General features: G+C 39.3%; 3 protein-coding genes and 1 long non-coding RNA gene across 15 annotated transcripts; 2 read left to right on the forward strand and 2 right to left on the reverse strand.

Moving 5' to 3' along the window:
• Positions 1 to 47,355: 47,355 nt before the first annotated feature.
• On the forward strand, positions 47,356 to 183,519 carry map4k3 (mitogen-activated protein kinase kinase kinase kinase 3). Of its 8 annotated transcripts, none has more exons than XM_012962784.3 (35): positions 47,356 to 47,643; positions 74,949 to 75,006; positions 106,170 to 106,260; positions 110,054 to 110,118; positions 110,942 to 110,997; positions 115,551 to 115,598; positions 120,676 to 120,718; positions 122,267 to 122,339; positions 126,100 to 126,231; positions 126,316 to 126,378; positions 126,467 to 126,548; positions 128,631 to 128,741; positions 131,299 to 131,373; positions 141,171 to 141,249; positions 143,636 to 143,694; positions 144,515 to 144,577; positions 149,964 to 150,022; positions 151,647 to 151,685; positions 151,983 to 152,036; positions 156,291 to 156,333; positions 164,125 to 164,287; positions 164,996 to 165,120; positions 166,793 to 166,834; positions 170,765 to 170,849; positions 171,081 to 171,160; positions 171,949 to 172,009; positions 173,948 to 174,065; positions 175,633 to 175,691; positions 176,162 to 176,265; positions 178,207 to 178,378; positions 178,507 to 178,575; positions 179,057 to 179,149; positions 180,126 to 180,196; positions 180,561 to 180,616; positions 181,475 to 183,519. In XM_012962784.3, the coding sequence occupies exons 1-35, from the start codon at positions 47,548 to 47,550 to the stop codon at positions 181,560 to 181,562; spliced, it is 2,775 nt and encodes a 924-aa protein (XP_012818238.1). In that variant the 5' UTR covers positions 47,356 to 47,547; the 3' UTR covers positions 181,563 to 183,519. The 8 variants fall into 8 exon arrangements, with proteins under 8 accessions (XP_012818238.1, XP_012818239.1, XP_012818240.1 ...); XM_031901556.1 differs by lacking the exon at positions 47,356 to 47,643 and adding an exon at positions 48,027 to 48,088; XM_012962785.3 differs by lacking the exon at positions 151,983 to 152,036.
• Positions 183,520 to 184,941: 1,422 nt separating this feature from the next.
• On the reverse strand, positions 184,942 to 188,179 carry LOC108647666. Its single transcript, XR_001924602.2, has 2 exons — positions 187,026 to 188,179; positions 184,942 to 185,479 (listed from the first exon to the last, which is right to left on the reverse strand). It is a non-coding gene; the product is annotated as an uncharacterized LOC108647666 (long non-coding RNA).
• A 4,825-nt stretch (positions 188,180 to 193,004) lies between these two features.
• LOC101734088 lies at positions 193,005 to 199,260 on the reverse strand. 3 transcript variants are annotated; one of them, XR_004222769.1, is made up of 3 exons: positions 199,025 to 199,260; positions 193,315 to 198,857; positions 193,005 to 193,147 (listed from the first exon to the last, which is right to left on the reverse strand). XR_004222769.1 is itself a non-coding variant. In XM_012962498.2 (2 exons), the coding sequence occupies exon 2, from the start codon at positions 198,575 to 198,577 to the stop codon at positions 194,555 to 194,557; it is 4,023 nt and encodes a 1,340-aa protein (XP_012817952.2). In that variant the 5' UTR covers positions 198,578 to 198,857; positions 199,025 to 199,260; the 3' UTR covers positions 193,005 to 194,554. The 3 variants fall into 3 exon arrangements, 1 of the variants encoding a protein (XP_012817952.2); XR_004222770.1 differs by having other exon boundaries at positions 193,315 to 199,260; XM_012962498.2 differs by having other exon boundaries at positions 193,005 to 198,857.
• Positions 199,261 to 204,614: 5,354 nt separating this feature from the next.
• fez2 (fasciculation and elongation protein zeta 2 (zygin II)) lies at positions 204,615 to 232,679 on the forward strand. 3 transcript variants are annotated; one of them, XM_018093883.2, is made up of 9 exons: positions 204,615 to 205,320; positions 217,655 to 217,763; positions 218,519 to 218,635; positions 221,991 to 222,135; positions 223,377 to 223,645; positions 225,383 to 225,463; positions 227,793 to 227,868; positions 228,410 to 228,475; positions 231,335 to 232,679. In XM_018093883.2, the coding sequence occupies exons 1-9, from the start codon at positions 204,974 to 204,976 to the stop codon at positions 231,349 to 231,351; spliced, it is 1,227 nt and encodes a 408-aa protein (XP_017949372.1). In that variant the 5' UTR covers positions 204,615 to 204,973; the 3' UTR covers positions 231,352 to 232,679.
• The last annotated feature ends 2,315 nt before the right edge of the window (positions 232,680 to 234,994 follow it).

A 234,994-nucleotide genomic window follows, 5' to 3' on the forward strand; every position in this document is an offset into this window, starting at 1 on the left:
CTGAATAAGCTCTGACCTTGAGAAGTTCTCTTTGGCAAATATCACAGTTTCTCATCTTTCTACTCCATGTAACTGGCTGCTATAGTAATGTGAGTACACCGTGTAAGTCAGTGACTGAAGTCTTTCCAAATGCTGGCTGTAGCTTTTGTTAAGAAAATGTTCTTTTTATGATAGCTTTATTCACGGTATTTCTACAGAAATTTTTAAGGGGCTGCTAAAGAATAAATATTATCATTTAGAACTGAAGGTGAAACGATAACCAATCATAATTCAGTCTGCCTGCTTCTGCAATCCTGCTATAAAGCTTTGGTCCTCATCTCATGTCTCACTGGTCCAAACACTTGCACAGGGGCACAAGTAAACTGTGTGACTTTAGTAATTAGCAAAGCACTAAATAGTTTATCCTAAATTCACATAAATTGAGGAAGAAATCAAAAATATGCAGTACCTGAATATGAGCAACAAGCCTGCTGCAGTCATTCTGCCAAGCTGTCGCATTTAACACTGCAGTTTAAATAAGAACTAAGCACATTGGCTGGATGGCAGCATGGTGGCTCAGTGTGTAGGCTTGCAGCACTGGGGGTGCTATATGAATGCCCCCCATGTATCAACTCTCTTCCCCAGTGCATTACCTCTCCATTCCGCTCCTTTTCCAGTTGCAGAATAAATTTACAGATGGCACAGAAGGGGTATGCAGGCAGGCAGAGGAGGTACATGCCTAGCATCCCTCCATCATTGAACCTTAGTCATGTTCCTCTTCTACCTACTTCTAGTTCTGGCTCTTGACATTTATCAAGTGTTATGAATCCATCCCTGATTTTAATAGACCCTGGACGCCAGTACAAGAGAACTAAGTGGCACAAGTACACTCACCCCTTAATGCTCATGCACTCTCCAGAGTCTGGATGTGCAACCTCCATCTATACTAAACATGTGCATCTGAACAAAACAGACGTTATGGGACAGGTAGGGGATGGAACATGTTATTAATACATGCCTCCCCCTGCCTGTCTCTTATGAACTCTTACAGCACTACAGTATTAATAAGGCACCCTGTCTACCTGCAGGACAGGGTGCAAAGTGTAAAAAAAACAAGGAGGATTATAGCTATTTTTTGCACTTTGCGCCGTGCCCTGCAAGTAGTAAATGACCCGTATACATGTTTGCATTAACTGTAGGTGCAACTGTCTATCAGGTTGCATTGTTACCTATTATTCAAGATTCTCGTAAGGTTACATATTGTATTATGATCCTACAAATATGTTTAGATAATTACAATATCATGTTTTCCTCAAAAGCACACAGCACATGATTTTCACAAGAATCTGATCATTTTCGGTTTTCCCGGTGCTTGCCACTTATCACTTGTCCATCTTGGTGTAAGCAATACCCTGTGTTGGTAAGGTACATTTAAAGGAAAACCATAACTTATATAAATCTGTAGTTATACACCTAAGCAACAGCTGCAATGTTGCATAACTACTGAGGCACTGGTTTCCCCACAGGTATCTGTGTATTACTACAGTTAACTCAGTGTCTATGGAAACTGTCTCATATATTATATTTTACCCTTTGTTTTACTACAAGGAATAATTTGCAGATGCATCCAATTAGAAGTAAAGCATGTATGTCCTTTAAAGAATGTAAGCTGAACCCATTAAGTTTAGGAATCCCTGAAAAGAAGCAATTTTGCAATTCCTATTGACATTCTTTATGAAAATTTTACAAAATCCCTAAACTTAGCAGGTTGACTTTTCAACCCCTTCAGAAAATGATTTTAACCATGCTATATTAATATAGAATAAAAAAAATCAGTAGTATAATTTCATTTTCACTCCAACAACCCACTCAAAGTATGTCAGTTTATTATGTCATTAGTGACTGGCAAACTGCAATACTTTGAGCGCCAGATATTACATACATATTTGCAAGGGCAAAGGAAAATGAGTTTAAGAATATCATGTTACCATATCATTATTGCATTTTTCACGTTTGAACCTGGAATCTTTATTTAGTGTTCAAATGAATAAAATAACAATGTTTATCTACTATTACTTTGGACATCTATTACAGGACAGCACCAAAAACACAACTGCATAGTCTACAATAAAAGGGTCAACTATTTGGTTTAAGAATTAAATATTTGGATCTTACAGTTACCAGGGGAAAATACAGGGTTTACAGAGTTATATAGTCATATGCATAAGAGTGGATTGGTGTAACAACAACAGAATTCTATGCAAACTTTATATATACAGAATAGAGCACATACAGACCACTTCAGGTGTTCAGACACAGCATACAACAGTTGCAGTGGTGAGTAATAGAGTTGTGACAAATCACAATAAAGAGATTACAAGCTCAGCAGGGGCATGTACCTCATCCCAACTGTTTATTTAATGTCATGACACCTATTCATTTATTTCCAGTAGTAGCTTGCTCCAACAAATTATTCTCCAGAGACACTTGCAGAATACCACAGACTGTTTATGGCCACTAGCTGTGCTACCTGAGGTAGAGATCTAGGTGTGTCTAATCAGGTTGACCCAGACCCACAGACCTGAGACCAGCATCCAGACCCAAAACATACATTTTTAACTGTACAGATGCACAAAATGATCTGGCCCACTACCCACTGGCAACTATAAAGCCAGAAGAGACATCATCTTAGACCATCAAACACTATTCCAACAGCGCCCAATGTGTTTCATCACAGCGTGACTTCATCAGGTTTAAACTTGAAGCTTCTCCCCCAAGGAAGTCACTCTGTGATAAAACGCAGTGAACACTGTTGGAATGTTGTTTAATGAGGAAATATAGCACTCTAATTCTTTAAGTGAAATTTTATTATGTATTAAACTTATTCAAACTTACTACTCTAGAAAGCGCACCCTTCTTTTTGATTTATTTTTGCAGATTTTGTTTGGTTTGACAATGCCCTTTGATTTATAGCAGTCAAGACTGGGACTTTAAATCACCTGTTCAATGGATTTTGAACTTGATATCTAAATGTTGATACCTGCTAAGGTCTTTATACTGTGAATTAACAATAAGCTCCTCCATATAATCCATGAATTACTAATAAGTGCCCCATCTATTTTGGCATTATCATCATAGACCAGAATTGACATCACCATCATAAGGCCAGAAAAGATGCCATGTAAGGGCAGGTGAAATTTGCACGAGAGGCAGAGAAGCCTACATTATGACCTACAACTGTCAGACATGCTGACCGACACCCATAAATTCTTCCACAGTGTCTATGTATTCAAATATCCCCTTAAACTGTACATGAACTGTATTGTTGGTCTGTCTTGGGCTTGTGTATGCTGGTTCATCTCTTACCACATATAAACGTGATTTGGCAACAAGTGTTTTTATTTACTTGTTACCATATCTGAGACCAAGAAAACTTTTCTCTTTCTGTATTCATTCAGTATATGAGTGCTGTTGTTCCTATACCAGAAACATAGCATTCAATCCACTCTATTGCATCAAATTATATAGCAATTAATCAAAACCCTGCAATTTCCCCTGGTAACTTTAAGACCCAAACAGAGTCAGACTGGCCCACCGGTCTACCAGGAAAAAGTCGGTGTTGGGCCCTGCCACCTGTCCACACCCTGCTCCACCCCCAGCCACTCTCATTCAGCTGTTTACTTGCTGTGAAAAAATAAACATTGGTGTGCATTTGAAAGTAAAACGTGCTGCCATCTTTATTTTTTTCCAGTAAGTAAGCAGCACAGAAGCGGGAGTGGCGGTGGCTGGGGGAGCGGCGGTGGGCCCTGGGTACCCCAGTCTGTCTCTGGAGACAAATATTTAATTCTTTAACCTGATAGTTGACTATTCCTCATAGGCAGTGCAGTTTTGTTTTTTGCACTAGGAGGTGAGCAGGAACCTTGATGCTGGAATGGCAGTTGATGTCATCTACTTGGACTTTGCTAAAGCGTTTGATACAGTACCTCACAGAAGGTGAATGATCAAATTGAGGAATATTGGCCTAGAATATAATATTTGTAATTGTATAGAGAACTGGCTGAAGGATAGATTACAAAGAGTGGTGGTAAATGGAACATTTTCTATTTGGACCAGTGTTGTTAGTGGAGTACCGCAGGGGTCAGTCCTTGGTCCTTTGCTTTTTAACTGGTTTATTAATGACCTGGAGGTGGGCATAGACAGTACTGTTTCTATTTTTGCTGACAACACTAAATTGTGCAAAACTTTAAGTTCCATGCAGGATGCTGCCGCTTTACAGAGCGATTTCACAAAACTGGAAAACTGGGCAGCGAACTGGAAAATGAGGTTCAATGTTGACAAGTGCAAAGTTATGCACTTTGGTAGAAATAATATAAACGCAAGCTATCTACTGAATGGTAGTGTGTTGGGGGTATCCTTGATGAAGAAGGATCTGGGGTTTTTTGTAGATAATAAGTTGTCTAATTCCTGGCAATGTCATTCGGTGGCTACTAAAGCAAATAAAGTGCTGTCTTGTATATAAAAAAGGGCATGACTCAAGGGATGAAAACATAATTTTGGCCCTTTATAGGTCCCTGGTAAGGCCTCACCTTGAGTATGCAGTGCAGTTTTGGGCTCCGGTCCTTAAGAAGAACATTAATGAACTGGAGTGAGTGCAGAGGCGTGCAACTAAACTGGTAAAGGGGATGAAAGATTTAATTATATATAATTATGTATGTGTTAGTATAGATTGGTAAGTACAGGTTGTGTGTGCTGGGTTTACTTGGAAGTTTGAACTTGATGGACTCTGGTCTCTTTTCAACCCTATGTAACTATGTAACTAACAATTCCATCTGCCTTATCCCAGGTACATTCAGGGAGTGAGGAGGGCTGCATGAGGTCTAATACTTCTGGTGCCAGTTTCTACTACTTAGACAAAAAGCAACAAACTACTTCCAGAACAATGTTGGCTAACATGTTTACCATCTCTTATGAAGCTAAACTTTTGTCTAAACAAGATCAACTTCTATTTAAATTAATTACTCTATTGTTAATGAAAAATAAACAATTGGTATATTAGTGACAGCTTAAGAAACACTTTGGTACCAAAGGAGTTAAGTATAATGGAACACAGCATCCAGAAAAGGGCACTGGGGAGATGAATTATTTTTATAATATTCTTGTATTGATTAACTTAGGTTATGCAGTCACATATCTCATGACTGTAAAAATGAGTCTCTGTTGCGAATGGTGAAATCATTATATAACTCAGCAGTTTTTTTATGATGTTTTATTATTACTTGGTGTCTAACTGAGAAATGAACTGACTTAGCTTTAGGTGATCACACTTCATACATACTGAGCTTTTCGTTGTGCTTGTTACTGATTAAAATTCTTTTAATTAGGTGCTGCAGTAGTTTTGTTGAAACAGGAATACAGAGTCAACACTGGAAGATGAGAAATTTGGCAGAAAATAAATCCAATGTGTAGAGAATTATTCCTCCCAGTCCAAGATAATATTACAGATATTGCTTCATCCAGGGCACATATTGGGGAGCAAAGATAATTTACTATATGGTTATACTGTAGGTCATGTAAATCCTCTATAAACTTGTCTACTTCCAATTAAACTGCATTGTGTCACACAAACATTACGGTGCAGTTTTAGCTTCCCAGTACAGGTGTAGGACCCATTATCCAGAATGCTCGGGACCAAGGGTATTCCGGATAAGGGGTCTTTCTGTAATTTGGATCTCCATACCTTAAGTCTGCTAAAAAATCAATAAAACATTAATTAAACCCAATAGGATTGTTTTGCATCCAATAAGGATTATTTATATCTTAGTTGGGATCAATTACAAGGTTCGGTTTTATTTCTACATAGAAAAAGGAAATCAGTTTTAAAATTCTGAATTATTTGATTAAAATGGAGTCTATGGGAGACAGGCTTTCCGTATTTCGGAGCTTTCTGGATAACGGGTTTCCGGATAAGGGGTCCAATACCTGTATTAGAGTTTAATCACAAGGTCGATATGTGGCCGTTTACTTCTATGCTACAAAATCTGTGATTAAAGGGAAACTATACCCCAAACAATGTAGGGGTCTCTATAAAAACAAGCTCATATGTAAAACCCTGCTTTATCTAAATGTGTTTTTGTTTATTGAGCAGTGTTGCTTTAAGATTCCATCACTATAGTTACTGGACTACAGATCCCATTATGATTCGGTCACAGGAAAACAAATTTTTTCAAAATGCATTAGTTAATAGCACTACTCCAGCAGACCTCTGCATTGAAATCCATTTTTTAAAAGAGTGAACAGGTTTTTTTTATATTTAAAGGGGTTGTTCACATTTAAGAATGTTGTGGAATGGCCAGTTCATAGCAACTTTTCAATGGTCTTCACTTTTAATTTTATATAGTGTTTAATTATTTGCCTTCTCTGTGAGGCTACAATGTTATTGTTACTTTATATTACTTTTATTTCTATTCATGCCCTCTCCTATTCATATTCCAGTCTCTAATTCATACCACTGTTGGTTGCTAGGGCAATTTTTACTCTAACAACCAAATAGGTGCTGAAATTCCAAACTACAGAATTGCTTAACAAAAAGCTAAATACAGTACTTCAAAAGCCACAAATTACAGAAAATTGCAACTCCCTCACCCGATTTGCAAGCACAAATAAGCACAAATAAACAGGCTTAAGGAAGAAATCAACCTTTTTATCGTAGTAACCTTGATGTTACTAGACTACAGCTACCAGCATGCTTGGTACCTGCTTACCACCCTGCTAATATGTATATCTCAGTATAGTAAAATCTGAACTGCAGAAGAATTTGGGCAAAGGAATGGTTGAGCAATCAGTGTTTATTATTATTATCATTGTAGCAGAATGAAAAGGACTGTCAATGCTCTTACCTGATGCCCAGGCGGGTGCTCCTGTTTGCTGAAAAATTTACTTGGGGTACCAAAATGTTAGGCACCCCCCAGTTATTGTAATCGCTTACCTTATACCCCGGGCTGGTGCTGCTGTTAGAAGAAAGCCACACCAGCCTCAGGTAGCTGCAAGACAGCGATCCTCTTCCATCTGTCTTTTCGACACTGGCTTTTGTGCAACAATACAAAAAAGTTGTTTTTTACAACTTTTCAGCAACTTTTTCCCGTTCATGCTTTTTAAGTTCGGATCTTTTGATAAATGATTGCCATTCATGGAAATTAGTTTATTTGTGGTTTCATAAAATAAAAATCTGAAATAATTGAGTTTTAGTAAATCCCCCCCAAATGTTGTGACGAGGGGCATACTCTGGTGACAACAATGAACTCCCTAATACTCAATACTAGTCTATATAAGAATGAATGTTCCCTTAAGGCACACAAATTACCAGGGCAGAGGATATAACAAATTGTGGTAAGTACAAAGAATTTTGTGTGAAATCACAAAATTCTGCATTTATTCTGACCTGAGCACAAAGTTTTTAAAAATTTGCACACAAGTATAAATTATGTACACAAAGCAATTTCTTTGAACACATATTAGAGGGAATACTGATCAGGACCAGGTCAGTCACGCCATGTTGAACTTTGATTCCTTCTACCATGCAAAACATCAAGCCAAGGAGTTGTGTCTTTTAGGCATGATTTGACTGGGGTACATGGGACAGGCATGAATCGGCACTATTCCTTTACAAATAGCAGACATTATTTGCTATCTGAACCTATTCTGTAACTGATTTATATGGTAATAAATCACAACACAATGAAACATTATGCACGTTATATATAAGTCCAATTGTAAGTCCTACTTTTATATGAATGGTAAATTGGCCATGTGCAATTGTTCCACAATTTGTCCAATAACCTTATGATAATTTGGTGAATTTGTTGATTCGCACTGAAATTAGTCGTTAGAGAGAGAAAAATCTTAACATGTACGGCCGCCTTTAGAGTTTGCTAATAGATTATTTATATATTTATATATATATTATATATTGCTAAGATACCTTCACTGGTGTCACTTCCTGTGTTAAGCTATTTAATTGGAATAATTAACCTGCTGCGCTATTGCTTGTTTGAGCTTGATAAAGGGCACTTTGCTTGCCCGAAACGTCGCTGGATATACTATGCTATGCAGGCTGTATGTAAGATATTTTTGACTTATGAACTTAATACACTTTTTTGCATTTTTGTAACTTTTGATTGCCACCTTTTCTTGTTTTGTGAAATATATATACTGTATGTGTGTTAACCCATCTTCTTCATTTGCCTTGTCTGTTCGCTGGATAGAATTTCAGCTTTCATTTTTTTGGTTTGTTTGCTTAAATTTACTTATGTTTTTATAATTCTTTATTTCTATTTTTAGGAAGGATACAGGAAGCATAACTGAACTGAATAGCAATTTCTCATATACAGCGCTGGATTTGTCTTGTGGGCGCCCCTAAGCCACCCCCATTGATCGCGCAACCCCTCCCCCCCCACAGCTACGAGCGCAGGTGCACATGCACAAACATTTAAAGTCCCATACGGAGCAGTGGGGAGAGGTCCCCATTGCTCCGTATGGGATGCAAATTTAAAAATGTTGTTGCGGCGGGACGGCATGCCGCCCCTAAATTTGTGCCGCGCCACAAATCCAGGCCTGCTCATATACAGTTTAGTACATCAGAACATATAGTGAAGATTATTGTTCTTTTATCTCTGTTGTCTAGCAAATAACCTATTGTACAAATAATACCTTCAAGTGTACTGTATTGGCAGCTAATGGTTAACAAGCCAGTTGCCAGTAGCAACTATTTGGCAATAAGTTATATACAATCTACTACAAGTTAGAAAATGAAAGCAAAGGCCTGGTGGTAAAAGGCAGTGGCGTAACTAGATGTTCCTGGGCCCCACAGCAGATTCATTTTAGGGCCCCAAAACATTGCTGATTTGACCTATTAGAACTGCTCAATAATAAGGGCCTTATTGGGTGCACCTGCCCCCTCCTGCAACTGCAGGGTCTGCTTCCACTGTAGTTATGCCCCAGGTTAAAGGAAAAGATATTGATAACATGCAAGCAGGGGTAATTCAGGGGTGTGTGCAGGCCCCTTCCTATCCCTGTGCATCAGAATGGGAGAGAATGGCCAGACCCCCACTGCACTTAATTTTGGCTCTTACAGTTACCAGGAGCAGCATTTTGATGTAAGTATCTTTAATGGGTAGGGTTTAAAGGAAAACTATACCCCCAGAACAGATAGTTCATATCATATTAAGTGACCTATTTTGCTTTAACAAGTGACTTATTGCGGGGAAAAGTACAGGAGCACATAAATGGCCACATGTGCAGTCCTAGCAACTTTACATTCGGTCTTCATATTTTTTAGTTTTTCTATTATTTGCCTTCCTTTGATGACTCTTTCTAGCTTTCAAATAGGGGTCATTGAGCCCAGCACCAGAAAAAACATTTTACAATTTTATTGTAACTTTTTATTACATATCTTTCTATTTAGGCCCTTCTCTATTTATATTCCTGTCTCTCTTTTAAACCATTGCCTGGTTACTAGATTCAGTTGGACCAGATAGCTGCCAATAATTATATATAATAATAATAAACTGGAGAGTTGCTGAACAAATTGTCTCAGAATAGCATTAAATGTTCATTTAAAGGTAAACAGCCCCTTTAAAAGGTCTGACTGCTCCTTTCACCTCTTTTTAATTATTAAGTTCTTTAAGTAAAGAACTTGTAGTTAAATTCTCTTTAGATGCTGTGTCATTAAATCGCTGAAAAAAATGGGTGCCAGTGGTTTTTAACCATGAACTGAATGTTTATCGAACAGCATCCACCTACTGCTATGGTCCAGAAAGGACTGAGTACATGTTCCTTCCCATTTTATGCAATAGAGAACCAAGAACTGAATCCTGGGAAAATGGGAAACACCCCCTTTCCACCAGACATAGGTTATTGAATGGGAATTCCTTAGAAATAGGGGAAAATTAACCCTATGCTTCCCTTAAAATATCAACATAGAAAATGTGTCTGTTTTAACAAATCTTTAAAGGTTGTAAATACGATTTTCATATACACGTATAGAAAATACAGCAAATCATTGCGTTTTGCGTTAGGTACTTCAATTTCGATAGTACTTGCAAAGGCTACAGAGAAACACCCAAACTGTAGTATTATCCATTGTTGAACTGTAACAACCAACATACTGTGAAAAGAGGAGGTTATAAATAAATAAATATAAATAATAATGAGAGATAGATAGATAGATAGATAGATAGATAGATAGATAGATAGATAGATGATAGATAGATAGATAGATGTGATTTTTATTTTTCACTACATTTTCACTACATTTGAACCACAGAATCCAACATATCAGTCCTCTTATATATGATATGTAATACAGGTATGGGATCTATTATCTGGAAACTCATTTTCCAAACTGCTCCAAATAGCAGGAAGAGTCCAGAAATACCTTCCCTTTTCTCTGTAATAATACAGTAGCTTGTACTTGACAGTAACTAAATTGCATGAGTTCATTTTAGTGGCAAAACAATCCTACTGGGTTTATTGAATGTCTAAATTATATTTTTGCAGACTTAAGGTATGGTGATCCAAATTATAGAAAGCTACAAAAAAAAACCCAGGCCCAAGCTTTCCAGGTAACAGATAATATACCTAAGTATGACATATTTATATGAATATACTGTAAAGATATATAGTGGAAAACAGCACTCAACAAGTCTGGTACAAAAAAAAGTGAGTGATACATTAAATTGTTTTTCATATAAAATACCTATTAAGTGCAGTGCTGTTTACCATTATTTGTTATTTTTAATTTGTACCCAAGCAAGCCGAAGTTGGTGGTTATGGAAGTACATGTCGTGGCATATTGGGTCACTTGACTTTAACCTATAACTAGTTTAATGATTTGGTTTCAGATGTGCTGTTTCCCAACATTCCGACAAGGACTATTTCCAAACTCTGTATGTAAAATGGAAAGATTAGTAACAAAAATACAGTTCGCATAAAACTATTCACATGAGCACATATTGTTTTCTTTATAACGGAGACAGACAATTTGCATACTGGGGTTTGTGAAATTGTTGCAAGCAAAGTATGTCTGGAATTCCCTGTAAGCCATGAAGATTTGGAAAGCAATGTTTCTACATGTTTTTGGCTGTCTTGCATATTTTCTTCAAAGTCTGCCAGAATATTTTTTTCAGCTTGTTATTTTGGAATGTATCTGAATGAGTATGTATTTATGTATGAACTGCATCTTTTAAATTAGTGGCATAACTAGAAGTTATTGGGTACCAGACTAGTTTTCTTACCTCCCCTATCCAGCATTCTTGTTAATGATGATTATTCCTGAAAGTGTGCACCAATAGGCTCCTGGCTATCCTTGTCTACAGTATATTCCATAGCAGTGTTCATCTAACTTGTGACAGCTCCAGTGTATTTTCTAACCTGGTTGCATGTGCTTAAAGAGGACCATTCATTTTAAAATTCCTACTATTTGATGTTAGGTCATGTAATATAGTTGGGGTGTTTTTTTTAATACCTTTCAGATCCAGTTCTGAAAACTGTTTAGGTCCTATCCCTTAACCTTAACCAATAATTAGTTGGGTTAGTATGAGATTTTTTCAAGGTGCTGCTCTGACATGGGCGGAGGGTGATTTTTTTTACTTGGGGTTGCTAAAGGCAGCATACACTGGCAAACTTAAAAGTTAGTAACTAATGGGTACACAGGCTGAATGGTTAATTACTGCATGTTTTTGGCCGTTCAAATATGTATTCTTGTCTATATACTGTATATATGCTTTCAATACTAAAATCTTACAGCATAACAAACCAAGTAAAAAAAAATTGCATTAGGGGACACAGTATATGGCAAAAATGACCTGCCTTCTGATGGAATACTCACTGCTCAGGCTGTCTCTGAAAGCAACTTCTGTAAAAGAAATACAGGTTTGTTATTGGCAGATAAAACTCACACATGACTAACACCGCCATGGGCAGTTGTCAGTCAGTGGTGTCTTCCACCATAAAATGGTGGGATTGATGAATGCCAAGAGAATACTACCTGTCTAAATGTGTAATGCTAGATGTAAAGTTTGGTGGAGAAGGCTTAATAGTCTGGTGCTGTTTTTCATGGTTTGGACTAGGCCAAAAAAATAAATCTACCACATCAAATGTCCTTCTCTGAATCTGAAAAGTCACAGTCTGTTATACCAGTCATCCAAGTTCTCTGTGTAAAGACAACAGACAACAATCTCACAAGAACTGAGACTTGGCCGCTTGATTTTTTATTATTTTATTTTTTGGCTTTTGCAGATGCCCGGCAGGTTTGGGGAGGCCTTAGCCAAGCCTTAATAAAGATCTGCACATGGCCGCTGCTTTGCTTTTCTAAAAAAAACATGGGAGCTTAGAATTGTATCTTCTTTGATAAGCAAAATGCAGTTTTTAGATAGAGATGACATTTTAAAGGCTTTTAAACCTCTCTTAAAGCTTATATATGTTATACTTGTTCTCCAAAGCAGTTATCCTAAACCTAATTACAATTGCAAGAGTCTCTGATGAAAGTGAGCCCTAGTAGTCCTATATCAGTGATCTACTATATAAGCAATGTGTGCTTGCCAATATTTCACTGCAGAGGGGTGAGGGGTGGGTGTAGTGCTGCTGGTCCTACATTAAAGAAAATGGTCCTGGCAAGAGAATCAAGTGTAAACAAATGATCATATAACCAGAGAATTAAGTAGGTAGCAGGTAGGATTTTACTGCTTTAACCTTTTATAATATACTGGAAAATCCTGTGAGTTTTAGTTAAAGTACATTTTCCATGAAGCAACAATGCTATGTAAGATTTATGTACCATTCTGTACAATTGAAATACACAGTGCAGTCTAGCATAATGTATGAATATGGGTCAGATCCCTATGCCCCATATGGATATATAGATAGATACATACATACATTTATAATGTTGCAGGTTTCACATTCAGTTTTCATTAATTAGTATAAACTCATATAATGTGAAACATTATAGAGCTAGAGCTTGTTTACAAGTCTGACTTCATAAGAAAGTGACTGGATACTAGCCAGTCATGTTATTCTAAAATAGTTTGGTCTGTGTCAGCATTCCCTTGCTTCTTTTAAGCTCGAGCTTTACAGTAAGGAGTACAGAAGAAGCTGTCTATTTAGCAGGAAGAAAAATGTTGTGGCTATATCTACCTCCTTGTATCTCTGCTGGAATAAAGGTTCTTAATACATTTCTGCTTCTCTAGTATCACGTCATGAGTTAAACTGCTGCATCTCGACTTTACATAAAATCATTTAGATACTATTCTTGCTACAAAGACTTGAAGGGAAAACATAGACAAAATAACCCCTGCTTTTATGCAGCAGATGGCTATTTTAAATGTGTTCCTAGTACAGGTATGGGATAGTTTATACGGAAATCCACCACTTGCCCCCTTATTTAGGAATTTGTTTTGGCTCTTGGCTAACTGAGCATGATCAGTTCTTCTCAACTCATGTTACACACCCTCCAGTCTTGCAGACAATGAAGACATGGCACTACTGGTTTCCATAGAAAACTAGGCATGTACTCTGCTGGAGAAACATGTTTTTTTTTCTCCTAGCCTCCTCTTCTGAGCTCAGCTTTACTGTTACAGTGCTGTTTAAAGGTAAGTTCTGCCTGTGTAAACTTGCATACTTCATTGCATGGACTTTACAGCATACATGTGCTGTTTGCAGATGTAAATGTCACTGATGATGTCAGAGGGAAATGGCAGCTGGGTGAAAGCTGCTATTTGATTTAGAAAAATGTGATGGTGCTGGTGAATGGAGGGGTTATAATGGTGTGGTTTGGGTGGGGGAGAAGTGCCCAACTTATATACATGGTAGGAAAATGTAGGGTTTACATGTCCTTTAAGCAAATAATCTATATTGGAAGCAAACAATCATATTGGGTTTAAATAATGTTTAAATGATCTTTTTGTATACTTGAAAAGACCCCTTATTTGGAAAACCCCATGTCTCAAGAATTCTGGATAACAGGTCCCATACCTGTATATAGGACAAAATGCATGAACCCAGTCAGGGCGCACTATGCCAGCAGCAAATCATGATTCCTACTGTAATCCATACAATCTGCAATCCAGTTTTAACAGGTAAATTGCCAGTAGTTGCTCCTACCTCCCCCACATCAAAAGTAATGGTGATTCGCATCCTGGAAACACTTCACATAGCTAGTTATATATTATCTACATTAAGATGTCATTTAATTTAAAAAGTTTCCTATAATACTAAATTCCCCCCCTCATCCATTATGCAAATCTGCTGATAATTTCTGAAATAGATAAGTAATGGCAGCCTCTACATAGGATTACAGAGTTGTCATTTAGCTATTAAGTGAGACATTACTGCACTTGGTCCAGTGCAAAAATTAGATTATGTTTTCAGTGGCATATTTCCATAAATATAACAGGGCTAAATTGATTAATAAATCATGCAGAATTTCTGCAAAATGGCAAAACCCTCTGAAAACACTTTATCTCTGAAAAACGTTTAAGTAAGATATTCAGTGCCTGCAAATCCATAATCATGATTAAGTTTAAGCAATTACAGGACTCTTCATTGTAAAATGTGTTTAAAGTGTATGTTACCAGAAAAAATGTATTCAGAAAAACTACAGAATTGCAAAACTCTGCCAAAGCATGGAGAAAAGACCTTAACACGGCAATTACAAGTTAACAAATATGCCACCCTGGACACTAGTGATTAGCGAATCTGTACTGTTTCGCTTTGCAGACAAATTTGCAAAACTTTGGAAAAATTTGCGAAATGTGAAACATTTTGGAAAAAAAATTCTCATAGCTCCTTGAATATATTGTGAATATCTTTCTTTTTTGCCAACTTGCTTATACAAAAGAAACCCCCAACTGCTTTAGGCAATGTGGTCAAAAATTAACAATGTTATATATTTCACTACCATTCACTTATTTACCCAGATAAATCTGAGAAAGGGCCAACAGATCGCATTACTAAAAAAGAATCCCATATATTAATTTTTACAGGAGAATTATTTAAACATATTTTCCTTGCTGCTAAAATACATATTGTGAAATACAGTACAAGAAAAGCATGACCATTCTTATCTCTCACAAAAGTGATCACAAAATTATCTAGCATTCTCCAGGACAAACAACATAAATAAAGTGTTTGGGAACATCTCCTTACATCTCCTTTCTTATTTTTCTTTCCTCCCTTTTTAAATGGTTTGGTGGGAAAAATAATGTATATTTTTTTTACTGTGATAACCATCTTGTACTTCTAAACCTGTTAAAAACGACTGAATAGAAAAAAAAGCAGGAACCACTTAAGCTATATAATTGTAACTTACAACAATCGTAATTGGCTCCGACAAATATCTAGATTGTAAGCTGTACGGGGCAGGGACCTCCATCCTCTTGTCTCTTTGACTCTTGTCTCTTTGAGCTTATTGCAACTGTACCTTGCATTTATTTGTATTTATTTACTTTACTTTGTATTTATCTATTATTATCTTAAAGGACATGTAAAGCCTACATTTGCCTACAATGTATATCAGTTGGGCACGTCTCCCCCACCCAAATGGCATCATTTGTACTGCATATATCCCCTTCGCTTGCCAGCACCATCACATTTTCCCAAAGCAAATAGCAGCTTTCACCCGGCGGCCATTTTTCCTCTGATACATAATCGGTTACATTTTAATCTGCAAATAGCATACACACACACACAGACCCTTATTCAGCATACATTTCATCAAGAATACAGGCTCACACAGGCACAACTGTCTCTGATAAAAGTTCTGCTTTGTTTGAGCACTGTAATGGTAAAGCTGAACATGAGAAAAAAATTGAAGCAGACAGTTAGCTGAGTTGAGTTTCTGTGGGAACCAGCAATGTCTTCTCTTCATTGGCTGCTAGACTGGGGGGCATGTTTAGTAATCTGGGAACAACTGAGCATGTCTGGCAAGCCAGGAACCAAAGCAAATTCCTGAGGGGGGGGTGAGTGGGTTACAGGAGGAGAAGGAAATCTAAGTGATTAAGGAGATGTTGCAGCCTTAATATTAACCTATGGACAGCCAGTGTGGCAGGTATTGAAAGATTTCAAAGAGGCTGTTCACTGATTACATTTTTGTGTGTGGGGTTTATGGCTGTGACAGACGGGGAGTTTAGTCACCGCGCAACAAATCTCCCTTGTCGCGGGCGACTAACCCCCCCCAAATGCCACCCCACTGGCTAGAATGTTAGTCGCCGGTGGGATGGCATATACGGTGCCGCAATTCGCCTAAGTCCCGGAAGTTTCCTCTTCGGGGAGATTAGTCGCCCAAGACAAGGGAAGTTTCCTTTTCGGGGAGATTAGTCGCCCGCGACAAGGGAGATTTGTTGCGCGGCGACTAATGTCCCCATGTGTCACAGCCCTTACATATCCTTTAATAAACTCCTTTTTGTATTAATCTATTCTACTGTACAGTGCTGCGTACATAAGTAGTGCTTTATAAATAAAGATATACATACATATAGTTAAAAGTACACACACTCACCTATAATGCACAAAGCCATCAATTACCTGTTAAATACATCCTTGTAATGGCAACTGGCAAGTGGTGCTTACTGCTCCCTGCAAAAGTAGCACCAACCTTAACTGTTCCACATTAGTGTTTCTAAAGAAGATTCGCCATACTGACATCTGAGGCTCTTCTGCCATTTTCACCCAAGGCAGATAACTGGATCCTGTCTCCCCTCAGTTTTGGATCTTTAAAATTGCCCCTGGAAAGGTGCCACACCTTGCTTCATGGTGGTAGCAGCACAAGAAGTTCTGCTGATAAGTTGGGGCTGAAATCATTTTTTTTTTAGCTCCCTGCTCCGCAGGTCTAACTTCAGAAGAAATGGGAAAGGCATGAAGTATGAATAGTGCTCTATGACACTCATTTCTTTTAAAGCACCACTAAAGTATAAAAGATACATTTTTCCAGTCTGAAGTTAAGTTAAAAAAAGTGGGTATGTCCTTATGTAGGGACTATGTCTGTAGTCAAACAGTTCGCTTGTGATAACAGCAGCGAGCCAGGAGCACAGGGCCAAATTTCCAAAGCTGTACTGTAATTTCTTAGGAAGCAGATAGTTTGTGATTGGTCAGCTTGAATGCATGCTGAATAGGCAATGAGTAGAGCAAGCAGGAAGAAATATAAGGACATTTAAATCAGCATAGCTAAAAACTGACAAATAATGATTATTAAATTAATTTAGATTATTAAATTACAATATTTAGCATTATAGTCATAATATCACCTTTGTTCCTTCTACTCTTTAACTTTTATCTTACTGCTTTTTAACTTCCTATTCATAACTTTGACTAACTGAGACATTATTCTATATGCCCTTTATTCACAACCTGCTCAAGGTGGTTAGGGCATTGTAATCAAAAGATATAGCCACACAGATGATTGATGTCAGATTATTCTATTGTTTGCAGTTACTTATTTACAAAAAGTTCTCTGTTATGCAGCTGTTCTCCTATAAATTACAATATAAACATGCTAGGGTTCCTTAACAAGAAAAGTGCAAAAATGGACCCAAATAGAGAGCACAATGATGCTATGCACAAAACACATGTAGCTAAACATGGTCCTTTGCAACTTGATATGTGTCTGCTGCCCAAACCCTTGAAATCTTTCAATACCTGCCACTCTGGTTGTTCAAAGTTTAATAGTAAGGCTGCAGAATCCCTAAATCACTTTCCTACTCTAACCTACTTCCTTATGAATGTACATTGGCTGTTGGCTCCTGGGCATGCTCAGTCTTCTCAGCTCATATTACTAAACACACTCTCCAGTCTAGCAGCCAATAAAGATGTGGAATTGCTGGTTCCCATAGAAACTCAGCCATAGCTGCCTTCTCCTATGTTTTATTCCTAACCTCCTGAGTTCATCTTAACCATTACAGTGCTCAATCAAAGCAGAACTTTTTATCAAAGGAAGTTTTGCTTGTGTGAGCCCAGGGCCGGATTTGTAAGCCAGGCGCCCCAAGACCGCCACCTGTCCGTTGCCACGCCCCCGCACGCACGCAACCCCCCCACGCACGCAACCCCCCCATGCGCAAACTCACGATCGTAGGTCTTAACAATTGCATACGGAGCAGTGGGGGAAGGGCCCCATTGCTCCGTATGCGAGAAAAACTTTAATATTTTGGTGCGGCATGCCGCCCCCCAATTTGTGCCGCCCTAGGCCTGGGCCTTTGTGGCCTTTCCACAAATCCGGGCCTGTGTGAGCCTGCATATTTTATTAACATCAGACAGGTGTGCCAAACATTTTTAAAAGGTACATTTCCCACTCAGTTCCAGGTTATCTAGTCAGATAAACAGGATAGTCTCTTTGAAGGGTAGCTATATTGCATTACTGTTGAAGCATATTGTGCAGGATCAGTCCAGTCCTGTCTCAATCCACAGGGTCCAAATCTGGTCAAATTTAGTTTGTGTTCCTCTCACCTCTGAAGTAAGTTTAATTAGTGGGATTGCCTGGTTTACCAAGCAAGTGCTTCCATGAGACATGGAAGGAAGGCATGGAGGTGTCCCCTCTCCTGCCCTCTACATGTTCCCTAACTTAGGGGACTTAGTGTCGTTAAAGAAGAAGGAAAGGCATTTTGGCATTTTAATGCCAATAGATAAGCCACACCAGTGCCACCTAGAATGCTATATTTAATATGTAGAAAGCTTTACCAGCCCTAGAAGCTCCCTCTATTTGTTTAAGATAGCAAGTGCCTTTAGCTTGATCTCCGTAGTTTTTTTGCAGCTCAGATCACACATTCTTATGGGAGGGGAAGTGAATTCTTATGGGAGGGGGGAGCAGGAGAATGGAGAGAGCTGTGCAGACTCCGGCCCGGGAATGAAGGATTATTATGAAAGAGGAAATCTGATACCGAACAACGTGTTTACACAAAGGAAAAAATACTGTATTTCTTTTGATAGAGAACTCAGTGCAGTGTTTCTGTGAGTGCTTATGGCTGTATTTACATAGACTTTTCTGATAAAGCTTACTTAGTTATTACCTTGCCGTCTCCTTTAAAGCAAAACTACACCCCTGAACAGTGTAGTTCAGTTTGGTGAGATACTTACTACAAATAGGTTACTTAATATGATATTAACTACTTGTTGGTAGTCGTAGTATTTTTTCTAGGGGTATAGTTTCTTTTAATGTTTAGAATAGGGTTTTTTTTCTGTAATTTGGAGAACTGCACTAGGCTAATAAAACATTTAAACAGTAAATAAACATAGCAGAACTGCTTTGCCACATTTATGGATTTATTCAATTTATGTTGTACTTACATTAAGTACAAAGTACTGTTTTATTATTACAGAGAAAAAAGAAACCAAATTAAAAAAAAATTTAACTACTTGCTTAAAATTAAGTTTATATGAGATGGCCTTTGTAGAATTCAGAACTTTCTATGCATCGGGTTTCCAAATAAGAGATTCCATATCTGTATCAGCACATGCCAAAATCATATCAAAATGTAGACTATACAAATTAGATCTGCACCGAAGCCATAATTTTAGGCAAATCTACCAAGGAACTGAATAGAAATGAATCTGAACCCTAATTTGCATACGCAAATTAACAAAATAAAATAAAGTTACCATATACAAAACAAAAAATTGTTAGTTCAGTTGTCTTGTGATCAAACGTCATGTGATATTAAGGCTTTGGATTTGGTTCAGCCAGGCACTAGAATTTGACAAAACAGTATAGAAAACAGTAAAATATTGAAAAATGTACAAAACAGACCCAGATTTGTGGCAAGGCCAGGGCCTAGGGTGGCACTAATTAAGGGGCAGCATGCTGCCCAGCCACACCTGAAGTTTGCTCATACCCGGAGCACTGGGGTCTAGGCACGTGGGAGATCTCGGAGATCTCTGCGTATCTTGTCCCCTGTGCTCCGGGAGTAAGTCCAAACAATGCACATGCACCCAATCCTGGAGGGGTGGGGGCGGCGAAAGGTGCCGGCCTCTGGGCACCCTCCACAGAAATCTGACCCTGCATTTAAAGCCAGTTCCAGAAATATTTTCAGCTTATACAAGTGTGGAATCCATTATCTGGAAACCCTTTTCCCAGAAAACTCGGAATTTTAAAACCATATTTAAAAACACATTTCCTTTTTCTGTTTATTTTCTTTCTATTGGGTTTATTTAATGTTTAAATCATTTTTAGTAGATGGAGATTCAAATTTCAGAAAATTTTACAAATTTCAAAAAGATCGGAAAATGCCAGGTCCCAAGTATTCTGGATAGCAGGCAGGGGTGTATTTAGGTCAGGTGCCACACTAGGCGCCGGACCTTAATATGCCCCTTATGTCGCGCACAAGCATAAAACATGTTCCTGGGGGTGCCAAATAAAGGCTGTTATTGGCTATTTGGTAGCCCCTATGTGGACTGGCAGCCTACAGGAGACATTGTTTGGCAGTACATCTAGTTTTTATGCCTCCAAGCCAGGAATTCAAAAATAAGCACCTGCTTTAAGGCCACTGGGAGCAACATCCAAGGGGTTGGAGAGCAACATGTTGCTCATGAGCCACTGGTTGGGGACCACTGCCATAAAGAGATACTGACACCAGAAATGTCACTTTTTTTTTTACATCTATCATAACATTGTCTTTGCATGCTATATCCATGAGCACTAGAAGCTATAACTGACAGGTTGCCAAAGCAGTCAGGTTTAGGAACTTTTAACAACTTTTAACAAGTAACAATTACTTGCGAAACAATTACTTGCGAAAAACAATCAACATGACCTATAGGTAACTTTTAGATTTTGAAGAGTACTTTTTTAGCGTCAGTATCACTTTAAATTACAATACGCCGGGAGGAAATTATGGAAAAACTGCTAAATCTTTGGAGACATGAATATATTTCTAACATTTATTTTTTTGTTCAGCCAGTCTAGTGCACAGTTGTTGTATGGCTTGACATCTATATTGTATGTTACAAGTATATTTAAAAAAGGGATACAAAGCTGGGCGAATAAACTCTTTAATCTTTTTTTTTTTGTTTTTTTGTTTGGTTAGACTGAAATTCTCACTTCTCCTTTTTCACATGCACTCATATAACATGCTCTGTCCTGATTACATTCATGAAAACCACAACCTTCCTCTAACAAAGATCTTTTGTTGATGTTAACATCTAAAAAATGGAGACAATGTTTTAGTTTCTTAGGTCTCTGAAGTACTACATGGGGGTGCTAACAAAATAAGAGCTTAAGTCCATCCTGTAATTTAAAAAAAGTTGGAAACAGATACACCCCTTCCAAGTTCCACAAAGCCATGCATATTCTGTTTAATTATATATATAATATTCATCTATATATGACTTTCCCTTCAGTCATATAGCAGAGCAAGCCCTACTTAGTTGGAAACAACACACTCACTCTTCTAAATGTATTTATTTATATGTTTTGTTCAGCACAGACACCTCTTTCCAGTTACTAGTGTTTTTCATTTTTATACCTTATTCAGTGACCAATTCATAATAAATGTGAATACTATGCACATATGTTTTTAAATAGCACTCTGCCTTGCGAAATATTTGCAGTATTAAGTAGTTCTCCAATACTATGATATACTACAGTATATTGGACCAGTGACATTGGGCAAATAGATAAGCAAGTGATTTTGAGAATACACATATGACAGAGATTCAGCACCACTGAATACCAACAAGAATATTTGTTGCATTAGGTCATGAGGCACACCCTTAGGCGTTAACAGTAGTAGAAGTAGGTCTGCTTTATCTAACCCGGTAACACCCCAAGTTCCAAGTAACCAAGCACACAAGAATGGCAGTGCAATGGGGACAACCTGACTTTATTAACAGTTGCGGCTGTATAGAAGGATTATAAATGAGTGGTTGGAAAATACCTTCCTTCCTGGAGACTGAACATTTCTAGTTCCTCTGTACTGTAGTGCAAGGCACAGGACAACATTACCCTGCAGTCTATAGGTACAAAACATTAAAGGGGTTGTTTGTTTTTAAATTAACCTTTATTATCAAATATACATTGATATTTTAAGTTGACTATTTGCAATTGGTTTTCATTTTTTAGTTTTTGTGGTTTTCAGTTATTTAGCTTTTTGTTCAGCAACTCTCTAGATTGGAACTTCAGCAGCTATCTGGTTTCCAGGGTCTTGTTTACCTTAGCAACCAGACAGTGGTTTGAATGAAATACTGCATTGTGAATAGGAAAGGGATTAAAGAGAAAGATAAAGATTAAAAAGTAACAATAATAATAAAATTGTAGCCTAACAGAACCACCCCCATTTGAAAGCTGGAAAGATATAGAAGGGGAAGGCAATAATGAAAAAATGATACAAAATAAATACTTGCAAAGTTGCTAGGAATAGGACATTCTATAACATACTAAAAGTTAACTTAAAGGTAAATAACTCCTTTAAGGGCTAGGGCACACGGTGCGTATATCTGCTTCTCACAGATCTGCGTTTTTTGGCCAGGCTGAGAGAAGAGGATCCGCTTGCCTATGCTCCTGCCTGCATTTAACAATTCGCTCTGTGTGCCCGCACACGGGCTGTTGCTGTAGTTTTTAATGCAGGCACACGGTGGTGTGTAGGCAAGAGCTTCTCTCAGCCTAGCAAAAAATGCAGGGCTGAGAGAAGTATATATACGCACCGTGTGCCCTCGCCCTAAGGGTGCTGCAGTCATAAGCTGATTGGTCAGGTAGCCTGACATGTGTTTGTAGGTGGTTGGCCAAGATTTGTAGACAGTGCCCTAAGATATGTAGGGCCATTGAACACAGGGCCAAAGGTTTTATGCACAAAAATCAGTTGTTTACCTTTTCCTGGGTGAGAGGAAAGCTTCTGAAAAGGTTTGTTGCATTTGATCATCTGTCAACTTCCATTCTTCACACAGCCCAATTGGCCCTGGGATGCACAGTTCAGTCTACTACAGAAAATAAATAATCATCTAATCACGTGCCAGTGCTATATCAGTGAGTACTTGGGGGAAGGGAATAGGCAGGGCAGTATATATATATATATATATATATATATATAGGCACCCCGAGGGCCTGTGCCTAGGGCAGCAGCCTTAAGATGGTGGCCCTTGGGTGTCTATCCAATAGCTATTTTTTTGTAAAGAAAAATAAAAAAACTTCCCCAGCTGCCGCCAGACACATCTGTGTAAATCAGAAGCTGGGGGTGTGATTGTTTAGAAGCCATGTGGATGTGATGTCACTTGCAGAGGAAGTGATGTCACATGCAGAAGGGGTGGCGTTACATGCAGCTGTGCACATGACATCATTTCTGCCAGCTGGGGGAGCCTAGGATTAGATTAAAATTAGTTACTCAAACTGTTGAGTTTGGTATATTGGTTTGGTACCATATTGTGTATGGCACTTTTTCGTTGCTCTGTGTACATTTTACCCAGGCATGCTGTGTTTTTGGTTGATAAGTGCTCCTCCAAGCTTTATATATAAATATATATATATATATTTTTATTTTTTTTTTTTTTATTGCAGGTGCATACCTTACAACAGTTCATGCCTGGGTGCTTCAGAGTTAAAAATAGCATATAAGTAGAGAAATGGAGCACTCATGGGACTTTATAAAGTCAACAAGGTCCCACTGAAAATCAAACATCAGCCTAATGCATTTTCACCTTCTTTACTTTATAAAGGCCCAGGAGTGCTCCATTTCTCTACACACACACACACGCACACATATATATATATAAATGCTTTATTGTTAAAAACACATAGACACAGACCATAAACATTGCAATACATAGCCACACTTTTACAGGATCATAGTTAGGGCAGATCTGGGGACTAATTTCATTACTTTAAATCAGACATTAGCCCTGGTACATAACGGATGGAATGTTCACAGTGTACACAGTGTTCTTGTAATTAGAACTTCATATTTCACACATACCTATTCCGGAAAAAGGTAACTATACTAAATGGTTACTATACGTGTCTTACAGACTATGTGGTATACATCATAAATGTGGGAGAGACCACACAGAGTATTAAAAATGGGACTAGTCAATATAAAACCACTATTAGAACTAACAATTTGAAATTACCGGTACCAACCCAAAACGGGAAACATTTTGGATACATACTTTACAAACACTTCAACCTAGGGGCATGAATTGTGAATACAATCTGATGGAATTTGTGTAAGGTGGTTCTGGTATTTTGGATGTCAACTGTAGAATGTATAGCACTAATCTTTAATTGTGTGCTTTATAGAAAAAAATGTATATGGAGGGGTTATAGTTGTGTATCCAATTAAGGGGTGGGAGGAGGAGTGAAGCAAGATCTTTAAAAAAGCATGGGTATGTATTGCAATGTTTATGGCTTGAGAAAGGAGTGTGAAGCTCTAAAATGTTGCCTGTACTCTTCTATGTGGTATTAACAATATAGCATTTGGAGTGCAGCACTTTTTTGGGGAATTTTTGTATGCAAGCCTGTAGCAATGGGTTAAGTCTTTTGCACCCAGATTTTTCAGCAATGCCACTTTTCTCTGATGAAATATGCATATAATATATATATATATTGTGGAAAAGTGACCCAACAAATGAGAGAAAAGGTGAGTTTTCCCTTCAAGTTCCCCATAGTGGAAGATGATAAACCGAGAAGGTTTGCTCTGTTTAAAAGGTTGTGCTGTCTGGCCCTGAAAGCTATAGGGTTCTGGAAGGAACAAACGGATCAGGCGATCCATTCCAGTAGTCCAGCTCACCTATTGGAGCATACTTTCCACAGGAAGGCTGTCCTGTGGAAAAGGTATTTAATGGTATAGAAAGGTGTGGGACAGTCTCTCAGAGCAGGGCACAGAGCAGGAAGGACACCTCTCTGTGTTAGGACTCCCAGAGGGGCTGGGGGTGCTGCCTGCCACTGCCAGAAGCAGAGGGAGCCCAGAATTGAGAAAGCTGCCAAGAGAATGAGGATCTAAAGAGCTAAAAGGAAAGCCAGGAGGCTGAGCTAATTCCCCAGAAGTGTTGTGAGTACAGGGGTGACCCCAACATTTGTGGTTTCTTACTGGTAGTCCACAAGGGACCCAGGTTAGTGAGGGAACTAATGTAATGTGTGAAGGTAGTGCCCAGAGGGCAGGATTTATTTTTATGATTTGTTTTGTATGCTGAAATGGGCACCCCTGTGTAAATAAACTGCCTTAAAGCCAAGAAAGTGTCTGTCCTGGATCCCGCTAGTTTAAAATATATATATATATATATATATATATATATATATAGTTTGGTCAATTCCCTATGGGACCAAACTGTAAATTATATTCTTATAAACGGTTCTTAGTGATGTCATCAGTTATAAATGGAGCTTAGTGATGTCATTTCTGTCACTGATGTCATTTCTGTCACATGACTCACTAAACCTTAAAATATGAGGATATTAGAAGTCACCTTGGAGTTCCATGACCAGTATAAATTTGGCCTTGTGCTTTTACATGGTCATGGAACTCCTAGGTGACTTATAATATCCTCATATTTTAAGTTTTACAATAGGGGGTACTTTTATAGTATTCACTATATTCTCTATAGTAGTAGAATATTATTCCATAATTCCCACTTGTGCTTTGTATACTTTATAGACATTTTTGTGGAACAATTATTTATGATATTACATTTTAAAAATAATAAATATAGATAAAAATTATTTATGTTAACATTCCTTACATTAACATTCCAATTCTACTTTTGTATTTTTTATGATGCCTCTCCTCAAATACTTTGGTGATTTAGTACATCAGCTGCAGTGGGACTGAATAATGAACAGCCTGAACTATGATTAAAGGTGTGAAGGTCCTTCGGTGAGTTCCCTACATTTCTCAGATATAACCGTTCAATATTTGATAAAGATGTTTTATTGCAGGCCTTGGATTGACAGAATAATTCTTCCTGCACAAAGGGGAGGATGTATGTTGTCACTTCTCTACCCTAATTTATTTCTCACGCCTTTTACGATCAAATGGGCTCCTGAGTATTTCATTAACTTCTTGAGCACCATCTATATCAGCACTCAAGAGGCTTACCTATAAAAGGAATCTCAGTCCCCCATCCAATTATCATAATACTTTTTGCTACTTTGTCATCTTAAATTGGAGAAAAACTTCACCAAAAAGCTGAGAAAAATCGTATGATGATTTCAGTGTTAAAGAATAAGAAAACCTTTTTTTTTTTTTCTATTAGAATTGCCTACCTTTGTCCCTCTGTTCTTTCTGACCTGGTTCCTCAGTTACAAGCTGATCGATTCCTCTCCTTCCTTGTTCAGAGTGAAGCTCCGCTCCCACTTCCTTTTCAGGTCGTTACATTCATAGTATTTAAAATTAATTAACCAAATAATTGTAATTTAAAAATCAATGCGACAGAACACATTTACAGCCCAAGCCCTATTTACTGGACACTTGTTAAACTCATGTTAATTATCTTCATATTATAGCTAAATGAAACACCTACTAATTAATCTAGCATCAGATCCCTAGAATACCCAATCAATAAACCTACTATTGATATGTTTGCAGAGGTAAAGCCAAAGATAAACTCTTTAGCATTTTAGCTTTCCATTGTAATCACTGAAATTCATTTAACTCCCGTAAATTCTTTAGATGCAGAAGGGGCATAACAGAGCCTCTACTGAGAATGAGTAAGGTTAAATTGGGGGCATTCAAACTATGGCCTACTGGCCAAATAAAGCACTCACTGTTAGCTGTCTAGTCCTTTAATACATGAATAGCTCCTGTTTGACTTAAAGGGACAATTCACCTTTAAATTAACTTTTAGTATTACATAGACATTGATATTCTGAGACAGCTTGAAATTGGTTTTCATTGTTTACATTTGTGGTTTTTCATAATTAATTTGTTTTTTTAGAAGCTTTTTAGTTTGGAATTTTAGCAGCTGGTTGCTATGTCTTTTTTACAGCAACAAGGCAGTGGTTTGAATGAGAAACTAGAATAAGAATAGGAGAGGGACTAAATAGAAAGATAAGTACTATAAAGCAACAATAGGAATAAAATTGTAATTTTATAGAGCTATAGTTTTTTTTGCTGAGGTCAGTGACCCCAATTTCAGAGCTGGAAAGATGTTGAAGAGGAAGACAAATGATTTAAAAACTATTAACAATAAATAATGAATACCAATTGCAAAATTGCTAGGAATAGGGAGGTTCACTATAAATGAGCCGTCCCTTTAACAGGCTTAATATATGTAAAAACATGAACAGAATATCTAATGGGAGGGTCCTAAATCATAATTTAATCTAAAATGTGTGGCACCCATTAACATTTAGCCAGGGCCACAGCTTCCAAATAGTGAATTCTCATTCTTTATACAGTGAAAGCAGAGATAATATGAACTGAAGAAGAGTTGCAAAATATCAGCCATGCTTCAAACATCACATACATAGGCCCCTGGGATGGTAGCCCCGGTGGGCCCTACAACCCCCAGTTCGAAAAAGTTAGACCATTGTCCATTGCCAGGCGTTAAGTATTTGGATTACTTGGTCAAAGAATAAAAGATGATTTTGATTAAAACTTGTCACCTGCCCATGTCAAAAGACATGTATGCCTATTTTAAATGCAACAAAATGTGTACTTTCTGTAAATATATGGTATTCAACTTAATGTTAGGGGCCTTTTTGACCTTGAAATGAAAAGTATGAATATTTTAGTTTTTAAAGTATTTATGGGGTGATGTAATAAAAGACACTAAGGGGTTGATTTACTAAAAGTAATTTATTTCTGATCTTGAAAGTCATATATGTTTGACATGGTCAAAATTCAAATTTAACTTGATCATTGTTGTATTTACGAAATATCCCGATCATGTCTTAATCGCTCGTACGAAAATGTCAAGTTGACTTCTTGAAATTCGAAAAACTCAAGAAATTTGTGACTTCCGGGACATTAAATGGATTTTCATTTCCATGGATCCTTTTTTTTAAAAAAACAGGAAGTCCTCCAGCTGCCATTTTAGGAGCACTGGCACTTATTTTCCTCAATTGCATTTTGGAAAGCAAAGAGGTTTTTAGTTGGGTCGCCCAAAAACAAAATTTTCCAGCACACATGTTTGAAGGGGTAGGGGAGAGGAGGAGGAGTTTTGGGGGGAAGGGGGTGAGGATGGTGGATTGGCGTGGTGGGACTCAGGACTTGTTTGAGTGGGGCCCAGAGGAGGGAGAGCAGGAGGCTTCCACTCAGACAGTCCTAAGCCCGAGTCGGAGGTATTAGTTAGGGAATCCCAAGTGGGGGGACAGAGAGGGGAAAAGGACACCAGACCCTCGGAGGGGGGGAGAAGGAGGCCAGAAAGGCCAGGGTTAGTGACCAGGAGGGTGGGGGGGACACAGGGCAGGATGGAAGTTAGTGTAGTCGTGGGGGAGGGTAGTGTACTCAGGTGGAGGGTAGTGTAGTCAGCGCACCCTCAGCCCCTGACCTGGTGAGCAAGACCAAGGAGAGGAATGTGAGCCAAAGCTGATAGTTGACCCTTGCGTGTCACAAATGCTCCTCCCAGGACAATTAAACATCAAGGTAAACTTGTGAGCTTGAGGATGCAGGGGAGATTCAAGAGTTAAGGGGGCGGGCTTTATTCCCCGGAGCAGAGCAGGCACAGCAATCAATTACATGGCAATGCTGAGAAGCGGGACATCTACCAATGAATCCAGGACAGCGGGCAGTGCTATAAATATCGGGACTGTCCCGCTGAATGCGGGACGGTTGGGAGGTATGAAAAGTTTGGAAGCAAAAGTCAGAACTCCACTCCATTAATCGGCTGATGTATCCTAGCATGTATGTGTTCCTTGTCTTGTTTGTGTGCACTGTGAATCCTATAATCCCAGGAGACGGTCCTTAATTCTTAAAATGGCAATTTTCTATTTAGGAGTACCCAATAACACATACAGGTATGGGATCTGTATCCAAATTATCTGTGTCCAAATTATGAGAAGGCAATCTCCCATAGATATAAGGGAAACACGACCTCAAAACAGGTGCAAAAACAGCACCAGCATGCACTCATCAGACTCCAGGACAGCGGTGTAAAATTTCCAAAAAGCTTTATTCAATGGTAAAAACATGATGCGTTTTGTGTGTTGCCACACGTATTCATCCATATTCATGTTACTGGGTTTCATTCATGTTTAAATGAATTTTTGGTACACTTAAGGGATGGTGTTCCAAATTACAGAAAGACCCCTTATCTGGAAATCCCTAGGTCCTGAGCATTCTGGATAACAAGTCCCATATCTGTACTACTGAAAAAATATGGTTTATTTAGATGAGCTTGTTTATGCAATATATTTTTATAGAGGCCTACATTGTTTGGGGTATAGTTTTCCTTTAAGTCCCTAAGATTGCATTTACCATGGCATACAACAGAATGTGACAGAACTATCTATGATACAAGGACATCTCCTGTGGTACTGCAGTCGTTTGTAATAGAAGCAGAACTCTGAATGAAGCAGAATGAATGTCTTGGGCTCAGTTTGGTATCAATTTGCACTGTCACCCACAGAGTGTGGCTCTAAATGGAGGTACAATCATGGCCCAAACCAGCTGAACAAATGACTGGCAGCACAAGGCATGCGGTCTTCTATACTGTAAGCTTGCTCTGACAGGGACTGATTTTATTGATGATGTCAATGCACAAAAACAGCATTTGAAAGCCATTGCCATTGTCAGCCTTGCTTCTTTTTTCCCCTATTGTTTGCTGTAGGGTGAGACTTCAAACCCTAACTCCATGATCAGTCAACGCTACAATAAAGTTCAAACCCTTAAAACTAAAGTTCACGGCCTCATGGTGATACATGGGACATAACAAGTTCTCTGAAGAACTATTTTTTTCACTCCCTTTTGAGCTGTAAATATCCACTTTACTTACTATAAAGTGTTATTTTCTTGTAGATTATTATGATTTTTTTCCCACTACACCTTGTTATTAGATGGACAAGTAGTTGCAGTGTCCTTTTACTTAAGTGTTGTATCTGCTATTTTTCATTGCTCTGGGCACTGATGTCACGGAAGTGATGTCATACGCAGCATGACATCACTTCCATAAAGCCCGAGACCCCCAACCCCCTCAGCTCCATCGGCAGAGGCTGGGGGCATTTTCTTTTAAATAAAAAAAAGAAATTATAGGCAGCAAGGTCGTATTTATAATAAAGCACCAGAGGGCCTGTGTCTAGGGGGGCAGGTCTTGGGGGGCAGCCCTTTGGGTGATTTATTATAAATACGCCCCTGTGCGAGTCACATTATATTCTGACCCATGCAACTTCAGGAACTTTAAGGGAAAGTTTATGTCCCGTTTTAGCCAAAATTAATCTTAACACTGCTTTTTAGCAAGGTCATTTCACAATTTAGCACCCATCTCTGTAAATCAATGTACATTAACGGTACTATATATAACCACTTTAAATAAAAATTGTATCAAAAAGTCTGAATGAACACAGGTTGAATTCATAGCTCTTACACAAATAGCAAAAGTGGAAAAGTCTAGACAATGAATAAAGCAATCGTTTCAATTCCTCCTACACAGTGTATTTGCAGCTAATCTATTTTCACCTAGCATTCCTGCTCAGGAAGTAGTGCTACTGGCCCCCATGCAGGGAGGTATAATCATGGGAAATTATTCTAGAGAATATCTGTGAATCATCCACCAGAAGGATTTCGGTTTGAGGATTATATTAGAGTGGAAATTCTTTAAATGCTAATTTCTACTGAAAACTTGTAAGAAGCAATTTTTGGATATAGATCCATTGCTTTCACATAGCTCTTTCTTGCTTTTATGTTTTCCCAGTTTTTGATGGAAGACTAAATGGGATTTAAAAAATATAGCTTTTCCTTACTCTTTTGGAATTTGGCAAATTCATCATTTATTTTTTTACACCACCCTGCACTAAAATAAATGTAAAGAAAAACTTGAGATTTCAAATTATCAAAGGGGCATTCTGGAGTGATAGATTAAATCCAAGTGTATTAATTGTGCATTACATTGATTAAAACTTTTATGAATTTGATGCTTTTAAACACTAATTTAACCCCAATCCATATAATTTACCTAAACCATCAAAATAAGCTTTCTATATGTTGGTACAATACATCAGAACTTATCCTGTATTCATTTATGCAATTATAGAGGGAAAGCAGACCCTGTAATTGCTGCATATACCTAGGGCTCGCAGAGACTAGCTGTGAGGGATTCCCTGAAACAGTATTTTGCACAGCAACTCCTTCCATATTTTTTCCAGCAATAATCTGGGGATTGACAACCCCCTCTTAAGAGTTATCAGGCTTGGTCTTATGGGGCATGGTAAGGAGTTCCAGTTTTGTGGGTCCTAAAATAATTTTGCTGTTGGTCCTGTTAACAGGGCAAAAATTATGTGTAGCTAGGGAGGCACGTGCCTAGGGTGGAACACTGGGGAGGGGGCGCTAGACACACACCTCTTCTGAATGCCTACCCATAGTTTCAGGTCTTCTGTATCTCCTGCAGGGGATGGGGAGTTGTGTGGTGCGGGAATGAGCAAGCAAGGGTGTGGGTGATTGCCTTGGGCATTGGTGTCATTTCGGTCTGTACTGACCATTAAAGGAATGAATTTTAGTATTACAGATATTGATATTCAGAGACAACTTGCAATCAGTTTCCATTTTATATTTTTTGTGATTTTCGTATGATTTCGTTTTGGAATTTTGGCAGCTATCTAGTTGCTATGGTTTTGTTTCCCTTAGCAACCAGGCCTTGGTTTGAATGAGAGACTGGAATACAACTGTAAGCTCACATAGTAATAGTTATTTGGCTGCCAGTGTCAGTGACTCCCATTTGAAACCTGAAAAGATGTAAAATAGTAAATAATTCAAAAACTATAAAAAAAAAACTAAAAAAATAATGAAGACCTGTTGCAAAGCTGCTTAAGTTTCTAGTTTTGCTACTGCCTGTATATGTGTATTTTATAGGCTGACGGCAAAATGTTGCCAGCAGGTCATAACCATCCAATCTCTAGCTTTTATATAGAAATAATGGTTTCTTTATTTATCACCAGATAAAAAATTGTGTACAGTTGACAGTGGCGTCTTATTTTATGTTATTGTCCTATCAAAGCTGTTGCAGCTTCTCAGATAAACAAAGCAGGGATGATTTTCTTAAATGGTTAGGTACATGCCACAATGAATTAAAACACCAATATTGTCACACTGCATTAAACTGCCAACAGAAAACTGTCAGTCAATGATATAAAGCACCCCACATAACCCTGATGAAATTAACCCAGTCACACACGTGGCGATCGGACGATCTTTCACTAACCTTCAGGGCTGAAACAGGCAGATAAGGAGGTGGAAACAATAGGATTTCTACCTCCTTCTGCCGATTCAGCGCTGAAGGCAGATTTTGGTCAGGCACCTTCTATGGCGCCCGATCAAAATCTTTTAATCGGCCCGATCAGCGAGTCGACCGATATCAGCAGCTTCCTGCGATATCGGTCGACTCGCCGACTTACCATACACGCACCGAATATCGTACGAAACAAGGTTTCGTACGATATTATCGGTGCGTGTATGGCCAGCTTAAGACTGACACTGCAAAAGCCAGATCCATATAGAGATAATAACAGTTTCCAAACAATCAGATGCATAGGTATCTTATGCCTTATCTCTGCGTTCATAGCTGTTGTTCAGCTGACACTGCTGTTCTTCACCTGAACGCATAAACAAAATGCAGTGGCCTAAATGTGAAAACATGATCATGGGAAGGTACTATTTCTTAAAATAATGGGCCAAATGATAACTTGCATATTAAAGAGCAACCCTATATGTTCCCTATATTTTTGATAAATTTCAGATTTCAAGAGCAACTTGTTGTATCTAGTTGTCAAATAAATTCAGGTTAAAAATACTTGTTCAGATTTTGGTTCTTTCCTACCACACGGTGCAGTGTTTTTAACAACAGACATCCTGAGTCTACCAGACAGAATGTTTTTTTATTCTTTTTGGCTCATGCCCTACTATAGTATTTTTTTTGGATGGAAAAATACAAAAGTTTAAATGAAAATATACTTCTCATTGCTATTATCAAAGTTGCTCTATTCCAGCACTATCCCTCTCCTTTAACCCTTTAAGTGCCAGCCGAATTCGTCATTTCAGTTCCCCCCAGTGCCAGACGTTTTGTGAACATTCTGTGCTCTCTCAATGTAGGGTCTTTTACTGGGGGCAGGGTTAAGTTTAGGTAGGCAAACTATATATTGTTTTTTTCAGGAGAACCTGAGCTTTCCAAATCTACCTGAGTTTTTGTGTATTTCCACTTCTGGAACAAGATTTAGAGCTTGAAATACAAAAAAAAAAGAAAAAATGCTATTTTTCATGATATAAGGATTTCTACCAGAAACACATTTTATTTTATGGACAAAAATTCAACTGATTTGGAAAGCCTCATGTCTCCCGAACGTGCCAATACCTGATATGTATAGTTTTATTGAGATTTCTGACTTCTATAGATCAAAAACTCCCAGCAGTAAATTACTAAATTTTCAAAGCATTACAGCAGAATACGGCATACTTTACATTCCAAAGCCAAAAATCCTGGAACATTAGGTTTACCCCAGGAAACCATACATTTGTGAAAACTACACATTCTGACGAATCCGAAATGGGTAACTATGTCTTCCAACTCCTAAGTACCAAACGGCAATGCTTTACTGAATTTAGCATTTTCTATAAAAAATTATGAAAATTCTAAAAAATCACCTCAAATCTTCCATTTTCAAGCACCTTATCTCCCACATAACATTAGGTACGAAGAAAACACACCCTAAATATGAAAGCCAGGGGTCCACTGAACAGTTTGATGCCCATTGTGCATAGGATCCCCGATGTATCTGGAATTTAGAGACCCCAAAAGGAAGTTAGTACATACAAATTGCCCAGGAGATCTCTTTAGCTACTGAAAATTCAACACATTTACTGCATTTTCTGTGGGGTAAAAACACAAAAAAATACATTGACCCCCAAAAATCATATATTTTTGGAAAGTACACATTCGGACAAATTCAAAATTGGTACCCATGTCTTTCTACTCCAAACTACTGAGTCGCAATTCTTTCCCAAATTTGCCAGTTTTGATGAAATACCTAAAAATCACATCAAATCTTCCACTTTCAAGCACCTTATCTCCCACATAACATTAGGTACCAAAAGAACACACCCTAAATATGAAAGCCAAGGGTCCGCTGAACAGTTTGATGCCCATTGTGCATAGGAACACCAATGTATCTGGCATTTAGAGACCCCATAAGGAAGTTAGTGCATACAAATTGCCCAGGAGATCTCTTTAGCTACTGAAAATTCAATCCGTTTACTGCATTTTCTGTGGGGTAAAAACCCCAAAAAATACATTGACCCCCCAAAACCATATATTTTTGGAAAGTACACATTCGGGCGAATTCAAAATTGGTACCCATGTCTTTCTACTTCAAACTACAGAGTCGCAGTGCTTTCCCAAAATTGCTAGTTTTGGTGAAATACCTGAAAATCACATCAAATCTTCCACTTTCAAGCACCATATCTCCCACATAACATTAGGTACCAAGAAAACACACCCTAAATATGAAAGCCAAGGATCCGCTGAACAGTTTGATGCCCATTGTGCATAGGATCAGCACTGTATCTGGCATTTAGAGACCCCATAAGGACGTCAGTGCATAGAGATTGCCCCAGAGGTCTCTTTAGCTACTGAAAATTCAACACGTTTACTGCATTTTCTGTGGGGTAAAAACATAAAAAAATACATTGACCCCCAAAACCATATATTTTTGGAAAGTACACATTCGGCCGAATTCAAAATTGGTACCCATGTCTTTCTACTCCAAACTACAGAGTCGCAGTGCTTTCCCAAAATTGCTAGTTTTGGTGAAATACCTGAAAAACACATCAAATCTTCCACTTTCAAGCACCTTATCTCCCACATAACATTAGGTACCAAGAAAACACACCCGAAATATGAAAGCCTAGGGTCCGCTGAACAGTTTGATGCCCATTGTGCATAGGATCAGCACTGTATCTGGCATTTAGAGACCCCATAAGGACGTCAGTGCATAGAGATTGCCCCAGAGGTCTCTTTAGCTACTGAAAATTCAACACGTTTACTGCATTTTCTGTGGGGTAAAAACACAAAAAAATACATTGACCCCCCAAAACCATATATTTTTGGAAAGTACACATTCGGGCGAATTCAAAATTGGTACCCATGTCTTTCTACTCCAAACTACTGAGTCGCAATTCTTTCCCAAAATTGCCAGTTTTGATGAAATACCTAAAAATCACATCAAATCTTCCACTTTCAAGCACCTTATCTCCCACATAACATTAGGTACCAAAAGAACACACCCTAAATATGAAAGCCAAGGGTCCGCTGAACAGTTTGATGCCCATTGTGCATAGGAACACCAATGTATCTGGCATTTAGAGACCCCATAAGGAAGTTAGTGCATACAAATTGCCCAGGAGATCTCTTTAGCTACTGAAAATTCAATCCGTTTACTGCATTTTCTGTGGGGTAAAAACCCAAAAAAATACATTGACCCCCCAAAACCATATATTTTTGGAAAGTACACATTCGGGCGAATTCAAAATTGGTACCCATGTCTTTCTACTCCAAACTACAGAGTCGCAGTGCTTTCCCAAAATTGCTAGTTTTGGTGAAATACCTGAAAATCACATCAAATCTTCCACTTTCAAGCACCATATCTCCCACATAACATTAGGTACCAAGAAAACACACCCTAAATATGAAAGCCAAGGATCCGCTGAACAGTTTGATGCCCATTGTGCATAGGATCAGCACTGTATCTGGCATTTAGAGACCCCATAAGGACGTCAGTGCATAGAGATTGCCCCAGAGGTCTCTTTAGCTACTGAAAATTCAACACGTTTACTGCATTTTCTGTGGGGTAAAAACATAAAAAAATACATTGACCCCCAAAACCATATATTTTTGGAAAGTACACATTCGGGCGAATTCAAAATTGGTACCCATGTCTTTCTACTCCAAACTACAGAGTCGCAGTGCTTTCCCAAAATTGCTAGTTTTGGTGAAATACCTGAAAATCACATCAAATCTTCCACTTTCAAGCACCTTATCTCCCACATAACATTAGGTACCAAGAAAACACACCCGAAATATGAAAGCCTAGGGTCCGCTGAACAGTTTGATGCCCATTGTGCATAGGATCAGCACTGTATCTGGCATTTAGAGACCCCATAAGGACGTCAGTGCATACAAAGTGTATACACTGCAATATAAGCTACCGGCATGTGCATTATGCGGCATAAGGCCCCCTAACAGTAAGGAGACCCTAGAAAACTATACATTTTCCAAAAGTACACAATCTGACAAAACAAAAATGGGTAAATACATCTTTCTACTGCAAACTACCAAACTACAAAGCTATGCTAAACAGAACGATTTTTTTGACATTTCTGAAAATTGTCACAAAGCTTGCATTTTACCCCATTATGTACCCCCACATTTTGTACCGTATCAACATGAAACATTCTAAATATGAACACCAGGGGTCTACTGAACAGTTTGATGCCCTATATGCATAGATTTACCAAACTATGTGGGGTACAGGGGCACCCAAGTAAAAATAGTGCATATGAATTTTCACATAAGATGCTTCGGCTCATGCAGTTTTTGCACCCGGTATGTGTATTATGTGCCATACGACCACCTAACAGTAAGGAGACCCTAGAAAACCATATATTTTCCGAAAGTACACATTCTGACAAAACAAAAATGGGTAAATACATCTTTCTACTACAAACTACCAAACTACAAAGCTATGCTAAACAGAACGGTTTTTATGACATTTCTGAAAATTGTCACAAAGCTTGCATTTTACCCCATTATTTACCCCCACATTTTGTACCGTATCAACATAAAACATTCTAAATATGAACGCCAGGGGTCTACTGAACAGTTTGATGCCCTATATGCATAGATTTACCAAACTATGTGGGGTACAGGGGCACCCAAGTAAAAATAGTGCATATGAATTTTCACATAAGATGCTTCGGCTCATGCAGTTTTTGCACCCGGTATGTGTATTATGTGCCATACGACCACCTAACAGTAAGGAGACCCTAGAAAACCATATATTTTCCGAAAGTACACATTCTGACAAAACAAAAATGGGTAAATACATCTTTCTACTACAAACTACCAAACTACAAAGCTATGCTAAACAGAACGGTTTTTATGACATTTCTGAAAATTGTCACAAAGCTTGCATTTTACCCCATTATTTACCCCCACATTTTGTACCGTATCAACATAAAACATTCTAAATATGAACGCCAGGGGTCTACTGAACAGTTTGATGCCCTATATGCATAGATTTACCAAACTATGTGGGGTACAGGGGCACCCAAGTAAAAATAGTGCATATGAATTTTCACATAAGATGCTTCGGCTCATGCAGTTTTTGCACCCGGTATGTGTATTATGTGCCATACGACCACCTAACAGTAAGGAGACCCTAGAAAACCATATATTTTCCGAAAGTACACATTCTGACAAAACAAAAATGGGTAAATACATCTTTCTACTACAAACTACCAAACTACAAAGCTATGCTAAACAGAACGGTTTTTATGACATTTCTGAAAATTGTCACAAAGCTTGCATTTTACCCCATTATTTACCCCCACATTTTGTACCGTATCAACATAAAACATTCTAAATATGAACGCCAGGGGTCTACTGAACAGTTTGATGCCCTATATGCATAGATTTACCAAACTATGTGGGGTACAGGGGCACCCAAGTAAAAATAGTGCATATGAATTTTCACATAAGATGCTTCGGCTCATGCAGTTTTTGCACCCGGTATGTGTATTATGTGCCATACGACCACCTAACAGTAAGGAGACCCTAGAAAACCATATATTTTCCGAAAGTACACATTCTGACAAAACAAAAATGGGTAAATAAAACTTTCTACTGCAAACTACCAAATTACAAAGCTATGCTAAACAGAACGGTTTTTGTGACATTTCTGAAAATCGTCACAAAGCTTGCATGTTGCCCCATTATGTACCCCACATTTAGTAACGTACCAACATAAAACACTCTAAGTATGAACGCCACTAGTCTACTGAACAGTTTGATGCCCAATATGAATAGATTTACCAAACTATGTGGGGTACAGAGGATGCCAAATTGAAATACAGCAGACAAAATGTCCATGTGCAAAGACAAGTAACAAAGAACAATGTAAAAAGCACTAAAATGGATAAAGATAAAAAAAAATCACTAAAATCATTTTTTTTTTTTTGCCTAATAATATCTGCGGGCAGAATAACAGTTTGAGTATTTTGGCTAGAGCAAATAAGTTTTACAGACAAAGTCAAGCGAACAACAACTATGCATAACTGAAAATGCTATAAAATGGCTAAACATGCAGTAAAATACCCAAAAATCCACCAAAATCACAGAAAATGTAGTAGAAACACCAAAATAATACACAAAAGGTATTGCGCAGTGCAGTTAGCGAATACACTATCCGCAATGGCAATAAAACATTTTTTTCAGGCAAGAATAAAAACGATGCGATTAGAAAAAAAAAAATAATTACAAAATTACATAAGTGTGTAAGTGTGTGTGTACATGTGTGTAAAATGTGTTTTGTGTGCATGTGTGCGAGTGTGCAACCAAGTGTGAGTTTTCTCTAAGTGCTGTAAGTGATAAATGTTTGAAAACCTCCCAAAAATGCATGTGTGTGTGTATAAGTGTGAGTATAAGTGTGTATTAGTGTAATAAATGTGTGATTGTGTGTTTGTGTGTGTATTTGCCACTTACTTGGGGTCTAGGTGAGGATCTGCAGGATAAACACGATCTGGCCCAGCAACAGCATCAGCTCATGTGAGGGGGCGTGTCAGGAAGCAGGGGGGCCAGAGGGGGAAGCTGCAGAAGGGAGAGGAGCTGCCGGCAAAGCCACGTGGATGGCAGGTGAGTTGTATGTGGCCCCTGGGCAATCGCTACCCAGGGGCCACTCGTTCCCCACCTCTGACTATTGTCTGGAGGCTGGGGAACGAGTGGGGAGCGAAGGAATGGCTTGAAAAGCCATTCCTCCGCTCCCAAAACCGGAAGTGCAGCAGGACGTAGAATCTACGTTCTGTGGCACTTTGGTCCTTTGATACACAGGACGTAGATTCTACGTCCTGTGGCACTAAAAAGGTTAACATCTCATGTATTTATTATTTTTCTGGTAGAACTCTCAGCGATAATAATATCTGATTCAGCAGAAACAGCGCATCATGAAAGTGATAGACAAGCTGGGATCACTGTTCCATATGCTTTCCCTTTCATAGTAACAGGATAGCAGGAGTGTTATATTCCATAGATCAATATCAATAAATCATCAATAAAGTGATCTGAATTGTGGTGCTAATAACAGCAGATAACAGAACACTAAGGGGTAGGTTTACTTAAACATTTCTCTTTAAAAAAAAAAAAAAAAAAAATTAGAATAATTTCATTTCCACTAATGTCTTATATTTACTAAAAAGTCTAATTAAAATGTCTGTGCAGGACTCCTCTTTTCTCGACTTGCACCGGAACCTCTATTTTTCCGATTATCCAGCGTCAAAGATCCTAAAACCTCTAAAGTTTTGAAGCAAATAAGGATCCTCCAGGGAAGGAAAGTGATGGGATATCTGCCATCTGCAACTTTCAGCTGGCGAATTGTTGGATTCAGATTTTTAGCCATTTTGTCGCATAGTAAATCCGCAACTTTTTTCCTGTGACTTTTAGCCCTAAAATCTGAATCAGAATAAAAAATCCAAGTGTTAGTTTATGGCCCCCTAATTTTACATTCTGCACATTTATTTTAAAAGGAATTCACTTTTAGTCCGACATTCAGCATAGAGAGCAGCAAATCCAGGGTGCAAGTGCTCTGTAAGTAAGCACTAAGGGGCATGCTCTTGCATCCCCGGGGTTCATAAATGACCCCTCTTGTGTATTTAGCACCACAGCCCTTTAGCAGTGAGGATCTGTACCTCTGTGAACCCAGTAACTTCCCATCTTCCTAGTAGGAACAATAGGAGGTTAAAGCTGTGTGAGAACTGTTGGTGATGGTGTCATATCCTGCACGCAGCTTCCTGTTTTACCATTTAAAAACTTGTGTGTACTGAATTGATACTATTGATACTTGAAAAATTGATCCGGGTATTATTTTAATATACACTTTTTTGCATTTAAAGTACTGACTGTAATAATTTTTTCTATTTTTTTGTTTTTGCCAGTACAGCTGTGGCATATTTTTTGATTGTGTGCACCACAGGAGGGTAGTGCTGCAATATTTTTCTTCTAACTAATTCTTAAAATGGCAATTTTCTATATAGGAGTACTCAATAGCACATACTACTAAAAAAAGTATATTTTTCTGAAAATGGTTTAATGTAGATGAAGCAGGTTTTTACATATGATCTTGTTTATGTAATAAAATATAGTTTTCCTTTAATAAATACCAATTATTTGTGGTTCTTAAGAATATTCTTGTGTATAGTAACATTCACATTTTTAACTGTGTTTTTTTCTCGAATTGTGAAATAACGCAAACTCGAATTTTGCTGAATATGATCATTTTGATAAATTGACCCCTTTGGGACACATTCATTAAAGTACGACAGGTCCGAATACAAATACATATTGTTTCTAAAGTTTACAGCTTTTGTGTATTTTCTGCAATATTTTTGTTACTTTGCGACAATTTGCACAACAATTTGTGCAACAAAATCATATTTGTCGCAGCGAGTAAGAAAATTTCACATTCATTCAAACATCGGTATCATGACTTTCCTCGTTGGGGGGGGGGGGCAGTTCCGCACTACCAGGATCTACGCAACAAAAATAAAGAAATTTATTGGATTAGTCCAACGTTGTGGTAACTATATATGACCTTCCTCAGGGATTTCAGATTGAACGATCATAAAATGCAGGAAAACCTTTCCGACTTTGATCCTTCTGTGCATGATTTTGGAAGCCTCCCATAGGACTCAATGGCACTCTGCAGCTCCAACCTGGCCCAAGGAAAGTCTCCCATAGGGCTCAATGGCACTCTGCAGCTCCAACCCGGCCCAAGGAAAGTCTCCCATAGGGCTCAATGGCACTCTGCAGCTCCAACCCGGCCCAAGGAAAGTCTCCCATAGGGCTCAATGGCACTCTGCAGCTCCAACCTGGCCCAAGGAAAGTCTCCCATAGGGCTCAATGGCACTCTGCAGCTCCAACCTGGCCCAAGGAAAGTCTCCCATAGGGCTCAATGGCACTCTGCAGCTCCAACCTGGCCCAAGGAAAGTCTCCCATAGGGCTCAATGGCACTCTGCAGCTCCAACCTGGCCCAAGGAAAGCCTCCCATAGGACTCAATGGCACTCTGCAGCTCCAACCTGGCCCAAGGAAAGTCACAATAACGAAGCTTGAATGAATCCAAAACTTTCGTACTCTGAGCGACAATACGATTTTGTCGCACAAATTTTGTCGCAAACTACGAAAAAGTCGCACAAGATACAAAATTGTCGCACAAAATACGCTCATTGCGAAAAAACACATTCGGATGCATTTAGAGCGTTTGTGGATTAGTAAATGTGCCCCATAGTCTGCGTACATAAGTAGCGCTTTATAAATAAAGATATACATACATACATACATACATACATAGTCTTACTAACTGGGCATGTTTACTTGATCTGCATGTCTGTGCAGGAGTGAGGCATTATGGGAGCTTTCTTTACACAGCTCAGCTATTTTCTTCCTGTTTGGCTTCAGATCTTCTGAACAGGTGAAATATGGGGAGACTTAAAGGCACTATTGAGAGAACTGAACATTCCTTAAGGTAAAACTCGGATTGGCCTACAAATTCCAGTATTCTTCAGAATGGTAAGTAACATCTGGAAATTGGTTGCTATGGGTTTCTAGAACTAGAGCAATCTCTGCACCTGTCATTGCTTTACTCCCATGGAATTTGCCTTTTTATTTCTGACTTCTGTTGCACTTATGTATCAATTCCTCTCATTCTCAGTGTATAACAATAGGAAAATAATCACAGGAACAATGAGTTTGAAACAATAACCAAGAAGTAGGAAGAAACAATTCTGAGCATCACTGGGGAAGGCTTAAAAACATTTAGAGACCACAGTGAAGAGTGCAGAGGTTATGAGGGGTCAATTACTGAAAGAACATAAAGAGCAGCCAGTCTTTGATTCTAAAATAGAGAACAAGGTAGGGGAAGTATGTGGTATAACAGTAACAAAAGAGGTAGCTTTCCTGGGCAGAAAATATGCCTAATATTGAGAGAAACCAGCAAGCCCAAGAGATGTCTTTAAACATAGTTTATAATATTGTCAAGATGCAATATCATTTGAAAATAGGAAATACAAAAACACTGTATGTGAGGGATAGCATTATGGGTGGTACATTACTAAATGGGGATCTTATTAGTGAGTAAAAATAGTATGAGTTTTACAGGCAAATTTTATCATCTCCTCCTTTCCTTTCTTTGGTATAACCTGACTGCTATAAACAGTATGCTTTCTGATGCAATTTCTTACAAGTAGTAGATGTGACTGAAGGAAGAGATGAACGCTCTAAAAAGCTTTGAAGCAATACATCAATCTGTCAGTCGAAAAACAGTAACTAATTATGTTTCCAATTACAATACATTTTTAAAAGGGCCTTCACAGCAGCTAATGTATGCTGCAAATCCCAGTTTGTGCCTAGAAATATTGACAATTATAACTGCAGAATTTAAGAATGAAAAACTCTTAACTCCGGTATCTAGCATAACCCTTAACTACAACACTGCTGAAAACACATACCATATTTATCATTTGTGCGTCAACCCCTAGATTTTAAGCTCTCATAGGAAGGACTGGAGACTTCTGGTTTTAAGGCTCAGTTTATGCCTGTTCCATCATTTTGTTCTGCATAATTCAGTGCAGAGTTCCACAGAACATATATAAGTACACCAAAATTAAAAATAATAAGAAAACTAACTCACAAATATTTAACCTGGCAGAAAATGTGCTAAAAACTGTCTGTTGATCTAACCATGTGCAGGTGTAGTATAATATTGATTGTGATTTATCATTTGTTGGTAAATTTTAGTAACAATATTTACTGCTTAGTAAAATAATCTAAAATTTTAGATTATTAAAGGGGACCTGTCACCCTAAGAAATAATTACAAATCCTTTTGAATCAGGTTAGTAGAGCAAAATAAACTTTACTTACACTATTTCAATTATTGAATTTATTTTCCCTTCAGTCTTGGAATTAGTAGTCAAAGCCAACAGGCCGGCGCCATTTTGTGTGCACTGTTATTAAGGCAAGCTTTGTATCACCCCAAAATCTTATGTATTTGCCATCTAGGTGGTGTATAGGAAGTGCTGAATGGAAAGTTAAAGTAAATGCATAGATGCATGTATTTTTAAATACATTTAAACAGGTATAGATGATTTAATTAAAAAAAGACTTTGGGTTTTATGTTTAATCTTCAAAGGACTTTTATTATACAACTTTTTATGTGTGGGTGACAGGTCCCCTTTAAGGGCTAGTTCACTTTTTTTAAAAAGTTAATTTGATCAGGGGAAAGGACCTATTGACCAGCGATATCCAATAGGGACAGTAGGCGCCAGGGCCGCCATTCACTTCATTATGAGTAATTTCTTGTCATAGAAAAATAGGGCCCGTACTAATGAGCTGGTTTGAAGTAGCGGTAGTACATCATCCACTAGACCTAGCAGGCAAAACTCCAGAGAGCAGGGGCCAGGGAAGGCCAGTTCATTGGCAATATAGCCCCCCACTAGTGATAAGCAAAATGTTTCCCCAGGCATGGATTTGCAGCGAATTTCCATGTTTCGCCATTGGCGGCCACAAAAATGACATGTGTAAGAAAAAAAAAATGTTGTATGTGTCAAAAAAAGCGAGACATTTTTTGCATTTTGCTAATTTTTGCAAATTTATGGGACAGATTCGCTCATCCCTATCCCCCACTCCAAAACGTAAGAATCTGCGGACAAGCACACACCATGTGGAAGAAAGCTGCCCCACCTTTTCAACATTTAGCATACTGTGCACCGGGATTCTAGCCTTAAAGGAGAAGGAAAGTTAAAAATCGCTTACCCCGGGCTCAGGGTAGCTGCAAGCCAGCAATACTCCGCCTTCCTCCTTCTTCGCACCGCATGTGCAGTAGAGTGAAAAGCCGAAAAAAAAAAAAAAAAAAGCTTTTTCATGCATGTGCCCCCGGGATCCTGAATGTAGAAGAGAGAAGCAAGAGGATCACTGGATTTTTACCTTTCCTTCTCCTTTAAGAGCATGATATAAATCTGATGAAGGAATTTAAACTGAATAAGTCTGTCTTTCAGTAAGATTAGGTCAGAGTATGGGGAATCTGTAGTTTCCTCCCATTGTTCCTCTGTAATAGAAAGCAAGAAAGATTTCCATTTAGATATGGCCTTTACAAAAGGGGGTGGGGCTAGGTTGACCAGGGCTCAATATAGTCTGGAGGTTAATTTGGAACATTGAGGATCCCGTAGAACCAGTTCAAACAGGGGGGAGGAGTACTGTATGTAGGGTGTGGCAAACTGAGCAGAGAAAGCATGCCTTAGTTATAAGTACCTGTACAGGTGGCCTTTTCTGTCCCTGATCTGTGAAAGGAAGGGGGAAAGCTCCATCCATAAGGAGATCTCCTAATAACTGAATCCCCACTCTTGGCTAGTAGACCAAGTCTTGAAAGTCCCTAAGGTTGGGGGGTGTTACTATTCCTCCAAAGAGATAGAAAGGGTAAAAGCAATGGAGGGGAGCATCTCAACAGCTTTCAGGCAACTCTTAAAGCCCGGTAGGGTGTAGTGATAGTAGATGATGATGAGGTCCTCTGCACCCACCCATTATTAATTTAGATAGGACATTACAACATTCTGTGCATTAAGCTACCATGAAATGCCATCCCCTTGTGGATTGTTTGTCCATATAGTGCAATATACTTTAAGCTGGCCAACTACATCAAAGTCATCCCCGGTCTGGCCATTCCTATATATATCGATAATAGGTGAGTTGTTGTCTATACAGGTATAGGATCCCTTATCCGGAAACCAGTTATCCAGAAAGCTACGAATTACGGAAAGGCGTCTCCCATAGACTCCATTATAAGTAAATAATTTTCATTTTTAAAAATGATTTCCTTTTTCTTTGTTTTAATAAAACAGTACCTTGTACTTGATCCCAACTAAGATGTAATTAATCCTCATTGGAGGCAAAACAAGCCAATTGGGTTTATTCAATATTTAAATGATTTTTAGCAGACTTATGGTATGAAGATCCAAATTACGGAAAGGTTCCGAGCATTCTGGATAACAGGTCCCATACCTGTATGAATTGTGTGGTCACAGCCTTATTGCTCCCATGTTTAAAGGTATAAAATTTAGTGGTTGAGTGAAGCAGTGGCTTGCTCCATGCTGTAGTTCCCACCCATCCCAGGTACAGTCAGATGATCCCTGTGGAGCCAATAAAAGGGCAACCAAATGCGGGTTTTAAACTTAAAAAGGAAGCTGGTAAAGTTGCAGGTAAAACTCAGTCCCTTTGTAAAATGTATAATTAAACAGTCATATTCCAGACTCTCATTCACAATACTGCTTGGTTGTCATGGGGATTTGGACCATAGCAAAAATATAGTTGCTAAAATTCCAAACTAGAGAGCTGCTGAACAAAAATCTATATAAAATACAAAAATCACACATAATAAAACATGGAGACCAACTGTTAATTGTTGTAAAATACCACTATCTATATCATATTAAAAGTTGATTTAAAGGTGAACAACCTCTTTATGGGATCTCCATTCCATAACTTTTTTTTGCATAAAGGAAAAAAATAATTTCTAATATACATTCAAAAAATTAAATATTTCTAAACCTATTTATGAATGTAATTGCTAATGAAAAGCAGCCGTTTGCTAGTTGCTTAAAATTACATTTACTTTCATTATGCAAAAAATAGTTTTCCCTCTATTATAAATAACTCTAAAACCACTAAAAACTGTTAATTTATATACTGGAAACTTAGCAACCAGGAAGAGTTTTGAAGGACAGACACAAAGATGACTATAAAAGGGTCTGAAAAGAAAAGGAGGCAATAAAACATATGAATAACAATTTTGCCAAACCCTTAATAGTACCTGGGGGGTAAGCAGAATTGCTTCTCTAATTAACATAAAACGCTCTATTTTGCTTTAAACAAAAATGGACATTTTTAAAATGGTAAATTATGGAAATATAGATTTTGGCAGCAATATGAGAGCAGTATGGCAGCAGTATGAGAGAAGTATGGCAGCAGTATGGGAGCAGTATGGCAGCAGTATGGGAGCAGTATGGCAGCAGTATGGGAGTAGTATGGCAGCAGAATGGGAACAGTATGAGAGCAGTATGGCAGCAGTATGAGAGCAGTATGGCAGCAGTATGGGAGCAGTATGGCAGCAGTATGGGAGCAGTATGGCAGCAGAATGGGAACAGTATGAGAGCAGTATGGCAGCAGTATGAGAGCAGTATGAGAGCAGTATGGCAGCAATATAAGAGCAGTATGGGAGCAAAATGGCAGCAGTATGAGAGCAGTATGGCAGCAATATAAGAGCAGTATGAGAGCAGTATGGCAGCAATATAAGAGCAGTATGGCAGCAATATAAGAGCAGTATGGCAGCAATATAAGAGCAGTATGGCAGCAATATAAGAGCAGTATGGCAGCAGTATGAGAGCAGTATGGCAGCAATATAAGAGCAGTATGAGAGCAGTATGGCAGCAATATAAGAGCAGCATTAGAGCAGTATGAGAGCAGTATGGCAGCAATATAAGAGCAGTATGAGAGCAGTATGGCAGCAATATAAGAGCAATATAAGAGCAATATAAGAGCAGTATGAGAGCAGTATGGCAGCAGTATGGCAGCAATATAAGAGCAATATAAGAGCAGTATGAGAGCAGTATGGCAGCAATATAAGAGCAATATAAGAGCAGTATGAGAGCAGTATGGCAGCAATATAAGAGCAGTATGAGAGCAGTATGGCAGCAATATAAGAGCAGTATGGCAGCAGGCGTGTAATACTTCTCCATGCATGCTTGGAGTCTCACACCAATCTCCACACTCCGCTGTTTCCTTTCATTACCGCTGTTCCCTCCGTGCTTCGCACTCCCTGTGCCAGGAGCCCCCATTCACGTGACCCAGGGCATCCCATTTACTGTATTCACCCCCATCATGCCCCCCTCCCTTTGTGCATCATGCCCTTCTTTCTCCACCCCTGGCACAGGCCTCTGCCCCCGCACTGCGCAGGCGCACAGGCCCGGCTTGGAAGCCATGTTGTGGAATTACTAGGATCTGTTACTGGATACTGTACGTATCTACGACTGTGGGCTCAAGCGGGATCTGCGACCCGACTGAGTACTGTATTGACAGGGCCCCGGGTCTCCCGTCTCTGGGAGTGTGTGGGAAACTGGGGCCCCGGTGCCCCTTAGGGCGGACACGATGAGCACGGGCTGCGATCTGTCTCGCAGGAACCCCCAGGAGGATTTCGAGCTCATCCAAAGGATTGGCAGTGGCACCTATGGAGATGTGTACAAGGTGAGCGTTGCACCAATGCTGGGTACTAGCGATCTGTATATGGGTGAGGAGACACGGAGGAACGGGCACAGAGGGGGAGTGCGCTGCTGCTGCACATACATACACACACACACACACACACACACACACACCGGAGTAAACAAGCAGCACTGCTCTCTCTGGGGGCTGATTGCAAAAGCCTGAGAGACGTTATACAGTATATATATCATATTTGTGTTTATAAGGAACAACTGGAGAGAGCGGGAAAGTGCTCATCCGCAACCCCCCATCCCCTGGCCAGAGGGAACTGGCTAACGGCCTGTACTAGGGCCAGTGTGGAGGAAGTGGCTTATGCCACACTGACGGGAATACTTGATAAACATCACTTGTATGGCAATTTGGAATGCATAGACAGCCTTTCATATGGCGAGAGTGAAGTTATACACAGTCTGTGCAAGGCTAACTGGTTAGTACTCTGTGCCTGGCCAAGGAAGAGCTTATAAGTAGTCTGTGCCAGAGCTAAAGCAAAATATGTCATATGTGATGGATCAAAGAGAACCTATAGCTTGTACTAGGGAATAAGAATTGTATGCTTGTGCCAAAGCCATGGAGCATTAGCTGAAGTGGTGTTAATTGGTGGCAGGGCCAGAGAACACTAGCTGATAACTTGAGCCAGGGCACTAAAGACCTAGCTGATAGGCCCTAGATAACAAGCAGATAGTTTGTGACGGTGGCAGGGTGCCGTAGTGAATAGCCTGTTCCAGTTACCTTGAGAATTATCTGGTAGCTTGTACCTGGGCCAAAGGGCCTTAGATAATAGCCTATAGGTTCCTATAGAAGTAGATGATAGCTTATGCCAGTACCAGAGAAGTAGATGATAGCTTATGCCAGTACCAGAGAAGTAGATGATAGCTTATCCCAGTACCAGAGAAGTAGATAATAGTTTATGCCAGTACCAGAGAAGTAGATAATAGTTTATGCCAGTACCAAAGAGCACAAAGTGATGGCCTGTACATGGACTGTAGAGGAACAGCTGATAGCTTGTGCCAGGCCAAGACAGCATTAGGTGACATCTGTGCTAGGGTTACAGAGAACTAGCTGTTAGTGCATAGCCAAGTTGTTACCTTTTATCAGAGTCAGAGATTGCAAGCTAAAGGAGTATTCTAGGTCTTTAGAGAACTAGTGGATAGGCCTTGGGGATCAAGCTGGTTGCTTATTTCAGAGCCAGAATGCCCTATCTGGTAGCCTGTTCCAGGTCCCTAGAGAACAAGCTGATAGTTTTCCAAGACCAGAAAATAAAAGCTGTGGTAGGACTTTAGAGAACTAGCTAATAGTTTGTGCCAGTACCAGTGAGCAAAAGTCGGTAGCCTGCACCAGGGATAGAAAACACTAGCTGATATTATGTCAGATACAGAGAGTATAGGTTGATGAACTTTGCTGGGACCATATAGAACTAACTAATAGCTTGTGCCAGGGACAGACAGCTTTATCTTATATATTTTCAGCCAGAGAGCTGGCCGGTAGCTTGTACCAGTTCTAGAGAGAATTAGACTAGCTAATGGCCTGAGTCAGGGCCAGAGAGCATCTAATATCCTGCCATGTGCCAGAGTCACTTCAAATTGCTGTTCATCTGTGTAAAACCTAGGGGAAGTTTTAGCCCCCCCAAAAGATCTGATTGGTAGTATATTCCAGACCTAGAATTATATCTGGCAGGTCCAGAGAGGCCTAACTAACAGAGTATGAGTGAGCACTGGGCAGGACTTGTAGAGGCATATTGCAGGTTATCTGTTCTTGGATAAATATGATAGTAAGTTAGAAGGTTTGATGAGGAAGCTTTGCATTTACAAAAGTATTACATTTTAAAAAAAGTGTTAAATAATTGTGTAAATGACAGATCTGTCTACAACCTGTTCTTAGGGCAATTCAGATATTTATAGGTAATATAATAGGCTTAATGTTTGCCATTCGCATCCAGTCAGATGCTTGCTCTCAAGCAAAAGATCACTAAATTGACACAAATTTTATTACTGTACCTCCTGATACTGTTTGTATTGAGTTTGAAATTGAGTGTGGCATTGTACAGCATGTAACTGAGAGAGAACTGGAGCTGATGGAGAGGGGGAGCCAAGTATAAGAGACTGACATTGCAAGAAAGCATTGTGTGCCAGAATCGGATGGTATGGTAAGCCTGCTACCCCGTTTCCCCGAAAATAGGACATCCTCCGAAAGTAAGGCACCCCCCCGATTTTTCACCCCCCACGGAAAATAAGGCACCCCCCGAAAATAAGACACCCACCTAGGGTGGGCGATAAATCTCGCCCAAACGATGGAATACATGTGTACTGTATTCTTCTTCGTGGAAAAATAAGACATCCCCTGAAAATAAGACCTAGTGCATATTTTGGAGCTAAAAAAATATAAGACAGTGTCTTATTTTCGGGGAAACACGGTAATAGTGTTAGTTGTTTTGTGTTTCCCATTGCTAGGTACTTTTTGTTTGTCCACATGCTGTGAAAGTGCTACATCCTAGATCCCAGCCTTAACCTTGGGCAGTAAGAAAGCTATTGCCTGCACCTCCAATTGTGAGAGAGTTATGGCCTGTACCGATTTTGTCAGTTGGCTACTGCCTAAGTAAGAGGTTGACTTTACCCTGTGTAATGGTGGTCATAGCCCTGGCTATCACAAATAAATTTCAATGTGGGTGGTGCATGGTTGGGAAAGAACAACGAAACCAAAAAAAAGTAAAAGAAGAGCCTCAGGCCTCTGGCTGTGTCAGACATAATATCTGTATGAGACATATTACCTGTACCAGGGGGCTGTGTCAGACATACTGCATGTAAACGGCTGGTTCTATGGAGCGAGAGGACTACAACCTCAAGTATGGGCAGAAGGCATTGTAGTCTAGGGGCAGAGAATTGAAGCTGCCCTTTGCCAGGGACAGAGCAAAGCAGCAGCTGTGGAGAGTGAACAGGGACAAGTGCAGTGTATGTGGCGTAAGCAGGAACCTGTGTGAGCCTCATAGGGTCAACCAGAGTCTGTAATTCAATACAAAACTTAAGTTCATTAAGGGACATTGATTGACACAAGTTCCTTACCATGAACAAAGCAGCCATAGATGGGATCTGTGCAGGGTTTAATCTTTTCAAGTATAAGCTATATCATGGGATGATGAGAGTGGTATTCAGTTTATTAAAATAGAGACTCAAGAATGTTGACAAGAACGTAATTAAAGGTACAGTGGAGGAAATAATTATTTGACCCCTCACTGATTTTGTAAGTTTGTCCAATGACAAAGAAATGAAAAGTCTCAGAACAGTACCATTTCAATGGTAGGTTTATTTTAACAGTGGCAGATAGCACATCAAAAGGAAAATCGAAAAAATAACTTTAAATAAAAGATAGCAACTGATTTGCATTTCATTGAGTGAAATAAGTTTTTGAACCCTCTAACAAAAAAAGACTTAATACTTAGTGGAAAAACCCTTGTTTGCAAGCACAGAGGTCAAACGTTTCTTGTAATTGATGACCAAGTTTGCGCACATTTTAGGAGGAATGTTGGTCCACTCCTCTTTGCAGATCATCTCTAAATCCCTAAGGTTTCGAGGCTGTCTCTGTGCAACTCTGAGCTTGAGCTCCCTCCATAGGTTTTCTATTGGATTAAGGTCCGGAGACTGACTAGGCCACTCCATGACCTTAATGTGCTTCTTCTTGAGCCACTCCTTTGTTGCCTTTGCTGTATGTTTTGGGTCATTGTCGTGCTGGAACACCCATCCACGACCCATTTTCAGTTTCCTGGCAGAGGGAAGGAGGTTGTCGTTCAGGATTTCACGATACATGGCTCCGTCCATTTTCCCGTTAATGCGAATAAGTTGTCCTGTGCCCTTAGCAGAAAAACACCCCCAAAGCAAAATGTTTCCACCCCCATGCTTGACGGTGGGGACGGTGTTTTGGGGGTCATAGGCAGCATTTTTCTTCCTCCAAACACAGCGAGTTGAGTTAATGCCAAAGAGCTCTATTTTGGTCTCATCAGACCACAGCACCTTCTCCCAGTCACTCACAGAATCATTCAGGTGTTCATTGGCAAACTTCAGACGGGCCTGCACATGTGCCTTCTTGAGCAGGGGGACCTTGCGAGCCCTGCAGGATTTTAATCCATTGCGGTGTAATGTGTTTCCAATGGTTTTCTTGGTGACTGTGGTCCCTGATAATTTGAGGTCATTAACTAACTCCTCCCTTGTAGTTCTAGGATGCTTTTTCACCTTTCTCAGAATCATTGACACCCCACGAGGTGAGATCTTGCGTGGAGCCCCAGAGCGAGGTCGATTGATGGTCATTTTGTGCTCCTTCCATTTTCGAACAATCGCACCAACAGTTGTCACCTTCTCTCCCAGCTTCTTGCTAATGGTTTTGTAGCCCATTCCAGCCTTGTGCAGGTCTACAATTTTGTCTCTGACATCCTTGGACAGCTCTTTGGTCTTTCCCATGTTGGAGAGTTTGGAGTCTGCTTGATTGATTGATTCTGTGGACAGGTGTCTTTTATACAGGTGACTAGTTAAGACAGGTGTCCTTAATGAGGTTGACTAATTGAGTAGAAGTGTCTAACCACTCTGTGGGAGCCAGAACTCTTAATGGTTGGTAGGGGTTCAAAAACTTATTTCACTCAATGAAATGCAAATCAGTTGCTATCTTTTATTTAAAGTTATTTTTTCGATTTTCCTTTTGATGTGCTATCTGCCACTGTTAAAATAAACCTACCATTGAAATGATACTGTCTGAGACTTTTCATTTCTTTGTCATTGGACAAACTTACAAAATCAGTGAGGGGTCAAATAATAATTTCCTCCACTGTATATTCACTGTTAGATAGAAAATATAAATTGTGATGGTTTGCTTGGCTTGGGAATTAAAACCAAGGTTTACTCTTGACAGTGACCCAGGCAATAAAATCTACAATGCTATTGCAACTTCCGTATGATTTTACTTGACATTAAGCCCTATGGCTTTAATGTATTCAATATTGCAGACTGATGGATTGTTTATGTCAAGTTAGGTTTAGCTTTGCTCTAAAGATTAGGGAGAGAAGATAAAGGTATATTTTATGCTTTATTAGCAATAATAAAACTTTAGTTTTGCAAAATTGCACAACCATAGCATTTTTTCATGACTATAGAAAAGAAGTGGGCTTATTCTGTAGGACCCAGACTCCTTTTTTTCCTCTCACTATAGTATCTGTTTTTTCTTTGTCCCTACAAACTACAGAGATCTGTTTAGTTTTGCTCTCATTTAGGCTGGATAAACGCAGGCCGAGAATCTGCACCTATGTTTTAAAAATATGAAAGTTGTGCCTGCATCTTGGGGCGGGAGTTGGCACCATTAGGCTAGTGGCACACAGGGCTGATTTTTGGCCGGCAGAAAAACAAGTCCCTCTCACACTGCACTGTGTGCACCGTGCTTGAGTAAGCACCAAGGGGTGCACCTGTCCGGGATGCCGGATCTGTCTGATCTTTTGATATTGTTATTTCTAGAGAAAATGTAGCATGTATCAAAACTGCCTCATTTTCCTTTAGGGCAATGGTACATAGGGCCCAAAAATTCCCTCCAATAGCAGGGGCTTAGTATCACTGTAATTAAGTTACTATGTCAGTATATGTTCTTAACCAAATGAAACTGCTCACTTTAAATAACATCTATATGTCTAGGAGAGCATTTGTTTTCCATGCAAAGTACAAAATGCATTCATTGTTTAGCTAACAGTATTTTGCCACATTGCCTTAAATGTATATAAATTATATCGACATTTAGGAATAATATTCCACTTCCAGCTGAGAATTAGATCAGGCTTTATCATATATATATAATTCATAGTTATGATTCGGAAACTCTGATGTAAATGCCAGAAGCTGTTGTAATTTAGAATGGTTGTGGCAACTTGCCAGAACAGCTTTAGTGCCCCTTGGCCTCGATTCTGCTAATGTTTGGAACCTAATGGAGGTGTATAACACCAGAAATTCTTCCAGTGATGTTTTGTTGATGATGTTGGAAAGCAGTGTCAGGTGCTGTTCCAGGATCTCCTGAAAGTGTTTAGCGGTGTCCTCTTTTGACCCATGGTTGGGGCAATTACGTCTTGGAACATTCAGCTTCATCAAGATTTTTAGGGCCAGATAAAGACTGAGATGTTTTTAGGGCCAGATACAGAAGTACATTGTGTATATTATAATAAAGCCCCCTGATTTTTTTCACAGTATAAATCAAACCATAAGCCTGTACTGTTCTTTACCTGCATGTTGAGAATCTAAAGTATGTGGCAATTTCAGGATCATCCTTTTATTAAGCTGAATCCTGAATGTTGTGCATAGCTAGTATTAAAGTGGAACGCCACCCAAAAACAACTTAAAGGAACAGTAACGCCAAAAAATGAAAGTGTATAAAAGTAATTAGAATATAATGGACTGCTGCCCTGCACTGGTACAACTGGGGTGTTTTCCCCAGAAACTTATATAAACAAAGTTGCTCTGTAGCCACGGGGGAAGCCATTCAAAGAGAAAAGGCACAGGCACATAGCAGATAACAGATAAAACACTATTGTATTCTAGAGAGGTTATCTGTTATCTGCTCTGTAACCTGTGCCTTTTCTCCATTTTTCCAGTTTGAATGGCTGCCCCCATGGCTACACAGCAGATTATTTATATAAACTATAGTAGCGTTAAGGTCCCTATACACGGGCCGACTATAGCTGCCGATATCGGTCCCTTGGACCGATTCGGCAGCTAATCGGCCCGTGTATGGGCAGAACAGAGTGGCCTGGCCGACCGATATCTGGCCTGAAATTGGCCAGATCTCGATCGGCCAGGTTAGAAAATCCAGTCGGATCGGGGACCGCATCGGCTCGTTGATGCGGTCCCGAACCGACTGCCCCATAACCACAAATGTAATCCGATCAGATTATTTTTTTTTTAAGTTTCTTGCTACCCGATATTGCCCACCCGTAGGTGGGGATATCGGGTGAAGATCAGCTCGCTTGGTGACATCGCCAAGCGAGCGGATCTTATAGTGTATGGCCCCCTTACTGTAGAAAACACACAACTTTTACCAGTGCAGGGCAACAGTACATTATATTTTAATTAATTTAAAAAACTTTCATTTTTGGTGTTACTGTTCCTTTAAGCTTTTCTAAAAGTAAACATAATTTCAAGAAACTTTTTAATATACATCAGTTAGAAATATGCAGCCTTTTCATTACTTTAATGTAATAATATGGTTGGAACAGTTACCTAAGCCTAGTTCCCTGTTCTCCTGCTGATCTGGCTATTTTGAGACTTTTAGTATTACTTTATAAAAAAAAAAAGTAACAGTAGTCAACTGTCCTCAGCTTGCCTGTCCTCATCTTCCAAACCCCACAATTTCTTGCATATGTGATATCGATAAGGAAAGGAACTCACAGTGCAATGCATTGTGGGTTATGTAGTTCCTGTCTGTAAGATGTGGAGAAGTTGTTACCTTGTTATTTTTAATATCTACATTTTAGTCCCTCCCTGTAAGGATTTTTTTTTATCAGCATATAAAATTGGTATTTATTGATCATTTTTGAAGGAACAGATTACAGTGATAAGTATATTGGGGTTTTCTGTGTTGTGTGCTTTAACAAATTATGGAAGTCAGAGTATCCCTTTAGGGCTCTGGCACACGTGAGTCTTTTTCGGCGATTTCGGGAAATCGCGCCGCCACGTGTACCATCCCGCCGGCGACTTGCATGTTTGCCGGTGGGATGGCGGGTCATGGCAACTCGGGGATATTAGTTGCCCGTGACAAGGGAGATTTGTCGCGGGCGACTAATCTCCCTGTGTGCCAGAGCCCTAAAGTGTTTTTTGTCCTGCAACCTGACCATAGAATTTTCTCTGTGATGTTTTTGATTGACTTGATGATGCTACCTGCTCACACCTTAGAATATATTGTTATTTAGCTGTCTGTAGGAGGCAACATTTTATGGATGCTGGGACTTGGAGATAAGCAAATGCTGGAGAGCCACTGGCTGACATCCTTGCTGTAGGTTAGCCACAGTCTAGATTACATTAGATTAGCCTACAGTACATTGCTTTGCAAAGAAGACTTTATTTGCACATCTGGCCTTTGTTTCCTGTCATGTTCCACTAAAGCTTTGGGTGCTCCTGTGTTAGTAAGGGGACGGATTAGGATGGAAGCCCATGTGTCTTGCTGTTTTATCCTTTTTAAGAAACGGAGGATGGAAGCAGTTTCCAGGAACATGTGAGAAAAGGAAATTACTCAGTAGATTGACTGGAGCATTTTGGAGTTCTGAGAAGCAATGTGTGGTGTTTTCACTCTGCAAGGTCTGGTCTTGCCTTGTCACATGAATTACTTTGGCCCTGTAGTGAACCCTGTGCAAGGTGATGCACACGAGACCAGATATTTTAAAAAAACAGACCAAATTTTTTCTTTACCACATGGGCTGCAACCAGAAATGTATTTTTTTTTTTTGAAAAATGACCAGTACCGGTAATTAAAACACAGGAACATTTTTTTATTAACCTGCTGATACACTTGTATTTTCAGTTCCCTGTCCTCTGTAAGGTGGTCCAGTCAGGTCTGCACAATGCAGGAAATAGGTTCTGCAGTAAAATTTGTATCATTTTGCTTATGTATACTTCAGTGTGCCAAAAATTTCAGCTTTAGAGTTAGCTCCTCTGGAACTCTGGGCATCAGTCAACAAACAGTTATAGGTTGCACTGCCCAGACACCTGTAAAGCTACATGTAAAGCTGGCCATACACACACAGATATAATAGTTTTCTACGATCTTCAGACGTGTACTTGGTTGGTAATGATAAAATCTGGAAAAGACTAAAATCTGAAAGTGTATGGCCAGCTAGAGGCTGATATAAAGCATTATAAGAAATAACTGTAAGGGGAGTTTGGTTTGTCAAAATGTTGAATCAGTGCAGTAACCTATAGCAACCCAATTATCAAATTTCTTTTTATTACTACAAGTTAAAAAATTAAAGCAAAATGTTTAATTGATTTTTTAGTAAACTTAAGGTATGGAAATCCAAATGATGGTAAGTTCTTTTATCCAGAAAACCCCAGGTCCCATAGCTGTACTGGTGCAATTAACTGTGTTAAATGACCCATGTAGGACTCTGTACAAGTTTTGGTGCCCTCTTGAATCCTTAATGGAATTTAAATTGAATAATAGAACATAAATATAACAGACAGTATGGCGTTTTCAGCACAGAAATTCCTTTCTTTTTACTGGACTTTAGATGCTTAGGATGCAAGCACTTGGACTTGACTGTAGGAATTTGCCTGATATTTCAGCTCAGCTGCCTACTCTTGGCCTGCTCTATCAAGTATGGAATGTTATCTCACAAGTTTGACAGTTGTTTTGCTTTTTCTGCCTGCCATGATTAAATTTTCATGTGTATTTTGTATCGTCTGTCTTAGCTTCATTTCTAAAGGGCTGGTGACTATATGGTTGGTGATGGACCTCAGTTGTAAAAATAAGTTTTTATGGGACAGGTACTTTATTACTGTTTATATTACACTAAACTAATTTAATTTGTTTTAAGTTCTTACATTTGGAGGTGTACATCGACTATTGGTATATAGGCTATAGTGTATTTGTTATTGTTTTTATTTTTTACCGGTCATTCTGTTTGGGCCCTGTCCTAATTGTCATCCAGTCTCTCATCCAAACAACTACATTGTTAGGGTAAATCGGACCCTATAAACCACTTAGCTGTGAAATTCTAAACTGGAAAGCTGCTAAACAAAAAGCTAAATTATTATGATATATAATTATCACATATATCACTCTCTACATCATACTAAACATTAATATAAAGGGTAATTACTCATTTATTCATTCAAACATTTAGCTCTGCAAGATGCCTTTTTTTCATGAACTTTGGCACTTTGGAACTTATATGTATAGACAAGGTACATAAGCAACATCTAGTTTAAATTAAAGGGACTTTGCATACTATTGAAGCAACATTTAGTTTAAATTAAAGGGACTTTGCATATTATTAATTTTTAAACAAAGTATAAAAGTATATAGTTCAGAGTTTGATTATTGCTGTTGCCCTGTAGAAATATAATATGCATTGAATATTTTGATTTCAGTCAGAGCATTATCTACTGTAGTTTGTATGTTGTCTTGTATGTAGTTTCAAAGGTTGCTGCCATTTTTTTTACTGCCCAACAACAAAAGGTGATGGGCCATGATGTAAAGGGGGATGGTATTTTGCTTTAGGGAGCAGGACTGGGGCAGAGGCTGTGGATATTGTTTGACTCATCGATCACCCAGGTTAAAAGATTTTGATGGCGCCCAAGAAAAATCTACATTTAGGGCTGAATCGCCAGGTGTAGGTAGAATTTCTATTGTTTCTACCACCATATCTGACGATTCAGCCCTGAACGTTTAGGCCTGTAAAATACCTGCCTGGCATACTGGCAGGTTAATTGGCTCCATATAAAATTAACAGTAGTGAATGATGTAGGGACTTAGATTGTAAGCTTATTGGCACAAGGAATTATGTGAATAGTCTTTGTAAAGTGCTGCATAATATGTCAACTTATTTAAATACATTTTAATAAATAATATTTGTGACCGTGATAGGTAAGCTTCAGTGGGATTGATGTGAATAATGGGCAATCTCTGCAAAGGGATGCATTAACACGTTGGCACTATATAAATATAGGAAAATCATAATTTATGTCGTAATGACTATAAGTAACAGAATCTAACTTTTATTAATGGTAATATATTTTTAAGCAGAGGGCTGTGTGTTTTGGGTCCTGCTGACTGTCTTTGCTGCTGATCCTCTTCACCCAGTGATAGAGATTTGTCACGCTACCTAGTTGCCAGTATGATGATCCAAATTACAGAAAGATCCTGTATATGTAAAACTCCAGTTCCCAGGCATTCTAGATTACAGGTCCCATACCTGTACTAGCACAGATAACGTTACATCTGACTAAGGTACACACTTTACATGCTGTGCCAATCTGCCATAAGTGACAGTAGCTATTTCTGGAGCTTGACATGTAACTACTAACAGATTTTTCTCAGAGGCTCAAATGGCACTTCATTGATTAGTGGAATTACCAGCACCACTGGAGGTGTCAGTAATGGTTCCTTTTAAACTACCTGGCATCACTGCCTAGAATAAATTGCCTTGGTAAATACTGCTAGGATCCCTTTTCTGTTTTGGAGGTGCTGTGCCTTCTCTGATAGCTTTGATGAATGTCCTCTTGTGTGTCTTCAGGACACTTTTTTTCCAGCAATACTTTTCCATTTATATACGCATTAAAAAAAGAAGTAGCCATTTGTATCATATGTTCTTATATGATAAGTTTGCTAATGATTATTCTGCTTACATGTTTTCTGCAGGTAGCAAACTGCACCAACTCAGTTGTCCAAAATTTTCTTGCATTACAGAGTTGTGAATTAATTTACACAGAAAGGAATGCACCATGGGCAGTGTTTTATAAGCCCCTTATACACTACAAATAAGCTTCTACAAAAAAAACCCCACACTGGGTTATCAGGAAAGTGATTGTAATTACTGGGGGATGCCTAACATTTTGGTACTGCCCAGTGATTATATCTTTAGTTCCCCTTTAAAAGGGATTGTCTGTGAGATGAAACCTAAATTTGCCAAAATGTAGTGGATATTTGCTGTATTTTTTTTTTTTTTTTAACAATTTCTGTTTTTAATTTCATTTAATTTTATATGAGATCCAGAATTACTGTATGAACTGTTGACTAGGTCAGAGGCAAAGGAGCATTTGTCTGTTAGAGATTTGCCTAATAGCCAGCCTACAGCATGGCAGGAACAAGTGTAAGACTTGATTTATTTCACTTCTTTCTCAACATTATGCCACACCACTTAATAAATTGATACTTCAGAGATTTAAGGGCAGATGTCATGGTAGGGGATCTGATGAACTAAACTGTTTTTTAAATTCCAGTTCTCTCTATTCTGTGCTCGGATTTCCAGAACTTGCCAAGATAATTATAGTGATTCTGCGGAATTGTGCTGTTAGGGCTGAGGAGCGCAGATATTTTAAAAAGTTAAAAAATAGCTTGCTGTGAGAGATCTATAATTTCTCCTGTGTTCCATCCCACTCATTCCCTTTATGTAACTTTCATTTATTGCTGGTTGGGACATTGCAAAGCGACAAATCTTTTCATATTATGTGGTAAATATGTAGGCCGAGATCATGCTGCTGTGGCATGCGTGTGTGAGAGTTAGTCTAGTTACTGGCTTGCATTGGGGCTGAGAAGCTTTATACAGTATGAGATATGTAATGGTATTTCTTTTTTTAATGGTATTTCTTTTTGCAATGTGAAACTGTGCTTCAGTGGACAAAAGTACAAATTGGGCATTTTACTTTACAGCATTTCACAGCTTCTACATGCTGATGCCTGATACCTATTTTTAGAAGTTGCTAGATTATCTCTACTCTGTACTGGAGCCCTCCAGCTTATCATACAGTTACTCATCTGACCCCCCCCCCCCCCTTGATCCTCTCTAAGGAGGCTGCCATATTTGTGCAGCAGTAGGCTGCTAGTATTAGGCACTACAACTGACCGTTTGAGATGGGGCAGTCAGGTTTAGGAACTTCAAGTAACAAATACTTACAAAAGCAGCCCTATTAGTTTAAAGTTACCCATAGGTCATGTTGATAATTTTTATGTACGTTAATATTTTGAAAAGTAGTTTTTTCGTGTCAGTGTCACTTTAAAGGGGTTGTTACCCTTGGAGTTAACTGTTAGTATGGTGTAGAGACCAATATTCTGAGGCGATTTGGTCTTGAATTTTTGTTTTTTAATTATTTCACTATTTGTTTAGCAGCTCTCCAGTTTGGAATTTCAGCAGCTATCTGGTTGCTAGGGTCCAAATTACCTTAGAAACCAGGGAGTGCTTTGAATGAGAGGTCCCGAATAGAAAAAGAAGTTATAAAAAGTACCAATAACAATAAAACTGCAGCCTCACAGAGCAATAGTTTTTTGGCTGCCGGGGCCAGTGACCCCCATTTGAAAGCTACAAAGAGTTAGAAGAAGGCGGCAAATAGTTAAAAAATAATAAAATAAATAAATAAATAATGAAGACCAACTGGAAAGTTGCTTAGAATTGGCCATTCTATAACATGCTAAAATTTTACTTTGAACTAGCTCCTCTTTAAGGAACTGAATAAATGGAACAAAAATCCACCTTTTGACTTAAACTCATCCAGTTCAACTTTTTAAACTAATAATATGTTCATGTCAAAAGGTTCCATGTTGAAATTATTGATTCTGGAAACCTTCTTTCCATAGATTCTTTGTATCACTCAGTAGTGATATTTGGGTTGGACTGAAACCTGCACGTTTTCTCGTGGGTTGAGCTGGTTTGGGCTGAAATGTAGGAGAAGTAGCGTACTGAGCAAGATGATGCGGGTACAGGTCCTACAAAGGCAAAATATTTAGTGTTAGGGTCGAGTGTGCGTTAAGGTTTTGTGGGTTAGGCGCGGTTGAGTTTTTCTGACCCGACACATCACTACCACCCATCATGTCCCCTACAGCTTAAATCAAGCATCAGGAGTTTTTGCAGCCAGTTCAGCAAATAGGGTGTGTGGAGGGTTACAGTGGAGGGTTACAGTGGAGGCAGGGATGGGGTGGGCAGGAGGCACATTCCCAACCTGCAACCTGAGAAATTATAGGTGCTGCATAAATTCTGTGGAATGCAGACGGAGTTCAGATTTCACATATTATCACTTTGACATGGTGAGAGAGTTTGAGTGACTATGCTAGGAAAGCAGTTTTTAAGACTTGAGTATATCTGTTTAAATGTATATTAGTGTTTCGCAGTTTAGTGTTTTTTTTCTCTAATACACACTATATTATTAGCATTCAAGCATAAGTAAAAATTTGCTTTGAATATCTTATTCTAACATTAAATATATTATTTTGGCTACTGCTTTTAACAGTGCAGGAATTGAAATGCTGCCTCTGCATTAACCTCTAAGAAGAGTGCATATAGGTAGTAAGTGTTGCCCATTTAACTAAACTGGCCAGCATCAGCCCACATTGTTGGATTAAAATTTTTCTTTGAAAACTACTTTAAATAAAATGTGTATATGCAATTAGTGGCCAAATGATAATTGGGCTTCTCATATAGTCTGATCTTAAAGGTAACTGACGAACAACCTTTGTTTTTATTGGCAAATTTACCTGTATTTATGTCTATTAAGGTGGCCATACACGTGGCGATCCGACGATGTTTCGTACGACCATCGGTCGCACGAAACATCGTAAGATCCGCCACACACCATTCAGGGCTGAATCGGCAGGTAAGGAGGTAGAAACAATAGGATTTCTACCTCCTTCTGCCGATTCAGCTCTGAAGGGAGAATTTTGGTCAGGCGCCTTCTATGGCGCCCGATCAAAATTTTCTAACTTGGCCGATCGGCGAGCCGACCGATTTCAGCAGCTTCCTGCGATATCGGTCGGCTCGCTGACATGCCATACACGCACCGATTATCGTACGAAACGAGGTTTCGTACGATAATATCGGTGCGTGTATGGCCACCTTTACTCTGATCTGAATCTTTGGATATTAGGTTGATTGGGCAGATCTGTTGTTTCCACCTTTTGTCTTTCACAAGAACATCTAAGGGCAGTTGTCAGTACTTTGAAATATTATTTTCCTTTCTTTCTTCTTTTCATCAAGTTTATTTCTTAGTTGAATAATGTTTAGAAGATAAACGTCTATAACAGTTTTCACTCATGTTTATCTGACTTTTTATGACTTATTGGCATTGTATATTGAATACATATTCTTGGCCATAGACTGTTGAGAGATTCTGGGACATGTGGCTCATATTACTCCCTGTGTAAAATAGTTGGTTTCTCCTGGTTTTGGATGGCATTTTGCTTTAACTTATATAAAATTTCTAGGTATGTAACAGAATGAGTTTGATTTTCATGATGCTGTTTACTGTAGCAGAATAGTTACAGGAGCCAGGTAACAGAAGGCTTTCGTTTCCTATTCACAAGATACGCCCCAGGCTAATTCTTGCCTCCCTGACTGCCGTTAAATGCACTACTGTATTTCTGATCCTTTGTTTTGCTTTAGAGCATGTGACGTTTCACTGAGACAAGTTAAGACAATATATAAACTTTGGGTTTTGCTGGTTAGCCAGCATTCACATCCGCAGAGCCAGTATGGCAGTCACTAGTTTTTGTACTGTTCCATTCCTAGGAGCTGATTTACTTACCCACGAACGGGTCGAATGGAGTCCGATTGCGTTTTTTTCGTAATGATCGGTATTTTGCGATTTTTTCGTATGTTTTGCGAAAAGTTGCGCATTTTTCGTAGCGTTTAGTTTTAACGCTACGAAAAATGTGCAACTTTTCGCGTAAGTTTTAACGCTACGAAAAATGCGCAACTTTTTTACGCAACTTTCGTAATGGATACGAAAAACTCGCGTTTTTACGCAAAAATCGTATTGGTAACGAAAAATTCGTACAGAATCCGAAAAAATCGCAAAACATACGAAAAAATCGCAAAATGTTCGTTTTCAAGTCGGAACTTTTCCAATTCGGGTCGGATTCGTGGGTTAGTAAATCAGCCCCTTAGTGTCTTTATGGATTAACTCCTTCATTGCCACTTTCTTTCTTTATCATTTTCACCCCACCATCCTCTTGCTTTTGGGCCAGCTTTTCTATTTTAGTTTTTTTTCCCTGTACAGCTTAAAGAAAATCTATACCCCTTGGCAATGTAACCCTGCCTCCTCTACATAGACCATTTTCATAAAAACATACTGTTTTAGTAGTATGTGCCATTGGGTAATCCTAAATAGAAAATTGCCATTTTTAAGGAGTTGTTCTGCTTCGCGTTACATTTTAGTATGATTTTGAGAGTAATATTATGAGACAGTTTGGAATTGGTCTTTATTTTTGATTATTTTCTATTATTTTATACAAACAGTATGCTTTTGCCTGGACTTGCCACAAGCTCAGGTGCCCCACTATGGGCAGCCACCCATAACCTGACCCACAAGTGTACCTAATTCACCTATTGTACTAGAATAATTGGGATATGTGGATATATCAGCCCAATAATTGCTGTGATTACTGGGGGCCACAGCTAGATGAGGCTTCAACCAAAAGCCTCCCTCGTGTCAGTATTGCTTCTACCCCATAGAGCAGTTTTCCCTAACCAGTGGCTTGTGAGCAACATGTTGCTCACCAACCCCTTGGATGTTGCTCCCAGTGGCCACAAAGTAGCTGCTTATTTTTGAATTTCTGGTAAGAAGGCAAGTTTTGGTTGCATAAAAACCAAATCTAATGCCAAACAGAGCCTTCTGTAGGCTGCCAGTCCACATAAGGGATATTAAGTTGCCAATTATAGCTTTTATTGACACCCCCAGGAACCCTTTTAATGCTTGTGTTGCTCCCCAACACTTTTTCCATTTAAATGTGGCTCACTTATATAAAAGGTTGCTATAGAGAATGTTCAGTCCACAGCATCAGTCTGTATTCATATGTATTACATTTGTTTAATGTTGCTTTGCAAATACTAGTACAGGTATAGGACCCGTTATCCAGAATGCTCTGGACCAAGGGTATTCTGGATAAGGGATCTTTCCGTAATTTGGATCTCCATACCTTAAGTCTACTAAAAAAATCACTAAAACATTAATTAAACCAAATAGGATTGTTTTGCATCCAATAAGGATTAATTATATCTTAGTTGGGATCAATTACAAGGTACTGTTTTATTACTACAGAGACAGGCTTTCTGTAATTCTGAGCTTTCTGGATAATGGGTTTCCGAATAAGAAATCCCATACCTGTTTATCATTTAGCAGTAGAGTTTTTGAGTAATTATAATAAATTAGTTAAAATGTAGTTATTTGTAACAATCTAAGTTAAAAATATCGTTATAATTACCAGTCTGTTAAAAACCAAAGGATTAGCTGCACATACAATGCAAGACCAGATAAACAGATCTTTTCCTAAAGTGGTACCAAAGCAGGCTGATTCCCTGTCTCTGATACCAGTCCATTCTTAGAAGTCACATTACAACACTAATTGATTGCAAAATTGTATTTCATAGAGTCAACATTGTGGCACAAAGGCAGGTTACCGCTAACAAATATTCTTGATTTCTGTTTCTGAGAGCTAACAGGGACTGAATGGAAATCCTTTGCACTTTACTTGTATTGGTGTTAGTAAGGTTTCTGAAAACGGTTTATTTTATCCTACAGTTGAATTGTAATTGCACAATTATATTAGTGTTGTAGAGAACAGTTTAGTCATATTCCTTTGTGCAAGTCTGGGTAAGCTTATTTACTATTTCTCATTGGACTTAAGGTGGCCATACATGGGTAGATCCACTTGTTTGCTGGGCAGAATCAGGCTGATTTGATTTTTGCCCATACAACTATCGAATTGTCTATTGGGGCCTATGGAGACCCATCAGCAGGTGTCTATGTGCTCCTCATCTGATGGGATTTTAAAATCTGACTGATTGATATCTGGCTGATTTTTCAGCCACCTATCGATTGTAGCAGGCCCACCCCATAGACAGACCAATAAATTGCTTACACATGCTCCTCATCTGATGGGATTTTAAAATCTGCCTGATTGATATCTGGCTGATTTTTGGCCACCCACTGGTGGGCCCCATAGACAGACCAATAAGTTTCTTAATGTGTCCGGAAGGACCAAGTTATCAGCTTTTAACAGTCTGTGTTTGGCCACCTTTAAAATGATACCATTTATGTCAAAAAAACAGCAGCCTTGCTTAATATGTGACTGGGGTTCTAGATAGACACTGTTCAGTAGGGTTAGAATGTGGCTTGTATTTTTAGACTGCAACACTTGGGTCAGTGGCAGACAGTTTGGTTGATCATTATTGTGTGTGTGGTCTTCCTATTGTTTATTTTGAAATCAGAATGCAGAATGTATTACAGAAAATGATCATTTTTTCCTGTTATGACCCACCAAATAAAATGTATGGCACTTAAAGTATTCAATTCAATGCATGAATTATTTTTTTTTCCATTATCACTTGAGTATATATTGCACATTAAACATCTGTGCAGACAAATGAATGTAACAGATGGGAATGTTATTTAAGGAATCTTCTGATTCAGGATTGTTCTCATTCCTTAGAGTCTTCATCTCTGACTAGGGAACTGAAAAGGAGGAATCACTAAGAAATTTTGAGTTAGGGGTTATGTTTCCCCCTGCAGACATACTTTATTCATTAGAAAAGGTCAAACTAATTCAAACTCATTTTAATAGATCATATAGCAGTTTGGCACTTACCGAATGATAAATGCTCTAGTTTGTGGTCAAACTTTTTGTCAAATAATATAACACTAATCTTATTATCAAGGCATTTTTAGAATTCGGGTTTTTTCAGCTTATTCCGATGTTATTGTTTTATATTTTCTCTGTTAGATCATTTATTAAAAATGGATTGGCTACTTGCTGGCTTGTAAATTTTCCTTTATATTCTACTTGTAATGTCACCATGGCTCTGTCATAGAAAGTAGGTGTAGTTGCCTTCTCTTTGAGGATTAGTTTGAGGACAGAAAGGTCTGATATATCCCCACACTTATATTTATTAGCACACTCTGGTGCAAATATATAAGAACAGAAGGCATTCCCCAGCCAAGCAGTGGGCATACTTCCTCGCACATTTCACCCACCGGCTCTGTGGTATTTTTTTTTTTTCATCAAGCATTTACCTTTGCTTTTTATCCCCTGTTCATTAGAGCTGGAAGCCTGCCAAACTATATACAGGTATCGGACCCCTTATATGGAAACCAATTATCTAGAAAGTTCCGAATTACGGAAATCTCCCATAGACTCCATTTTATTTAAATTATTTACATTTTTAAAAATGATTTCCTTTTTCTCTCTAATAATAAAACAGTACCTTGTACTTGATCCCAACTAAGATATAATGAATCCTTATTAGAGCCAAAACAATACTATTGGGTTTAAATACCTTTTAAATATTTTTTTCAATAGACTTAGGGTAGTAACATAGTAACATAGTAACATAGTAAGTTGGGTTGAAAAAAGACATATACGTCCATCAAGTTCAACCATAATGCCTATATATAACCTGCCTAACTACTAGTTGATCCAGAGGAAGGCAAAAAACCCCATCTGAAGCCTCTCTAATTTGCCACAGAGGGGAAAAAATTCCTTCCTGACTCCAAGATGGCAATCGGACCAGTCCCTGGATCAACTAGTACTAAGAGCTATCTCCCATAACCGTGTATTCCCTCACTTGCTAAGAATCCATCCAGCCCCTTCTTAAAGTTATATAATGTATCAGCCAGCACAACTGATTCGGGGAGGGAATTCCAGAACCTCACAGCTCTCACTGTAAAAAATCCTTTCCGAATGTTTAAATGGAACCTCCCTTCTTCTAAACGGAGTGGGTGCCCTCGTGTCCGTTGGAAGGACCTACTGGTAAATAAAACATTAGAAAGGTTATTATATGATCCCTTTATATATTTATACATAGTTATCATGTCACCTCTTAAGCGCCTCTTCTCCAGTGTAAACAGACCCAACTTGGCCAGTCTTTCACCATAACTGAGACTTTCCATACCCTTTACCAGCTTAGTTGCCCTTCTCTGGACCCTCTCTAACTCAATAATGTCCCGTTTGAGCACTGGAGACCAAAACTGAACAGCATATTCTAGATGGGGCCTTACCAGCGCTCTGTAAAGGGGAAGAATAACCCCCTCCTCCCGTGAATCTATACCCCTTTTAATACAGCTCAAAACCTTGTTTGCCCTTGCAGCTGCTGCCTGGCATTGCTTGCTACAGCCAAGTTTATTATCTACAAGGACTCCAAGGTCCTTCTCCATTATGGATTTGCCTAGTGCAGTCCCATTAAGGGTATACGGGGCTTGCATATTTTTAGATCCCAGGTGCATGACCTTACATTTATCCACATTAAATCTCATCTGCCACTTAGCTGCCCAGATTGCCAGTTGGTCAAGATCCTGCTGCAGGGATGTCACATCCTGGATAGAATTGACTGGTCTGCAGAGTTTTGTGTCATCTGCAAACACTGATACATTACTCATAATACCCTCCCCTAAGTCATTTATGAACAAATTAAACAAAAGTGGACCCAGTACAGAACCCTGAGGGACCCCACTGAGGACCTTATTCCAAGTAGAGAATGTACCATTAACAACCACCCTCTGTACCCGATCCTGTAGCCAGTTTTCTATCCATGTGCAAACGGCTTCACTAAGACCAATAGACCTTAGTTTAGAAAGCAGTCGTTTGTGGGGAACGGTATCAAATGCTTTGGCAAAATCTAAATAGATGATATCTACTGCATCCCCACTGTCCAGCTTCTTACTTACCTCATCATAAAAAGCAATTAAATTGGTCTGACATGACCTGTCCTTTATAAAGCCATGCTGATTACTGCTCATAATAGCATTCTCCACTACATAATTTTGAATGTGATCCCTTAACAAGCCTTCAAATAACTTGCCCACCACGGATGTCAAACTTACAGGCCTATAATTGCCAGGCTGAGATCTTACTCCCTTTTTAAATATGGGAATGACATTCGCCTTCTTCCAATCCCTAGGTACCATACCTGATGAAAGAGAGTCTGAGAATATCAGAAACAAGGGCCACTGCAATTCTGCCCCTAGCTCTCTCAGTACCCGAGGGTGTATGCCATCTGGCCCAGGTGCCTTGTTTACATTTATCGTGTGTAGGAGATCAGAATTACAGAAAGACCCCTTATCCGGAAAACCCCAGGTCCCGAGCATTCTGAATAATGGGTCCCATACCTGTATAATGATTTTCTTCAAGGTGAAGCCATTTAAATCAAGTTTTTCTTTTTCCCCACTTTATCAAAGGAAAAACATTTTGTGTGTGCTAAAAGTCCACCAACGAAAAAATGTGTTTTATAGCACTGACACATTTTCACAGTGCTTTACAGAGATTATAAATCATTCACATCAGTACCTGTCCCTGAGGATCATATAATCCAAGGGATTTAGATTATCACATTCGCACACAGGGTGGGAGACCAGAGTACCTAGAGGAAACACATGCAGACATAGGGATAACATACAAACTCCTTACTGACAGCACCCTGGCTGGAATCAAATTCACTACCCTAGCACTGCTAAATAATATACAGGCCTCCTGTAGCAGCTGGGGGTATAGCTGACTGGTAACAAATAGCAAACATCTATACTTATCCTTTGGTAACTGTGTATTGTGGGTGTAGAAATTCAGTGATTCATTGACATCTATGTTGGTACATAAAGCTACATTTTAGAAAAACCAATTTGCTGTGGAAAATTAAATCCTATTTTAAAGGGCAACTAAAGAAAAAAAAATGAAAAATGTGCTGTTGCCACAAGACTTCTACACCTACTGTTAGTATGGGCAATGAAAAAATAGCAGCCCTTGCCAATCATAATGCAAACACTGAACATATATTCAGTTTATTATCCTACTCAGGACATAATTTACAGGTTGAAGATCAGTTTCAACTAGTTTACCTTCAGAATGTATTACTATAAGAAAAAGCAGATGGTAAATGTGGGCCCAATAGTTGCACACCTCGAAAACTGACACTGTTTGCAGAAATCTTTGGTCAGCCTTGTTTTAATGCATTTTTGTTGTTGATGTTGTAGGTTTATTTTCATCTTTCCAGCCTAAAATTAACTTGGGGAGGTTCAATTTAATTTATTTCTCATTTTAATTAGGCTGTGTAATTCACTGTACTAATATCTCTTTCAAATGCCTAAGAAGGAAATGGGAATTAAGCCCAAATAATCCTTCAGACTTCAATGCTGGACCACATGCTACAATCCTCTTTGCTGTGTGCTATTGCTAAATACATTTATTACAGATGTTTTTGTGCAATGTAATGGACAGTGGCATCCTGCATTCTATTTCTAGCATGTAGCCTATTGCTTTGATGACCAGAAATGCAGAAACAAAGGAAATTATTTATATCATATATATATTTTTTTAGACATGTAGGGATCAGTTATCCCTGCTAAATCGTTGCCATACTTCCATTGAAAGGGCACATAAATACAGCATTGCTCTTTGTAGACTGGATTAGATAATTGCTTGAAGGTCGATTAGATGAATGCTATTGATTGAAATCTAAAGATGAATGCTATTGATTGTTTGGATGAATCCTATTTTATCTATCTTTAGTGGTGGCCATACATGAACCAATCTACAGGTTTGGGATCCGTTATCCCAAAACCCATTATCCAGAAAACTATTAATTATGAAAAGGTCATCTTCAATAGACTTCATTTTGATCAAATAATTCATTTTGAAGCATATTTACTTTTCCTTTATAATAGTAAAACCTTTTACTTGATCCCAACTGGCTACAGTTCTAGCACAGATGCTACATGTTGGTGTATATTACTGTGATAAGTAGCAAATTTGGTTAATGGTAAAAGATGAGACAATAGATAAAATTACCCAAAGCCTAAGGGCGAAGGCACATGGTGCGATTAGTCGGTGCGACTTTTAAAAACTGTAGTGGCGACTAATAGCGGCAATTTAGCTTCCATAAAATAATATACAAGTAGCTGTGGCTAATTTACCCATCTGTCTTGCCCTAAGACATCTGTGCACATTGGTACATTAAGTGCTAAAGAAAAAGAAAAAAAAAGAAAATGTAATAAAATAGCTGCATCCCCCACTGTGCCTGCTGAGTTTTACAAAAGCCAATAGGGCCGAGTGCTTCTGCAGATACAACGTGGAGTCCTACTGGCTGCTGTTAAGATTATTCTTTTAGAGCACTTGAGAAGCGGACTGGAGTTGCAATTCTATTTTCAAATAAACCACTGAAAATAATTAGCTATTAATGTATAGTGGAAAGTAGATTAGTATTACATTATTTTTCATTAGGCAACATTTTATTAATATAATGTATGTCTGTAGTTCTGTGTGTGTTTTTTTTAATTTTTTTTAGTACTCTCGTAGCTTCTGTTTTGTACTGCCAAATGTGGTAGTGGTGGTAATGGTGCTGTACAACCCCTCCATTGTTCTGAGTGACCGTAAAAAAAAAAAAAAAAGCTGTTGCTCCATGAAGCTGCAGTTTAATTGCCATTGTTATTTTTTATTACTTATCTTTATATTTAGGCTCTCCTCTACTCATATTTATTCCTCTCTTTAAAACCACTGCCTGATTACTAGGTCAAATTAGACTCTAGCAACGAGATGGCTGCGGAAATTCTAAACTGGAGAGCTGAATAGAAAACAAAATGATTCAAATTTACTCTCTACATTTTGCTAAAAGTTAATTCAAAGGTAACTACCCCTTTAAGATATAGGAATGCAGTTTTTCATAGAGTCCTGCATAAACAATTCAATTTGACTGATTTGCTTTTTTCTGTAATACGGAATTTTTTTGACAGTAACAAATTTTTTTTTTAAACTTAAGTGCTTATTTCTTTCCTTTAGTTTTGGTGCACCAGATGCAAGATTCCCATATCCAGAAAACCCCAGGTCTAAAGCAATCTGCATAAAAGATCCCATAGCTGTAGTATTATTCACTGGAAACTGTAAACCGCCACATTATCAACTGGACTTCTTGTGTGAAGAAACTGCTAAATAGACCCTATTGATAAATAGATTTCTGTGCATGGTATTTATCTTTAAATGTTCAGTACAATATACAGGTATAGTACATGCTGCACAGAAAGTGTCACCTATGTATGTTTATTTATAAAAGTGTGAGTTACATTTTTGCTTCACTAATTGCATTCATAGACTTTGATATAAAACTGTGCATTACAGAAACCAAATTGCTGTTAAAAATATATGTTTGGAAGATTTTCCAAGCAGTTTATTGTAAATTTAGTATTTCTTGTCATGGGACTGGTATTATTGTGAAATAATGCTCTGAAAGTTCTGTTTGTTTCTTAGTTCCATAACTTTACAGATAGGTGGTTTTGTCACTTGTCCCTGGTGAGTTGCTTTTGTCCTCTTAGAGGTTCACTTTATTTTTTCATTTCCTTTACCTTGACAGTATTATTTCTGTTATGACTAAAGCATGCATGTGCTCTTATTAATGTTGTTCGATGAGGAAGTCCTTGCCATCTGCTCTGTGGTTAGTTTTAAATTTTGTTGGGCATGATGCTGACTAATTGTGGGTTGTCCGTGTAGGAATGAAACACGGAAATGCATCAATTCTCCGCTCAACAGATCATTATTGGCTACCATAATTTATTCTTTGCAGTTACCCAAGGACTCATATTGAGGCCTCCATTCTTTAGTCTTACTAGCTCTTGTATAGTACTATTTAGGTCTGGTAGGAGAACTTTCTGGTTGCATATTTAGTATGAGGCTATATTATTAGTATTATTCACTACTCTGCATTATGTACACTGTATGCTGTCTGGTCTTGATTTTGGCCAAACCTGTGTATTTTTGTATAATGTGGTTTAATAAATTGATTTGGATGCTTTAGTATGATATTAACAGAACAGACAGTATTGTCATAGTATATCAAGTAAGGTCAGCAAAGACGCTTAACTTATTAAACACATTTCGCTGCACATTGTTTCTTCGTGGAAAAGAGAACCATAGAGGCTACAGTGGGATTACAATAAATATTTGACCTGAGGCAGGAATCTGTTTGGGCAAAGGTCACTGTAGTTATAAAATACTAAACTGCTTTTAATACTGAAAAATATGTTCTCTTAAAGGTAAAATAACAAAACACAATATATATAAGTAATTAAGTAATATAGAATGTCATATAAAAAAGGGCATGATGAGAAGAAATATAGTTTGTTAGGTCTTCCTTAAGACCATAACTATACATATATATATATATATATATATATATATATGCTTTAGAAAAAGATGCCGCACTCACAGGACTTAGTGCAAAAATCAAAAGTTCATTTATTAGTCCAAACGTTACACTAACGTTCGGCTATCTGTGGAGACAGCCGAAACGTTAGTGTAACGTTTGGACTAATAAAAAAAAAGTCCTGTGAGTGCGGCATCTTTTTCTAAAGCATGTTGTCCTGAGTTTTGATACTGCACCCAGGCATCCTTTGCCTAACTTTGCCGTGAGTGCCGGCTTTGGTAAATTAAGATTATATATATATATATATATATATATATATATATATATATATAATATATATAAAATGTATTTGTGTGTGTTTGTTTAATATAATATTGAATTTGGGATATTTTTCTTTGCTGTTTCCTCTAAACATGGATAACTGTTGTCTTTGCATCTCTTTGCCCCCCTACTTTAATGCGCCATCAGTGACATATGAAAGAAAATAACTTACACTGTCCAGCACAATGTGTCTTTCAGAATAAGCCACTGAGGGCAGCATTGAGTATTATAATATACTTTTTTCAGTTTTTAAATGGTATCCCATCAGCAGTTAGATCATATTTTTTAAACTAACTCTCCTGACCTTCATGCTACTAGTTTTCCCCATGTAAATATTAGTCAGCACTTTCCAATCCAACAATATTGTATGGAGCATGTCTCGGTGGTCATTCATTGCCCAGAATATGGTGTATTCATGGACAGTTCTTACAAAACAAGCCTTTATTGGACACAAATTGTCTCAGACCATAGATGCAATGTTTCAGGCCTTGCAGTGCCCATTTTAAAGCTAAATAAAGGGCCAGGCAAGGCCAGAACATCGCAACCTTGTTCTGAGACAATTTGTATCCACATTATGGAAACAGCGTTGGAGTACAGAATATTGCTATGCCTCTACAATTTATTGCATAGCTAATGTATTATTATAACAGCCATATACATGCTAGTCATTGTGTCGATCCTCTTTTGCCCAAAACCTGGATGATCTCAAAGATATACTCATTGGGTTAATGCAAAGGTGAAGCAGATCTTTCCATGTTAGGCTGGTTTTATTCCAGCGATGTTCTCATGCTATGTATGTTGTGCAGGTGATGTATGCTTTGTGTAACCCAAATAAGAAAGTTTTATTATTCATGAAATCATTCTGATGTTAAATTACTAATTAAAAATCTGTTAATCTAGTAACCATCACCCAGAGCCTCTCTAATACTATACTCGGAGAGCTTGAAGAGAAGCATGGTTTTTCCTTCTTATAATTGATCTCTTTCAGCTTGTCCATAGATCTGAGAACCGTTTAAAGAAAACTGTTGTAGCCAATGTTTTGCGTGTGTGTATTTATATTTGTAGCTGGAGTCAGGGCAATTAAGCGTCAAGGGGATATTTTGTTGAAGTAATGATTTCTCTCTCTTCCTCTCCAGTTTCTCTGGTTGCGGTGGTCTTTTTTTAGTCGATTTTTAACCAGCTAAAATTAAAGTGTGACCTTAGTTATATTGCTGGTTTGACCCTGGATGTAAGGCATTTAAATACCGCCACAGCTCTGTGTGCCTTCTGTTTTTATGTATTGATTTCTATTTGTTTTGTTTTTAGAGCAATTGATATCTATCCTTGTTTTTTTTCCTTGTAAGGTGGTGGGGGGGGGGGGGGGGGGGGGTTGGTTCTCTGAGTGGAATTGTAGCTCATTTGGAAAAATAATTAACTCTTAGATAGTTATGCAATCAAATAACTTCTAATAATCTGTCTAAATTAGCCTGATGTTGCTATTTTAGGTGAGCATATAGGGAGATTTGGTCGTTTGGCGGAGTTCAACCTATATGGCCACCCTAAGGCTAATGTCCCTTGGAGAGATTAGTCGGCCGTGATAATTCTCTGCTACCGGGGGGGCATTTGCCCTAAGGTCCCCATACACGGCCGATAGAAGCTGCCGATATCGGTCCCTTAGACCGACTCGGCAGCTTATCGGCCCGTGTAGGGGCAGAAACGATCGGACTGGTTAGAAACGGTCGGCCAGGTTAGAAAATCCCGTCGGATTGGGGACCGCATCGGTTCGTTGATGCGGTCCCTGAACCGACTGCCCCATTGCCGCTTGCAGAATTCGATCGTTTGGCCCCAGGGCCAAACGATCGAATTCACCGTCATGCCTCCCCGATATCGCCACCCGTAGGTGGGAATATCGGGTGAAGATCCGCTCGCTTGGCGACATCGCCAAGCGAGCGGATCTGCCGGTGTATGGCCACCTTTAGAAGGGGAGAATTACGTAATGAATTGATTTTTACAATTCCTTTGTTTAGTCTCCTTCTGGTAACTGAAACAAACTTTTGGTTGTAACACAAGGAAGACATTGCATTTTTTGTACATCTGTGTAACCATTACAATACTAAAAAAATAATACATTGTTTTTTTTAATGGAATTTTACAGGCCCGAAATGTTAACACCGGGGAGCTGGCGGCAATTAAAGTTATCAAACTGGAACCAGGTAAGTTTTTTTTTGGTTTTGATTTATTGCTTGGAAGCCGGTTAGGAAAACAGACAATGGTGCCCATTCATGAAAGCATGATTTTTTTTCAGAAAAAAAAAATTTTTTCTATTTTATAGAACTTTCCGTAATGACTACGATAATATCGTTAAAATTACTCAACTTTTTTGCAGTTTGCGTTAACTTCCACATAAAAGTCGTATTTTTCACAAAGACTATGACCATTTTTTAATTCATTCAAGTAGGTTGGATCTGTAGAGTGCCATTGAGTCTTATGGAAGGCTTCCAAAATCATACATTGAAGTTTCAAAGCCAGAATGGTTCTGCACTGTTTACGATCGTTTGGATCTGAAAATTTTGTGACTTTCGGATCGTAACCACAATATTTTCGTACGACCAAGAAAAGAATGTTTGCGCATTTTTCGCACATCAGAAATTATCGTTGTTACCAACGAAAATTCGTGCTTTCATGAATGGGCCCCATAGTGTATATGGGGGGTCAAGAAGAGGGACCAATTAAGACTAATTCTGTTTTTTTATCTTTTTAGCAGTTGCCAATTTGTGCATAATCCACATATATTGTAGTTTAATTCCCATTTCTATGGGTATTTTGCTATTATTAAAATTTAAAGAAACTTTAGAAATTGGTGTTCTTTAATGCATTCCACTTAATGAAAACACATATTGCTGTTTGTTTTTGTGGCAGTGTAACACTTGAAGTAGTACACCGTAATGCAATGACCACATATCTGTAAAGTTTGGGCATAGCTGGAGTACAATATGATGGCACCAAATAGATTTTGATGTAATAATTCAGCAGACCAAAGAATGAGATGCAATATGAATACAAGAATTGGACTTGAAGTTACTCAATAACTGTACATTGTCGGTGCTCTAGTCACAAATTGGATTTGGATGGATGAAGCATAATGATAGGCCAGTTACATTGATTTCAATATAAATATGTAGGGTTAGTGATACTGAATTGGTTTTAAATTGCCTTGCTCTGGGCGTTTTGGGACAGATCTTAAAGCTGAATTGTGAATGTAAGGGCTATCAGACAGGGGCTGAAATCCTCTGTATATGTTGTAATTATTAGCAGTGCCCCATGTAAAGGTGTATGTACACTGACCGACAGCTCCTTCATATCCAATTGATCCACGTGTCAAAAGGGCAGGTGTCTTATGATGGGCAAATGTGGTACAACCTCATTTCTTTTCCAGTTGTCAGATAATCTCCAATTATCGCAAAAACAGGAAGTTAAAAGGAGCTGAAGCGCTTCTTTACTTCCTCATCTTCTGATACACAGAACCATGAAACATATGGTACGTTGTCACCATAGTACATGGACATCGTTTGGCATTGGTGGGTTTTATATCACAAGGATTTTTATCTCCACAATTTTTCCTAGCTAACAATACAAGGTCTGTGTCACAGATATGAAAGGTGATATTTGAAAAAATATATAACGTGAATTAAGATACAAACAATTATTATTAAAGTGGATCTAAACAATTTGGTGCATATTACCCATTTAAAAAATGAATGCTTTTCTGAACACTGAGTCCAGGAAGTGAATTGAAAATGCATGAAATGGGTCACGTTATGGAACCATCATATGTATTTAAATATTTCTTTACTTGGTTTTATCCAACCCAAGTGTGTTTTAAGTAATATGATTAAAAATAATGGAACAAAGCTACAGAAGTCTGATGGAATCTTGCACACTACCTACAAATATTAGTGTATGCATGCTCCTTTGAATGGAATGTTGTTGCAGGATATGACCCTGAGGATTAAATTTCCTCTTACAAATCTCCTAGCACGGAAATGCTCGATTTTGAAATGCTTTCCCTCTGGCTAGCCCATTACAGTGAATTATGAGCACAGGCAGATGTACAACAAAATTGTTAGAGGGCACAAATTTCATTGCATGTAATCGGAAAACGTTCATATGCAAACAGGCATGTAATACAAAAGGGTGATATAAAAGCATTTGCATACTAACACTGAGTTTAAAAATATTTGTAGTAGAGTTTTGCAAAATGATTTGTATGCGAGAATGGGCTGGTACCACCAACAGAATGGAAGGGGACCTATACACTGATCTAACTAATGTAAAATTGCTCAGTGGTCTTTTGAGGGCTTTTGCAATTTATATATTTATATTTCATTATATTAGCTTATAAGCCCAATATCACCCACCCATAGGTGGGAATATCGGGAGAAGGTCCGCTCTCTTGGCGACCTCACCAGAGACCTCAGCCTCATCAGAGAAAAGTGAAAAAATCAAAGCAGTTTGCCCCAATTCTGTATGGTCCTCCCTCACATCAATAGCTCTGGTTTGGGCAGCCCTGTACATCTGGATGTGACCTTTGTCTCAAGAAATGCGTTTTTGCAACATTACCTGGCAAGTGTCCCTAGTGACATGCCAGCTAAATGCAACCATAAGAAAACATTGTAGAGCATTTAGACTTTTTAATCTTTCTTCTGTCTCTGGGCCAAGTTTTGCACTTAATCTACTTCTGTCTGGGCAGTCCACTGATTTATAAAGTCTTTAGTAGCCCTCCAATCTTTAAGTTTATCAAAATGGGATAGAGGTGTTTGATTTATGTGTTTATATTCTAGTTAAATATAATTTTTTAAATAGACTTTTTTTTGGTTCTGTACATGAGTGGTTTCCCTTTTGTCTTTTGTGCACTAGAAATCATTATAATGCTGATGCCAAGATTTAATGAGTTGCTGGCTGGGACGCAGGTGGCAGAGAAACAATATTGAATTGTTTTCTATCAAACACGTGATATCTCTCTTTATGTCTCTTACAAGGCCCCTTGCATGTTTGGGCTCAGCGCAGTAAATATACATTTGCAGAAATATTCCCTCTTTGGCAGATGTGCTCTGCAGATGTTTGCTCTGAAACAATAGAATTTCATGCCACAGTCTTACATTGTTTGAGAGTCCCCAAATGCTTCTTACTAAAAAGTTGATTCATAATAAGCACTTAAACTATGTCCTGTTTATAATGTTTCTCTCTTTCATTGGTGGAAAGGTTACTTATAATTATTAGCCTTGCCATAAATAGCTTATTTATGATGTCTCTGTGACCTGAAGCTTTTTAGTAACTGTAAATACGTGTTTCATTCCAGCAAGGCTTATTTTCTCGCTCTAATGACTGTCCATTGTCTGATGCTACATATTTCTTACGTATGCCAACACTAATCTTCTTCTGCCACTGTCTTCTGTTGATAAATAAAACTATTATGAGTAAAATCATATTGTAATTTTTTTTTCTGTAATTCTGAATTTGAATTATTAAAATTTGTCCACAGCTTTGTTGTGATTCACATTCTCTAGCACCCTGCCTTTAGGGCTATGCACCTGCAAGTCAGATAATAACCATACAGTTTTAAAAGGACCAGTGACTGAGCCTTCCTGTACGTAATGAGCATCCTGGTCCTGTCTGTGGGCTCACCCAGTGGTTTACTTTTTGAGTTTTGCAACTTCTCCACCTTTAAGGCAATGACACACGATTGGGCGATTTGTCATTGACATGGTTTGAAGAGACTGAAAGATTAATCCTTTCACTGCAGGTTTTTCACAAACATTGATATGGACTGCTAAGGTTTTTTTGAGTAATGTTTAGTTTACATAGGCAAATCTGTTTTAATTTTTGTAAAATATAATTTATATAATAAGATATATAACTTGTGATACCTACAAAATTGGAAATTATATAGAGAAATGTCAGAGAAAGATTTAATTCTACATGATTGAAAATACAACTGATGTAGAAAGCTCCATATCCCCTAAGTTAGTCAGTACCAAATATTTATAGTAATAGACATTCCTTATTTGCAGGAAAAAAACACAGCAGTACAAATCTAATTTCTTATAACACAGCACCAAAAAACAAGCAGACGAATTCAGAATGGGTAGATTTGTCTTTTCAAACTTTGAATCTTTGCTAAAGTTATTATTTTTTATAACATTTCTGATAATCTTCTCAAAGGTTGCTTATTTATAGCGTCGGAAAGCTGTCCTGAAGTATTAAATATATGGTGTTATAAGCAGTACTAGCGAACAACAATCTTTGTTAAACATAGTGGGGCATAAACTCATGGCAACCAATTATATATATGCTTTCCTTGTTTGCTTGCTGCTAATTGGGCCTATAACTTTCTTAGCACTGTTTCACTGTCCTACACATGGGCCTGGTTTGTTATACTGTGTCTAAGAAAAGCAGCATCTCTTAAAACAACTACAAACAACTACTTGATGATTCTACTTACAAAGAGTATGAATGTTGCTCTCTAAAATATGTTCTTTTTAGTAAAAGATTTATAGCTCTAGGTGTAAAAATATATCCTGTGGCTGACTTCAGAGAGGAAAATTGGACCTTGTAAGAAGGATGAGGTCAGACTCCAGTGGGAGCTGTAATTGCTAAAAGGATGCTTTGGGGACCAATAATATGCTCTTGATTAGTACTGCAGGTACAGATTTGTGTCTTTGTTGGTGAGGGCCTCCAGGATTGATGTCATCATTATGGATGCTGTTACTGAGTACATTTATGTGCAGGCTACTAGAGATTATACTATCCAGTTGTGCTAATATTGCTGCTTTATATGTTTTTAGTGGAAACCTTTTGTTAGAGACTTGTATTTGCCTTGGTTCTGTGGCCCATAACAAATATTCTTCCTCTTCTTTATCGTAATGGCACCAACATATTAAGCAGCAATTTACAGAGATTATTCACCATTCACATTAGTCATTTACCCAGTGAAGCTTACAATCTATGGTCCCTATCACACACACAATAGGGTTGCCTGTATGTTTTTGGAGTTTGAAGGAAAGTGAAGAGTCTGGAGAAAACATACGCAAGCAAGGGGAACACATATATACTCCTTGCTCTGGCGTCCTACTGTACGTTGGACCTCAGCGATGCAAGGCAGCAGTGTTAGTCTTTACACCAGCATACTGCCCAGCAGTTAGTTTGCTTTTATGATTTAAGCACATTAGAGAGCAAAATTTATTTTGCTTGGTTGACATAGTTTTAAAGAGAAGGGGGAAAAACAGATTGTGTAGTACTGATTATGCTACATATTCAGCTGCAATTTCTAAAAAGCGAGTTCTAGCAATATGTTGCTCGTTTTGCCATACCATAGAGAAGAATATAAATCGCCAGTAAATAAACAGACGATACTACTTCAAATCGATTATTGCTCCGAATCGCTATGAGACCCTTACTGAATGTAATTTCTAATTGTGGGCAGGGAACATGATACCTGGATTTGTGGGAAATAGAATCGCTCCGTTGTTGAAATCTCTAGTAATCGATTGTTAGGAAAAGACAAGCCACTTGTCCCCATGGGACATTAGCCTTAGGCCTTCTAACTCCTATCTGATTGTTCTTAAACTGGTGACTAGTGGCTGCTACCTGTTGCGCAGTTGCTGTGGGCTACTAGATTTGCCACAGACTTTGCCCCTTTTTATGTCCTGGTTATTACAACCCCCCCACCTCCTCCGAGTGGCAATTACAGCAAAATACCCCTTCAGACTGTACATCTTTAACTGCACCTTCTAATTTTCCATTTATGGCATAATTTGATAAACATAGGGAGACAGCTGGATGCACTGACTGAATTATCAGCGGCCCACAGATGGAAACTTTGCATTTTGTATTATTATTTTTATTATTATTATTAGTAAAATACATAGTTAAATTACTGCTTCTGAAGCAGCAATGTCTGTAGGAGGATTATTTCAGTAGGTGTGAGGACACTGTTAATTAAACAGGGATGACACAATGTTGGAGAGTTGAAAAAGGATAAAGATTTCTGTTTTCCAGAAGGATCTAAGCACAGAGGACAGTATTTAACTAAGAGATGCTTTGTCTCCATGGTGACCGTCGACAGCCTTGTTGCCATGCAAACATCTGCTGAAAAGCATCTTTGTGTGTCTGTGGCTGGTCTCACACAGGCTTTTTTATTTTAAACATTATTAGGCTGGTCTGTATGGTACCCTGCTGCTCCCCAATGTGGTTTGAAGAGCTGCCTACAGAAGCTGAGATATTATGCTCCTTTACTCTCCAGCAGGCCATTATACTCATTTCTCCATGTGGCATTTTAGGTGATGTGGGAATTCTTTGTTCCTGCTACATTATGATATTGGGGTTAATTTATCTGGAAGGGTAATTGCTGTGATTTAGCAAAACAGAAAATACTTAAGAAAAGAAAAGGAAAATTTGTGTTTTCTGCTTGTTAAAGGTAGTGCAAGCACTTTTGCCTGAAAAAAAAAAAATATGTGCCTGAAAACACAGAATATATGGAGATAGTTGCACAGAAACAGATCATTTAGAAACATATTTTTTCAATATATTTTATCTGTATTATCATCTGTAAAACCAAACACCCGGGAAAGGCAGGCCTATTGTTTTAATTAGCTACCAGAGCATTGTACTGTATCCATTTTAAGAAATAATATACAGGTATGGGATCTGTTAGCCAAGTTATGGAAAGGCCATCTCCCATAGAGTCCATTTTAAAATAATAATTTATTTAATTCATTAATTTTTTTTAATTATTTCCTTTGTAATAATAAAACAGTACCTTGTACTTGGTCCCAACCAAGATATAATTACCCCTTATTGGCGGTAAAACAATCCTATTGGTTTTAATTCAAATTTAAATAATTTTTTAGTAGACTTAAGACATCCAAATTACAGAAAGATACCTTATCCAGAATATATCAGATCCCGAGCATTTTGGATAACAAGCCCCAAATATGTACCTAAAGATCCATTTCTGATTCTTAGATTTTATACATATGGGATGCAATGTGCATTTCTAAAATAGCACATTGCGCTAGGAAAGCAGGCATGTTCTTGGGAAAGATGAATGTGTTTGTGCAAATGTCTCAGAAACCTTTATTGCATAAGAGGAAATGAGCCCACTGTTTCAGTGCGTGTGATGCTGTTTCTGTTACTAAAACATCCTCTTTCTGAGCGAAACCAAATAGTGGTTCTCAACCTTCCTAATGCCGCGACCCTTAAATACAGTTCCTTATGTTGTGGTGACCCCCAACCATAAAATTATTCCTAAGATCATTGGAAATATGTGTTTTCTGATGGTCTTAGGCCCCCCAAAAGGGTCCCGACCCACAGGTTGAGAACCACTGATATAGAGACACCAGAAAGTAGTTTAGCTGTAAAGCAAGTTTTCTGGATTTGTTTGTACAGGTATGGGACCCGTTATCCAGAATGCTTGGGACCTGGGGGTTTCCGGATAAGGGGTCATTCTGTAATTTGGATCTCCTACCTTAAGTTTGCTAAAAAAAAAAAAATATTTAAACAGTAATTAAACCCACTAGGATTATTTTGGCTCCAGTAAGGATTAATTATATCTTAGTTGGGATAAAGTAAAAGGTACTGTTTTATTATAACAGAGAAAAAGGAAATCATTTTTAAAAATGTGAATTATTTGATTATAATGGAGTCTATGGGAGATGGCCTTTCCTTAATTCGGAACTTTCTGAATAATGGGATTCTGGATAAGGGGTCAGATACCTTTACTTATTTTTGGTACTCTACCAAGTTTTGGACAGTGAGGCTAATGGCCCACAAAGCGAGTTAGTCACCCACAATAGATCTCTGATACTACTCCGAAATGCCTTTCTACCGGCAACAATAGGAGTTGCCAGTGGAGAGGCCTACATATCGCTTTGGCTTTCCGAAGTCGTGTGAAGTTTCCTCCTGCAGGCAGTGTTGAAGCGATGCGTAAACTTTTCCACTGTCGACTCCTGTTGTTGCTGGTGAAAAGGCATTTCGGAGAGGTTAGTTGCCCACGATAGATCTGTGCTACCACAGCGACTAACTCGCTCCGTGGGACATTAGTCTTAAAATTTAATTAAAAAACCTTACATGTTTTAAGGGTCACTTACGTGAAAAGCAGCCATATAACAAAAATGAAAGCTGTGCGCACAGCAAATTGTGATGCACACAAAATTTAGCATTTATTCTTACCTGAGCACAGATTTTGAAAATGCGAACAAAAATTTTAAATGTGTGTAAAAAAAAATAATTTTTTTTTGCACATATAGCGAGAAGGAACATTGTACCTAATACATCTATATCTGTTATTTGCTTCATTTTACTGTTATCGCTAAACACAGCCAGCTTTTCAAAATAACTATAAACATTTGGCAACAGATCTCCAATTTTTCTTACTGTTTCAAGGTATACTAAACTAATGAAAACCAGGACTGGAGCCAAGCAGTGGCTTTAAACTGTACAAGCACATTGTAGTACAATATTCACCCAAGCTATTCATACTCCTCTCTCCTAATACAGGGGTATAGTAGAGAGTTTTAAGATGGGGTAGATTTAAGTGACTTAAAGTTATAGTCTAACATTCCAAAAATCCATTTAAAGGAATGTACACAGATTGTATTAATCACAAAGATAATACAGTGGATACTGTTAAACCAACCTGTCCATACTACACATTACACATTACCAAAACCTATCCAGTACAAGTTTAGAGAACATGTGAGAAATGGTTTAAAGATCCCTTGAAAAATCAGGGGCTCTTGTAATGAACCCCTTTAATTTATTTGAATTATAAGGGTCCTCCATCCATCTCCACCTCCATCCTTAGTAAAAGAACTAACTGATTAAGGGTAAGGGCACACAGAATATGTTGTGACCCCTGTGAAACTTCCTCCTTGTGCATTTTTGCGTGATTACGTGAGTGAGCTGGCTCGCATGCAGGTTTTTTTAGGCACTTTAGATTAGTAATGCGATTAGTGTTATTGCCCATGTAACACCCAGTAAGACTGATGAAGTTATGGGTCATTACCCGGGTTACAAAATTCCAGTGTCACTTCTCACGAGCCCTCATACGCTAGAAATTTGCTATTAGTCCTAAGCACAGGATACACGTTTGTCAGAAATTTTTCATGCAATTAAGCGAAAGACAAACGGAATTATCCACATCAATATGCTTTCACTTTAATTCCTGTACATGTGAAAATATAGAGTCATATGTCGCTCTACAGAGAGAGAGAGCTTTTTAAACCCTAATTATTTAATAATTTATCAGTGGGTGTGCAGGCTGCCATGCTTCAACTGAAGAAAACTGTTAGAGAGTGGAAGATGTTATTTTCTCCCCATGTGTCTGCAAGGGTTTACTCTGGGCTCTGTGGTTCAGTCCCACACTCCAATAGCTGTTAGTGCCATATGCAATATGTTTTGGGCCATCAAGTGCCCTTTATCATGGACGCCAATGTTTTTTTATTAGCAATTGAAAACGAATCCCTCTCCATGGAGTGACCAATAGTAGAAGAGCTAATTAGCTTTTCTACTATTTTCTACTATTAGCCTGTATTTATATACATTTAATGTACATGACAATAATGCATAAATAAAAAGTCCATGTCTCAAAAGTCCTTTAGTCCTGTCAATTGAAATACGGCGAAGGAAGGAGCAGCAACCACTATGCGACGATCAATTGATCGAGCCTAGCCTTCTTTCTGTATAGGAAGGAGTCAGGCTAGGCTCGATCAATCGAATAGCTTTTTTACTAGTGTTACATTTCCTTTAACACATACAGCATATAGTTACACATACAAGGATGCACAGATATGTTTCTACTTAAAGGCTACCTGTCACCCAGACATAAAAAGCTGTATAACAAAAGTCCTTCTCAAATTAAACATGAGACCCAAATACATTTTTTTTTATAAACACATCCATACGCATTAAAAAGGCATATCAAAATCCAATCCCAGAGTCCAACACTTTGCATTGGAAGAAGGTGAGGGAGGGTTTTATTACACTGAGAACCTAAGGAGGGTGGGGAACTGTTCCCAGCATGCACACTATCATAGTTTAAATTTGCAGAATCACTTATGTCTGTGTTAAATAAATATGTATTTATTTCTGGAAGTTCCAGTGGTGTTTATGCACTTTTTGAACTGAATGGGCTCATATCAATAAGGGTAGGGGGTATAATTTCCCTTTAATTCAAGTATGTGTAAAAAGCCTATAGTGTGTTTATCCTACCTGTTCAATCTACTCATATGCTTTCCCCACTACATACTTTGGTTATGGTGCCCCTGTTTATTAAATTCTGATTGTTTGTCCACTGCCCAGTCTGTGCTGCTGGGCAGCATCACTCCATATCCGGGGCTATGATGTAGCAGAAATGTGAGGTCTTTTAGGGCTGGCAAAGCATTCCAATTACAAATTTTAGCAAGGCAGCATGATTACGAAGTACAGTAGGGATCTATCAAACAAGTGCCTGACCGAAGCATAAGCCTGTATAACAGTGTATCTTGGCTCTGTATTGCAATAGCATCATACTTGCAGTTCTGCTTATAGACATCTGCACTGCCTAATTGCAATTCACATTGTTACTCCAGTCATGTTTACCTTATTGATTGTTTTTCTTTGCTAGGCAGCATTAAGTTCCTAATCAATGTAGATTTCCTTCTGAATAGGTAAAGGCTGTCACTCTGTGTAGGATCTAAGTAGCGCCTTCTCATATTTTGTAGGAACATTTTCTAAGCAATAAAGTTGATTTTTGAGTTTAGTTTAATAATGTAGTGATCATCAGCCTGTGGCTCTGCAGTTGCTCTCCATGTATGCCTTCCAGCATTCCAATGCCAGCTTTGGTTGGCAGTTGGGGCTCTGCCACAGTTGACACTCCACAGATGCATATAGGATTGATGTTTGATTGATTGGCCTTTTCCCAATGGTCGAGAAAATGTAATGTTTGACACTTCCAGAGCCAGAGGTCTAACTTTGTCTCAAGTTATTTCTCATAGCATAGTTGTATGTACATTAACACATAATTGTCCTCACAGTTTCAGAGTAGAACAGGGCAGCACAAATACATTTTCCCCAAATTTCAGCCTTTCATGTCCCAGTTGCTGCTTTGGGCAGTTCCCAAAGAGTTTTTTTCATTATGCACAAGCATGTTAGTCTTAAAATCTGGCAAGAAACCCTTAATTCTGAAACCTCATTTGGAAAATCCTCATATCTAGGCCTCTAAGGCTGTTATCCTTAATTCTGCTGGAATAGACAATAGACATTAAAATATGGCATCTAGTTAATTGTAAACTGATTCTTTGGTTGCAGAGTCCTAGACTTTATGTGGGCCCTTGATAAAAAGGGCTAGAAACCCCATTTTATCACTCCTGGCAAGCAAATAGGTATTGGGTAAGTAAGCACCTTATTATATGAAGCCTGTTGGCTGTTTCAGGGCCACATTACTGTGTTGCTAGGCAGTAGAACAAATCCTTGGGAATTGTGGGCACAGTGATTTTAGCAGGCAGAGAAATGTAATTGTTTCTGAAGGTCAAATTCTATGATAAAGTACACATGATATGCAATCCACTCAGTAGAAAATACATTCTAAAGGCCCTTATCCAGTAATAATAATATACTAAATTAACATACTGCAATGATGATATCATTTTGTTAATTATTTAGCATAATAATGTTAAGTCTCATCTTTTTCTGTATTTTTGCTTTAATTAATTATTGTTCCAAAAAAAAGTATGTAAGTTTATGGTACTATGCCTTAAAAAGGGAACGTTGCACACTCATGCAACCATGAATGAACACCCAGCCGTGTCAGCGCTCACTCATCTGTTCACTAATATCTGTAGTATAATGTTGGTAAAGTGTTTTAGAATATTTTGGTGCTATATAAATAAGGATAATAATAACAACAACCCATTTGTTTTTAAAGACCATTTCATAGTAAATATATCAGTATCTCTGGCAGACACCCTGATCTTCTTAAATTATAATTTGTAGCTCCTACTGGCAACCAGAGGCTTAGCTGAAACAGTGCTACACATCTTGACTTCATTTCTGTGTGTATTTTAATATCTTTATGAGTGATGGAAAGTGGGAGAGTTACAGTGTTACTGTTCTGTAACAACGTGAAAATTATTATGTGCTCATCTCTTATTGAGAAAGTGAACCTTGCAATAATGCATGCAATTAATTGGTGTAACGCTCCATTTCATTAATGTACCTGTCATATACCAAACTATGGCAGCCTGTGTGCAATGTAATGTGGGTACATGCTTAATCCAGTTTTAATCATGGAATAACTAAGAGCTGTTTAGAACTGTAATTAAAAGTTTTAACTGGGGAGAGCAGTCAGTTACCCATCGCCAGCTCTCTCCTTGTATCTCAGCCAGGCACCTACAGGGACATGTAACTTGCATATGTTACTATTTCTAGCTCATGATAACATCATCACCCATGATGCCAGCTTCTGCCTCCCAGTGTTAGTAATTAACTCCTCTGTGCAAGTGTGGTTGCTGTAAGGTATAGACCATGTTGCTGCATGGTGTATATCTGAGTTCATCTGTTGGCAAATACATGAGAGAACTGTACCATTTTATATGTTCCATGTGCCCTACACGGGCCGATTTCAGCTGCTGATATTTTGACCGATTAGGCAGCTTATCTGCCCATGTATGGGCACCACAGGTGGGCCACCCCGACTGCCATCTGGCCTCAAATTGGCCAGATCTTGATCAGGCAGGTTTAATTTTTCCGTCGGATCGGGGACTGCATCGGCTCGTTAATGCGGCCCCTGATCCGCTGGCAGATCTTACAGTGTATGGCCACCTTTAGTCCTATAGGCTACTTCTACTTGGATGTTTCTTGTCACATATATACAGTGTAGGTATAAACATTTGTGATGTTGCCAATATCAGTGATTGGATCATCTAACCATCTGCAATAGACTTGGAATCCCACGAAAAAGTAAGTCTAAGCCCTTTGTATATGATAATGACTCAACTATTACAGAAAGGGGTTGGCCATTCATGGATAATACTTGGGCAGATTTTAGCTGTTGATTTGGCCCCTTTAGACTGACACGGCATCTTATCTGCCCATGTGCGGGGCTCACTTGTGGGGCCTGCCCACCTGATGTCTTACAGAAATCCCCTTGGGGCACATATTGTATTGGCAAAGTGGGCATATTGGGGAAATTCAGCTTATTTGTTGACCTCCCCAAATGAGTGTATCTTTCAATGTGTGACCAGCTTAATAAAACATTGACTATTGATAGTGGCCCTTTTTATGAGTTCTGTGCTGAAACCCCCTGTGATGAAGGTTTCTATTAACAGTAGCCACAGTCGTTTCAGAGCACTCGGCCAAAGAGCACTGGAAATTTCCATGTGAGATCCTCTTAAAGGACAATGAAAGGTTAAAGGAAAAGTAACACAATTTTTTTACATTTCAAATATACATTTTATAAACTTTAGCTAACATATATAACAGACCAAAATTTAAATATGATAAGTGGTTATTGAATAAAAATCATTACCTTGGATGTATAGGGCACAGCTGAAAAGGCGATGTGGCGACTTCCTGTTAAAACCGGAAGTTAGTTTCCTGCATTTTCCAGCGTGAGGAGACTGCTTTAAAAGTTATTTATAGATTTTTTTTTGTACTGGTTAGGGAAAGGGTTGGGAGACAGAGGCCCTCTTATCTCCTGCTCTGTTTGTTCTTCTGTGTGAGTGGAGCGCACTGCTGACATTGTACTGGGAGAGGGAGGGGGTAGAGGGGGAAGCTGCCCGGAAGTGTGTCAAACGAAGTGCTGCAGCCTGAGCCCTGAGAATACCTGGTAATGGTCCTAATTTAAAATCTACTTATGCTATTAACATTTATGTATTTTAAATATGCTAATAAAAGTGTGTAGAAGGCATAGGTTTCATGTAAAAAAATTGTGTTATTGGTCCTTTAATATAAATTAAAAGTAAGTCTAAAGGCATTCTTTTTAAGTATTTACTGCATATCTAAATTCCCAGATCCCTGCTTGCTTCTCTGAGATATGGTGCTGGCAGCCTACAGCAGTGTGAAGCCTACAGTGACATCACTGAAATCTCTCTCCCCTTCCTGGAGGGTCCAGCGGCAGCCTTCCTATTCTCTGAGCATGTGTGTAACTTGATCCTGTCTCCTGTTCTGAGCTACACATGCCCACCAGCCAATCTGAAGCGGATCTGCCAGAGGGGAGGGGGGGAGGGAATGGAATGGAAGGGAGAATACCTTTTTAGAGATGGCTGCCTGTTCTAGAAAATGTGAAGTAAGTGTGACTGAGTAAATATTTGATTAGGTGAGCCAAAGGTGTGGCGTTTTTACAATAGGAGGACTATTGGGCAGTATGCTTTTTAAATTTTGACTTGCATTCTCCTTTAAGTCATTTATTGGTTTGGCAGGTAGACTGGAACCATGCATAAACACATGTGTCAAGAAATTCTTCCATATCAGGTTCTATGGGTTCCATATATAAAGTATTTCCTATCTTACTGGTACATAAACCAGTTATGGAGTTATGGGTGGAAGAAAACTTCTGCTCCTTACAGAAAGAGACAGAAAATGAAAGTGAAACTTCCCTTTAGGGATGCACCAAATCCATTATTTTGGGGTTCGGGAAAAACCCTGAATCCTTTGTGAAAGATTTGGGCAAATACTGAACTGAATCCGAATTTGCATATGCAAATGAAAACACTGAAGGGATTAAAAGAACTGCGTTGAAAAAGTCACACGATTTTAAGTATTTAAATTTTTCCAGAACCATGGATTTGGCCCAATCCTGCTGAAAAAGGCAGAATCTTTGCTGAATCCCAAAACAAATCCTGGATTGGGTGCATCCTTAGAAAGTAAGAAATGACTTCTCTGACTGTAGTGCACCATATGAACTCATTCATTCACCATTTACTGTCAGCGGCTTATGTAGGATTTATGTGCAACAGAGCAGGTGCTGTGTATGCCTAAAGAGTGCACTCCTTCTTGTTAATAACTCATAGTGGCATATGGGTGGTGTGTTCCTGCTGCCTTTTTGAGGATAACAATGGCAGACAATGCAACCCTGTCACACCTGCTAAAGGTAGCAAATAGCAGCTGCCCAGGCTGACGCGCACCTGGCAAGTGACACCAAGCAAGACCTAGGTGCTAGATGCTAAATCATTTGTGTTTGTGTCCAGTGCAGTGATAGGTGGATAACTCTTTTATCTGCTGCTGTTTTCTGCTGGAGGGCAGTGGCTGAGTAAACGCCCTGTGTGCCAAAGTCCTCAGTGTACTAAAATACCAAACCTCCTCATGCTGGCCTGTGTCTGCTAGCAGTACAGGAATGGCATTTGTACCCATTGCACAGTGACAGAAAGTTGCCAGTCTTCTTGCTAAAAGACAGGGAGATATTGGCAATTCCAGCAAGCAGAAAGCCAACACGCACAGCTACTTCCCCTTGTGTGCAGTAACATGAATGGTATCTGCTTGTCACTGTACACGCAAGGCAGGATTAAGTCAGATGTGAATTTTAGGCCAAAAATCTGCCCTTTTGCCATTCACTCAGTTACTAAACATATAGGGCAGTAACTGGTGATATTGGCATAGTTTCTGCTGGAGTTTTCCCACTGGTATAGAAAAACTACATGCAACAGGGGCCTAAAGGTGGCCATACACGCACCGATATTATCGTACGAAACCTCGTTTCGTACGATATTCGGTGCGTGTATGGCATGTCAGCGAGCCGACCGATATCGCAGGAAGCTGCTGAAATCGGTCGGCTCGCCGATCGGCCAAGTTAGAAAATTTTGATCGGGCGCCATAGAAGGCGCCTGACCAAAATTCTCCCTTCAGAGCTGAATCGGCAGAAGGAGGTAGAAATCCTATTGTTTCTACCTCCTTACCTGCCGATTCAGCCCTGAATGGTGTGTGGCGGATCTGACGATGTTTCGTGCGACCGACGGTCGTACGAAACATCGTGAGATCGCCACGTGTATGGCCAGCTTAAGTGTTGTCAGACATTCTATAGAACAGATCCTGACTTATTGCTTTTCCTCATTGCTGAATAGAGCTTGGCAAGGTTATTTCTACCTCTTATGCGTAAAATATGCACGTAAATATACAGAATTTGTTGTTTATTAGAAACAGTGCATTTTCTTTACAGAAACCCATTCATTTTGTTGAATTTAGCTTTAGGGAAACATTAGTCAGTTTGTGCAATGCTTACAATGAGAGTTTAGTGGTGTACCAGAGGAAGCATGCCGTTGGCATAGCACGTAGAACATAAAGTACCAGCAGGCTCTGTTATGTTATCCCCTTGGCCAGTGCTACAGGCATTAATCACTTCCAAACTCGTTTGTCCCTGTTACAGCTTATGGTGGAAATACTGTAGTGTTCTGTAACCATATTGGATAATAATATTCTAGTTGATTGATCTTAGGGTTTTAGGAAATTATAGAATCTTATCTGATTTTTTAACTCTTCCTACTTATAAATGTTGCTGCATTTGTTTTATTATGTCATTATGGGATATCACCCCAAAATATTCCTCACATTCTAAAGACAGCTCTACCCATGTGCAAGGCACACTGTAGGCTAATATACAGAGATGTGCACATTCAGATTGAGAAATTTGCATTTATCTGCATTCAAAAAATTCTGTGCTGAATGCTAAATCCAAATATAAGATGTTGCCTAATCAAAGAAAATGTACAATAGATTTAAAAAAAATATTTCTATGTATGCACTGCTGTTTCTTGGAGAGCAGAAACTTCACAATTACTTATTTCCACTTGTTCATGTGGCCACGTGATTAACTGTGTGGCCAGACAAAACTTAAAACCTATATGTGGTTACTAGAAACCATCTACACCTTATCACAGAGAGACAGCTACAGTCATGATAAATAAATCCACAAGATTCTGTAACAGGCCCTTGCAGGCCCTGTAATAATATGACTGCTTTAACCTTGCTGCATGTATGGTACATACTGTGTAAATACAGGCTTGCTGCCCAGTGCATACACACATGAGGTGGGTGGGTCTTAGGGACCTAGTTTCACATGCAAAATGCTCTGTGCTCATCACAATTTGTTGTGTCTGTTCGCTTGTAGTGTATTTGACACAGCTAGTGTTGCCACCCAGCTGGTATTTACTGGCCTAGCTGGAAAAACACCCGACAGGGCTGGTACTGCAAATTTTTAATTTTAATTAGTTATTAATTTGTGTAATGTAAATATATATATATATATAGTGCTACTTGTGCATGCAGCCCTTGCAAAACAATGATAGTAGAGGTGGCAAGTAACAATGCATACAGATACATGAAAGATTGTGTCAAGTGCTGAAGAGAAACGAGAGAGAATGTTTCTGTTCTGTATTTAAAAGACCCAATGGTTGCCCCAGCATTTCAAATTTTGCTGACAAGAGCATCAGAGATTGCATGGGTTTGTACATTAGGCATTAAGCCACATGGTCTTCAAGGTTCCTCCCAGTTATTCTGTTGTTTGAATGTCAATAACTCTACTAATAGTTCTACTTGTAGCTAGCTACTTGTGGTTACAGAACACCAGAAAATATCCTGCCATAGACAGTTCTAAGAATTGTCACTGCTAAAACACATTGAGAGACAATTATAAATATTTTGTAGCCGCGACAAGTAGCTTGGCTACAAGTAGCTCCCTATGTCATTGCCGTAAGTCATTGGGTTGGACAGTTTGACCTGCCTTTGTGTGGCTAGCAAAAGCCTTCACTTTCACAGGTTTACAGAATTGTGTTTGTTCTGTAAATTTGACTCTTAGGGCAAGGTCACACAAGGTGGATCTGCCCGTATGTGTAAAAATTCTTCTAGTTGTGTCCGCAGCTGGAAGCACTGAATCCAGCCGGGTGCAGGCACACAAAGTCGATATCCGCCAACAATCACGAGACTTTGCTTTTAAGCGTAGGGGCGGATTGTCAGCCTGCCCTTATCCACAGGCTGACAGTCCGCCTTGTGTGACCTTACCCTTAGGGCAGTGAAGCATTGAATTTTGTTGCCAACATTAAAACACAAATGGCAAAACGCCAGTAATAGCCTGACATTGTGCATCTTTGAAATTGCTGCTTTTAAATCACTCAAATCATGTAATTGCAAGTAAATACATTAGCAAGCATTTTCACTTGATTATGTGATATTATTGACACAACAGCAACACTTTCAGTGATGCACAATGGTGGGGTGTTTTCAGGTATTTTGTTATCTGAGTCTAAAGGGACACTGTACCCTATTTTTTAACATTGGTGCAGTGAATAGGGCTTCTGCTGAACATACATTTTGCCCATTTTTTTTTTTTTTTGTCAAAGTAGGGTGGCTTTTGTTATTTCTTTCTTTAAACATGGCAAAATTTGAAAATGCCACATTCTACTTCTTGATCCAAAAAAAAAGCAGTCTAACAAAAAGCACCCCATTGAGAAGCCTGCGCATAAATAAACCCCTCCCTTCCCACAGTTAAAGCCTGTTATCTTTTTAGATAAAGAGCAGCACTTTGGCATGGAAGTAAATGGGTGGGTCAGTCAATTTTTACTCATAAGGCAAAGTCACACAGCAGATTGTCAGCCAAGTTTTATGGTGGATGTCTGCTGCTTATGCCTGCACCCGGGTGATTCACCCTATGACCAAATGATCAAATTAAAACGGCGGGTATATAAGCAGATGGGGTCCCTGATTCAATGGGAAAATGAAACCTGCCTGATTGAAATCTGCCTAATTTTAGACCAGATATCGGTTGGGTAGGCCCGTCGGGGGTCCCCATACATGAGCAGATAAGCTGCTGAGTTTGGAGTTTCAGTAGTTATTTGGTTGCTAGGGTCCAAGTTACCTTAACAACCAGAAAGGGGTTTGGATGCAGTAGGAGAGGGCCTGAGAAAGTTACAAAAAGTAACAATAACAATAAAATTGTTTCCTTACCCAGCAAGTTTTCTGGCTGCCGGGGTCAGTGACCCCCATTTAAAAACGGCAAAGAGTTGCAAAAAGGAGGCAAATAATTCAAGAACTATAACAAATACATAATGAAGACCAATTGAAGTGTTGCTTAGAATAGGTCATTCTATGACATACTAAAAGTTAGTTTAAAGGTGAACCATCCCATTAAGGCCACAGTCACACCATCAGCTTCTCTCCGCCTGTGTTTTGTAGCTGTCAGTAGTTATACTGACAGGCACAGCGTATGACAGTATGACTGTGTCCTTAGGACTCTAAAGGTGGCCACACACGTTTCGATTTTAGATCTTTCGCGCGACCATCGGTCGCACGAAAGATCGTACAATCTGCCACTAACCGTTCAGGACTGAAATGGCAGATAAGGAGGTAGAAACAATAGGATTTCTACCTCCTTCTGCCGATTCAGTCCTGATGGCAGATTTTGCTCAGGCGCCTTCTATGGCGCCCGATCAAAATCTTTTAACCGGCCCCATCGGTGATTCGACCGATATCAGCAGCATCCTTCGATATCGGTCGACTCACCGACTTGCCATACACGCACCGAATATTATCGGTGCGTGTATGGCCAGCTTAAATCCTGCATTAATGAAAACAATCTGTGACCACTTTGACGATGTTTTGGTAAATAGATTCCTGGAATCTTAGCCATAAAGCACAACTGCGCTACTGTTTTGTTAGAGAAAGGAGAGAGACCTTTGACTCCCTATGTGATCAAAAATCAGTGTTTATGTATTTTAGCTAACAGAGAAGTGTCTTGAACTGTCACAATTTTGGGGTGCTTCTCCGCATTTGGTAGGGAATATGATCGATATGTCCCTATCCCTAAAAAGGGATGTTTGAGTGGTTCTAAATGTTGCTATTCTATAAATGGAGGGTAATCAATAACCACTGTGCTGAAAGGTAAATAAACTTTTCCTGACTGCTAATAAAATTGTTTTGTAATCCGCACTGGTATTTCTCTGTAAAGCTTTGTTCTTTAAAGCTGAAACTGCAGTGTTGATAATGCTTTGTTGCTGCCATTGTCACCCCCTTTCCCAGAGATTCTGTATATAATGGCACATTATAAATAAAGTATTAGGATAAATCACTCAGTGTCTTGCAGAGATATCCTCACTGATATCCTTTCATAAAGCTTTTCGACTCCCTTCTTTCTAATGAATACAGCAGGGAAAACTGAGTCAGTAATAGGATTGTGTTGATTTTTATCTTTTATTGATGGCGCCCTTGAATGTTCCATGGTGCAGCAATTCTCCTGCATTTTAAAAAAGCATTTTATATAATGTGGGTTGCATTCACAGTAAAGGTTGGGATTTAACAGTGTCAAGGAAAAAAGAAGGTTATTCCAGGATTATAGTTGTACCAAAGTTATTGGTTGTATTGTAGAAGAACAAAGCTGTATCCAAAGATGTTCTGAACTGGTAGCAGCACAGAGTGAGGGTAATTTAATATTGCAATCCATGCTATAATGGCACAATTGGTTTGTCCTTGAGGGAACCTTGGTGACATGTAGCGAGTAACCAACCAATGGATAGTCAATTAAATCTCTCCAGGGTATTTAAAGGAAAAGTAACACTAAAAATTTTTAAGTAAAAAATCTATTCTACCCTGCCCCAATAATTGCCCTATCCTGCACACCATTAATTATATTGAATGCTTTATTAAAAAATACTAAAAATAAAATAAAACTTGGCTTCCGGTCATTTAAAATAAGGTGATAGGGCGATGTAGGGCAGAATCCACTATGCGACGATCGATTGATTGATCCTAGCCTTCCTTCTGTATAGGAAGGAGTCAGGATAGGCTCCATCAATCGATCATCACATAGTGGATCGAGCCCTGCATCACCTTATCGCCAAGTTTTAGCAGGTATTTTCTAATAAAGCATTCAAAATAATAAATGGTGTGCAGGATAGGGCAATTATTGGGGCAGGGTAGAATAGATTATTTTTTTAGTGTTACTTTTCCTTTAATAAGTTCTGTATTTTATTTAGTCAGCCGATGAGTTCACTGCATTCATCAGGTTTCTATGTTTAAAGGTAAACTAAAGCCTAAAGGAATAATAAAGCTAGAAATGTATTGAACATAATTTACTCTACCAACCCAGAGATTAAGCAGTCCTATAACAGTAATAATCCATTTTTTCCCCAAAGCTTCTACAGCAGCTCTCCATCTTTTTGTTACTGTTAGGCCATCTATTGCAAGTGACTGGCACTGCACATGCTCAATGTGCCCTGGGCATACTAAGCTTAGGGGTTTTTGGAAATAATCAAAGCAATAACAGAAATCGAGGTTATATTTGTCTTAGAAGCTCATGCTACAGGGCCGATTATTTCTATTTTTTTTAATTACTGTAGTTTTGCTAATCAGAATGATAAGCACCTCAAGGCTTACACTATAACATGCATGGCACAATATTGGCTGCTGACTCTTAAAGTGTATGGGGTCAAAGCCATACCCACTCTGACTGGAGAATGTTCATATTGATTATTTTGACTGGAAAATCCTTTCATGCAATAACCACATTGATCTGTGGATGAGGTTCTGTAATGACTGTCCCTCACAAATTACCATGTTCCCTGATATTTAGCTCTGTTTGTTTGCAGTTGAATTGGGCTGATTTAGTGCACTACTTGGTTAAACAAGACATGCTTATTTTGCAACCTCCCTTAACTGGCGGATCTACCCGTGCATGGCTGGCTTTAGGGATGTGCCTGTGTTTAGAGGATTTTAAAGTGGGAAGATTTTATAATGGATATGCTTTGGGACACAGACCCCACATTGTGGTTTTGAAGGGCATTGAATTCTGATGACCATTGGTTCTCATCCAGTAAGCTGAGATCCCCCACTTGTCCTATCCTGCTTTTTGCCTACCTAGGGAATAATAGTTTTGTTTTAGGCTTGGACAGTCATACCAGAGGCCATGCAAAGGAGCAACAGCAACAAACACTATTATGTTATTTCAAGCATAGGGATTGCCATGCAGGCCAGACTAGCAATCTGTAGGTTCTGGCAAATGCCAGAGAAGCTACTGTAAGATACCATAGACAAGCACTAATTATTGGGCTGGTAGTGGATGTTTGGTATTTATATGATATGATAAGGCCTATTTTGTATCCCAGTCCAGATCTGTTCAAATGTATCATAACGTTTCCTGCAAGATAGCATTACGATGCTTTGTCCCTTCAATCAAAATTTTTTCTGTGACCGGTGATCCTTTTAGGAAAAAGTGCACCAGCCCAGAGAATAAAGTGCCGCCATTTTATTATATCTCTAGTGTAGATTTAGAATTTTTTAAGAGAAAAAAAAAATATTCACTTAATTTAATTCACTGTGGAGTGCCTAAGGGTGATGCCACACATAACTACTTAGTAGCAGCTACTTGTCACAGCTACTAAACGCCAGAAAATACCCTGCCATAGAAAATACTGAGAATTGTCTCTGCTAAAACACACGTAAGGACAATTATCTGTAAATTATCAGTATTGCCTGTTTTTGTAGCCACAACAAAATAGCTGCTACTAGTAGCTCTGTGTGTCTTCACCCTAACATATCTGCATCCTGCAGTGAATTTGGCTTCCCATGTTCCTTAATTGCCTTTATATTTTAACAGCAATTGGGATTTCCCAGTGCTCACCACAGCTGCATTTACTCCTTCATTGATCTCTGCCCGTTCTAAGAAGAAACTTTCATTGGATATAAGCCTGGTTGAGCCACAATGAGTTAATGAATAGTTTTTTGCTAGCAGCATTCACCCATTCGCTGATAAAATATCTAAAATATAGAAGCCAGTAATAAAATTGACTTCTGCAATTTTATAATTGATAAGCCTCTTTTTATTTATTTTATTTATTGCTATTGAATGATGTGGATTAAACAATTATTATGATCAGAACAAAAGGCTTTTTTCTTACACTTGAAGGCAAAGTATTTTGTTTACCATATTCATGTTGAAAAGAAAAATGATTTTCAATTGAATGAATTCCAGAGCTCAGTATTCATTATTGATTTTGTGTGTTGGATTCCAAATGGTGTTACCCTGGCATGTACAATCACATTTTCCATTGTTTTGACAAGGCCGTACAATACATCTTGCTTGCATATTTCAAGCTTATAAAGCTAAAAAGCTTCTGTCCTAATAGGAGGTCATATATTTAAATCTATTATCTATGACTTTTATAAGGGCTCAGTCACAGTGTAGCCTCTTGCTGTGCTAAAGGAATGTTAGAACAAAGCTGATTTTATTAGCTATTATTTAGAGAAACAACAAGCCATTTCTTTTTCTTGTCCTTTTTTGATGGTGGTAGTTACACTGGTTTTAATAAAGTTGATTAGCAAATACCCAACACTAATGCTGTCCAACCACTTAGAGGCTTTTGGAGTGCACCCTTTTGTGCTATCTAACTATCTATCTATCTATCTATCTATCTATCTATCCATCCTCTATCTCTTTGGTTTTAGTTTATCTTAATTGTTCTACTTCCTTCCGTGACACTTTTATTTTAATCATGTTATCCCCCTTTTTCCCTTACTGTGATTGTCTTCATTTATCCCCTTCTGTTTTTCCTTTCCTTTTTTCCTTTCCTCTTTTCTTCACTTTTCTCTTATTTCTTTCTTCATCTTCTTTTCTGTTGACTCCCAGAATGTTAGGCCTTGTATCGGGCTTTTACCAAAGAAAGTCTGTATATTTCTTACTTTCAATAGCCCTTAGAGACCCCCCACTCAAGTTTCTGTATTGCAACCTGATCAACTGCATCACTGTGAACATAATCCTGTGGCTCTACCCATGTGCCAAACATGTGGATCACTGGCCAACAGGCCTAGTGTGGCTAGTTTTAGATTAACACACGTTCAGTAATCTCTGTTAAAGGTGATGTTGCACACTCTGACTAAACAGTAGATTATTTCAGGGAGCTTAAATGTGACAAATTAGCACATATAAAACTTGCTCATAAATGCACTGATAATTTAGTTTGTAGTGCAAACTCTGCAGCTTTCCTAATTCAGATGAGCAGTTACCAAGGCAGACTACTGTGCAGATAGCAGGAGATGATTATCTCTTCTGGCTATTATCCATTTATGCTTTCAGGTTTCATCTGCTGTCAGTAGGTCTATGTGCTTATTTTACAGAATTTTTGAATGTAAAGGAATAAAAAGTGAACTTTTAGTGGCCTCAAAAAGTGAGGAAAACTTTTGGTGGCCTCAAGGGTTAAATTGTAACATTTCATGCTTGATTCCTGTTGTCCTTAAATGATGCACATTGCCTGCTTGTTCTGCGTGTCATTTCAGTGAGGGTTGGCACCGGGGGGGATCCTGCTGTATGCACGCTTGTGTCTTTTCAAGCAGTGTTTAATGTCAGGGCAGTAAAAGCAGCAGCCTTTGTAAGGTCAGGTGTGCACAGACAGCGAGGAAATTCATTTTTCAATTATGTAACAGGCTGAAGTTCTGGTTATTAGGCTGCTCCTATGTGACAGGGCACCTGGTAATATTTATAGACATTTACATAAAGATTTTATCATCAGCTTTTATTTATATAGCGCTGACATATTAATGCAGCATTTTACAGAGATCATACATAATTTACATCAGGCCCTGCCCCAGTGGAGCTTACACTCTAAGGTCCCTATTATAAACTTCTTGAAGATTGTACCCTGCCTTGAACCTAGGACCCCATCACTGCATGGCAACAATGCTAACTTGTGTATCTTGTTCTGTCCCCTAAGGGCTCTGGCACACGGGGAGATTAGTCGCCCGCGACAAAACTCCCTGTTCGCGGGCGACTAATCTCCCCGAGTTGCCTTCCCCTGCCATCCCACCGGCGAAAATGTAAGTCACCGGTGGGATGGCACACGCGGCGGCGCGATTTCGCGCAAATCGCCGAAAAAGCCTTGCGAGGCAACTTCGGCGATATGCGCAAAATCGCGCCGCCGCTAATACTGTAAAGCTAATGCCACATGAGGGGGATTCTCGGCCTGTGTATACGTGCAGTATGCAGTTTGGTACTGACTTCGCTTAGTGTACCTGCACCCGGGCTGATGCAATGGCTGTAGGTGCAGGCACAATGATCAGATTTGTTAAGTGTAGGGGATGACCCTCTGCTTACACTTAACCACAGGCTGAGAATCTGCCCCGTGTGGCACTAACTTTGAAAATCTTTGGTCACAGCTATGTTTCTCATAAAAATGTTTGCTGCAAGTGTGTCAGCCTCGGAATCTTAATGATCCCATTTAGGCTAATGCCACGTGGGCAGATAAGCACAGGCAGAGAATTTGCCCCTCCACTTTAAAGATTAAAAATCTTTAAAGTGCATACTGAAGTAGTTTCCGGCTGAACTACCCTGTGTGCCGGCACCCATGCCAAAGCAGTGCTTCTGGGTGCAGACACAACTTGCAGACTTGTCACGGGTTGGGGAGGAATCTCATCCTGTGTTTATCTGCAGGCCGAGAATCGGCCCCGTGTGGCTGTAAATTACGTGTTCCAAAACCAGCTTTTTAAAAGGCCGGTTTGTCTTACCGATATACTGATAACAACATGTACATGTTGCACCTCCTAACATTTGGCTTGCACTTGTAAACCTGGCAGTGCATTTGTATCCACAATGGAAAGTTGGCAATGGACTTGAACTAAGAATGGAAATATAGGAGTGCATTTGTACTCTGCATGTGAAGTGCTAATATGTTTCCACTCAAAGTACAAGTGCACTGCCAAGTTTGCATTTGAAAGGTCCTGCAGTTATGGGACCTGTTATACAGAATGCTTTGGACCTGGAGTAAGGGATCTTTCTGTATTTTGGACATTTCATTCCTTAATTTTACTAAAAAATAATTTAAGCATCAAATAAACCAAATAGGATTGTTTTGCCTGCAATATGGATTAATTATGTCTCAGCTGCCATCAAGTACAAGGTACTGTTTTATTATTACAGAGAAAAGGGAAATCATTTTTAAAAATTAGAGTTATTTGCTTATACTAAAGTCTGTTTGCATTGGTCTTCCTTTAATTTAGAACTTTCTGTATAAGGGGTTTCTGGATAATGGATCCCATACCTGTGTTTTTACTCAAACTTGGCAGTGTACTTGTACTCTAAAAATTTGGCAATTAACGTGCACTTTGGAAACATAGCAGTACACTTTGAATGGAAACTTGGCAGTACACTGAAACTAAGAATAGGTAAATCATTATCTGTTTTCTTGTATTTTTCTTTCTGAGATCTTTCTAATACTATTTTATTTGCAATAAAATCAGAATGTTTCCTTTTTATGTGCAGCCATGAATATCATTCACTGCAGAGCACAGACACTGTATATTATTCTGCAGCTCAAACTTCAGAAAACAATTGTTTGCTCCTGGGAAGCTAACAGTGAGAACATATCATTTAAAATACTTTAATTTCTGCCAACCTATAAAAGCTGTTTATCAAAATATCTATACAATTAGAATGTGTTTTGACAGTGAAAATGAACAAAAGCATGTGGCTGTCTGTTCCACAATGCTGAATAATGTGATGTGAATTCTGAGTGGAAGGTATAAGGCTGTAGGCATTTTTCTGCCATATGCTGGGGTTCCTGTAGGGAACAACTACATATAACATTGTATGTTCTGCTTGTGATTTGAATCATTAGACTGGGACTAGAACTGACAACCCAATGGAAACATTTTCTGAAGTGTTTGATACAAGTTTGGGTATCTTAATGTAATTTGAGTTAATGTTTTTATTACTTAATATTGCCAGTAGGCATTCTTGTACTTATGTCTTAGGGTTCTGGCACACGTGGAGATTAGTCGCCCACGACAAATCTCCCTGTTCGTAGGTGACTAATCTCCCTGAAATGCCATCCCACCGGCGAAAATGGAAATCGTCAGTGGGATGGCATACACGGCGGAAGTTTCCTCTCAAGGCAACTAATCTCCCAGTGTGCCAGAGCCCTTAAAGGGATTATGCGAAAATAATTGTTGTAAAACTCTTCTAACCCTGAGATTCTGTTGTAGCCTTTAGGTACCCATAAGCAAAAAGATATTGACTGCAGACTTAGTCACCTTTGATGACATGGTTGGCAGCCTGCTCATTTGTATTTGGATGTCAAAATATGCCCTCCCCGGTCAGTAACTGCTTGGCTGGAAAGTCCTAGTCCTGGATCGATTTCAGTTCCCAGGCCCGCATTGGCTGCCTAAAGGATGCTGAAAGATTGGATGATGTTGATGCAGCCCTTTGCTGATCCCAAAAAAGAATAAGGCTTATGTGTATCTGAATTGCTGTGGTTCAGAGTGTGGACCCTGCATTGTTCACCTGTTCACACCTCAGACAGACTGTAGGAGCAGTGCCAGCATTTTGTCACTGTATGTAGTACAGTATAAATGTTCATCTTAGAGTGGTCGGTTACTCTGCCTGCCCTGCTCTACCCTGCCTGTGTGTGCCATACTCTTCCTGCCCTATGCTGCCTGTGTTTGCGCCATACTCTGTCTGCCCTACACTGCCTGTGTGTGCCATACTCTGCCTGCCCTGCCCTATGCTGCCTGTGTGCCATACTCTGCCTTCCCTACCCTATGCTGCCTGTGTGCCATACTCTGCCTGCCCTACATTCCTGTGTGTGCCATATTCTGCCTGCCCTACACTACCTGTGTGTGCCATAATCTGGCTGCCCTATACTACATATGTGTGCCATACTCTGCCTGCCCTATGCTGCCTGTGGTTGCCATACTCTGCCTGTCCTATGCTGCCTGTGGTTGCCATACACTACCTACCCTATGCTGCCTGTGTGTGACATACTCTTCCTGCCCTATGCTGCCTGTGTGTGCCATACTCTGCCTGCCCTATGCTGCCTGTGGGAGTTGAACCTGGTAGGGCTTTGTTCTGGGGGTTTGTTAGCATTTGTAAATAGTCATTATATGGTCCCTAAGGTGTGTAATTATGTGGTAGTGGTTGCTGTGCTATCCACAAGGATAGTTGAAGCTAGCAAACCTGCCTGCTTGGTCTTGCAAACAGTTGCAAAATGGAAAAATTCATTATTAACATTGAAAATGTTCAAATGTGCCAGATCAATTTTCTGACTGATGTCTGATAAACGATCACTAGATTGTTTGGTGCACACTAACCTTATAATAATTTGACAGTTTTATCTGATCGCACAAAAAATGGTCATCAAGGAAGGTAAAAATCATTACGTGTATGGCCAGTTTATGGGACTTCCACATAACAAGAGGAAGAGGCTTTGGCCCTTAAAAAGAAAGCAGCTTGCTCTACTACTTTGCAACAGGCACCATCATTGCTTATTTATAAGCCATACACAGGCTAATCACCATCAGTCTACTTTTATACAGCTTTTACATGGTGATTGCACATGCCTGTTAGTAACATGTCGGCATGATCACATGTCCACAAAGTAATGTTTCCCCTGTGAATCTATGTATGTAACACATAGGAAAAAAAGTAAATTGAAAAGCAATGAGACTGCACTGTGAAATACAGCTTTTGTTGGTCTGTCAGCAGTATGATTTGTGTGTTTTTAGCAGGCTATCTTGCTTCTAATGTTTTGCACACGAGCTTGATTTATTTCACCTCCCTCTTGATAATAAATCTTTTCTGTTCATGCTGTTACTTGGTCGAGTCAAAAGTCTTTGAAGCAGCAGGGAAATCTATCCTAATGTTTTATTCCCCAAACTTTTCCTCTGTGTTTTAAGTCATAAGTCTTAAAAACATTTGCTTTTGCAACACCATTAAAGAGTCCCTTTGCATAATGTATATATTATTTATACATTTTTATTGGTTTTAAGGTTATTTGTAAATTGATACTGAAACTAGTACCTGTCTGTTTTTATTCTCTGTACTTCTGGCTCTGATTCCTGAAACAATGTTTCAACAACAGTAGCCAGCTGATTAACAGAACTGGCTTCTGCTACATTGTCTCAAGTGTCAGACCCAGAAAACAGAGGGAGATAGAAATAATCCTTTTGATTATTAAATATAGTTAAAAACATTCATGTACATTGGAAAGTTATTTTAGGATCACATTTTTTTCATTATGCCAAAAACAGATTTTAACTAATATCAGTACATCCATATATAATTGTTTCTCAGACCTGCTAACTGTCTTCTGGACAGCAACAAAGTACAGGTACATATCCTGTAATCAGGTATAGAAGCTTTTATCCAAATTGCTTGTGACTTTGTGGTTTCCAGATAAGGGGTAATTTGGATCACCAGACCAGTCTGTTAAAAATAATTTAAATTAACCCAATAGATTGTTTTGCCATCAATATGGATTTATGCAGCTTATCAAGTACAATGAATTGTTTTATTATTACAGAGAAAAGGGAAATCATTTTGAAAAATTAGAATTATTTGCTTATAATGGGCTCTATGGAGATGGTCATCGTGTCATTTGTATCTTTCTGCTTAATGGGTTTTTAGATAATGTACCTATAAAGTATATAAGTTTGTCTGAATACGGTGTAAGTAAAATTCAGTTTATACACCTAAGGGCCATTGGCTTGTAGTCCATTTTAATGTATAAATAACAATAACAATAAAATTGTAGTCTCACAGAGCAATATTGGCTGCTGGGGTCAGTGACCCCATTTTAAAAGCCCCAAAGAGGCAGAAAAGTAAGGCAAATAATTTAAAAAAAAAAAAAAAATATCTATAAAAAATAATGAATATTTCAATACCAACTTAAACCACCCCTTTAACTGTAGATTGTGGCTCCTTGCAGAGTTATACAGTTATTTGATTTTAAATGGTCTGTGGATATTCCAGTCATTGTGTTATTTACTATTATTTCCCAGTACACGTATGGTATCTGTTATCTGAAAACCTGCTATCTATAAAGCTCCAAATCATGGGAAGAACATGTCCCATAGACTCTAATTTAATAAAATATTTCACATTTTTATAACGTATTACCTATTTATCTGTAAGAATAAAACAGTACCTTGTACTTAATCCTAAGATTTAATTAATCTTTATTAGAGGCAAAACACTCCTATTGGGTTTATTCATGTTTAAATTATTTTAAGCAGACTTAAGGTATGGAGAAATATCCCTTATCTGGAAAACCCCCTAAGTCCTTAATATTCTGAATAGCAAGTTCATACCTGTAATGTATTAGCAATAAAAGCCTTGTGTACCACAAGTTAATACATCAAGGAACCTACCATAAGCTATACTGTGGGTAGCTTTCTCCTTTAGGCAGGACACTGGATAGCCAGCATTCCAGTTATTTTATTGTGAATTTGAACTCACAATAAAATAACATAGCATATTTATTCTTAAGGGTAGCAAAATTTTCAGCTATAAAATAATGCCCTTTTCAATAAGAAGCCTTCAAAACTAAAATACACACAGTGGCAGAGTTGTTTGGGCAAAGGGAAGATTGTTTGTGTTTTTTCCTTTATGAATAACTTTTTATGTTCCCCAAAAGATTTTAATGGGAGGAAAACAGTAATTTAAATCACACATTTACTGGTTTTTATTTGTGGCATGATAACATTGACACTAATTTTTGTTGCACTTCTCTGAATATTGTGCTGCAGCATGTCAGAGAGTGCCTGCTTGTGTCAGTAAAGGTATTTTGCATAAATGAAAAGCAAACAGGAGAGACGTGCCAACACGTCCTATGCTAGAAAAGAAAAGGTATCATTAATAATCTTGTGTACACACTCGCAGCTAAGATTGAATCGTCATTCCTGAAGAGTTTATTAATTTCCTCTTACTCAGCAACCTTTGGATTATATGCTTGGCATGCTCTGCACTTTCTGCCCTCCATTGTAATGCACATCACGTAAAGGAACAGTAACGCCAAAAAATACACGTTTTAAAGTAATTAAATTTTGGGTCACATTTATGAACGCTTGAGCCTTTGTATCCCAAAACCATGCGAGAGTTCCCAAACTCTTGTGTGGTTTCTTCATCAGAATAGCACGATTCGTGCAAATAAGGTTTTTTTTTCTCAGACCAAAATATAAAAAGCTTGTCAGGTTTTAGGTGCCAAGCTTTTTATTTTTTGTTAAGTGTAAAGAATAATTGATTTGCACAAATCGGGCTATTCGGCTGAAGAAACCACACAAGAGTTTGCAAACTCTTGCATGGTTTTGGGATACGAATGCTCGAGCCCAAAGACTTGAGCGTTCATAAATGGGCACCATAATGTACTATTGCCCTGCACTGGCAAAGCTGATCTGTTTGCTTCAGAAACATTACTATAGTTTATATAAACAAACTGCTGTGTAGCAATGAAGGCAAATATATATATATATATATATATAGCTAGTGTTAAACTGATAACTTGATACTAGGGTTACTAACCCTAGCAACCAGAAGAAATTTAAATAAAGTCATTTTGCAACTAAAGATAAAAAAATCTGTGTTTTTCATTTTAAGGTGAGGACTTTGCCGTTGTGCAGCAGGAGATTATAATGATGAAAGACTGCAAACATACGAACATTGTGGCTTACTTTGGCAGCTATCTCAGGTACGGTTTTCATTGGAAAAATATTTAAGTTGTAGTTTGATTTTGCTTAAATAGGATTATATTTTTCACATGCCTATTTATGGAAACTTTCCTAGTGGTACAATAATGCATTATATTCATCTACTTGCTCACACTCCATTAAAGCTCTAGCTTAGTGCTGTCTAACTTTTGTGGTAAAGTGGGACAGAATTTTCTGCCCTACGTGGTGGAGGGAGGATAATGGAAGCCAGACATACTCTTATATCCATATGACTCCTCCTCCCCTTTGGATAGCACAGAAACCCCCATACCTTAGGAGCCATATAATAACTATTTTAAAATTCTTACAAACCGCCACCAGACACCCCTCCCAAAGGCAGATCTGGGTAGGTAAAGTATGGCACACGCAGTTAGCATAGGGCAGGCAGAGTAGGGCACACACAGGCAGAGTAAAACTGGCAAAATATGGCACACACAGGCAGAGTAAAGCAGGCAAAGTATGGAACATACAGTTAGCATAGGGCAGGCAGAGTAGGGCACACACAGGCAGTGTAAAGCAGGCAAAATATGGCACACACAGGCAGATTACAGCAGTCAAAGTAAGGAACACGCAGTTAACATAGGGCAGGCAAAATATGGCACACACCGGCAGCATAGGGCAGGCAGAGTATGGCATGCATGGACAGCATAGGGCAGGCAGGGTATGGCACGCACAGGCAGCAGGCAGTAATTTAGAAATGAAAAGCGCACCATAAAAATCATGACAGAATCCCTTTAATACAGTCTAATACTAGTCAGGTTTATCCATATGTACATACCAAACACTGCCAATCACAGGAATTGTAGGCATAGAGCTAATAAGGATGTATAGATTGTATGGATTTTTAAAAAAACAAAAAAAACAAAACAGTTTTTGTTTTTTTCCTCCTCGCTGTTTTTCGCACTTATTATTCTATATTATGTGCTAAATATAATAATAATAGCACTAGCACATGTTAATGTACTGTCTCTATATGATGTTTGCATATTTTCACATTTATTCATTTCTTTAAAATACATCTCCCAAAGTATATATTTTACTTGGAAATTAACGGTACATGTTTCTTGGCACAGTGAATTAATTATTAATCAGCCTTGGTGTAATGTTCTGATGGGAAAGCCTAGATCACTGCATTGTACCCACACATTCTCAGATAGGAGTTCAGGGTTTGCTTCTGGAACTCTACTTTGGCTCAGAATATTGTATTAGAAATAATGTAAAATATTAAAGCCAAGTAGCATATTCTGAGGGAAATTACAGTTGTTTAAATGTTAGAAATAACAGTCCCATATAGCACCCAATGCTGTACAGCATTATAGTGCTGTATAAATAATTTGCATATATACATACATACATACATTTTCACCGGTGGGATGGTAGTTCAGGGAGATAAGTCGCCCATGACGTGCGACTAATCTTCCCGTGTGCCAGAGCCCTAAATGACTCATACCAGTAGCTTAAATCTGTTTTTGTATTGCCACCTTAACTTATTGAATTAAACTGGCCGTACACCAACTGATTTAAATACAGATTTAAATCTAAATACTGATTATTTTCTGTATAATGGCCTATATGGGTGGCAACAAGGCCACCTGGTTGTTGGATAAAACGAGACACCGCCTTAGAAATGCTGTGAAATATCTAATTAGATATCAAAACTTTGCATTTACAAATGGGACTTATTAAAATAACTTCCCTGTGATCATTGTGCTCATTTGAGCAAATTCTGGATCTAAATGTATGCCTTCTGAAGGTCACAGCCAGTGAAACATTTAATAATGTTATCTTCCCAGATGGACAGTTGGTCCAAGTTGGAAACGTATCTGACCATGTATGGCCTCTTCCTGTCTGACTCCCTGATAGATATGTGTCTGCACAGCCCTGTGTGGCACTAACCTATCTGCTTAACCCCAAGTCTGTTTTTTCTTAGCAGCACATATACTATGTAAACACTTCCTCTAAGTACTTGTGTTTGCAAGTGTCTGATAAGGGCTAAACTAGAACAAACTAGAAAACGCAAGGTAAATAGTCATATTCCACAGCAGGGCTGTCTAAATGGAGGCCTGTAGGCTGGATGTGCCCCTCCAGATGATTTTTGTAACCCATACATGGCACCTACTTTATTAAGATAAGTGCAGGTTATAAAACATGAGTTGAGTTTAGGTTAGAAATGTTTTTTATCTATAGTTTTTAAAATTCATTTTTTTAAACCATAAAATGATACAGACAGAGAATGTAGTAGGGTCAAACTGAAGATATTTATTCGGACTCGGCCCTTCATTGGATATATTTATTTGGTAGCCTAATACTTTATTAGACCCTTGGCAGGAACTGATGGGAATAGTTCAATAGATGCCTGGCCTAGACAGAAGGTGACTGCAGATCAGGGGGATTCCAGAAATTCCATAAAACTATGTTCTAATCTATTTGAATTTTTTCATTAAAAAGTCTGACAGCTTCAGACAGTACAGTTGTAACTCCAGCTAGTTGTTTTGATTAACCCACTACCATTCCCACTGTAAAAGACATTCTTGGAAGTAAGGAAGTAATTGGAAAGTAGGGAGTTAATTGGAAGTTGCTTAGTCCATATGTAACCCATACAAATTTTTCCTTTTACTGCCATTTTACTAGTGGCTAAGCATGTCAGTGTACCTACTCTTTATTGTTTGCTTCTACTAGGAGTTAGTGTCATTAATGTTCTGTGCCACCACATTTCAGGAAAATCACATTGCCCTCTGATCTTACAAGAATCTCCAATTCCATGTGGTTAATCTGTGTAAGTTTAACCTAAGCAAATGTGTCCCATGATGACATGATTTGATTGTTTTCTAAGTTTTGAATCCTACTTGCTTTTGATACCTAGGTATGAAATAACGAAAGGGAAATACATCACTCATCTTTACTATGTACAGATAAATAATCTGGTTTTACATCTTTAAGGATTTCACTTGAAGACCTTTTGATTAGAAGATGGAAAAATAGATTTATTGTAGAATAAATTACATTAAATTTACTTTGATTCAGCTAGGTCATTTATTCTTCAATAAAGGGATTCAGTCATGATTTTTATAATGTACTTTTTATTTCTAAATTACACTGTTTACATACCAAATAATTCACTCTACCTTTTAAAATTGTATTTTTGAACCAATATTTTTTAGTTGTAGTATTGGTGTGTAGGCAGCAATCCCAGTGCATTGTGAGTCTGAGCTTTCAGAAAGAGCCAGCACTACACATTAGAACTGTTTTCAGGTAACCTGTTTCTCCTACTCCCATGTAACTGGAGGAGTCCTAGGCCAGACTTGGATTTTTTAATATTGAATGCTATTCTGATATCTACAGGGAGCTGCTATCTTGCTACCTTCCCATTGACTGATTGACTGCTGGGGGGGGGGGAAAGGGAGGGGGACAGCGCAGCAGTAAAGAGTCACTGAAGTTTATTAGAGCACAAGTCACATGGCTGTGGCACTCTGGAAAGTGAAGAACATGACTAGCCCCATGTTTTAATTGTAATCAGTGTATACAAACTTGTCAGAACACAGCAGCAAGTTAGAGGTGCAATACACATTAATTTACTAATATCATTTGGCCCTCAGGTCAACAGTGAAATCATAACAAATACACATGCAGGCTGTTGGGGGCGGACCACATCAAGTCGATACAGTCCTCACCCCGATAGAATTTTTTAAACTGCCAAATAGATTTCTGCTGAATCGGTAGCAAAGATCTTCCAATGTATGGCCAGCTTTTTAATAGCTATTGTTTTCTATCTAGGAGAGATAAACTGTGGATCTGCATGGAGTTCTGTGGAGGTGGTTCTTTGCAAGATATCTACCATGGTAATTATTTGAGTGCTCTCCTCCATGTACTGTTTTGAACACCTAGCACATTACTTCTATTCTAAATAATTACATTACTTTATAACAAGAGAGTTGCAAAAATAAGATTTCGTACAACTTATTGTGTAGCAAGAAACCCCCCCCCCCTCAGAATAACAGGGGTTACACAATTGCATCTAAAGAATTGGGAACATGTCACTCGTGCTGAACAACAGAAATTATGCCAGCCTATTTTGGAAAACTTTCCGCGCAATTGCATCTAGCATCTGGAGAAGTGCAGTCGCATTAATTGTGCTTCATTGACTGCAGTTGTGTGAGGTGCAACGCACCACTTGTGACTGCAGGGATACTGGAATTCAGCGGAAAAAAACCATGGTAACTGGACTCAAAATTGCACATTTTTCACTTTACTTGCAGTGTACGTTGTATACAGACCATTCATCAGGGACACATTAACATACGTAGGAAAGCGCTTATATTCTTGGCGTCAGACCCCACACACACACACACACGTACACGTATTACACACACACACACACGTACACGTATTTTCCCTCATGAAATAAATGTTTGACAATGGCCAGCTCTTACTATCAGAAAATACCTTTCATTGGTGTGTGTGATTCACCTGTGGTAAAACATTTGAATTGCAGGCAGTTTCTGGGGCTTATGCAATTAAAATGATGGTGATTCACACAGACACCTGCGCAAAGGTACTTTACACAAACAATAGCAAGTAACCCATTTCAAGACACGGAGTTTCTGACATACTTGGTTTCACTGACTAATCCAACTTACTTGTATTTTTATTTCCCCCCCACAGTTACTGGACCGCTCTCTGAACAACAGATTGCGTATGTTTCCCGGGAAACGCTGCAGGTAACTTCAGCTGTCACTTTTCTGTTACGTTATTTAAGTCAGAAGTAACCTTGGAGGCTCTGTTGTCCCATGAATTCAATCTGCAGAGCGCACTTGGTTTAACAGCAGTGTTCTAAAGAAACTTTGTCACCTTGTTAGTATCAAAGGATGGCACCATATACTGAATTTAGATTAAAGTCAATTTCTCCAAAACAGGCTTTGAGTAGAATATATTTGGAAAGTGAATCACATTGTATTGTATTGTATTGCAGCACCCCTACCCCCTCATTGCAATTGCATTAATATTATTATGCTTTATTAATGTAGCATTGGGATATTCCACAATTCTTACAAAGATTATACATCCCTCACCTAAATACTTACCTCTGCGGTGCCTAAAATATAAGGTCTCGTTCACATTCCTACACTCACTGTGGGCAGTATCTGGAGCCTGCCTGTTTTTAGAGTGAGGTAGGAAACGCACTGAAGCACAACGATAACACAAAGTGTCCTGGCTGAAGTCAGCCTAGGACCAAAGCAATGCTAACACTGCCATACTGCCCATTGCATTGGGGATTAATGCAATTGGTATTAAAGCTTCTTTTGTCATTGGGTTATGGCTTTAAGCTCATGAGATATGAGCCAGCTGCATTCCTGTTGATATACTCATTGCACATGCTTGTTTGCATGCCTTGTTTACTTTTGATATAAGCCACTTAAATTGCTACAGGGCTTTAATTGCTAGTGGTCAGAAGCGCAGCAGGATATGTGATTCATTCTCTCCTACCTCCCCCTTCCCCCATATATCCTTTTTATAGATCAGTGCTATCCAACTTCTGTGGCACTGAGGGCCAGAATATTCCTGGCCTGTGTGGCGGAGGGCCGATAATGGATGCCAGTTTTGACCACTCTCTTTTTAAACTACACCCACTTCAAACCACACCCATGTAAAGACAATTTTTTTTTTTTTAAAAACTATATCCACATTAACGGTGGTAGCACAGCAAAAAAAACAAAAAAAAAACAAATGGTTGGTGCTCACTGAAGGGATATTATTATTATTATTATTATTATTATTATTATTATTAAGCCAGGCCTTCTCTTCCTCTGTGGGGTAGCACAGCAATCCCAAACAGGGATTAGGGACCCCCTAACAACTATTTAAGAAATTCTAACGAACTCTCAAAACAACCCGCCCCCCCCAGGTTCACCTCCCATAGGCAGCATAGGGCAGGCAGAGTATGGCACACACAGGCAGCATATGGGACGAAGAGTATGGCACACACAGGCAGCATAGGGCAGGCAGAGTATGGCACATACAGGCAGCATAGGGGAAGCAGAGTATGGCACACACAGGCAGCATAGGGCAGGCAGAGTATGGCACATACAGGTAGCATAGGGGACGCAGAGTATGGCACACACAGGCAGCATAGAACATGAAGAGTTTGGCACGAGGGCAGCATAGGGCAGGCAGAGTATGGCATACACAGGTAGGGTAGAAGAGGGGCAGGCATAGTATGACACATACAGACAGCATAGGGCAGGCAGAGTATGGCACACACAAGCAAAATAGGGAAGGCACAGTATGGCACAAACAGGCTGGGTAGGGCAGGCAGAGTAAAGCACACACAGGCAGGGTAGGGAAAGGACAGTATGGCACACAGGCAGGGTAGGGCAGGCAGAGTATGGCACACACAGGCAGCGTAGGGCGGGCAGAGTATGGCACACACAGACATTATAGGGTGACAGAAAAACTTACCATGACAACAATGCAGTGGCTTACAGCCTGAATCTGAGGTGTGAACAATGCAGGGGGGGGGGGGGGGACTCGCTTTTAACTAACCTTTAGGGCTGTGACAGACGAGGAGATTAGTCGCCGGTGGGATAGCATACGTGGCGCGACGATTTGCCGAAATCGCCGAAGTTGCCTTGAGAGTAAACTTCAGCGATTCTGGCGCTGCATATGCCATCCCACCGGCGATTTACATTCTAGCTGGTGGGATGGCATTTCGGGGAGATTTGTCGCCCGACGACTAATCTCCCCGTATGTCACAGCCCTAATGTGTAAAATTCGAGGTATTTGATATAATTAGATTGTAAGCTGTGTGACATAAGTTAACCTGATATATAAAGTAAAAGGACTCTACCCTCACAAGTAACCTTATCTTAATTGTGCCAAATGGCCAAATGCAGGTAAACACATATTAGACTAGTTAATTGTTCAGTCTATGGGATTAGTTTAGGGATATTTGATTCAAATAGCATTTTTGGATTTGGCCATTCTACTAATGATCATCATCAGTGGCCATTTTTTTTTTGCATTATGAAAAGTTTATATTTTTTGGTAGTACAAGTCCAATTATTCGGACAGTGTATTCAGGCCATTCATAAAAAGAACTTAATTCCAATTTCCCTTAGTTCCTGCTGTCATAGCAGCTGCATCCTGCAACCCATGTGCATATCCGTGTAACAGTGCCTGCGCACACACATTGGCAAGCTGTCAGAGATTTCTGTATTATACTGGCCTCCTGCCCCCTCATAGCCCACCACACCCAGCCCCACATAACTGCCTAGCCCCGGTGACACAACTGCTCAGCACTTCCACTCATTACTTTCTCATAGAAAATTACTGGCAACTTCTTTTTGAGTATTTTCTATACAATATTAATTACTGTAACTCTGAAATTGTTTTTTATTGTTTCACTTTGTGAAAAAAAAAATGCCTTTCAAATTCTGTCTCTGACAATCCTGAAATGTTAAATGTAATTTAGAGGCAGTTCATTGGAGTTTTTGGAGGTGGCAGTATGTTGCAGTATATTGGCACCTCCAGTTATTTTGGCTTTACTTGTCCTTTAAGTTGTTCATATTTTGGGGAACCTGGAAAAGGAAAGCTTTTATTACTGAGAGTAACCAATGTAGCAAGCCAGTGTTTGCTTGTTTGCACCAACTATTATCTGACTGGTATGTATCCATGTACCTTTGTGCTGCCCTTAGTAATGAAATGTAGTCACATGGAGTTCATTGTTTATTCCCCTCACATGACACCCATAAATGCCTTGCCAATGCGTCAGGTGTCCTTTGGTGCTGGTTCATAATGCTGCTTGGCTATAGTACATGTGCATATCTCCTCTCAAGTGCCACAGCTTGCACCTTTGGTAAACACCACATGACAAAATAAATATAACTTAGCAGATTCCTGGGCAAACACATATTTAGTTTTCCAGCCCTAGCAATGTCATTGCTTTAACCAGATCAGGGAAAGAAGTTGATCTGCAGCACTGTGGCTTTTAAGTTATGATTCCCACTATTCTCAGTAACATAGTAAGTTAGGCTGAAAAAACACATGTCCACCTCAGTAAAGTTATACCTTCTACTTATAGCACATTTATTTAAACTGGATTTGAAGTTCCAAAAAAATAATTAGGATAGAACTCTGGTTCTGTGAGTGCTTTTGCAGTTTGTATATATTTTCTATTTTAAGTGGTTTCTGAGATATTAGTAGTTTTAGTCAATTTTAGGCTACTAGTAGGCATCAGCAGGTCTGTTTGAAGGCCAGAGGGTCAGCAACCCTAAATGTTTATACACTTTTTGTGCACTTCCTGTTTCTAGTTGCTCTGGGGTTGCGGAGTCTTTGTTGAGGCAAAAGCTAAGAGAGACAACCTTTGTCAGTCCTAAATCAAACCATTTTTGTGTTTAGATCCTTCATTAGGAATTCTTTTGGAAGATGTGTTGTAAGTGAGCTATTTAAAAAGGAAATGTTGGGAGTTATTATGTAGGCGGGCCTAATTAATGGGTCATTTTAGAGGGTATGGCCAGTGTCAGACTGGAGTGTCCAGGGCCCTCCAGGCCTGCCGCCGGGTCAGCGGAGCCCAATGGGGTTTTTTCCAGTGTCCCGCCAACCCAGTCGGAACCTGGGTATGTCTCAAATACATATTTTTTATTTAAACAAATACAGTAGGGTGTGATGTAAGAAAATCTATTTAGGGGTCTTTTGGAATTGTGTGTGTTAAGGGAAATTTGATCTGGGTTTTCCTCCACTCCAAATCTTATAGCCGGTTAATTCTCTTCTGATCACACTGACTATAATGTGAATAAGGTCTTAAGCTGGCCATGCACGGACCGATAATATAAAAGGCTGCGGATATCGGCCGTCTTGTCGATTGGACGGATTAAAAGATTTTGATGGCGCCCGAACAAAATCTGCGTTCAGGGCTGAATCGGCAGATGGAGGTAGAATTCCTATTATTTCTTCCTCGACATCTGACGACTCAACCCTGAATGTCAGTGGGGGAGACAAACAGTCGTAGGAAAGATCAGAATTGCTACGTGTATGGCCACCTTTAGATTGTAAGCTTCTCTGGGACAAGGACTGATGTGAATGATGTATATTATTTGCAAAGCATTGTTTAATATGTAGGCTCTTTATAACAAAAAGAATGATAATATATAGCCTAAGCACAGCAATTTCAATGGGATGTTAATATTTGTGTAAGCAGGATGCAATGTATATGCTAGTAGCTTGGCTGTTTCCTCTTTGATAGTGGATAAATATTGTTATTTTTCATTTTCTGTAGGGATTGTATTATCTGCACAGCAAAGGAAAAATGCACAGAGACATTAAGGTAAGAATTATAGGATTTTTTTTTATTTGCATATATATATATATATATATATATATATATATATATATATATATATATATATATAAGAGAGAGAGAGATCTATATACATACACTCACTGGTAACATTTGCAAGAAAGAAAGAAGTATACATAATTAAACAAAATAACAAAATAATGATGTTGAGAGGGGTTTCAGTAAAGCCGAAAAATGTGCATGTTCTCTCCCACTGATCTAATTGGGTTTACAACTGTAAGTATCATTGACAGCTCTTATAGATTCTTTAAAATATGAATTTGTTGACAAGTTTAATCGGCTGTTAAATCTGTATTAATATTACATTTCTTTAAAAAATGGCAAATTATTTCATAGCAATGTACACAATTGTATGTAATAATTGACTTACAGATAAACCTATAAAATAGGTAATTAGGGGTCTGTCGGCAAACATTTTTCAGTTCTTTTGTTTTCAATAAACCTTATTATTTTTTCCTTCTGGTGTTTGTCAATTGCAGCTCAGTTCTGACTCTTCTCTTGCCATTTGCTACATTAGTTGATATAATTTTTCTACAACATAAGTGGCATGTCAGCAACTAATGTAAAGTTAACCTAGGCAGCACGCTCATTAAGAAATATATCAACAAATGTACCGAATTGTCAGTGAACTCATTAACAAAGCCCTTCTGGGAAACAGGTGAGGGTGGAATTGAAAAACAGGTTAAAACAAATAAAAAAGGAATTTAAAAGGTTATTTCTGATGTTCTATTTGAGAATTATCCACAAAGCTCTCTGTAAGTATAGGTATGGGATTTGTTTCATGTTATGCTTAGGGACCATAGGTTCTTCCATAATTTGCACTGCCATACTTTGTCTACAAAAATATTTACCAGTAACTCCAATATGATTGTTTTGCCACCAATGTAGATTAATGCAAACATCAAGTACAAGGTACTACCTTATAATTTCAGAAATGATAAATTAGAATTATGCTCTGGAAATGGACTCTATAGGAGATAGCCTTCCCATGGCCTTTTGGGATATCAGGTATTCAGATTGCATATCTGTACTGCAAACACCATACTGAACATTTTAATAGAAGGTTTTGTAAATAACATTAAAACACATGTGAATTAAAAAACTGCTTGTATGGCTCTTTGATCCAAGGGCAATATTTGATGCAATCTCCTGCGGGTGACAAAGCATCTGTAATCTAGAAGAATGGAGACCACTAACGGGCACCTAATTTGTTAGGCACTCCCCCTGGAACTCTAATAGCTTACTTCTTAACTCTGGCCAGCACTCCTCTTCTTTAACAAGTGTGCTGGCCCAGGGTAGTTTTCTCCAGGGCAGGCCTCTGCCATTTGCTGGCATCCCCTGTCTTGGTGTATGTACAATATAGAACATACTGTACATGCACTGTGTCTGATAACATGCTGGGGATGCATTGGAAACTGAAAAGGGAGGACAGCAGCCACACATGAAGAAATCTACCCTGAGTGTATAGTAGAGAGTAAGGTGTCTTCCCCCCCCATAACTCAGGCTTTCCTTTTTTTTTTAAGTACTTCATACCGTTATATTTATGAAAAAAGAGAGACTATTCTCCATGGCAACCAATCATCTGCCTTATGTACAATCAAAGTTAATCTGGTCATCCATATATGGTCAGAAACTGTCACTGTTACGTACCATATTGCAAGGCCTTTAGGTCACATACGACACCTTGGGTGGGTCTGTTTTGACAGACCATCATATGATCCAATATCACGTGGCTTTCAATTGCCACTACAACTAGTGCAAAACACAGGATCGCTGTGCTGTGAGATACCCCAGAACTGTGATTAACCTCCTTAGATAATAACAGCTCTAGAGCTTCTTAAAGGAAAAGTAACACTAAATTTTTTTTAAGTGAAAAAGCTATTCTACCCTGCACCAATAACTGCCCTATCCTGCAAACCCCTTAGTATTTTGAATGCTTTAAAAGAAAATACCTGTTAAAACTTGGCTTCCTGTGGCTTCCTGTCAATTGAACTAAGGAGATACAGCAAAGGAAGGAGCAGGCATCAACTATGCGATGATTGATTGATCAAGTCTAGCCTGACTCCTTCCTATACAGAAGGAAGGCTAGACTCGATCAATCAATTGTTGTATAGTGATTGCTGCTCCTTCGCCATATCGCCTTAGTTCAATTAACAGGAAGCCAAGTTTTAACAGGTATTTTCTTTTAAAGCATTCAAACTCCTAAGGGGTTTGCAGGATAGGGCAGTTATTGGTGCAGGGTAGAATAGCTTTTTCACTTAAAAAATGTTGGTGTTACTTTTCCTTTAACAATGCCTGCAGTGCATCTTATTCTGTACCTTCTCCCATAAAACTGTAGTCTGGATCTTTTGCTCTTTTCCAGTTTCAGAATTAGCTGGCAAAAGAAACTTCACATTTTTTTCAAATAATATTTTACTTTTGTTGTGATTAATTATCCTGAAAAATGTTGGCTGAAAGGACCAGTTCTGTTTTGGATTATGTTAATATACTTTTTATGGTTTCTTCCCTTCAGTCAAGATGCCTTCCATTGTGCTATTTGTTATCAGTCTGCCTGTGCCAGATAAACAGCAGAGTTTTGAGTGTCTTGATTCTATCCAGTCTGAGCTTTTTCTGCAGTAATTAATCTTGTGATAATATTTTTTTGCCATTCGGTTTGCCATATATTTTTTGCATTTTTAGCGCTTGGAACTAGACCCAATTATTTGGTTGCAGGTTATTTATACTCTTAAAGGAGAAATATCCCTATAAAAGAATGTGGCCATAAATGTGGTATTTTATTGTACCAGCCCAGAGGTTCGTCATCTATGTAACAATAATGATGTATGCCATAAAGAGCATGTGCTCAGTGTGCTTTGGGCTACTGATCCCCCATTGTGTCTCCATCATTTAGGGATTGTGGAGAATAAATAAAAGCATATGCACAACTATGGTTGTATCTGCCATAGAAGCAGATACTGCAGAGCTCATTTTTAATCACTTATGATGCAGAGTACACTGGTTTCTTTGTGAAGTTGGTCCCTAACATCAGGTAAAAATCAGTAAAAAGAAAATGATTACTACGGCTACTGTGGGCATCTTTGGGGGCATAAAACTTTGCAGCTTATTGGCACTGATGACCTTGTGCTGGTATAGAAGCTCAATACATAAGGGTGATGGCACACAAGGAGATTTTTTGGCCATTGTTTAATCTGGGTTACTGTGAATGCCTTTCTACCTGTGATAAAGTTAATCGCCAGTGGCAAACCATATGCAGCACTTCATTTTTTGATGGCAACTGAAGTTTCCTTGCATTTTCTGCTTATTGACATAATGTAGCAGAAGCCAGTCCTCATTTACAATTAAGGTTAAGACCATTAAAAATTTTAATGTATAAAGTAAAGTTGCTCAAAATAACCTTTTCTTTTTCTAGGCAAAATTGTATTTTTGAGTTTACATGAAAATTAAGTGTCATTTATAATATACAATGTGAGCACGCTGGCGGGTTATGTATTTTTCCTGGAGAAGAGATGCTATTCTGACAACCCTGCTGAGGCTGCAGACATGTTATTAAATCACAATCGTGTGGCTTGCAGCTTTGTGACAGTAAGAGCAGAAGCAAGAATCAAAGCCCAGCTGTAAGCATAGCTATGAAACGCAGGGGCTTGGAAGGGCAACAGCAGAAAACATAGCAGTGTCATAAAATACTATATCTCATATACCTTCTGGTAATCTGGGCCCATCAGGGATGTGCAGCCAGTGTATGAGAAAGCAAACATGGCACATGCCTGCCGTAGCTCCCTCTTTATTAAAATGGACAGTTGCATGGAATAAACATGTTATAAACATCCAGGCAAGCTGCTCATCATTATAATAATGTTTACTCCATATTTGTACTCTGTTGCCTATTATTATGCTTCAGTGAAATTGACTTTTTGTATGTTTTTTTAATATCTGAAAAATAATACTGTATATAAGGTTTTGTTTAAATTTTTAGACTATATTTCATTTTTTGCCAGCTATAGATCATATGTCGTAATTCAGCTGAGGTCATAGGAGAGACAACAGGGAGGCAAGATGGCAGCTCTTAATGATTTGTGTCAAATGAAGAAAATGATTCTTCTAATGAAAAGGATGTCATCATCATTTATTTAAATAGGACAAGCAAGTTACGCAGCACTTAACATTAATTCATAACAGAGGGTCTTACAATATTTTAACAAACAGGCCTTGCTCACAAGAGCTTAATTCAAAGGATATTTCTTTTCAAAGTTTAAAAGGTTCATTTACTAGAACTCCTATATCCTTACTGGCACTCCTGCAGCATTGCATATTTACTGGCACTCCCCGTTGCATTGCATGCATATTGGTACTTCCACAGCCTTACATTCTTTCTGGCATTCCCATAGCATTGCTTTATGTCCATTTGCTGTTGGTAGGTATTGATCTGACTGCGTAATCACAGATATTAAAGTGCTTCACTGGAACAAGGCTGCAGCTAATGAGTGCAATTAAAAGCAATATTTTAACCCATGGCAGATAGTAATAGTTAACATATGCTAATATGCTTATTAAAGCCGTTTCATATTTTTATCTTTCAGCATGTTCTTAATCTGTGCCATAAATCCAAATCTTGGGTTCTTGTTCTAGAGGCAGAGGAAAACTTGTGTTCTGTGTCTTTGTATAATTACTGTAGCCAGCGTTGTTCAGCTAGGCTGTGTGTAACACTGGTATTCTCACTTGCTCCTTTCCCCACTGCAGTTTTCCTCGCTGCTCAGTGCACTGAGACGATGGCAATGCAGTAGAGCAGAGTGAAAGGGATAGAAGGGTATTGCTTACAGGATGAAATTAGAAGTGAAAGAATAAGGGCATCAAGCTTGTAGAATTTTGCAAGGAGCTGTAGAAAGTAGAAGTGTGAAGGGCTTATGTCTGTAGTTGATAGACCAGCTCTGATTATATGGATGCATGTCAGAGCTCATAGATTCTAAGCTTAGGAATATAGCCAGCTTTAGGGAAACTCTTCCTAGTTTCAGTTTATATTCACATTAATGTTTCTTTTTCCTTGTAGGGAGCAAATATACTGTTAACAGATAACGGACACGTCAAACTAGGTAAGTCATTGGATAGAAACTGGAGTGAGCCAGCTGTTGTTGCACTACGTCTCCCAGCATCCCTCAGGCTAATGGCATATTTAAGGCATAATTATGGTTTGTCATCTGTCATCGGTTTATTTATATGGTTTCGTAAATGCTAAACTATGCATTTTGCGCCAAAATCCACTGTGTGTTTGCTGACAAGCTGACCCCATGGCCTGTGGCACACATGTGATCAGAAAGAGGAAGGCAGTGGATAGGCCATCAGAGAAATAGATCCATGTGCATGATTGCATTTTTACAGAGAACAAAGGCTACCATACTGCTTCCATCAGCTGAAGCATATTTTGTTGTGCTGGAGACACCATCATCTTCAAGTTTTAGATTTGTTGACGCTATTGAATTCTGTGGAGCAAATTAAAAGCAGTATATTGTACACAGGTAATAGAGTAAAGGGAAGAGAAAAATAAACCATACTAATAGATGTTTTCCCTTTGCCTGTGTTCAGTTAAAGGTGTATCCTGATCAAACATGGTCTGTTTTTAGAAAATGCAAGTAACAATCATATAGTAATTTATTTTACCTAGGTCATTTGATTCCTGGTCCTTATTAAACAGAAATAATTAAACCGCCAGCATAGAAGAGCCTTTAGGGAGCTGTCAGTTCTACAGCTAACCTCAGTGCTGATTTGCCTGGCAGGCTGCTAGAAAGATGCTTCAGGGGATACAACAGCCCATGTTATGCTTTGAGTGTCAAATGTGTTATGTGTTACACTGCATTAACCAATACTCACTTGACACTTCATAATGTGCACAAGAAATGAGACGTAGCCAATTCCAAATGATTAAGCACACATGCTGGGAACATTTTAGGTGCAAAACTGGGAAAACAAAAATGGAAAATTTGTATGGCAGTTGCTTCTTCTCCAGGGAAGTTCTGAGACATAGTAAGAAGAAAATCATTTCATTTATACATTTTAAATATTTACTTTTATCTAGTATATAATAAAAAAAAAAAAAAGACTAGAGGCATCTTTCCCTCTTTGATTATCTTTATGACAGCTTAATTTTGCATTGTATTTTTGGCTAGAGTAAATCAGAAATTTTGGAGCACTCTACTTGGGATACATATACTGGAAACATGAGATTGTATACCTGTCTTTGCTTTATTACGTGTATGGTAATATTTTAGGCACATGTGCATTGTATATACTCGTGGCTGTATCCGTTTTATGTGTAGACAGGATAGACAATGAAGGTTTCAAAAATCATTGGGCATGGCCTAAAATGTTTCAGATTTTTAGTTGGGAATGTTAGGAGATAAGCATAACTAAACTGCTAAACCATCACATAAATGTGGAGCCCCGCTTTTTTTTTTTTGTTCCTGAAATGAATGGTATGCTCTGCCTACAAACATATATGATATGATATGATTTTGTGAGTTCTTTGAAAAAAAACCTAAAAAACCCCCCCATGATTCAATTTTCACTATTGTGCGTGTGAATCAGAAAAGGGATTTTATTTCACATTTACCATAAATAATTCTGAATGTTTATGTTGATTTCAGCTGATTTCGGCGTCTCTGCTCAGATTACAGCTACAATTGCTAAACGAAAGTCTTTTATTGGAACACCATACTGGTAAGGATCTTGTTTCTTAAATTCCAGTACAAATGGAGTAAACATTAAAGGAGAAGGAAAGTCATTTTGGCATTCTACTGCCAATAGATTTGCCACATTAGTGCCACCTAGAACACTATATTTATTCTGCAGAAACCATTACCATACCTGAGTAAACAGCTTTAGAAGCTTTCTCCGTTTGCTTAAAGAAGAAGGAAAGGCTAATAAAGAGTTAATCTCAAGCTGCAGGCATACCTTCAGTTTTCTCAATAGTGCCCTTAAGTTTCCCCATGTCTCTCCCATTCAGATGATCAGAAGCCTCATAGGAAAAAAAAACAAAACGCTGAGCTCTATAAAGAAAGTTCCCATAATGCCATGCTCCTGCACCAAGACCAGTGCACATGCTCAGTTTGTAAGACTATGAGGAAGCTTCTTGCTGATTGGCTCAGATCACACATTCCTAAGGAGGGGGGTAGTGAGTTCTTAGCATTCTTGAGGAAGAGGAGAGAGCTGTGTGTCTCTGGTACAGGAAAACAAAGAGACAACAAACCCTGTTTCTTTTGACAGAGAACTCAGTGCAGCGTTTCTGTGAGTGCTTATAGCTGTATTTACATAGACGTTTCTGATAAAGCTTACTTAGTTTTTACCTTTCTTTCTCCTTTAAGATAGCAGTTGCCATTTTAGGCAGCTTCCTGCCTGCAGTTAGCCGTTATAGCAATGATCACACATTCCTAATGGAGGGGGAAGGGAGTTCTTAGCATTCTGGTGGGAGGGGAGAGCAGTAGAGGAGAGAACTGTGCAGACCCTGGCCACAGGAATTAAGGATGTTTCTGAGAGAGGAAGTCACTGGAACATCATGTTTACAAAAAAAAAGAGACAAGAAATCCTGTGTTTCTTTTGATGGGGACTTGATAGTGCAGCATTACTGTAAGTGGCTGTATTTACATAGACCTTTCTGATAAAGCTTACTTAGTTTTTACCTTTCCTTCTCCTTTAAAGGGGTTGTTGCCCTACTAAAAGTTAATTTAAAGGTGAACATCCCCTTTAATTTTAATACTGCCAAAGCTCAGCAATTTTAAGGCCAAGTAAAGATAGTGCTTTTGGGAACAAATGAAATACTATTGGCTAGGAAGTTGGCTCACTACCCTATTGGCCATCCAAGCCTGTCACTGCCAACATGAGTGAGGATACTGTTCAAGTTTGGGTCTAAATCTATACATAAGCCTATGTCATTGTAGCTTTTTATTTTATTTATTAGAGAAACTTACAAACATTCCTTAAACCTAAAGTTTAAACAAAAGACAAAAAAATACAAAATACAATAAGATTATAATAGCTCCACTGGACTTCACACTAGTGAAATAACTACACACTGGGCTTTATTCTTGCAGCAGAGAAGTACTTTTTTATGACTATTATCTGGGAAATAGGACATTGGAACATATTGTATTTTTTAATTACGATTTAAATATATTAGGAGTCAGAGTTGGTGCATTTTTGCCAGCTCCGATTCCACAGCTCTGAATCTGATTTTTTGTGTCAAGTGATTATTCTGCTAACTGTATTAGCACTTTACAGATAACTTATTTTTCTTATTTTCTCTCTCATTTGATATCAATATCTGCTCTATACCACAAATTCATAATGAACCACCAGCAGTGGTTCAGGCCAACATTTCCTCACTTTCATAAAGTAGCAGGTCTAATAATTGACCCAACTCATGGAAAAAGTTGAAGAGTGCTGTATAATGAGAGGATTGCATTACATAAAAATATATTGGGCACTATATATATATATATATATATTTATATATATATATATACAGTGGTGTGAAAAACTATCTGCCCCCTTCCTGATTTCTTATTCTTTTGCATGTTTGTCACACTTAAATGTTTCTGCTCATCAAAAACCGTTAACTATTAGTCAAAGATAACATAATTGAACACAAAATGCAGTTTTTAAATGAAGGTTTACGTTAAGGGAGAAAAAAAACTCCAAATCTACATGGCCCTGTGTGAAAAAGTGATTGCCCCCCTTGTTAAAAAATAACTTAACTGTGGTTTATCAATTTCAATTTTCAATTTCAATATCAATTTCTGTAGTCACCCCCAGGCCTGATTACTGCCACACCTGTTTCAATCAAGAAATCACTTAAATAGGAGCTACCTGACACAGAGAAGTAGACCAAAAGCACCTCAAAAGCTAGACATCATGCCAAGATCCAAAGAAATTGAGGAACAAATGAGAACAAAAGTAATTGAGATCTATCAGTCTGGTAAAGGTTATAAAGCCATTTCTAAAGCTTTGGGACTCCAGCGAACCACAGTGAGAGCCATTATCCACAAATGGCAAAAACATGGAACAGTGGTGAACCTTCCCAGGAGTGGCCGGCCGACCAAAATTACCCCAAGAGCGCAGAGACAACTCATCCGAGAGGCCACAAAAGACCCCAGGACAACATCTAAAGAACTGCAGGCCTCACTTGCCTCAATTAAGGTCAGTGTTCACGACTCCACCATAAGAAAGAGACTGGGCAAAAACGGCCTGCATGGCAGATTTCCAAGGCGCAAACCACTTTTAAGCAAAAAGAACATTATGGCTCGTCTCAATTTTGCTAAAAAACATCTCAATGATTGCCAAGACTTTTGAGAAAATACCTTGTGCACCGACGAGACAAAAGTTGAACTTTTTGGAAGGTGCGTGTCCCGTTACATCTGCCGTAAAAGTAACACAGCATTTCAGAAAAAGAACATCATACCAACAGTAAAATATGGTGGTGGTAGTGTGATGGTCTGGGGTTGTTTTGCTGCTTCAGGACCTGGAAGGCTTGCTGTGATAGATGGAACCATGAATTCTACTGTCTACCAAAAAATCCTGAAGGAGAATGTCCGGCCATCTGTTCGTCAACTCAAGCTGAAGCGATCTTGGGTGCTGCAGCAGGACAATGACCCAAAACACACCAGAAAATCCACCTCTGAATGGCTGAAGAAAAACAAAATGAAGACTTTGGAGTGGCCTTGTCAAAGTCCTGACCTGAATCCTATTGAGATGTTGTGGCATGACCTTAAAAAGGCGGTTCATGCTAGAAAACCCTCAAATAAAGCTGAATTACAACAATTCTGCAAAGATGAGTGGGCCAAAATTCCTCCAGAGCGCTGTAAAAGACTCATTGCAAGTTATCGCAAACGCTTGATTGCAGTTATTGCTGCTAAGGGTGGCCCAACCAGTTATTAGGTTCAGGGGGCAATTACTTTTTCACACAGGGCCATGTAGGTTTGGATTTTTTTTCTCCCTAAATAATAAAAACCCTCATTTAAAAACTGCATTTTGTGATACATGTTTCTTTAATGCTGACAGACACTGGGGATGGCTGACTATACTCACTGGGCAAGTACATCACTAATGTGCCAATTGGATCACTACCTAGTTATTCTATCTGCCTATACCTCAATATTCCCACTCTTTGAAATGTATAGGCCTGATTATTGGCACAACAAATGGGAAAAGTGACTTGCAATGTATTTTCTCATTCTATGTTATTCCCTTAATGCCTTCCCATGACCCTCCTGTTCAACTGGTTTACAAGTTTAGTATAGTGGGGGGACCTATTGTCTTTCTGTACTTCAAAGTTACGCCATAAACTGAGTACAAGAGGTGCTAGAAACCCCTATAGTTGGATGTATGCAAATAGAGACCAGCGCAACTTATGAAATTTTGCCTGCTAATTAAACTTCGATTGTGGGGTGTTACTGATATTGATACTGCTTTAATCTGTGTTTAGGATGGCTCCTGAAGTAGCTGCTGTAGAAAGGAAAGGAGGATACAATCAGTTGTGTGATATCTGGGCAGTTGGTATAACATCAATAGAGCTTGCAGAACTTCAACCCCCTATGTTTGACCTACATCCCATGAGGTACTTGTCACTTTTACTATTGGCCATCATTAGACCTATGAACCAGTCTGACAATAACAATGCACCCTGTTTGTTCATTTCCAGGGCCTTGTTTCTTATGACTAAAAGCAACTTTCAGCCTCCAAAGTTAAAAGATAAGATGAAATGGTAAGCTTTTGGCAGCTTTATTTCTCTCATACCTTTGTATTTACCTTGTAGCGCTGTTCATTTTATTTTATTTTCTGTTTCGTTGAAGGTCAAATAGTTTCCATCATTTTATCAAAATGGCACTCACGAAAAATCCCAAGAAAAGACCAACAGCAGAAAAGTTACTTCAGGTAATATATTGTGTTTTTACTCTGTAGTCCCTTGTTCCCAGTCCTAGATTTGCATTCTGGTGGTCGTTAGAAAAATGTAACAATTGCAATCTAGAACTGATACTATGCACTGCAGATACAACCTTCATCTCTGGATACCATTGGCAATATTTAGTTAGGTTAGGCAGAAAAGTGTGTTACCATCAGTAGTCTATTTTCTTTTTTCCAGAAAGCAGCAGTTCTGTCCTGCTCTGAGCTTAAAATATTAAACAGAATCTAGTGTTCAATCAAAAGATACTGTTGCCAGTACAGTAAAACCCACTACATTTTGATACCTATTGTCAGGTAATGGGATGCTGATATTTAAAAAACCAGTTCTGAATGGCCATGCAGGAGACAATCAATCAACCTTGCGGGTTGAAATCAAGCTCCTACCAGTGTAAGCAAAGAGAGTAGTGTGAGAAAGGTGCACAGAGTTCTATGCTGTTGTTCCCTATGCAACAGGTTAGAATGTTTGCCTATGCATATACTTTTTAAGCATTAGTGTACGAGGTTGGGTATTTATTATGGCAATCACAGGCGTGTTTCTGCTTTGATGTTGTCAGGACATTTGGGAAAACTAAACTTGTACAGAACAAGAACAAAATGTTGCACAATTCCATCAATGTGTAGTTTTCCCATCCATGTTTGACCCCATTGGTTATGATTGCAGGAGAGGCAGACTGCTTGTGGTTGCCCTAACACTAAACTGTAGTCCTAACACATACCATGTGTTTCAGCTTCAGGATATCAAAGATTGGAAAACAAGAATATACCCATATACTATAATTTTCTGATTAAATAGAATATATGCCATTTTAATAAGTAACCTTGATTCCTTTATTTTCCCCGAATGTATGATGTAAATGTATAGCTTGTTGTATGCACAGAGCGTTTCTTCTCTGTACATTTGCATTTGTAGAAATATATCAGAACTGCCATACTCATAGCCTTGGGAGAAGCATAAAAAATAAATCAGCCTACCTTGTAGTTATAAATAGATAGTTGTGTTGCATTGCTGCATCTTTGAGAGCAAACAATATGCCAGTTACTCTCATACTGATGTGTTACTGATTTAAATAGACAGCCTACATTCTAATCAGGGACTTTGTTAGTTATAGCTTTTCAAGCTGAAAATACCAGTGTTAAGGTGACCATGTAAAGGCAGACACTTGCTGCTGCCTCTAGAAAAAATCAGCATCCTGTTGACCTGTGTATGGGCCTAAAATGATACCTTCTCTATTAGACAATAATTGGGCTAAGCAGCAAATGCTGTTTCCATAGCACACAGCAGTTCTTGGCTGACAGGCCTGCTTTTACCCCTCAAGCTGGCCATACACGGCACCGATAATGTTTCGTACGATATTCGGTGCGTGTATGGCAAGTTGGCAAGTCGACTGATATCGCAGGAGGCTGCTGATATCGGTCGACTCGCCGATCGGCCAGGTTAAAAGATTTTGATCGACCGCCATAGAAGGCGTCTGAGCAAAATCTGCCGTCAGGGCTGAATTGGCAGAAAAAGGTAGAAATCCTATTGTTTCTACCTCCTTATCTGCCGTTTTAGCCCTGAACGTGCGATGGTCGCACGAAAGATCGCAAATCGCCACGTGTGTGGCCACCTTCAGTGTTCTCATTTCTGATGGCAAGGCCTCTTTGTTTGCATATTAATGGTTATCTAGTTTTACCATCTTTGTGTAACCAGTATGTCCTAAATCAATATGTAACTGATAAATGTCCTAAATATTCCCTACTTTCCCAGTACACGAGACTTGAAAGCATGTGCTTGAAAAATAATGCAACACACTAATAGTGCAGTAATTAACAATATCTGCAATCAGTGGTTATTGCACAGTATATTGTATAGAGGGGTGGGAACTGTCTACATGTCTGCAGATAAACTCTCTCTACCATATATTTACATACATTCAATAACCATAAGTCTTAAATGGCAGATTTGACTGGATGCATCCTATGTATGGCCAGTTTAGTTAGCCACCACTGATTGTAGCATAATTTACCTAAATTTTTCTTTCTTTTTTTTTTTTTCTTTTTTTTTTTTTAAAGCATCCCTTTTTAACACAGCCACTAAACCGCACACTTGCTATTGAACTTCTGGACAAGGTGAACAATCCTGACCACTCTAGTTTCCATGATTTTGATGACGATGACCCAGAGGTAAGAGGTTTTTAAACCCGGTTGTCTACTTTTAACATTTGCACATTTATATCCCTGCATAGAAAAATAATTTAACTTTATTTGAGGAAACTGAGGATTTTAAAGAAGTGCCATGTTCCATTGTTTGATTACATGTGATACAAAGTAAATCTCTTTGTTAAGAAGCTTTTTTTTTTTTTAAACTGCACTTGTCTTTCCACTCAGTTCCTGTTGACAGTAGTGTCAGTGTGACTGCATTTAGATCAGGCCAGGCTGACTGAGACTTCATTCAGATCAGGCCAGTCTGAATCTTAAGGCATACAGGGAGACTGGTATCTGGCTAGAAGAAGGATAATGGCCATTAGCAGCTTTTATTATCTATGTCTGAACATCAAAGTCAAAGTTTTTAAACACCAGACAGGGATGCTAATTCAACATTGATTTGATTAAGAGATTGAATAAGATTAAGATTTGCCTCATGAGGAAACATTGTGTGACTTTGAAAAACCGTAGCAATGCATATGGCTTCTCACTGGCAATTTTCCACCACAAGGCATTTTGGGAGATTAGTAGCCCATGGTAGCAAAGATTTATCGCAAGGGATATGTGCCAGTACCCTAAACCTAATTGTATCTTCTGGAGATGTATTTAACCCTAGTTTGTTTGACCTGCACTTACCAGTAACCTCTAGTTCCCTTTACTTACCTGGGGAACAGATTATATTAGGGTGCATAATTCAGTCAACTACTTGAGTCTTTGTCTTCATGGAGTCTGACCTACACTTGCTTTTCATTCCTCCATTCTCTGCTTTTAAGCATTTTCATGTGTTGTGCTCATTTTTATCAAAATAACGGCACATATTTAGTGAACAACGACCTTTCGAGCAAGTGACTGAAATTTGTAGGATTGTATGATGAACTTAAAATGATTTCATTGGTCTTACATCATGCACCAATTGATTTATTTCCTTATGACCGGTGAGTGAAATTTGTGGGACTGTATCATGTCAATACACTTGGTATTGGAATTGAGATGTTGGATAGACAGCTGTGTGAATAACTTTGGCCATATTGTGTATATTTTTACTTGGGTTAAATTAATTTGCCTGCAAATGAATATGTTCATTATCAGTGAGCTTTGTTTGATTTTCATTTGTCTGGCTCTATGTGTATTGGAGAGACATGTGCATTGGATTATTATAAAGTGTTATGATGTCAGTTTATATGTAGCTGCATAGGAATTAATCAGAATTGTGCAGTTCCTAGAAAATAAATAAAATAGTAAGGTCAAAAATATACTACTTTATATCTTATCTGACACATTTTATGGTTAGGTTTGTTTCCAAAATGTAAAAAAAAAGAGAATATAGTTTGTCCCTTGTAAACAGAACTTGCTGTCTACACTGGGTCTGCTTTTATATGAACCTAAAGACTGGATATCTGTAACAAATTAGATGTGTTTTTATTGTTTGAATTAGTTGTATATATTTATGTAATTGATGTTTTTTTTATAATTACTATATTTTGTATAACTGCATGTGTGTTATATTCAGTTATATTCAGCACATCTAACACCCTACTGATATACAATGCAATGAAAACTTTTATCTTTATTACTTTACCTAAAAAAGACCTTTTTTCAATCTGTCAATTGTATTGTTCACGGATCTTAAATCTATTAGAAATGTTCATAGCCCGAGCAATATATATGGCAGGTGGAATGTTTGCTTGCACAACTTCCTTCTAGTTTTGTGAGTGCTTCCATAGAGCTCAGTGTGAGTGATGGAACATGTGCCTTTAAATAAAGTTGGTTTCCTCTGTGTTAAAGGTAAAGCTTTTTTTTCCACACTGTGTAACATACTGTAGTGAGTCACTGAGGAAGCTGTAAGGAAGCATTGTATGAAATACTGTGCCGCAAATGTATCCCATATCATATTATGGTCATGTATCTGTAAATGTTACAATGTACTCTGAACGAAGACCAAAGTGTATATAGTAATTGCTTCCCTGTATATAGTAATTGCTTCCCTGTGGTAATGGAATGTTAACACCAAAAAGTGAAGAGCTTTAAAGTATTTATAATATAATGTACCATTACCCTGCACTGGTAAAAGTTTTGTGTTTGCTTCAGAAATACTTCTATAGTTTATAAAAACAAACTGCTGTGCAGTCATTCAAGCTAGAAAAGGCACAGGTTACATAGAAGATAACATGCTCTGTATAATACAGTGGTGTTTTACAAATCTTGTCTGTTATCTGCCACCATTAGCCCTATTTCAGTGTTGCACAGTGGCTTTTTTTTTTTTTTTTAAGTTTAACAAAGTGAAACGTTTAACAAAACTATAGTAGTGTTTTTGAAGCAAACAAACCAGTGTTACCACTGCAGGGCAACAGTACATTATATTTTAATTACTTGGATACACTTTGTTTTGGTGTTACTGTTCCTTTAAAATGTGTATATTATGTTGGTTGACAAGGAAGGTAGAGATAAATGTGAAAGCCTTTTCTCATTTTTCCCTTCATTTTTCTTTTTTTTGTGTTTGTTTTTATGTACGTTGGTCCCTTTTATTTCCAAATAGTTTAAGTTTTGGGGGATCTTTTCTCCTGCATCTCCTCCTGTACGTCGGGCCCCTCGTTTTGCAGCCCGTCCCAAGGTACAATTGTTCCTCCCAGCAAGCTGCGTGTATTATCTAACTTCAGTATGCTAGCTTCCTAAATTCTGCCCTATAAGAGCCCATGTAACATTGCTTTTATTAAAGCTTCCAAAGCCAAAACCAGGTCATAATATGCATCTTGGTTGCTCTCCATACAACCTGGCAGCTGCTTTCATTGCTTTAAATTACTAACATTTTATTTGTATTGCATTCTAACCATTTTGATGACATTTAGAAAAATATCATCAGTATTCTGTTAAATATATATTTACTAGTATGTGTTCATTTGGCTAGCTAGATAGAATCAAACTCACCTAGACCCTATGTTGTATGCATTATACTTCCTTGTTTACATTAAAGAGAACATGAATATAGCCCTCATGATGTAAATACAGGGGAGTACATTATATTTGCTAAAAAGGTTTCCTTTGATAAATTGTGTCATACATTTAAAAATGTATTTATTAAAATAAATTGTGTAATGAACTTTTGAGGTGTTTGCTGTTGGCGAGCATGCAGAAAGCTGTACTCCAACTACACCTGAAAACCATTGGTTACAGGTTCTTGCTTTATTCATCTCTTTATGAAGTTGTACTATCTTTGGTGTAACAGTTTCATGTTTTATTTAATTAGAACAAATGTAAAATGAAGGCATTCATGTTTGAAAACAAACTACTTTTATATTAATTATATTAAGACAATAGTTATATAATTTTAGTAAAACCAGTTGGGCATTAGTGATGGGTGGGCTGACAAGAAACCCTTGGGTTGTGCAAATTTACCATGGGTCAGATGGGTTCACTGTATATTGGGATGGTGTTGGGTGTGGGTCACACATGGCTTGTGCATAGTAGTAAGGCTTGCTGACTTAATTGGCTTGTCTTAATGGCAGCTGGGCTTTCTCTGAGGATTGCAGCAAAAGTAATTTGCGGGGTAGGAATTGTGCACAGCAGCATTATGTTGGGAATTTTTTATGCTGGCCCAGACACCCCCTAGAAGTGGTTTTTTGACTATTGCTGGTATGGATATCCATTGTTTGCCCACCACTCATGTTGAGGGTTATGGTTGGGTGCAAATTGACGGGTAATAACTGGGTGCAAGTTGAGGGGTTATGGCTGGGTGCAAGTTGAGGGGTTATGGCTGGGTGCATTTTGAGGGGTTATGGTTGGGTGCGAGTTGAGGGGTTACGGTTGGGTGCGAGTTGAGGCGTTACGGTTGGGTGCGAGTTGAGGGGTTACGGTTGGGTGCAAGTTGAGGGGTTATGGCTGGGTACGAGATAAGGGGTTATGGCTGGGTGCAAGTCGAGTTTGTCTAGTATGCAGTATAACTTACCTTGTGTCCAAGTAATTTATTTATGAATGGTACTCCTCGCCTTTTAGAACTGCTAAGTGAACCCTCTTAATTCTACCTACACATTTTTGTATGAGAAACAAAATAAGATTGGTACAGTAGCTTAGTTAAATGTCAGCTGGGGAAGAAGCTTTCTCAGCCCTATTGCAATGTATCACACTTTCTCCATCAACTGTTTCTTTAATTCTATTTATCAAATCCTTCGAAATGATCAGAGCTGCTTGTATTTGACCTTACATGGCACCATAAAGTTACCACACTAGAAGAATATTTGAATTCTAACTGCCCTTTTAATAATACTTACTATAATATATAAGAAATAATACATTTAAAATACCAGGTATAGGATACATTATCTGAAAACCTGTTATCCAGAAAGCTCCAAACTATAGGAGAGGCCCTATCCCAATCAAATAATTCACTTTTAAAAAGATATTTCCTTTTTCTCTTCTACTAATTAAACAGTATTTTAGTTTCTTTAGAAAAAATGTGAAAACTGGAAGGGGCCTAATTTCAGGTGCCTGAACCATCTCTGCACATATTCACGGGGGACCTGCAACTTGTGGGTTACCAGCGATCCCCCTGCCGCACATAATTGCGGGAAGGAATTGTGGGTCCCCCATGGCCATGAGGTCTGCTTTAGTAGTTAAGCCACTGAAAACTGCTGTCTCTTTAACCAAGCAGCAGTTGGTTTCAAGAACATCACATTATATATTTGTCTGTGGTAAATGAATAAAAGGCTTACATATTGCTCTCCCCCACTCATTTTTGGGCAAGTATCATATCAACATTGGCCATGCTGTCTTTTTCATATGATTTTTACATGGAAAAACCAGCAAACTCAAAACTGTGTGGACTAAAAAAAAATTAAAAATAGATTAAAAACTCTGGGGAAATCTCACTTGTAACTTTAGATTTAAATATCCAAGCCATTCAGTGGCTTTTGATACAAGTATGGGACCGTAATCTCGAAACCCATTATCCAGAAAGCTCAGAATTACAGGAGGGTCATCTCCCATAGACGCCATTATAATCAAATAATTTGAATTTTTCAAAATTATTTCCTTTTTATCTATAATAATAAAACTGTACCCTGTACTTTGTCCCATCTAAGATAAAGTTAATCCTCACTGGTGGCATGGTGATCCAAATTACATAAAGAAGAGTTTTCTGGATAACAGGTTCCATACCTGTGTTTACATTTCAGGTACATCCAGTTAAGTGTTAACCTTAAAACCTATTTCTTGGACAAAGTGGGGAAAATAATAAAATATTATGGTAAATTAATTTGTAGATGGAAATTGCCTTAGTGTTGCAGCTTGTTGTATTGAAGTGTTTGAGCTTGCGCTTTCTTGTGCCTTGAGGAGATGTAGTGTGAAATGGCACGCTCCTGCATGTGTTACTGGCCTGGAGGATGAGAACTTGGCTTGGAAGTCATACACCCCAGGGGGGGCAGGAATGTTGTGCGTGTGAATGCTTGCATAAAGCTTAGACACGTGCAGGGTAGTTATTTGGTTTTTCTTATGCGAGTTGGATGAAGCATATTATTTATTAAATCCATACAGAGAGACTGGTGCGAGCTGAACTGGCACCATGCTGGAAACTATATTTTTCATATTTTCATTTTCCTTTGGTTTTATTGATCCGATGTAACCCAAATAATCACTTTATGGAGCATAGAAGTAATTGGATCCCTTGCAAAAAGTCATTAAATAACGTATTTCATATCCTTTTCCAGCAGGTGTCTTTTCCAAATGTTACTTTTTGTGTGAATATTTATTTCACTGTAGGCAGTGCTGCATTTACTCTGTCTGTCCCACAGATCATCAGTCCAATTAAGTATGATTTACAAATGATATATTTGGGTGGATACTGCCTCTGTGTCAATACCTCATACATGTATCTGTTTGTAGAACTTACTTTTATCATTTCCCAAGATATAGTTAGCTAGCAAAACCTTTTCCCCGGACGGTCCCCAAGACTTATTTACTTACCAAAGCCTGTTTCCCTCCACCTTTGGGTAATGCAGATGGTTTCTGCCCTGCAGAGTGCTTATCTTTCCCTCCCATATCACACTACCGGTGCAGTACAAACCCACTTCACTGTGGGCTTGAGTCCAGAACCTTTGAAACAGTCAACTCTCGCTTACAACTGCACTATATTAACCCCACTTAACATCTAAGATATCACTTCCTTGTATTGCTGCTTTTTCTCAGCTAGCATCCTTTATCTCCATAAACCTCATTAAATTCAAATTAAGTACAAGGTATATTAAGCAATTCCTATTTCATTTCCTTAAATGTTCAGAGGCCCTAGTTCTCTTTAGGACCGTAGCACTCTCTGTGATTTTATAAAGCTTGGAACCTCTAATGTTTGTTAGTAGCTCAGGAGGTGTTTCCAAATTACCTGAAATTCTTCTCCTTTGTCTGCTAAGCAGTACTTCGACATTGACTGCCATGTTCCATGTGCCATTGCCCCTACAGTGTGTTATCTAACTTGCAAGATCCCATGAGTGTCTTCTTAAAGTGATTCTGAACCCAACCACACAGGCAGATGTTAGCCAGTTTGATAGAAAATTGTCTACTTTGGCAGTCTGTATCTGCAAATGTGCCCAAAGTAACAGTAGTACAGGTATGGGATCCATTATTCGGAAACCCATTATTCACAGTGTTACAAATTTTGGGAAAGCCATCTACCATACTAAATCAAAATTTTAAAATATATTTCCTTTTTCTCTGTAATTATAAAACAGTAGCTTGTTGGAGGCAAAATAATCCTATTTGGGGTTTATTTAATGTTAAAATGATTCTTTAGTAGACTTCAGGTTATGAAGATCCAAATTACGGAAAGACCCCTTAGCAAAACCCCAGGTCCCGAGCATTTTGGAAAACAGGTCCCATACCTGTATAGGCATGGCTAATATGAAGCTAGCAAAATGGGTTTCTATCTCGTATGCATTCTTCCTGCTCTTCAGTACAGCTCAGCTGGATTTTTAAAAGTTAAGTAAACATTTTTTTGATAGATTCAGTAATTTCATGCCTTTAATGTTAAGCTCCACTGGTTTTTGTGTGAACTCTGCAAACCTTAGAATTGCTGAAGCTTCAAGTCTGAATGCTCCAGTGAGCACTGGAATGTTGGCAGTGTGTGTGTGTATGCTGCTTTTAAACCCTAAGGCCTAAACTTTGAAGCACCAAACCATCAGATTTAGCAGCATTCGGAAAATTTTGTATTTGTGTATGCACTTAGCTTATCCATTTTTAAAAATGTGTATTGTAATTCTTTATTATATACCACCAATATATTCTGCAGGGCATTTATATCTTTCCCTATCAGACTAGAGTTTGAGGTGCAAGTCCCATGACACACAGTTGTGAAGTCTTGTATGTTTTGACTGTGGGTGGAAACTCACAAAGGGAGAACATGTGAACAGGCAGTGCCTTGGTAAGAATCAAAGCAAGGATACTAGTAATGCCAATGATTGCACTGCCGCATGTTAATTTATGTAATTTAAATGAAAAGATACCAGTGTAAATAGTAATCCTGAGAGCTGTTGAACAAAATAAATAAGTAATTTAAAAACTATGAAAAATGAAGACCAGCTACAAAGAAATATTAGTCTTTTTATAGTACAATGTACAACAGAGTAATTGCCTTGCAAAGGCCTTGCAGTGTCATCCTAGCATGCCAATAAATAAGTCACATACAATTCATTACAAGATATTAAGTTCAACAGATAAATACTGTTCAAAAAGTACTAAATCTGATAGATTTAAGTGGTTTAGATGGGTGCGATTAAAGATCTTTAACTCCTGGATGGGCTTCCTTAATATCCAGGCATATATAAGTTGGTATCTTGACAAAGTCAAGAGGTCCTCTGCACTCACCCATTATCAATATATATAGGACATTAAGGGCTGGGCACACAGATTGTTTGTCCATATATTGCAATATATCCAAGCAGGCCAACTACGTCAAAATCATCCCCAGTCTGGCCAGTCCTACACTTTCTTTTGTCTGATTCATTAAGAATTATACAGATTCATTAGACATTTTGTACTTACCTACAGCTTGCTTGCTTTCAAGCATAAGACCACCAAATGGTTGCCCTTTTATTGACTCCATTGAGATCACCTGACTATAGCTGGGATTGTTGGAACTACAGTATGAGCTGGCCACTGTTCCTGTATAAACTATAGCCATCTATTTATACTGCAGATCTGCAATATTGAGATAAGCTGGTACTGTGGTCCTTAGAGATTAAGAACATGCAGCATGTCTGTTCACTGTCAGCTTTCACTAGTTTGTAATTTGACTCATCAAGGCAAGGGTGTCCAACTCTACCTTTTAGCATATGTCTTAAGGAAACCAGACACCACCTCTCTTTCCCCATGTCCATAGGGAATGTGACCTGGTGACACTATAGGAGGGAAAAACACATAACTGCTATATTGGGAGTTAAGTGTGAAGACACACTGAGCTACTTAGTAGCAGCTACTTGTCACATCTACTAAACGCGAGAAATACCCTGCCATAGACACCACAGAGATATGCCTCTGCTAAAACACATGTAGAGACAGTTATCAGTAAATGATCAGCACTGTCTATTGTAGTAGACATGACAAGTAGCTGCTACTAGTTGTCTCAAGTTGTCTGGAGAGGAAACTTTGGGTGACTTTGGGACATCTCAGCGATGCGTATGCCATCCCACTGGCAATTTACATTCTAGCCTGTGGGATGGCATTGCGGAGAGATTAGTAGCCAGCGACAACAAAGACTTGTCGCTGGGCGACTAATCTCCCCGTGTGCCACTACACTAAAGAACTGCAGAGCTAGAGGAAGAGGATTAAACTTGAACCTGGAGGTTGACCTTTGCTATTACCCTTTCAGGACGTAGCTGTTCAACTATATGACTGAATAGCTCTACACCATTAGAACCATACATTTTTATATAAATGTACATAAAACAAATATCTCATAGCCATAATGGCAATGACTGACTTTCTGGCCACCTTTCTATGATTGGTTGTTGGAAAATGACAAGCATGCAGCTGGATTGGGATATCGACTCTATTGAACTATAGTTGGCAGAGGTGGTGTGACTGAAACTGGTCATACATGCACCGATAATAACGTACAAAACCTTGTTTCGTACGATAGCAACTCGGCGAGGCGACCTATATCGCAGAAGGCTGCGGATATTGGTTGACTCACCGATCGGGCGGGTTAAAAGATTTTGATTGGGTGCCATTGAAGGAGCCTGAGCAAAATCTACCTTCAGGGATGAATCGGCAGAAGGAAGTAGAAATCCTATTGTTTCTACCTCCATATTTGACAATTCATCCCTGTACGTCAGTGGAGGGTTGGAACGATCTTTCGAAAATCACCACTTGTGTGGCCAGCTTGAGACTTGTAGCAAACCATTGCCCTGGTTATTACAGAAAATATTGAGTAGTTTGTGTTGTGAACTAAACGTTACCGTTTAAATTTATATTAGGCAGCTGACGGCAGCCTATATGTGTCAAAGTCTCTTGATGTATGTAGCCAAACTGATTTCCTGCTTGATATGTCATCTGAAAACTCTAAATTCGCTTTGAGGGCCATGTATGCAATATAAGGCTGGAAATAGAGTTGCCACCGAGCTGGTATTTGACCGGCCTAGCCAGTATATCACCAGCAGTGGCCTGGGCCAGCATTACACATTTGCTGGCAATGTACTTGATGGTAGATTTTTAATGCCCTATGAATCCGTCCCTTTCCAGACCTCCTCTGCTACCCGAGTCCCCTTTAAAGCATAGTCTCACCTCTGGTCCGCCAATTCTTCTGCACAGCTCAACCATTTCTCTGCACATTTTTCGACCCTGTGATGCCATCGCTTTAAGTGATATTACTCCCCCAGCTCCCCACCCAAAAGGCCAGTATTATACCAAAGAAGAAAAAAGTGCCAACACTAAAGCAATGAAAATGTTTGCTAGTTCTATTAGAATTTCTTGTATTAAGTAGCATTTTCTACTATCTGTGTGCATAGGTGCGCTGCACAGAAAATGATAGGTGCAGAGTTCTTCAGAAAGAATACTTATTTTGTATTTACTGAACAAATTCTTAGATGTAACCCTCTAACACTGTGTTGTTTTCTTTGGCAGAAATTGTTCTGTAAAGGTATCATTTTTGCTTTCAATCAATTTTCTGCCACGCACTTTGATATGAATCTGTCACTACATAGTCTGTGCATTGGCATTCTTTGTCGGCTCTCCTAGCACATATATATCATTATTTCATTCCACAGCCCCATTTTCTTGAAGTACCATAACAGATAATAAAGACGTACCCTGCTGTCAGACTGCATTATGTTGCTTCTTGGACATATCTGTCTGGAGAAACCAATCGACTTTTTATCAAATATATCAGATGATCCTGTTTTGTTTTTTTGGGGGGGATGGAAAGTAATGCTGCTTCTTGAAATGTTTTCCTTCTTTTTTCCCCTCCTCTGGATTCATTATTCTATTTCATAAACCTTTATAGAATGTTTTTTTGAGGATGGAGTCTGTATTTATTTACACCAAAGCCTGAAAATGAAAAATAAAAAATACAAATAATCTTTCAGTCAATGATCTCACAATTTTCTATTCTCTTGCAAAACTTTATTTTAATGCCATTCCTACGCTTAGTAAATTATAATTTATGAACCATTTTGCACAAGAGTAAAGTTGCCATAATTTTGCCACTTATGTAGAGCTATTATCAACAAATTGAGATAAGCGGAAAATACTTTTTTTGCACCCAAATTTCAAGTCACATGCGATCACCAATTGGTAATTGAGCATTAAATGGGTGATGGGCTGGGTGCTACCTCAGAGATCACATGACCAGAAATAATGCAGCTCTAACTGTAACAGGAAGTAGTGTGGGAGCAAAAGACACAACTCTGTCCATTAATTGGCAGATGGGGCCTAGCATGTATGTGTGCCTTGGCTTGTTTGTGTGCACCATGAATCCTATGAACCCAGGAGGCGGCCCATAATTCTTAAATGGCAATTTTCCATTTAGGAGTACCCAATAGAACACAATATTAAAAAGTATATTTTTATGAAAATGGTTTATTTAAATGAAGCAGGATTTTACAAATGAGCTTGTTTATGCAATATATTTTTATAGAGACCTATGTTGTTAGGAAGTATAGTTTTCCTTTAATATACCACTAGTTGCAATGAAGATTGCTTGTTCACTGCAACTTACTGGCTTTAGTTATTGCCAGTTTTTAAAGTATAGCTCCATTGTCATGGAGTCTGCTACAGGCTCTGCGCTGAATACCAGCTTGATTGTGAGTATTACACTGATTGGTTCACATGCTCCAAACTGTTGTTGCATTCATTCTGGCCAACAACCTAAATAATCATAAAAGCAAGAAGTGAAACAGAGCTGCTTTAGGGATGCCACCCTTTTGGCAAACATATGCCAGCCACAGAACTGTGGAGGGGGGGGCAAAGACTGTAATGGGGCAGGACATGCATTGTGAGGAAATTTGATGGATAGGGTGTGAAAATATACTGGCAGAAGGGGAGAAGTTGAGATAGAAGTGGGGATTGCAAGCAGAGCAACAGGTGATTACACATTTAAAGGAGAAATTAACCCTAAAAAGAATATGGCTAGAAATGCTATATTTTCCATACTGAAATTACTGCACCAGCCTAAAGTTCCAGAATCACTAAACTAGTAATGACCCAGACCTTCAAAGTTGTTGCATTATTTACTAATCAGCCTTATATCGGACATTAATATGCTATATATACAGTATACTGTCCGTCGGTCCTAAGCTCTGACAGCAGCACAGAGTATGTGCAGTGGATCAGCAGAAAACAAGATGGAGATCTGCCAGAAGCAACTGTGGTAGCCCAGAAAATATCACCTAGGCACTGTTCCATGTACACTGTGTGGCTGTAAGCTTCTGTAGACAATATGTAATTGGCACTGGACATTTTAAACCAAAACTTAACTTGCTTCTCTGATTTTGTGTACATCTGCATGTCATATGCTTTAGTGCCATTGCTTGAATAGCTTGCTAAATCATTTACTGTGAGATAAGACAGTGTTAATAGCTGCCAGAATACCTCAGAAAGTTATCTCTCTGCTATGTAGAAGTCGCACAGCTAATGTATAATAATGTCCCATGAATAGTTAGATTTTTAGTATGAGCTATTTGTCTCTTTGCATGGATCCTTTTTCCAAGCAGTGGGTTCTCCCACATGTCCTGAGTTTTGGGGTCCTGCAAAAAGAGGATGTGTTTACAGGTGTACGCAAGCCATTGCATTAAGTGTACTCTTCCACCTATATCATGGAAGAAAATCTAAAGGAAAGAAGTGGAAATAAGCTTTGCCTGTTTTACTAGTTATACCAGTATATATGCCAAGAAAGCACGGGGATTTATTATTTCTGTTTCTTTTGTCTTTCAGCCTATGGTTGTTGTACCTCACAGGATTCACTCAACGAGTAGAAGTGTGAGAGAGGAGAAAACACGCTCTGAAATAAACTGTAAGACTTCACTAATTAAGAGTTTCTCTGTACCATTTTGATCAAATGTATGCACCAAATTCAGAATTCACATTGGGATTTGGGTGATTCCTGATATTTTTATAGAGGATTCATATTTGGCTAAATCTTTAGTGTTGAACTGAATCCAAACCCTACCAAACTTTTTTCAGATTAAGCAGTTTTTGTTGGATTTTAGTGACAAATCTCCCTTGTCACGGGCGACTAATCTCCCCGAACTACCATCCCACCGGCGAAAATGTAAGTTGCCGTTGGGATAGCACACGCTGCGCAAGCGATATCTGCAAATCGCCGGAGTTGCCTCGCGAGGCCTTTTCGTCGATTTGCCAAAATTGTCTGCGCAGCGTGTGCCATCCCAACGGCGATTTACATTTTCGCCGGTGGGATGGCAATCCGGGGAGATTAGTCGCCCGCGAACTGGGAGATTTGTCGCGGGCGACTAATCTCCCCGTGTGCCAGTGCCCTTATATGCATATATGCATGCTTATTTTAAACAAGCTAAACCCAACAGACATAAAATAATACTGTATATCATTGGGTGTGCTTTAATAGTTGAGCTGGTAGACTCTTAAGATAATTTTACTTAAAGAATTCATACTGGGTCCAGTGTATCCTGTGCCTGATTATTTGTCACATATGCCAGTTTCCAGAATGCAGCAATGCATAAGTATGTATAAATTCAGGCATTGTGAGCAGTATAATTAACTGGTTTATGCTCACTTATTTTAATAATATCCTTGCGCAGCAGAACTTAAACTTTTGAAGGGGTTCATCATTCAAAAACATTTTCATATAATGAAAGAAAATATTAATTTAAGCAAATTCTTAATTCCAATGGTTTTATTGTTATTAGTTAATGTAGTTGCTGCTGAAAGAACTTTTTGGGTATAACTTGCTATCCTCCTGTTGTCTTAGGGCCATGGCTCACAGAAAGATTTGTCACTTGCGATAAATCTGCGCCACCATGGGTGGTACATCTCCCAAAAATGTTTTTCCATTTCCAATAATGTAAATCACCAATGGGAATACATAAGTATCACTTTGTTTTTCCGAATTTGCCCAAAGTTTCCTCTCAAGACAATTTCCAACATATGGCAGTTTGCATTATTTAGGTGGGAAAGCATTTTCAGGAGGTCGCCCATGGTAGAGCAGATGTTGGTTAAGGGTTGGATGGCTTTAAAGCAAGTACAAGGTTATGGGAGATAGCTCTTAGTACAGGTTGATCCAGGGACTGGTCCGATTGCCATCTTGGAGTCAGGAAGGAATCTTTTCCCAAATTAGAGAGGCTTCAGATGGGGTTTTTGCCTCCCTCTGGATCAACTAGTAGTTAGGCAGGTTATATATAGGCATTATGGTTGAACGTGATGGATGTATGTCTTTTTTCAACCTAACTTACTATGTTACTTAGTTGCCTGCTGGCGACTAATCTCCCCATATGCCAGCACCCTAAATCAGCTGTCTTGCAACATTTTCTCTGGAATCAGAGCCAGGAGTTATGAGAATGTAAACAACCTAATAGAAACTGATCTTAATAGCAACTTCACTTATAAGCAAGTTTAAAACCAGTGGATGTTCATGTAGTGTGGATGTTGCTTAGAATGTCATTTTCTGTCCCAATGCAAAAAAAAAAAATTGGGGAGGAGAACCCTTTAAGCAGAGTTTTAATGTATTAAAAAGTGGCATTGCACAGAACAAAGCTGCCTTTTAGATGTTTCTGAATCTCAGTGTAGCAAGTATAAATAAGATTTATTAGTACTCCGGGTGGGTGCAGTTTTAAGCTAAAGGAAGCACCAACCCAGGTCTCAGGACAGCAACTGGAATTGCCTGAGGTGCCTATCAGTTTGTACTCCCCAGTGACTATGACTTTTCTTCTCTGCAACCAACCTTTTCTTTAGACATAGCTATATGTATTTGTACGGGTAGGTTATCCATTACCCAGAAACCTGTTATCCAGAAAACCAAATTACAGGAAGGCCATATCCCTCAGAGTCCTTTTTAAGCAAGTCATTTAAAATTTCTAAAATGATTCCTTTTTTCTCTGTAATAATAAAACAGTACCCTGTTCTTGATGACAACTAAGCTGCACGAGTCCATAATGGAGGCAAATCAATCCTATTGGGTTTATTTATTGGCTAAATTATATTTTTTAATAGAATTACTTAAAGAACTCTTATCCAGAAAATGTCAGATCCTGTTCATTCTGAATAACAGGTCCCATACCTGTACATTATTCCTCTGGTACCAACCAAGAATAAAAGTTGAATTGTATGGCTTAACATAAAATTACTATTGCAATGTGGTATTGCTTTGAAAATGCAGTTTGTAATATTATGCAAAGTGGATTCATTTATATATCACTTGTCTCTAGTTGGCCAAATTAAGTTTGACCCCCCGCTTAGAAAGGAGACAGAGCCACATCATGATCTGGTGAGTATTCCTGTGTTGTCTCAGAACTGAGTGGTTGATGTTTTGATGGATTCACAACTGGACACCACAGCAGCGTAGCAACACTTGTAGCTTTTAAGATAGACCGGAAAAAAACATGGCAAGGGCCAGCAGTTCATATTATGTACTTATTCACAAATTCCTTATCACTTTTTAAAATAATTTTCTGTCAGTCTTTTTTCTATTAAAAATTCTACCTTTTCCCTTTTTCCTTTTCCCCCCCCAATAAAAGATCCTGCATGTGACATATCATTAGGAAGGGAAGGTCAGACAGAATGCTTTAATTCTTTTATCATCAACTTGTTCTTTTTTCTAACTATTTTCCCTCTACACTTGAGTTTTTCTCTAACATGGGTGCATATATGGCCCAGTGAAGTAACAACAGATTTAAGTTACTTGCTGTTTGGTTGCCGTGAGATAAGTACTTGGACACATTGGCTCTTCTTGTTTTTCCACACAAATAGAAAGTTTATCACTCCTAATGATCATATTTTAACCAACTAACTGTTTTAAAGTATTTTTTTTTAAATAAAGGCTTTGGCCTCCACATTGTTTTCCTGTCTGGAAGCACCTAAAACTTTTTGCCCTTCCATGACAGTTCATTTTGTATGCTTTTACTTTGTAGCAATGTGCATTAACAATATGACAACCAGCATGCACTGTATGAATGACTACTGTGTTCCAGTCACCCCCAGCTTCTTGCCACTGTTTCCCTTGTGGTTTTTGCTAGTGACTTTCCTCATTGTGTATGTGTAGCTCGGTATCTCACTGTAAATAACTTGGGTCTCTGTCTGCTAAACAGCTCGACAGGGATGATTTATTGGACAGTGCAGAAGACATATACTACACTGCAAGATCTAATCTGGTATTTTTCCTCCTTTTGCTTTTCTTTGTTATTCTATTTTCTGTCATAATTTTGCCTCCCAAACCTTTCAGTCTATGGCAAATGAAGCATAGACTATGACAGCTAAACATCGTACCTCATCCTGACCATCTGGCATATCATTCAGTTTAGTGGAATCTGGCTGTCACAAGCTGCTATGGTATGGTTGTAAAAAACTCAGGCATGTTTTCTGGCCAATTTCCATGGAACTGAATGACAAGGCAAACAGCCACTATCAAGCAATTATCTGTTGGCTAAAAAATGCCAATAACGAATATACTCCATTTGCCATAGGCTTTACTGTCTTTCCTATATTTTTTCACTTAGGAGAACACTGCATGACTCCCACTCCGGGGGTTTATATAAAGATGAACTTCTTCTATAATTAGATTGATTCGAACTTGCCCCAACCTTCTCAAGAGCTTTATAGACTTCTAACTTAATCTGGTCCTCGGCTATGTGTTACTTTAGGTATTCTCTCCATGAAAGACTTGGATGGTGATGTTCTAAAGCTTAATGTAAGCAAGACAATAATGTGCCTTGAAATCCATTTGCAGTCTTCAAATGTGTGATGAAGACAACCTAAAAATATTCCATAAAAAATGAGTAGTTCTCCTTTAAATTAACTTTTAGTTCAGGTATGGGATCCATTATTTGGAAGTCTGTTATCCGGAAAGCTGCAGGTTACAGAAAGAGAATCTCCCATAGACTCAAATAATTTACATTTTTAAAAATAATTTCCTTTTTCTCTGTACTAATAAAACAGTGCCCTGTACCTGATCCCAGATAAGATATAATTACCGTATATACTCGAGTATAAGCCGAGGTACCTAATTTTACCTAAGAAAACTGGAAAAACTTATTGACTCGAGTATAAGCCTATAGGGTGGGAAATGCAGCGGCTATTGCTAAGTTTCAATAATCAAAATAAATACCAATACAATTACATTAAATGAGGCATCAGTGGGGTATATGTTTTTAAATATTTATTTCAAAGAAAAACAGTAAATTAGCTCTGGAAGTGGAGAAGAGGGTCAACAAAAACAATATGGTATCAACAATGATACCTTAAGAGTACCACCCCCTTAGCTCAATCAGCAACCAAGCTAAAACACAGAGTTAAAATCATTCAAAACTATATATAGATTATATAGAATATAAAGTGCAATGTCTAGTGCAGAATGGGGCAGATGAGGATGCTAGATGGAAATGAATTGGGAGCGGGCCAGGGCAATGGGAGCGTCTTGCAGGTGCCCTATTTTGCACACAAAGGACAGAGGGTGCTAGTCTGGAAGGACCCATGGCACCCGACTCGAGTATAAGCCGAGGGTGACTTTTTCAGCACATTTCGGGTGCTGAAAAACTAGGCTTATACTCGAGTATATACAGTAATCTTTATTGGAGGCAAAACTATCCTATTGGGCTTATTTAATGTTTAAATTATTTTTTTAGGATGGAGGACCAAATGGAAAGACTCCTTAATTATACTTATTTCAGTATTCCAAATGAGACCCTAGCATAGTTGCTAAAATACAAAACTGGAGAGGTGCTAACCATATAAATTGAAGACCAATTGCAAATTGCCGTAAAATTTCATTGTCTACATAACCCATAGTAAATAATAATAAGCATCCAATTTTTGGTGGTTCATTCACTCAGGGACTGAATAGAGAACTCAAGAATGAGAAAAACATCTATATTTATATTATCTATACATAAAGGCTACATAAAGACTTGATCCTTGCACGTATTAGGAAATTTGAAATTCCCCTGATGTTTCATGTAACTGAGGTGCTGAATGTATATGTCTCTCCTGGAACCTTGCAGGGAGAGATGCACTGGACATCTGCACTATAATTTATATCAGTTCCTTGTCAGAATAGTTGCATGTCATACAATAGCCTGCTTTATGGGAAACCATTCTAAACAGTTTGTACACACGAAGATCTTTAGTGTGTGCAAACCATCACGGCTGTTTGTGAATTCATAATTACACCATTTTGCTATGGGAAAAAAGAAAATTGTGCAGATATATATATAGTATAATTTCCTTTTTCTGCACTAGTGCCTCTGTGTCAGTTCTTCACATATTTATTAAAATACAGTAATTTTCCTTAAATATGGTGTAGAAGTAAAAAAAAAAAAAAACATTTCCCAGGTAGTTAATTCAATTAGGCTTTCTGGTTTTCATGGTAAAGAAACAGAAATTATTCTGTGTCTCCTGGTTAGCAAAATGTTTGTGTTGGCCCTCCAGCAGCCTTAGGAAACTTGGGAGCCTTAGTTTTCCACAGCCGGAGGGATATTCTGAGAGTTTCTGAGCTGGCAGACACCAAGTAGCCCTGACAGGTGTCATGTCCATGAAGATGTCATGCATGATGTGACGCTCACAGTAGCAGTCAAACAACCTCTCACTTTTTCAGATTTTGTTCTACTCTGCTTTTTCCACTGTGATATTTCTTTCCTTCAGTTCTCATTCTGGGATCAGACAGATAGATTATTTCTCTTTTGTGACTGAAACCAAATGTTTGAAATCTTACCTTCTAGTCAGGAGGTGCTTATTTAATTGGATAGTTGCTGGCTGTTAGTAGTAGGTAAATGTGATTCTTTCATGGGATCATTAACTCATTCTTGCTCACTAAGCAACAGTTGATTTGTACATTCAGGGAATGTATCAATTTTCCTCTCTTAAAAAAAAATATATATATATATATATATAAATGTATTCCAACTGAGTCACACTCCTTGTTAATAAAACGTAGCTTTTATTGAAGCTTGTGGTAAAACAGTTTATGTGCAAACAACTTCAAGATCAATGCTTATCCAACGAATTAGCAGTCAGAACGCGACGTTTCGGGAATACAATATCCCTTTCTCAAGAGTATTGTCACGACCGCTTCGCATTGTGAAATGTATTTCCGTTACAAATTCCATGCATAAGTACGTATGCGGAGATGACGTCACCCGTCCCTTGGAGATGGAACGCACTACAAATGCGTTTCACCTACAAGGAAGTAAGCACACCAAATCAGCACATATTGTAATAATAGCATTTTACATTAAACCATAATCATATAGATGTGCAAAACAACATTTTTCATATAGCAAGAAAGAATCCCATATGTCTAGATAACCCAAACGGGCCAATGTTCCTCCCATGTCCAAAAAGGTTATATATATATTTTGGCCTTAATTTTCACAAATCTTTATATCTCTCTAAAAATCTGTCATTTCCTTTTTGGGTGAACAAAGTGGCAGTCTGTTTTTTTTAAAAGTAAAATTCACTAATAAATGAGATGAGGAAGAAACGCATCTGATGAATACTTCTTGGGCCATGTTATATGTGAAATGGAGGAATGCATTTGAACAGTACAGTTTTGTCATATCCAGTATGAGTAATTCTATAGAATAAATCATCTCAATTCCAATTTTAGGGCCAAATCTTACTTTAAAAAATGTTTCCTGCAAAATCTTTATAAACATAAGCACATTGGCTATAGTGTGTCATAGCTGTAGAGGTGTGGGGTTTAGGTCACATAGGCAGTCAAGGTTGCGCTCCTAATACTACCTTGTGTAGGCTTCATAGGTGGTGCAGTCTCTTGGCATCTGGCAACGTCTCTGTCACAGTAAAAAGTACAAATAGGAATTGCATAGACTGGCATTGATAGTTGTAGCTGAAAAAATGGGTTGAGCACCTGTGCTAGGGGCAGATTTATCAGCAGTAAAATTCCACCTTTCTCTATTCATTTCTATGGGATTTTAGAGGTGTATTTATCAAATGGTGAACTCTTTCACCCATTGACTGGAGGTTTCCAGACTTTTTAGGGTCACATTTACTAAAAAGCATAAATCAGTGAAGCAAACCATGACATTTTTGGTAGAGTTATTGCAGTTATATACAATATATTACATTATTTTTTCGGGTTCTGCCGAAAAAAACTGGGTTCGGTGCATCCCTACATAGAACATACAGATTTACATACAAAGCAACCAATAAAGGTGGCCCTAACCAGCAGAGCTTACAGTATATGAAGTCAAACTGTTCTTGCTTTTCTGCCATTTAGTGCTTATAAGTAGGTTCTGTGTTCTAAGGGCAGATTTATTATGCGGTGTAAAAAATATGGCAATAGAATTTGCCACACATTGCCAGGCTTCCCTGTTTTTTTGTTTTTTTTCATTTTTTAAAAAAACAGTGTACTGGTAATTTTTTTACACTGTGTTGATTTTCATTTTTTCACAACATCCATTTTCTAACTATAGTGCAATGTATTTGTTGGCGAGCTCAGCCATTAACATACGAAACCTACGGCCAAAACACCCTATCTGCATACCTATGTGAGGTTACAGTCAAATTACATTTGTTTTGTGTAAAGATGCTAGTTTTTAGTTACTTTAAATGATGTATGCGTGCATTGTGTGAAAACAGTACTCCAGCAGTTTGTGTGACACAAGTGAAAAGAAATATTATCTCCGTGTACAGTGCAAATGTGTAAGGAACGGTAGCATAGAGAAATTAAAAACTGTCCTTTAGAACTACATGAATATATTTCTCTACAGATTAATATGTTATATAACAGGGTGCTGGGGAAATATCTGGAATAACAATCCCATGAAGCATATATTAGAATTCTCACATATTCCATATTATGATTGATACAACCTGATATTGTTGCTCTATCAGCAGTGTACACAGACAGCATTAAATAAGTCTTCTGGTCAGGTCCGGTGCCTGTAGGAGTTTCTGTTTAAATTTGAGAATATGCATCAGGCCCCAGACAATACTGTGTTACTAAGGTTCACATCCATTATCTTGTGGGGCTGCGTTTGGCAAAAGTGGATGGATCTCGATTTATGTTTTGGCAGCATATTAACTAATGTGAACTTTATAAATAGCATAGAAGAACCACTGACTGGAACACACAACTCTGCAATGCTAGATTGTCCCCCCGTGGTTACTGTCACATACAAAGTTTTGTGGGCATATCGGTTATAAATAGCATAGCATCAAGTTAAGTTGTTTTACTAATATTAAAATCACTAAACTGTAGATGTTTAATGCACAAATATTTTAATAGTTTTTATCCTGATTTGTTTATAGTTTACCATTTTTGCCCATGTTGGCACTAAACACGTTTTAGCGCACCATTCACTTGCCAGTCTGCGGGCATAAAGATGTTATATTGATATTATAATAGCAACAATTTCTCTAACTCCTCTCTATTCCCAGAGTGATGGTTTACTTGGATAGGGATGTCACCACTGCTCCACATGCCCCTGAGTGGCTATTTATTAGCCAATATTGGCACAATCATAGACTGGTTTATTGTGATTAATGTTTTATTCTCTGTCTTTTTTCTTTCTCTTATCACAGGACTTACAGTTAGAGTATGGACAAGGACCTCAAAGCAACTATTTTCTAGGTGCAAATAAGTGAGTGTTACTGCACATTTCTTATATACAGTTTATTAAACATTGGTTGCAGCATTGTTCCATTTCAAGCTCGAGCCTTTCATGTGCATTTATTACTGTTTGTTTATATTAATCAAGGATTGGCAGGCAAACAAATGTAATAGCAGTGTGGATGGAGAGAATAATGCAAAGCAACAATATAGTTATTTCAATTCTAATTTACTAATGCGTTAATGAATGTTTATATATACATATGATTATTTCAGGTTTTAAGACAATATGCCATGAAATATGAGAATATTATTATGTATTAAAGGGTTTGTTCACCTTTAAACTAACTTTTAGCATGATATAGACAGTGATAGTCTGAAACAATTTGCAGGTGGTCTTCATTTTATGTATTTTATGTATGTTTGTATTTTTCAGTTATTTGGCTCTTAGTTTAGCAGCTCTTTGGTTTGGAATTTAACAGCTATCTTGTTGCTAGGGTTTTGTTTAACTTAGCAACCTGGCAGTGGTTTGAGTGAGACACTGGCATATGAATATCAGCAGGACTAAATAGAAAAATAAGTAATAAAAATGACTATAAAAAAATCTAGCTGAAGTTTAAAGGAGGAGGATGGCTCTGGAGGGTTGATTACAGTACAGATGACGTTGCGGTCCAGGCCGCCCTGGGCCCCCAGCAATTGTGGAGTCTGCTGTATTACACCACTGACAATAACCCAACTAGTAAAGGGTAATATACCCTTAAATGTTTGTAAAACAGGATCACTTGATACTACATAAAACATAGGGGCTACAGATGCCTTCATTATTTCATCTGTATATATTTAATTGTGAAAACTGAAACAGCATAAAAGAACACCCAAGAAAATGCATTAATAGCCAGCCCTAGCATTAAAAGTATTGCGCTAACATAGAATTTGATTATTGTCATAGCAGTGGAAATCTAATACCTTGAAGGATTTCATAAAGAAATGCTTTTACCAAAGAAGCAAAATCTGTCATCTTTAGATGTCTGGTATTCCCTACAGTCTGGTAGCAGAATTGTGTGGTAGGACTAAAGGCCATAAAATATAGAGAAAGCTCAGAAACCAGCGGGTTTAAGGATTATCGTAGCAGTGGGTGTGAGTCCTGGGGAGCTTTTATATTGCAGGCGCCAACTTGCTGAAGACAAATTATCCCTTTGAAAGAAAGAGCAAAGGAAATAGTGGTTTTCTTTAGCCATTTTCTTTACCTGCCGTGCGCAAGGCTATTTAGCCTCGTTTGAAGATCAGAGCAGGAATTGGCAGAAAGGAAGGTGGAAATGTTAAAGATGAAAGATGCATATGTGCTCTTTGCAAGGTGCTGACTATTGAAATGGAGTATTTAATCAATCCAATTAGTAATTTGCTCAACAAGGCCTTACACATTTCTAGATTGGTTTTTAAATAAAGAATTCATTTGGCATATATCAGGGGAATCAATGGCTGGCTTGTGAAATATATAGATATGTTAATATTCTTACTTAAAATTTTGCTTGTGAAATAGAATTGAAGAGATGAGTATATAATAGCAATTTAACAACTTCAGCTTGTGTCATAGTAAGCAGATAGCTTGTGCTTCCTTTACTTAATGTCAGCTATGCTGTCCATTTGCTTTAAAGGAGTCTTCTGAAATCAGTGGAAGAAGAATTACACCAACGGTATGTAGCTCACTGTCTCGGCTCCTGCTGTCCCCCTCTGTGCTTTTACTGTGCCTTATTATTGTGCTCCAAGTTTGTAACCGTCCCTTGCCTCCATGTCTGTCGTGCAGATGTATCAGAGATTTAATTGGTGTGAACTGCATCTGTGCTCCACATAAAACAAAGCATAGGCAGAGATACCAAAAAACTCTATACTCTGTAGCAGAAAAGCCCTTAGGTAGTGCATGCCTTAGTCCTTTCATAGGAGCTGTAGATCAGTCACGTCCACTCAGCCTTGGTACTTGTTCATCTCCCTAGGGGACATGTGGCTCATTTAGAAGATGATGATGGGGATGATGATGAATCTAAACAGTAAGTTCTTTTCATATCTCAGCTTATTGAGTCTCTGCTTCGTGCATTTTTTTTTTTAGAATGAAACTGAAATTGGCCTGACATTAAATTGGGCATGATTTTAAATAAGCATTTAAGCTTTCTGGTATATCTTTCTGTCAATTCATTTTTTATTCCTATGCTAAGTGAATTTTTGCTGCGCTTTTAAACTTACAGCTGAATGCTATAGATGCCAGAGACTCTTCCAGCATGGTGAGGCATATAGTACCCAACAAGAATAATCACTGATAGGTCATTAGATACAGAAATAGGCCATTTAAAAGGGATGCTGTACTCATCTGTTGCCCTGCCTTTTAAATTATTACATATTTTACTGAGTATATGTGTTCATGTTAAACAGAAAAAAAACTGTATTGACTTACCATAGTCATATTAGTTCTATAAAGTCTATCTAGCAAGCTGTGCAGACTCCTTTTCTCATCCTTGTATCAGACTACATTGATTGGTCCATGTTATTTGTGACTTCTCACTTGTAAGCATAAGGGCTCTGGCACACGGGACAAATCTCCCTGTTCGTGGGCGACTATTCTCCCCGAAATGCCATCCCACTGGCGAAAATGTAAATCCGCCGCGTATGCCATCGCCGGTGGGAGAGTAGTCGCCCGCAAACAGGGAGATTTGTCGCGGGTGACTAATCTCCCCGTGTGCCAGAGCCCTAAAGGTGGCCAACCATTAAAAGATCCTCTCATTTGGTGAGGATCAAATAAGCAGATCTTTCTCTGACATGTCCATCAGATTGATGTGATCGTTTGGCCCTCAGGGCCGCATCAAAGCTCAGATCCAGTCCTCTATCTGATGGGAAAGTCAAACCTTCCTGATCGCCATCTGCCAGATATCACTCTGGAAGGGAGATAATCTGCCAACTTGAGGTCACCAAACGAGCTGATCTTTCTCTGATATGCCCACGTCGAGGTAGGCGATATTGGGTTGGTCTGATAATTTGGCCCTAGAAATGGAGGATTGCATCAGTGTGCAGATCGTGTCCTCATTCCAACAGGAAAATCAAACTTGCCTGACTGACATCTGACCGATTTCCAGCCAGATATTCATCAGGAAGGCCTGACGAACTTAAGTATACTGGAGCCTGCTTAGGTTGATTGGTTGATTTTATATAATGTATATAGATATTATATAACATGCTGTTATTTAACATGTTTCTGCTGTGAACTTAGAACATAAACACATATTAAACTTGGTTAAATATATAAAGGTGTTTTCCAATAAGAGAATAAATGTTGGCATCTCTTCTTGTGATTTGGCACAGATATAAGAATAGCAAATGTACCTCTGTGCAATCATGCAGTAATGTTTATTATGTCCAAATTGTACTTCAGTCTGTATGTGTATATTGAGCTAATGGTATTTGTAGCATCACTCCAAGTAACCCACATGTTCCACACTGTCTTCTAGTGCTTCTGTCCTGGCTTAGTATGTGCTACAGCTGTGAATTCCAAATGTTCCCCTGCTAACAGTTTCTTCCTACTGCGATAGGATCATCTGATTTATGACTGATAAGCTCCACATAATAATTGTATTGCCCTATGTATTTCCTTGGCAGGTTTAACATAAAGTCCCACAGATTAAGTAATGAGATTCCTATTTGCATGACTGCCTTTTTTAATCTCATTCTGCCACCAGGCGAGTATAAGACTTAAGACATAGCACAGAAGGTCAATCAGATTAGTTTCTTCCAGACTTTTGTGAGGTGCCTTGCATTCCTGACACTTCACTGGAAAAGCACAAGGCGCACTTGCTTTCAGGCAATAAATACTATAGCGCTGAAAACACTGAAGCTACTGAAACATGACCCCCCCCTATTATATGTAGCTCATTGACATGATATTTTCTCCATTAAAAACCTAATGTAAATGCACCCAGTAATGCCCAGTGTGCAGATTATGTTCATGTGCTGACTGACATTGTTGTAAATCTTAAAAGTTTCCATGACTACTGTTATAATGCATGATATGAATAGGATATGCCATGGTTTTATATAAGAGCAATGAGTTTGAACTAAAGATTGCCATATATGTGCATTTTTCAAACCACTGGGTACTAATGAGTTCCTGGTTATTACAGTAATGTACCTGAAAGCTCATTGTAATTTGAAGGCTCATTAAATGCACACTGCTTTGGAAACCATCTATAATTTTCATGTGTCTGCACTCTAATAGTAAGGGAAGAGACAAAAAAGATACAGATATATAAACAAACAGTCAGGTTTTGTTGATGACAGCATAGTGCATGCTGTTCTGTTTATTTATCTTAAATGTAGACCAAGGTTGTGACTGACTGGAATTAGCTGTTTAAATAGGCTCCAGTGAAGGGGCTTTAGGTGAGGCAGATAAAAGTTTTAGACATATAATCATTTAGGACATGCGCTGATGATTGAACTATAGCCACTTGGGGTGAATTCTCAGCCTGCAGATAAACTCAGGCCTCAGAATCAGGCCCTACACTCCAAACAGCCCTTCCATTTGCCTGCATCCACAGCCACTGCAGTGACACAGTGAGTCCGTGTGCAGACACATCTGAAAGCTGATGGGAGTGTAGGAGCTCATCAGCCCCATGTGGTATAAGCCTTGGGAGTAGCAGTCTCTGTAAATGCAAATATTGGTTGATGCAAAAAAGGGTTGATGTCTCTAACCCACCTAGGTTCATTTATCAACACCTGGGCAGTAATCCATAGCAGACATCCAGTAATTGGTATTTTTAGCCAGCTACTGGGAGAACAATGAAAGCAAAAATGTGATTGGTCACCATTAGTCATTCTGCTCCATGGTGACTACTTCCCATGCAATAAGAAAACCTAACTGATTTAATCTAAGAATATGGTGCCCCAATTAGTCACACCAGTGAAATTAATAGAGACACTGGTTTATTTTCCTGTTTAACAGATATCAGAAATATTTTTTGGGCTGCAGCCTTTTTTGTGTTTTTGATGCAACTCCCACCATGCCTTAACAGCTGTGGAAGACCATAGCTTGGTCAATAGTTGTTTTTCTTTTACAGCAGTAGGATAATACGCAATAATACTGGTACAAACAGATCTTTACTTTGATCAATGAGCATATTGAATGCCATTGTTCATTTCTCTGTTGCTCTGCTAGCTGAGAGCAGCATATTGTTTAGAATCAGTGCTCTGTTGTAAATCACACAAGTTTTACCCTGTGGAGGAGTAATGTTTTTGTCAATGATGGTCCTACAAGTAATTAGACTTGTCTTCTCTCGTCCAGATAGAATGAGGAAAATGGAAATGGATGCAGCTCGGAATTTATTACCTAAAAGATAACTAAATGCTTATTTACATTCTCCTCCAGCTGATGTGTGTGATAGGGCTGCTGTATGTAACAAGATAAACAGTGGACATATCACACTGGGGAACATTGAAAAACAGATTTTTTGGTTTGCTTTTAAAGGCACATTGAGCTTAGGTATAATGTACCTCTAGTTACCTACATTTCAGTTGAAGGGTTAGTAAATCTGCAAGCTGAGGGGACTGAGACCCCTCCTACTTATGGTTTTACCTGTCTGCAAAGATGAGACATTGCAGTGGGCCTGACCAGACTAATTTTATCTGCCAATCTTATCAGGTTTCAGGACTACCCCCTATGGTGGCCATATATTCTTAGATGGGCTGGCAGTGAGGTGAAAGTCTTCACCAAATTGTACATGTATGGCCACATTTAATTGCCCCCTTTAAACATGTAAACATGGTAACTGTTATCCTGCCACAGGCTTTAGTTATACTGGGCATTAATAATAGGAATGCAAATTGTATTCCTTTTGGCTTTTAGTCAATTCCAAATGTTCTTCTGTACTGCAGTTATTTAATGTGTAAGGTATTTTGCTTGATATATACAATTAATAGATATCCTTGCTACATCTACACTTGTGCGTTCAATCCCTTCTGTATTCTTTCTGCTCAGCTGTACATGCATAAGTCTTCAGCATCTCTTATTGAAGAACAATGGTAAAAACTCAATATTCTGTGGGGAAAACATATTCACAAGGGTATATAGTAATGTTTTACATATACTTTGCATGTTAATGTAAAGAGGGCACTCGGTGCCACATAACTGTAAGCAACTGTAGTACGTGTAGGTTAAAAAACAAGATTTTCCTGCTCTTAAAATGTTCTTGTAGATCGCAATAGCAAAAGAGATTCTGCTAAATTTTAATAAAAATAACTTGCATATGTCTTTTTCTTCCTAGTTCAACCATAAAGCCCAAGGTACCACCTCCTTTACCACCAAAGGTGAGTCCTTTTCATATTTTGCCCGGCTAAATGCAAATTATGGTTGCAGTGTTTCATGTTAATATGTGGGTGCCTTTATACTGAAAGGTACGATTTCTCTTAGTGGGATTATAAAATTATTTTTCATCACCAGCGCTCAGTCTAACCTACGCTGTAGCGTTGATCAGCTGCTAGAAAAACCCTTGTGAAATAATAAAAAGCCAAAGGAGAAAGAATTAAGGCCACACACATGGTGATTTTGGTCGCACAAAAGATCGTTAAATCCGCCACTAGCCTTTAGGGCTGAAACGGCAGATAAGGAGGTAGAAACAATAGGATAGACATAGACAGCCCTGACAGCAGATTTTGCTCAGGTGCCTTCTATGGCGCCCTGATCAAAATCTTTTAACCTGGCCGATCGGCGAGTCAACCGATATCAGCAGCTTCCTGCGATATCGGACGCCTCACCGACTTGCCATACACGCACCAAATATCGTACGAAACAAGGTTTCATACGATATTAGCGGTGCGTGTATGACCAGCTTTACATGTACTAATTGATTTTAACTGCACTACAGGCTTAGAAAGCTAAAAGGCAGTGTAGGAATTACGTATAATGAGGGGGCCTTGACGTGGCACGGGTGCTTACATATTTTTTCCAGATAACACCTAATTTAGGCAAACTGAGCTCTGGCAATCTTTCTCCACTTTTATTATTGATTCATTACATAGCTTCTTCTCATTATCCGAGTGTGCAGTCCCTACTAATAGCAATGGCAGACAGAGGTGTGTGGGGGCCAACTGAGGCCATTGCCCACAGGCCCACCACTAGTGATGTGTGGGTTGACAACCCGCACCCGACCCTAACCCGCCCTCTCCTGGCCTGCACCGGCAATCCACCTCTATTTATAGACCCACACCCCACACCAGGGGGCACGGCAGAGCATGTGCACTCCCATAAAAAGAGGCTACCGGAGGTGGAAGCAAGACATAGTTGGTTATATTTGGGGATGGTAAAAGGAAGAGCTTGGCCCAAACCCCCCGCAACATGTGTATCTTATGTGGATTTTTGCCCAGGGGTCCCACTGGTATTGGGCCAACCTGCAATACATTACACACCACCACAGACTTTGGGGCCCCTACCCCCATGACGAACCCTTCCAGCCCACCCCTTACTATATACCTTCTTTTGTGGCCACTGCCAACGCCCACCGGCATTTCTCCCAGTGTCCCACTAGCCCAGCCTGACCCCACTAAATAGCCAAATGCCTTTTACTCTAAATTGTACAGGAAAGAACCATCTTAAAACAAAAAGGCAGTAGAACACCCTCCAGGATTTTACTTTGTGCTAAGGAAAGTGAGTGATAACAAAAGCCTCTGTGTCAGAATTTTAAGAACTGTAGAAAGAAACACTAATTGCAATTTTCATCAGTTCTGTCTTGCTGCACACCATTTACATCAGAGATACTTTATCTCTGCACCCAGAGCAGTGCTCAGACAAGAAAAGAGAAACTGCAAGTTGGTAACACCTAGGGGAAGTTTGCAGCAGAAATATAATTATACATGTGTGTCTTAATATTTACTCTGACAAATCATTCAGTGTCTTTTGATTCCAGGCACTTGTAATGTTATTTCTGTTATCTAATACAATCTGCATACGAATAATGTAAATGTTTGTGGCAACTGAAAGTATTCATAAAAAAAAAAACTATAGAAATTTTGCAGTTAGAACAGCACAGCTTGATGTGTTTGGGGTTCTCTATATATAGATCAGTTTATGCTTTTAATAAATCATAAAATACCAAACTACTGTATAAGGAAATCGTGTTCTTATTTTACAAACCACATGGATGCCAGTGAGGTCTGTGATATAACATGAGTGACACTAATCCAAGGAGATCACACAGTATGGACTATCTTTTTTGAATATTGCGGCATTGAAGGCATAGAATATTGTATAGGAAGCCGAGCAGAACTACATTGCAGACTGAGAGTGACAGGGTGCAGTGATGCACAGCAGAATTCTCTAATCACTACATTGCTTATTTTCTGATGGATTCAGTTCTTTTATTCTAAAAATTGCCTGAAGTTGGAATATTCCTCTGGCTTTTCCTGCTGCTAAATTAACATTCCTAGCTCTTCGTGCGAGCACCCTTTTCCCCCCTCTGTATTTTATTTACCTCCAAACATTTAAAGTTCAGATTAATGAATTAAGGGTAACTCAACCAGGAAAATGTACATTAGTTGCCTATGCAGAAGATAATAAAAGGCTTTGCCTGCAGCCCTGCATGCACTACTTTCCATCTCACGCTGCAGAGGAAGATTGCCTGTGCCTGAAAGAAAGGGAGTTGTAAACTAGATTGCCTTCTAGAAAAAATAAAAGAATATTGGGAGCAGAACTGTCCCTGAGCCAATAAAGCCACATATCTTCTCTCTCGCATTCTTATATGCCTTTTTTGCATTTTGTATTGAGAACAAATACATATTAAAAATGAAGCACCAACAGGGATTTGCATATTCAGTTAATAATCCTTTCTGTACAGTTTTCTCTTGATTATAAACTTATTGCAATCTCAAGCTTGTAACAGAACAGCACCAGTATAAGCATCTCATGCTAGTTCAACAGCCTAGATCTCATGGCTTGTTAAAGCAACCACAAACCTCCCACTCTTGTAAGATCCAAGCTGTGCGTGCAAGCATCCTATTTCTCCCCCCCCATCCCATCCCATCTTTTATTTACCTCCAAATATTTAGGTTAAGATTAATGAATTAAGGATAACTCAACCAGGAAAATGTACATTAGCTGCCTATCCAGAAGATAATAGAAGGCTTTGCCTGCAGCTCTGTGTGCACTACTTTCCATCACACGCTGCAGCGGGAGATCCTGTGCCTGGAAGGAAGGGAGTTGTTAGTAGAACAGCCTATATCTTATGGCCTATTAAAACAAAATCAAGCCTCTCACAATAGTAGCTATATAGAACTGGAGATCAACCATAAGTGTTGCAAGATAGTAGAGCACCCAGAAGCCCTGTTTTGGTTGAATAACAACGCCTTACAAGCTGGTAGGACAAAAACCTTACAAATGGTTTAACAACAACAGGCGCAACGAAAGCCTGATACATCTGAAGAATAATCTGAATCTTTACACCTAGTAGTATTACCTGGAATGGATAAATCAGCCAATAACCACTCACTCCAAATGAACATGAATTGTCCAAAAAAAAGGTACACAAAAGACATGCAGTGGAACAGCTACAAGCCTTCTATGCTTCCAGAACAACCATAGGCCTCAAAGGTTAGTGGAATAAACACAAACCTATAACAGTAGAACCTCAAGCCTTGCCTTGAAGTAGAGCAATAAGCAAGCTGTGGAGACTGTTAAAATGATCACAAACTAGAAGAGCTAATAGCCTTCTATGCTGGGAGAACAACCATATAGGCTTCAGAGCTTAGTGATAAAACCACAAGCCTTTAAAACAAGAACCTCAAGCCTTGCGAGTTAGTAAAGCAACTAGCAAGCTTTGGAGATTGTTAAAATGATTAAAGACTCGAGGAATAATTACTTGGCTCCTGTGCTAATGAATAAACTGTATTCCCTATTCAGAGAGAACAACAACATAATGCACAGCACAAAATCACTGCAATCTTCACAGACTATAAGAACAGTCACAGGCTTCCTTAAGGAGCAGAACAACAAACTTCACAACAAACTTCCTCATGCCTCACAGTTACATGTTCCAAGTTTTACATTCAAACAAATGCACGTTTTCCAATGTAGTAGATGTAGAACAATCAACAAAACATCCCACAACAACTTGAAACCCTGTAGACTGTTAGAACCACCCATATTATATTAGAATGACCCAAAAAAATAACCATATAGCTTCCATTTTGATAGACCAGCCACAAGCAACCCACCCTTGTAGAACCACTACAAACTTCTGAGGATGGTAAAACACAGGCATGCCTCACAAACTGGAAGAAAACCATTTAAATACTGGCACAGGACTTGCAAACAGTTTTAGAACAACAACAATCTCACAGCAGTAGCATCAACACTCTTGCATCACCCATACTAGTAGCCCTACGTACTGCTTGATGCCTCTACACTACCATAAGCTTCTCACAGTGGTAGAACTGCTAAAGCTTCCCTCATTAAGGAAATAGCAATACGCCTTTCATAACAGAAGGACTACTACTAGCTAACACATCAACCACAAGCCACAGACACCACTAGCAGTGTTTACAAATGATTCTCATGTAATATTAGTGCTTTGTTATTGCTTACGTTTGTAAGCTTATGGCTTTGTAAGATTACTATTGTGTGCCATGGCTTTCTCTTGCTAAATTAAAAAGCATGCGTGTCACATTTTATTGGGGTGGGAATATTAAAGTAAGATAGATTGTATACATCTGTTCCCCCCACTATGGATTAAATAAGGTCATTCACATAAGCACATTTGTAGTAATGGAGACCAAAAGGTGTGAGGCATACCTGTATGCAAGGGAAATAGGCAAGCATGTGGTGCGCTGTTACATCAACAGTGGCTGCTATTGCCTCATGCTAGGCAATGATAAATATTAGCTATTTCACATTACTGCTGTGACCAGATCCGAGCAGATGTCTCATGGCTCTGCACAACATGATGAGACCTTTTCTGACAAAGATGAACTGCTCTGTGTTTTTCCTCCTTTTACCAATCAACTGACTCATTTATACTAAACTGACCAGGGAAGTTGCTAACTGTTCTTATATATATCAGCCACAATAGTTCTGTGATTTTACTGGCAACTGGGGAGCAGAGCAGAGTGGGTTTCCCTGCAATTTCCATCTTTATTATTCTGACTGTTTCATGCTAATTCAATGCAATATCTAGTTATAAACTGAATAAATGACACTGCTGTCTATATATTCATTCAGTTGTGCAAACATCCTCTTACCTTTCTCTGCATTCTGCTATTCTAGGCTACCCTCATTATTTTATTCCTACACATCTATATTTTCCAGGAATATAATTGTGCCATTAAATTTGTCAAAATGTAAAACAGACCATAGGTATATGTTGGCTACCAGCCTAGAAAAGTTGACTGGTTGTGATTTCTTACCTAGCATGTACCGTAATTATGATCAGGGAAATACAGATATGGGACCTGTTATCAAGAGTTCTCAGAACCTGGGTTTTTTTTTTTGGATAAGGGGCCTTTCAATAATTTGGATCTTCATACTGTAAGCCAGGGATCCCCAACCTTTTTGGCCCGTGAGACACATTTAAATGTAAAAAGAGTTGGGGAGCAACACAAGCATTTAAAAAGTTCCTGGGTGCCAAAAAAGGGCTGTGATTGGCTATTTGGTAGCCCTTGTGTCGACTGGCAGCTTATAGAAGGCTCTACACCTGGTTTTTATGCAACCAAAACTTGACACCAAGCCCAGAATTCAAAAACAAGCACCTCTTTTAGGACCACTGGTAGCAACATCCAAAGGGTTGGTAAGCAGCATGTTGCTCACGAGCCACTGGTTAGGAATCACTGCCTTAAGCCTACTAAAGAATCATTTAAACGTTAAATAAACCCAATATAATTGTTTTGCCTCCAATAAGGATTAATTATACAGTGGTGTGAAAAACTATTTGCCCCCTTCCTGATTTCTTATTCTTTTGCATGTTTGTCACACAAAATGTTTCTGCTCATCAAAAACCGTTAACTATTAGTCAAAGATAACATAATTGAACACAAAATGCAGTTTTTAAATGAAGGTTTACGTTATTAAGGGAGAAAAAAAACTCCAAATCTACATGGCCCTGTGTGAAAAAGTGATTGCCCCCCTTGTTAAAAAATAACTTAACTGTGGTTTATCACATCGGAGTTCAATTTCTGTAGTCACCCCCAGGCCTGATTACTGCCACACCTGTTTCAATCAAGAAATCACTTAAATAGGAGCTACCTGACACAGAGAAGTAGACCAAAAGCACCTCAAAAGCTAGACATCATGCCAAGATCCAAAGAAATTGAGGAACAAATGAGAACAAAAGTAATTGAGATCTATCAGTCTGGTAAAGGTTATAAAGCCATTTCTAAAGCTTTGGGACTCCAGCGAACCACAGTGAGAGCCATTATCCACAAATGGCAAAAACATGGAACAGTGGTGAACCTTCCCAGGAGTGGCCGGCCGACCAAAATTACCCCAAGAGCGCAGAGACAACTCATCCGAGAGGCCACAAAAGACCCCAGGACAACATCTAAAGAACTGCAGGCCTCACTTGCCTCAATTAAGGTCAGTGTTCACGACTCCACCATAAGAAAGAGACTGGGCAAAAACGGCCTGCATGGCAGATTTCCAAGGCGCAAACCACTTTTAAGCAAAAAGAACATTATGGCTCATCTCAATTTTGCTAAAAAACATCTCAATGATTGCCAAGACTTTTGGGAAAATACCTTGTGGACCGACGAGACAAAAGTTGAACTTTTTGGAAGGTGGGTGTCCCGTTACATCTGGCGTAAAAGTAACACAGCATTTCAGAAAAAGAACATCATACCAACAGTAAAATATGGTGGTGGTAGTGTGATGGTCTGGGGTTGTTTTGCTGCTTCAGGACCTGGAAGGCTTGCTGTGATAGATGGAACCATGAATTCTACGGTTTACCAAAAAATCCTGAAGGAGAATGTCCGGCCATCTGTTCGTCAACTCAAGCTGAAGCGATCTTGGGTGCTGCAGCAGGACAATGACCCAAAACACACCAGCAAATCCACCTCTGAATGGCTGAAGAAAAACAAAATGAAGACTTTGGAGTGGCCTAGTCAAAGTCCTGACCTGAATCCTATTGAGATGTTGTGGCATGACCTTAAAAAGACGGTTCATGCTAGAAAACCCTCAAATAAAGCTGAATTACAACAATTCTGCAAAGATGAGTGGGGCAAAATTCCTCCAGAGCGCTGTAAAAGACTTGTTGCAAGTTATCGCAAACGCTTGATTGCAGTTATTGCTGCTAAGGGTGGCCCAACCAGTTATTAGGTTCAGGGGGCAATTACTTTTTCACACAGGGCCATGTAGATTTGGATTTTTTTTCTCCCTAAATAATAAAAACACTCATTTAAAAACTGCATTTTGTGTTTACTTGTGTTATCTTTGACTAATAGTTAAATGTGTTTGATGATCAGAAACATTTTGTGTGACAAACATGCAAAAGAAATCAGGAAGGGGGCAAATAGTTTTTCACACCACTGTAGTTTAGTTGGGCTTAAGTACAAGGTACTGTTTACTGTTACAGAGAAAAGGGAAATAATTATTAAAAATTGTATTATTTAATTAAAATGAGTCTATGGGAGATGGCCTTCCTATAATTTAGAGCTTTCTGGATAAATGGTTTCCAGTTAATAGATCCCATTCCTGTAGCGCTATTTTTGGAAGCAGTCAGTAGTTTCCACACTACTGTTTTATTTCTGGGTGAGTTAACTGCATCACTAAGTAAGATTCAAATAGATTACATCAACACCAAAAATCTTCCCCTGTAATACTATTTTTTTTTGTATGCAGTCATAGCCATAGAGTAAATAAATGGACAGCCCTGACATTCACTTGTTTTAGTCTATTCCATATAGGTTCCCTGTGTAGTAATCCTCTGCTTCCTCTGTTCCTATCCAACATAAGCAGCTACCATATTTAGTGAATATTGTTAGCGCAATGATAGGCCTGCCCATGTGGAAGCAGAAAGAAAGTAAGGAGTCTATGTTGCATATAAAATTTTATTTGGTTTCTGTTTATAGCCTAGATTTACAAGCTAATCAATTACAGTTATTTATTTTGTCTACCTGCAGCCTAAATCTATATACATCCCACAAGAAAGCAATGCTTCTGAGGATGACAACCAAGGAACCATAAAGCGATGTCCAGTGTCAGAGAGCCTAGCACGACCTGCATCTTATGTACCCCCAAGGCCTCCTCCTCCACGGTTACCTCCCCACAAGCCCAATGCTTTAGGTAAATGCCAATATATACCTTTAAAAGGCTTATTCTATATATAACAGTATTCAATGGTCTGTCTGAAAAAGAGAATATGTATCTCTAGTATAAATAAATTTAAAGCAACTGGACTTGTTTGGTAATCATTGAAGACGTTGGACCAAACAAGTCCAGTTGCTTTAAATTTATTTATACTAGATATACCATGACCTGGATGAATGAAAATCTTCATAGACAGAATATGTATCGCTTACAATTCTTTTCCAGAATTGCAGAATTACAAATAGGGTATCTTTTAGGGCAGATGCCAGGTTCAGGCTAAATTCACTTTTAGTAGAGCTTATTGGTATAGCCCAGAGTTTTTGAAAAGCATACGTGAAGCCAAGGGTTTGGTTTTTCCTAATTATAAATGTTTTATTATGTGAAACCACTTCTTAGCTTTCCATATGCTGATTAGAAACTCTGTGGAACACTGGTCTGTAGCCGTGATATGATTAGCACCTCAGCTCCTGCCTGGGTTATGAGATTCCACTAAAACCAGTATTCGAGAATAATGTAAAATTGTTATCACTATGTGACTTATTTCCCAGAGTTCCATAGCTTTTGCATACAGCGGAGGTGTCGCTTTGCAATGCACTTTATTGTTATAATTAGAATAAAGATACACATCTGTTACAAAAAAAGCAGTAATAATAAAAAACATTTCTTACCCATTTTTTTCTCCAGGCAACGGTGTGGGTTCCTTCCACCTGAATGGAGACAAGGAAATGTCTTCACTTTCACAGCAGAGTGAAAATCAGAATTCCAAGTCACTGAATTTGCCTACACGAAAAGATAAGAAAGATGTGCCGGTGGGTGTACTCTCTGTTCAGTCCGGAAGTGCACTTGAGCCACTTACTGTTGGAAATCAATATTTGCTTCTAACTGGTAGCAGATTTGTGGTTATGAAAACCGGGTGTTTCGGAAAGAGAGAAAGAGGCTGAATTCTGCCTCATTGCTTAAAGGGTTAGAATACCCTCTTGTTCGACACAAGTTCAGTGAATAGACTTATGCTAAACATATATCTGCCTTTTGTTGTAGTTGTGCAAGTTATATTTAAGGTATAATTATTTTCTTATTAAAAAAAAGCAGAGTACCTGAGTCCTATTTTTTGTGTGTAATGTTGAACAACAGTATATTTTTAAAGAATCTTTTAAAAATAACGGTTGATATCCTTTCATTTTATTTGTTTCTCTTTCCTGCTAGCATTACCTTTAATTTATTACAATACTATTAAGTCTGTGGTTATACTTCCATTGAGTGCACATAGCCTCACTTCTCTGCATGTTTACATTTATGGATAAAAGTGCAAACTGCTATTTGCTGCTACTCCATTCTCCATACACACCTATTCATACCTATATAGATGGAAACAGGGGTAAGAAATAGGTTAACCCCCACCAGTATGTATAATTGTAGACAAGCAGAGAATCATTAAACTCATTTTATGCAGTCTGTATAAAAAGACATAGATGTATTATAAACTTATAATAAATAATGTATAATAACCCAGTCCTAATATATCCATGTTTAGTTAAGGAAAAGGGAACCTGGCAACTAGAGAAAGCTTTCCACAGGCTGTAGTGAATGTAATAGAAAGACTGTGCATCACTTGGGTGCTATGTTGTGGCATTACTAAGGGAACTGATGTAGAGTTCTGGTGTAGGCTACAGTACCCATCAGTGGCAGGCATAAGGCTGAAGGATAACGTTCATTTTTGTGATAACATTCATTATTGTAACCTCAGAAGAATAATGAACTAGCACATAAAAGGAGGGGGCAACTGAAATGCAAAAGAGTTAGAAGCCCTTATGGTAATGGAATAGTTACAAAGCATTAAATGTTTCATATACCATAAACAAAAATATTTGGATTACGGTAATATTTCAATTAAAAAGGGGCATGAAATGGTTTAGGGCAACAAAGATATTTAATTCAGAATACCCAACAGCCCTCCTCACTTGTATATTGGCGCCTTGGATACAGATGAATGTAACTTCACCCTATGCTATATATGCCCCATATAGACTTTTGACCATCAGTTTTACTGGCTGATACATTAGATAGCTTCAAGAAGTGGTTGGATGGCTTTTTAGCAAGCATAGAGTTATGAAAGGTAGCTTGGGATATTTGCCTTCCTCTGGATCAACTAGCAGTTAGGAAAGGTTGTATATAGGCATTAAGGTTGAACCTGATAGACATGTCTTTTTTTTCAGCCTTACTTACTATGTATCTATGTAGGTGCCTCCCAGGCAGACATGTCACTTTCAGACATTTTATTCCCTGCCATGGCTACAAATAGAAAAGAATGGGAAAGGTTGTGCCTATGGCATACAGTGGGGGCAACAGACAGTAACCTTTACAAACAACAGAGAGTGAGCCATTGTGTCTGCTGTTGGAAGAGCATGTTCCAAGCTATTGTGTGGGAAGCTGTACATTTATAGTGCTTACTGCTTTAATATTAACCATGTTTTCTTTTCTTAGAAGCCAATTAGTAATGGACTTCCACCCACGCCTAAAGTACATGTAAGTAAGCACTTCAGGATGTGTTAACAAACTGTTAATTAAATTTCAGGCTTTTTCTGTTTATGTAATAAAACCTGTTAAAGGAATTTGGCCATTTTCTTTTTCTGAAATGACAGTTAAAGGGCCAGTAAATCCTGAAGTGAAGATGCCATTGGGGTAGCAGCCTTGTAATTCTTAAAGGGGATATAAGTCTAAAATATATAGTTTTTCCTAATGAAAGAAAAATTGATTTTGTGACACATTCCTATATTCCATAAAACTTGTTTTAAAATTATGTGTAAATGTAACTGCTACTGACAGCAGTTTGTCTGTCCCTTACTGTTCTTTGCAGGGTTGGTGTTGGTTCTGACTATTCAAACAATGTAGCAGAGGCCAGGGCCTGTGAAGGAGCTTGCAAGGCATTGTGGGAAAAAAAGCCTTGGCTGGAGGAGTGCTGACGTCTGCTACTTTGTGTCAGGAGTAGGAACCAGTAGTACAAAAAGGGACAGACAGATACTGCTTTCAGTTGCCATTGCAGTATATTGAAAAGTTTTTAGAATGACATTTTATTTAATTAGACACATTTTTAGAAAGACAGAAAAATGTAGAACCTTTATTTATTTCTGCAAAACCTCATGTAATACAGCTCTGTTGAAAATGCTGCTGGCCATATCATAGCTACATGGCACTTGTGTCCATAAGTTACTGCACCAGAGACTGTGGGGCTCATTTAACAACACTGGGCAAAATTGCACCTGGATAGTAACCTATCACAGCCAGTCAAATGTTTGCTTTAATTGTTCTGCCTGCAGCTGGCTGAAAAATGCTAATCATTGATTGGTCACTGTGTATTACCGCTATGTGCAGATTTTGCCATTGTTTATAAATTAACCCTGGTGCCCTAGAAGCAACAGGTGGGAGGAGAAAAATGCTGACAGTTTTTAAAATTAAAGGAGACCTATACGCCCAGGCGCTAAAAGCCCCTTTAACTATCATTGCCTTGACCCCCCTCACCTCTCTCTTATCGCATAGTTTTTAAGTTTAAACGCTGTCCCTATCGCTAACCCCAAGCTAAAATGCAGAATGGCGCAGCCGCTTACCTGGCCGACATCTTCTTACCGACTGAAGTCTCTTCTGGTCTCACCGCCGACACGGACCCTTGTGCATGTGCAGTTGTGTACATGCGCAAGCAGGCGGAGAGACCTGAAGAGATTTCAGTCAGTAAGAAGATGTTGCTCAGGTACACGGCTGCGCCACTCTGCATTTTTTGCAAGCAGTTAGCGATAGGGACAACGTTTAAACTTAAAAACTATGCAATAAGGGAGAGGTGAGGGGAGTCAAGGCAATGATAGTTAAATGGGCTTTTAGCGCCTGGGGGTATAGTTCTTCTTTAAGTAGAGCCGAGTAAGCATTTTGATTTTTTGTTTGTTGTAATTAAACATATGCAATTACTGTTGTCAGGAAATCTGTGAATATTTGATTGTATTTAGTGTACAGAGTGAGAATTTATATTTTTCTTTGTGTACAGATTTTGCACATGCTTATTGGTATAAATTTCTACAAATATGGGACAAATAAAAATACTTTAAATTACATCCATCCATAATGTTGCTCTGCTGCCACCCACTGGTGGCATTATTTACTACTTTGTGTTACACTTTTTTTTTTTTTTTTTAATACCTTTTTATTTTTTAGCTAGCATTGTTGCCATGTGAGAAGGCCTTGCCATTTTACCCTCTTATTACGATTATTTTAAATGATAGTCATTGGGCTGACAACTGTATTCCACTCCTACATGCATTCACAACCTGTTTCTGGAGTTCCCTATAAATTCTAACTTGCCATTTCCAAATTGCATCTCCTCCCTGTACAAACTAAAACTGCATTAAATGAATAGGGCATCTCTGCCCTTTGCATTAGCTTGGGAAATAGAGGAGCCCCACCACCTTATCACTAGCATAGAAGGAGTAGGCATATCTCTCTGGCAGGCTGCCAGCGCCCCTCTAGCAGAGATTGACAGCGGGTTATTTTTAATGCACTCCATCACAGGATCAAGAAATAAGTACATGTAGCTCAACAAAATAAATATCTCTGCACTCACACTAATAGTTTTATTCATACATGTCTGGCACAGCACACTATATTCTGTATATCAACCTGCAACAAAGAAGCACCCATTATCTACTGTGTAGCAATGTATTCAATAGTACGATGGAAGTAATTTTATAGAAGTTGTGGCTTAGTGGCTTCCTAACAGATCAGTAAAGTCTGTGCGCCCTAATAAAGTAGTTTTGCAGTGGTGCCAGTCTCCCTGTACAATAGAGCATTTAACCCTTCAATGCGGTGGTTCAAGCACCATGTATAAACACTTGCCAGCCAATAAAGCTGCAGAATTCAGCCTTTGACTAATCACACATTTTATGGAGTATGAAGATGGTAGATCCCCTTTTTGAAAACAATGAATCAGATATCAGTTGGGCAGGTAGGTCTGGGTAAAAAAAATCCTAAACCAGATAAGATTTAAAAAAAAAAAAATCATGGCTTGCAGGAAAGAGGAAGGGGGTGAGGCCAATCTGTGTTTAGCATGGCATGATACCGCTGATGGGAGTGGTGCCATTATTCAAAGATCTTACTCTTTCTGTGATGTGAAAGTGGCTCCTGTTTAACTATTCCGGAGCTAAACATTAGGGGTTTGTTGCACTTACATTAGGGGTTTGTTGCACTGACATTAGGGGTTTGTTGCATAATCTCCTTTTCATACCTCTGTGCAGGCCCAGACTAGCACTCTGTGGCTTCTGGCAAATGCCAGAGGAGCTGCTGTTTAGCTGCTATTTAGTGGGCTGTTTGGGCCTCTTTTTTTTCTATAATGCAAGGGCCTATTTTGAAACCCAGTCCTGCCTGTGTGGTAGTGCTTCTGCAAGCAAGAGCAGCAGCCTCCTTTATGTGAACTGAAACAAACCTTCCATGTCAGGGTGTTTGTATTCTGCAACATGGCACCTTTCTTATACTCTGTGCCACCTCTCCTTCACAGTCTGTTCTCTATGTTTATTGCACAACGGCTGAAAATAGATGTGTGGAAGAAATCATGGCAGCCAGTGCTCAGTCAGATAAAATGTAAAACAGGAAGAATCCTGAATTAAATGTGTCTGAGGCTTTAACGCATTCAGAGTAAGTCTCATGACAGTGTAATACAATGGTGAGAATGTTTCACACAAAACAACATCTTTGCCTCTGTTTTGACAAAGCGCATTTCCCAGCCAAGCAAGAAGATGCCAAAAATAAACTGTATCACTTTCTATGAGGCAGAAGAATAAATGAGCCATTAATTACAGTAGCAACACATTGGCATCTGATATGAACAGAACCTCAGCTCATAAGGTCAAACGTTTAAATTATAATCCCTGATTTTTTAGAAATTATGGGAAATGTTTTTGCCATTTAAAGAGTGATCCGGAAAATATCTATAAGCTCAAGTTATGTACAGGTATAGGATCCATTATCCAGAAAGCTCCAAATTACAGGAAGGCCAACTCCCATAGACTCCATTTTATTAAATTATTCTTATTTTTAAAAATGATTTTCTTTGTCTCTGTAATAATAAAACAGTTCCCTGTACTTGGTCCCTAATATTTAATTAATCTTTATTGAGACAAAACAATCCTTTTGGGTTTATTTCATGTTTAAATTATTATTTTTTTACTAGATTCAAGGTATGGAGGGATCCCTTTTCCAGAAAACCCCAGGTCCCAAGCATTTTGGATAACAGGTCCCGTACCTGTATCAGTTTTGAGACATCAAAAATCTGCCTCAAAGCAACAGCACCCCTAGAGGAAAATGAATATTATAGTTTACTATTAAAGTTATTGGTAGTCAGAACTCTTTAAACATAAGCATTGTTGTTATTTAATATAATAATATACATTGTCATGTGGCATGATTTTTATTTTACAGATGGGTGCTTGCTTTTCAAAAGTATTTAATGGCTGTCCTTTGAAGATTCATTGTGCAACCTCGTGGATAAATCCAGAGACAAGGGGTAAGTTCTTTATGTAAAGGGAAATTATGGGAAAATGTTCTAAGATAAAATTGAACCTTAGTGATTTGGGATACACAGTATCCTTAACAAAGATTAGGCAATGCCAGAATAGCCATGGAGCTGTTGGAGGAGAGAGAAAATTAATCCTATTTCCCCAAGACATATCATTTAATGTAGTATTTTGCTATTGAGGGAATAGCATATTTATAATCATATTTTTTTTCCTCTCAGATCAATACTTGATATTTGGCGCAGAGGAGGGTATTTACACCTTGAATCTGAACGAGCTGCACGAAACATCAATGGAACAGGTATAAACATGGCTTTTTTATGATGCAGACTGTACAGCAATAATCCTTAACCAGTGGCTTGAGTGCAACATGCTGCTCACCAACTCCTTGGATGTTGCTCCCAGGGGACTTAAAGTGGGTGCTTTTTTTTTTTTTTTTTTTTTTTTTTTTTTTAAATTTCAGGTTTGGAGGCAAGTTTTGGTTGCATTAAAACCATGTGTACTGCCAAACAGAGCCTCCTGTAGGCTGCCAGTTCATATAGAGGTTACTAAATAGCCAGTTATAGCCCTTATTTGGCACCCCCAGGACTTTTTTTTAATGCTGGTGTTGCTTCCTGACTGAATGTGGCTCACGTGTAAAAAGAGTTGGGGACCCCTGCTGTGCAGTAGCAAAGCCTTCCTTTACTTTGGATGCATGCTTATTAGAGATTTACATTAGCCTTCATTAGGCACGCAGTGGTCATAAGCCTTAAGTCTTTCCATTTAATCTTGACCTTTGATTCTGGAACAAAACTACATTTACTCACATTGGCTCTTTGCACAGACCCAATAGGGGTTTTTCACAAAATAGAATCTGGCATGTAATGTTTCCTGCCAGCAACACAGGCTTTAAGCTGTTCAGCTGCATTACTCCCAAGGTCCTTGCTTTTCACCTTGCAAGCACTATTTTGATGTTTGATTAGTGCATTGTACCACTTCCTCCTTTTGATGAGTCAAGTAATATATTAATGTGCCCATAAACCAAATGTACAGTTTTAAATTGGTCCTGGTGTAATATATTCATGACCTGTCCTGCTTTTATTTCTTTAGCTTTTTCCAAGGAGGTGTACCTGGCTGTATGTTATGAATAACTGCCTGCTCTCTATATCGGGTACGATAAGTATTGTCTTGCATTGTTTTGATGTAAAAGTACAAGTTTTACCAACTAAAATGTTTGTATTGTTCATATCTGTCTCTTAAACATACTCTTTTGTACATGGAATGTTTTATTCCTGTTGGTGTGTATAGACTCATGACTGACCTTTAAACCTTGTTTTTCACTAATTAAGTAATAAAAAAAATACTGTATATTGAATAGCTTATTTATTATTAGTTTTGCAAATGGAGGCATTACAGGGCTCCAGGTTGCCACATGGCTGCTTGCATAGCTACAGGGGCACATGTTTTGCATTTAACAGGAGATTAAATTCCGTTACAGATGCTGGGGAATAAAACATTAAAGTATATGTGTAAGAAGCTCTTTTATATTTTTGGGATCACTGGTCACCATTTCACAACCACAAAATTTTCCACTACATTTATTGTGGGTTATTGAAAAGGAACCAATTTAAATGAAACAACACACTTCTCTTGCCCTTTTCCATTGTTTTCAAAGCTTGCATTTTCTGTCCAGTGAAGGCAAGGTGAGGCTCACATCCAAAGCCACCATAACACTTTCCTTTTCTCAGCCCACCCTGTCTGTGATCACAGCCCAGCTCTCTCTGACCTCTAAATAAACATCCCTAGGGTGCTTGTACTGAATGTCCTGCACTATAAGCATCAGTTTTTGGCTTACATTACAAATTATAAATTTCCCCAACTCCTTTCTACAGTAAACAGTAATAACTATTATTATTGTTTACTTGAAAAGGAAGGAAGCAAATGGCAGTCAACTGACAGGCCCATGATTCCCCGCTGCCAGCAGCTCATGCACAGTGATGCTCTAAAGCTGGCCATACACGCACCTTCGTACTATATTCGGTGCGTATATGGTGACTCAGTGAGGCGACCAATATCGCAGAAGGCTGTGGATATCGGTCAACTCGCCGATCCGGCGGGTTAAAAGATTTTGATCTGGTGCCATTGAAGGCGCCTGAGCAAAATCTACCTTCAGGGCTGAATCGGCAGAAGGAGGTAGAAATCCTATTGTTTCTACTTCCATATCTGACGATTCAGCCCTGAACGTCTGTGGAGGGTGGGAACAATCTTCGTGCAAAAATCGCCATGTGTGTGGCCACCTTAATTCCTGCACCCCTGCAACCAAAGTTGCACTGCTACTGTGCTTCACCACTTACCAAACAGACAGGCTGCCACTTACTCCTGCCTTTGTAGCACAGGTCATATGCAAGGAAGGAGCAAGCAGCAAAATGGATTGTAGTATAGTTCCTATATGATACTATACCTCTGGTGACAGCTACCCTTTAAGCTGAAATGTGTTAGACTTATATTTACATTTTGGACTTGATACCATCCCTTTAATGCGAATTACCTTAAAGATTCTGCAGTAGATCCAAGTGCAGGTCTTCATTTACCAGTGTAACCACAAAGCATTGGATAAAGGGCCACAGCAGGGAGGAAGGAGCTAGTCTTTTTCCAAACACTGAGCAGGGTATTTGGGAACTTTTGTAGGTACTGCTCAGCAGCTGTTTATTGCTAATCGAGTGATAGAATCGGTTCTTATAGCATTAGGGTGGCTAAACAAGAGTGCCAGTCCTGAAGTATCATGGCTCCCATAAGCACATGTAGGAATTCTGCAAGCTGAACAGTAGATTGAATTAAGTTTAAATAATCCAGTATAGCCTACAGAATGAGTGATATGATTCTACAGGGGTTGGCCAATGCTGGCTTTCCAGTATTTGTCTACATTTAATTCTTGAATCAATTCTTGGCAAAATAGCAATCTTCTTCCTCCCTTTTTAAATTTTATGGCTGTCTGTAGCATAACTAATCAAGCACCAGCCTATGGTATAACAATATGGTTATCGTGCTGATGCAGTGCATACTAATGTCAGAATATTGTTTGTTTGTTTTTTTAATTACTATTCCACAGGTAAAGCATCTCAACTCTATTCCCATAACCTCCCTGGGATTTTTGATTATGCAAGACAAATGCAGAAACTCCCCGTTTCGATCCCAGCACATAAGCTTCCTGACAGGATCCTGCCTAGGTGGGTGCATGATGGGTCTCTCTGTATGAAGTGCTTCTGTATGTCTTCTTTTTTCAGGGATCCCTGCATTAATCTGATGTATACAGGCCAGTGTGTAGGCCAGGACTAGATTATCCAAAGGTTAACCCCCATAACCCTGTATGTGGAATTTTCTCATAGACACTCACTGCTGTGTGGTGCAGCTGGGATAATGCCTCTATGCATTTTATATCAGATGTGTGTTGTGTACCCTAAAGCTAACACCCTTCCTGAAAAGCCATGTTCCCAGTCTGTTCAGTACTGATAGTATAATCACATGACATAATAATTGGAAGTCTTTGGGAAGCATTAGATGATTTTTTTGGGGAGAGGCAGAGGAAGAAGAGGTAGAACCCTTATTTTTAGGTGATATAGAAAGTATGAGATAAGTATTATACATTATTTCCTTTATATTTACAATGCACAGATAGAAAAAGCATATATTATTTAAAGGGTTGCTATGCTTTTAACAAGATTAAATGTATTTCTTCAGAGAAAGACAGGCATATTTATGGTAATATGTATAGTGTACAAAAGAAATTTCAGATTTCATTTATTATCCTTATTTGTGTTCCTTTCCTCGTACTTCCTGAACTTTTACTTCCCTAATAAGAGCTCAGTACTGAAGGAATTTAACCACCCTTTATTGCCTTTATGATTCATAAATATATAGAATATAATAACTGCCCCTCAAGCAAAAGGCTGTTTTGTAACTTTATTTCAGTTTCATCTTTCTGCCATATTCATCTTCTGTATGATTCCCTACTTACAAATTATTCCTTAAAACATCTCAAATAAAGACATTGGAATTGGTTTAATTTGATTTAGAGCAATGCAGTTAATAGTAGCAACCAACCAGAAAAATGGTAGTATCTTTGCTTGGCCTCCATTCAGTAGGTTTGAAGCACTGTTGGGTCATATGCCAACACTGGGCAAATATGCACCTGGGCAGTATTGTTCTGCTTCCGGCTGGTAGAACAAAAGTTATTAGCGATTAATTTCTATGGGTTACTACCCAGGTGGAAATGTGCCCAGTGTTGGAAAGGTGCCCATGTTTTTTTGCAGTGAGAGACACTTAATTCCAAATATATGAGTAGTATGCCTATTGTTCTCTCAGGAGGCATAATAGGTACATGCAGGGAGTTATTCTATCTGATAATTATGTTACTATTAAATATCGTCACTCAGGGCCCAAAAAATCTCATATTTTGTGGAAGGCTTTCTAAACTGAAACCAGATATTGTGAAAAGCCTAATGAACCTGTTTGTGTACCAGAGAGTGTGATTATGGGCAAAGTATCACACCACTAAGAGAAAACAGAATAAATCCTGTACATTTTGTTTAGTTACAGAATCCTTTACTAAATACACACTGCCCATTGATTTACTGTGCTAGGGAGGATTGAACAAACTCCAGTGCATTCTCCTGCACAACACAAGTTATAGCTTAGCCAATATGAATATTGATCTGTGGGCTCAGTCCATTGTATTTATCAGGATATATTGTACTGTGCATTCATGTTCTGTTATGTTTCACTCTTGTTCTGCAGGAAGTTTGCCGTTTCCACAAAAATCCCTGATACAAAATGGTGTCAGAAGTGCTGTGTTGGTAAGCATTGCAGCAGATGTACAAGGATCACAGAATAGTAGGCCCTGTGCATAAGGGGCTTAAATATAAAAATCCACTACATATATCAGTTGCTTGCTTTCATTAGGGTTGCCAATATTCTTATCAGAAATTCCTTGCCAGTTTGCTAGGGAAGAGAACAGGCCTGTGAGTTGGTGGGGTAATGATGCAAAAGGGGTGAGGTGATGATACAAAAGACAGATCAGGCCCAGTGGTGAGTTGGGCAGAGGGGTAGGAGAGGAGAGGGCTGGGGGCAGAAATTAGGTAATTATACATTTTGCCGCTATAAGGAATAGTTGGGGTCTGTATTAATATCAATGTGCTGCTGTTTGCATGAGTAATTTGTAGTGAATAATATCAATATAATATCAGTCCCTTAGTAATATGCTACACTGGCTGCCGATATTGCTCTTATGTCATTAATGCGTGTCTCTCTTCCTACATATTTGCAGTAAGAAATCCTTATACAAGCCATAAATACCTGTGTGGAGCTCTGCAGTCCAGCATCGTATTATTAGAGTGGGTTGAACCGATGCAAAAATTCATGTTAATCAAGGTTGGTACAAGTCTCATTCTCATGCAGGTCAAACAGAGCAACTATTTAATAAAACGGCCAAAGGGGAAGTTCACCTAAGAATTAGTGTTTACACATTGTAGACTATAGTAATGTTGGTATCTTTGCAACTGGCATTTGTTTGTGCCAATTTTATTTCACTTTAAAATTGTTTACTGCCAGACATTGGCTGAATTTTAGAATGAGTAAGAAACTGCATAGAGAAGGAAAGAGAAGTGCTAAAAAATTAAAATCAGTCACAGTTAGCCTGGCTACTGGAATAGACCTTGTTGTATTTACTGTCATGGATTTGCTTATACCAGGCAATGCATTAAGGAGAAATATTATTGAAAATATGGACATTCTATAATAAATAAATATATCAGTATCTTCCGCTAATAATTCCGTAAAGTAGGCTTTTTGCTCTCTCCTGTGTGCCCCGCTGTTTATCCAGACACTTCTGTATAGTGAGGGGAGCACAGAATATAAGTGAATGAGTGGCCGGTTCCCATGCTTGTTTGGGAGGATAAATGACTTGGCTGTTTCCTGGCTAAACACCATGGCGCACCTAATTCTACAGTCATTGGGTACTGACAATAAAACAGAGGAAAACTCTCAGGCATGAAATTAAAGATCTGAACTACCAAATATATAATCCAATATAGTGTTACATTAGGTTAGATGGGTATGGCTTTTCTTTAGGCTGATATCATGACAATCTGAGCGCTCTGTATTGGATTTCATAGAGAGGCTTCCGCAAAGCACGCTTCTGGGACACAGAGATCATTTGCATAGTTCCACCTGCAGTCCCATGGCACAGTGGGTTGGCTTTGCTCATTTTGACTTAGTCTTACGTAGATGTAAACCCATGTCAGCAGTCAGCTGAACCAGGGCAGTCAAACTTCAGGCCAGATATAGCCCTCCCAATAGATTTTTAAGCCCCCTACCACCACCGCCACCTGCTGATGGGCTTTATAGACTGCTGACTAGGATACAATCACTCAACATAATCCGGGCCACAAACATGTAGCATCAAGGGAGTTTTAGCTTCTCTGCCACCATGAGGAAGCTAAAGTGATGCGGCCCCCCTCACCCCCTTTCCAATTAACTTTCAGTGGGCTCAGGGGAGCCACATTAAAAGTGCAGAGCGTGCAAGTGCACTAGTAGAGCTGAAATTCTGATTTAAAAAGTTACCAGGAGCTGATTTTTTTGTTCTCTTTGTTTTTATTTCAAAATTGTCTGCATTGCAACATAAATTGTAACCTTCAAGGTTTATAATAGGAGAGGGGTGGGGAAGGAACAAACATCAAGTTACTGGGTCAGATAGAAAAAGCTTTGTCATCCACTTAATTGGTTGCCACTGTTTAAATGTAACACATAAAGCTTTCAGATTGGACAGTAATTCCCCCATTGAGGGAAACAGGAGACCTGCTTGATAGAGAATCCAGTGGCTTTTTGCTGCCCCCAGTAACCTGTAGGGACCTGTTGCCTGAGGCAAGTTTCTCAACTTGCCTCATGGCTGGAGCACCCCTATGTCAGTGAATTGTCCTACCACATAGGAAAAGGTTTGACAGCACTGAACTTGCTCTTCAACATAAACCCCTTAAAGCTTATACAAGGGGATGCACCTCTGGTCCAGGTGGTCTTCTGCATTAAAATGTACAATTGACCAAAAACAGCCTGATGCAGCTGTATCAGACAGGTTCCATAAAAGACAGCATGGGTGGTTTCAGAAGAGTTTTTGTTTGTTGTGGAATAAACCCCAATACAGGGCTGATCTGTGCAGGTGCTATAATTATCAATGTTGTTTTTGCCCAAGAATTTACCCTTGGAAATGAGTAAGTCAGGATAATCTTTTATTAAAGGGTGCAGTTGTTTCTAAACCTTTCATGGGTGAATAGCATTTGCTGCCAGGCTCTGACTGAAGGTTTCTCTTGTCCCCAGCACATTGACTTCCCATTGCCCTGTCCTCTCATGCTGCTGGAGATGCTTGTTGTCCCTGAACATGAATACCCCTTGGTCTGTGTTAGTGTCAGCAAAGGGACTGATTTCAACCAAGTAGTGCGGTTTGAGACGGTCAATCCGAACTCTACCTCATCATGGTTCACAGAAACAGGTCAGTGCACTCTTAGAATAGGCAAACAGCTCCCATGCTGTGCATTGTTTTTGACTCATTGTGTTACACCCACAATTTATGTTAGTCAAGTGTCATTGAATTGTGTTTCCTGGTCTTTTTGTTGATAGATACTCCGCAGTCAGGTGTTGTACATGTGACACAGCTGGAGCGAGACACCATTCTTGTCTGCCTGGACCGTAAGTTACATAAATGCTCGATTTGCCTTGTCTTTGGTGTAAGCCTGTAAAGCTTTGCTGGATCCACTGCAAGTAGATAAAGTAGTAAATGAAATAAGTCCTATCCTATATGGTGGTACAGACTGGCTATTTTTTCTGGGTAATTGCCATGTCATCGCTACTTTTATTTATTTTTCTTAAGTCATTGGCCATTTTTCATCAAACAGAATAATATCATGTTTTCTGTTTGTTTAGAAAATCTGGTACAAAATTGGGAGGTTAGAAAAAGTTCAGTTTGTAGCAATGGTGAGGTGCAAATCGATTGGCTGTGGGTTTTTATAGTTTACAGCGACCAAAGTTATTGATAATTAAGTTCTTAACCTTTAGCCATGGATTTTTTTTTTTGTTCTGGGCATAAATGATGTTCATGAGCCAAGAGATACAAGATGAGTTATACATCTAAGGCTCACTTCTAATATGTGTCCACTTATTTTTATTTCAGGTTGTATAAAGATTGTAAATCTTCAGGGAAGACTGAAATCTAGCCGCAAGTTGTCTTCAGAACTTACATTTGATTTTCAAATAGAATCCATAGGTAGGTAAAAAATAATCTCAATTGTTCTTCCCCTTGTACAGTGGGACGCTACATAAGGGTAATTTAGAGAATTATAAAAGTTTTTTCTTTGTTACTTTCAGGAACGTCCTTGCCAACATAAATAATAAAGGCCATGGTACATTGAATGTTTGTACTATATATTATATATATATTTCCATCAACAGAGAGATGCTTGTCCCCACTCAGGCTGCCTGCCGTGGGCTTAAATGAACCTCTTTGAGATCAAATCCAACATCCACCATTAGTGAGAGGCAGATACTATTCAGTGGCATATGGTCTGAGAGCTGACAGAAGTTCTTCCCCAGTGTATTTCCAGTGGTAGAGCAAATTACCTTGTGTGTCATGAGCCTTAGTTCTCTGTCTGAGTGCAAAGAATGTTCTTATCTTTAGCAATGGTCTACAAATGGTCTATATAGAGTAGCCAACCAATGGCTAATTTGTACAAATGCAGACAGAGATCTGGGTTATCAAATCAGATTATCTGACTGTAAAGAAGCACTTGCCCCTGTATCTTGCATAGCTGTGTAGGTAAGAGAGGTATACTTTGTTCCAGTCGCTGCTCACAAAAAGCTGGTAATGCTTATGTGTGATCAGCCATCCAAGTACTTATTGCAGTGGGCACAACATTGCTTATCTGCCCATGTATGGGCATCGCCATCAGGCCTACCAGACCGATATCTGGCTGGTCTTAAGTCTGACAGCATCTATGCCTGCCGTTTTAATTAGATCATTTGGCACTAGGGCCAAACGATCAAATTAACCCAATATCTCTCAGCTTCAGTTACACAATAAAAAGCCTGGAGCAAAGGAATTGAAATGCTTTTCATATGATGAAGGTAGGATCATTTTTAATAAGTAGCACTTAAAAACCTCATTGTAGCATATAAAGGTTTTATTCTCTTGAAAACGCCTTACCCCAGTTTAATAGTGCGTGATCCAATATCTCTTTTCCTAGTTTGCCTACAGGACAGTGTTCTGGCTTTCTGGAAGCATGGCATGCAGGGCAGAAGCTTTCGATCAAATGAAGTAAGTCTTAAATTCAGACTGTTTGAATGTTCCTCATCAACTGCCATCCGTACAATACTGGTGTTTTGAAATATAATCCATCATAAAAATGTGTGACATCAGTCAGAGCTCTTAATGAACTTAATATTATTTGGAGACAATTATATTCAGATCTTTGAATAATTTTGATACCAAGTTATGTTTTCAAACTGGCCTGACCCCAGAACAGACAGATATCCACAGTACATAGATATTGGTGTGGGGGTCTGCGGGCCATAATACATGTACCAAAAATTGTAATGTAAGGAACAGGGTGGCCTTCCTGTTGTTCATGTCCAGTCTGAGGTGATCTGATATGAACTACTGATATTATCTTTTTTTTCAGATCACACAGGAAATCTCAGATAGCACACGGATATTCCGACTTCTTGGTTCAGACAGGTAACTTACATGATGAATTGCATTTGCCTGATACATAGTACTCTCCTCGTCACTTAAGGGTATCATACTGTGTAAAAAGTGAAGTGAAACTTTACCGGTGATGTTGCTCATAGCAGCCAATCGGATGCTTTGCTTTGGTTTTCTAACTGTTGAAATCTAATTGCTGATTGGTTGCCCTTGGCAACATCAATGGTAATGCTTCACTCCACTTTTTGCACAGCATGATAAATATACCCCGTAATGTATTATCTAATGCCTCTTTCACTCTCAGTCAGTCATTAGAACAAGCAGCTTTCTCATCTGTAAATGTGTGCATTAGATGCACTCTAAGTATTGGGAGCTATGGTTTTGTATGCATTGGTGCTGGTAGGTGCTCACAGTTTGTACAAGGCAGCTCTGACGAAAAGCTGAAACAATTAATGCCAACTTCTCCAGCACCATAAAAGTTGCCTATTAGCATATATTCCATTATATTGTGGTTACCTATTGCCTTCCAGAGAGCATATATTTATGGCCCACGCAGAATCTCCAAATGCTAAAAATAAAAGTCCTCATTTATTATACACAGGGCAGGGAACAAAGTGCTAAAAGCAGGAACAGGGCACCATATTTGTGGACATCTTCAACATTACAGCTCTTTGCACTCCCAGCTGTTCCTCCCTGTGAGTGCAGCACTGTCTGCATTTGTCAGTTCTGTATTCACAAGGTAATGAGCCCTAAAATTTGTAGCAGACGTTTGCAAAGGAAAGAAGATAATGTGGCAGTGAGAGTGCTACGCTCATAGCAACAAGTGATCCCCAACTAATTGAATAGTTTAGCAAATAAGATTTTGAACTGACTATTCCTCTTTTTTTATAGGGTTGTTGTTTTGGAAAGCCGGCCAACTGACAACCCTACAGCCAACAGCAACCTATACATTCTGGCAGGCCATGAGAACAGCTACTGAAAACCTCATTGCTCAGCCAGACATCACCAGAGGACACACTACACCTGCCATGTTACCACAACCTGCAACGTCAGACCACAGCATCTAGTGGCTACGTTTTCTAGAGATATAAATATATAAATAATTTATTGTGGCATGAAACAAAGATAAGGAAATTGTTATGACATGGTGTGGATTTTTTTCTTAAACTCCTCCACACAAGTGCTGTGGTCACAAATATGTAAACTTTGTACATACAGGTAGTATTGCCCCCCCCCCCCCAACACGCCTGCTGTGGCTGTAACTCCAGTCATACTCGAATCACTCACATAGATAGTGATCCTTTTATGACATACAAGTGTCTTAATTGTACAGATGTAAAGGTTGTGAGATCGGAAAGCAGATTTGCGCTGGCGGGTTCAACATTCTGAGAGGTGTGCCCCTTCCTCAGGATGAAACAGCCACTTGCAAAGGAACCCCTTTATTAACACTATTGGATTTTTTTATTCAATGTAATTAATTTAGTAAGGCCAATATACATTTTTGTATAATGTAATAAGAACTTTAATCTATAGATAAGTTGTAAGCATTTTTATGACACACTTAACTTTAATGCAAGTACACTGGTGTTTCTATTTGCACAAGATATTGTCATGTGATGTATTGTGTCACAGGGTTAACAGGTGACTACTGTGAAAATGCATTGGCTTTAGGTTACTAATATTTTTTTTTAGTTTGCTTGCTTCTGTTGTATTATGTTTGGAGGAAGGCACATTACCTTAAACTGTATTGTGTGAGCATATGTGTATGTTGGTGTCTGTACATGTGCGTGAGTCTGTGTGTGTATATATAGATCGGTATATATATGTACACAGACCAGCAGTTCACTGGCTCACGTAAATATATAGTAAGAAATCTAGCTTTGGTGCGCAAAATCCACTGCTCCAAGCAGCCGTAGGTTCCTGGCAAATATAAGCTGCACTTTGAATCCCCCTTTCCCCAGGTTCCCGAACACCAAAGCTTGTTAAATATTGTGTGTGTACTAGCGCAATGGCAAAGCCAAGTGTTTAATATGAAGCACGTATGGCCACAAGCTTACCATTAATGGACACATAACATTTCAGCCACACACTGAACAACCTAGACATTCCTCTTTTTTATATGTGTTTTTCATGAATACTGTGTCTGTGCTTTTTTGTTTTCTTTTTGCCTTATTTTCATCCATTGCGATGCCTGTGACAGTGCGGCCAAAATAATTTAGGTACTACCTCATGCAAATAGACTAAAGGAGATTACACATTAAAGATGCTGTTTTGTTTTTTTATGGAAGTGCCAAGATCAGCCCCTCGAGGGCACAGTTTTATACTTTACTATGAAGTAGCCTATCATCCATTTCAGTGACAGACGGAATCAGTCCCATCCCAGACTGCAGATTCTTCCAATTAAATAGACTCCCCTTTCTCAGTGCTTATGCTAAATAGTTCATATACAGTAAAGGGATTTTAGCTTTTTTTCTCTTAATTGTAATTGTCTACCACTAAATGTATATTATCTTAGAGCCAGGTATTTTAATTGCCAGAAATGCCTGTTTTATAGGAAGAACCTGAAATCTCATGTTTCTGTTACGTATTCATACAGATCAATTTACTAGTTGTACAGACCTGTTTCCTTTCCAGAGAATCTGTGCAGCGCCCTCCATGGAAAGCAGAGGGAATTCAAGTCCAAGAAACCATCATGGCAGGACTGGATGACTTAACCAGCCTAAGGGGTGGGAGGGAAATTGTCCCACGAGTCAGAAATAGACTATAATAGTTTTCTTTCAATGTGAGAAATAGGGTATGTCTGTGTAAATTAATATTTATATTTCTGAAATTTCAGAAAGTGTTTATGCACCTTTTTTACATAAGCCCAACTGAATGAAGTCATGTCTGAAAGGGAGGGTAGTATATTGTCCATGTAATAAAAGCACCTTGTCTCATTTATGTGGCACTGTCATATACTGTAAGCTAAGCCGTATTGTGGTACAGACATTGTTTTAAATTCTAACATATGTAAGGAGACATGCAATTGGTTACATATGTCCCTGTATACCATTGCAGTAATGCAAAGCAACCCAACATTTGTGTACATTGTTGTGATTGGAATTGACTAGAAGTTTAAAGGGATTGTTCACCTTTGTACAACATTCTACAACAATCTAACAGTTTACATTAGCACAATAATATAAGAATAATCTTTTCCATATACATAGTTAACAAAAAATGTGCAGCTGAAGCAGGGTAGTTTGACCCCCCCAAGGTGCCCCTGCCGGCCGCGCCCCCTAACCCCCATCCCACCAACAGGGGCCCCGGCCTCCGGCCAACATCCTCCGCTGATCGCGTGTAAGTGAAATGCGTCAGGTGGGGGAGCACCGACAGGTTGGGTCTTGGCCGCCAGGGCCCACCGGGTTGTTTTCCCGGCGGCACAGTCCAACCCTGAGCTGAAGAGATATTCACCTCAGAATAGTCTCTCTGCTGATCCTTCACTTCTGCACAGACCCTGTGCTGGGGGGGAGGAGACAGTGACCCCTATAAATACTACAGTTACTTTTTAACTTCTTTAATGCCACACATAGTACTGGCAGCAGACTCCTATTGGCTGTGTCTCCTGTCAGTCTGACACTGCTTCCTGTGCCTGTGACAAAGTGCTGCAAATCTAACATAACAGTATGTGATATGCTGAGTCTGTTTGCCTATGCCATTGCAAGGGAGACATTATCCAATGGCTTTTCAATTTATGCAACTGGTTAGAGTGCACAAGCAACCAATGAATTGGTCCAATACAAAGAAAGTAAGGGCAAAGCCTGGGCGTGATGATGAAAGCATATAGGAAGTTCTCTGTGTGTCAGGTTCAAAATAGGCCACTCCCATCCCTTAAGGAAAACTGATCAGAGAGACAGAAGAAGGACTGATATAACCGGTATAGAAAGTAGCTTTTACAGTGTCCTTTTTACTTTTATTTTATGGAAAATGGATTTTCTAACACACTGAGAGCATTGTTGGTGGTTTAATAAGATTTGGACATTGAAGGTGAAAACCCCATTTAAAGGACAATAATTTTGTGCCTAATGAAAGAAAACATAATTCTAAGCAACTTTCCAATATCAATTTATTAAAAATTATTAGAGCTTTAAAAGTTATTTGTAAATGTTATTTCTATAGAAAGCAGCATTTGCTGAACTCCTGGTTGTTACTTTTTAAACAATGTTGCAAAGGTCAGTCTCCTCCAGCAAGGCAGGTCTGTCAGTCTGCTGACTTGTGTTACATTGTTTCAAATGCCAAAGCCCCCAGGGTAGAGAATAGGAAAGTAAAAAAAAACATTACAAATAAATAATGAATGAATATTGCAAAGATGCTTAGAATGGTCTACTTTTATTAGGCAAAAAATTATTTTTGGGCTTGACTTGTCCTTTAAAGCTATTTGCTGAGACTGTCATTAACCCACACATGATTAGCTCCAACCAGCAACTCAGTCAGGCACAGTGAGACAGAGGTAACTGATTTGCCTGATAAGGCACTTGAGACCTTTAATTGGTCAAGAACTGAAAGAGTAATGAAGGATAAATGGGAATAATATTGCTGTGCAAATCAGCTGATTCCCATATCTGAGGCATGGCTACTTCTATAGTTATTGCTCTGTGAGTCCCCAAATGGTTGCATGGTTGTACAATACAATTGTGTCAGATAGTGATACCCCTGATCTCACAAACTGGCCCCACCCAAGTCTGTGATTTGGAATTTCATTTGCCAAAAAGCATTGGAAGTTGTTTGCAGCAGGTTAGGTTGCGAAAGCACACTATTAAACTGTTTCAGTAATATAAGTAGAAATTATCAAATGTATCTGAAAAAAAACAAATCGGCAGATGCAGTTCATAAATACTTCCAGGAAGTAAATCCAACCTTCATGGGCGTCCGCAGAAAATTTTCCAAGGGGGGGCAAGTAAGCTAGCATCATCCTGCAACAGATAAATATATATATATTTTTTTTTTTTTTGCAGGATGATACTAGGGGAGGCTAAATATGGCCCATACACAGACTGACCTATAGCTAATGTGACACTTAGTGGATTCACTGCTGACGTAAAAAGTTAACCTCCCAACTACCTCTTGCCGTTCCCACTGACTCCCAGGGATACTGTACAAAAGTGCGGGTGGGGGTGCTTTTTTTTTTTACCCTAAAATGTTTAGTATTAGTAGTAAAAGTATTCATACGCGCACTTCTGTTAGGGGATCTGCAAACATTTGTGTTTGGGATCAGTTAGCTTAAAGGGGTAGTTCGCATTCGAATTCACTTTTATTTTTAATGGTTTTTCAGTTATTTAGCTTTTTGTTCAGCAGCTCTCCATTTGGTATTTCAGCAGCTATCTGGTTGCTAGGGTCTTATTTACCCTAGCAACCAGGTAGTGATTTAAACAAGAGATGGGAATATGAATAGTTAAGGGGCCTACTTGGAAAAATAAGTAATACAAAATTATAATAATAATAAAATTGTAGCCTCGCAGAGCAATATTTTTTGGCCCCCATTTGAAATCTGTATAGAGGCAGAAGAGAAAGGCAAATTATTCAAAAAAATTAATTAGGAAGACCAATTGCAAAGTTGCTAGGAATAGGCCATTTTATAACATACTAAAGGTTAACTTAAAAGTGAACCACCCCTTTAGATGTGTTTATGTTAGTTTTATAGCAAGAAAGGCAGTGGGTACTGACTCCCCATTATATACAGTGAGACACAGTCCGTAGTTACAAAACCAGCACATTATATGCCATGAGAAGCAGTGGGTACTGATGGCAGATATTCAGGCCCTGGCACTATAACACTGGCACTGATACACAACATTGGCCCCACTGTAACTTACTATAAATGAACAAAACAATGACAAAAAAAAAAAAAAATAGTAAGTGCAAAAAACAACAACACATATATAAACACACAATGAGCTTTTTCAGAGGGAAAGAGTTAACTTACCCTCCATGTGTTAGGGTAGGGGATAGATTATAAATTAAACAATTTAATGTCAGCTAGTGATTCTTTAGAACTGTATAGTGCCTGGGTATAGTGCCTGGGTATAGTACCTGGGTATAGTGCCTGGGTATAGTGCCTGGGTATAGTACCTGTGGGATGAAAACTGCAGCAAAAGTTGAGAGTTGGTTCTTAGGTAAAGTTACAGCTGCAGATTCATCTTTTCAGTCTTTATTTCTGTTTCCAGTTTGCAAAATCTCCCGATCCCTGTGTGCATCTGTGCTCTGATTGGTCAATTTTACTGTCTGTCAAGGAAGCTGTGCTCTGATTGGTGAATCCACAAGAAGAAAGATCCAATCGGAGCACAGCAAAAACGGGCTTGAGGGGAAAGTGCAGAAACGGAGTAAGGTTTTTGTTTTTTTTGCTACTTTTCCAGGGGGGGGCAAGTGCCCCCTCTTGCCCCCTTCTGTGGACGCCCATGCCAACCTTTTAAGGAAGTGTTTCTCCCTCTTAAAAATGGATATTTGTGTTTGCTGTTACTTAGGAGAAAGTGATGTTCTTCCCTTGTGAATGCCGCATTTCCAGCACATAAGGTACTTGCTCCTACAGTAAGGTATAAAGCTGGGCATACATAGGCTGATACAGCCGGCTGACTTGGCCACTCTTGGCAATCTGCAGCTTATTGGCTCATAAGACAAGGGGCTCATAAGACAAGGGCCTCACTAACCCTTATTTAAGACTCAGCCACATTTCATTCAGATGACTACATCTGCACCCTTACCTGTTGAGTCTGCACAGGCCCCCATATGTGATCTAATCAATTGGAACAGCTGGGTTGCTAAGATCTGCTCATTCACAGACCTTGCCAAAGGAGCAGCTCTCCCAGCGTTTTGGCAGCCTAATGCACCAGGGGGCAATACTAAGATGATATATTTATGGTTCTTCATTCCTTGTCAACCAGATAAAACAGGACATGAATTGTATCATAAAGGTCAGCGTAAGCTTCTTATAGAGAAAGAATAGAGAGGATGAAAGGCAGGTATATATAGTTCCCATATATACTGAATGCTGTGTTGTGGTGCTGCAGGAAGCAGAAGTGTACATGGGGTACATCACATACATTAAGGGTTGCCAGTTGGATGTCTGTTTTGCCAACACAAATGTAGTTTGGGTTGTGAAGCTGTTACTGTGTGAGAAATCCAATCCAGGCAGATCTTTTCCCCGTACCACACCCTAAATAGATCTGTACTTGCCCTTTAGGTTTGTTGCTTATATATTGGCCATTCGCTGCTTGAGGCAATGATATACAGGTCTCTAGCAGAGACAAACGAACTGGAAAGGATAGCAGCAGAAGTAATTATTGGATGTGGACCTTACTGCAGTCCTCCATATAAAACATACAGCCACCCCCGTTAGAATTTAGGGCGAGACGGGAACATACAGTGCATCAGGTAGATCCCATGACTTGTACAATGCATTTTCTAAACAAAACAAATGTTTTCTGCATATTTTGTTGTGAATTCAAACACTAATCAGACAAATTGGCTCTAAGTGATGTATGATGTAAATTCTTGATGTGGTAAAGCTTTTTGGATACATTAATGACTGTACATACTGTAAAATAAACAAGATCTTTTTTAACAAACAAGCAGTCTCCTCTTCCCACTTGTGTACAGAGTAAATACAAAGTATTAGGGCTCTGGCACACGGGGAGATTAGTCGCCCGCGACAAATCTCCCTGTTCGCGGGCGACTAATCTCCCCGGATTGCCATCCCACCAGCGAAAATGTAAGTCGTCTGTGGGATGGCACACGCTTCGCAGGCGATTTCTGCAAATCGCCGAAAATGCCTCGCGAGGCATTGCCAGAGCCCTTAAAGGAACAGTAACTCCAAAAAATGAAAGAGCTTTAAAGTAATAAAAATATAATGCACTGTTGCCCTGCACTGGTAAAACTGGTGTGTTTGCTACAGTAACACTACTATAATTTATATAATAAGCTGCTGTGTAGCCATGGGGGCAGCCATTCAAGCTGGAAAAAAGGAGAAAAGGCACAGGTTACATAGCATATAACAGATAAGCTCTGTAGAATACAATAGTGTTTTATCTGTTATCTGCTATGTGCCTGTGCCTTTTCTCATTTGAATGGCTGCCTCCATGGCTACATAGCAGCTTATTTATATAAATTATAGTAGACTTTCTGAAGTAAACACACAACTTTTACCAGTGCAGGGCAGCAGCACATTATATTTTAGTTACTTTTATACACTGGTGTTACTGTTCCTTTTAAAGGGTATCTAACCCCCCCCCCCCAAAAAAAAAAACAAGGTTAAATTATCTGTGTGCCTTATTGACAGATTCCTGTTCAGCACATACTTGACATTAAAGACTGTAGCCTCTTATGTTGACTGTATGTCCTACCCTGGTAATGTTACATGGCATTCATGGTGTGTGATAAGCATTGCTCTTACCCAGTGAACACAAACAGATAATGAAAGGGAGGGTGCCAGTTACTATTTAGGGCAAGGGCAGACAAAGTGTATATCCACTTCTCTCAGTCTTGCGCCTTTCTGCCTGGCTAAGAGAAGCGGATCCACTTCTGTATGCCGCTCTGTGCCAGCACTATGGCAACTAACGGAGTGTGTGCGCGCGGAGCGTATTGGAGGTCGGCCTGAAAAACCCAAAAACTAACGTTTTCCACACCGACCTCCACTCTATGTATCTTTTTTAGGTTAAAGTTCCTGACTCCATATGGAAGGATCCTGCTGCCCCAGCCCATCATGACAGAAGGAAGCAATGCTCTCTTCTACAGGTACCACTACGCTTGGGGACCACTTTCTGTTGGCAGGAGTATACTGTAAATGGGCACAAAGCAATTAGTTTCCATAGGAACATGGCTGGAAAGCAGGACATGTGTATTTGGTATTGAAAGAGCAGTGTGAGTGGTAGGAACCTTATACAGATCTACACCCTCTTCTCACGCCCAGTTTAACATTCATTTCAAACTGAGACAAACCCTGAACAGGAGGAGTGGCAAAGATCTCTCACTATTCTTGTGTCCATTTTGTAATTGATATGATGCAAAGTCTCACAGAGCCACTTCCTCAGATCAGATTTCCTGATTCATTCTATTATTCTCCTTTCCCAGACCCCCAATACTAAGGTAACAATGTTTTTATTTTACATTTGCATGGACCCGTGGCTTCCACTATGTGGCAGTACTTTGTTGCTAAAAATATATTTTTGGGTAAATCCCATAAGGTGCTGGAGGAGAGAAGCAGCTTTTCATTTTTCACAGTATAGGATATCATATTCATCCACATGTACCTTATTATTAATAATAATAATAATAATATTGGCTGCTTGGGCATGCGCAGAAGTGCTGGATCTGCCTGAGAGGAGGAGGTAACCACCTTCCCTAGCTCAAACCCTAATGTTAGGGTCTCAGATGCCTTCTCTTTCATCATAAATAACAATAACAAACCCTTAACAATGTCCATTCCACAAGGCAATGTTTAATCAGGGCCACCATTGGAAATGGCTGTTACATCCCTTGAGCCTTAAAAATCTAATTGGTGCCCATTCTGGTCCTCAAGAATGGAATGGCCCAATGTACTTGAATCTTCTGTGTCCCTGGTGGACTGCTTGGGTTTAATGCCGAATAAAGCTGGCCATACATGCACCAATATAATAATATGAAACTATGTTTCTTACGATTTCTGGGCCATGTGTGGGCTCCAAATTATTGTTCCAATAATTTTCATATCATAGTAATGGGTCATTTAGTCGTATAGAGAAGAAAATATACTATGGAATAACCAGTTGTACTGGAGGTCACTGAGGACACAGGACGAGGAGGGGCCCATGGAGGTGCATTACTGGGATCAATGAACTGAGTACAAGGGTATTACTGGCAGCAATAATCAAACGGGAGAATGGTTTACTGGGAGCAATATTTCAAGATGAAAAGTAATCATTGGGAGCAGTGAGCCGAAGGTGTTTGCATTACTATAACAGTGGAAAAGGGAGAAGAATGAATTGGATCATTGACTGAAGGGTGCATTATTATGAGCTGAAACAAGGGTGAGGGATACAGTATTGCAACAGGAAGACATTGGAAACCCTGACCACTTGAATAATTCTTCTTCTGAGAACAAAAGGGGTAAAAGGAGGAGGAAACCACTAAATGAAAGAAATGAACTGCTGCCTAATGAAAGAAGAAGTAATTCCACGCAGTTTTCCAACAGACATTCATTACAATGTGGCTTTACAGTGAATTGTACTTGTAACTGCTACTGAATCTATCTGTTCCTTGCTGGTCTCTGCTGATTCTATTGAAGCAATTTAGCCTGACCCAGCTGTAAAGCATGCAACACAATGTGGGGTAGAGACAAATTGGCTCTAAGTGATGTATCATGTAAATTCTTGATGTGTTAAAGTTTTTTGGATACATTAATGACTGTACATACTGTAAAATAAACACTATCTTTGGCTTTCAGACAGAAGAAAACAGAGCTCGCTGCTACAGTTACCACTAAGCCACTTTCATAGTAACACTGAAATGTTCCTGTATATTTTTATAGGAACGTGTCTGTATTACTTTCTCACCAGTAATTTATATACATGTTTTTAGCTCAGATTTTTATTGAATGTCATTGAGCAATATCTCCCACAAATTGCTTTCCGTTTTCTTTCATATAGAGAACATTTGTATTGTCCCATGATATCCACTAGGTGGCAGTACTTTGTAGCTAAATAAAGGAAAGGTAGCTATATCACATAAGTTGCTGGAGGAGAGAAGTTTCTCATCTTTCCCGGCATGGGATATCATATTCATCCACATGTACCTTTTTAAGAATTTTAAACTCCCAGATAATTGGCAGCTATGAATCAAAATGTACTCTACACTTTGACACCACAATCTGCTTACTGTTTTAAGGACTATCTTAGGGTGGGGCAAAATGAGTGGATTTACCAATGGGCTAGATCAGTGCTGTCCAACTGGCGGCCCTCTGTGTGGCCCCCCCCCTGTCTGGCTGCTTTGATGGCTTGCCTTTGTGTAAGCTTTAAATGGCATCAATACTGTGATTAACTGGCCCCCTGCATGGTTATCACCTCAGATTCAGGCTGTAATCCCCCTGTATTGTTCAAAAATGTGATCCACTGTGTTGTTCACACCTTTTAATCCCTACATTGTTCACCCCCTGCATTGTTAACACCTCAGGCTCAGGCTGTAATCATCCACATTGTTTAACTGTTCACACCTCAGATTGTAGGGGCAGTAGAAACCCATAAATAAACCCTGCACACTATAACAAGAACATATACTGATGTGGTACTGCAATTAGAAAGTTTTTTAATATATAGTTATTGTGCAGACTGTAGGAGCAGTGCCAGCATTGTGTCAATGTATGCTGCTTGTGTATGCCATACTCTGCCTGCCGTATGCTGCCTGTGTGTGCCATACACACAGGCAGCATAGGGCAGGCAGAGTATGACACCCAGGCAGGGTACAGTGACACAATGCTGGCACTGCTACTACAGTCTGCACATACAGGCAGCATAAGGCAGGTAGAGTATAGCACATGGGCAGCAAAGGGAAGGCAGAGTATGGCACACATAGGCCGGGTAGGAAAGGCAGATTATGGCAAGTTTTTGCTGTACTTCCACCACTAATATGGGTATGGTCATGTGATAACATGGGTGTGGTGTCACGTGGGTGTGGTTTAAAAAGGGGGAGTGGTCAAAACTGGCTTCCATTATCGGCCCTCCACCATGTAGACCGGAAAAATTCCGGCCCTCGGTACCATAGAAGTCGGACAGCACTGGGCTAGATGATTATTACTATTCATAATAATTATAACCATAATAATAATAATGGCTGTCTGGGCATATGCAGGAGTAGTGATATGTGGGTTGCCCTGCAACCAGGGTAGGCGGGTTAGGGTTGAAATTTGGGCAAACATTGCGGGTTCAGTTTGGGTAAATGTCAGACTGGGGAAGTACACTCTTCCTCTGCTCCTGAAAATTCCCTGTCTTGGAACCTAAGGCGCACACAAAAGTAGAACGCAGAGTGGAAAGACGCGGGTACAGGTTGGGTGCAGGTCAGCGCCAAAGGCCGCCCACCGTCAGTTGCCCCTTCCCCAGGATCGCACGCATCCATTTATCTCACACACAAAGCACTGGGGACAGGACGGCCAGAAATATCCAGTGTGCCTAGACCTCAGTGCTCTGTATGTGAGCGAAGTTCAGGTGCAGCTGGGCGGCATGCCACCCCTAAATTTGTGCCACCCTAGGCCTGGGCTTTTGTGGCCTGGGTCCGTAGCAGGTTGAGTTTCCTAATCCGCAGATCACTACACATGTTTTATAAAGTTATATGCTTTTGAAGGATGTTAGAATGTTGCAGACTCTCAGATGCCTTCTCTTTCCTCATAAATAACAATAACAAAGCTTTTGTGCTGTATTGCATCAGCTATGCGTGGTGTTGTCTACTGTTCTGTCCTGCTCACTGTCTGAAGTGAGATTGACAGGCAGATAACCCTTCTTCAAAACACCACACTGTGTAAGTTGTTAACTTGTTTAATGAGTATTTGAAGATGAAAGGGTAAAACTGAAATACATACAAATAAAAAGGGTATAAGTGTCTCTGCTGATGAAACAATATGCATACATATACATTACACAGATGTAATAAATCTGCTATCAAACAGAAACAAACCTCTCTCTCTCAGATGCAGAAGCTGAGTATATTAAGCAAGTAAAACTGTATACACTCACCAACAATGCTGCATAGGGCCTGTTTAGCACGGAGGAAGCTGAGAGCACATGAGATAAACTGCACAGGCTGAAAAACACCTACTTCCTGTGACCTGGAGTTATGACATCAGGGGTCAATAGCTAACTTTATTAAACAAATAACTAACACCAGGAAATATCTACAGGTGTCCAGTAGATGGAGCTGGAGGACTGCTCATACCTATAATCAAATGAAAAGACATATATCTGTCCTGACAGCACACTCCCCGCCTGGTGTCTGTAAGATCACCACAATCATTCTAGTCCAATCAGGGAGCAGGGTCTTCAGACTGAAGAAGAAGGATGAGCTCTGTCACTGGTCTGAAGAATAATGTAGAACTCCCATCTCTGGCAATCTTTATTTCCACTTTGCGAACTTTGCCATCTTTATCAGGGAAAGTCTTTGTTACACCACCCATAGGCCATTCATTCCTCTTGGTTTGTTGACTGGATGTGATAGTGATGAGCAATGAGGGTAGCTATGTAGTGATGACCAGGCACAATAATTGGATTTCTCTCCTCTGGTCCTAGGTCTGCATTTCTCAAACGACCACCTACTCTCAGTAGTCTATTTTCATCTATGAAAGGGTCCAATGCTCTGAGAGGACTATCATTTGGCATGCCTTCCTTTTCTACAATGCTCTGTATTTCTTTTGCAAAAGTCTCTTTTTGAACATTCTGATCTAGCTTTCTTAAAGTCATGCACCAAGTTTAGTTCTCTGCAAAGGTGCCAGCCCTTACAATGATCAAGTTGGCTGTCTCCTTTTTGTTTGAACAGATGAGCTACATGAATGAGGCGTGCTAATGCTCTAGTCAAAGTATTCCAGCTAGAGAACCTGCAAAAACGTTCAGACCCGAGTTCTTTATCTTTGGATGTTGTACTCAAGGTTGTAACTTGTGGACGAATCTCTGTATCTTGAGCCGGATCCACTAATGTAAAGGTTTCAGTCTCTAGTTTCAAGTGGTGAGAATGACTCAAGAAGGGTGGACCTGTGAACCACATAGTATCTTTCAGGTGTGCTGCTGATACAGATCTTGTGGCCAGATTAGCTGGATTGCTCTCTGTTGACACATAGTGCCATTGTTCAGGGAGAGAGGATCTTCTTATTCGCTGAACTCTGTTGCTAACAAAGACATAAAATCTTCTTTTTTCATTGCAAATGTAGCCTAAAACTATTCTGCTGTCTGTGAAGTAGCTGACAGAGTCTATATTTGTGTCGATTTATTTTGTTATGAATTCAGCTATATCTACTGCGAGGACTGCTGCACAGAGTTCAAGTCGTGGGACTGTAAGTTCCGGACATGGAGCTAATTTAGCTTTTCCTAGCACAAAACCTATGTGGACCTGACTTTCAGAATCTATCGCCTTTAAGTAGGCCACTGCTGCAATTGCTTGCGTGGAGGCATCTGAAAACACACAAAGTTCTTTGTAATTGGCATTTGAACAAGAAACGGATACATAGGGTCTAGTTACCTGTATGTGCTTCAACTGGTGAAGGGACTCTTTCCAATCTTCCCATGACAGTCTCTTACCTTCAGGTAGGGGTGCATCCCAATCTTGAGTCTCCGAGGTGAGATCACGAAGAAGAGCTTTCCCTTGAATGGTTACTGGTGCAGCTATCCCCAAAGGGTCATACAAACTGTTTATTGTAGAGAGGACTCCTCTTCGTGTGAAGGGTCTTTTCTCTGATGACACCTGGAAGGTCAGGGAATCGCTTTTAAGATCCCAGCAGATGCCTAAGCTTCTTTGCATGGGTAAATCATCATCATTGAAATTGAGATCTTTTAAGTCTGTTGCGTGATCTTCAGAAGAAAAAGCAGCCATTACATCACTGCTATTTGATGCTATCTTATGTAAGCGGAGATTTGAACATGCTAGCATTTTCCTGGTTCTGTTCAAGAGGTCAATGGCTTCAGCTGCAGTGGGTACTGACTTCAGACCATCATCCACGTAAAAGTCTTTTTTTACAAATCTTTTAGCGTCTGCACCAAACTCCTTTTCTTCCTGACAAGCTGCTTGTTTAAGACCATATATGGCCACTGCTGGAGAAGGTCTGTTACCAAAGATATGTACTTTCATTCTCCATTCTATGATGTCTTGTGCAGGGTCGTTGTCTTTGTGCCAGAAGAACCTTAAGTAATTTCTGTCTTCAGGTCTAACTAGAAAACAGTAGAACATCTGTTGGATATCAGCCATGAATGCAATGGTGTCCTTGCGAAAGCGTAACAACACACCAAGGAGGTTATTATTTAGGTCTGGGCCTTTCAACAGAATGTCATTCAGGGATACCCCACAACACTGTGCACTTGAATCAAAGACAACTCTAATCTGTTGGGGTTTCTTGGGGTGGTAGACTCCAAAGAGAGACAGATACCAACACTCTTCTCTTGGATTGAGAGGTGGCGCTATCTCTGCGTGGCCATTTTGGATTACCTTTCCCATAAATTCAAAGAAATGCTGTCTCATGTCAGGTTTTACTTTAAAAGACCTCTGTAAGGACCTGAAACGTTGCAAGACTTGTTCTTTGTTATTTGGTAGCTGCTTTCTTTGTGGTTTGAAGGGTAAAGGAGCTACCCAACTACTGTCTTCTGCTCTGTAGAAACCCTCGTTCATTGTTTTCATAAAGGCTAGATCTTCCAGAGAAGGAGCAACCGTCTCATCTTCTGTTGTTCTCTGAAAGATACTGTGGCTTACATGATCCTCAAACTCTTTGCAAGAGGATTTGTACGTAGACACTGAGGATTGCATGGTTACACATACATTCATGTCATAGTTTTCCCTTACATTGTAGAAGTATGGACAAGGTGGAAAGAGGGATCTGCAGCTCTCTTCTGAGGTTCTGGTGTAAAGACAGTGTACTAAGTCTGGTCTATGGACTCCTTTCAGGCATACATTGCCCACTATGACCCATCCTGTGTCTAATCTGTGTGCATAAGGAGCGTTATGTGGTCCGTTGATCTGTTGCCTCACTTTATGGACCCTAATTATGTCTCTTCCTAACAGCATAAGGATAGATGCTGATGGATCAAGTTTGGGTATCTCACTAGCAAGTGACTTTAGATGATTGTGATGAAGAGCCACCTCAGGGGTTGGGATCTCCGTCCGGTCGTTCGGTATCTCATTACATTCAATGAGTGTGGGTAATGAGATTGTGGTTTTGCCATCAAGAGACTGTAGTTCAAACCCTTGCGCTCTTCTTCCTGAAGTGTTAATCACCCCTGCACAGGTTCTGAGAGAATATGGAAACTGCTGGCCTTTTGACCCGAAGATTTCAAAGAACTCTGACCTGACCAGGGACCTATTACTTTGGTCATCTAGAATAGCATAAAGTTTGATTGCTCTGTTCTTTTGTCCTGTAGGATAGACACTTACTAAACAGATTTTAGAGCATGATCTGTCTCGAAGGTCTCCTCCACACACTTCGGTACATGTTGTAGTTACTGTAGCCTCTGCACCGTTGTCCTTTCCCTCCCCGCCATGATCACTCCCTTCTGGCGGCCTGACTGACCATGGTGCAGGACCAGGATGAAGAGCAGACACGTGTCTGTCACTGTTGCACTCTGTGCAGCTAACTGGTTTGTCACAGTCTTTCGCAAGGTGTGCATTTGAGGCACAGCAACGGTAACAAATGTTGTTTTGTTTTAAGAGAGTCTTTCTCTCATCAAGGGACTTACTTCTGAAGCCTCGGCATTTGTACAGAGGATGAGGTTTGTGGTGAATCGGACATCCTTTTGTTAAGTCCATGGTCTTAGCATCAGTGAAAGCAGAAGAGTTTCCTGTAGCTTGAGATACTTCAGTCTTGTGCACCCTGATGGAGCTTCTCTGAGGGGTGTTCTTGTAGCGGTATTTCTCTGGCTTGTTGTCACCAAAGGTCTGGAACGTCTGAGCAAAACCTGGGTCATTGTACATCTTTGCTTGTTGAGAGATAAATTGCACGAAATAAGAGAATGGCGGGAATAGTACATTATGTATTTCCTTGTACTTTGTCCCATGTGATGCCCATTTCCTTTTTAGAGAATCTGGCAGCTTTTTCACAAGGTCTTCTATTCCTCTAGCGGAATCAAGATTTTCTAGTCCTAGAAAGCATCCTTCATTTTTTGCTGCCAACAGTTCTATTACCAGATCACTGAATTCTCTAAGTTTCTTTCTGCAATCTCTTTCAAAGATATTCCCAAAGTTGTCAATCCTGTCCCACAGGGATTTTTCTATCTTCTCTGGAGCTCCATACTCTTCGTTCAACCTTTGCCATGACATCTGTAGTCCTTTACAAGAATCATTGACATATACTGCCCGAATGCCTTTCACTTGTCTGCTGGACTCTGGACCTAGCCACTTCACTAGGAGATCTGTTTCTTCTTTGTATGAAAGGTGAAGGTCTTCTATAGCATTTTTAAATGACACCTTCCAAGCCCTGTAGTTTTCTGGTTTCTCGTCAAACTGAACAAGACCTGATGTTATCATTTCTCTGCGTGCCATAAATCTCACTAAGTCTGACATCTGTTGATCGCCAGTGAGTTGGTTTGAATCAGGCTTAATAGGGAGCGCTGGCTTCACATCTGGTGTGTGCTGGTATGATCCCTCTGGAGAATGACTGTCTCTATCAGGAACCCTTGGTCGTGTAACAGGAGGATAGCTGTATTTATTAGTAACAGGTAAAGTCCACTGAATGTCATTATAATCTCTGGCTGCAGGAGTTTTCACATTAGCAGGATACAATTGTTTGAAATCCTTTTGTTCTTGTAACAGAGCACCATCTGGTGGTGAGATGTAGTCACATTTTAAGGGAATGTTCTGGAGAGGTATACTATGATTTTGCTCAGATGATGGGATAACATCACTGTCTCTGTACTCACTAAGCTTTTCTAGGCTTGGCATTGATGGACTGTACTCCTGTGAATGTTTCAGCACATATTCTTTGGTACGTTGCATAGCAGTTTCTGGTTTTACATCAGGCTGCATAGTGAATTTCTGACTTGCTTGTTCTGTAGTGTCAAGAGCTGCATCTAATGCATCTGCTTTGGCATTTGCGATTGCCACCGTCTTATGTAAGTTAAGAATCTCTATTGAAGCTTCTAAGCGTGTCTTCTCTAATTTTAGCTCTGTTTCCTTCCCAGTAAATGTGAGTTGAGCTAGTGCAGCGGCAGCTTCTGCGCGGAGAAGCGCAGCGTCAGATACCTGGGAGCGGTTTGAGAGTCTGGATGAATGTGACACCCTAGATCTGGTTTTGATTGATCGTTCAGACATCTTGCTGTCTAATCTTGATAAGAGTTAGCACGTGGTACTATGTTAACTGAAGCTGTACTGTATCTTTGTGGTACTTGCTAATCCACTCTGCGTGTGGGCCTCTTGATACAAGCTGTTGTTTTACTGTGCTGTATTGCATCAGCTATGCGTGGTGTTGTCTACTGTTCTGTCCTGCTCACTGTCTGAAGTGAGATTGACAGGCAGATAACCCTTCTTCAAAACACCACACTGTGTAAGTTGTTAACTTGTTTAATGAGTATTTGAAGATGAAAGGGTAAAACTGAAATACATACAAATAAAAAGGGTATAAGTGTCTCTGCTGATGAAACAATATGCATACATATACATTACACAGATGTAATAAATCTGCTATCAAACAGAAACAAACCTCTCTCTCTCAGATGCAGAAGCTGAGTATATTAAGCAAGTAAAACTGTATACACTCACCAACAATGCTGCATAGGGCCTGTTTAGCATGGAGGAAGCTGAGAGCACATGAGATAAACTGCACAGGCTGAAAAACACCTACTTCCTGTGACCTGGAGTTATGACATCAGGGGTCAATAGCTAACTTTATTAAACAAATAACTAACACCAGGAAATATCTACAGGTGTCCAGTAGATGGAGCTGGAGGACTGCTCATACCTATAATCAAATGAAAAGACATATATCTGTCCTGACAGCACAGCTTTGACAATGACCATTCCACGAGGCAAGGTTTAATCAGGGCCAGCTCTAACATCTGTAGGGACCCATAGAGTTAATATGCCCCTGTGGCTTTAAACCCTACCATTTTCTTCTTTAGCCTGTTACTGGGCATGTGTCTAGTTTACCATTTGCATTTTGTGAGATTAGCTGGAAGTACCCTTCCTTACAGGCCTTAGAGCTGGACCACGGTTAAGACCCAGGAATCAAGGTAGTTGCTATTCCTGATCCAAAGTCGGCTGTTTGGGATCCTTAACAGTTAAGCTACACATCCTGAGGACCTGAGATATGTATCCAGACTACTCTCCACAGTGGTGCCATGCTGTTTGGTTGTCTTTATTCCATGTATCTTTGCAAAGGGGAAGAAGCACACCAGTGTGTCGGCAATGCCTTTAAATCATTTATTTGCAGAAATGAACAAACAGCACAAGCTTTCGGGGGTGACTCCTTCTTCAGGTGAAATACACACAAGTGAACAATTTACTCACTAAATACCTTAACAGACCATGTGACACTACCATGTGACCCATTAACCCCATCTCGGCTGCAATGCCAAACAGTCCCAAGCAGCCATTCAATTATGTGAATCGACAAACCCCTTCATAGGAGTCCTTTACACTTCATAATCTGTAAAACATATAACCATAAATACAAAGTATCACATTTAAAAACCAATTATACCAAGTATCCTACAATAAACAGTTACAAAGGCTATAAAAAACATTTCAAGATGAAGCTTTTGTTTAAACCTTGAGGAGAAACAGAATCCAGTTTTTTAATCCACACTGCCTCTCTTTTTAATCCACACTGCCTCTAGAACTGCTTATTACAATAATAATGCTGTGAAGTGACTTTACTGTTCCCTTAATATAATTACAGAATGTAAGGAAAAACCTTTATCTAAGGATCTAACCAATTACCTTTGAAAGTACATTTCATGGTGGGTTGAGGCTTCTTTTTTTTAACAGAGGACGTTGGAGCCTGTATCTATTGATTCTATTGATAAAAAGCTCAATATTAATATTTCAATACTTTATTATTGATAAATGTTATATTTCCAGTGCACAAAAGCTTAACAAGGGCCTTACTGCTTGTTAAAAGACTCTGGGATCTTTTACCTACCTGTAATTTATCTTTGGAACCACAAGGTGGCATTATTGTGTTTCATGGTCTGAATTTTATTTAAAGAAAAACTATACCCCACAAACAATATATGTCTCTATAAAAAATATATTGCATAAAAAAGCTCATATGCAAAACCCTGCTTCATCTAAATAAACCATTTTCATAAAAATATACTTTTTTTTTTTTAGTAGTATATGCTATTGGTAATCCTAAATAGAAAATTTTAAGAACTAAGGGCCGCCTCCTGGGATCATAGGATTCACAGTGCACACAAACAAGCCAAGGCGCACATACATGCTAGGCCACAACAGCCAGTCTGTTACAGTTAGAGCTGCATTATTTCCTGTTAGGGATCTCTGAGGGGGCACACCGCCCATCACTAAATAGCAAGATTCTTTAATAGGTCACTTCACATAATATAAATATATATCTTTTGGTAAAGTATTCATTATGGGGTATAGTTTTCCTTTAATGTGAACAATTATCGTCTGATCAAAGAAGCAACATCATGTCATCTCATATCCACCCTTTCAGCAGGCATGTGGCCAGGATTTATGAGATGCTAGCAATATCCATGGGATATGGGTTACTTTACCTTAGCAGCTATACTATATAGGTGGATTTCCATGGCTGTTCGTTTGGGTTCAGATTAGGGCTTCAGTTGTTTTATCTCAGCAAATCCTTTCTATACAGACGTGGCTTTGTGCATGGGGGCTTTATTGTGTGGAAACAGGAAATGGCCTTCCCCAAACTATTTTTTACAATGTAGGAAGCACGGAATAGTCAAAAGTATCATTGTATGATGTAACCTTAAAGTTTGCTTTTACTTGGACACAAGGCCCAGTCCAAATCATGGAAAATAGCTCCAGGCTATTAAGCCTTCTCCGCCAAACTACATCTGGCATTACACATTAAGGCAGGTAGGATTCTTGGCATCCATCAATCCCAGGCTCCCAGGCTCACCTGTCAGACTGCCACATGGAGAATGGGGTACATCATTCCATAGCGCGCACTTTCCCAGCTTTAGAGCTAATGGTGGAGGCCTTAACACCACTGGCTGACAACTGCCCAAAGCGATGTTAGTCATGTGTGAGTTTTGTCTGCCAATAACATCCCCATTATTCTTTTGCTGAAGTTGCTTTCAGAGACAGCCTGAAACTCTGCAGTGAGTGTTCCATCAGAAAGCAGGTCATTTTTGTCATACAGTGTGTCCCCTAATGCTAATCTATATTTGACTTTAGATATACGCTTGGTTTGTTCTGCTTGTTAAAGTGTAAAGAATTTTATGGTAATTAAAGCATATGTACAGTATGAAAAAAGAAAAAATCGGTTGTGCTATCCAAAATCAAATCTATAATAAAGTTAACTTGGAATGCATATTACTAAATGGTGTGGCTTCCGACTATAAACATATTAAGTGCAAAATACAAAAAAGGAAGTGACTCACGATTCAGTAGGTGCAAAAAAACTGCCTCCATGCAGGTTTATTGGAGTCTGTATCCTTCTCACTGATTACTCAAATAAACCTGCATGGAGGCAGTTTTTTTGCACCTACTGAATCGTGAGTCACTTCCTTTTTTGTATTTTGCACTTCATATGTACAGTATGTAGACAAGAATACATGCAAATGGCAAAATCATGCAGTAATTAACCATTCAGCCTGCATACCCATTAGTTACTAACTTTTAAGTTTCCCAGTGTATGTTGCCTTTAACCTCCCCAAGAAATAAATATCACCTTTTGCCTATGGATATCAGTATAAACAGGTGGTTGTGCTATGATTATTTTTTAAATTACTTAATTGCTCTTTAAATTATTTTTCAAGAATTTCAAGAAACTCCACCGTGATCCTAAGGTACTATCTCAGGTTATCATACATTTTGCATATAATTACATTAATCAGGCATTCTGTTTGGTAAAAATAGTTTATTTGAAACAAATCTTTCTTTCTAATGTGAGATGTAAGCATTACAGAACATTCAATTTCCGTTACTACATTTTCTGCTATGGTTTCTGTATCTTTTGCTTAATTGTTACGACCTGTTACCTGTAATTTCTCTTTGTTTTTATTTGATTAAAACAATAAAAAATAAATATAAAAAATACATATGGTGCCCATTCTGGTCTTCAAGAATGGAATGGCCTAATGCAGTTGAATCTTCTGTGTCCCTTGAGGGCCGCACAAGACAAGGACACAGAAATTTCAGGGTCCAAAGGATGGTACAGGTTTATGAGTATAGCTTTGAGAGGTAGATAGACCTTTCACTACTGAAGAAACAGAAAATGTAGAATGGAATAGCCAGTTGTGTATCACAAAGAGGATGATACAAAAAGTGAAATAGAGAGGAAACCAGAGGTCAGTGAAGACACAGGACAAGGAGGGGCCCAGGGAGCCTTGGCTTTATATGAGAGGCTTTGCTGTAGCATGAGAGAAACCTGGAGTAGAGTGTAGGGTGCATTACTGGGATCAGTGTACTGAGGGTTATATTACTGGCAGTAATAATCAAACAGGGCGAATGGTTTACTGATGGCAATAATTCAAGATGAAAAAAGATTAATTGGGAGCAGTGAGCCAAAGGTGTTTGCATTACTATAACAATGGAAGAGAGAGAAGAATGAATTGGATCAGTGTATTGAGTGAAGGGTGCATTATTATGAGCTGGATACAAGGGTGAGGGATACAGTATTGCAACAGGAAAGAAATAGGGAAATGCTGATGAATTGAATGGTTCTTTCACTGGGAACAGAAGAGGTAACTAAGAGTAGAGGAAAACTGGTAAAAGCTGCCAAATAAAAGAAGACGTAATTCAGTGTAGTGTTACAATAGACATTCATTACAATGTGGCTTTAAAGTGAATTGTACTTGTAACTGCTACTGATACTAGAGTCTGTCTGTCCCTTGCTAGTCTCTGCTGATTCTGGCTATGGAAAATGTTGCAGGAACCAGCTGTGAAGAAGCATGCAAGGCTTTGTGGGGAATTAGTCTTGTATGGAGAAAAGCTGCTACATTGTCAGAACCAGAACTGTGAAACACTGCCCAAAAATGCACACCTGAGGGGTTTCAAACAGATATTGTAATGTATTCAGCTTTAAGCTCTGGTGCAATAAAAACTTTATCTGACTTTAGCCTTAAGCCGGCCATACATGCACAATTTTGCATGATATTTGGTGTGTGTATGGCGACTCGAAAGTGACTGATATCGCAAAGGCTGAGGATATCGGTCATTTTGTCAATTGGGCAGGTCAAAAGATTTTGATCGGGTGCCATTGAAGGCACCCAAGCAAAATCTATGTTTAGGGCTGAATCGGCAGGAGGTAAAGTTTCTATTGTTTCTACGTCCATATGAGACGATTGAGCCCTGAACGTCAGTGGAGGGTGGGAACGATCTTTTGTACGACTGATGGTCACACGAAAGATTGTTATTGCTACGTGTATGGCCACCCTAAAGCTACACCAACCAACTCAGATGATTCTCAGTGCAGGTACTGTGGCCCCACAATCCTAACCAATATTATCGCGCTATGGCTGCCGGATGGTTCACTCATCTTGTCTGTATGAAAATCTTATTTCACTTCCTGATGTTTCAATCTTTTTATCCTGTCAGCCAGAATGAGGTACATATACTGGTACATATACTGGCACAAATAGTGGCACATTCCCTAAGGCTGCATTTGCTGTGTGCTAGGGCATGTAGAGACTGGAAGGCAGTCAGGTTTGTAGACAGGCCGCACAGCCTCGGATATATTTTACTTTTGAATTGTTCACATTAAGAACCAGAAAAGAATATACGGGTCCTGCTCGGAACGAAATTCATTCTAATTGTACCAGCTGCGTCACCATTGTTTTACTTCTTGTTTGGGAACCGGCACCAGAAAGGGGGTGACATTGACCTGGGGGAAGGCTACACTGATACCCCTTTATTCGCACATATTAGAAATCCCAGAAATGCCACAGAATCCTTCCAGTTTGCATCTGTGCTGCTGACCTATATTGCTGGCATACTCAGCGGGCCTATAATACATGCTTCGTATAAAGCAATATTCAATATTTAGCCTTTAGGTTTCGTGTAAATATAACATTTATTTCAGGTGCTGTATCGGGTTGCGCGATAATAGACTGCTCAGTGGAAAGCTTATGTACAGTACAAGGGATACAGTCCGACTGCCACCAGTTTCCTTGACAGCTCACACGAAATAACGTCACCCGTAACATGTGATGCGCCCCGCCCCGCCCACTTTTCCTTTTCCCACCATTGAAGCGCCGCCAAGGTTCGTAATGAGAGCTGAGTAAATACAGCAGTGCTGCAGTCTCCCCCAGGAACTAGAGCGCCGAGTACCACAGCTTGGAGCCTGACAGAGGCAGAGGCGCGCCAGGCCCCGGCACTGAAGGCTTTTGACAGCCGACTGGGCGGGAAGTAGAGAGACCTGGCCGTTCCTGCTGTAACCGGGAGTGCGCTGCCCCGGGTCTGCTTGTATCGGGAGCGCGCTGCCCCGGGTCTGCTTGTATCGGGAGCGCGCAGCGGAGCCGGCCAGTCCATTGGAACTTACCGGGGCGCCAGAGGAACATGGCGGCTCCGCTCGCCCAGTTCGATGAGGACTGGCAGGACTTCTACGAGTTCCGAGCCGCTTCCAGCAGTGACAGCGGCTGCCTGGATAAGGTGAATTCCAACACGCCCTCAGCTGTGGCTCCTCTCCTGGGCCAGGGGGCCGGGGCCGTGGTGGCGCTGGAGGATCTAGCGGAGTTGGACAACGGCTTCTCCATGGAGATCATGGGAGGGTTCAAGTCCATGGAGGATCTGGTCAATGAGTTCGACGAGAAGCTGAGCGTGTGCTTTCGCAACTACAGCACCGACACCGGCACCATCGCGCCTGTCAGGCCCATCACCGAGGAGGGAATGATGAAGGACGATGAGTGAGTAGTGTTTCCTGGCACTGTAACTAATGGTGATCCCTGCTGTGCCCACCGGCCTGCCTGAGGGAACTGAGCCCTGCTGCCCCAGAATAGTGCGTCATGCCCAGCAAATCAACTGGCATGGTACCGTGTGGGACTGGGACCCAGGGGCCAGCAGAGACCCTTACACCACAAGCCCACTATACCAACTATTTGTCCTCCTTTCCTCACCCAACCTCTTTATTCTCCTAGTCTCTTTTATTTACATGCTAGCATCTATTCTTCCATCTATTTCTCCCCTTTGTTCCCATTCAGAAATAGGGAATGAACATATAGCAGGCCAAATGGTCAGGAGCAGGAGGGCCCACTGACACCTGGTATCCTGCGGGCCAGTCCCACACTGCATGTTATGGGCACTGTATTGCAGTGTGACTAACAGCGCTGTGGGTAAATATGTATTGGAATGTAAAGGGTAAATAATGGCTCAAACATTTGTGTTTGTGCCACACAGTTGCTGTAGAATTTGCAATAGGCAGCAGAGTAGTGCATGCCCGCACACCCTGGCAAATGCAGCAGCTACACAGGAGAAAAAAAAACATTGTGGCATTTACTCTGGGTCAGTGCATGGGCCTTCTGTACTGACTGCCACTTCAGGCCCCACTTGGCTCATAACCCTCTGGGACCATTATTCAAAAATATTGCATGTCCTTTGAGTTAGGGACTATTGCCCAATTAATAACAATTAGTAAGATTGAGAAAGAAAACCTAAGATGTATCTCACTGAAAGGTCCTGAAATAGCATACAATAATTAAACACATTATTCAGTGAGAAACACAACCATCTATTGGCTCAGAATTTAAATACAAAATTCAAAAAACAAAACATACTATACCAAATGGAAAGGTACATCCTATGCTACATGGCTCCCTCTCTCCTTCCTAACGCGTTTCGCACACTAGGGGCTTCATCAGAGGAAGTATTGCCCAATTGGCTATTGGGGGAGAGTATCTGTGCTATTAATATCTCATTGTGCAGTTTGGCTTGACACACTTACAGGGCCGCTATGAGTTAACATAGTCCCCCATACTACTGAGTTAACAGGGCCCTCTCCCAGGGGGGAACCAATTATTAGCCCTCTAGTCACCTGGCTCCATGAGTGGTGGGCCTTGGCAACAAGTAAAATGTGGCCCCAATGTAAAAAAAAAAAATAAAAGCCACATTCATGGTCATAATCTGCTCTAACTGCACCCCATTATACCAAAATGCTGCCCATGGGATACTTGTGCCATTGATTTGCAGCAATATTGTACTTATTGTACCTAAGTACACTGAAGCATAGATCATGTAAGGCTTTCAGTACTAGTGCATTTATTTTGATATATTCTGTGGTTTTACTTTGTCTGGTATAACCCGGCACTGCAGAAGATCGGTTTGGATGAGGAGAACAAGGGGTAAAACTTTTCTTGCCTTCCCAGCTTCTCTCCCCACCTCAGAAGGGTGGGGGAGAGGAAAATAATATTCCTACACCCCCCCCACCTTGTTCTGTTGCCTATGGATATAACAAATAATTTCTTCTGAAACTCTAGTTGAGCTGCTGAGCCTGTTACAGACCAAAATGACTGCTCTCAGATTCTGTTGCTGTGAAGAAATGTCACAAAGTCATGTGCCTAATTAAGTGATGTGAATGCAGGGCTTCTCAAGAGATCCAGCTGCTCTGGGCCTCTGATAAGTTCATGGTTTTTCTCTATTTAAATCTCCCCCCCACCCCACCTCATGTGCTTTCCATTATGATGAACAGCATTCAGCCAGAAGGCAATGAATACATATTTAATTAATGCATATGCCAAATGTTAGGCACCCCCAGTGATTGTAATTGCTTATCTTTTACCCTGGGCTGGTGCTCCTGTTAGGAGAAAACTCTTTCTTCTCTCTTCTAACTTGGGAATCCCAGGGCCAGTGCATGAGCACTAGAGTAAAAAAAAAAAAAAAAAAAAAAACTTTTTTGTTAGTTTGGCTTTTTACTCTACTGTGCAAGTGCTGCAAAGAAAAAAAGAGGATCACTGGCTCGCAAAGGTAAGTGATTACAATCACTAGGGGTTCCTAACATTTGGCATCTCCCAGTGATTTTTACCTTTCCCTCTCCTTTAAGGGCAGTGACAGACGGGGAGATTAGTCACCCCGCAACAAATATTCATCTTTGTGGGCGTCTAATCTCCCCGCAATGCCATCCCACCGGCAAGAATGTAAACATATTGCTACAATTTCGTAACAAAGATTTGTCACGGGGCGACTAATTTCCCCTTCTGTCACTGACCTAAAGGAGCTGTTATCAGGGGAATGAAGATAAAGTGATGCCACACAGGTAGAGCCTGAGCCTCCTGCTCTCTGCAGCTGTTAGATTTTGCTAAAATAATATGGTGTTTCAAAATGCCAACTTCCACCCCAAATATATTACACTGTTAATCTGGTAAATAAGAACAGCATCAGTTCATCCTTTTGGGAATGCAGAGGTTGCTTTATAGACACAGTGTGCCCTGTAATTCCTGCAATATGTCCCTCTGTAATTTGTGTGCAATGGTGATATTGCATTTCAGCCAAGAAAACTGCCCTAGTGTTTCCCAGTTAATGTCAGTTTTAGGAATCGGCAGTATCAGAACCTGACACCTAAATTCTATTTCCCTGAGGCAGTCCTGCCTGTCTATGCAGGCACTAGGGGCCAAGTTATGTTTTTCCCTGTAAGCAGAGCAGAAAAGACTTCTCAGTGCCACCTTCTCCCTCCTTAGTCTCTTTTTTTCCTGCCACCACAGGTAAGCTTTGGCCCTGTGGTTAAACTTCAAGCTATTAAATTTATGTAAAGGTGTGGGATCCCTTATGTGGAAACCTATTATGTAGAAAGAAAACAATTCTAAATTTAAAAAATGATTTCCTTTTTATTTGTACAGCACCTTGTTGATGGGATCCATTATCTGGAAACCCGTTAACCAGGGAGTGGAGTCGGTACATAAATCATTTGACTCCTCAGTTTATGGTACCTCCGACTCCAACTCCTCTGTTTTTAAAGGAAAAGGAAAGGTTACATGTTAGACACCCCCAGTGACTGTGCTTGCTTACCTGAAACCCCCAGCTGGTGCTCCTGTTAGGGGAAAACTGCATCAGCCTTGGGTAAATGCAGGTGAGCAACCCCCTTCCTTCCCCTTTTGCATTGATCCCGGGGCCCGTGCATGTGTAGTTGAGTGAATAAGCTGGCTCGCTCTACTTTGCATGTGCGAAGACCAAAGGAGGAAGAGGAACGCTCGCTTGCATACACCCTGCCCGGTGCAGTTTTCTCCTAACAGGAGCACCAATTGGCGGTTGCAGGTAAGTGACTACAATCACTGGGGGGTGCCTAACATTTTCCTTCTCCTTAAAGTGAACCTGTCACCCATACATAAAGCTGTATAATAAAAGCACTTTTCAAATTAAACATGTAACCCAAAGCCATTTTTTATTAACACATCTATACCCATTATATAAGCATTTAAAAGTCCCAGCTGTCAATCATATATTACCTGCCTTAGGCATAGGGGTGGGGCGGACAGTTACTTTCACTTTTAATTCAGAACTTCTTAGATGTCACTGCACTCCTCACATTCCCCCTCCCTCCTCACCATTTAATTGTGTAACCAGTGTATGGATATTGTTATCAGGTCCCCCCATACTGGCACAGAAACAAGATTTTAGCAAGATTCAAAGCTTGCCTTAATAACAGTGTTCACAAAACGAAGCCTGCCTGTGTATTCCAGTGCTAAAGGATTTAAGTTTAAAATAATTTATATAGTGTAATTGAAGTTTATTTTGCTTGACAAACACAATAGAAAACAATCTGTAATTATTTCTTAGGGTGACAGGTCCCCTTTAAGGGTGAAGACACACTGAGCTACTAGAAGCAGCTATTTTTCCAAGGCTACTAAACACTAGAAAATACCCTGCCATAGACAATACTGAGAATTGCCCCTGCTAAAACACATGTTGAGATAATTATCAGTAAACAATCAGCATTGTCTATTTTAGTAGCTGTGACAAGTAGCTCTGTGTGTCTTCACCCTAAGGGCTCTGGCACACGGGGAGATTAGTCCCCCGCGACAAATCTCCCTGTTCGCGGACGACTAATCTCCCCGGATTGCCATCGCGAGGCAACTTCGGCGATTTGCCGAAATCGCCTGCTCAGCGTGTGCCATCCCACCGGCGACTTACATGTTCGCCAGTGGGATGGCAATCCGAGGAGATTAGTCGCCCGCGAACAGGGAGATTTGTCGCGGGCGACTAATCTCCCCGTGTGCCAGAGCCCTAAAGGAGCAAAACAGAAACACCAAATAATGAAAGAGTATAAAAGTAATTAATATGTTATGAAAAGGCACAGGTTACATAGTAGAAAACAGATATTTTGTGTAGATTTCCATTATATTCTATGGAGTTTGTCTGTTATTTGCTATGTAACCTGAGCCTTTTTTTCCAGCCTAAATGGCTGTTCCTGTGGCTACATAGCAGCTTATTTATATAAACTATAGAAGTCTTTCTGAAGCAAATATGAAACGTTTACCAGTACAGGGAAACAGTACATTATATTTCAATTACTTGAAACATTTTCGTTTTTTGGTGCTACTGTTGTTTGGTAATTGAGAGAACACAATATACAAGGCATTTCATCACTGCCAAAGCTCAGCAATATCAAACTGGCCATACACTTTCAGATTTTTTTTCCAACAAACATTCAGATATTTATCATAGGTTTAAATGCAATTATAAAGTACTAAAAAATAAATCAGAGGATTTTCTGAACATAAAATAGTTGTGAGACAACAACCGTACGAAAGTAACGTCCCAGAAATACATTGTAGGTGGATATCAGCAGACGTGCAGATTTTATCGTTAACCATCCAAAATTTTCTGACCTGTCCAATCGACCAAACGACCAATTGCCATGGTATAAAATTGTGGGGATGATTATTTGGAGTCCACAATGTGAAAATCAGCGCATGTTGGTCAGCTTTAAAGCTTATATGAAGATGGTCTGCTTTTGGGAACAAACCAAAGAACTACTGGCTAGGAAGCTGGCACTCTACCCTATTGGCCATCCAAGCCTGGCACTGCCAACATGAATGAGGATACTGTTCAAGTTTGGGTATAAATCTATAACTAAGCCTATGTCATTGTAGCTTTTTATTTATTAAAGAAACTACTAACATTCCTTAAAGGGGCCAAATAGAAAGGCAATCAGCGATGCAACGTATAAGTCCAAACAGGTGATTAAATTGCTTGCAGCTCCCTTACTTTCACCCCTCTGAATAGGCTTGTTAATACAAATCAGCAACTATGAGGAAGTGCATTAAAAAAATATATAGTGTAGTATGCTGGACTGATAACCCCACAAAGTGAAAACAATTGTAAAAATTACACTAAATATATAACCTTTCCAAATGAAGTATACTGTGTAAAAAATATGTGAATCCTCCACCAGTCATATGGTAAGCATGCCTACTGACCAGACACTGTCCAAAGGGGGAAAGCAGAGGCTTCACGATGAACACAAAGTCCTCATTTGGTATGATACATAGAAAAGATTTGCAAATAGCATGATACAGTTTTATTAAAATAAAATCCCCTTAATGCAGGCTACTCACAAACATCTGAAGAATCACAAAGCATATAATAATTCAAGTTGTTAACTCAATCCAGATCTGTAATTTGTAGTGTTATTATCATCAAACATACTGCACTATTTACTTTTTTATTTTCTTTAATACGCTTCCTCATAGTTGCTGTTTTGTATTAACATTCCTTAAAGAGGACCTGTCACCCTAAGAAATAGTTCCAAATTCTTTTTTTACTGTGTTTGTCAAGCAAAATAAGCTCCACCTACACTATATAAATAATATAAATCTTGTTTCCTTCAGTCTTGTAATTACACAATCACAGCAAGCAGGCAAGCACCATTTTGTGGACACTTACTAAGGCAAGCTTTGTATCACCCCAAAATCTTATGTATGCGATAGAATAGAGGTCCAGCTGCCCAGGCCTATTACGGAAAGACCCCTTTATCAGGAAAATCCCAGGTCCCCAGCATTCTAGATAACAGGTCCCATACCTGTACTTGATCCTTACAAAGCTATACAAGTTCATATTGGTGGCTGTCAGGCCGAGCTGGTCAGACGAGAATGTCACCCGCAAGCACCTCGCACTAGGCTGGAGGCTTAACCTGGAGATGAGACAGGAAGCACAGCAGTGGAGAGAGGCTGGAAGGCCGAGAGACGAAGTACCGTGGAGTAGGCAAAAGAGTAGTCAGACGGGTCCGGGTCGAGGCAGGCAGCAAGGTTCACAGGTCGAAGAAACAGGCAAGGGTCAATAAACAGGTTTCCAAATGGTACTAACACTAGGTAGCTGGTAAAGATAACCGAGCACTGATGGTTATCTATTTTGGCCTTTTAAAGGCCTTCCGTGTAAGGACGCCGGCGCAGCGTGCGTCAATACACATACGTCAATACGCATGCGTCAATACACATGCGGCAATACACACACGTCAATACACATGCGTTAATACGCATGCGTCAATACACATACGGCAAGGCGCGCGTCCGCGTCAGTTGCGGCGTCGATGCGCACTGGAACGCACGCGGCGCGTGTGTTCCCCCGGAGATCGCCGGAGACCCCGTGGACGGTGAGTGGCCTTACATTGCCCCCCCCCTTAGGAGCGGCCTCTGGACGCGAACCTTAACTTTAGAGCCGTGCCTCCGGTGGAAATCTCGTAATAGCTGTGGTGCATGAACATTAGAAGCAGGTTCCCAGGAATTTTCTTCTGGACCGTAGCCTTTCCATTTAACCAAATATTGGTGTTGTCTACCTCTTAGTCTATAGTCAAGGATATCCTCCACTTCAAACTCCTCTTGACCGTTGACTTGGACAGGTGGGAGTGGAGGAGGAATTCGCCCAGCAAAAGTGTTAATGACCACAGGTTTTAATAAGGCAGAATGAAAAACTGGATGAATACGCCAAGAGTTGGGAAGGTCTAACTGGAAGGCAACAGGGTTAATTTGCTTGATAACCCTGAAAGGACCAAGGAAGCGATGACCCAACTTCCGTGTAGGACAAGATAATTTTAGGTTCGTGGAAGAAAGCCATACCTTGTCGCCGACTTTGAATTCGGGATCCCCACGCCTCTTCTTATCTGCAAATGTCTTAAAGCTTTGCTGGGCTTTCTTGACGGACTCTTGAAGAATCTTGAAGTTCTCCTTCAAAAACAGTAATCGGTCTTTCACAGCAGGAACCGAAATCTCATTAAGGGAGGAAGGAAAGATGGCAGGATGTATTCCATAATTAGCAAAAAAAGGAGATTGCTGAATCGAATAATGAAAATTGTTATTATAAGCAAATTCCGCAAGGGGTAACAAGGAAGCCCAATCATCTTGGCGATAGGTAGAAAAACATCTCAAATACTGTTCTAGGGTTTGGTTGGTCCTCTCTGTCTGCCCATTGGATTGAGGATGAAAAGCAGAGGAAAGAGACACCCTAATTTGTAATGAGCGGCATAAAGATCTCCAGAATTGAGATGTAAATTGAGTACCTCTATCTGAAACAATTTCATCGGGTACTCCATGTAGCCTGACGATTTCTTTTATAAAATGTTCAGACGTACAGGCGGCAGAAGGAAGTTTGGGTAGGGATATGAAATGGGCCATCTTGGTTAAACGATCCACAATAACAAAAATAACAGTTTGTCCCGAAGATAGAGGTAGGTCTGTAATAAAATCCATGGAGATGGAGCCCCATGGTCTAGAAGGAACTGGAAGGGGAAGGAGCGAGCCTAAAGGCTTGGTACGGGAATCCTTGGACCTGGCACAGACATCACAGGACCTGGTGTAGTTAACACAGTCAGTTGTTAATTTTGGCCACCAAAAAAGTCTTTTGGCCAAAATGATAGTCTTTTTAATACCAGGGTGACCCGCCAACTTAGAGTCATGGATGGTCCGAAGGACCTCTAGGCGCAAGCTTTCAGGCACAAAAATTTTATCTTTGAAAAGGAATAGTCCATCTCTAGGTGATAGGTTCAAACCGGGAGGAGGGGAAACCGAAGCTTGTTTTATCCGGTCAATCAAGGAGCACTGGATAGACAAAAAATTTTGTGGCAAAAGAACAGTCTTGGGTAAGGTTGGAGCGGTTTCTTGAGAAGAATGAATTCTAGACAGAGCGTCAGCCTTAAAGTTCTTAGAGCCCGGGCGATATGTTAAGTGAAAATTGAAACGCATAAAAAAGAGCGCCCAACGAGCCTGTCGTGGCCTAAGTCTTTTAGCGATGCGAAGGTACTCCAAATTTTTATGGTCGGTATAAACCAAGATAGGATGGAGACTTCCTTCCAAAAGGTACCGCCACTCCTCCAAGGCAAGTTTGATAGCCAAGAGTTCTCTGTCAGCCACATCATAATTCTGTTCAGATTTGTTCATTTTCCGGGAAAAATAGGCAACTGGATGGAGGGTTCCAGACGGAGACATCCTCTGAGACAAAACGGCCCCTACTGCAGATTCTGAGGCGTCGACTTCCAGGATAAAAGGTTTTACGGGGTCGGGATGTTGAAGAATGGGTGCAGAAGTAAAGAGGGTTTTCAACGTCTCAAAGGCTGCTTGGGCTTGATGGGTCCAACGGAATTTGGTATTAGCCCCGGTCAGTCGAGTAATGGGAAGAATGATTTGTGAGAATCCTTTAATAAACTTCCTGTAGAAGTTGGAAAAACCAATAAAACGTTGGACATCCTTTCTAGAGGCAGGGACTGGCCAGTCTAGGATGGCTGAGACCTTACTTTGGTCCATCTGGATTCCATCAGCGGAAATAATAAATCCGAGAAATTCAACAGAGGTTTTATGAAACTCACATTTTTCAAGTTTAACAAATAGTCCGTGTGAGCGAAGTCGAGAGAATACCTTTTTCATATGGATCCGGTGATCAACTAAGGATTTAGAAAAAATAAGGATGTCATCTAGGTAAATAATAACAAAAATGTCCAAGTAATCTCTGAAGACGTCATTGACGAAGTGTTGGAACGTTGCAGGCGCGTTACAGAGCCCGAAGGGCATGACGAGATATTCAAAATGCCCATATCTAGTACGGAACGCGGTTTTCCACTCATCTCCCTCTCTTATTCTGACCAGATTGTAGGCACCCCTAAGGTCAAGCTTGGAAAAAACCTTTGCCTCTCTGAGTCTTTGGAAGAGCTCTGGGATTAAAGGCAAAGGATACCGATTTTTGATGGTTATAGTGTTGAGATTCCGATAATCAATGCAGGGTCTTAAGGTATGATCTTTCTTTTCCACGAAGAAGATCCCTGCCCCAGCTGGAGAGGTAGAGGGACGAATGAAGCCCTTGGCTAGGTTCTCGTCCAAATAATTGCGTAACACCTTTAACTCAGGCTCTGCCAATGGATAAATACGCCCGAAGGGTATTTGGGACCCTGGAAGGAGATCAATAGGACAGTCATATTTCCGATGAGGGGGTAAAGAATCGGCCCCCTTCTTGTCAAAGACGTCCAAAAAGTCACAATATTCAGAGGGTAAGTTAGGAGGTCTCCCGGAAGGACTCTTTGAGGAAACACAGCACCACTTCTGGCAATCCACAAAGGAGACATGAAAGCAATTAGCGCTGCAGAAAGGGGAAGAAAATGTAATTTTGCCTTTATCCCAATCTACTATAGGGTTGTGTTTACGTAACCACGGTAAGCCAATAATAATAGGCGAGAGAGGAGAAGTCACCACATCGAAACTTAACACTTCAAAGTGGATTTTATTCACACAAACACGTAGGGGAATTGATTCCTTTATACTAGGCCCGGAACTGATTGGCGAACCGTCGGCCACTCTGATGAGGAGAGGGGATTGCTTGGCCAATAAGGGAATCTTGTGAAGATCTGCAACTTTAGAGTCCAAAAAACAGCCACTAGCCCCGGAGTCCAGGATGGCCGGAAGCACCAGGACCTTGTCTTCCCACTGTAGAGAGAGAGAAAACGTGAGCAGTGGAGAGAAATGCAGCCGGGGTACAAAGGGTACTTAGGGAAGGATCCTTACGAGGAGGAGACGGACGGGTTGGGCAGCTGTTGAGTACATGACCAGACAGTCCGCAATAAAGACAAAGGTTCAGTCTCCTACGCCGAATACGCTCTTCCGGGGATAAGGATGGTCGAAGAGCCCCAATTTGCATAGGTTCGGGTTCTGGAGGAGTTGGAACCCCGGAGTCTACCCGAATCGGGGGTGACGCTTTAGGTAGCACCCAGGAAGACTGAAACTGAGTAGTCTTTTCCAACCTTCTTTCTCTCAGACGTTGATCAATCTGGATAGATAGCTGGATAAGAGCCTCCAATGAGTCTGGCACTCCAACCCTAGCCAGCTCATCTTTTAGGGAAGAGGAAAGACCAAGGCGGAATTGATGTTTAAGGGCCGCTTGGTTCCAATCAGTGTCAGCGGAAAGTTTACGAAAGTCCATAGTAAAGTCTTCCACAGGACGGGTTCCCTGTCGGAGGTTCCTTAGGGCAGCTTCAGCTGTAGTTTTACGATGGGGGTCGTCGTACAGCACGGCCATAGCCTGGAAGAAGGCGTCCACTGTTAGGAGGTATGGACTATGTTCCTCCATCAACCGAAAAGCCCATGATTGAGGTTGTCCCCGTAGAAGAGACATGACCACTCCCACTTTAACTTGTTCTGTAGAGTAGGTATGTGGTTGGAGCACAAATAAGAGTTTGCAGGCGTTCACAAAAGTCCTGAAAGCGCTGCGATCCCCAGAAAATTTATCTGGGAGCGGTATCTTGGGCTCAGGGGCTGGTGGACTGGCAGCAGCACCTACAGGAGGTGGTGGAGATGAAACCACAGGAGGCGGGACAGGATACTGTATAGTCTGTAGCTGTTCTTGCACTTCGTTGTAGTCTGCTCGAAGTTCTCTAACAGCGTGAGCGAGGGCCACGATTTGTTGCGTCAGAGCAGTAAGAGGAGATGCATCTTCCTCTTGTTCCATGGCTCGGTTATACTGTCAGGCCGAGCTGGTCAGACGAGAATGTCACCCGCAAGCACCTCGCACTAGGCTGGAGGCTTAACCTGGAGATGAGACAGGAAGCACAGCAGTGGAGAGAGGCTGGAAGGCCGAGAGACGAAGTACCGTGGAGTAGGCAAAAGAGTAGTCAGACGGGTCCGGGTCGAGGCAGGCAGCAAGGTTCACAGGTCGAAGAAACAGGCAAGGGTCAATAAACAGGTTTCCAAATGGTACTAACACTAGGTAGCTGGTAAAGATAACCGAGCACTGATGGTTATCTATTTTGGCCTTTTAAAGGCCTTCCGTGTAAGGACGCCGGCGCAGCGTGCGTCAATACGCATGCGTCAATACACATACGTCAATACGCATGCGTCAATACACATGCGGCAATACACACACGTCAATACACATGCGTTAATACGCATGCATCAATACACATACGGCAAGGCGCGCGTCCGCGTCAGTTGCGGCGCCGATGCGCACTGGAACGCACGCGGCGCGTGTGTTCCCCCGGAGATCGCCGGAGACCCCGTGGACGGTGAGTGGCCTTACAGTGGCAAAACAATACTATTGGGCTTATATAATGTTCAAATAATTTTTAGCAGACTTAAGGTATGAAGATCCATTATTGGTAGAACTCCAGGTCCCATACATTCTGGATTATAGATTCCATACCAGTACTTTCAAAAAGAGAGTTTCAAGAAGTCAACATATGCAAGCTTCTGGGGCTGGGGAGCGGTATTGGACTCTTGCACTTCTCACTTACTAGAGTAACACCATTTACTTATACATTACCAGATTTACAAACACTGGTTGCTATTGGCAATTGCAATTTAGTATCTATCTGTAATGTTTAAATATTTAAACTGCGTACTACAAGTTGGAAAGAAAAAACTTTGGTTGCTAACTGGCAACTGATTTTCTTCAGATTAGCAACTGTGTGTGTGTATATATGTATATAGCAAATAATTATTTGTAATAAGTCTCATTCCATTTTTTTTAAAATACATTTTGTTGTCTGCTTGTACAAAATATAGCTTGCAGGGGATACTTTGTTGTTATCCTTTGAATTTAAACTATTATACTTTGTGGTGCAGTGCTTAAGAAAAAACAACTATTTTTTGTACCCCTATGTTTTTGTTCTATTCATGAAATTATATACCACCAAGAATGTAAATCGCCGGTGGGATGGCATACACATCGCTTTGTTTTCCCGAAGTTGCCTCGCAAGGAAACTTCTCTAGAATTTGAATTGTGATTTATATGCATCAAAGCCACACAAATGTATTTAAGTCTGGAACAATTTTCCTGTAGGATCTGGAATGCCTTGACTGATAATTATGGCAATGTGATGCCTGTTGACTGGAAGACTTCTCACGCAAGGGCTCTTCATCTTCCAACCCTGAACCTTTTGGATAAAGCTGTAAGTTTATTTATAGCTTTATACATGTTTATTTTTACAGCATTATGTAAATATTACATTGATTCTGTACACGTACTATGTCGTCGGTGAGCTAAGCTAAGGTTTTGCTGCTGGCAAGACACAATACTAAGCAGCATAAATATTTTGTGGCAGACTTCACTTCTGCTAGAGCCATGAAGGCTTTTGGGTGCCACATTTTTTAATCTTTTTTTTTCCAATACAAGTTGGGCTTTAACATACACTTTCTGTTTTCATAATATATTATACTTGTTTAATCATTCTTGTATCTTTACACTCCCATACTTGGAATCTACCATACATATATATTTGAAAATTATTATAATTGTATACTACTATATTCATATACATGTACACTACAATACTCCTATGCCCACACACTCTTAAAATACTCCCATACTTCATTGCTTGGAAATATGCTTGTCCAAGCCACTCACTCTGCCATCACAACATTGCCCAGCAAGGCATTCCACAATTTCCCCCCCCCCCTCACCGTGACAAGCAACCTACTCTGCGTAAAATGAAAGTCCATTTCCACAAGTTTAAAAGTCTAATGTAATCTCTCTTTATAAGTAATACATATTTTGCCTTTAACCTAAAATGTATTTTATATATTGAGCTGAAATAAGCACTAGCTTATTTTTCTGCCTGATGGGAGACGGTCGCTACTCGTAGACGTGTATCTATGTAGTGAATTCAAAGTGTTGGTCAGATTTTTTTTTTAACTTTCTTTTTAGGTGAATGAGAATTTAAATCTTGACCTGTCTGATGATGAGGAGTTAAGAGAACAGTTAGATATGCACTCAATCATTGTCTCTTGCATTAATGAAGAGCCACTTTTCACAGCTGAGCAGGTAAATACAGTTATTGTTATTGCTGGGTTTTTGCTAAGATGTTTTGATTAAAGGAGAAGGAAAGGCATTTTGGCATTTTAATGCTAATAGATTTGCCACATTAGTGCCACCTAGAACACTATATTTATTCTTTCAGAAAGCTTTGTCATACCTGATTAAACAGCCCTAAAAGCTTCCTCTGTTTGCATAGATAGCAGCTGCCATTTTAACTTGGTCTCAGTAGCTTCAGTGAGCAGCTCTAGCTGCTGGTTGCTAAGATTACACATTCTGATGGAAGGGGGAGTGAATTCTTATGGGAGGGTGGAGCGAGAGCTGCACAGACTCAGGTCTGACTAATGGAGGATATTTCTGAGAGAGGAAGTCAGACACCCAAAGAACATGTTTACAAAAAAGGAGATAATAAATCCTGTGTTTCTTTTGAGGAGCTTTTCTGTAAGTGCTTATGACTGTATTTACATAGACCGTTTTGATAAAGCTTACTTAGTTTTTACCTTTCTGTCTCCTTTAAAGGAAGCTATTGTTTTGGAAGTTATGAATCAATGTCTACTTGTAAATTTTGTCATATAAAGGATATCGTTTAATTTGTACCAGCCATTTTTTGTAAGAATATGCAATAGAAAATGTTGAAATTTTTTTGAAAAAGGAAAATGTTTCCTACAACTTCCACTGTTCCACTTCCACTGCAAATCAAATGGTTAATAGTGTTTTGTCCAGTTATTGACCCTGCATGTGTTTACATCTGATTTGTTATGTATATGTTGCACATGAAGTTTTGTCCCTGCACTATATCTTAGACAAAACTATTGTAAAGTACAGTGGCTTGCAAAAGTATTGAACTTTCCACATTTTGTCACATTACAGCCACAAACATGAATCAATAATTATTGGAATTCCACGTGAAAGACCAATACAAAGTGGTGTACACGTGAGAAGTGAAACGAAAATCATACATGATTCCAAACATTTTTTACAAATAAATAACTGCAAAGTGGGGTGTGCGTAATTATTCAGCCCCCTGAGTCAATACTTTGTAGAACCACCTTTTGCTGCAATTACAGCTGCCAGTCTTTTAGGGTATGTCTCTACCAGCTTTGCACATCTAGAGACTGAAATCCTTGCCCATTCTTCTTTGCAAAACAGCTCCAGCTCAGTCAGATTAGATGGACAGCGTTTGTGAACAGCAGTTTTCAGATCTTGCCACAGATTCTCGATTGGATTTAGATCTGGACTTTGACTGGGCCATTCTAACACATGGATATGTTTTGTTTTAAACCATTCCATTGTTGCCCTGGCTTTATGTTTAGGGTCGTTGTCCTGCTGGAAGGTGAACCTCCGCCCCAGTCTCAAGTCTTTTGCAGACTCCAAGAGGTTTTCTTCCAAGATTGCCCTGTATTTGGCTCCATCCATCTTCCCATCAACTCTGACCAGCTTCCCTGTCCCTGCTGAAGAGAAGCACCCCCAGAGCATGATGCTGCCACCACCATATTTGACAGTGGGGATGGTGTGTTCAGAGTGATGTGCAGTGTTAGTTTTCCGCCACACATAGCGTTTTGCATTTTGGCCAAAAAGTTCCATTTTGGTCTCATCTGACCAGAGCACCTTCTTCCACATGTTTGCTGTGTCCCCCACATGGCTTGTGGCAAACTGCAACCGGGACTTCTTATGGTTTTCTGTTAACAATGGCTTTCTTCTTGCCACTCCTTCCATAAAGGCCAACTTTGTGCAGTGCACGACTAATAGTTGCCTATGGACAGATTCCCCCACCTGAGCTGTAGATCTCTGCAGCTCGTCCAGAGTCACCATGGGCCTCAGCGCTCTCCTTGTTCGGCCTGTGAGTTTAGGTGGACGGCCTTGTCTTAGTAGGTTTACAGTTGTGCCATACTCCTTCCATTTCTGAATGATCGCTTGAACAGTGCTCTGTGGGATGTTCAAGGCTTTGGAAATCCTTTTGTAGCCTAAGCCTGCTTTAAATTTCTCAATAACTTTATCCCTGACCTGTCTGGTGTGTTCTTTGGGCTTCATGGTGTTTGTTGCTCCCAATATTCTCTTAGACAACCTCTGAGGCCGTCACAGAGCAGCTGTATTTGTACTGACATTAGATTACACACAGGGGCACTCTATTTAGTCATTAGCACTCATCAGGCAATGTCTATGGGCAACTGACTGCACTCAGACCAAAGGGGGCTGAATAATTACGCACACCCCACTTTGCAGTTATTTATTTGTAAAAAATGTTTGGAATCATGTCTGATTTTCGTTCCACTTCTCACATGTACACCACTTTGTATTGGTCTTTCACGTGGAATTCCAATAAAATGGATTCATGTTTGTGGCTGTAATGTGACAAAGTGTGGAAAAGTTCAAGGGGACCGAATACTTTTGCAAGCCACTGTATTGTTTTTGTTAATTTACCATTAGAATAGTGTGAAACCACTCATAACTTTGTAGGTAATGTGAGGTAAGTCACTCTAGAATAGGTCATGGAGTTTTTTTCCCATCCTTGGCAAAATTGCTCAAGTTCTCAATGGTTGGATTGGGAAATTCTGGGTTTTGACTGGACCTTTGTTAGACATTTAGGTTCTTGATTTCAAACAGCTCCAGTGTAGCTCTGGCTGTGTGTTTAGGCTCCTAATTGAAGGTGAACCTCTTTCTTAGTCGCAGGTCTCTGGCAGACTAAAACTGGTTTTCCTGTAGCATTTCCCTATATTTCATTCTGTCCGTCTTAACCTCAAAAGCTGTTTTGCAGTAACTGCTGATGAAGAGTATCTGGACAGCATGATGTTATTATCACCACCATGTTTCAGTTTCGGGATGGTGTTTTGACTGTGATGAGCAGCGTTAGGCTATAGTGTTTTGTGCTAAGGCCAGAAAGTTTAGACTTCTAAAAGCTCACGTTTGTAAAGCATCCAGATTCTAGTTGTCCTGTGGAAGGTTGCTCCCAACCCAACTGTGGGTCTCTCCAGCCCCTTCAGAGTTGCCACTGAGCTATTATTTGCTTCTTTGACAAGTTTTAGTTAATGACTTTCTCTAAGAAAATAGTAACAGTTTTGCTATATTCTTTACAATTTTAAATAATGTACTTAACAGTGTTTCATGGTCAATTCATTATGTGACTTCTAATTATATAGGTCAGAAAGTGTTGTGGATACAATATAATACAAGCATTTTCAGTTTTTTTAATTTCTAAATAATTTTTAAAATAAAGACTTCTACACAGAATAACCTGTAGTGTGGATCAGTGATATAAATTGTCAGTTAAATACATTTTAATTCCGGGTTGTATCCAAATGCTCTGCATCTATAGTATCATATTCCCTCTTTGGTGCCTTCAATCCTTTGGTGCATATTTTTGAAGGTGATTGAAGAAATTGAGGAGATGATGCAGGAATCCCCTGATCCAGAAGAGGATGATACCCATTGTCAGTCAGACCGTCTTTCCATGCTTTCGCAGGAGATTCAGACCCTAAAGAAGGCTTCTACTAATCGCAGCCATGAAGATAGTAAGTCAAATTATTCAATCAATCATGTGTCTCACAGAATGTCATTGGTGCTCTGTCCTGTGTACTTAGGGTAACTTTTACATGCTCACCCATTTACGTTTGAACTAATATTTTTATTAGAATTACATTATTATTAATGATCTATAAAAAGTAACATATAAAAAAGGTATTATTTAAAAACAATGTTAACAAATATTGACCAATTTTAAAAAAAAAAAACTAAAAATGAGTAATAAAAATGTTTATTTTTCTTATAAAAAAAAAAGCAGGACCCAATGTGCACATTTATACTATTATGTGGAAGTTCTAAGCAACTTTTATAATATAAATTAATTAAACCTTTTTTAGTGTTTTAAAATCATTTTTAAATATAATTGCTAGTGACTGCCTTTAATTTTCTGTTCATTTCACTTTCATTAACTCTTTAAGCAATGAAGCACAACACAGCTCTCCTCCAGAAAAGACTATGGGTCCCACAATACCTTGCATATTAACACAGATTTCTGGAAGTTTGCAAGGCTTTGTGGGGTTTAGAATCTTGGCTGAATGAGAACAGGTTTTGCTACATTTTCTGGGATGACAAGCCATGCAGAGTACAGAAATGTAGTCAGATATCACTTTTTAATAGCAATAACAAGCAAATAAATTCATAGTATTAAATATTTGCTTAGAATTACAATTTCCTTTAGCATCAAAAATCTTTGGATGTGGTAATAGTTTGTACACCCATAGTGATTATAATTGGTAACCTGCTACCCCAGCCCAGTGCTCCTCTTCATAAAAAGACATGCCTTGGCCTGGGGTATTTTATCTTGAGTGCTGTTCAACCATCTTTTTTTACTTCTACAGGCATTCCCTGCACTATCCTGTGCGTGTGCAAACGCAGTACAGAACGTCTTAGTTGATTCCTGTACTACTCCTGTGACCAGCTTCAGTCGGTGCAGGGGATGCCTAGAAACAATGGAGAAAATGGCAGTGCAATACTTGGTATAAAGTAGTCTAGGCCAGTGCATTTTCATTTTTTTCAGCATTAAATGATCTATCTTTAGACTATAGCTGCAGAAAAATATGGCCTTGTTTTTATTTAGGTGTGTGTGCGCCTGTAGGTGATTCTGATTGGGTAAGAGTAACATGCCAAAACATTGTTGTGTATGTATAGCTGGTCTTACACATGAGTTTAACCAGATTTAATCAGACATGTTTCCAAGTTTTAAAATCTGGGTGTTGTTTCCATTTGAAAGAAGTGAAGATGATGTCCGTTGCAGAGTTAAATGACCTCCTTGAAGAAATCGAGACCGCTATTAAGGATTATTCAGAGGAGTTAATTCAGCAGTTGGCTTTGAGGGATGAGTTAGAATTTGAGAAAGAAGTAAAAAACAGCTTCATTTCAGTCCTCATCGAAGTACAGAACAAACAGAAAGAGCACAAGGAGAATGTGAAAAAGAAGAGAAGGGTGAAAAGTGCAAATGCACAGAATGGCACAAAGGAGAGGAGTCACATGCCAGGAACGGTACGGTTATATATTCCTGCTTTCTGTGCTGTATGGTGTTACATATTCCTGTTTTTTGTGCTTTTTTTCCTTTGCATTTGAAACAAGTCACAAGTGTGCAAAAGCTGCCTAAATAGGCCAATTTGTAAAATGTTTGGATGGCAGGAAAAGGTTACCTACAAATTATACAGCTTAATGTTACACTGCTGTAACATAGCCTTGTGTTTCTATAGCCTCTTCCTTTCTGAAATATCTTAACCTTCCATGATAGATGCTGTATCTTCCTCTGTGAATGGCATCTGCTTTTGAGCCTGCTCAAGCATTACTAATAACATGAGTATTAACTGCATTTATTTTTGCCCTCAATATGTCATATTTGTGTAAGAACAACTTTGAGAGAGCCTCGTCCTTCTCAGGTTCTTCTCAGTTTGCTGAGCGACCGTGTCCTGTGCTGAACTGCATCGCCTTGCAGCTTGGAGGAGGTTGAAAGAAGGACATGTGTTGAAATTATCTGCCATAAAAAATTGTTTGGGACAGCATTTGTTAGCAAGGGAAATATTATTTTCTCAATCTGGGAAGACTTTGTGAGGAGACCCACTTCTCCCTTGTTTACAGAGCTGAAGTAATCCAGGGATGAAAGACAGATATCACTCCAAAAATGTCAATTTTCATTTAATACCCTACAGCAGTAATTGTGGGATTTTTTGTTTGTTAGTGCCACACCTGGATGACCAACCTCTGTCCATGGCCTGTTTGGCCTAAAACAAGTTTCAAGATATAGCATAGCATTGCTGCACCAGCCATTCATCAGCAACTTGGCATTTCACTCCAAACCTCACAATCGCTGGCATTTCAGTTGGGTTTTCAGAGGTGTTAAGAGGATCAAATATGTATTCCACCCAAATCAATTTGGTAACCACTGTTTTACCCTCTAAAGCTCACCCACTGGGTTTTAATTTACAGCCAAGGCAGTTGAGGTTCATATTCCAGGTACAGATCAGTTAGGGTGCAGCTGGCCTGCAGTTGGGATCTGATCAGCTTTAAAGGGGACCTGGCACCCAGACATAAAAAGCTGTATAAAAAAAAGTCATTTTTAAACATGGAACCCCCAATTTTTTTTATTAACACATCCATACCCATTATAATGGCATTTAAAAATCCCCGCTGTTAGTGCCTTTAGGCACAGGTGTAGAGGTGGGGCAGACAATAACTTTAGTTTTCCATTCAGCACTCACATTACTCCTCCCTTTCTGGCAAGATTTTGGGGTGATACAAAGCTTGCCTTACTAACCGTGTCCACAAAATGGCAGCTGCCTGCTTGTTGTGATTGTATAGTTCCAGGACTGAAAAAAACAAGCTTTATATTATTTATATAGTGTAATTAAAGTTTATTTTGGTTAACAAACACAACAGAAGAGAATTTGGAATTATTTTTTCAAGGTAACAGGGTCCCCTTTAAAACCCAGTGGGTGAGCTTTGGTCTTTAGGATGTTCCAAAAAAAATGCAATATTTAGGAGTATAACCTTGTTTCCTTCCCAGGAATTTATGGCGAAGTAGTAATTGGGGCAGCAATGGAAGCAGGGATTAGATGTTGCGTGGTTCTTCTGTGCCTTTCTATTATATGGCGCAACTGTTTGTATCTCTTTTGTGTGGCATGCCTGCACCCTGTTATTTCTCACTCTCATCTTTCTTAAAGATAACTAACACTCTCTTTTGTCTTCCTTTCTCACTTCTTGCTATACTTTTGGTGTGTGTAGCGCTTCAGCATGGAAGGCTTATCAAACGTCATACAGAATAGCTTTCGCCAGACATTTGGGAACCCAGGAGGAGAAAAACAGGTGCTGGGATTTTATCTTCACCACCTCTGCCAGTCAGTTTGTCCTCTGCCAGTCAGCAAATATCCCCAAAGCTTTTTCCCATGATGGCTGGGCTACTGGTACTGAGACTTTTATTGGAGTCAGTGGCTAATGCTTTATTATAGCTTGGTAAAACAAACAGAATGCAGGTTCACATTCATTAAACAATACAAATATTTTGATAAGTGTCACGATAACTAATGTTAATATATATTTTACAAAATATTTACATATGAATAACCTACTATGATTGTACAATTAGGCTTGCTTGGTACCTTAACTTAACCCTTTTTTTGGGTTTAACCTGTCACATGGAGGAATTAAATAGTGTTTCTTATGATGTGAGAATTAAATGAGAGAACAGCCAGAACTCTGCTTTCAGTTTTCTAAACTTAGATAGTCAGTGACTTTAGGGGGGGGGCACATGGGATATAACTATTCTCTTCTGTTATACACAAGGCAGATTCAAATGCAAACTAACTTAACAGTAATTTTCCATATTCCCCCCCCCCCCCCCCAAGTCACTGATTGGTTACTGACTATAGTTTAGAGAGCTGTAAAGCATTATGGCCAATATGTTAGACATCTGTCCACTCCAGGCTTTACTGATTGCCTAACTAACTATATTGAAAACATTTTTTATTTTAAGCAGTCTAACTGTTTTGCCCATTGACATTTTTACACTATTCCTTTAAAACCCCCAGTTCAGTGGATTCCTGTGGTATCCATAATCTCTTTGAGAGACTCTGTGGAAACTGTGTGGGTCTTTATTGCTGCCTGAGCATCTGACTCCATGAACATCCATAGATTCTGTAGCACAGCTGGAGACTTTCCTCTCTGAGCTTTCATCTGGGCTTGTGGTATAATGAGCTAGCACCTGAACACACTTGCTGAGGATAAAAGATGTGTCTACTCATAAACAGTGTACAATGATCAGATATTTTTATGGATCACCTGTATGTGCCAAGAGACATTGCTGGTTGCAGGTTTTTTTGCACCTGATTCATCTCCTAACCCTCATCCTACCTGAAGCTAAACCATGCCTTTCATTTTCAATCTAACCTATTCTTTTTTTATATTGACTTAATAATGATGATCTGCTTCTCATTGACCAAGCCTGGCGCTGAGCCAAGATTCCAACATTTTGGTATAAAAGATGTTACTTTTTACTCCAGAATTGTCTTAGTTGCCTGAATTTTCCTATTGACTTTAGTGGGTTATGCCAGTTCAAATGTGGTATGATTTTTGATAATGATTTAACCGTTGGCATTTTAGTGATGTGTGCGGCTATTTATTTTTCTGCATAACATGCAGCCTGGAACCTTTTTATATGGTGGTGTGAATTTTTGTAAGGGTAAGACTATTGCCTCGATTGGCCAGTTCTGTTACTTCAAATGTCTGGGGGTTAAACCTGGAAACCTCTGCAAGTAGGACTCCCCTTTCCCTTTTTACCATTGGGTCTCGTCCTGTATAAAAACAGTATGAAACAGTTTGTCATGCCACAAGAGTTAGGGCTCTGAGAATTCTCACGTTTAGTATTCAGAGAGACAAGAAAGGTCTTTGTAGTGAGCATGCAGTGTTCTTGTTGAGGGCGGACTTGCCCTCCTTGCCAGCCACATTCTGCAAAGTGGGGAGCTCCTTCCAGATACTTGACAAGCATTCAAACACAGGAGGATTTCGTTTTTTTGCTGTTTTTTTTTAATTCTGTTTGCATATTTGTGGTTTGTGGTAGTTAGCCAATTTATTGGCTTTTATTATTATTATTATTTATTCTCACTCTGATAGCCAATGCCCTGCTGTCATTTTTCATTTTATGTCAATATCTTCTAATGTACATGGTTTACCTAGGCACAATAAAGGAAGACTTGTTTTCTAATTTAGATTGCATTACAGTCATGTTATAGTCAATTCCTCTAAAGCTTTAGCCCTAGGATTGTCTTGTTGCCTAGTGTTTTCATTTTAATTTCCCTTTATTAAGGGGTGCAGTCTTCCCCACCATGTCTCTTAGACAATTACTAGCACCAGTCACGTACTGTCTGATAGCCAAGCATCTTGCTGTCTTATTTTGCTGACTGGCAGTCAGTAGGCTTGTGCCGGAGGAGACATATTTCCCCATCAAGTCAAGAGTTTCTGTAAGAAATTGAATTACTATATTACACTGTATTCTCCTTCATGTTCATATTTTAAGTACATCATCTGGAAACCAGTGAGCTATGCTATAGTATGTGCCAGAGAAACCAGGGGAATTTTACCTTTTTGATTGTTGTGTATTTATTAAATATGTCAATAACATTTGATTTTAATTTAACAGTATTTGACCACAGTCATCCCATATGAAGAGAAAAATGGGCCACCTTCTATTGAAGACCTACAGATATTAACTAAAAGTAAGCATGGTCTTTTAAGCAGTTGTTTTCATTTGGTCTAATTTGTATAAAAAAAATGCCCAAATTATTTTCTGTTATCTTTTGTCTTTGCAAAGTATAGTCAGATCTTTTGGGAAGGGGGCTCGGGCAAGTCACCTTATGCCACTGCATGTAATATTACATAGAGTTGCATTTCACATTATACATTTTATTACAATTAGAACTTCTATGTGAAATGGGACCTGTTATCCAGAATGCTCGGGACCTGGGGTTTTCCAGATAAGGGATCTTTCTGTAATTTGGATCTCCATACCTTAAGCCTACAAAAAAATCATTTAAACATTAAGTAATCCAAACAGGACTGTTTTGCCTCCTATAAGGATTAATTACATCTTAGTTGGGATCAAGTACAACGCACTGTTTTATTACACAGAAAAAAAATATTTACATTTTTTTTTAATTATTTGATTAAAATGCAGCCTGTGTGAGATTGCCTTCCTGTTATTCAAAGCATTCTGGGTAACTGTTTTCAGGATAACGGATCCTTTTTATATCTTTCCAGTTCTCCGCGCAATGAAAGACGACAGTGATAAAGTGCCATCGTTGTTAACGGATTACATATTAAAGGGTGAGCTCACAAAACTTTTTGTTTTATTTTTAGGAAATGTAACAAGTTGTGACACAAAATGCTAAGTAAGCACTAGCAGGGCTGTTGAATACCATGTTTTTTTTTTTATTGTTAAAAAGATACTGTCATGATTTTAAGATCATGTTTTCATACTCATTCATGCTAAACCGGGTCCCGTGCAAATAATTCATTCCAGTCTGAATGTTAGTTCATTTTGCATGATCCTGTGCTTGCACAGCCATCTTTTCCTTTTGGTCTCCTGCTGGGTACTATTCTGTCATCTACTACTAGGTGGTGCATGTAGGGTTCCTGCACTCATTTATTTGGGGTGTCAGTAACCTCTGCCCCTCACTGCATATTGTATTATAGCATGTGGGGATATTGTTATAGATTCACTGTACCATGGTACGTGCTGTTAGCCTGAAGTTCCTTTTCGAACAGCTAAATCCATCTGCATAGGTGTCAGGGAGGGCTGTTATCTTGTTACCCGCCCATTGTTCTGATGCCAGGTTGGGGGGTGGGTAATCAATTTACAAGGCAGCAATAAAGAGAGACTGCAAATTATCAAAGCACAATTTGGGACACAGAAGGAATCCTGTGAAATAAATAGACTTCCTTGTCTGGTGTCTGATGGTAAATAGAAAAAAAAACTGCTTTGGTCTTTTAAAAAACTGATTTCAGGCCAGAAGGGCCATACAATTAAAAAAATAAACCAGATATCTGTCCAGTAACCAGATAAATGCTGTGTAAAGGTGGCCATACACGCACCGATATTATCGTACGAAACCTCGTTTCGTACGATAATCGGTGCGTGTATGGCATGTCGGCGAGTCGACCGATATCGCAGGAAGCTGCTGATAAGGGACGACTCGCCGATCGGACCAGTTTGAAAATTTTGATCGGGCGCCATAGAAGGCGCCTGACCAAAATTCTCCCTTCAGAGCTGAATCGGCAGAAGGAGGTAGAAATCCTATTGTTTCTACCTCCTTACCTGCCGATTCAGCCCTGAATGGTGTGTGGCGGATCTTACGATGTTTCGTGCGACCGATGGTGTATGGACCCACGTGTATGGCCACCTTAAGATTGCAGATACTTTATTGGATATGCAATTGAATACGTGCAACATGCATTTTCTTTTCTGCAGTTGTAAAAAGTTAAACACAAATAAATAAATAACTTGTTTTTATTTTTTTTTATTTTTTTTAAAAACTGATTTCAGTAGAGCATTATGTGGCAATCTGTGGGTTCTGGCAAATGCCAGAGGGACTGCTGAAGATGCCATAGAGTTAGACAGTCACTATTTAGTTGGCTGGTGGGGGGCTGTTTGGGCCTCTGTGTACTTGAAATGCCAGGGCCTATTTTGAATCCCACTCCAGGCCTTGCTTTCAGCCTTGCATTTGTTCCTTGGTTTCTCCCACAATAAGAATTAAACTGCATATTCCTGGGCCCAGGAAGGGAACTCTACTACAGGCACTGCCTTTTTACATCTAATCACACAGCCCAAAGTTCATTTACAGTAGTGCACTTAGTCATCCTCTTGCAAAATTCTCTTTTTTGTTTGAAGGTCAGTTAGAGAGAGGCTAACTATTTGCTGCGGTACAGCCCTGTCAGCAGATTTCTGGGATTCATTCCTTCCTGCCGCCTGTAATCAATGTAATAATAATATTCATTCAGCAGAAAAACCTTTATATCGCTTATAATATCCCTAAAATAATTTTATTATTCTTTGTTATTGCTGACATTTTGTCTCCCTTTCCCTGCCCTAAGGCACTTGGGGTTTCCTCTCACCTTACCTGCACCCCCTCTTCTTTTCTCTCTTCCCTCTTTCTCCTTGTGCTCCAATTGTGAGCAAAAATGAGATCTAAAAAACTGACAGCATAGGCGGAGGGTGATTTTTTTTGTTTGGGGGGGGGGGGGGTGCTAAGGCTAATAACACATGCAGAGTTTGAGCAACAGCTGTGGATTAATAGCTGATTGGCCCCCTACCATCCTGATTATTTTGCATTGAAAATGTAATTCCAGATCTTACAGTATGTACCTGTAAGACCACTGTACAAAATAGATAATAAGCACTGCATTAACGCCAGACATACCAGTAAGATCACTGCGGACATGGATAAAGAGAACTACATAAACCCCAGACATGACAGTGAGATCACAACCAAAGTGAAAACAGATCATTGCATAAATCTCTAGTCGTAATTTCTTTTTTTTTTTTTTTTGCTAGGAAGGTTTGGGGAGGCTTAGCCTTCCAAAGCCTTAATGAAAATCTGTCTATGACTGACAGGAAAATGCCAGTAGCATTGAAGTAGCAGAAACATGATACAACACCTTGTATCATCAAGGTGTTGCAATTGCACAGTGTATATTGTGGCCCAGTTTTATTTTCTATAAAACTTTCTAAATTACCTTCCTTCATGTGGTTACCTCACTGTCTAAATTCTAATTACAAAACCATGAGTATTAGTGGTTTATCACTCCCCCCTCACCCTCCTTCCCAGCAGTGTTGGAAAGTCGGAAAGTGATGGTGCATAAAAATCAGGTTTTTTGTTTTTTTTTATAAAAGCGGTACAGATATTTTAATGGAAGTATGTTAGAGAGAGGTTTATTTATAAGTAAAGGGACAAAAAAGGGACTTTATTTTTTGTCTTTACATCCCCCTTTTATTCTTCTTTTCCTCTGTTCTACTAAGGAGAGGCCATATAGTGCAAATGGAACGTGTTTCATTCTGCAATAGACTGCTCTATCTATATTTCATCCTGGATACAGTACCACAGCTGGTGCTTCTGTGAGTTCCTGTGTATTCCCTCCTGTCTCCATAGAGATGTTTCTTATTATACTGTTTGTTTTCTCTTGCAGTTCTGTGCCCTACATAAGGAGCAGCTGCACAAGATGGCAAGCATATTGAATTTGGGATATGACATTTCCTGTGGATGACACCAAGCCGTTCCATACATCTCTTTCCCACCGATATCTGCCCACAGGCATTATTGCTGCAGCCCTGTTCCTAACCATCCTTTCTCCTAGCAGCATTGCTGTTTTGTAGCATGATGATCCTACAGCCGTCTCCGCAGGCTCTAATAACCAAGTAATACAACTCGATATAACCGTGGCTGAGTATGGGACATGGCCTTCCTGTGACATTAATGCCTATAGAACAAATGTACAGTTTTAACCGGTTTTTATGTGCTGAAATCTATTTTTACATGAAATGAAAGTCATAGGACACTAATCATTCTCTTGAGCGGTTTTAAGATGGAGAAAGCAACGCGTTTTGTCCTACCCAACAGGTGGCAATGCTGTCAGCTGACACAGCATTGGATCAGGATTGATTCATTTTGTATAAAGGGAACATTTGCAAATTGCACTGACGTTATTTTTTTAAAGAAATGTAGAAAGTAAGAATATAGTCTATAAACACTACAGGAAACAATGAATTCTAGGCTCCAATTCTGAGCTCCCATCCGCTGTAAGGCCATACATTGTAAGGCATGTTAGACAGGGTTAGCGTATTCTTGTAGTTTAGATGCCCGCTCTCTGTATCATACAAGTATTGCTTGTGTCTCAGTCCCTAAAGCTTCCTGTTGCAGAATAGTCTCTTGGATTTATAAAAGCTGGCATATAAAGTAGCCAGAGTGGGAACATAAGATCAAGTCATTCTGCTACAATTGCACACCTTTGTAGCAACTAAAACCCATTATGCACTTGGAAGCCATTTATCTTCCCACCTTCACTTTTTATGGTATTTTAAATATATTTTTAAGATATACATTAAAAGCCCAAAGTCTATTTTAAAATGTGTAACATAATAAATTCATTTGGTTGTGTAGAGCACAAGGGCTGCCCCTTATACTAATCCCTACATACACTGTTATTCTGGCGCAAAGCAACAAAGGGCCTTTCTGTGTTGTGACCTCATCATTTTAATATGCGCACTTAACATATTGTTTGAAATGTTTACTTTTACATAACAGTATTATTTTTAAGGAACAAAGCTAATAAAATAAATTGAATCAATTTTAATTAAGATATTAATCTAGTAATCCTTTGGAACCCGACTGCTAGATGTGTATTGAGTTAGTAGCCTTTGCCCCGACCCATGGAAAGGGATTATTTGTCTTGCACTGCCCTGCTTGTAACTGAGAAAATAAAACTGTACAAAGTGTATTTTAGTATATTATTATTAAACTCTGCTTTATGGAAAGTGTGCAGAAATTTATTTGGGAAATAAAGCTTGGAATGTTTCTTTGCAGCTAATAATGTTCTCTGGGGATAACTAGGGGTAACTACATTCCCTTTTCCTCACAGTCGTTTAGGGTCTGATTTATCAACATTCAGATTTCTTTCCTGATTCAATTTTTTTTGTGCAAAAACTTCTAAATTTGAATTATGATTTCCAAAACTCGAATGTAAAACTTCAGCATCTCAAAGTTTATGAAAAAGTCAACGGGAGCTGTCCTAGGCAAAATTTGAGGTTTCTTTCTTTTATTCAACTTTCTCAGAGTTTGTGAGACCCTTTAAAAATAACAAGAAGAATGCAAATGTATTTAAATTTTTATTTCAAGTTTTCATATTCAAAATTTTTAAATTAATTAGCAAACACTCGAGTTTAGTAAAATTTTGAGTTTATTTAAGGGGTGACATATTAAAAGCCACTAAGTTTGCCTATGTGCAGTAACCTATAGCAACTGGTCAGCATTTACTAGTCACCCGTTTAATAGCAATGGGCTATGGGCTATGGGCTAAAGTGATGGTTAGAAACAGGACCCATGCTAAAATGCAGATGTAAAGCATTTACTGTATCAAACATAAGAACACAGAGCAGATTTTAAATACATTGGTGTTTTTCCTGTGCATTTGATGTTGGTTTGAGTGCACCTAAACACAGCAGCTAATTTTAATTCAGCCTGGTTTAGTGATGTGTGGGTCAAGAAAACCTTATGCGGTCATTTGCGTCTTTATACACGCGAAACCTTCATCCGCACCTTTTACCTGTGCCTTTATATGCGCAGCGCTTTCATCCACATCTTTCAATGCGCAGTGCATTGATCGGTGCATTTTAAACACGCGGCGTATTGATTCCGCCTTTATACGTGGGGCGCCTCATGTAGGGGAAAAGCATGCACGGGAAACGAGGCGGCCCACTTGAAAGCTGCCCACTTTAAAGCTGCCCACTAACTGGCAATGGGCCGCGGCCCGGCATTTGGGGATCCCTGCTGTACGCTACTTCTGCACACGCCGTAGGTTCCAAGACAGGGAAACTTCAGGAGCAGAGGAAGAGCCTAACCCACAAACTTTAACCCAAACTTGACCCTAACCTGCAAAATGTTGCTGTTTTTTGTATTGTAAAGCCCATCCCCATGTCTTTCTGCTCTGTACGCTACTTCTACATGCGCCTTAGGTTCCAAGACAGGGAAACTTCAGGAGCAGAGGAAGAGCCTAACCCACGAACCTTAACCCGCACCCAACCCTAACCCACAAACCTTAACCTGCACCCGACCCTAACCCACAAACCTTAACCTGCACCCGACCCTAACCCACAAACCTTAACCTGCACCCGACCCTAACCCACAAACCTTAACCCGAACCTGACCCTTACCCACAAACCTTAACCCGAACCTGACCCTTACCCACAAACCTTAACCTGCACCCGACCCTAACCCACAAACCTAAACCCGAACCTGACCCTAACCCACAAACCTAAACCCGAACCTGACCCTAACCCACAAACCTAAACCCGAACCTGACCCTAACCCACAAACCTAAACCGGACCCTAACCCCCAAACCTTAACCCACACCCGACCCTTACCCACAAACCTTAACCCGAACCTGACCCTTACCCACAAACCTTAACCTGCACCCGACCCTAACCCACAAACCTTAACCCAAACCTGACCCTAACCCCCAAACCTTAACCCACACCCGACCCTTACCCACAAACCTTAACCTGCACCCGACCCTAACCCCCAAACCTTAACCCACACCCGACCCTTACCCACAAACCTTAACCTGCACCCGACCCTAACCCACAAACCTAAACCCGAACCTGACCCTTACCCACAAACCTTAACCCGAACCTGACCCTAACCCACAAACCTAAACCCGCACCCAACCCTAACCCACAAACCTTAACCTGCACCCGACCCTAACCCACAAACCTTAACCTGCACCCGACCCTAACCCACAAACCTAAACCCGAACCTGACCCTAACCCACAAACCTTAACCTGTACCCGACCCTATCCCACAAATCTAAACCGGACCCTAACCATCAAACCTTAACCCACACCCGACCCTAACCCACAAGCCTTAACCCGAACCCTAATCTACAAACCTTAACCTGCACCCAACCCTTACCCCCAAACCCAACCCTAACCCACAAACCTTAACCCAAACTTGGCCCTAACTTGCAAAATGTTGCTGTTTTTTGTATTGTAAAGCCCATCCCCATGTCTATCTGCCAGTCTGTACGCTACTTCTGCAGGCGCCTTAGGTTTGAAGACAGGGAGACTTCAGGAG

This window comes from Xenopus tropicalis, chromosome 5 (genome assembly GCF_000004195.4).
Source record: "Xenopus tropicalis strain Nigerian chromosome 5, UCB_Xtro_10.0, whole genome shotgun sequence".
Taxonomy (NCBI): domain Eukaryota; kingdom Metazoa; phylum Chordata; class Amphibia; order Anura; family Pipidae; genus Xenopus; species Xenopus tropicalis.

Coding starts and splice junctions, on each gene's coding strand:
- fez2 (XM_018093883.2), top strand. CDS start 204,974: ATGGCGGCTCCGCTCGCCCAGTTCGATGAGGACTGGCAGGACTTCTAC. Junction 205,321..217,654: donor GGAATGATGAAGGACGATGA/GTGAGTAGTGTT, acceptor ATTTTCCTGTAG/GATCTGGAATGCCTTGACTG. Junction 223,646..225,382: donor GGAGTCACATGCCAGGAACG/GTACGGTTATAT, acceptor TGGTGTGTGTAG/CGCTTCAGCATGGAAGGCTT.
- LOC101734088 (XM_012962498.2), bottom strand. CDS start 198,577: ATGTCTGAACGATCAATCAAAACCAGATCTAGGGTGTCACATTCATCC.
- map4k3 (XM_012962784.3), top strand. CDS start 47,548: ATGAGCACGGGCTGCGATCTGTCTCGCAGGAACCCCCAGGAGGATTTC. Junction 141,250..143,635: donor AACACGCTCTGAAATAAACT/GTAAGACTTCAC, acceptor ACTTGTCTCTAG/TTGGCCAAATTAAGTTTGAC. Junction 178,379..178,506: donor ATCATGGTTCACAGAAACAG/GTCAGTGCACTC, acceptor TTTTGTTGATAG/ATACTCCGCAGTCAGGTGTT.